This window comes from Molothrus aeneus, chromosome 1 (genome assembly GCF_037042795.1).
Source record: "Molothrus aeneus isolate 106 chromosome 1, BPBGC_Maene_1.0, whole genome shotgun sequence".
NCBI lineage: Eukaryota > Metazoa > Chordata > Aves > Passeriformes > Icteridae > Molothrus > Molothrus aeneus.
Window position 1 is genome coordinate 126,707,162 of NC_089646.1, and position 269,757 is coordinate 126,976,918.

Below are 269,757 nucleotides of genomic sequence, written 5' to 3' on the forward strand. Positions count from 1 at the left end.
TGAGCTATGATATAGTGACAGATTGAGATATCCATAGATCTTGTGTTCTTAGAACAGATGTTGGGTCTATGTTTCAGGGTCTTTGTAACATGATTGATCAAATGGTGTCAGCATGTCCAAAATATGCTGCTTTCATTACAGTTCTCTGCAAAGATTTAGAAATATTTAGAAAGGCCTGAAGACAAGAAAGTAAGGAAAGAAAGGAACACATGAAAAATATAGTATTATTCAGGAGTGTAGTTGTTAATTTAATTTAGTCAATTAATTTAATCAAATTCTGGTTTCTAGTAGAAAAAGACTTAAAATGGTCCTTTAAGTTTTTGACATATTGAGACACACTTGGTAGAACTGCCCATTTTGAAAACACAAGATCTCATTATATTCACTCATGAAAGTGTTTAATACTTCTATAAAAAAAATCAACAAACAAACAAACAAACAAACAAAAATCCTGAAGGATAGGAGGGAAAAGAGAATGGCACATATTGCAAAATCTTCTGCTCTAAGTTTTTTTAAATCAGACCTGAGCTAGGAATTGGCTGTGACAGATTCCTAGTTGCTGCCACTTAGAGCTGCCACAGGAAAGTGCATTAGGCTGACTGCAGGGACAATGAATGAACCCCTGCAGGCAAACACTGCCAATGCAGCCATCTCCAATCAGTTCAGCATTTCAGAGACAGTCTGTGTGAAGAACACATGCCTTCATGAGAGGAGATAATGATGGGAAACAGTGGCCATTTAAGGGCCTGCAAATCTATGTGTACCTTTAATCATGGGGAGTTCTGCTTACCATATCTTTGTAAGGGTTAGTTGAAAGTTGCAATGATGACTGTTTCACATCTCCAGTCTTCTTCTAGACTGGAATCAAACTTGGATAATGAAATTAAAGCAATAGAAGTTTACACTGGATAACGCAGGGCATTAATAACACCATAGTAAAAAAATAGTAGAGATATATTGCATGCAAAGATATCTGGAGGAAACACAGTTTTCCAGTAATTTCAAAGTTTAAAATTTTGATTCTATTTTGGAAAAAAAAAGTCCCCAAACCTTTGGAAAATCTTTCAAAATAAAATTGTGGAGAAATATCAGTTTTTGAGTCAAAACCAGAAATGCTGTTATATGAAAGGGTCCTTTGGACTTCACTATGCATGTGTTTTACTCTTTCCTGTGATCTGGGATAGATATTTTACTGTCTGAGTTGGACTAAGAATTTGAAGCTCTTTCTTTGGCATCCCAGCATCTGAACTAATGCAATGTGAGGATTAATCTTAATATTTCTCCTGTTTGTTGCCTGGAATACTCAGAAGGACTTGGATGTTCAAAAGTGTTGTTAAAACAGATATGTTTCTGGAAGACATTTGCTTCAACAAAATTTCACTTCTAAAATATTTGTTCAGCTTTAATTATTCTACTACTCTGGCTATCTGTCATTTTCTAGAAGATGCAAGGACTTAATTGTTCAAATGTCATTACAAATGCTGTGGGAGCTAATTATCTAACTCTTTCAGAGTTTTGATAATGTCAGATATCCTTTCTTTATCAATGGAGTTTTTAGAGTGTCCTCTGACTGACAGTTTCCTGCTATTTGCCTACGTGTTTATCTTGTGTTTAAACATGTCATAATCATACTGTTATTATTGAATTATTATGCACATAAGGAATTAATTGATAGAGCCTAATTTCTGCAGGCAAAGCTGTGCCAGAGAAAGAAAGGCTTGATTTCAGACTGCTGTGTAATTTCAGCGACTCCTGATGAGTACTGCTCTTTGTTCTTGCGCATACTTACTGCTATAATCATCTGCTGTGTGCAACAGACCAGAACAGAACTGAACAAAGCAGAACAGAACAGCACAGCATCAAGCAGACTAGAATAGAGTAGAATATTTCAGTTGGAAGGGAACTACAGTGATCATCTAGTCCAACTGCCTGACCAATGCAAGGTTGACCAAAAATTAAAGAATATTAATAAGGGTGTTGTTCAAGTACCATTTAATCACTGACAGGCTTGGGGCATCACCCACCACTCTAGGAAGCCTGTTCCAGTGTTTTGCAACCTTTTGGTAAAGAAATGCTTCCTAATGTCCAGTTTGAATCTCCTCTGATGCAGTTTTGAATCATTCCCATGCATCCTGTCACTGAATCCCACTAAGAAGAAATCAGCACCTCCCACTGCCTTTTCCTAAATGTTGCAAAGGAAGATATTACAGAAAGCTGTATTTTCTGAAACAAGAGGGCTATTGACATCACAGGAGCAAAAGGAGAGTAAAATATAAAAGAATAATCCAATGAGCATGCTTCTCATAAGAGCAATACATTTATTTGGTGCTATTTACCTTCACTCAGGTACTTTCTGAATCAAGGAAAGGCAAGAGAAAGGAAAGGTCACTTCTGAGATGTGGGAACATTTGCTCAAAGTCTCTAAAAGGTCTGCACTTTATTAGGATTGTCAAGAGTAACATTTGAAAACCAGTGGTAAAAACTTGGCCCATTAAATAGGAGGAGCACAGGATGAGACTCTTATCCCAAGGGTGACAAGTCTAGACCGACTTTGGTCTCTGGTCTGTCTAGTAGCTTTCTTAAGAATGAGAAAGAGCTGTGTATTCACCCCTTCTTGTCCAGAGAGAGGTTTGTCTTGGTCCAGGAATTTAATGAAATGAAATTTGGAAGAAAACCTGTTCTTTTTGTGAGTTACTTGAAACACAAATGTCTTTGGTCTTTGTAAGGCTGCTTTACAGGGAGGTTCACATGGCTGTCCTTACATACAGTTAGAGTAACATACACAACAGGACACAATTCCTCAAACTGTACCTGTGCTTCTGAAAGCTCCCCCATATGCTGTGCATGATGTACATGACCTCTGAACCCACAAACTTCTATAGAAATAACTCAGAGAGAACCACAAGAAACATAATGAATCCTCATGTATGAGAGGTTGTGGCCAGTATTTTTTGAAGTCCTAGTGGGAGTTATTTTTCAGATGGGAGTAGCTGTATGGTTTTGTCCCCACAGAGTGACAAAAAAAATCCCTTTTCTTCCCTTTATTGATATTAGTGATATTGCAAGAGTTGTCAACATTAAGGTCAAAATTTTGTTTCCATTATAAATCTTGTTTTTAGAGGTTTTCACATCTGGCTTATTTCAAATTACATCAAGCTTCAAGAAATTTGGTGTCTAAACTGTCAGCATAAGTGTGATTTTTTTAAAGCAAAAATGTTTAAATCCATTAAAATATTAGAGCTATGGAGTGGGAAAGTATAGTATGTGTTCCCATGGGATCAATGAGAGTTTTGCCTTTGACTTCAATGGAAACAGGAAGTGGGCTATAATGCATAATCAGTCTGAGAAATCCCCAGCCCCATCCCATGCTCCAAACTTTAGCTAGTACTTAAAAGAGGATTCTGAGGTGTGTAGGTGATGTTTCTTTCCCCTTTGCCAACCTTTTAACAATATTTTTGTATGTTTTAACCTGAATTCACATCTGGTCACAGAGTCAGTACACCTCTAATGAAACAACACAGTCAGAACAATGGCAAACAAGCCACACAGAAATCTCCAGTGCCTTCAATGTGAGAGACTGGTATTTTGTTTCGAGTCCCCTGAAATGTGAAGTCACAGAATCAGAGTAAATAGAGATGAAAAGTTGAGTATTAGGTTGCATGTTACTCTCCCCTGCCAATTTAAATTTTTTCCCTGCAGCTTGCAATCTAGTTTTAAATGACCTGAGCACTAAGGGGCATCTCCATCTTTTCTCAAGAGTATTTACCAGTTTAATAGGCCTTGCTTTAGGAAGCATATCCAGAGAGCTACTAGATACTCCCTGAACTCAGTCTAAGGGTAACCTCTTTGACCACACAATATAATCATGTCATCTTTGACTCCTGCCTTTTTCACTTCTTGCAGACAATGAGGTCTATTACTTCCCACCTCCTTCTTTACTTTTCCCAGCTATTCACATTGGGGTCTTTTCATATGGCCTTATATTATTGTCTTTATTTTTTTTTGAACAGGGAACTATTTTCTTTTCAGCAACCATAGATAGTACAGGTATTTCAAAATGTGTGTGTGTGCTTCAGATTGCAGTACATCAGAAAAATCCATAGCCTCTTTCTGAAACTGATAACTTTTCACAACCCACAAGGACTTGTCTTCTGTTTTCTATTTGTTCTTACAAACACTGGCTGTAAAACTTGCTGTCTGAAAATATGCCTGGCACCTGAAAAAACATTCAGCTTTTCCCGTGCTTGGGAATGCTGCATTATATCATTTCAGGCTACATCATGCAGTATCTGATACATGTTACCTGAAGTAATGCTACCCAGACAACAAGAGAACTTTGTGCTTTCATCTTTAGCATAAGATAGCTCAACTGATTATAAGATTATAAGATAAAATAAATTACCAGAAACATGCTGTTTTGAGTAAGCTTGATGCTCATGACAGTGTACTGCTGCTCTTAATGATAAATCATATGCCCATGGTGTATGTCCCAGATCATCCATTCCCAGATTGTGAGACATTCAGCTGTGTATCTGAGAGTCAGTGAGGACTGGTGGCAAATAAAATGTGGTAAAGTGAACAATCCAATTTATGTAATCCACAGGGAACATTTTGGATACTTCCTGTTATAGAGCAGACTACTTGGAAGTGACTTACAGTGATCATCTAGTCCAACTGCCTGAACAATTCAGGGCTGACCAATGTTAAAGCGTGCTAGGAAGGACATTGTCCAAATACCTCTTAAATACTGAGAGTCTTGGGGCATCAACTACCTCTCTGTGAACCTGCTCCAGTGTCCGAGCACCCTCATGGTAAAGAAATGTGTCCTAATGTCCAGTCTGAAACCCTCCTTGTGCAGTTTTGAACCATTTCAATGCTTCTTGTCTCAGGATATGAGGGAGAAGAGATCAGCAAGAGATCAGAGTGAGCTGGGTGAAGCCATGGCCCCATCATGATCGATGAAATTTCTCCCTTGACGTCAATGAGATTAAGATTTAAATATTTCAGTACAAAATCTGTATTTAGCTGTTACTGTGAAATATAAAAATAGATCCAAAGTGCTTAGGCTTATTCACAATAAAGAAAACTGAAGAACACAAGATGAGTATAACGGAACAACAATTCCCTCAAGAGCAGTACAGCAAATATACAATAATTCAGACTTGTTTACAGTTATTCCCATTCATACTGGACTGATTGGCAGCTCAGATATTACCCTGTGAACATCTTTATTTCCACAGCTCTGGTCCAAACTTATTTGTTTTTCCAGTCCTCAGCATTCCAGGCCTGTCACCAGCAAAGAGAGTAAAGGAATATTAAATTAAACTGGGAACTATGCATTTATCAGCTTTGCCTCTGTTGTGAAGAGGTCTGATCTGGCACCTCTGGAAGCCTCCTTTTTTTATGTTGTGAAAGCTGAAGTGGCCCATGTAACACACAGCCAAATTCTCAGTCTTTTAGTTACTTTTAAACTAAGTTTTAACAGGACTGTCAAGCAGCACATGCAGTATGTCAGTTAACACTGTAGAGTAAAATTGACAAAGAGCACTTTATGTACCTTCAGAGCAAGTGTATCTTTACCAACACTTTTGAGCTATTTTAGGTTTGTAAGCTGCAAGTATCTCCTGCTCTCAGATTTGATAACAGGAGAACCAAGACTAGAGATGAGTAGCACCTGGCAATTAATAACCTAGCTAGTCTGCAGTCTTTAATAAGCAGAATGATAAAAGTTTAAAATGTCCTGACTCTGGCAATCCCGTCTCCAAATACTAAGAAGTATTTGTTTCACAGTCACAGGTGGGCTTGCCCCTCTCCTTATTTCTATCTAAAGATCTCTTAGGAGCATGTGAAAAATCAGAAAAAGGTTAATCTTGAAATAAAATACATAAAAGTAACAGAATTCTTTGCGTCAGTTGCCAAAAATCAAAATTCTCCCACAGTTTTGTGGAAGTAAATGACTTTCAAAATGCTTTAATTGTTCCTTTCAACATCACTTTCTTCTCATCATGTCCCAGAACAGCAAAGCCACTGCATATGCTGTGGTTAGCTTCTAAGAACCACTCACTGAAATGAAAGCGAAACGAGAAAAGGGGCATTCTAAGAATTTTCTAGCTTGTCTTGTAGTGTTTCCATTTAGTAACATCTGCTACTCATAAATCATGAAAGAAACCCCTAACAGCCTGTAATACCAATACATGTGTGAAAACAAGAGTCTTTCACCTCTTGCAGGTAGGCAAAACTTTCATCTTAGAGTAATAAAAGCAGAATATTTGTCTCTTCCTGCCCATTTGGTGATGCAGTCTGCCCTCAGTGTTCCTGTCACTGGGGGCTCTCAGGCAGCCCACCCTGACTGTGGCCACTGACCTGCAAGTCAGCACCACGTCCACGCTCAGCCTGCTGCAGCTCACACACCAAACTCATCTGGGCTCTGCCACAGCCTGCAGACAAGCAGCTGCTGCCAGGGCTGGGCCAACTGCACTGCCTGCTGGCTGGGAATTCTCAATTGCTTTCCATAATAAGTTAAAAAAAAAAAAAAAGTGCTCTTTTTTGAGCAGCACATGGGGAAGTTCTGCCCATCACCTTTTGTCTGTGGCTGAGTGACTTGCCTTGGCACACAGATCCGTTAGGTAGAAGATGATTTTGTTTCACTCACCAGCATGGTGATTCCAGCAGGCCTTTCTATATATAAGTAGATTTATAAATATAAATACATATATAAGTGGATAGGTACAGACATAAATACAGATATATATGAAGAATATGAAAGTTTTGAATTTTAGAACTTGTTATAAACATACAGAGACCCTAATTATTTATTATATAATAGATTCAGATGTAGACAGGCAAGACTGTGTATCACCTCAAAAACAATCTTTGGGGCATCCTCAGAAAAAAGTGCATGAGAGGTTATAAAATGTGAAAGGGAAGTCAAGTCCATGAAAATCAAGTTATGACAAGAAAAGATGAATAAATACAGACAAACAAGTAATAAAGAATTGACTTTCCACGGTACCCTCCTGGAAATTTTTTCTGAAACAGTTTTTAAACCAATACACTAAGTCTGTCATTAATTTGACTCAGTTTTGATATATGATTTTGGGAGGAGCTTGATTAGAAATTCTGTGACAAATGTAGCAGTAGTAGAGAAACCAGTCGCAGTGTCCTGTACAGGCAGGTTACATAGCAGCAGCTCAGGCAGGGCTGGTTTCCAGCTGCCCCTCCACGATTTGCACCTCAGGGCTGCTGTGTGGGCTTAGCCCATCTGGGGTGCAAAAGTCAGGCTGCAGCATGGGCCAGAGGCAGCAAGGGGGCTGGGGACTGCAGGGACAGGATCTGGCAGCCTGGGACTGTCCCACCCCCAGGCAGAAGCAGGGCAGCCCAGGGACACGGGGACAGCCTCAGCCCTGACAGCCAGGCACAGGGAACAGGGGCAGGTGAAAGCTGGGACAGAACAGCAGCCCACTTTTACAGGTTGGTATGAAAACCTTGCCTTTTTCTGACTTGAACTTCATGTATTTTCTGTTGGCCTGGTCCTCAAGTTCTCAATAAAGTCTGAATTGGAGCTTTATGGATTGGCATATTGTTTTGTCTCCTTATTTCAGTAAAATCCACAACATTGCTGAGGATGTACTTTGACTCCTCATCCCAAAGACAAAGATACTGAACATCAGCTTTTGGGATCATTATCAACTTCTGGGATACAGCACTCCTGAGCAGCCACAATGTGGATGACAAATTTCTGTCTTCTGAGCACAATAGCTTCAGCCAGTTTTCAGCACCTCCAACAGGGTATCCATCCCTATCCCTCCCTTAACTATTTAACTTCCATATGAGAATGCTATGGGAGGTGGTGTCAAAGGTCATATTGAAGTAAAGTTATAATACATATGTGTACCTACCACAACTAGATGTTTTCCATCTGTTTTCACATATGGTCACTACTTGACAGAAGGTTATCAAGCTGATCGAATATGATTTATCTCTGATGGATTGACACTAACTGGTCCTAAACACTTTGTCACCCATGTTGGCCTTGAATTACTAGGGGCTTGTTCTATAATCTCTCCAGGAACAGATGCATTCATCCCAAATTTACCCTCTGGTCTGTCCTAAGACCACTAAGGGAGTAACACTACCCTTTTTAGGGGTAACTTTTACCCAGTTATTAATAATTTTACCATGCATTATGAATTTCATCAATGATCCAAAACAGATTAAAAATCACATCAGCAAACCAATTCAACATCTGGTGAATCCTACTCATTTTGGGCTGACTGTATCCAAACCATATGCCATTATTATTAAAACCTTTGAGTCTCAGAGATTGGTATCAGCCAGGCCAGAGCACTGAAGGATTTCATTTTGAATGGGGGTACCTGTCCTCACCATTTGGAGATGCATCTAGGCTTCACTGAGTTTTATTTGAAGGTCACTGAGGCCACTAGGCATTTTTTTTTATTTTTGAACTAAAATGCCACTTTGACAGTGGTTTTGTTTCAGTAGGATTCTCCTTGTTGTTTACTATTTGTCTATATATATTCCTTCCTCTGAAATTTCATTTGTTGAAGTGAAGAAGTCTCTAGAGCAGTTGAGATTTTTGTGCAAAAAGGATGCCTTTTCCAAAACACCAGTAGCCTTGGAAGAAAAAACAAGATTGATTTTCAGAAGACCATTAAGTTCCCATTGCTAGGATTTGCAAATGTTAATTTATTCTAAGACATTAAAATTCCTAAACATGATGATCAAATTCCTGTCTTTATTAGAAATTTGATTGACCAAAGCCCACTTTAAAAACTGTGACTTCCCATTAGAGAATCATTGTTCTATCCATTACATACTAAGGGTTTAATTGAAGAGAAGCTGGTTGATTTTATTGAAATTCTGGTTTTGGTAAAGTTCTAATCTTTCAAAAGTGTTCCTTAATATTATTCTCCTGGTTTTGCAAAGACATAACTGCTGCTTTTTTCCTTTCATAGTTGCATGAGGCACAAAGGAATGTTTAAAAAGAGTTTAGTCAACAAGAAAGAAAAAAAAAGACAAAAGGTTATCCTTGCTTCTCATGCCACAAATAAATTTAAATCAGCCCTTGCACAATCCTTTAGCCAAATACTTGTGAAATGTTCTGTTGATAGAAAAATAATTGATTTTATATGTCTTATGCAACTTTTTTTCTTTGAGACTCTGAAATCCATGTCTACCAATGTTCCTAGAATACAATTTTCCTCATTAATCTGCAACTGTTAGCAAATCATACACTGAGGTTCTCAGGTCTGCATGAATCCATATAATAATATGTGATATGTTGCCAATAATGAAAATATTAAATGCAAAGATGGGTTCTGCAAAGGTTCAGAGTGGATAGATTTGGTGTCATTTGCCATGGGGCCATGGGCTGGTGGGTGCTAGTGAGTATGAGCTGTAACCTAGGAAATTCCTATCCTAGCAGCCAGGATTATAATAATACAGAATTCTAAAAGTTTAAATGTTCCTCTTCGTAGGGATATTCTTCCTGTGCTAGCTGCGTGAGAAACTTCTCCATTAGTAAAACAAAGGTGGCCAATGTCTGGGCTTAGGCAGAGGCCTGGGGCTGCTTATGCTGTTTAGATGTTGGCAATTAGCAACTGTCTGGACTGGCCCTGGGCCTGGTAACAATCTCTTAAAAACCACTGACTTTGACCTCTGAGACAGGACAGAAACTCTTTTGGGGGAAATTTGGATGCAACCACTGTGTTTTTAGGGCTATGAGAGTTTGGCTCTAAGTATATAAAATGCCATGCTAGATGGCCTTGGGGTCTTAGCTGAGTCTTTTTACTAGCATAAAATCTAGCATACTAGATTTTTCATGATGATTTTATCCAAATTAGGTTTATTAGAGAAATCTCCACCATGAAGATTCTTTTTAGAGCTGCATTGATGTCTATATTGAAGGTCACTGGCCCCTCGTTATATGCCAGTCCCTGACACTGAGAACACACTTGGGCACTCCACTTATACCAAAAACCAGAGAAATATGACCAGCAAGGGCTTTTTGCATTCCTCCTAGAGGCTATTTGTCTGCAGCCCAACACAACCAGCCATACTCCTCTGCTCTCCAAACTGGACAGTTCATCCATAGAGCAGCAAAAGTTTGGTATTTTTCACATTCAAGAACAGATTGACTGAATAATTTTTAATTACTGCCAACTTGATGGAAGGCTGTAAATAGTCCGACATGTCTTATCACATATCACAGCCATTGTAGGATCAAATTGCCATCCATATGAGGGCAGTTAACTTCCAGATGTTAAAGCAGCAACTCAAACTTTCAGGATTGTATTGGGATTTTTTCCAAAGGAAAAGTGAGCTTTTTTGTGTGTGCAGATAGCAGCAAATGATCAGTTTCAGTGAATGTGTGAAGCTCCCTTTAGTTTGGTGAACCTGTGCCAAATTACACTAGCAAAGATTATGGCTGCAGGAGAGACAGAATAATTTAAAAAAAATCTCCACAGTTATAATTTGTTTGTTTTAAAAAGCAAAGCGTTACTTTGTATTTGATAGGGATCATTTGACATTATTACATTTTAACAGTAATGTTTTCACTGTGACAAGCAGAGATAATTGTAACTATCTTAAATATCCAGCTTGAAATGTCTTCTTGTTTTCCTTTTATGGGAAAAAGGAACCTTTTCGAAAAGAAATACATAAACAGCTCTTCTTCTTTATAGGGGCATAGAATGAAATAACCCCTTAAGTAAACTAGTTAGATAATCTTTTAGAGCTTAATGAGAATATGGAATCAACTATTATTCTTACAAGCCAAGTAATGTAAAACATATGACGTCTCTCTATTAAAAACATAGAGAAATAGAGCTATGACTGAAAAAATTAAAGGTAGAAAACTCAGTAAGAGTTTTTGTGAAACTTAGATGAAAACACTGTTTTAACTCACACAAAAATAGTCCTATATATCCTAAAATGCAATGTATATAATATAAATAATGTTATAAGACTATCTTAAATGCTTTGATTTATTATTCATTAATATTATAAAATATAAATGTGTGATTTTCACTTGATTTTATAAATAGAGTTTGCAGTTTCTTAAGCACTGCTGTTTTGTCCCACTTCCATCTTTATTTTTTTTGTACATCAAATCATATCTTGTGGTCTCAAAACTAGGCATGCCCCCAAAGTGGTCTTTAAACCTGCAGATAATCTCTTTATTTGAAAAATAGCACCACAGATAATCTCTTATCTGCTGTCAGCAGAATACATTTTCACTTCACTAGACCTCAAAACTGCCTAAGAATACAAGAATGGCCATACTGGTGCTCATTAAAGCTTCATGTAGGCCACCATTCTGCCCATAAGTGGACACCTGGGAAAAAGAAGATGCAAACAAGCCTTTTGAATAGTATTTCCCTCTCAAATTTTTTTCAGCCTCTTCCTACTTCCACTTCAGGGAATTTTTTGTTTTCTATTTTGTTTATTTTTGTCCCTACATGGACAATTTTACTTCACTGGGGAGCAGTCAGAGCCCCACAGAGCTAAACATATTTAAAAAAAACCCCATTTTTCTATTTGATCTTTTGATTATGAAGTTTTTCAAGACGGTATCTGCCTGTCAGGCCTGCTGAATTCCTGTCATGTTGCATCAGACACAGAAAACCTTTCAATTTTCCTGAGTAGTGTGGTCCATCAACAAGTCATAACTGAAACTCAGATTGTTTTTTGAGCATGGAAGTAGATGATATAACTTGCAACACAGATAAAAGTGATATTATTTCCAATTTTTTTTTACTTATGTGCATATGTCATTGCACAGTAACATAAACATTGCCTCAATTATACCAATTCTCTCCTCAGTATTTGTGCATTACAGTTGTGGTGAAAAAGGTAGGTCTTTCACAGTCATGATAAGAAACATCATCTCTGAGGGAGAAAAAAATTACAGAATCCCTTAATCTGCTTTTTGTGATTTTTCTTTTCAGGGCATTTCACAGAATAAAAATGAATAAAAATATTGATGATCTCAGAGAGGGGAAGAAAATCATGCTAATATTTGAGCAATTGACTTGATTGACTAAAACACTTCAGAACTAGAAGAAAGTTAGATGACTTAATTTTCGTCATCTTCAACTCTCTGTTAACCTGCTCTTTTAGTTCCTTTACATTTCATTTCCATGAGCTGAAGTATAGCCACACACCAAGGCAGTGTGCAGGGGTGAAGGTGGGGTATGGATTGTGTGAGTCTGTAGAACTAACAACATGCTTCGAGGGATTTAAGAGTCATAACATCTGCTTAAGGCACTCAGCTGGCAAAGAACAGCAAACCTTAAAGCAAGGCAACGGGAAATACTAAACAGTTCCTAAACTCTGTTAAAACCTAGTTTCACTTGTCATCCAGAACCTAGAATCCTGAGCATAAATCCTTGCTAGAAGAAGAAGAAGAAGAGAGGAGCTTTTGGGGGGAACTTGGCAGGGTGGTGACCTGAAGCCAGGGTGGGGCTTGTCCTCACTCTCCTGACTCTCTATGACCAGGCTTGTGCAGGTCTAAGTTGGCAGCCTGGGAGCTCCTTGTCAGGCTGGCAGAGTCACCATGCCAAACAGCACCGTGGTGGGGGAATGGCCACTTGTGAATCTTCTTGTGGGCAGGATTTGCCCTGTGAGATATAATTATAGCTTGGGGCTGCACCCTACAGGAATCAACACTAATTCCTAAATGAAATAAAAGTGGTGGGGAGTATCAAAACTATGGAATCCACAGACAAAATTAGCCAGTTATTTCAAATTGATTGGACAGCAGTTCAAAAGACAGATGCTGTTTTATTTATGTGGTTAAATCTGGCTTAAACATTTGCAAATTGTTTTGCTCAGACACTGCACTGTCATTTTCACAAGAGCTTTGTAAGATGATAAATTAGAATCCAGTTCTACAATAGGGCCATTTGCTGAATCCTGGGATATATCAGGCTTAAAAAGCAAATTTCAAAAACTGTTTCCCATCTAACTGCATCTGTCATGAAGCAGACCTCATCTGGGTGTCAACTACAAGGAACTGTGAGAGTGAAATAAATTACAGATTTATTTTCATCCGCACTAGCTCATTAATGTAAAGGAGAGTGATATGGATTTAATTAGATAGGACTAAGAGAAAAGTTGGTCAAAAAAGAAGGGATATTTGATGAAAAAATAATGACAGCAAGATTTTTCTCTGAATTCTGGGAAAACTAACTTGTATGAGTTTTTTATTCTTGATTAACAAATATTCTGGCCTAGCCTCTCTGAATTTTCCTAGACACTCCCTGTGTTTCTATGTTTTTGTTGTCAAAACTACTCAGGATGCTAAAAGGAAGGGGAGGCAGGCATTTACCTTCTTTCATTCCATTTCAGACAGAAGTATTACCTAGATGGTAAAACTGTGACTAACAATGAGCTGTAAAACTGCACTCATTTTGAAGATGGCAATAATGAAGAATAAGAGAGGCATTCATAACATTGATCAGATATTTTCACCTTTTTTTTCTTTCTCACCCATATTCCACATAGAGTAGTCCCCAGTTTTCCACTGAAATGTTGCCCTATCACATACTAAACTGCTCTAAAAGGTGGAGTAAGTCTGATATGACCTGGTTTTCTCAGTAATATGTAGTAAAGACATTCAAAAAATATCTTAACTTCGAGTTGATATAAGAAAATTTCATCTGTATTCTTGGAAAATTTCTGTGCAAAAATTATACTCAGTTCCTTCTTTGACTTCTGTAGCAATATTCCAGATTTACACTCAGCAGATGTGAGATGAGAATCTGGCCGAGTACGTCAACACATCAGGGAAAGGAAACATCTGGACTCGGAGCTGATTTATAAGAACTTTTTCACAATGCCCAAGAAAGCGAGGAAACACTAGTAGCAGACACCCCCAGCCAGCCAAGATTCTGCAAAAATGATGGAGTATTTGTTTCTTGGTGAAAATGATTATGCAGTGGCTGTAGTGCAAAGTACATATTTTATTATCTAAATATGCATTTTCACATTAAAAAAAAAGAGCATGTGAAAACTGGTGTGCTTTATCTTGCAGAAGAACAGATTGCTGTTTTGGCTGACTGCAAATTTTACAAATCACATTAAAGGCAAATTTATTATCAGTTGATTTGTGTATATAAAAATAAGGGCACCATACTTTGCTGCAGGCATTTTTTACAACTTTTAAACTAGAAACAGCCATGGAAATGGCTGCATATCTTAATTTTCTATGCTGAAATTTAGAAATTGCAACTTTTTTCTCTCCTTTAAAACAAAACAGGAGACCTCTTGCAGCTCTATTTTTTGACAAAAGACAGAACAAACAGCAATTTGTCTGGTTAAAACATTCAATAATTTGTAAAATCAGAGTTGATTGAAAATTTTCACTCAATAATTGCTAAAAGAACACTGAGTTCTTGAAGACGTTCCTTGCATGTCAAGGTAACTGAATTAGCTGCAATTTGAATGAGTCAGACTAAAAAAGGAGGCATCTTGGCAAACAAAATGCTGGCAGCAGAATATTTCCTGAGTCCTCGTGAAATGCTTCATAATTTGTATGAAATTGCCAACCTTACTTGAGTAGTTTTGTCAAATACATGCTTCATCCTATTTGGAGTTTATGTAACCAAACCAGGGATGATCAAATACATTCTATCAAATTTAGGTTTAGCAGAAATTTGAATTTGATAGGAAACATTTACATACTGCAATTGTCTGTTTTCAGTGGAAAACCTGACCTTTTGCCAAAGCTTCCACCTCAAAACCTTTGTTGACAACCCCCAATTCTTCTTTTTTCTCAGCTGATAGCTCTCTGAGTTTTAGGTTCTGACAAAAAGCTGACTCTTTCCAGAGATGTATTTGGTTTTTATTATGAGACTGACTATATTACAATAATTCCATTTCATGTTTTTATCATATCTCCTCTTATCTACCTCTTTTATAAACAACTCCAAACTTTCCAGTCTCCCTTCACAGAAGTTTTTCATGGCCCCAGTCTTTCTCAGAAGAATGTACTTCTGCAATATGTTGATGGTGAGGGTATGAGCAGTACAGCACACCTCACTGGCAAGGTAAACCAGCCAACTTCTGAAAGTTAGAACAACTTCTCTTTAGTGCTCTCCAACCTTGCCTTTTCGAGATTTTATCATCTCAGCTGTCTGTATAAGTTCTTTTCTACTGAGAGGTATCTCCTGAATACCAACATTCATCTCCTGAATTGACATTAATCCAGTAATATGTGCTGCAAGTAATTTTCCTTCAGTTTGCATTGTTGCAGCTGCCAGCACTGAATTGTTGTACATGGCAATGTGCTCATTCACAAAGCATGATTAAGATCCAAGGAGAGTCAAGATTTTTGCTTGGTCTCAGTTTAATTATGTCCCCCCACAGCATTTTAATATGTGGCTGTATATATTCAGTGTAAAATGACTTTAGTTTAGATGTCTTCTTTATGCTTGGATTTTTTGCCTGTCTTTCCAGACTGTAGTCCCTTTATCTGAGGACTATGCCTGTGTAACACTTTGAGTGTAAAATAAGCAATCATAGTAAAAGTCTATTTTTAGAAATGTGGAAAGAAATACAGGAAGCAGCAACAGGAATGTTGTAGAGAAAAAAAAAATTATTATTTCAACAGTAGGCAATCATTTTTGACAGATTGAATAGGGAATGTTTTTCAGGAGTCCTAAATATTGAATAGCCATCACTGGATGTGTAACACTTCAGCTATTAATAATTTAATTGCTATTTATTTATTAATTATTTCTACAAATAAAACTTACTTAAAGCTAGGAATTGTATAGAAAGAAGTAACAGATACAGTTTCTGAACTAAAGAATAATTTATAAAATAAAAGTTTTGAGGTTTTTGTGGCAAGAAGAGAGTGTAAAGATGTCAGTAATTCCTCTGATGGACCCAAGAATGTCTGCAGAATGTCTGTTCCATTTCACTCAAATACCTAAACTTACAGAGAATAATTTACAGAGAAATTTTAGTGTGTTAATTAATACACTGATAAAAAGAAATCTTGTCTTAGTTCCAGATATCAAAATGCAAGACATTTTGTGATATTTTTGGTGTTTTATATATCTTCTTTAATCTACAAAAGAGTCTGTTTAATAAAATTTGAATTTACATTTATAAGAAAGACATTTATAGGTTCTCCAAATGTGTTAAAGCCAACAAACTACTGATGTTCTCTATGCCACATCTTATGACATTAAGTTCTGTTGTCAGCATCCATTATTCTTTTCTTAATACTGGGAGGCAAACTTTTACCTTTCAGTTGCAGATGTCCATATAAACAAATTATGCTGAATTGCTGTAATATGAAATTGAAATAAAAAAATCATTGTTTCTGTTCTTCTGTTCCATGGATAATGTTTTATCCAACACCCTTGATGACACAGAAACTATGCCAAAGTCTGATTTTTCCTTTTTGACTTCGGAAAGAGATGGCTCTTTTGGTTCAATTGTTAATTAATAGGTTTGACCCTGGCCATGGCTGTGTGCCTACTGATGGCTGATATCAGCTAAAACAAAAAAGTGATAAAGCAGAAGGAGATATGAAAAAGCTTGGATTCCAGAATGATCTGGATGATTCAATTTTTACTTAACAACAGTAAATTTACCAGATTTATTTTAGGATAATACATGTATACTTTCATATTTAAAAGTATAAAATGCAACTTGGCTATCAAAGATATTGCCAACATATATTTCAGTTCAGTGGAAACTCCATGCTTTTGGGCCAAATTCACAGAACACTGCTACCTTGTGATCAGGATACATCTGTCCTGCACATTGCAGTTTGGCTGCCACAAGCAATCCAGCTGCTGAGGAGTTGGGCAAATGAGCCTGTGTGGGACATGCCACTAATGCAGCTATCATGTGCCTGATAATCTGTGACACACTGCAGCGTGAGGTGCAAGGTTTATGTTCCCTGGCACTGCCGTGCACAGGTTTTAGGCTCCTGCCTTCTCTTGGGACATCACAAGACATTAATTAGATATAGACTGTCAATGGAGCATATGGAAAGAGAGGAGTGCCAGCACTCTATGCAGAAAATAAATAACCTAGGCCAGCCAGCAGGAAATATTACACAAAATCCCCTGCTAAGATTTAGACATTTTGGCTTTGCAACAATGAGACATTTCACTACATAGATGATTCATATGGACATTCCTGCTATTGAGACCCTTTGCTTAAGGAATGAGTGGAGGATCAAGGTCAAAGGAGGAGTGCAGGTGTAGCTGCCTGTTTCCATGTAGCCTGTATTATAACATTCACTTACCATCAGGAGACTTGGCTACAGGTTCATATTCTCCCTAAATTGATTTAAACCCATATCACCTGCTTCATGGGAGAGAGTCTTTGTCCTATAACTAGAAGGGACATGGGATGGCTCAGGGACTGTTCGTGCCTTGCCAGGACTTACAAACACCAGCAACTACACTTGGTCCATGTAGTTCATTGTAGCTGATACAAGTTGAAAGCAAATATCTAGATGCCAATTATAAAAGTTTTTCACCAAAAAGCTCCTAGTTTTCAATTTTTTACTGTTCAGGACATTCGTGAGCAGACAAGATATCTATTGAAGCTATTTCTCTTTCTGGGAGTAATTCAGTCCTCATCAGGATGGGGCAGAAGAAAATGTATGTATCTTCAGGGCTTTCTTAACCCACATTTCCTCTTTCTCAGCAAAGTCAGATTGCAGAGTGTATGAAAGACTAAGCTCCTTGTGTGACTGCTAGTGTGGAAGGAATAGGTCCTTGTTCCCTGGAAGTAAATTAATTTGTTTGCTTATCTGTTGAGTAATGGTTTGTTTGATTGCAGTTTGTCAGATTTGTGGTTTGGCTGCAGTTTTGGGTTTGCAGAGTCTGTTTGGGGCTGTCTGTTGAGAGTAGGAAGAACATCTTGAAGCTTGAAGGGTGAAAAAACCCTTCTGCTTTTAATCACTGCCAACACCGTTAATATTTTGTTAGCTGCCAAAGCTCTGTGACAGGGTAAGTTTGACTAAAGTAGATGTTCTGGAAGCCAGAACTAGTAGCAATGAAGAGTGACTTGCACTGGAAGAGCATTGTCCTAACTGTATTAAAGATGAGGGGAAAAGCAAAGAAGACAAGGCTGAAAAAGCAGCACAGAAACAAAAAGTGTGAGTAGAGTTTATATTCTTGTAGATAGATTTTGAAAATCAAAAATGTGTAACTATTTTTACCCTTGTTTAAAAAATTGTCATGGTATGTGTGGGGTCACATAATAGAATTTAACTCCAAGAGGCTATTGCATTTTCTGAAAGCATGTAGTTTGCATGTACCACAGCATGTTTTGGAACACAGATGATCCAGTTAAGGGCACAGAAATGTACATATAATTTGGGGAGCTCACATGACAGTGATTTTGTACCAATAAGAGATTAGGGTTTTATGTCTGAGAATCACAACACGTGGTGCATCAACACGTTGAATCTTATGACCTGTGGAATGTGAATCTCAGTACAATGTAGTAAGTTCATGGGCAGTTCTCTGGGGCAACTCAGCTTTTTTTTTTTTTTTTTTTTTCAGAAACGGCCACCATTTCTTGGGATGATCTTACTTGAGAGTCTTACTGAACCAGGCTGCACTTACACCTCTCCTTGCATGACTGAGGTAACATCTTAGTCATCATCCAAGGCAACTGGTAAGGCAGTTGAAATTTTGGGTGCTGAACACATTCCTCAGTCCTGATCTTGCAGACTTAGATCCTTTCAGTGCACTTTCCATTGGATATGTGATGATCCCCCATCCTGTGTACACACCAATGCATTCTGGCTGGACTTTTGAGATGAACCAGCTAGGAGCTCTGTGGTATGGCTATGAGAAAAAATCCCTTCAGAAACTCATCCCAACAGGCAGTATGTTAGATAGTATATCAGGTTTGCTTCTTTATACACCCCTTCAGCCTCATCATTGCAAGATTTTTGTTCACGCATCTACATGCTCTGGTATAGCAGCTCAGTTTCATGACATGGAAACAGCTGTCTGTCAATAATGAGACAAAATGATGCAGTTTCATATTCCCTTTTTTTTTTTTTTTGCTTTTTTGCTTTTCCCTATGGTCCCCTTTGTCCTGCAGATTTGACCAGTATAGTTGTCACTACCATCTTTTTAATCCCAAATGAATGGTCTTCTCCATCCCAGCCCTGAAAAGGCTCTGGGATGGTGACTATAGAAATAACAATACAGCTTAGTGTTTGTCAAGGGAAACAGCAGAAAAATTTTAAAACAAACAATTTTGGAAAACAGATTGTAGAAATATAACAGGAAACGTGCAAAATTTGGAGTATATTTAGCTCCCAGGATCACAGAGGCAGACTTGATCCTAGTAGGCATTGCTTGCAACCTCCTTTTTTCCTACTGGGTTTTGGTCTCTGGAAGCTAATGGAAGTTAAGTGGCTTGTGTATTAGGAAAGTGTATTAGGCATGGACTGGAGGAACTGTGTTCATGAAGTAGCTGACTGAGTATTCAGAGTGTGTGACATGTTTCAGTAAGAACCAGGTACCAGTCAAGATCTCCCACACAGTGTGCTAGGTCTCATAGCCTACCTCTGTTGTCTTCAGTCTTTTGTCCTGTTCAGAGCTAGTATGAAAGAATTGCTGAGTACAGCTACAGCTGTTACTTGGCTTTGGCCCAGGACAAAAGCAGAGCAGTACACCTCCTCTGAGCCAAACCATGTTTGCTTGAGTACTCTCTCCACAGCTCCCATACTTTTAATTTCATAGATTACACATCCGCTTGGCCAAAGATCAGGCTCATGTGCCCAGGCAGCCAAGTTTGACAGCAGATGCCCAAACTGTTCAAACAGAAAATAAAAATGGTCATTGTAGATACCCCAACTAAATAAGCAACCTTTGCCCTAGGCTGTTGAGGATCCCAGCTGACATATTCTCTGTCTGCATCAGTCCTGGTAATGATAGGTTGTGTCAGTGTGATCCTGTGCCTGGCTGGTGTCCCAGTGAGAATAGAGGTGGGAAGAGCTAGAAACTGCTGCATGCTCTCTCCAGACCCTTCCACGACTTGGTGCAGTACATGGAGGACAAAGGCTTCACCAGACCCATGGTGAATCATGGGGATCATCACATGCAGATGTTACCTCTGGCAGATAATCCTCCCTGCTTCATTATGGTAATCACCCATGTGACTGCAGGGGTATGCAAATATTTTTTCAACAGCACGCAACCTTCCTATATAGTACAAAATGCTCCAAAGTACAGAAAGCACTGTGGAGAAAATATGTGGTCCATGGAGAAGCCTATTATCCCAGGAAACATCTGACTATACTTACTGCCTATCTCAGGCTGAAGTATAGCTCTATAACTGCCTGACACATTAGCTGCAAGGAGAATCATAAGTGATGATGATGATGATGATGGGCAGAAGTGACATCTGTCCAATCTCTTTTCCCTTCTCCAGGTACTCCTGATGAGCAGGAAAAATAACCCATTCTTGCTTTTCATGTATGTATGTATGTATGTACAGTTTGAATGCAATATGTCTTCCTACACAGCTCCAGTAAAATAAACCGGTGAGGGCTTTTTGTGGAAAGAAGCAGGTGTGGGGCTACGATTCTCATTTTCCCAGGGTGAAAAAAATATAGACATTAGTCAAAGCCTCCAAATGTGACAGACACTATGTCCTGGAGTAGGAAAGCTTTTTCAGAGATTGGAAGGTTTTAGGTAGCATAAGGACAGTTCCCTGTCACTGATAGAAGAGTGGGGACAGAATTGCCAGCAACACTAGACCGTTCTATTGGCAAAATGCCTAGGAGCAGGCTGTATGCTTAGAAAATTATAGGAAAAAAGAAAGTGGCCTCAAAGGCCCTCAAAAATGATCCAGACTTTGTCCTCAGATGCTCCCTTGTTTCCTCAAAGAGGGCAGCACACAGGAGGCTTGAAATCTCAAACCTCTGCATCTGAGTACATTGCAGTTGCCAAGCTTTTCATATTTGCAGAACGTCTTCCCATCATCCATGCAGCCATTATTATCTTCAGTCCATATTAGTCCTTCTTCAGAATCTTTGGCTTAATCAAACACAGCTCATTGTTTAGTCCTATACCAATAAACAAAACACAGCCAGGGCCTCTCTCGTGGCCCAGAACACAGGAGGTTTGGATGGCTAAAATTTTCCCTTCTCCACAGAAAAAAAGGATGGCCTCAAGTGCAGTTCTGGACCAGTCCCTGGCCAACAATATTCTCACCAGTGGAAGAAGTTCAGCTGGCTCAGGCCAAATCTACGTCAAATGAGTGTGAACTGTTGAACAGCAGGGCAGGACTCAGTGGAATGGCCAAGTAAACAATGCACACCCAAAGCACAACACACTGCTCCTTTGCACGCGCTGGCAAGAACAGACCTGAGAAGAGTCTCCTTCTAGAGTCCTAGCAGCTGTTTTAGATCTACCCACCTTCATTCTGGATTGGGATCAACATAATGGTGGGATTTGGGTTAGTGTAAATGAGGCACACATGGCGTTGATCTGGCATAAATCCTGTCCCTGTCTCTGTGATGATAACCACGGTGTTGTAGCTAACATTCAGCCATGTGGTAGTGGCAAAGTCTGAGGCAGTGGGCCAGCAGAGATCAGCAATGCATGGCAGATCCGCAGTGAGGGCCATACCTAGAGATAGAAACCAAAGACAAAGAGAAATAAAGGGCCCCGTGCCTGCATATAAAAGATGCAAGGCTACTTCCAAGGACAATGACTGTGCGCAAGTAGGCAGAAACAAGGCAAGAAGGGGCTGTGAGAAGGCTCACAGCCTATCTGTAGGGGGTTCACTAGCTGTGGGAGATCTGGCATGGTCAGACAGTCCTGACTTAGCATAAAGTTCACTGGCACAAAGGCATCTCATCAACATTTTTGAAGTACTATAAACTTGCTTTGCTGGCTCAAATGTAAGTTTATCAGCACTCTGCATCATGTAGGGGGAGTGTTCTTATTCAGTGGAGTCTGGATTTAATCTACAGACAAACCATAGACACAGCCAGCGAGAGCTGTAACAGAACAAGTAAATGGATACATGTTCTAATGGTAAAAATTGAGTGAAAAAAGTCATTACAACACGGGGGAGCAAACTGGCAAATATAAGTGCTGAGAAGAGAAATGAAAAGTATCCAAAATACCAAGTGATTATAGAGTCATGATGCTATATGCAGCATATACAATTCCTGTGGATATCAAGTGCAGAGCATGCTGTGACAAATGTTTTGCAAATGGCCCGGTGGAAGTTGAAATTTACAGCCTTCGCAGTAGGAAAGACAAGTGGAAAACACAGTGAATCAGCCTGCGATATGCTCCCTGTGATCCTTAATGTTCATGTATCACACCAACAAGTTCCTGCAGGCCAGAGAAATTTCAGTGTTTCTAATTTTACTGGAATTCTCTCCTGCTTTCTTTCACTGTTGCTTCTTTATTACTACTGGGCCATGCAGCTAAGCAGAGGACCTACTTTGGTGCCATCGGAGTCTTCTCAAAGGCATTCTGGAGACTAAAGTGCATGAAAAATTGCTCCATTCCCCAGTTTATAGATTCAGTTTTTCCTGTAGGTAAGAAAAATTTTATTGTTATTCAGATGTCTTAGACCACGCTGAAATTAAAACAGGCGAAGCCAAGTAGAAATTGCCAGTATTCATGGCATCCCAGACAGACAACACAGTTGCTGATGTTTATGAAGTTTAATCTGAAAAAAAAAGAAAAAAGGAAAAAAACCTACTTCATTTACTCTTACTATGTTTATGTCAGGAAGGTCTCTGCCTTATGCAGGTGACTCCTGTCTCTGAAAAAGTTCCAGCCCTTGGGTACCTGTTACACATGACTTGGAGAGGCAACTTCGGGAGGTTCCCCACAGAAACATCCATCCCCTCAGGCCCATCCTGCAGGACTTTTCTTCAGATAAATCACTGACTACACCATGATTTTTGATTTGTGGAGAATGCTAGCAGACAAACTCCCTTTAAATTCCTGAAAGGACTCAGACAAGTATTTCATCCTAATATTTGTTCTGTTCCTTTCTTAATTGTGAGGTATTTTGATTGTACTGTCTGTTACATAGAGTATTGTTTTATATTCTTGGACTATTAGACTATTAGGTAATCTGGAAAATAAAGTAGTCTACACTTTTATCCTGGTACAACTTGTCTTTGCTTGGTGGCTCCCTGACAGGTTTCATTGTTAAAAGGGCCTTATACTGGATCCTCTATATCAATTTCTGTGTTTAGAAAGAATACATACAATAAATATTAATTAATGTAAACACATTTTGGAAGGTATTGGTTTGCATGGGAAATTGTACTTATGTAAAATGGAAGAAAACAAAGTAGCTACAAAGCATATCATACTACACTTTTTCATCAAAGAAAGAACTAGAAATTTATAATCTCTTTAATCCTTTTGTACTGACTGAACATTCTTCATATCTTAGACAATTCTCCTACAAGCAGTCCAGCTGTCATAAAAATTTCAAATCATCTGAAAAAATTAAACTTAATAAATTTCTCTGGAAAACTTTCTGGACTCAGAAGTTTTGTTCCAAGCTGTAGTCTCAAACTTGGTCATGCTGCAGATGATACAGTTGTCTTGAGAACGCTTTCACCAAGGATTGAAAGTGCTGACAGCACAAAATCAATGAGCATAGAGAAGTGAATACTAGAGGAAGAGTAATGTGATCTCAAGAACCAGAGAACTAGAATTGTATAAAAAGCCATAACACAATGACACAAATGTTGTTGATTCAAAAATCAACAACAATTTAGCAAAGGTTGAAGACAAAGTTTCAATGACATGACTAATTTTAATTTTATCCTGAAAAAATCATTTAAGACTCTTCGTAAAAAGTAAGGTATGGCTGTGCAGAAGACTATGCAGTATTAATCCAGCTGTCTAGTTGTTAGATGATAACTAATTTAAGTTTTTAGATTGCTTAAATATTTTTGTTGTGGTTTATTTTATCTTTTTTTTCTCCTAGGATATAATGTTATCTGAAATAGTACCATTTTGGATATTCTAATGAAGACAGATATTAGTTTTATAGATGTCATGATTTATAAAGACAAGTAATGCAAAGTTTGGAGAGAAATGTAATACCAGCTGCCAGATCAACTAGCAGAACTGGGGAAAAAAAGTAAATCTTTGGATAGACTTCTTTACTTCAGTCATAAGAAATGTTTGTTTGCCTGAAAAACTGTGAATTTTCTATGCTATTTTAAGTTTGTTTAAAGGCATATAGTTAAATGACTGATAAATAAACCAAAATAGAAGACCAAGCATAGGGTACCAGATAAATTGCTGAATATATGGAAAGAAATAGAAAACAACTGAGATAAAAAATAAGGAATCCTTGTACGAATCATGTATTTTTTATGGTGCTTTATTTAAGGGGGGATTATAAGTGTGAAATATAAACAAGCATTTTTAATGGCTTATTTTCATGATGTTCCATGTGAGCATTTCCATACTAAACCATATTGATGTATAATGTGACTTATACAAAATGTTTTAAATAATCATTTGAAGACAAAAGTGTTTCCGATTAGGAAAGGCAGTGAAGAGTCATTAAGTTTATTAGAGAAATTTGATTCAGATTTCATTACATGAAAGTAAAATACTAAAGGGGTAAAACTAGGCCCTGGAAAAACAATATTTACTTTTTCCTGTCATGGAAACAGCTATGAAAATCACCTGCTGTTGCAGGACTCAATGAGCTAATAGATGAACCTTTTCACAATTATTTTCAGTTGTGATGTCAATCCTCAAGAGTACACTGATGTTCTCCTGATGAAATTGCCTCACAAACAATACTAAATTTAATTGAGTTATTGGCATGTTTATTGACACAAGCATCAAATGACTTTGTCCACATGAATTATTGGCTGGTCCAAACATTCCCAACATGTCTGTTTCTCTGAGTGAAACTCAAACACAATTTATTTCGTGTCTAACTCTACAGTGTTGGATACAAGTGACAGGAGCTGGGTTACAATAATATGCAGATGGCAAATGTATGATGGCAGTGGTTGAGCTTGCTCCCAACTCCTGGCTACAAAGGCCATGGACATGGAGGCCAGCAGCTGACCCAGGTCCTCCAGCAGGACTGCAGCAGGCAGGGCAAGCTTGCAGTGCTGCACTGACTTGCAGATGATCAGTTAAGACCTGGGAGATTAACAGTGCTTGCTTGTTGCTGCCACATATTTTAAAATCAGGAGTGGATATACAGGGAGGAAGGAAGGGAAGAGCTGATCACCACTCATGACTGTTGGACAGGCTGGATGTCCTCTATACGCCTGTCCAGCCAACACCCCAACTGCTTCCAGACTCATAAATACATATAAAAAACTTTATCATAATGTAACTAATTAATGCTTGTGGCTTAAACTACCCGTAGATGTACAGTGAAGTTAAAACTGTGTGAAATAGACTTGAGCTGTGTGATGACTCCGGAAATTTCAATGCTGAGGTGTGAGAAAGACTGGAAAAAAACTCCAGCAATGTCCAGGGCTGAATGAGAGCCACCACCTTTTGTGTACCTTACTAAATGCTCTTATCTTTGGATGCCCTATTTTTGTTGGTCATGTTACATGGGGAAGGTCTTGGAAAATGTTCCTTAGAACAAAAGCTGGAGGTAGATTTTTCATTATCTCTGTCTGCACTGAGCTGTTACAGAACTATGTAGGTGAGCTGCAAATCATAGTATCTATGATGTTATTTAAAACCAGTATAATTTACTGATTTGTAAGAAACACCTATCTTCTCATGACCCTGTGATTATTATTTGATCCCCAACTTGCTTGGTGTTTATTAATGTAAAAAAACCACCCATGAATACAGTCTTGAAAGAAATAGAAAAGTTATTACCTAAACCAGAGCATATTATCACAGAATAATTACAGATATTACTATTGTTATTATTATTGTTATAATCTTGTTGCTGTTGTTGTTGTTGTTTTTATTTTGGATCCTGACTAGCCAATACATTAATTTTACTCATATAATGACCTCAGCTGAGTTATATCTCTAAACTGAGGTCATTCTGGGAAGTGGAGGCCCTTTGTCTTCAGAATTCAGGTAGTATATAACTGCTAATATTATGGCAGATATATGCACACAGTTGTACATTTATACATTCATAATTCAAATTTGTACACAAACCCATGGTTCACTGTATAAATTTTCCTCTGTAATTGAATTAACCTGAAATCATAACTACCTCCTCTAATACAATCCAAACTTGATGTATCCCTTCAGGAGAGAAGGGATATAGTTGTTTTTTATATATATTTATAGGTATATTTATATTTAGAGGTAATATTTATATTTATATTTATATTTATATTTATATTTATATTTATATTTATATTTACATTTATATTTACATCTATATTTACATCTATATTTACATTTCTACTTCTATTTCTATTTCTATTTCTATTTCTATTTCTATTTATAGTGTTTCTATTATATGTTATTTAAACATTTGAAAAAAATATTTTTACAGAAATATTGTAGATGGCGTATTTTCCTCATTATGCAAAATAATGGAAAAATTTCTTCATTCTAAAGTCTTCATAATAGCTACTTTTCCACCAGGAAATTAATTCTTTGTTCCTTTGACTTTTCTAAAAGAAACGAAGGCACAAAGCCATAGATAATACGCAAATTTCTAAACAGCTTCAATTTCTAAGCTTTAAATTACCATAAAGCCATTTGATCCGTCTGTATTTCAAACACTTATAATTATAGAGATTTATATTTACATCTGGCACAGAGTTACAGAGTTGTAACTATCCTCTTTTGGATCCTATTGCCTAGACCCCACCACATCTGACTCTGCTCTGGTAATGTAGAGGACTGGAGAATGCCATTAGTGACCCCTACTCCAGAGACAGACAGCTATAAATGGTACTTAGTATCAGAGTTTAGAAAATACTTGTCTTATGTACTTAACAGATTTCCCAGGACCATGTGGAAACGAAAGCCATACATCTGTTGAAGAAAAAGGTTTTCCATTAGGAAAGGTCCACTCTATGTAGTTCCTACATTGTATGTTGGAACAGAGTTTAAACAGGATTGAAATAGTTTTGCATTATCACAATGCAGAATATATAAAGTATTTATTTTAAATATCCCCACATGGTTTTCTGATTATACTAGAGTTCTAAACTTATGAAATAACACATTTAGTGTTACATGTAATAGCTGCAGTCAAGAATGTTAGGAAGCAGACCTTCTCAAACTTTGAGGTGCAGCTGTGTGTTTCCTGAACAGTGTTTGGCCAGGGCAAAAGAGGCTGGGGTTAGTGAAGACCTTCAGTGAAGACCAAATCTCAAGTGGAGCTGCAGAACCCTTGTGTCCCCCCAGCCCCTCAGTTTGCCTGGTAACATCTGCAGGCTTTGCATCCTCAATGAGCCTGTGGCCTCCGTCAGCCTTGCCAGGTTCTGAAAGAACACCTTGCATTACAAGTGATTTCTCATTCTTCCTATACTGTGGGCAACTAGAAATGGAAAAAATTGTTACAGTGACTTTGAGGTCTCATTTAAAGTTTCCTATAGGGAACAGCTGTGCAGCACTCAAAAGTGTGCAGTCATCCTCACAAAGCTTACAGAAGATGGAGAGTTTTCCATGTGCACCTGTAAGCAGTTGGGTCACACTGAATTCAGGTGTAATTCTTTTTTTTAAATTATTTTCTTCTTATTTTGATTTTTTAATAGTTGGCATTTTTTCAAAGAAGCAACCCTGGAAGATTGGCATGTTTTGTGATAGAACACAGGAACACTGCTGGAAAAAGTCCCCAGGATTTCTGGAATAATCTGAATTCAGACAACAGTGATTTTTCTGTTTTCTTGAAGTTCTTTTGAAAGAAAGCAGGAAGATCCAAGGGACTGACTCTACCAGTAAAGAACTGACTTGAAGAGCCTAGGAGGGCTGCAGAAGGAAGTATCAAGGACTGGTTGAAATCAGACAAGGTGTTATATTTTATACTTGAAATCTCTGTGTGATAATGGTCAGTTAAAATTCTGACACTGATTGAAGCAAGTATATTAGTTTCCATGCTTTTAAGTACTTACTGAGCAATAACTGGTGCTCAATAAATCATCTAAGAAAAATGAGGTGTTCAGTTTATACTAATGATTCATCCAAATGAGGGGTCCAAAAATTCTACAAATGCAACGATTGGAGAAAACAATGCTTTATTCTGTGGACAAAATCAATATTGCAGACATGTTAGACACAAAAGTGTTTTCTCTAAAAAATGCTTTGTTCTCATACACTTGATTGTTTTCAGCTGCTGTAGTCAGAGAAGTCTGACTGTAAAATTGAATTACAAAAATGCTGAAGATGTTGCACTCTACATTAATTTTATGATGAAAACCCAGAAATTTTAAAGGGTAAAATGAATGGGCTGTCAGTCTGAAAGCACAGGGAGAGCTAAATCTAAAGTTGGATATAGTTGTGCAAGACAGTATTATTCCAGCAACTGTAATATTAGCACTGAAAGGAGAGCCACAGGCAGCAGAGGGTAAGGTGGTAAACTTCAGCCATGATAGGGAATGATATGGAACTTATCCCCGCTAAGGGAGTTTGTGAACTAAATTCATAAGGAAAAAACCAACTGGAAAGGATTCAATTTGTAATTGGACCAGAGGAAAATGTATCCATTATGGGATTAGAGAGAGGTCATGCTATGGCGTCGCTGTGCTGGTTCCCTCACTCCTCTGCTCCGCTCCCTTCTTATGATAACCTCAGAAATTGGGGAAAGCTACAGGACTGGGGTGGGCAATTGTGCTCTTCTCTAATAGAGGATAGTTCTTATTTCCCTGTAGTTGAGACCAAATAAGGGATAGATAGGATTTGTGTGTGGGTGTGGGTGTGAGGGGGAATAGCAATTTTCCAAATGTCTTTGGCTGTGTACATGAGAGAACTGGTCCAGGATGATTTATCTCAGTGTGAGAGACCTCCTGAGAGTGATTGGGAAAGAGAACTTGAAAGCGTGAAGATAAAGAGGAGTAATGTGGACTTTGATAATTATCACACTGTAGGCTTTTTGTGCCTTTGTGTTACTTGCTTCGCAGAAGTAAATATGTAAACAACATACACTTTTTATTATTATCTTTCCTGGTTTACCAGTGTTTGAAGGGCAGGCTCCTCATCCTGGTAAATCCACATTTGACTTTAGATTTCTTGTGATATCCAGAATGTGAGAAGTCTTTTCTTTATTTGTGCTGATACAGTACTTCTAGTCCTTAAAGCATTATTCTTGTCTGGAACTGCTGCACAGAAAAATTTCTCTACTCAGTACAGCCCCCCAAATCCTCCTTTCTGGAGTCCTGGAGAAGCACTTGATTTGAGAAGGCCAGACATTGAAACACTGTGTTCCTATGAACAAGTTTAAAAATAAACTTCAAAATTTCATGTCTTTGTTACAAGACCAAAAGCCTTTAAGCATTTAATGGTGTGGAGAGAGAAACTGCATGTGGCTATTGTGTCCCGTTCAAGTTCCTGCTAAGGCTTATATTATGCCATTAGCTGCACAGTAATAGACAAGTTTGTTTCTGAAAGTATATATGTTATCTATTCTAAATAGTTCTCCTTGGTTTACTAGAGAGTTTATTGTTTTCTTCTAACAAGTAACATTGAAGAAACATGAAGAAAAAGCCTCCTGATTATTTACTTCCTTGATGCCCTGGTGGAATAGGCACAGAGTCCTTATTGCTGCTATAATCATAGAATGGCCAGAAGATCATAATAATGTGTCACAAGTAAATGTTTTCAGTGAGACATGAGGTTGGGGTCTGGTATATTTCTAAACTATATGTCAGGCCTTGAAAGTTTTCAATTAATTGACTTCAGGTTTAGTAAAGTGAAAATCTCCCTGGTAAGGGGTTATCACAAATGCACCAAGGCTCTGTAACTCAGAAGAGCAATACTCACACTAAGCACTTACATGCAGACCTCAAAGAGCTTTTAATCACTGGATGCTTAACCAATTTGCAGCAGATATCTTAGCTAACAATTATGGACTCCCTTAGCTCCAAAGTATTTGTGGGCAGACTTTAACTCTCTCAAACAATTTGGTCACTCAAAATTTTACAGAAGTATCTCTTTAAGGAACACTTTCAAACTGCTATGTATCAGCCCTTTAAAATAATTCACACATCAATTTATATATTTATTTATATATATACATATATAACTAATCTAGTACGCATTTAGCACTTACTGTGTTATTTTAAAATGTAATGCACATACACAATACTATAACATTATTAGAAAATCTATTTATTATACACTGTGCTGTTCACTAAAATAATGTATAGTTAATTGTGTAGAAAAAGTTCAAATTTTAATGTAATTATTTGAGATAATGCTATAGGTCTTTGATATTATATATTATTATAATGAGATGTCATTATAACTGCTCCTGTTAGCAATGGGAAGCCAGGTATGTCCTCATTGACTATGTATACAATAGATCAATAGCAATTTAAACAAATTTAAATAGTAAAATAAATTGCTCTTTATGTGAAAAAAATGTTTCTGCCTTGAGTGTGTTAAATATTAGTTCTGGAATTTCAACACCAGGAATATCATTCTTTTGCCAAGAGCCTCAATAAAGACAGAAAACAAGAGAAAGCTGAACTGTTGGCTTCTAATGTAACTACAAGCAGAAAAAACAGCGTTTGCAGATTGTTCCAAAATGAAGCAATTGCATGGTCTAAAGTGGGTGCCAGCTCATTGAGGATGCACAGCCTGCAGGTGTTACCAGGCAAACTGAGGGGCTGGGGGGACACAAGGCTTCTGCAGCTCCACTTGAGTTTGGTCCTGAAGGCTGCTTTTGGAATGCATGTGAGAGAGAGGTGTTCAATAAGGAGTTGCAGAAATCACAAGCAACAGGTTATGCAAAGCCACAGAGATGCCAACAGAGATGCAAAGCCAAAGCATTTATAACTATACCCCCACTGTACATAGGTTTGTAACTGTATATATATATAAAGTAATTATATCATAACCTATTTTATTTAGATATATATGTTTGCATATGTATTTGTAAATTTTTGAATATATTTATGTTTACATAAATGACAGACACATATACATATATATATTTATAACCAGACTGTGTACTAGCTACTTCTCAGACCAAATGTGTTTGAAAGTATGTAATTAGAGAAGACAATTTTAGTGTTTGTTTTTGGATGTTTTAAAAAATATGGTACATATGGTACTTGCCTCCCTTCTTTCAAATAAAGAAATTTCTGTGATGATCCAGGTACTCATTTCTACCTTCCTAACAGAGAAACCAAGAAACAAAGTAACTACTGTGACATGCAATTAATCAAAGCTTTTTCTTTAGTAATTCAATTAATTTTACAAAATATCCTTGAATTTAACATAAGGGTGAAAATGAAAGCGGAATTATCATTGACCTTTTTTGTTTTGTTTAAGTAATTTCTCTTGGCTACTCTATATATTAATAGAGTTATTTCACAGAAGTCTATTTGTCTGTGGTCTTCTGAGTGCTGCATTCAAACACTGTAAGTGTTAGAAAAACATGAAAATTGAAAATTTACAATTTAAATATTTAAACACTTTATATCATATTTCCTTCTTGTTTAGAAAACCCAGGTTTATAGAGAAGTTAGGTACTCAAAATTCTGGTTTCCTATAAATATTTTTCAGATAGCACTATTAAAGAATCAACTTTTTAAGTATGCTACTATGTTAAATGTTGTATGCTAGTATGTTGAACAATATATAATGTAGTCTGGCCTTCATAAAAATAAAGATATTAAGATTTAATGTGTAGTGAAAGTAGTAAATATATATATTTGTGATTTTCAAAGCTTACCTTTAATGAGAAGAAGATACATTTTTAAAGCCACTATATAATTTCTTTTGGTGTGACAGCTGAGTCCTACACACACAACAACCATGAGGGAATCCATTCTTGCATTGTCTAGATCTATTTGACATAACTTCAACATGATAATATTGAGGATTCAAGAATTTTATAAATAATTCCTCATCTCCTTTGTAATTTTTCTTTCTCTATTTCATACTTATGGTTTAGAGCTTTTTAATAGCTCCCATTATTTCTTGAACTTCTAAAAAGTAGATTTGTTCATGTTTGTCACATATGGGGGACTGTGCTATTTTAGACTGCAAGTAAGCACACCTTTAAATTATGATTACCTTCTGGTTCTGCTTTTTAAACTCTCTATATGCTGACCGTATCACTAAAGTTGAGTAAATGCCCTGGAGGGGCTTCACCTTGCATCCTGTGCACAGTTTTGGGCAGCACACTATAAGAAAGCCATTAAACTATTATGGAGCATCCAAAGGAAGGCAACAAAGGTGATGAAGGGTAGTGAGAGGAAGCTCAATGAGGAGCAGCTGAGGTCACTTGGTCTGTTCAGCCTGGAGAAAAGAAGACTGAGAGGAGAGATCATTGCAGTTACAACTTTCTCATGAGAGGAATAGGAGGGGCAGGTACCAATCTCTTTATTCTTGAGACCAGTGACAAGACCCGAGGAAGTGGCAGGAGGTTCAGCATTTTCTATGATTCTATGATGAATTCACAGAACTAAGTGTCAGAACAGCTGTAATCTACACTGTAGAAGTAGAGCTTCAGTCTTCCTTATGACTCCTTGATACAAAAAAATTGTTGTTTACTTTATCTTCTAAATTACTATGAAAGATTGGAAATCACTTATCATGCAAGTGGACCTGGCATGTGGTTCCCTACACTACTAAGAAACAGCTATTTTGGTACTTAGTATGCTTGACATAGCAAATCATACTGGCATAGACTAATTCATACCCATACCCTTCAGACACACACTTCCTCTCTTACTCATATTTGTGAAGCTTTTGGTGGTGCAAATTTACATTGGCACCAGCACCATTGCTTACTTGAGCATTTCAGTTAGTATTAAAGCTACCTGCTCATAAATATCTAAATAAAATTTACCTTGTTTCTGCTTTTGCTCTCAGTGACTAATTTTGTCTCATTTTGCAGCTGACAGAAAATATAAACCATTGTAGTTAAAAGATTTTTGAATCTTTATGCAAGTTACAAGAATAAAGAAGCCACAGCAAATCCTGCACAAATGTGCATGAATGCTGCCATTGTAAAATTGTGAGGACATTCAGAGTTCTCTGCTGCTGCTCAGTCTGAAGCAATCAGTCCGTTTGGTTCAGTTCTTGTTCACAGACATCCCGCACTTTGTGTGCCTTCACTGGTGACCTGTGTAGGCTTCTGGTGCCACAGAACTGGAACTTGAGACCTTTCTTTCTTTAGGAAGGACTGATGTGTTCATCACACACTACACACAGCAGTGTGGGCTCTGACTTTCGAGCACTCTGAAATGCTAATGTCGCTACACAGAGTTTAAGATTACATATAGGTCAGTGTTATGTGTAAAGGGGAGAATGACATTTCTCCAAGGACAGATAATATTATTTATAACAGATTTCTTGCACTTTTCAGTGATGGTATCAATTGTTTACAGTTGACTGAAACAAGTAGAATTAGTCTGATAAGGGATCGAGGCTTGGGTCCAAGTCCAGATCCTTTTACCAAGGCTGCAGTAGAGTCAGTTGTTGAGATTGTGCAGTCAGAGAGTTACTGAAAAAGTAGCATAAATATTTTTAGAAAAAATCCTCATTCCATGGAAAAATTTTCATTAACTTTAATGACTTCAAGATTTCCCCCCTGCTGTGAAGCTGATTTATCATTTGTACAGGGCATTTTTAACAAAAAAACCTTTGCTAATGCCAGAAATATGACATTGCTTGGACTGAGTGAGAGGCTTAGTTATTTGGTTTTTTTTCTTCATTTATGAAGAATATGTCTGTTAAGACAGCCTCCAATCATGAAATCACATTCTGGTATAATGATTAATTTCAACTTTTAGAAATTTTCCAGCTTTGAATATTGTAGAGGAACAATAGTTGAAATACTTTTAATAAAGAAATATGTAGTAGTGTGAAAATAATTGAAATGGGAAATTTTTACAGAATTTCACAGAATCACAGAATGTGTTGAGAAGGGACCTTAAAGATTTTCTAGTTCCAACCTGTCTTCCATTGTCCATGATGCCTTCCACTAGACCAGGTTGCTGAAAGCCCCATCCAGCCTTATCTTGAACAATTTCAGGGTAGGGGCATCTGCAGTGTCTCTGTGCACAACCATTTCAATCAGTAGTATCTCTTAGTTGGCAATTACATGCAGAAAACTTCAGTGAGCTGGAAGCCAACATGTAGGTTTCAGTGGCAACTTGAATCTTATTCCTTTTTTAAGCTTTGTTTAGAAAATGAGAGAAAATCAGGGAAAATATGCAGCAAAAGAAAGGATTAATTTCCTGTGCACGCCGCAGGTCGTTAAAAGGATATATCTAGTGATCTTATAGTGATACTTGCAGCTGGTCAGAGACTGGCACCGTGGACCCTAGGGTACATTCCCTACATTTACTAAAGGAAGGGTTAAGCCAGGACGGGATCTCTGCCTCCTTGCCCCGTGCCCAGACCGGCCTGCGCCCTGCGCTCCCGCTCTTTTGCCGTTGCAGCTGCGTTTGCAGGCGGCGGATGTGCTTAGCTGGAGTACAGAAACTGCGGGTTCTGTGGAGCACCTCAGACCACTGCCGGCAAGCCCTTTGTGCTCAGACGCGGGGCTTTGCCGCAGCGGCGCTGAGGGCTCCGCGGTGGGCCCGCTCGCACGGCCCGGCACGGCCCCGCCTTCCCCGGCCGCAGTGCGGGGCGCGGCCGGCAGGGGGGGCCCGCGCTCCGCCCGGGAAGGCGCTGAGGGGGCGGGGAACAGGCGGCTCCGGGAGCGCACGGGCAGCAGCGAGGGAGCCTTATCAGCGGCTAATCAGCCCTGGGAGCGGCTCACACCGCGGGAAAGAACCGCTTTGTCACTGTCCTAACATGTCTAAATAAACCAACAAACACCCCCACCTTCTTGGATGAGGATATAACAAGAATTTCAGACATCTATTTCAGGCCTCATGACAGTGGCTGAGGGAGCTGGGGGTGTTAAGTCTGGAGAAAAGCAGATTCAAAGGGGGTCTTGTTGCTATCTTCAACCACCTGAACGGAGGTTGTAGAGAGGTAGGGCTCAATTTCTTCTCCCAGGTAACGAGAAATAGGATGAGAGGAAATGTTTTCATGATGCACCAGTGGAGGTTTAAATGGGATGTTAGGTAAACTTCACTGAAAGTGCTGTCAAGTCTCAGAACATCCAGGCTGTCCCTGAATGTGTACAAAAGATGTGTGGACAGGGCACTCAGGGATGCGGTTTAGTGGTGGACATGACAGTGCGGGGGTAACTTTGTGTTCCTAGAGAGTTTTTTCCAACCTAAACAATTAGATGATTCAATTATATAGCAAAAACATACTAGTGACAGTGCTATAGAGATCAAACTAACTTCTGACAATCTAGACTTTGCTTTCCTCCAGTGACTGGGAGTTCCTTTGGTTTGAAACATATCCCAAAAGCCTGTATAGATAAGTGTATATGAACTGAAATGAATGTTTTTTGAAGTAGCTTCTCCTACAAGGATGGATATCCTAGAAGGGATTTAATTTTGAGGGTTTTTTTCAAAACTAAAATCATAAATATGCTTCCACTGCATCACTTAAATTTTACATGAACATGAAAGATATTGTATGAGTATCTTGTTCAATTCTGTATCTGCTTAAATGCAGCTTATCTACCTTTATCTTTTCTTAACTGTGTAATGACTTTTTTTACTAGTAGTAGAATCTGTGTAAGAGTTCCCATCATGGGTGATCTTTGTCCTTTTCTTTGGTTAGTAGTACAGCAAAATCACTCTTATTAAATCAGAGCAGTGCCTAAATATAGAGCAGTAGCATGAAGCTGAAGAGATAAAAAATGGACTGCAGCTTTCAGTCATTGGATTTCTCTTTTTGTTTGGATTCTAATAATAGTTTTCCCATCATAATCAATTTACCTCAAAACTCCTATGTTTATTGCTTAGAAAAGAGTTAAGATAGACTCTTGACAAAGCACTTTTTTTTTCTAGGCCGAACTACCCATAAGCAGCATTTTCTCACTTCAGTTTCCTTTTACCCTTTTGAAAAAAAAAGGGTAGTAGTGATTTAACATTACTGAGAACTACTTTGCTATAAGATTCATCTGCATATAAAGGTGCTGATACACACAGGCACCATACTGCCAAAAACCCTCCTCTCCTGTTATAAACCCCCACCAGTAGAAGTCTCCCACCAATGGGAGATTTGACATGAATCTCACCCCAACTTCCAGTAGCTTCCTGATTTCCAATTTTATCTAACACTTCTACTTTTTGCTCATCTGAGGAAATATTTATGTATATGAAAATACACTAGTTGATTATAACAGAACCTATCACAAAAACACAGCCTAGTTATAGTTCCTTTCTTCTAGTTGTTTTTCCCTCCTTTCTTAAGGCATGTTCCTCATCATCAGAGGGTTGTTTAGACTGGGGAATCATAATACTTGTCTCCTGCCTTTGTGACATATAAGTAGCCTTTGCACAGGGCTTTTGACAAATAAGTAGGTTTTAAAGTGTAACAAACAAACAAACAAAAAATGTGCCAAAACAACAAACAAAAAATCCACAATCCAATGAAAATAAAAACAAAAAAACCAAAGAAAAATGCCATGTATTTATGTTGCTTAACTACTTTGTAGAGAAATATGCTTTCCATCTGGAATTAGAAACTTGCAAGGCACTTTCCATTTAAACACAAGCAACCAGCTTCTTTCCCTGAAAAGATAGTCTTTTTCTTTTGAGCTCCATTACACTTGAAGGCGTTTATCACTCATGATCTTTAGCAGATCAATTAGATATCTTGGGCAATATTCATACAACACATTAGTCAGATGGATAAGATCTTGAACTTGTCGTGAAATTTTGTCAGTATGCAGAGGAAGATTCAGATATTTGCAGCAGCCTATGTTGTCAAGGCATTTTAAACCATTTAGTAGAGGCAGCTTCAAACTTGCTGCTCAAGCACCTTGCATCACTATGGTTTGACTGAAAAGTGCCTCAGAGAAGATTGATAGCTGTCTGGAGACCATATGGTTGGCTTTCTCTAAATTATGTTGATCACAGTCTGAACTGAGTCTTTTACCTTGTGTCTATAAAGAAGACTGCACTGTGAAGCTGAAATCTTCTCATCAGTACTGATCTGTCTACTGAGTTCAAATATTCTTTGTTTTGTCTAATCTCTGATGCAACAGTGAATCCACTTATCATCTTTGCATGATATCCTCAGCTAAATGTTTAAATCATGTACTAATTGAAAAAGCATGATAAAAAGTAATAGAGGAAGAGTTTAGTTTTAGGCTCTGTTAAAATTTTATAAGCAAATATTACTGTGTTGCAGGTTTTAGATTCTCCCTTTCTTCTGAGGTCCTGCATTTTTAGGAATGCTATACTTTATAGGACCAAATTCTGGTAAATGCTCTGGCAGAAAGATACACTAAGAAAGGCTGAGGAAAAGAAGTTTAAACTTTGAAAGTGTTGCAGAAAACAGAGAGAATGGGATAATCTTAGGTAACAGTTTAATGAAAATAGAAACTATGATGATGTTTTGTTTCCTTCCCATTTTATTAATTGAGAGATTGACTTGCTTTAGAGTATTTAATATCACTTCTGCTCTGAGTTATATTTGCTTATGTTGCCATTCAGCTCTTCAGGACCTTTCTTATGCTGTTGAAAATAGAAAATCTCGCCTTGGTAGGATGAAAATGGAAAGCACAAAACAACTTTCAAAATATAAATTGTTGATAGTGCCTGCTACAGAAATTTTGGAAGAGGGTTTTCTTTCTCTCATGAACAGCACAGGGTAGAGAAAGTGGTACCTCCTGATGCTTATACCTCACTCACTGATAAGCCCCAGCAGAACATAAGTGGTATGTGCAATTTATTTCAAAAAAGCAAGAAAAACAGTATGGTGGCAACATAATTATGATATTATAACTTCACCAGCATTCTTCAGTTCCCATAGACCTTTCTGCCTGCTTCTACTGTACTAGACAAAGCCTGGCAGCCTCCCTGCCTCCAGAGGGGCAAACAGCAGCACCTGCTTCAGATGCACAGCCTTGTTTTGCATATCCAACTGCCTTATTTTCGGAATGGTGAGTTTATACTTGCTTATTGCCCATGACAGCATTGAGAGTGATAGTTCCATATTTATAAAAAAATTATTTAAAAGTAGCAAATGAGCAATAGAGAGCTTGCAGGAGCAGATAAATCAAGGGTGGAGTAGGCAGAGCCACATCAGATGTCACTGCACTCTGCACTTCATCCCTTATTAGTGGTCCCAGCCACTTATAGGGTGTCATATAGGGTAGGGAATTAAGGAAACCTGAGTTCATGGCACTTAAGACTTGGATGTGTGTGTAGCTAGGGCAGATGAAAAATCCGTGTACAGGGTATTTCTTTTATACACTTCAGAATCTGAAGATCAAGATTGTATCATGCAAAAAAATTCCGCAGAGCCTGGCTTGCTTTGCTCTGGTTTACATCTTCAAAGCTGTACTTAAAATTTTGATGGCTAAATTTGTCCTCATTTAGCCACTTGTTTTAAAATAATGATTTTCTATATAAAAAATATTATTGGCCAGATGGTAGTTTTTATAAAGCACAATAACAGTGTTGTATAAATTACTGAAATGACACTGAATACATGACATTTTATAAACATCTGATTTTTTTTACCTTTTATGCAAGGGATGTAAAGGACTTTACCAAGAGTAACACTTGGATACACATCTATCTACTCTCCTGCTTACTGTGTTTCTTCTCTGCTTCCTGCTCTCTTGTTCCAGCAGTTGTAACTCAAATTAACTCAGTGCCACAAACCTGGGTCTTGCTCTAGGACCTACCTGGTTATGCATGGCTGATAAATGTTCACTGGGCAGCTGCTGAGCACAGTCTCCAAACAGGAGAGGGATTGTCATCCTTTTAGAAGGAAAAATGTGAATTTCCTCATGTCATGTCCCACCCATTCTTCATCATTTCACCAAGATAATTTTTACCTAATCCAAAGGACGGGTTTTAATTATTTCACAGGACATATGCAGAGAAAGTTGCAGCTAGAAAACTCCACATTCTGAGTAAGAAGGTTGCATCAAGGATGCTAAAAATAGAATAGTGGTTTTGACAATTTTTTTTTTCTTCTAAGAATTATACATCTCAATGGCAAACCAGGGGAGAAAACCCTAAACTACCAGGAGTGATCCCTTTCCAGGTCATGAGCCCAACACTCCCCAAGAGCCAAGGTTAATATTTATCTATTGCCCTGTGGCCATAATTTTGAAGGTGTTGATCTTAGGGATTAATTACTGCTTTAAACAGGCAGTTAACAGTTTAAACAACATTTTTATTGGCATACAGTAGTTAATGCCTAGTAGTGTGCTGATGGGTTTATGATGACCAAAGTGAATTAAGAGTTCATCTTTGAGTTACATGCTCTTGGAGGCAGTGGGTCATTTGAGAACCACGGGTTAATGTATGTGAGATGTACAGTAAGTATTGTACACAGAGAAAAAATGTTCATTTTTAAATATTATACTTCAAATCATTCTGTGTTCTATTAATATAATATGAGCTGAAATTAAGCTCTCAGGCTACTGGTGCTCCAGTGACCTGCTGCCTAAGCACACATGTTCCTGGGGACACAGTCCAGGCTCTGGTGCTCATTTTTCAGAGCTGGTTCTCCAAGGGATACAACAGTAGAAGAAATATTGCTGGGGTGTCACAGGTCCTACACTGTACTGTGTTGGCAGAAGTGGCTGAAGAACTGGCTGCAAATCTCATTATACTTATAAACATGTTTGGATTCAATACAGTTGCTACAGCATTTATATGACAACCAGCACTGGAGGAAACCAAAGATATTTTTAATTCCATTATCTTCATTTTTATGTCTATAGTGATTGAGCATTTTGAGATCTGATATTCTGGCCACGTGCTATAGGTGCCAATCTCAAACGGTGTGGCTCTGCCTGCTTTCTGCAGGGAACCACAATCCTACAGCATCCTGAGGAGTGAGTTTTACACCCAGCATTGGGCATGTGTGCCAGAGCAGGTTGAACAGAAGAGCTAGAAAGAATCTCTGAAGGGAAGGTAGCACTCTTTCCCTGTGCCTACAGTGTGACATGGGGACGTCTACACCATGGGGCTGGTTAGAGATGTGCAGCCTGTGCCTTGGTACTAGGAATACCCTAGTCCCCATGGATTCCTAGCTCTATTTTCCAACTCTGTTCAAAAATACTGTCTCTGACTTCTATTAATGCCTTGAGTCTAACAGGCCAATTAATCAGAGCCAATTTTTGCTAAATGTTTCTCCCACATAAAATTATGACAGCTTGCTGTCTAAGTATAGGATGAGTGCATCCTATATTTCATCCAAGACGTGTGACACGTGGATGCAGGGAGGCTATTTAGTGCAGTGCAGCTGGCGCGCCTCGCTGCTGCGATTCCACGGAAAGCTGCTCACAAACCATAGCTAGCCTCTTGTCTCACTGCTATTTATTTGTCTTGTCTGGCTTCTTGTTTCCTAATTAAAAATGACATGTACAGTTGGGAAGAAGCTCATTGGTCTCTTAAAATAATTTTGACCAGTTGATTGAAGTTTCTAGTTAGTTAATGATGAATTTTGGTACTGTGGGGATGCTGCCAGAATGTCGCACAGAAAGCCGTCTCTGCCTCATATACACATATGGAATGTGAAACTAGAAGCTGTTTGCAAAAATAAATAATAGGTGTGAGGAGGAAAGTACACTATAAAATATAAGATATATTTTATTTATAAATCACCTTCTTAAATAAGAAATGCTTGCAATTCCTAATTCCAAACTGTCTCTCCTGTGCCTCTCCTTTTCCATGGCTGCACTGCTGTCTATTTACTTCTTATACCTCAGATTCCTGGTGGCTTATTCCTGCCTTTTTTCTCTGCTATATCTGTCACCCAGTGCCTAAACTCTTGGCTGCTGGGAGTGAGTGAATAAATAGACTGAATGTACAGAAGCTGCCATGGTTTTAGGGACTGCAAGGACCTAGATAGGTGGAAGTCCAATACGGCAGTCTTGCTATCAAAGTATTCCGTCAGTATTTGACTTAATTCCTGAAAATGCATGTAGTAATACAGATATATAATCTATTGGTCCTGTAGGAGAAAGAACTGGACATTCTGTCTCTCTTTCAGAGAAAACAGTAAGATTTTAAGGATTTATTTTTTGCAAGATCTGAGCTTGTCAGACCTGTGATAGGTTGACATAACCATGGTGAGTTTATATTTCCTATAGTTTGAACTGAAATGCAACTTTATGTTGTCTTTCACCAGGTTTTAGAAGAACATTGGCAGTGTTTTTGGGTTTGTTCCATTTACTGCATTTAAAGTGTCTCCTCACAGCAGATAATTCTGTCGCTTCTAAGCTAGGTTGCCTATGCTATAAATCTTGCTATTGTCTGTGTCAAAAACATCTATACTGTTCATGTTCTACTCTGCTTCCTTTCATACTTTTTATCCTCTCCAGAATGAGCACCAGTGAGGTGTTTCTGGATGCTGGAAAACTGGGCTGCTTGCATTGGGTAATATCATTACTATTGGCCTCTCCTCCTGTTAGAGTCAAACTCTGGCCAGAAAGTTAAGCTATGCTGGATGAATGCTGAAAGACCACATGGAGTTGAATGTTGCCATTCATGAAAAATAAGACATGAATCCAAAAAGCTGCAAAATTGTGATTGGTCACTCTTGGGACTCAATTTCTCATTTAAAATGAAATATGTTTTGGAAACATCATTGCATTTGTCACATTCTCCTTTTAAATAGATGTCTAAAACAACTGTTTTAAAGTTGGACTCAAACAAGAATAGCAATCCAAACTATTAAACCTGTTTTCCCAGTTTACAGCTAAATCAAAAGATAGGTATTTCACCAACATAATTAAGTATTAGCTTTTTGAAGGATGAGTTTCATCCTTTTGACTGAATGCAGAAGATGTGTTATGATTGTTCTAGGAAAGTGATAATACCAGACTTTTCACAGAAACTTGTAAAAAGAAGACTTGGTGCATTATCTGCAACTTTTTTGTCTTTCCCTCTTGGTGTATAGATGACATCTCTTCCAGGCCATTTTTTTCTAGTCCCTTAGATTTGCAGGCTCTTTTAAAAAAGTATGTAGAAATTAATCAGAGCTTCACCAAATCTCAAGAGAAAAAGTTGATGTTCATAACTTCTACCACAGCATTATATCCAATAAAATTCTATTCCTGTGGATTATTTTATGTAAGTCTGTTCTAGGTAAAAATTTAAGGAAAATCAGTCTTAATCAGAAAAATCTATCTATGTTTGAAGTAGTAGGTCTATATTTTTTCTAAATGTACTTTAGCCAAATAGTTAAATTCTTGTATTATTAAAATACTGAAAAGTGACCTGGATTTATATCCTTTTCTATGTGAAGGAGAATATTTTACATTTCAATTTTAAATATGTTGTAGAACAGCAAAGACTGAATTTTGTGGTTGGTGGCTCAGGATGTCATTAAAGTTGATAGGGAGTTTGGCTGATGTGTCTCAACCAGCAGAAGAAATCAGAATATGAACTCATGTTTTGCTATGAATATACAAACCCAAAAGGACCAGAGTCTGATTCCTGCCTCTCTCCATATCAGGCAGTAGAAGGATTTATATTTGGGGCTCACCTCCAAATGCTCTGACCATCCTTGTCAGTGGCATCATCTCCCTCTTTGCTGCAGTTGCTGAGGTGAAAGATCTGAGCTATAGAGAGGCCTGTGAGGAATAGACTTTTTGATAGGACAGAAAAATTGAGCTCACAGGAGCATCCTGCTCAGGAAGGGTGGGTAGATCTCCTACTTCTTCTATGGAAAATGTAAGAGATTTTGCAACCAATATTTTGTCCTGTGTCTCTTAACAATTATATATCTAATTCTCCTCAGAAGCAAGTTTTTTAAGCACCTGAATCAGAATATTGGTTTCCATTAGGGAAGAAGGCTGTAATCTTAAGAATTTGAGTTAAGACTCCAAAGGAAAGATGTTAATTTGCTAGTCTATAGAGTCAGAAGAAACCTCAGTGGCTTTTTTGTTATTAAGTGTGCAACTTTTGGAATAATCTTTCTCATTTACACTTCACTAGGGGACTGCAATTATTCCTTTCTTAGGCAAATCAAACTATTGTGGTTCCTGCTTTGTGACCTCAAGAACAGATATACATGTAGCACTGCACTTGAGGCTACATGTTAAATTGAGCCAGGAGCTGAAGGTAACACATCAATGGATTGCTGTTTGTCCCATGCATTTTCCCTGGAGAACATTAAGACACAGAGATAATTCACAGAATAAGTAAATCATTCAACCTAAATAACACTGCTGATAAATAATTTCCACCAAACTGCACTTTCAATTAATTTGCAACAGAAGGCACATTCAGATGATCAGGCTGAAATGCCTGTAGGCGTACAAAATACCTTTCTTTTAAAACTAGGCAATTTTTTGTTTTTTTTCTAGGCTTTACAGGGTATGATCACTGTTGGTCTTTTCATCAGGCATTTTGATTAGGACATGTGTTTTTATCCTTTTGAAACAGAGATATCATACCTACTGTGTCCCATTACTGTGTGGTGTATACTGTATCCTCTCTGATAGTGTTGGGGTTGGTCTTTGAAAATAACTCAAGTATACAGAAATTTTAAAAATAAGGGACAAAACTTACCCTAAACAGATAACAAGAGGATGCTTGTAACTTTCCCTCCTTCCCCAGAGAGTGAGAGCAAATTCAACAGAAGTAATCTATGTGCTTTGTCTCTACATGCATAAGCTCAAAGATTGCTTATGAATATAAGAACAACTTGATTTTCCCACATCATGAAAATAAGTTTTTGGGAAACATTTACCTCTCTCGTCTGCAATCATACTGAAAAGAATCCAATAAACCTTCTGTGTGTGACAAAATTCAGACAGGTTGTACAGCATAAACTGTAGCTCAGACGATTCTGTAAACCATCACCTTCTGAAAGCTGCTTTTTGCCACTCTGCTCACAGCTGTTTACTTGTTCTCAGGTGTGAAATCAAATGCTGGGAGAGCTGGGCTGGGCTGCAGCATGACTGAGCACCCATCACCGTGTTCCTTTGAAGGAAGAGTCTGGCAAGCAGCATGATGTGGGATCATGCCTTAAGCATACTCATGTGAGTATACAAGCTTCAGTCCTGAGGAGAAATTTATCTGAGATGATTACTTGTTTGTTCCCTGGAGAGCAAGGAAAGAAAGCATGCAGGTATTGTGTGCTATGAATAAGTGGGGCCACTCCACTGAAGTAACTGGAGAAGCATTAGCATGTAACAAGTCAGGGTTGAGAGACTTAAGATCACATTTTATTTGCAAGAATTTATATATGTAGAATAAGGTTCTTTGGAATGTGCTAGGCTAATAAATATTTTTGTACTCTACTTTTGGTTTACTGAGAGAGAAAATCTTAGTCATTATAGCTATACTCAGAAGCCACTCTGCACTGATTTCCCATACACACCAAGGAAGCTGAGTTGGAGGAATTCCAAGTACTGTGTGTGACATGATGCAACCTTAATGCAGCAATCTGCAGCATCTGCAGCAATAACACATATTTCAGCAGAAATGCAAAGAGAGAGAAATAGGTTTTGTTTTCCCAGAATTTATAATTGAACTATGAGCATGCATATGTATTGGTAAATGCCACTAAATTGCATTAATTCTAGATATGTAGGAACCAATATCATGTGAATGTAAACTTTATCTGGATGTTGAATTCTCATTTATTTTGCTTTGTAGCATTGATTACATAGTGATCAATGGTCTTTTCATCAGTAGTATTTTGCATAGCTACTAAATAAACAATGGATTTGAGACTTTGCATGGTCTGGGAAGGAAGCCTCTGGATCCATCCCTTCCCTGTTACACAGAAGGAAAAGTTCAAGGAATACAAAACTAATAATTGTGATGGAGGAAGTGGTCTTAGGAAAATAAAGAACTTTTTAAACACATCCCTACTCAGTTTCTGGTTGAGCAACTGTGCAATCCTGGGCAAATAATTTAGATTTTATCTGTAGGATATAATGTAAGATTCTGCAGAAATACCCACAGTGACTTAGACTGAACTGTGAGAACTATTTTTTTCCTCATCTCACTGAATTTTTCAGCTCTTACAAAGCTGGGACATGTCACATAGACCACTGGCACTGGAATAATAAACTGTACATTTATCAAATCAGGTATAAGACATCAAACCACTGAAATTCTTGAGCATTATTTTTGAAAAGAAAAGAAGAGCAGAAAGAAAAGCAAGGCTTATCACAAGAAAAATAAAACACTTTAATAAGAATAGGGAATTTTAGAAAACAAAAGCTTATCTTATTTCTGAATCTGTTTTCCTTAAATAAAATGGAATTCCTTATAAAATTGCAATGTGGAATAAAATGGAATAATCTGTAGATCTGGAGAAAAGATTTTTTTCATTGTTGGTTGTTACACTTCTGTCTGTGTATGCAGGGAACCATGAGTGTGTCAGGGAGGAGTGTAAACTGAACCTGGCCTGCTTGGTTCAGTATGTTTATCAACACAATTTCTCTGTGTGTTTGGGGAAACAGCAAGCTGACCTTGCTAGTCCCTGTGTTACAGCACTGGGAATGTCTGTGAATCTAGTTAGGGACCCTGGTGAATAGCTCCAACTCTGGGGTCAGCCAGAGCAGCCCTAAAGCTTGCTGAGTTTCTGTGTAGCCAACAGAGGTGCGGCCATTTCAAGGAGCCCTTGAAAATATTTAAGTGCATCCCATCACAATTCATGCATCCTTTTCTGTCCCTCCCAGTGTGCTAGAAAGGCTGCAAACTAGGAGTGACAGAATGGTTCCTGGGCTTCCAGCAGACTCCTGGCATCCCTTCCCTGCCTCTGTGTGAGACCCCACATGTTTGGACACACAAGATGTCTCAGAGGCACTACTCCTACAGCTCAGATGTGGACAGTGCATGGGTGGGGGAACTGGACTCCCTTTAGTAAGGAAGCTTCAGTGCAGTGTGCTGGTAGGAGATGCTCTGGCTGCTGCATGGCTCTGCCACATCTCCCTGCTCTGACACCTGCACATTGCCCCTGATTCATCCACTGGGGGCCTGGGGCAGGGGGTCTGAGGGGCAGGTGCTGTGGTGGGGAACAAAGCTGGAGACAAACAAGCAAATCTCAAAGACTCCTGGTAACTCTGCATGGTTCTTGAAAGTCTTGATGGCTGTTGTCCCTCAGGAAGGGGACAGAAGGGGAAGGAGAAGCTACCTCAAGTCAGCAGGAAGGGGCCATGTAACAGCAAGGAAGTGAGCCAGCTCTTCTGTGAAATCCTCATCTGAAAAACATCAATTGTAAATTTGCAATCTCGTTTTTCCACATTTGCATGTGAATAAATCTGATGCTTAAATGCTCTGCAGAAAATGAATGAGGCATTTGTTTAAATGTGTGTTCATATTTGAAAATATCAACTAAAAATCTAGGAAGCCTTTGTACACCCACCTTTGCTATCCCTCTTTCAGCTGCTCTGAGGCCCTTTCATAAAATACTCTTTTTTACTTACAAGAAAAGCATGTATTGTTGCCGTGTTTGTGCTCTGGTATTTTTGCTTTGCCTCAGAGAGAATAGCTGCTTTTTTGCTAACCCTTCAGTTCAGTGTCTGATCCTACCGTTTTCTTCCTTTTTCATCTCTGATCTTAGATGAGCAAATACCTCAGAAATACATTTCACAATAATTGCAAAGACAGTGTAAAAAACCACAGCAGCATTAGTTCTGGTGGTGATGGTGAGTTATGAGAAATCTTGTGTGCGAGGAAGAAAATAAAGAGTTCGGTTTTCAGAAGCAGAAAAACAAGTGCTAAGTTGGCCTGAACAGTTCAGAGGTGGAAGGATATTCTGATTTTGCTCAAAGCAACAGTAGCATTGATGCTTTGCTTTTTGCTTTGCATTCTTCCTTTTTTTCTCTCTGTCTATATATTGGATATATAAAAAATTTAGAGCAACATATGAATTTCTCATTTTTTCTGTTTTATTGTAGGGAATATTACTTATTGGTTCAAATGCAGTGATTTCTTTCCAGATGCAAGATGTTTTGCAGTTTGAATAGGAATAGCTTTCATGGGAACAGGACAGATGCCTGGCTAAATATTCCAGACAGTTCTTTTAGAATGACATGGTAGTTGTGATACAGGTCACAATTACATGAGCACTGAAGTTGTTTGCACTCAGTATTTGTGCAAGTAGGACTCCTTGATGTTTTTTTTAGGGATGCACTATTGCTATTTAGAAGACTACTTACTTTCGTGGGAAATATTGTGCAAAGTGCTACACATTAGTTTTGGCTGATATTTATTTAACAACAACTAGTGCAGGAAATCAGATCCAAATTCCTCTGAATTTCATAAATATTCCAGTCCTGTTTGTAATCTGTACATTTTTTATTTGTCTCTAGAAAATACCAAAGGCATTATTTATGATGGTTTTTTAAGCAATTACCACAGCCTTATTCTGAGGAAGTTGCCCCACAGGAAGTTTCCACATGTAACATAGGGTACCTGTACAGCCCAAACAGACTTGCAAATTGGTGTTATGCACGTGATAACTACACAGTGGTACAGAAGATAATCTGGAATAGTTCCGTCACCATCTCTCACTGGTTTTTAATTAATTACCTTTGTTTAGATACCAAACACAGAAAATTATTATCCTTCTGAACTGCCTTTTGCAATTACTATTTGGCAACTCTAATTTCAATATAAGATGTAAAACAGCTCTCTGAAAGCTGTAAAAGAAACACAACTGTCTTAGAAAATTAGATAAACCTAGTGAGGGTTAAACTTAACTTTTTCTTCCTGTAAGTGTCATAAGCCTGACCTAGAATTCTTTAATAGATACAGTGCAGAGCAGAACTGAAAGTATTTTTAATTTCACTGCTTTGTATATTTACACAGGGATTACAACAAACTTCTACACTTTATCTACATTTTAATAGGTCAGTGCGAACATATGAAGTGTATTAAGGTGGACTGACTTACTTATTAAAGTGACGTGAATTCGCCCAAAGCCCCCAGCAGTTGTGTGCAGCAGGGGCTGGGCAGACATGCAGGATTGAGGTCATGCATCCAGCCAGTTTGTAAGATGATCCCTCTGTACTGAGCCATCAGCCATCCTTAGCATAGGGGCGCACTCATACACGCATTCCTGTCAAGTCATCTTGTGAAAGGCTGCTTGCTTCCAGCTTGGCTTGAAAGTGCAACCTTAATAAAACTCACTGAAGCCTGAGAGAAAATAGCAGTTCTGCAGCAGATAGTGTAGGGGAAAGAGACTGGGATATGCATATGCAGCTGACTAAAGCAGGCTACATGCTGGACTGTAACAGAGAGGAAACAATAAATCTTAGCTACTATGCAATAAATATTCCCAATTTTAACTAAGGAAGCTATCCTCACAGTGAAATTCTAAAAAAAACCAAAACAACCAGTTTATCCAAGCTTGATTCTTAAAGTGTGCTGCTCCGCTCCTTTTTTAAAGACTTTGAGGGAAATTAAGAACAAATTTAAAGAAAGAGGAAGAAAAAGTTTTTCTTAAAGCAGGAAAGGAAAGTAATAATAACATGTCAGTTTTCTTTTCCTTTGCTTTCCTGGCAGTGATTCTTGCTCTTGTAGGCTGTACTAACCAGCGTCGGGGTCCAGAAGGCAGTGGGAGAAGATTTAACCGGGTTCAGCACGGGCAGTGCACCTACACTTTCATTCTGCCAGAACAGGATGGGAACTGTCGTGAAAGCACAACAGACCAGTACAACACAAATGCTCTTCAGAGAGATGCTCCTCACGTGGAACAGGATTTCTCTTCCCAGAAACTGCAACATCTGGAACATGTGATGGAAAATTACACTCAGTGGCTGCAAAAAGTAAGTGCTTCTTTTTTTGTGTCTCACTAAATGATTTCTTTGGGGGATGTTTATGCTGTTCAAAGTTTTCATTAGTTTCTAGGAGAACAGAACTAATAAGGATTGATACAGTTCTTGGCTGTGTAGGAGAAAAATGTTTTAGCCAGAGTGCACCCCTCATTGCTTTTGGGAGCTGAATTTTCTTCACTTTACTGAAAGATGTGACTTCTTAAGGCTTTTTTTCAAGAAACGATGCATGCATGTGAGTCAGAGGACACAAAAATCCTCCAGGGACTCTACTGACAGAACTTACTAAATTCTTATAAGCTCTACTTACAGTTCACAGATTCAGCTCAGATGTCATGCAGGATACCTGCTACTGTGACAGCAAAAGAGAGCATTTTAAAAATCGGCATTTAAGGGCACTGGGTTAAGAATATCATTGTTCCTCCATAAACAGATCCTGTAATACTATTCTACCCGTCTGATTGCTGGAAAGAAACAGGAAAATATATAGGCATTCACCCTTCTAAAACTTCACAGTAAACGTTTTTAATCATGTTGAATACACTGGTCTTGAACAGCCTTCTTCAATTTGTGTTTATATATATGTGCATTCTTTCCTAGAAAGGGGAAAATGGGTTTCAAGGTGTTGCAGTAACTTAATAGAAGTAATTATTTTTATGAAATTTGGGTCTGAAAGGCTTAAATATGTGAATAATTTCACTCATCTGAACAGTCCCAATCAGCATGATTACTCACGTGTGTAAAATTACAGGTCTTGCACAGATATTATCCATACCTTGCTAAAGAAAATGTTTTGCTGTAGCTGACCAGTTAAAATAAATACACAGTCTGTGTACAGCTATTTGTGATATTCCCATTCACATGCTGCCATTTTGACCTGGCAAAACTTAGAAAATTGCACAATTGAGTGATGCAGCTAGTCATGTAATCTGGTACAAGAAAACTTCTGTATGTACCCACTTGAGAGATGCAGGATTTAACTCCAACAGAAGTTCTTACTAAGAATGAACATCAATAAAATTCTAATGACTCTACTAGCTTTGCTGAAACTTCATATTAGCACAGTTGCTGCTAACCTATCTCATTTACAAGTTTTGTTTCATCCAGACAGTACATAAGACATAAATGTGTTAAAAAAGCACATACAGGTCCCCCACCCCCCTAACTCTACTAGAATTTTTAGAGAGGATTTCCTAAGTTTTTGGTAAATTATATTTGTTCCCTTGCATCTGACCATAGCAAGAGAGAAAAGATTCTGTGCAGAAAATATTACCAAGTATTTAATTTTCAGACTACTTCCCTCATTTTTTAATGTCTTGATCTGCCTTGGGGAATATAGGGCTGGAAATAAGCAGATGTTTTATGTAGAGGAAAATAAATTATTTTACTGTGCCTTGGCAGGCTGAGACAAGCACTAAAAAGAGGAAAGTTGTTTTCTGTTTTTATACACATATGATTTTACTTCAGGAAATTGCCTGCTGAATCATGCTTCTAAGACTTAACTTATTCTGTGTTTGTCCACTAGAGACTGAACTAAGATCACTGTTTCACAGTGATCATGAGGAAATCTGAGTGTCTGGAGTGTGAATGTCTGAGGGTTAGTCCTCTCACACTTTGGAGGGAAGTGATTAAACAGGTAGGAAGCCCAGTGAAAGGGGTTTATATTAGGACTGCTTTCTTCTGCAATGATTGTAAAACTGGCTGAGGGCCGAACTATTCCCCTCCTCCTTTCCCTCCCAGCCCCCAGTGTCCTGCTCCCAGGAGTTAGCATAAAACTGGGATTATGCATGTATCCCCATGTGTCAGTTTTCCTTGGAATGAAAGGACCTGTTTCTCTGTGTGAAGGACCATGTCTCACTCTGAACAAATGAGGCTGATGCAGCTCCTTTATAGCATCTCTGAATACTGAATTTGCTTTGTTGCTGTTGCCACTACAAAGCATCTCAGCCATAACTCATTTCCTTTCAAAACCTGCATAATGCTCAAGTGTAATGAATATATTACGTAGGTATCTCCCATCTCATTTTTATAGTCTGCATTCATTTTTCCCCCTAAACTTTCTACACTAGGCAGCATTTTACAATGCACCTGCTGTGATTGAACTAAAGAATAATTAACAGTTGCAGGTCTTTTATTGGAAGAGAATACTTATAATCAGAAAGAATGTTTAAGAATTTTATAAATAGTCTGATTTACATAAAAGTGTTGTATTTATTACTTCAGGTAATATATATAGCCTCTAATAAAAATTTCCATAGCCAATGTTTGGCAAAGTGAATTATTTTCTGAGCACGAATGCTGCCCTGTGACATTTGAAAGATACTTACTGTGAAATTTTGTAAGAGTCATGGCTTGCCTTAGTTTTAATTTAAAAATGTTATTTAATATCCAAACTATCAGATTTTTAGAAGCAAAACAAGTATACTTTTCTGTAAAAAAAAATATTTTCTTAATGCAAAATTGCTTCTTTGATGATCTACAAGCTTGATTGTGGATAAAAATGCCCTTGCTTTGGGAGCCAATTATAGGCAATTAAGGCCCAGCCTTGTCCATTATAATTTGCATATCTATAATCAGTGTAACTGGGGTTGGTTGACAAACCAGGGACATGGCAAAATGCTCTGCACAGAAACTCCACAGAAGAAGATGACTTGGTAAACATTTTTAGAGTTTTTCCTAGAACTGTTTATTTTAATACCGGATAACTTTCCCCATTGTTTAAGCTTGGGTTTCATTTCTGCAATATGTTTATACTGATAGTTCAAAACAAACAGTTCATCACATTTTCTTTCTTGCAGTAACTGACTGGCTCACGTGACACTCTTTGGTATTTAGTTGCAGTGTCTAAGGATTGCCAAAGAGGAGTTACATGAAATGTTATCATCATGTCTTGCTTAGGAAGTTGCTGTTGGCTTGCTGAACTTACAGTATTGATGGACTCAGTGTACATTCAGGATAGCTCTATAGATGAGTGTTTCATATACTTTTCCTGACATCTAAATGGCAGAAACAATGGTTACAACAGTAATGAGTGAGTTTTACATGATCCACTGCTTCTTTTCTTCTAGATCATTATTTAAGCAGAGTACTATAAAAGCTTAAAAATATTGCTTAATGATAGTATACTATTAGAAGCTAACACATACAAGTATTACAAGAAGGTAGATAAACCAAAAAAAAAGAAATGCAATGTAACATGTGACCTAAAAGTTCACATGATATTTGGATGTTAAATGCAACCAGGAGATGCATGATGAATTCCTGCTAACTTCCACAAACACAAGGTGGTCAATGGATTTGGAATCTGCTATTCTGCATGTATGAGCATTACTAACAGAGCTGTGCAAAGAATGGCTTTCCAGTAAATCTTTCCTTTTTCAAGGTGGACCAGAGCTAAAAGAAAACAGTGAGAAATTTGCATCCAAAACTGGGCATTATTTGGTGTCCAGCTCAAACCTGTATTTATTTTTTAGACACAGAGGCTACTTATTAATCTGGGTCCTCCCTTCTGCTTTGGAGTCAATGAATTCTCGTATCCAAAGGAGAGCCTCATTCTAGTGATATTTGAAGTGCAGTTCCCACAAATGTCATGAAAGGGTGGAATAAAAATTAGTGGGATTTCTTAGTGTACTACTCAATGAGCAAGTATATATGTATAAAATCCAAATTTAAGGAGTAAAAATAACGTAATGGAAATAAACTGGCTCCAAGAAAATTAATGTTTGAGTGTAAATCCAAAATTGCTTATATTCCCCCAAAAATCTATTGGCCAAAAGCATGCCTGCTTTTCAAAGCTCATTAGTCAAATATCTCAAGTCCTTGGAATATTCTGATGTACCCACAAGAAAAAGACAATACTTCAACTGTGGAAATGCCTGAAAGCTTTACATTATTGGAGAATTATTTGGCAATTAAGTTTTTTTTTTAGAAGCAGAAGAATCAGGGAATTAGACTGAAGGACAGTTTCACATGTTGCCACATTTGGTAGCAAATTACTTAAAAAAATTTCCCATGCTTGGAGGGAAAGCTTTATCATAATTTTCAGTAGGAACTGAATGTGTTTATTTACAGTGATGACAGCCATAATTAGGAAATTTCTGGTAACAATAAAATATTACATTTATTAGTCATCAGAATTGTCCAACCAAGACGCCCAGTGGGAGATCTCATTTGGAGCACTGAGAGTTTTTCTAAATGAAACTGATATCCAGTAAATGCTATGTCATTTTCAGGGTGCTGAGAACTCATTGTTCCCATTCAACCAAGCAACCTACTCCTACAGTGCTGTGTGTCCTGGGGAGAAAAAAAACACCACTGGGGGAAAAGTAATGAGGTTGGGTATGTCAGGTCTGCATCATCCCACCCAAACTTAGATTTATAGAATCATAGGATCATTAAGGTTGAAAAAGATTTCCAAGATCAAGTTCAACCTTTGAACCAAACATCACCATGTCAACTAAATCATTGCACTAAGTGCTACATCCAGTCGTTTCTTGAACACCTTCCTGGACAGTGACTCCACTAACTCCCTGGGCAGCCTATTCCCATGCTTAACCACCCTTTCAATTAAGAACTTTTTTCCTGACATCAGCGTGAACCTTCCCTGGCACAGCTTGAGGCCATTGCCTCTTGTCCTGTCACTTGCTGCTCAGGAGAAGAGGCCAACCCCACCTCACTACAACCTCTGTTCACATAGTTGTAGAGAATGATAAAGTCCCTTTTTAGCCTCCTTTTCTCCAGGCTAAACAACCTCAGCTCCTTCAGCTGCTCCTTATACAACTTACCTTTAAACACTTTTTAAACTTATCTTTAAACCAGCTTTGTTGCCCTTCTCTGGACCTGCTCCAGCCACTCACTGTCCTTCTTGAATTTAGTGGCCTGAAACTGGACACAGCATTCAAGGTGTGCTTTCACTAGTGCCCAGTACAGGGCAATCACTTTACTAATTCTGCTTGCCACCCTATTTCTGATCCAGGCCAGGATGCCATTGGCCTTCTTGGCCACCTGGACATGCCCTGGCTCACATTCAGCAGCTGTCAACCAGCACCCCCAGGTCCTTTGCCACTGGGCAGCTTTCCAGCCACTGTGTCCACTGCAGGGGGTTGTTGTGACCCAAGGGCAGACCCAGCACTTGGCCTTGTTTAACGTCGTACAGTTGGCCTTGGTCCACAGATCCGGCCTGTCCAGATCCCTCTGCAGAAACTTCCTACCCTCCAGCAGATCAACACTCCCACTCCACTTAGTGAAGTCTGTGAACTTACTGAGGATGGACTCGATCCCCTCATCCAGTTGATTAAAAAAGTTACTAAATAGGGCTGGCCCCAATACTGAACCCTGGGGACTGCATGAGGCCACCAGCTGGAAATAGCATTCACTATCACACTCTGGGCCCAGTCTTAGAGCTAGTTTTTAACTCAGCAAAGAGTGCACCTGTCCAAGTCACTGGCTGCCAGCTTCTCCAGGAGAATGCCAGTTACCCAAATAGTTTTTACTTTGCTGTGGGGAATCTCTTAGTGCCATGTCAAGAGACAGTAGCAAGCCCAGAGGAAGACTCAGCTGTCTGAACTGTTCTGTGGAAGTCCCTGTTTCTCTTCACTGACCCCAGGAAAATCCTGAGCAGCTTGCTTACTGATTTAAATGCCTCAGTTAACTGTGATGGATTTAAGCTTTACTTCAGTCCATGCCTGCAGTATGGACTTCACTTGTGACTGCTAGGAAATTGTAAACTTTAAGTATTCCAGTTTCCCGTTTCTAATACAGATATAGCACTACTACTCAATTTCACAATGCTGTTGGGAGGCTTAATATGTTATTTTTTTGTGTTGCTTTTGGAGTCTTTCTTGTGGAAAGAAAGACTTTCTTAACAGTGGATGTATTATAATAATGTTTCCAATATTTACAGAAAATTGTGAGATTAAAATCATTTGGAAGGAAAGTAACTATAATGTAACTATAAGGAAAGTAACGATAAGTAACTAAAGTAGTTCATAAAAAATAAGCAGACAAATACAATGAATATACATCTGTAAAGCCAAGAATATCAAAAGTTGCAGTTGGCTAAATGGGTTATTTGTGTCCTGCTCACAGAATAGTCCTCATTCTTGCAGGGTTTTTAAAACCCATCAAGCTGCTGCTCCAACCTGTATCCATCTGCAAGGAACTGATTCTTGTACAGATTCTCATGACCAGTGAGGAATACCTTGTTATTCAGTGCTAATGTTTATTTTTGTTAATTAGCAAAATTAAATGTTAATTAATAAACAATTAATTTTGTTAATTTCCCAAAATTAACAAAAAATTTGGATAAACTTGATTTTATCAAAACTGGGGTCATTTGCATGGCCTATTGCAAGCGAAATCTGAAAGGTGAAGATACTTAACCGTCTACTTTTATTCATCTCAATTTACAGTTTAGCTTAGTTCAGTCTTATTGCCTGTATTTACAACAATTGCAGACAAGGAAGAGCTAGTAAATGAGGACCTTCTAGAATCAGCATCATTGTTTAAGTTTGCTGTGAACTCATCTTTAGCACCAGCAGCTCAAGTGTCTTGAATAAACAGCCCTGGTGTAAAAGTCTTCCCAGTAGCATAAGAATTTCCTCTCTTGTTAAGGGGTTGAAGTTTGATCAGGAAAAGGATATTGAAATAGTTTCATATTTCCTAGAAATAACTTTTTCTTATGAAACAAGCTGTACTTAACACAAGGCTATTTTTCTGCAACCACATGTGCATATTTTAGACAGTGTTATGAAACACCAGGGTGGTGAATATTCACTTGGAAGGATAACTTAGAAATGTCATAAATTGTTGCCCATTTGCACTGCATTCTCATTAATATTTCTGCACAAAGAGCAAGATTCACTTTTCATTGTCTTATTTAGGAATCAGGTTACTTAGATTACTAAGACAGTGTAAGTAAGTCACTATACAACTGGGATAAGAATTCTAATCAGGGACTTACACCAGTTTAATTTTCCCTGTTTAAAACTGATACAAATCAAACTAGCATAACTTTCCTGTCTAAACAAGACCTAACAGTGAATTACACTCAGCACTTAACATGTATATGATGCAGATGGTCAAAGCAAGACAGGTACAGGGTCAGCTAGAAAGATGCTCCAGTTACACTATATAAATGATTTGCTTTCAGATTTAAATGGAACAAACCCACCAAAAATTGTTTAAGATAATGCAGTAATTGCTTAGAGGAAGTCATATAGAAAATCTGTGTTCAAGGCCATGGAGCTACAGTGAAGCAAATTTCTTAAACTTTCTTGACTAGTTTCTAGGAGGAGAAATGAAAAAAAGAAAAGAAAAGGAAATAATAAGAAAAGGGTAAGAGTATGAAGAACTATGCTAGTTTCATGGTGGAATAGGTGTGTCTTTAGGAGAGGTACTCTAAAGGTCTGTTATATGATAGTATGTGATGAATCATATGATCTGTGTTACTAATCTTTTCTTAAAGGAGAGAGAAATAGGCTGAAAGTCCATGTAAAATGTTGCAGTTGGAAAATCTGTGTAGAAGATCTGTAAGTAAAAAGTGGATGATGAAAAACTCTCTAAGAAGTCTGTAAAATTTCTTTCTCTTCAACAACTCAGTCTGGAGCATGAGTGTCTGCACACATAAATGCATTTTGGTCTTTGGAGTGTTTGGTTTTAAGATACTTGGAAATCTGTTTTTAAGTGTTGTGTCTTAAATCCATTCTCATGTTTTATACCAATGTACCTGCTATCAATCTGTTGTTCTCAAAATGACATGTTGGCTTAAAAAACTAAAATTGGTAGCAAGATGAAATCTTGTTTGTTGTATATGCATTAATTCTGTGTGAACAATTCCCCAGCTGCATTGCTGAAAAAAACATTTTACAAAAGCACATTTGCTTTTGTTCCTTCCAGAATGTATATGAAGCAGGAATTTTCATGTATTCTGGAAGAAGTATTGGACTTTTGTTCTCCCCATCCCAGGCACGTTTCTATCCTTACATGTGCCTATGTTCAAGACAAACCTGATTGTGCTCTGTGCATGCATGACATCTGCTTCTTTAATAGAAAATGGCAGAGGTGTATAGCTATAATTTTTCATCACTTCTTCTGGGGATTTTTATTTTTAAATTCTTGCCATTTGTCTGTCATGTTGTCTCTAGTTGTCTTGTTGCATATAGAGGTACCAGGAATTCCTTCTGAAATAGGAATGTATGGAAATAACAAAAATTAACTTGATCCAGTTAGCTGAATTTTCTTCTGATTCTGTTCTGCCTGAGAATTTGGGTACTGATATTCTTTCTCATCCTCTTGTACCAAGGAGGCTTGAGAGATCACAGTAGAGATAGGATAAACTCTGGGCATTCCTCCCAGGATGAAATTAAGGCAAGACTAGAGAACTATGGGAGAAAATTTGGAGTATGAGCAGACAACCTTAGAAGGTAATTTGTCTGGTTTTGACAGTATGGCTTCTTTCACACTAGAACACAGATTATCAGATTGGTGCTAATCAGTTTTGAATCTAAAAATGATTTCTACTGACGGCTGATGTGCCATTTATAGACTGGTCCTTCCTTCTTTCACATCTGAACTTCTCTTAAAAGCTTTCTGTATGCAAGACACTTTTCTTAAAAGATCCTATTTAAGTTACAAAATTTAAGTCTTGGGGGTAATACTGATAGCAGTCAGACTTTTAGCTTCCTGATCTGTGATCCACCAACCTAAAACTGCAGATGGAACTTGCAAGGTTTCAAAGAGAAAAGCACTGAGTTTGAGGCAGGTGAGTGGTCCTGCCCACTATTTTAAATGTTGAAGAAAACTTTGAGTCATTACCAAAGGCCATTCATTCTTTAAAGTGGGATTCATATGTCCTGATTGTAGGTGAAAAAAAAAAATCTGATTCTTGATATGTAAATTTAATATTTTGACATGCATTTTAATATTTCACTTTTATACAATCCGAATTCACAGAACATATTTTAAATACCTGCAAAAATCAAAGGAGAAGTCCTAGTACAATCTCTAGAGATGCATTTACATTTATCTTCAGGATTGTTGTGGACTTGCCTGCCCTCTGGATCATATTATTTATGAATGTTTTAAAGTTGTCAGCCTATGTTTATAAAAGTGTATTTTTCTTTTGGAATCTCTTGCCTGCAAGTATGGTCTTGCACAGTGCAGATTTAGGAAAAAATAATTTATTTGTTGTTAAATTTTTTTGTTGTTGTTGTTTTCTTTTTCTAGGCAATGTATTGAATGAATGTTTGAATTTGTATTAAAACACCCATGGTTCTGTTTAACAATGCTGATTTTGACTTTCATATATTCAGCTTTGACTAGCTTTAGCAGTATTTATTTTCTGTGAACTTTAGTTCTCATGCAGAAGTATTTTGAAGGAAAGAAAACTGTATTAAATAAATAATTTCTTAAAAATTCTGCCATCAGTTCAGTTGTGGGTAACAGTGAGGGTGAATCATAGACTCAGTTACACATCTTTCTCTTCTCACTTATGAGTATTGCATTTGTGTCTCAAAAAGGAAGGATCTTCAAATAATATCACTATCACTATCAGAGTACTATTCCTAAAAAAATGTTGTTTTTTTTAAAATTGAAAATCCTGTGCAGAAATTACTCAATATTTCTGAAATCTCAGAGAAATGCTTCATATCTGTTTCCTTGAAGTCTCCTGCAACACCAAAGAAGTCAAAGAAGACTGCTGCAGCTTTTCAAAAATTGGGCATTCATATGCAGATCAAAGTAACAGAAATGAGGATTTAGGATCACTGCCTTTATCATTTAAGTATTATTTATTTGTGTCATAGTTAAATATTTACCCTTCCCAGTCTTAACTCATCAGGAAATTCCAGTAGCCTTCTAGGCCACATCAGCAAATCAACACAGTAATGGGAAACCCCCAAACCACGATGCCTTTGGTGCTGTGCCTGGAATTTTGAGGATCTGCTTAGAAGGAAAATTGCTCAAAGAGATGATCTAATCTCTTCCTGAATGAACTATTCCCCTTTGTTCCTTGGCTAAAACTTCATACTTCACTCTGTGAGACTTACCACAGTAGAGATAAATGGTCAAGGGCCACCTATCTTTCCTGCGTCACTTCTGTCAATGGGAAAGGCCATCAATGCTCTGCTAGAAGGTTTTTCTGTGTTGCTATTTTTGTGTGGAGGAGATATGGACTGCAAAATTCTTTATCACTTTAGCCTGTGAAATACAGAGGCGATGATTAAGGTTGTTACTCTTCACATTTTTCTTGGATGATCCAGTTGGATCTCTTGGCTTTTCTGAGAATTCTGGCTGATGCAATACATATTCTTTTGTATATTCCTCTGACATTGTTGACCTCCATGACATCCCACAGCTTAACCATTAGAGCTTCTGCCTTCGTGTCAGTTATTAAAAGAACTGTTTTTACCTGTTACAATACCAAAGTTTTATGCAGGGAAGCATGAGCAAGACAACTGTATTTGCAGAGGCACACAAGGGAAGAGGTGTTTGCCATGTACCATAAGATTATTGTTAAAAGTAAAAGATGATTACAGCAGAATTAATTCAATCATAATTGGAAACAAAATATCTTGGTCTTGATGACTCAGTTTCTAACTACGGACCATCAGTCTAGGGAGGGTCAGCTCAGGCAAAGTGTAAGGGACCCAGAGAGATATAGAATAGGCTAAATATAAGGTGGGAGGTGAGGGTGGTGCTTCAGAGGAAGAAGTCTGTCCATTTGAGGTTGATAAAAGATTTGAGTAAGATTTAAATTTCCTAGGAGGTTAAATGATACAATCCACAAATTTATGATTGCCAAGGTACCAAACTATCACTAAAGTACACACAACTAAGTATGTTGTCCTGATGTGACAGAAAAGACTGAGAAATTACTTTGGTATACAGCACTGTGTTCAGTAAAATGTCCTGAAACAATGCGGATGTAAACTGTTTACAGGTGTGTGGCCCTACAAATGTCATAATACTGTGTATTTCAGCAGTAGTAAAACCTGCTGAAGAAAAACCCATCATAATCAAAATAAGATTTCCTTTTTTTAAAAGAACAAGAAAATTCTTTTTCTAAACTTAAGAATATAAAAGCAAGTAAGAGAAGATGCTCAGCATCATTTTTTAATGAGGAAACCAGAAATTCTCCAAATTTTGCTGGTAATCAAGGTATATCTAAAATGCATCCCAGGCTGAAATGCTGGATGGAACTCAAATGCCATGTGGGGCATTACAGGTTGTAGCTAATGCATCACTTTGTCACCAGGAATGCCCTTGCATTATTATCAATAATAAACTCATAAGCAGTATTCATGTTTGCTGCTTATACCATTAAGTGAAGAAACAATTTACTAGCATCAAGCAAGAACCTTGGGCAGTTTATGATGATGAGCTAGAGGTCAGGAATACTGGAAAGGCATTTGCCCAAATTTGCCAACTTTAAATTTTGCAAGATCTAAGAGCTTGACCTCAAATGCTCCAAGGGTCCTCAAATGTGGAATATGGATGAGGCATATGAATATATGCCTCAAATATTCATGAGGCAAGCTTTAACCCAGTAAAATAAATTGTTTTAATTTCATAATTAAATTGTGTTGGAAAGGTGTTAGGTGTGTTAGGACAAGGACATAGCTACTTTTCACAGACTTCAACAGGAGGTAGAACTGAATTGGAATTCCTCTGTTACACTGAACAAGCATATGTATATTTTATTGTTTTGGATAAGTGGGTGAGAATGAGAAGTCCAGAGACTTTTTATAGAGAACATTGACACAAAGTTCAAAAAAAGGAGAATTATATTTCCTTGCCCAGCTTAACTAAAGAAACATTTATCATTAAATATCTTTTTTTTTTGTCAGTGCATGATAACATTATGGCACATGCTGAACAAGCCACTATACAAAACAGGGATAAATTTAGTATGTAATTGTTTATTCAACATATTTATATATTGAGTTTTAAAGTAAAATGGATGTACCAACAGTAAAAATATTTATAAGATTAAAAACGGACTGAAATAAAAGAACTTGTCAAGAATTCAGTTTTTAAAGCTAGGATTAATGATTGTATTTCTTTAGTGCTAAACCAGTAAGAGCATTTGTTTTGTTCTACCTTAATAGCTCCTACAAAAAAAACCTGCCTTATAAACCCTAGAAGTAGGAGGGAAAAAATGAAAAAGAAGAAAAGTTTCCTTGAGCCAGGACTTAGTACTCCAGCGCATCTTGGAAACATCTAGTAATTTGGCCACTCACCCCCTGGGGTATTTCCTGGAAGCAGAATTGAGCAAGACTGAAAATGTTTTTGTTGCACTGTTATGGGCATGAAGTTAAGACATGAATTCTTGCTCCATAAAATAAGTACCAAGTGTGACATCTTTTTTCATGTGAATTTTTAAAGACTACTTCAACATTTTTATTCATTATTTTCCTACCAAAATCATACAAAGCTCCTGAAATCATGATCAAAACTCTGATTGTGATCACTAGAATTAGTCCTGTTTAGTTTTGTCTTTGTTTTTAGTTTTTCTCTGGTCTATAACTCACCATGATGGGACACTGAAAATGTGTTTTAGGGTATATTTCCTATTTTCATTATTCTTAAGTTTCAAGATGACAGCTAAGTGTTACTTCTATCAGCATGGTTTTGAATGCTGGCATGTTTTCACTTCCATAGTACAATCATTCAGAAATATTATAAGAAAGCTGAAGCAAGACTATTTTTAGAATGCTACTCATAATGGAATTCAAACTTTATATTTTGAGACAACCTAAGTCAGAGTTGCTCAGTGTTTTTTCTACCATAACGGATATTAATTTTGGTTTTGCTTCTCTTAGGCTTAGCCTGGCATTGCCATTATATTTCCTAGGTGTTGTTATTATAATTCTTACCAAAAAAAGTCAATTAGAAAAACTAGTAATTTTCTATGGGAACATAAACTCAAAGGAAGTTTTCAACATAGTCCACAAACCCAAAATATTATCATTAAAGAGTCTCAAGAGGATTAGAAACTGAGAAAAAGGTCTTGACTCTCACTTGGAATGTGATGTTAATGTATATATATGGAGCTTGGCCTGATGCTGCTCACAGTGAATCAGCAGGAAAAAACTAAGCTCAATTTCTCTTCCCAAAAGGGGTTTTCCCAACCTCAGGCCCACTCAGCTTAAGCTGACTCCATCCTTTCTCCTTCTCCTGCCACTTTCAGAAGTTCCAGGTCTACCTATTGGTACCAGCTATCTGGGTTCACCTACATCATAAGGTTTCAGCCCTAATATAAGGGGATTTCTCTCTAGTAAGAGACAGACAAACCCCAGCACTATCCAGGCAAATCTATTTGGCAGAACAGGAAATTCCCAGATGGTCAGGAGGAATTTTAAAGGGTTGGAGTGCTATGTTGCAAAACACTAGCCTGGCACCCACGGAGACAGAAGTCTGTTATCTACAGAAAATCAGAGGCAAAAAGAATGGATGACGTGCTACCACACGATATGCTCTACAATCATTGCATTGTGTCAACATGAATTTGTGGGGTACCACAGCAAGATATGAAATGATAACATGGTCTCTATCCCCAGCCAGTTCTTTCCTCCACACACCTAGAAAGATACCAACTAAATTTGTGAGCAGGGGCAGTTTTATAATAATCAAACAAACAAACAAACCAACACCTTTAGAAAGCCCTGGAACAACAACATAAGTTAGAAATAATGTAATCACTGGCATCAGTGGAACAATCCAATAACAATCTGCTGTAGCTTAAAGAAGAGAACTCAAGTCCAGCCTGTGAGAAGCAGACAAGCTCAGATATTTTTGTTCACTTGAGGATAGGAATCAGTGTACAGCTTTTAGTATGCATCCAGCCTACTCCAAGCACTCTCCAGGCCTGAAAGGGGGATCATGAGGTACATCTCACAAGAATAATTTTATAGAGATGTTTTCAGTATTTCCTTTTTATTTCATGTCAAAAAGAACATAAAAAAAAAAAAACAACCAAACTTGTCTTACCTTTTTTTTCACTATTCTTTCTTTCAGTCCTTTAAAATTCCAAAGAGGAGCTGAGATACTTATTGAAACAGAAGCACTCAAGCAAGCAGACTATCTTAACTTAAACCTAGTCTTGTATTCTATCTGGCATCTAGTGGACATTTGAGTAATTTTTTGTGTTTCTTTTGCTGAAGCCAGTCAGGAAATGGCTTAGGGTGGGCTGGGTTTTCAGTTTTTTTTTTTTCAAAATACCTTAAACTAGAAAACTCTCCAAACTCCTAAAAGAGAGACTCTCCAATCTGAGGTCTTGAGACCTCAGGTAACAGCAGCCCTATGGTACAGAGCAACTGTAAACAAAAATGCTATGATTTCCAGCGAAGAGGCTGGAATTCTTAGTTAAATAATGTAATCCCTCTCTTTTTTATCTATTTGTTTATAAACTAATCTTCATTTTCTTTTAAAAATTTGAATATCTTTCAAGAACTGAAAGAAGTGTCACTGGAAAACATTTTCCTGCTGATAAAATCAGCAGATTGATTTTTTTTTCCCTTCCACATGAGCTAAATTAGCCAGCTAAAAGTTATTTTTCTTAATTAAACCAAAACCCAGGGCATTGGAAGAAACGTTATAAATAGTTCTCTTTGAACTCAGATGCCTCTAGTTCAGTGCGGACAGTTTGCCCGATCTTTTCTGTATTAACAACATTCCACATGCATATTCTTTCTATCTTCAAGAAAAAAAAAAAAAAGGAACAGCAGAAGCAACTGTTTCCAGATAAACAGGAGGACACCAAAACAGTGCATCCCTTTTCTTGCTAGAAAATACATCCATGTACTGTGGCTGTACACAAATATTACATTTAGGCTTCTCCTTCATACACCAAGATAGTACCAGAACCTGATTCTACTCTCACCCAAGTTAGTCCTAAGGCAATCATTTTGTAGAAGTCTACTGATTTTATCAATTGAACACATGATAACGGTCCAGTGTTTGTTTAGTGATTTACTGGAAATGTATATCTGGATATTAGAATCATAAAACTGTTGATGTTGGAGAGGACCTTAAAGACCATCTATTTCCAACCCCACAGCCACAGTCAGGTACATTTTCCACTAGACCAGTTTGCACAAAGCCCCACCCAACCTGGCCTTCAAAACTTCCAGGGATGGGGCAGCCACAATTCCTCTGGGTAGAGATGCCCTGAAAACCAGGGGTGCTTTTCTTCCTGAACTTCCTGGAGCCTCCATATCTTATTTGGTAAGGTTTTATGTCATCCCTCTGGCTTCTTATGAGAAAGATGTCTTCTAATTCCATATACCTGTCACCAAGCCCACATACACGTTAGTTTTGAGCTTCTACACTGCAGCACACTGAGAAAAAAATTCTTACTGTGAAGGTCACCAGATAAAATTTACAAAAAATCATAAGGGCTGCTTGAGTCTTCTTCCCCATAAATGCTCTCTGCTTGAATTTTTAACCTGCTCATATTTTTCAGCTTGTACTATCTTTGATAACAACTAAGGAAATTAATGTCTGTGATTCTTTTACATAGTATCTTTTGAAAAATTGTTTATTAAAGCTGTAGTTTCCAAAGAAAATTTGACTGTTATTGCCATTGGTTAGGATAACTTTTGTGCATGAAATAAAATAGTTTGCCCAGTTCTTAAATCCAGAAGTTATTCTATAGTATTACTACATGGAAGCAAGTAATGCAGTTTTTCAGTATTTCTTTTAATTACAGAGTGTAGATAAAAATCACTTGTCCTTCACAATTTATGACAACTGAATAATATGTATTAAATGCAACATAGTGGAATAGGAACACTTCTTTTTTTAGCAGAAATGAAATTTCATTGCAGTAAACATTCACAGGATTTTTAGCTTTAAACAACGTTTACAAAATGAATGACAAACTTGAGAAGAAAATACTGTAATGATTATATTTCAGATTATTGGAAATGTTTTACTTAAATTTTCTGATATAAATAAAGATTCTAGCTAGAAATACCAGCTGTAGTGATGTCAAAGGCAGAACTCAAGCAATTTCAGTGCCATCAAGACCACATATCTAACTCTGCTGGTTAAATTTCTGGCCCTATGAAAGAATCAGTGTTATTTCTGTAAGTTCCCTGCATACACCTGTTATGGCTCTCTCAATATTGACAGAGGTTCCAGGCTCTTTACAGTCTTGCATTCCTTTTTTAAAGAATGGCAACAACTGATCATACTTCTACAACCTTTCGTGGTCAGGATCCCAACACGTTTTAGAAATGTCAGTGAAAAAAGCTTCAAAACACCCAGAAAGATTGGAGGTGGCAGTAATTTTCTTATTATTACCCATTGGGCAACCCAAGGTACACAAGCTACAAGCTAATGTGCCTTTAGGCACTTCAGAAACCTAAGTACAGCCAACAATAAACTAAGACCTGAGGTAGCTCCAGTTTTTATATGATAGCTATTAAAAGATTCCACACTAATACAGATGGGTAAATATCCAACTTCTCTCAGGTTACTCCTCTCACTGCTGTCTAAAAATTTGGGTTCTGTAGGCTAATTTCATAGTGTGAAATTAGCTGTAAGTCTACACTGCTCAACCAAGGTTAGTGGAATGGTTTTGATTTAAATCAGGTAGGCTTCTGGATGCTCATGCTTGCTCTAAAGCCTCATTTTCAATGCATCTTGATGCCTTCTTGATGAATTGGACTACTTTGTAGGAATTAAAATTAAACTGGTCAGACCTCCTGCACACATCCATGCTATTTCCTTTTCTCGCTCAATTTCTAAAATGGCCGTTTTTGTATTTCTGAAGAGACCAGCCCTGATGTACAAAGGAGCAGTGCTGTGGTGCAACAAATCCTCAGCAACACCCACACATGGAAATACCAAACTATTTCACATCTATTTCTGTTTGTCAAGTGACACACGCAGAAAGATGAGGCAGTGGCTGAACAGAGAGGTTTGGCTGGAACTAAGGAAGGAGAGATTCTGACCTATGGAAGAAGGGCCAGGCCACTCAGAAGCTCTACAATGATGTCATAAGGTTCTGTAGGGTGAAAATCAGAGAGGCCAAAGCACAGCCAGAACTTAATCTGGCTACTGCTGTAAAAGACAATAAAAATATTACTATATTATCACTTCAGTAGTTAGAACAGTTGGTTTTGGGAAGTGGTTGAGTCACCATCCCTGAAGGTCTTTAAAACTGTAGATGTGGTACTTAGGGACATGGTTTATTGCTGGATTGGCAGTGCTGGGTTAATCGTTGGACTTGATGGTCTTAAAGCCTTTTCCCAGCCTAAACGATTCTATTACTATGAATAAGAGAGATGAGTTTGTTGCAAAATGTTTACACAGTATGAACACTTCTAAAGGGGTTACTCTCTACACAAAGTTTTGGATCAAATTTTTCAACACTCTTCTACTGTTTTATGATAAATATTTTTTATCAGAGGCAAAATATCATTCATTGCAGAACATATAATTATGGAAATATGGATATTTAATTGATTTTTTATAGGACTCCATGTTGCCACTTATTTGCCTAAGACCACATGGTGTGAATTATCAGACACACCAAGCAAAGCAGTGTGTTTTTATATGTTGCTGTTATGTGTGTATTTCCAAATTTATTCTGTGTACTATTTTACCTGATTCTTTCTATATGTTCACATGTCTTCTACTGAAGGTCTTAGAAAAGCTGTGTTCATATAAATATTTAAAATAGCATACTTTGGCTTGATTTACAGTTTTTCAAATTACTTCTAGGTTAGAAGTTTTAGCCTGTTAGGTCAAGCCATTGTCTCTTGCATAGCATTTAAGGGAAAAATTCATTAAAATACATAAAATGTCATAAGAACAAACAGGTTTGGTAAAAATGTAAGGAATGTCAGCAGTGAAGACATTACTGAACTATTGAATAGAAAACATATCAAATTTTTGGTGGGAAGAAAGAATGATAAGAAAATTTCAAGGAACAATGTTGTTATGTCTGAAAAATTGTAGACTACATTTCAACTAAAAAAAATTAACAGATCTACTACCAATACCCCAAATATTTCTTGCAACAGAAAAAACAGCTTTTGTGTGGACTTGAGGGATTATCTATATTTTTATAGCATTCTTTATGTTATCAGGGCTATGGAATATTAATATTAGTTTTATTTTTATTAATTTCACTTTTTCCAGTTCTGGTTACTGGAATATCCACTGCTCTTGTTCTCTTTCTGTTTTTGTTTATTGTAGATTTGTAAAGCATGCCTGAATTCAACAAAATGTAATTGGAAGCAGAACAGGCATTGTTTTCTTTTGCATATGTACACATCATTTTGAACATATGGTTCCAAGCATATTTTTGAATTAAATTGTCACTAACTTCAATGAATGCTTGTTTTTAATTTTTTTTCCTACTTTTATGTTTTGCATTTGTTGCCCAAGAGATTCATAGACAGCTGCAAGATCCATTCTTTGGGCAACACCCTAAAGGATGTAAGAAATAGCAGCTAGAAATGAGGGCTTCCAAACATGATTAGGTTCCTTGGTACAAAGAGCTATGCTGAGAAGTGAACCTGGGAGAGGTAAATACACTTCAAATTGGTGATTGCTACTAGCAAATGAGATTTTGAGAGTTACTAAAGATCAGCTTTCAGCTGGAGATAAAACTTCAGTGACTTCTGGTGATGTCACTTTTTCTTTCAGATACTCGCCATACTTAGTAGAGGCTGAAAAATTTACATTTACTCTTATTTCAGCGCGTGATCCAAAGAAAGTTTGACATCATTAACTAATTAACATTACTTGAGCACATTGTCTTGAGGAACATGATGCAAAAGGGATTATGTCCCATCTAGGAATTCACATGTTTTGTAAATGAAGGATATTGAATAAAACTGAAAACATCTGTAATTTTGACAGACTTAAAATATATTTTGGAAGTATACTTTTAACACATTTTGTTTATTATTTATTGTCGCAGAATCTCCTTATAGTGACTTCAGAAAGAACATTAGCTAACTGCATTTATTGTCGCAGAATCTCCTTATAGTGACTTCAGAAAGAACATTCGCTAACTGCATTACAAATGTGAAAAAAAATCTGTCTTCAACAAGGCTGGCTTGGTTGAAAGTGGGTATGATGTTAAAGTAATTAAAAATAATATGTCAGAGTGTGCTGTTCAACTATCCTGTTAGAAAACAGGTATCTTTATTTTTTACCTAGTGATAGAGAAAATTGAGATATAACAATAAATCTGATGAAAGCAGTGACAATTTACATGAATTTATCTTACTAATACTAACCTCTTTTGCTTTGGGGGCAAGGTATAGCTCTTAGTAACAAAACTTTAATTTAACAGGATTTTCTTTTGTCATTAAATACTATTCCCAGTCTATCAGATTTGGTGGAATTAATAGAGTGATTTAAATATTGAATTCCTAATTAACATATCAAAAGGTTTTGTAGCAGTAAGAAATTAATACACATTGACCCTAAACACCTCTGCTTAATATCCTGAAAATTGGTAGATGAAGAGGAAACTAGATTTTAAAGATAGGAAGGGAAATCATTTAATATTGTAAAATCTTGTCTTGATTTTTTTTTTTTTGCCTGTTTTTATTTTCAAAGTAAATAAGCTGGTTGCTTTTAGTTTGTTGTTAGTTTAGGACTCTGTACTTTCAATCATCACAGTAGCACTTTCTGGACTTGTTCATATAGAATGAGAGTAGAATTGTACAGAGTCCTGTCTCTAATTTTTAATTTTTTTTAAACCTCAAGTAATAAATATGATGTTTTATGACAGGAACTTCCATTAGTAGATGCTAAATAGCCATCTGCCTCCGCAATCTTCATACAAGATAGTTATGAAAAACTGCAAAAAATTCATTCATTTTTTGGGCCATACATGGATTACCTTTGATTTTCAGCATTTACATCACCACCTAATTGTCTTCTTTCTTTCTTTCTTTCTTGTAGTCTTTTTATTTATTATAAATTGGTATTCTATGATCTCTCTATTTAAGCATCTCAGTTATTTCATAATTTTATTTCTTCGTTAATATGTATTTCCTTTCATCATTCATTGTATGTAGTTTTCCAGTTATTGCTCAATTATTCAGGTAGTTTCAGGAATGTTCCAAGATTTTAAAATCATGTTTTAGTTTTATCAGGATCTATTATTCATAGTTATCTGTGAAAGGAAATGCAATCCTGGCTCAGAAACAGCCAGTCTGATGAGCTGGCTTTGTGCTGCAGGTCTTGGATTCCCTGAGACCCCAGAGTATGGAGGAACTGGAGTGCCTAGGAATCAAAGCTGACCCAGAATCCTTGGCATCTGGATGTTATGGCTCCCACGAGCTTTGAAACTCCTGGCTTTATGGCTGTCCAGGATGAAATTCAGCCAAGAGCTTTCTAACCTTGGAGGACCTGGGAGTCTGGTCCTTTGCAGCTGGAAATCCCAGAACTTTCTGTGTCACAGGTTCCTGCAAATCTGTTCAGTGGCTCTGTGCAGAGCTGGGAGCCTGGAAATCACTTTGTGTTGGGCCACACAGGAGCCTGGTAGTGAAAGTGACAAATCCTGCCTAAAAAGCAGGTTTCCACTGCAATTTTTGCATTTGAACTCTTTTAATGAAATATTCTTGCAGCAATAATTTGGAGTTATTTAAAGGGGAAACAGTTTTGGAGCAGTGTTAAACATGTCAGCTTGAAGAGCCTCTGTTTCTTAATGTTTTGCTCTTGGAAACACTGATATTTGGAACAAGAGCATCTGAAGTATCTTGCAATGACTCCAGAACTGATTTCAAGTCTTGCTCCAGATTTCTCATGGATAGGAAAGTGTGTCCTAAATTACTGATGACCTCAAGTTTATTTCACATAAGTGTATATGCATTTCACATAAGGGGGTGCATAGTATGTGTTTATGTTGAAATTCCACGATGATCATAATTCTACTTGCCCTAAAATCATCTGAAGTTTGGCAATGAATTTCAGTAAAAACAAATTAGATGTTCATTTAGAAATAAACAGACTCTTTTGGTATGTTGAATTTGTGTCTTTTCATAATGGTTGTGAGACTTGTTGCTTTTAAAAATTGGAATGGGGTTTGTGTAATTTATGGATGGAAACTGAAATACAAAAGAATTCCACAGAGAGTTGTGGAATTGTTCAGGTTCCAATAATGTGAATATTTACTGGTTTTAGTTAATTATCTTTTTTCTAAAGGACATACATTTCCCAAAGGAAATGCATCTTTAGTTTCTGGCTAGAAGTGCAGAATATTACACTTCCTTAGTACTTTGGATTACCAGAACTTTGTGTGGGTCAAAGTCACTTTTAGTTACAAGATCAGAATTCACAAGATCACTTTAGATGAACCTTCAAACATTCAGATGCTTATTGTATCTTAATATTTCAATGCCTATGGGTTAAAAAATGTATCAACTTCTTTATGACAGAAAACCTGGGCTAAGAACTCCCCAGAAAAAATAGTTTTTAAGATTTCTAATACTTTTTGCTGAGGAACCACAAAGTTTCTGAAACAGTCTTTATCTTAGACTGATTTTATTTTATCAGGCTCTGAATTTTCTGAAATATCCAGTGCATGATCTGAGGGGGTAAAGAAGGCTGGATATTGTCCTGCTTAGCCCAGTCTGTTTGGACTCTTGGGTTTTCTTTGCCTAAAACCACATATCTTTACATGTATGGCTGTTCTAGCACACAGAGGTCTCCCCGAAAGTTCTGGTACTGCCGCCTATTCTCTAGTAAGAACTTATCATCTCGTTCTTCTGTTTGCTCTCCCAGCCCTGAACTGGGAGAAAAGCTACAGCCTTGGTCCCTCAAACCATCTTCTGTGGAGTAGGAAAAGCTCTTGGAGAGAAAGTCTGTGTGACCAGAGGGGCCTGCTCTTCAAAAGCATCAACTGCTGCAGTTGGACTGGGCTCTGCTTTGTGTGACTATGTCAGCTAGCCCTTGTTAACTGAACTAATGCTTTTGGACAGGACAGTGCAGTGGAAAACAGCCTTTGAAACAAAGGTATAGAATTGCAATATTTATTTTCAGGCATATGCTTTGGTTTAGGAATGGTATTCTTCAATTTAGTACTCCCACTAAAACTGCTTGCATCCCCTGTGGCAGGATGGAGTGGGGAATTGGAGGCAGGAAAGGCAAAGATCACAGGTTGAGATAAGAACAATTTACTGGTAACACCAATGAGATAAGAAACTGAACAGTAACAGCAACAATACTAATGACAGAAGGCACAAGAAAAGGGACAACCCCACTCTCACCCATCCCCCCCTCACCAACAGCAGGGAAAATCAGATGGCTCCCTCCAGACTGGAACCCTTCTTCCCTGGAAAAGAGCCCCTTCCCATTCCCCTGGCAATGACTTGAGGTGGTATAGAGCAACCTCCAGGTCCCAGCCATGTTCCCTCCCAGGTGCTGCAAAATTTAAGCCTGTCCTGGCTGGAACCAGGACAACATATTACTAAAATTTAGTGAGCAGAGAAGCAGTTAAAAATTGTGTGAACCACAGAAACCTATTCAAAGAAACTACCTGATACTTTAATACAAAGGTAGAAGAATACCTTGAGTTTCTAATGCAAACTTTTTTAGCTGGCCAAACAAAAAATACAGTCCCATGTTTGGTATACCAAGGATTGAGGTATATTTACTGCTTAATATAGATCTCCAGAACTGAAAGTCAGAGGATTTACTAAGGCAATTACTAAGATGACTATGAGAAGAAAACAGAAAAATAATATTTTTTGCAAAAAAGAGGGTATTATAAACAGTCAAATGAAGTGCCTCAGAAAAAGCAGAGACTATAACATTTATAACTTTTTTTTTTTCCTCAGTCAAGATTCTGTTCAGCGACATTAAAATTTAATGCTAAAAATATGCTTGAGACTCATTGTGGTTTTCTCTTAAACAAAAGTGTCTGTGGAAGTTAGTTATTAGCTATAAAATCACTTGTGATTATAAGATGTCTTAAACTAAAGATTAGCATATAGGGCTGGTTACATGAAACCAGCAACTATGCCTGCAGTGGTTGTAGTGGATTCAGAATTACACACAAGAGTAAAAGGAAGGACCAGTGATGTTATGAAGATCCTCCTCCTTTTAAACTGATTCTTAATGTTCTGACTGTGTTTCTCTTTAATTGGGAACTACATTCTTCTAATTAAAAAAAACAACTCCTTAATAGAAGTAACATATTTCAGGATTTAGTGACCAAAGACATATTACCTAGCAATCTTTATAATGATTTAAAAAGATCTATTCAAGAACTTTGCTCTGTCTGACACTATGCTGATAAGGTGAGAGGTAGAAGATGGGGGACCAAATGCTCTCCTGCTGAGAAGGTACTCATAGTGCCTTAGAGTGCTGTATTCATTAGGCTAATTTTTAATTTCTACAGATCAGAAAGGTGTCAACAAGACTTTTATATAATAGGATATATAAAGCCTAATCACAGCTTTTTAAGAATATTTCTATTCGTCTTTGTGAAAATATATTTGGTCTCCTAACACAGAGAATATAAAAGTACATCTTTTCAGCTTGTGATTCAGACTATGTAAATGCCTCAAAAGAGGGCAACGCTGTATTATAGTATTTCCTGATGAGAAACGATGAGTAACATGTCTCAAGAGCTAGAACACAGGCTCAGACTCTGAGTTTAAACATTATTCACAAGATTATGTCTTTATTCCTTCACTACATAGGATGCAGATGCCTAAGTGTCTTAGATGTGAATCTAAATTAACAGCATGCTTCATGTTTATGTATTAATTGGGAAGTTAGAGAAGAAAGAAACAAATAATGAGTGGAAAACAAAAAAAGGAAATGATAGGCAGCATCAGGTAAAGAATTGAAAAAATTAGTAATGTTACCGCTTTTTAAATATTTTTGAATGCCCTGTTCATTTGTTCTCCATTATAAAAATGTTATTTTATTCAATTAAGATCTCACTTCTGCCTGCTTTATAGAACATATAATCAGAAAAAGTTATGCAAACCAAATAACAATTCAAATATTCCTAAAAGTTTACTTTGTGCTGAATGCCTGCATTAATAGATGTCAAACAATTTGGTTATCATTAAATGGATTTTAGAAAAGTTTACAATTTCAGAGGACCAGGATAGGAATTGTTCACATTATTGACAAAGTTTGTATTCTGCTTTCTGTCAATTGAAATAAACAGCTAGAAAATGTGTTTCTCTGCAGCCATTCTCTGTATTATGTTAAGGAAGATTAAAGGGTGATCATTAATTTGAGTTGGTTCCTTTGTAAATTTTGGTCAGTAAGCCACTGAAGTCAGTTAAATCTGATTTTTTATTCTGATTTCATTAGTAAAAAAGAATTCCCTAAGAAGTTTAATTTTTATATCATGCTGATACAAATGAGAATTGAGATTATTTGATATAGATGACACATAAGCAACTAAGTCAAATAAGGACATGAGTTACCATGAACAGATAGGGTTGCTAAGGAAAATAAATGCAGGGAATTGGGCAAAGCTGTTTGTAGCGTTGTATGTAAATAAACAGCAATAACAAACATGTATTCTTCAGAATGACTTACATAAAAATATTTTCTTTTCTATCAGTGGGAAGTATTGGATTACAAAGAAATAGACACCAGCTGAATCTGTCTTATAAGCTAATAGATGTCCATTTTTTTAATAAATGGACTATTTTTAAACATAAAATGACACATTCTTATAAAAAACTTCATCTTTAAAATTTATTTTGTATCACTCTTCAGGGATTTGAACACAGAAATCACATGTTAAATGATATAGTGGAAGAATAGGTCACACAGATTGGCTGATATTAATTCACAGGGCACTAGTCATGACCTGTCACTTAAGGAGTCACAATATTTTCCATTGTAAACCTCCCTCTAAGTTTCTTTTTCCTTTTTTGCAATTAACAAGACAATTCACATGTATCACAGATGTTTATACATTTTTATGCACATTTTTAAGGCATATGATTTATTTTAGATGACACTAAATCCACGGTGGGGAGCAGGTTGGGAACAGGGTGGCAGTGTGAAGGGTGCTATCCCTGGCCAGGGTGACCTGTGCTCACAAGATACAGCTTCTTGTGCAGCTTTTGTGTGACTTCTGGCTCCTCATTTGTTGCTGCTGGGACACGACAAAAGTGACAGGCACAAAACACAGACAATGAGTTAGTTCAAGAAATAAAATTGTTCCAACAATTGATTTGCTCTGGCAGTCTAATTGAGTTAAAATTCTAAAGAAGTTGTTTTAGAGGCCCTGAAGGAGTTGGCTTTGTTCACTTGTTTCTGTGAAAATAAGAAAATAAATATAAAGAATATTATAATGCAGTTGCAAACTACTATGCTGTCACTTGTAAATTCAAAAACTAGATTCACTGACCGGGAATTCACCTTGCATTGCTAATGTATAAAAGATGGTGAGTTTTGGAGATGTTTGTTTAACACTGACTTGGAGATAATAATGGAAGGAGGTAGTTTTGCCCTGACAACAGAGATTTAAAAGTCAATATTCCTTGCTTTGTAAATAACAGTGGTATAGTCAGTCATGTGACTCATGCCCAGAAAATAAGGGAAAAAAGTGAAATGAAATTAATTAATCTCTATACAATTATAGATCTCTCTAAGTCTCAAAAATATCAAGGAAGTATGAAATACTAATTCCTTTCATGTCATGTTGTTGTATGAACCACTTGAGTTGGGTCAGAGCACGCTTCCTCTTTTTGCAGCCAGAAAAAATTGTTAGTTTAGGCCAAAAAGTGGAAAATTCTAGTTATAAAATAATAAAACCATGAAAACTTGTGAGACTAATACTTGTATTTCATCTATGAAATTTTAAAACTTAGGCACTGGTCTGATTTTTCTTCTCTCCTAAGGGGTACCACAGGCTTTTACATATGCAATGAATAACATGGAAATAATACAAATTCTTCTTACTGCTACCTAAGATTCAAATTCATATGGATTTAATGAAATCTGGTATTCATTCTCTACCACTTATGCTACCTACTTAGAATAGGGACTGAACATTTATCAGCTAAAGAGAAAAAACTGTTTGTATATTAACATGTAACCAATGTTTGAATCACTTATCTCCTATTGTATTAAATATTATATTAAATCCTTAATTTTATCCAGTAACACAAAATCTATTGCCCTTGAAAATATCAAGGACAGACCCACTTGCAAACTTCCACAGGATGTCATCCATAGGATGTCATATTCAATTGTGCATTTCAGTTTTTGAAAAGTAGAAGTATGAATTAGTACTTAAAATCATTTTAGTAGAATTTACAAACTGTATTCATTATCTCAAATTATTTCATTGTATGAATTTTCCAAAATAAAGGAGTGCAAAACTATGAAAAAATTAAATTTGCCTATACAAATTTAAAGAGTTTTACAGTAATTTAGGAGTCTTTAACAGCAGAGGGCATTCTAATTTTCTGGGACAGTAGTAATAGGAGATTTTAGTTTATATAAGTATTGTGAAAGTATATATACAGCATATAAAACAATAAGAAAAATACAAATACAAGGGAAAATCTCACAGTGAAATACTAAGACCTGCATACATTTTAAGAAGATTGTCTTGATTGTATTATGTATTTTGTAATTAAAGGAGACACACTAATATTTCATTTTTTAGGGCCCAAGTATTTGTTCGCATGGATTCTGGTTTGGATACATAGGTGAATGTATATATGCATTCATACAGGTGTTTATAGATAGATATATGTATATATATATGTTTCTTTTATTTTTCAATCCATTGTACAGATAAAAATTTGAAGCACATGTTATGATAAATACAAATCTCTTCATGTGAGGTTGAAGGAAATATATCAGTTAATATAAATATATTTCCTTCCAACTTCACAGTTTTGAGATTCACAGTTTCGAGTGGCTACACCATTTTGAAATACTTCCCTGAATGACTTGCTAAGTGTCTAAACTTTTTCTTCTATGGAGATATCCCGCCATCCTCTTTCAGGCAAAGTTCCCACTGAAATGAGGAGTTTAGTCTGAGCAAGTGTTTTAGGTTTAAGCTCTTTATCAAGACATAGCTTCCAATAAACCCCATTTCAAAGAACATCTGTGCTCTGACAGAATTGTATTCTGATAATGTTTTTTTAAACTTACATTTAAAAAACATTTATGAGCACATGATTTAGAATTAACATCTGGAAGCTCAGAACAGATGCAGTTAGACAATAAGGTAGCTGCAAAAATGCTTCCCATCTACTGGTACTCAGGGTTATATGGACTTTGCTTCCTGGAGCAGGAATGTGAGGCAGTGCAATGGCTTTCATATGTTTACAAATGGTGCATGACAAGCATCACCGTTCAGCATTGTTTGGGTAAGTCAGACCCACAGGTTGTATACTCAGCATGGATTTTTCCTGTCACAAGAGAGGATAAGCTCATCAGGTCCATTAGGTCAGAGGTTGAATAGGAAAGGCAAGAGACCATGCAAGAGTTCCCACCACTATGCCCGACGTGTAAATAAATAGAAGACTTCAGTCTCCACCACTATCAAGTCTTCTCTTTTCACAAACACTTAATTCAGCAGCACAAATAGACTTTTTCTTTTTTTTCCCCCTTAAGAGATAAAAAGACACCTACAGATCTTATTCTGTTTGCCTGGTCCTGTCTGCCTTTCTTTACCATTTGTGTTGATTGATTGCTTCTGTGTTTCATCAATTAAAAATGTTTTAGAGTACAAAGTCTTCAGCATGTTTAATAGAGTCTGGTTAAGTAAACATCCTCCACCAAAGCAGCACAAGTAGAGCTTAAAATAAATATTGCTACTGTGCCAAGTTCATAATTGCTTGCACATTTAGCACTTTACCATATCCTAATCATAGCCATAAAAAAAGGAAAAAGCTTTGTGTACTTACTGTAGTTTTCATGAAACTGTAGCCATTTAAATACTGCAGGGTACTTGCATTTTTGAAATACCTGGTTTTTCAGATTATTTTATATACAGAACTTGTTTCAAAGAACAAAAAGCTGGACCTGAAGGTGAGAGGTGGTCAGGTTTAGTCAACAAACTAGCCATATAAGTGCTTTTGTACTAATTTTCTTTCTGTCAACAGGACAAATTTTAATAAATAATAATAAAGGATAGAACATGAAAGGATCCTATGCCTCTGTCACTCCTACTGTTAATCACTTTATAGGAAAGACAAACTTTCATTTGTCATTTTTACTGCAAGACAGATAAAAGCTATATATAATTGGCTGACAGGTACCTGTTACAACCACAAAAAAACTGACCTTAACAACTGGATTATGCAGAACAATTTATGCATTAAAATCAAAGTAAATTTAAAAACAAAAGGAAACTAAAACAAAATATTTGTACTAGAAAAATACATGAACTATTAACGTTGCATGTAATTTCTTCCAAATTTAAGACGTTTTAAACTGCTCAGGTGATGCATAAAATCTTTATGGCATATTTTTGAGAAAATATACATAGAGGAAATATAATTTCTGTAGAAGAAGTTAATAATAAACTTTCAAAAATAATAAGGGAACAGGATATAAATGTGCCTTGTAATTAACACAGTGTTAGAAAAAAAATAGTGTGTAAAATATTAAAAATTGCAAGTCCTGTTTTGTAATAACTGCTGACTCTAAGAGGAAATGATTGTCAAGATTTTGAAAAGCCATTAATGTTTTGTTTTTATCTACCGCTGATAATGATTAATTCAGGCATGTTGAGGAGAGCAGGTTTTCAGAGCAGAGATACTCAAGTTTTCCAGATAATCAAGCCTTAACAGGAAAGATAAACTCAGACAGACTTTACATGAGCCTCTACAGGAATCCAAGGTAAACTTGGTGCTGGTCATGAAGTGAATCTTACATATGTAGTCTTAAAATGTGGTCTCTAGTTCATATCCTTAATAACTTAACTTTTCTAGGATATGTGCTTGACAAGTTGGATTGTATTTTATCCATCAGTGGTATCTAGTTAAATTTCATTAGGTCCAAAACTCCAGGTTTTCCTACCCCTAAACCTCCAGGAAATTTGAGGTTGGAAATAGGCATATAGAAATTAAAGAGCTGTGTTTACATGTTTCTGGAATATCTGCCAGGGTGGTGCAACATTTATCTTTCATCTGTCACTAGCTTATTTTTCCTTAAAATTTTTTCACCTAATGTCTTCTATCACTGCTGAAAACCTCATTTTCAATCTCTAGTGAGAGACAATTTTTCTAGTGACTAGACTAGTGAGGATGTATTTTTTTATACAATTGCTGATGAATTTGGTAAAGAAAGTAAGAAGTTCTGAAGAAAACAGTTGAAGTGCTTCCCTTCTAAATTTAGGTTGAGATTAAATTCCAGTTTTTCCATCTACAGACTGTTCTACCTTCCATGTTTCTTTCATTTTCCCTTCAGCACTCCTTTAGGCCCCTGAATTTTGACCATTAGTTTTTACATAAATTTATGTAATAAGTGCTTTACACTGGAAATCAAAACACATGATAGTCTACATGTATGACTGAGAAATCAACTATTTAAAGTATAAATTATTTTTAGATTTTCTACTGATTATATTCATGCTATGTTTGACCAAACCACTGGCAAACTGTGCTCTTATTTGAAATCCAAACAAAAAGTTTGCTGTATTAGGAGATGTTCTTTAATATACCTGAAAAACTAAATTTTAGATTTGTTCAAGCATGCAATAACCATTCACTAAACTTAAAACTAGGTCAGAAAAAGTTTTCATATTCCATGAGTCCTTATGCATTTGGTTGAAATAGTTTCACAACATTTCCAGGGAATTCTTACAATTTGCATTGCGTAAGTTAATGGAAGTTTGTACTGCTAAGAAAAAACTGATCTTTTCATTGACTACTTCAATTAAGAAAACACATTAGATGTTGCAATTTCATAGTTGTGCACTGATACAGTGCATTTGCTTGAGGACACCACAGCACTAAAACTACCCCAAAAATGAGTATCCCAACACACTACACTGCTCATCCAACAGGAGAAACTGAAGCATTAGAGAGAAAGAAAACTAACAGGTTTGCATCTCTTAACAGTTCAGTTAATCAACTTACTTTAATAGGAGATTGGAAAGTATATTAAATTACATGCCATTTATAGTTCAGGAACATGAGAATGAATATCTGATCAAGAAGGGGAGATTTTTGAAGATAATGTTATCCGTCTGTGAGAGGACTTATTGAAAAGCATTTTGTTTTAAAAAGAACTCTGGAAAAGATAGACTTATCCAAGTTAAGAAAGCAATCTCTTAGTGGATTTTTTCTCTCTGTATTTTTGTTGGTTTTGTTGCTTTGTTTAGTATTCCTTTTATTTCTCATCTCTTTTCATTCCAAACCATGTATGAATATATGTTGGGGAATATTTAATAGGCACTTAAAGGTGTTTTAGAAATTGTATCATAATGTATGGATCCAAAATGGAGAATGTGGCTAAACTGTAGAAACAGAAAAATTTAGATTACAACATTGAAGACATCTTGAATTCAAAGGTAGATTATTATAAGAATTTCAATTACTTTGTGCAGATGCCCAGATTACATAGTCTTTTTTCTACTACCATGCCTCTTCTGGAAAATAATTGCTCTAGTCTGCCTATGACTTTCTCCTATTGGGAAACCTAGACTGGGATGAGGGTTCCAGGTACGGTCTTGTGAGTTTTAAAAAGCTCAGGGCTGTTTTCAGCAAAGTGCCAAGCAGGGAGGGAGCCTCTCAGCCTGTGATCCTTTCTTGTGTTTGTGGTTGGCCTTTACTATTGCAAGGACACCCTCTCATGTGGCTCCTCTGGCATCCCCAGGGATCTGGAGATCTGCTCTGCATAGCAGCTCCAGGGCCACTTGTCCCCGCTCTGCACTGACCCCTGGGCTGTCCCCTCAGCGTGAATGAGCTTGTGCCCCCCAGTGCTGCCCTTTGTCAGGTTTCTGTCAGCCCATTTCTCTGAGCTGCTGGAGTCACTCTGAGCAGCAGCCCTGCCCTCTCTCTCACACCCCCACAGCTCCCTGCAGGTCAGGGTCATCTGGGTATTTGCTAATTGAAATGTTTGGATGTTATCTGCTGCACACTTTGCCAATATTCAGATTTAGGAACTAGTGGGCTGCACACCAACCATCTCCAATATGCCACTGATATTATTTTCTTCATTTAAACAGTTCCTTGGAGTTTCATAAAGTTCTTGGTTGAAATCCTCCAACTTTTAGGTCACTTCAGTCTCTATTTCTGAAAATCCAACAGCTCTTCTTGAAACCAAATCTAAATTCAGTTCTGCTTTATTTGTTTATCTAAAGATCTGATGCATTAAAATCAGGGGGTGAATAGAAACAAGGACCTTTATTTATCTAAGTGAAACTGCCAATAATCAGAGGAATCTGGGGAGACAGGAATGTATCTTTCAAAGGGTATCAGGCCAGAACTTGTATGTCCTGCCATCTGAGATCTTTCTCAGTGCCAGGATGCTTTTTAGGTACAAAAAATGACAGATTATGATGAAGTAGGGCAAGGCAAAGCTGCCTTAAAAACCACTTTCAAAACTAAAGTAATTGAGTTAATGGCTGAAGGGTACTTACAGATTTATTTTAACTTTACACAGGTAATTGCACACAAACAGTTGCAACTGTATGTGTTGTATTTTTATTAGGGATTTATTCTGTGTTGAAGGAAATATTCCGGACTTTTAATGAGTTTTACATAAAAAACTAACATGAAATTAAATCCACATAAAAATTACTTCTATAATCATTTAATCTCCTCCAGGAGCAGACAAAATGGTCTCTTCTGTCCTTTACAGATGACTTTATGTTACAATGAATGATCCAAATTTATCACTGAGTTTAAAAGGTTTCATTTTTCTGCCTATCAAAATGCCACAGTACCGTATAGTCTCCTCTGAGAGGGAGCAGAATTGTCCTCCCAACACCCTTGCTCAGGAAGAACACATCATTTTCTCTGTGGTATTGAGGGAATAGCAGATTAAGTGACTTTCTCAAGGACACAGGAAATCTGTGGTAAAGCAGAAAAAGGAATCCCAGTATCATGAAACTCTAGACAACAGCATTAATCACCAGACCACCAAAGCTCAGGCCTGAGGCACACTCTGCTGAGGGAAAAAAAAAGTCAAACTAAATGCTTCAAACAGAAACTGGTGGGACTTCCAATCCCTTCCTTTACTTTCCAGCAGAGCTGCATGAGACCTTGTGAATTGTCTGCAAAACCAAATGGTCACTGCAAAACAGAAAAACTCTAAAAGGCACACAGTGAGGGGTGTTCCAGGGGACAGCAAGGAGAGGACTTGGTGGACAGCACTGCACAGTGTGCCAGCTTTCACGTGTGCTCTCAGCACACTGCCTGTTGTCACTGAGGAACCATAAAAAAAACAACAGCAACAAAAAAACAGCTGCAAACCTCTCTAATTGGGCTTTCACTTCACAGTGGCAGACCACACCAAGGGAAACAAAGACAAAAAATGAACCTGGAAGTCTAAGACAGCTTTATTTAATATCCTGTGTGGTCTGTGGCTGTGGAGCAGGTGGCAGAGGAGACGCCTGGACTCTTGTGCAGCTTCCAGCAGTGACAAGAGAGGCAGTCATGGAGTCACCCAGGTACAGCACAAACCAGGGGCTGTGCCTGCACGTCACACCTTCCTCTCTCCCGTCACACTGCACGCCTGGGTAGGATGCACAAAGCCCAAGTTATCTTGGTTTGTACCCTGAAGTAAAGATAAGATGGAAACAAAAACATAGAGGTTGTTGAGACCCACTAAGTTGACACAGGACAAGTGAGAAACAACAAGAGGCTGTCCAAAGTTTGGTTGGGCAAGATTAGTCCATTTTTGACCAGTCATGTATTGAATGCGGATTTTGGGAAAAGTCATAACAAGAATTGGGAAAATGTGCTCTCATCAATGCTCCAGTTTCTTCTCTCCTGGAAGACTTGCCCCCTGTATATGCAGCACCTTGCAGGAATTCATTTGTCTAACTGATTTTTCAGTGCAAGAACATTTCCTGATGGACCCTGATTAGGATTTCACAACCCCATGCACTACACACACACACACACACACACACACACACACACGCACACGCACAGAGAATACTCCAGCTCTGCCCTCACTCTGTTTTCTTTGAAAATAAGCTTCCAAAGTGGAGACTCTGATTCAGCAGGACAATGAGTGGTCAATGAGTGGTTAAATTAGACATACTCTTTGGAAAGAGAGGATTATACCCATGGGTGGTCAAGCTGATATGTTTTAGGGTGAAATTCAACAGTCCTATTGGAAATATAGATAAAAGAATAAGACAATGCTGAAACACTTAAATTTCTTTTTGACAGTGTTTTTACTCCCTTACAAGAAAATTAATTAGAGACTAATCCAAATATCAGCAAGTTAAATAATACAACCCCTTTCTCAGCAAAAAAGTTTGATGAAGTCACAGTAAGAGATATGGTCAAAAGGCTTACTGAAATTCATGTCACTCCTGCAACACTGTTACCTGGAAAATTAAACAACATTTGTGAAGTGCAACTGTTATTTAATAGAATAAAATCCCAAAATTACTCATTTCAGTTTCAGTCACAAGAGACAATGTGAAGAAGTAACAGATTTACCTGTGCTTCAGTGTTTAGCTGTGGTAGGTAAAAGCCAAGGGGAAAAAAAATGCTTTGGTCTCAACATGGACAAATACCTTGAAGAAAGAATTTTACATCTGATTCCAAATCAAATTTCATAGTTAGATCTTCCCTTTGGTCCTTTTGGTCATAAATGTAGGGAAAAAGATCTCAAACTCCATGGATTTATTTGAATTTTTAAGCTTGGCATGGTTTCTGACAGTCACCAGCACCAGATGTTCCTGAAGACCGTCTTATTTATTTTTAACTCTGTTGATAGGAGCCATCTGCTTCCAAAATATCTCATCTAAAGAATGATTGCAATGTATATTTAATAATTAACTGGTAATGAGCTGATCCGAGCAACTTTATAATTGAGTAAGCATTTATAAATCCTTTCTTTTCTTTTGCTTACCTAACAGGATCTTAAACTTTTGGAGTTTGCATACCACGGTTTTCCAGTGTGATAGGAGGGCCTTTTGGATACGAAGTAAACTTACTTTTCTTTGACACTTTTCACCAATCCTTAGAGAAAGGCTGTGAACCAAAAAATCAGTAGAATATACCTTAAAAATAGTGCCATAAGTGTGCTCTGAACCAAAAGTATGTTCAGTACAGATAAAATGGCAGCTCAATCTTGTAAAAGATACAAATGGAGCAGAGAGAAAAAGAATCAAGCTATAAATTTGCTTTCTAAGTTTCCCCTGTGCTCATCCATACACTTTTGAGTTTCACTTATTTTATTAATGATAAAGTAAGCCACTTCTTAAAACAAATGTTCTTGTTCAAAAGAATAATGGAAGTTTGTGAAATTTCTTGTACAAATCTTAAGCAGGCTTCCGGATCCCAATTTTCCTTCTGTTGCTTACAAAGATCCTTTTGCTTTGATGCCTTTGATTCTTAGAGATTCTGGCCACTACACCTCACTGTTAAGAATCACTGATGATCTGTGATTTATAGTTGAATGTCAGCACCAACTTTGAAAACATGAATGTTCTTTTCTTCAGAATTGCTCTGAAAATCCCTTGAGAAGAGAAGAACTCTCTGGCCCTTCCATTTCCAGCCTGAGCAGGAAGTTCCAGGGAACAAGAAAGCTAGAATAATACCAAAATATTTTTGCAAAGTTAAGACATAATCTGGAGTGAAATCAATTGTATGCCGTCCTCTTTTTCTTTTTTTAATTAGGCGTGTAATGCTCATGAGCAGATGATTTTATCCCTGTGCTTTGGTCACATCTTAAGGTTTCCACAAAGACCTCCTCTGTAATGAGAACATGACTCTTAATCTTTTCTGTCTTTATGTTCTGCACAGCACAGAAATGCCACGTGGATTTATTGCACCCTGAGAAGACCACCGAGAAGCTGGGTTTGGGAAGCTCAGCCAGTGTCTGAACTCCCCAGTGTGCTGGATTAGCCACCCAAGGCACAGCACACACACTGACCCATGTCAGCTTCTCCTCCTTCTGGGCCCACCCTGGTCTCTTGTCCCCAATCCTGCTGCTTTTAGTCATGTGGAGAGTATGGATTTTACTAGCTGTGAAATACAGAGACAGAAAGGCACTTTGTATGTCACAACTATTTTTCAACACCATACTACCCCATATTCAGCTATGTATGATCATAAGATATCTAAAGAAAAACACAAGCAGTGAAACTATTAAGGTGCATAGCATCCCTCTTTTGTCTCCAGAGTAGTCAATGTGTAAGAGCACTGGTTTGTTGGATTTTTATTATTTTTCCTCTGAAAGGCCTTTCCATTACCTTTTGGCTGACCTTAAATATAATTTTCTAACTAAATATTTTGTGTTTTGTAACTTCAGTCTTAAGCAAGGACAAAACCATCCAAACTCCAGTGTTGTCTTTGAATTATGTAGGTTGACAGATTTTTCAGGCTGTTTTCCTGCCTCAGCGTGAAGGAAAATGGGGAGGGTGAGTGAGAATGAATAATAGTGAAGTTGAATTTCGGGGGGGGTGGGCAGGGGGGTACAACTTACCAGCTCTGTGTTGTAGGAAGATGAAAATGTATGGAGTGAAATCAAGGGTAGACTTGTCCACAAAACAATAAAACAGTGCCAAACAAGGAATTTCTCAGTGTGACATTTCTCTTTGCAAAGCTGGCTCTTAGAAGAACTCTGCATGTGGCTCATTAAAATTACAGTCCACAAACAGAGCAAGACACATATTGAATAAAGATCTCTACAGACATGGAGTTTCAGGGGAAAACAGGTTGCTTTGTTATAATCTGATGGTTCAGTGTTGAAAACCATAGTCTTGGTTGTATTCCTGTGAGCTTCAATAGCACAATGGATGCCTCAGGACTGTCTAAAGATGAATCAACTCTGCAGATTCATCAAAAACCCCACAATTCCAAATATTCTTGTCCACCCGGTTGCCTCAGTATGGCTAAGCATGCATATTGCTCTCTTCTTTTTTACATGAAAGGGCATGTGAGGCCAGTATTTGTGATTTTTCTGTGAAGAAAAAGGGAGGATTTTTTCTACTCATAACTTGACAGTAAAACACGGAATTTTTTGAAAGCCAACAGATTTTAAGATTTGAGAGGAACAGCTAGCCAGACCTCTTTCATAACATAAATAGGTCATCTATAAACTCATAGTCTGCACTTGATCTGGACCATATTTTCTAGAGGGTAATCAAAGGTGAAATCTTGAATCTGCCTTCTCATAGACATGAACAGCTAGCAGGGAGGGAGAACTGAGTTTCATAATTTTTTAGTTTGGTTTTCTTTAATTCAGTGCAACATCTATCCTTAATTATAGTTTATGAACATGAATGTGCACAATAAAATACTAAATGCTCTACAACCCTGTTCTTTAAAAAAATAATATTTCCTTACTATTAACATAAAACAGTTACTCCAGAAACTCCAGTGCTGTCCTCCCTTCTGCTGTCCTGCTGTCCTCCTTTTCCAGGCAGCAACCCCCTTCCTTAACTTCATCTGGATTTTATCTGAGTAAAGAGCAGCCCTATCTGCTCCTGTGGACTGTGGATGAAATAAATTCAACAGGCTAACTCATTAAGAAAACAAGTCAAAGGGGATTTTTTTTCTCTGTGGTGTGAGAGATGTTGACAGCAGCTAACCTTACAGGCTAGGTTGTTGCTTCTATGTAAACCTGTTCTCTTTCAGTTTTTTGGGACATGTTGCCAAAGAATTTTGGCAGAGTCTACATTTGCCACTGCTGATCCCTTTTAATGAGGTTTGTGGGTCACTTGAAAGCTGAAAAGCAAAGTGAGCCTTTGCTTTTTGTGTTTTGCCAATTTCATTATGCTTTGGCTGGTAGTTAAGAGTCATTTCCAAAAGCCCAATAGACATTTTTATTAGGTTTCTATAGAGGTACAGCTAATATTCTTTTCCTGGCAGATTTCCATATTCTCTGTGACTAATGCAACCTCTATTGTTTTTTGACAAGAGTAAAAATAGACAATTTTTGTTCTCCAAGGAGAGAAGCTGTCAGCTACCAGAAGAATAGACTTCCAGTGTTTACCTTTCCACTCAGCCCAATGACTACATAGAGGCAACACAGACTTTTAATTGCTAGAATGAAAGAATATGCAAAATGGCACGCTTGGACTGAAAAGTAAACAATTTGCATCTTTATTCTTGTCAGTACACCTTTTCTTTGGTGGCATTTCACCATGGAAACAAGTAAAGATCACTTTAAGATGGCTGTTAGCATGTTTGCCAGTCACCCTTTGGCTACTACTTGAAAAGTTGCTATGTCATCTGGATGCACCTAAAGTGAATGCCAGAGGGATTCAGAGAGACTTGAGTGCCTGGCTATTTATGGCTTTTAGGACTGACCCTATCTATGTACATAGACAGAATTGCCAGTGGAACCAAAAGAGCCTTTTGGATGTGTACAGAATGAGAGATGGTGTTGCCTGGAGCCAGTCATCTGCTCAATGCCTGATCTTAGGAACTGGCTTGAATGTCAGACAGAGGTATCTGGGTGGGAAACCCCAGGTCCCCAATTCCCAGATAGCCCTGCCAGGAGGATACTTTGTCCCTTTCACAGAAAGGGAGAGGGGGGATTTTCAGGGTATTGGGATCCTTATTTATACTTTTTTTTTTTTTTTTTTTTGCCTGGAACTCTCCTTTTTTAGGAGAAGTGCAGAGAGCAAGAGCTTCTTGTTTATCTCCATGCATCTCACACCCATCCTCAGACTGTCCCTCACTTTGGTAACAGCACATGCAATGATCCTACTCTGCAGGATAGGATACTCTGGCTTACCATTCATCTGGACTAGCTGGAATATACATTTTGATTTTCTTGAAATGGATTGTGTTTTTGCTATGTGTGTCTTTAGGGGACCAGATGCATTTTTCACGAGATGAAGCAGGGCAGAGAGAGTGTGATATTCTTTGTTTACATTCCAGTGAGAGTAGAATTATAGTAAGGATTTGACCCTAGGAATTGCTGAATATGCATGGAAAATGGAGGGTCAGAAGGCTTTCCCTTCCCATTGTTTCCCTACCACAGTAGCAGAAATTCAGCATTTATAGTCCCTTCAAGTATCTGTAATGTGGCCCGACCGTTTTCTTCTCATTTGGATGAACTGTTGCTTGAGAGGATCGTGTGGCACATGCCAACTCATGCCATTACAGACAGACTTTCTCTGCATGCTCTGGACCACCTGTGGGTTGGTGGCCCCTGTTCCTTTTGCCAGCCTCTACAGTGATCTGTCTCCACCTCTCAAGGTCAGTTCCACAGGAAGCAGAACTTTTTATCAGTTACTTTCATCTTCAGAGAGGCTTTTTTCAGTGAAGATTTCAACAATTCTCAAAGACATTCTACACTATCCTTCAACTGGAAATAGGATAGCATGGAGCCTTGTGCTCCTTACACCTTCAACATCTTTCTGAGGTGTGATTTGTGGCATTGTTCCAACATGGATGATTGATTAAACCAACTTTGTACCATTGTCCTTTTCTTGGTCTTAATCATTTTACATGGGGTTTTCTCCTTCCAGCCCCAGGACATCATATCTTTTCTTTAGGAGCACATTGGTAGCAAGGGGAAGGACCTTCCTTCTGCTCTGAGACAAGAGTCCAGTCTCCTTTGTGAGTCAGCCAAGCCTTTCAGCTCAGGGTTGGATGCTAAATGAACATCCATGTCCAAGGCCATAGGACAGGACTGCTGCTTTTCATCATCAGTGTGCAGTGCTAAGCATCAGCACCTGCTCAGATTCCTGGGTAGCTCACTGATTGATGAACTCCTCCCCAGATTTCTGTGTACCAATCTGCCCTCAGACGGAGCCCCATGAGCACAGGCTGGGAAGTTTGTCTGAGCAAACTCTGACAGGTTCAACCTGCCATGCATGAGTGCTGCTGCTGGAAATGCTGCCCTGCACCTCTGCCTGCAGCAATGAGCCCCTGTGTGTCAGTAGGAAAGAGTGCTCTGCCTTCCTCAGGCACTGAAAGAGTAAAGTTGGGGCACATTCAAAGTTTCCAGGGGTCCAAATACAGACCTCACTGGTAGCTCTCATAAGTATTAACATTCCTATGTATATCCTCATATATGCTGCACATTTGCTTGCTTCAGAATATTATAATTTAATAACAAAACCTTGTTATTCCATGTTTCATTTAAATGCCTTTAGAATATGTCTTGATTTTTTCAGTTAATCATGTTTTTTTCTGAGTCAGCAGCTAATATGTGCATTTTTAAATGCTCAAATAAACCACTTTTTAAGAGATAAATATTACTGAACATATTATTTTAACACAATAGATCATGTAAAATAGGTCTGTAAAATAATTTTTACATTAAAAATTAAATAATGATTACATAAATTACATTAATTTTTAAATCTAAGTTTTCGTACAAATTTATACAAAACTAGTGTTTAAATTATGAAACTAGTATCAAATTAAAATGAAAGCTATTTTCTGCAACATTGTCCTAACGTTGACATTGTTACAACATCTAAAATGTTACAGAAATATTGTTAAAATTTTCTTAACTGGATTGACTTATCAAGTTCAGGAGCCCTCTCTGTCTACCTCAAGATGTTTCAACACTCCAGGAGTTGCAATACACTGTGGAAGTGAGAAGCAAAACTCTCCCGAGCATAGGTGGCCTCCTCTGGGGATTAGAAATGTCTCGGTTTGTCACCTCTCTTTTACTTCTGGCTATCCAGCTCTCTGCAGTATATTTATAGTATTAAGCTATGACACTCCCTTGGGTACACACTTTCTATGTGTCCCTGTTTGTTTCTTCTATTTTAAAGTGAATACTCTTTTGACAACACTTAGTTGTAGCTGTCCAGATAGTTTGAATCCTATGGCAGAATGTGAGATAAGATTTGCCATCAGAGAGTCTGGAATCCAGTGGTTTGATCTTCTGATAATTTGCTTTGTAAATAGAGCAAGCAATGCATCCAGAATATTGTTTTTTAATAGAACTGAAAAGTGGTGAAAGAATACATTTAATGAACTCAGTGCAAGAGTCAGATTTCCCTGCCAGGCGTTGTGTTAATATTCCACACTTTCTGTTGAGAAATCATATTTGCATTGGCACATTAGTGCACTCTCATCACTACGGGACCATTGACTTACTGTTGTCATCTCTGTAGGATGGACCTGTCCTAACTGGATGTGATGAGGCAGATAGGGTCTCACACGGACTTCAGACATCATGATTCAGGTTTCTCCTCTTCAGAATGAGAATTATTACATTTTTTGCTTCTAAATGACGTTGCATTGGTAAATAAATTTCAGAATGAGAGATAAGAACATAATGCAGCCATAATTAGAAAGGGATAAGGTGATTACATAGGTGATGCCTCAGGTTTTAGCTTTTATATTTTTCAGATTCTGTACTGCTTTCATGTGCAGTTCTGAGCTTCATATTGGGGGATAGTAAGCTCTCTTTACAGAGTAGGTAGACAAAACAATTCCTTCTCTAGCTGGAGGCCAAGGACGAATGATCCAAATTTCAGGCCCAAGAGCATAAACAGCAGTGGACTGAAGAGAGAAAAACAAGAAGGATGGGACTTCATAACCTAAAGCTATAATTGGACAATTAACTCCAATATGCTAATGGACCAGAACTTATGAAAGTGTGAGACCCCATGACCGGTCATCCATTTTGTGACCATTTTGGGTTTATCTTGGGTGTAGCCCTGGCTGGGCTCTTGTGCTGCCCAAGGTATGTCCATTGAGGCCTTCTAATAAATACTTGCTTTATTCTTTAACTCTGTCTAGTCTCTGTTCTTGGTCAGCCTTGATAAGGCATCATAGGGATAGACCTAGGAGATGCATTTGGCTCTAAATAAACATGAGGCAGTTTGAATAAATTTTAATTTAAATAATACAGTAGAGTTTGACTGAAACTTTTTGACAAAATATTAAATAAAAGGTTTTTAAAGCAATTCAATTTGCTTTAACTTTCCAAAAAATAACCTGGACTGTCATCTCACAAGGTCTGTAATTTAGATATTAAATTATTCCCCTCTGAGTAAGGAAATAAAATAATTTTCTGGTACAGAAAGCAGAGATATATCTACTTCGAGCACCTCTGCTTCTTTCATGGCTGTAACACCAAAGTGTCTCTGGACCATTGGCACATTTTCTGATTGATTTTATTTTCTAATTTGTGCTCCTAATAGACTAAATCTAAATGTTTTAGAAAATACAGGAAGAAAGGCACTGAAAGATCTGAAATAAAAAGTGGGTTAAAGTTGATCTTGCCAGCCTTCACTAGTTAGAAAAATGTTATTGCTTTAAGTTGAAACACACCCCATTGGTTTTAGAACATTTTTATGAATGACCACAGCTGTAGTTTGAGCTTTTTATGAGAACTGATGTCTCATTTATAAGTCTTTTTTTGTTTTCTAGATCTATTGAGTTTTTGAGAGCTTGTTCTGTAACAATGATTATTTTTACAGACTTGTCCTACTAGATGCTTACTTCATTGTCCTTGGTTGTTAGAAATGTTTTACTAAGAGAGCTAAATAAAAAAAAACCCCATCCTATTGGGAACACTTAAAGCTCAGGATTTATTTTATTCACAAGTAAATGTGAGATAATCCTTTTTTTTTTTTGCAAAGAAAACTAGAGCACGGGGATGGCAAATGAAGATAGTGGCACAGTAAGATCCAGACCACAGGAGTTTCTAATTTGTACTGTGTCTATTCAGCTTGGCAGTAGAAAATGAACTTTTCCACTATGCCTGTTTATCTCAGAAAATCACATGCTATTTTTCAGTTTCCTTTCAAGGATCTGAGTGTCATGCAGTGATTGCTATTGACATGGGCAGCCCCACGTCTAAATTAACACCACAGGATCTCATTTTCTAACAGCTTCAATTAGAAGCTAGTTAAAATCATGTCTATTTAAAATGAGAAAGGGGCTAGCAAAGCAAGCAAAAAATAAGCTGCAACTCTGTTATTACCAGTTCAATATTACCAACTCAATTATTACCTCAACTCCGTTGTTATTTGATGGGGCATAGAGAATAGGAAAGGGAGCCATACTCTGTTTACTGTTCAGCTCCAGGCACTTGGGCTGATTGGATATCTGAGGAGTATAGAAAATCCACATAGCAGTGAAGAAATGAGGGCAAATCAGCAATACTGTGAGTCAGCCTTTACAGACACCAGTGTGCTCTGCCTCAGGCAGGTGGTCTGAATAATAGCTAGATTTGTGCTCTTTGAGCCCGTCACATAAGCCATGTGCCCCTTTTGGCCTTAATGTTCACACACATTTACCAATATCCTACTGCATGCTAAAAACTTGAAACTGAAGCTGAGATGCCATTTATTATTCTTCAAATACATTAGAAGAAATACTGCAGAGGTAGGGAAGTTAAAAGATGTCCCACTTCCTACATTTATACATTTTTCCATACCACCTAAAGAGGTTTCTGTTATCCAGTTACCTTAAAATAATACTTACTTTAAGTCAGCTTAAGGTGACATTTAAATAAAGTCATTGTGTTCAAAATAGGTAATACATTTATAGGAGCTTGTTGAATACATAAGTGAATTGAAAAGAAAGGACATTAAACTGTGTTCTGTGAGGCTGTACTGTTGGTGCTTCTTCCCTGTGACCAGCTAACGTGCTTCCAGGAAGGTGGAACTCATGACACAATTTTTTAAGCAGGAGACATAACCTGGAGCAATGTCAGTTGGAGGCCTCTGTTGGAAAACCCTGAGAACTTCTCATCAGCGGGGCCTTTCAGGAGTATGTCCTTTGAATATTGACTGTGCATTGGTGATGGAAGCTAACTTTGCAGCATTGCCCCCTTGAAGTCTTCTTTGAAGTCCAAATTTTGAAACCTCATCTTCACACTAACCTCTTGCCTTTCTAACAAAAAAATTGCCCTCACTATGCTCCCAGCTCAAATAAGGATACCTTCACTTTGCTGAGGGTGTCTTTTTTGTTTGATTAGCTGCTATCAGTTGGTCTAGGTTAAGTAATAAATATCTCCTTACATGTGAGAGGAATAAACCTTCTCTTTTTTTCTTCGCACCAGCATATTGGCATTTTTTGGTATATTTTAATTTGAAAGTTTTGTCTTTCATTGGACTTTGTATTTGCTTAGCTGCGCTAGTGAATTTCCTTTTTGAATTAGGTGACATGAAAATTTTCTCTTCACTTTCGTGCATAATAATTAATTCAGTAAGCATTGTCACCAAACAAGTTTTGTTATCTATCTATACATAGATACATAGCATAATAATAGTTTATTTAAAGACTATATAGACTAATAGAATAAGGAGTAAAAAATTCTTTTAAGTAGCTTTTATAATTTCTTCCTTTCTTGGGGAATAATATATTGCAATTTGGTGTACTTCAGTTTCTTCCATATATTTCTCTGGATTCCTTTCTGCTGTCAAGAAGAACTCACTCTGATTTGACAAGCAATTTATGAGAAATGTTGCTGTCATTATTATATTCTAGTTCATAAAATATTAATAAGTAAAGACAGATATGATACCTACACTATGTAAACACCTTTGTTTGTTACTTTATTCTCCCTTTTACCACCACTAACTATTTTGTTCAGGGAATGCCTGGTAATACTTGTTTTTAATTTAAGGTAAGACACTGGAATCCAAAGGTGGTCTGAAATCCTTGAAATACTGTAAAAAATAAAAGAATGACAAAATGCAACAGGCTAATGCATATTCCTAAATCCAAAGATCTTCAGCTGCACTTATTTACAACTATTTCATGCTTTTCAGGTGTTTCCTAAAATTGCTCAAGGCAGTAGCCATTCATTGGAAACTTCCTTGCTCAATCAATTAATAGCAGTACCCATATCTATTATTTGCTGGAAGCTTGACATGCAGCCAAAACCTGCAAAGTCAGTATTTTTCACCTCATGCCACATATTGTAGTCCTCCTTCCCAAGCCTGAGAAAAGCCTCAAGAATCTCAGCCCCAGCCTCACTCAGTAATTTAGTAAACACCATTTACTTTCAAAGAAAAATAGTGTTTAGAGGTTATAGCTTATATTTGAAAGGTGCTGCCATTGCCTTCAGCCCTTAGTTGTGAAGTCCTTAGCTGTGAAGCCATACTTTCTGTCTAAAAACACAGAATACTTTCCAGTTAAGCAGTAATAATTTTCAAAGTCTGTGGTTAACAGTTTTGTTGTGTGACATTTTAGTCATTTGTGCATTGAAAAAGTACAATACATTTGCTTTGTATTTGATAAACAGAAGAAATGTGGGAATAAGCTGAGAAGTGTTGGGTTTTTGCTTTCTGTCTCTAGAAAGGGACAAGGGTGAGGGTGTCAGAGGCTGTGACTGTCCATTAAGCAAGTTACACTCTGCAAAGTGGGAATTCACTACCAGCAGACTTACATGCATGTTTACCATCTAAACGTGGATATTTTCAGCTCATTACAAGACCACTTCGAAAAGAACAAACCACAGAAAATGAAAACATGCAGCCCGCCACACCGCAGGCTGTACTCTGGGCTATGCCCTTAGGATCCATACAATTTCCTGTTCATGTATTTCTATAGCAGGCTGGGACTGTTCAGTGGAGTGTACAGGAGATAAAACCTTATTTCCAGTCACTTGAATTTCACACTAGATATGTGCAGATAAACATCTGCCATTGGTTTGTGGCACACAGATATCCAGGACTCAAAAGAGCATTGACAAAATGAGAAACTCTAATGACACACTAAAAGTAAGGACTTCTCTTCTTTCTCCTGCTGCAGAATTTCAGCTCAGTCTTTGGACTGTGCTGTGACTGCCCCTTGCTCTCCTGCCTGCAGAGCCCTGGTCATAATCAGCACCCTCGTGTGCAGCTCTGCAAGTATCTGCTAGTGTTACTGGTTACTGGGTAAATACAGCCCCTTTTCATTTGTCCCTGGTTCCCTTAGGGACAAACAAACAAAAAGAAGAGTACTTTTTCTCATGATGCATAATAAAGTTATGGAACTTTGCCACAGGATGTTGTGGAGACCAAAATTAGAAATGTTTTTTTTTTTTTAATTATATTAGATAAATGCATGACGATAGAACCCAGAAGTGACCATAAAGTAGAATTGTCTGCATAAGAATTTCCCTCACAAAGTTCCTAAGCTGAGGGTATCTTGGAGAATATACTGCCCTGGGCTTCATTATTGATCGTTGTCAGAAACATGATTCTGAAGAAGATAAACCTTTGGCATAAATCTGTATAGTCATTTATATCTTTCTGCTTTTGTCATTTTTAATGCCTTAAGAAAATACTTAGTGCTAGTGTTTATGTACAGTATCTCAGTATGTTTCTTATTTACCTTCTCCTTTAACCCACAGACTTATTTCCCAAGGTAATGAAGCAATAGAAAATGTTACTGAAATGTCAGCTTGTTTCATAAAATTGTTCTCAGATTACCACAGTGGATGTTTTCAGTCTAACAGAAGATGGAAGCCATTTTGCTGAACCCGAGCAGTTTCACAGGGCGTGTAACAAGAGCACAGCTTGCAACACATTTTAACCAAAATAAATACTTCATTGCTCTTTAGGAAAAATCATTGCTTTTTAAAAACTGTTAAATATTGAACTAGTTTATACTTACATCACCACATCCCATCAAGACTCTACAGAAACTGATCTGGGACTGTTTGCACAGACTGCCCAGAGGAGGTTGTCCATAGTGCAATTGGCTAAAGACTTATGAATATGAGTTGTTGTTAAAGGTGTAGATCCTTATTCAGCACTAATCAACTTCACTATCTCCAGATGGGTAGATGATTGAAGATGAGATCTGAAATTTCAATAAAAACAGAGACATTGAAGTCATATATGTGAGAAATGGCTACTCACTTTTTATAATTTTAGAGAGGTTAATTGAATCTTATAAAAAATACAACAGAAGACTGAATAGAGAAAATGTTACAGTGCTGGGAGGAAAGGATTTTCCCCACCATGTGCTCACCCACACACTGGAGGTTTTTGCCTTTTAACCCCTTAACACCTCCCAAAGTTCTGTCCAGTGGTGGAGATCACTTCCTCAAATCCTGATTGGAGGTCAGCTCTTGCCATAGTGACAAGCCAACCATCCCAAACATCCCAACCCAGCTGTCCCTTGATAACAATGCAAGGAGGTAAAACATAACTATAAATCTATAAAACTTTTCTTAACCTATATACATGATATTTGTTTGTTAATTGTGAGAGTCAATCATTCCATTGCTCATCTAGCACATGTATTTAAAAAGTTTCTTCTTTGTCAGTTGCTTGCTTTCAAAGGTCATATTTTTCCCTCTTAAATAAACTACTGCTCTTGATCTTGATAAATTCTCTCTAACTTAACTGCTTGTGAAGGAAGCTGGAATGCAGTCATACAATCCAAACAGTTGAAATGAAAGCAAAATCAGGCCTGTAGCTTCATTCTCATGTTGTATTTGAATATTTTATTTCTTCCCACTCTCTCTTTAAGCACCATGCATTAGCCTTTTTCCATACAAATATAGTGCTCCATCTAACATCAGTAAAAATTGTGCATGTGACCTAGGGAAGTAAACTGTAGTTTCAACTGGCAGTAATGGTATTTGCACAGTACAGCTGTATTCACAGATGGGAAAATAGTTTTTTTGTTAAGTACTTAATTCAGCTAGAAAACACCTAATCCAAATCACCCCCAGGAGGCACATACAGTAAATACTATCTACTCTGTGACTATGCATTTCAATAAAAGCTTCTCAACTTAAAGTCATTCTTCCATTAAATACATTCTGTCTCAATTTCACAGCATTAATGTAAACTGCTTTTGAAGGAAATAAGTTAGTGTTTTGCTAAAACAGGGCTAAGAGATTTCTATGTAAAAAGATAATGATGTGCTGAAAGATTGTGCTGAATGATTTTGCTCAAAAATGTAGACAGAAGATACATAGTCAGATGGCCACAGAGAAAAGGAAAGCTTTAAACAAAGTGTGAGAAGGAAAGAAAATTCTGTGATGTAAATAAGGGAATGCAAACTATGCAGGACTAGTTTATACAGAGAAATTGCAAAATAGAACTGGAATCAATGAGGGTGGGTGTATTTTTCGGGCATATTTCCATAAACCTGTAAACTTTCATCATCACTTGTTAATAAAATGTCTTGGCAGCCAACAGCAGAGGAGAAACAACTTATCAATGCCTATCACCTCTTTCAAATAATTAGCTGTTTAAGATATCTTGAATGTCTTGAGTTGAACCACACTACCTCAAGCCAAAGTCAGCCAATTCATTAAAGTGTTTGAGCTCTCTAAATCCTCCTGCAGCTAAAACCAGGAAGGTATATTTGCAGTCACAGCCTGAAGGGCAGGGTTGTAAGTGCTCCTAAATCCCCTAAGAAGATAACTACCAGCTAAGTACCAGCTAAAAGGCAAAGTACTATCACTGTACAGCAACCTATATCCTTTAAACTTCTGGAAAACTTGAAATTTTGGTAAGTAAAGTCAGAAATTTAGTGTATTTGGGATCATGTCTTCATAAAAGAAAGAAAAGGAATGAATAAGCTCATAAGATGAATACTATAAATTCCACAATAAAAAAAACAGATAATGAAGCCAGTAGATAAAACTTTGATGTTAAAAATGGAGACAGTAAAGACACAGGGAATGAATGACACATTTCAGTTTCTGAGTTATTCTTACAACAATTCAGTTGTTGTCAATTTGAGGGAGTTAATATGATTGTGCCAGCACTTAATTGTCAATATTTTTTTCTGTAGACTAATAAATATTTTGCCAGTGCCTTTTGATTTTTCAAATTGTGCTTGCACTAAAGAAAGAGACCAATTAATATGGTTACTTAATGCTCTGATAGCTGGAAGAAGATGATAGTCCTGGGAGTTCCTTTTCACTTGGCATGAAAGACAGAAGAAATGTCCAGTCCTATCTAATATAATGAAGGGAAGGAGAAAGCCAGAAAAGAATAAGAGGTGGGGAAGGGGAAAGGAGAAAATTAAAGGGAGTGCATAGGGGAATGAAAATTTCTACAGTTGCATTAATGCCAGGTGATTACTGACATTTATAAATGACCTCATCTATGAAAACTATGTATGTTTTAGAAGAAGCTGATTATATATTTATGGGTTCTTTTGAAACCTGGAGATCCCCAACTTATTAATAATTCCCCTGATCCTTGACAGCAACTTCACAGAGATTTGTGGTACTATATAATACTTGAGGATTTGGTCCTCTATCACCAAATCCTAACAGCCATGCATTAAAGCCTAGATGAGCATATTCAGAGGTAATCAAGCTGAAGGTGAGGTCTTTAATTGCATTCTTGAAATGCAATAGTTTGATATTCCTATAACCCTTGTTCCTTATCTGAATCACAGGAAACAAAAATCCTGTTACACAATGAACAGGAACCACTAGAAAGAACTAAATGGATTTTCTGGGGAAAAAAAATGTTTTGCATGTGAAATGTAGATTCTCATCAGTTTTCCTTCCACAGTCATAACCCATGTAGGTAGTCACAAACTGATAATAATACTTTCAAGTGGACATAATATCAAAGACCACATTATTTGGGAAAAAAGAAAGCCAGAAGCTCTATTTCATTTAAGTGATGACTGATAAAAAGCAGTTCATTTGAAACCTGTTTTTATTGGCTGTGTCCTGCTATTTCTTTCAATCCCACTTTCGTCTGAAAAAATATTTTCTCAAACAGAGCCTCTGGATGTCTTGTAAGTATTAAACATGTCTACATCACCAAATTGAATGGTTTTGATGAGCATTTTAGGGTTGTTGTGTGTAGACATCCACAGAATAGGTAAACAGTTTCAAAGAAATCTTATGGGGTCCAAGTCCCGTAAATCCTTAATTTTTTTAAGGATCACTGGTTCTGTCTATAAAAAACATCACGGGCTGGATGTCCAGTGTGTGTGTGTATAGCTGTCTATTCTGATTTCTTTGGAAGAGTTGTGTTGGAGTTGAATGCAGTGCAACTGTTGTGCCTGTGGGGTGTGACAACTCCTGGAATCAAAACATTTCAAGGCAAAGGTTTGTTTATGCAGAAAATTTGTAGAGCAATTGTCTGAATATTTTTCTACTTTTCAAATAAGAAATCAGTGGGAATTAAGTACAGAAATACAATATGGGCCTAAGCCAAAGATTAAAAAAATCTGATGCCTACAGTGACATTTTAATGATATGGAGGCACATAAATTTAAGCATTTTACTAATTTACAATGGATTTGGCTGTGATCACCCAAAATGAGAACCCTCAAGCCAGTTTTCACAATGATGTCATAAACTGTGCATACCTATTGCATATCTGAAATCTTAAACTCACCATGAAGTACAATACCATCCTTTCTATACTTTAACAGTTTAATTATTAGAAGTTAAACTGTATATTTATTTAATGATCCCTGCAAAATCCATAAACAATATTCAGAAAAGAGACCAGTTCTTAGACCTGACACATGTAATGATGGGCTGTCAGAGCACAGTTGCACTTGAGCGCATCTTCTTTAGCATTATGAGTCTTGTGCTCTTCATGGCATAATGGTCCTGCTTTAGCCGTTATGGAGAATCGAGGAATAGAAAACACACTTGACCCATCCTAGCCAATATTTCTGTGAACTAAGTCTTGCTTTGAAGAGGATTTGTAGGCCTGTAATCCCACAGACCAAGGAGGGAATAGAAACCCTTTTTTTTAGTCTCTCATGTGATGGTGTTCCAAAGAAAATTAAACCCAGGTAAATCAGTTTGCTGTAACTGAGTAAGTGTCAGCTAATTCATGAGGAAATATCTAACAGTGAGACACACCTGAAATGCTTACTGTGTTTGTGCCCATGAATCATGTTCCTTATTCTGTTTTTTTATGAGAAATTCAGGTATTTATCTTTGTTCCAAACTTCTTTTTACAGATATAATCTTTGGCATCTTTGAGATTCTTGTCCTAAAAGACTTAAAAATATTCCTGTACTTCTTCATTTATATAACAGATTCAATCTTGAGACATAATGAATAGCTTTTATACTGTAGAGGAGTATCTTGTAGGAATAAGACAGTGAACCTTTTGTAGCTTGACAAATACAATCTATAGGAAGGCAAGGTGAATGTTCTGTAGTCAGTGTTATGTATACAGTTTAGTTTGGCACTGTTAGTTCTCTGTGCAATTGGCAATATTTGGCTGAAAAGTACTTTTATTTTTTTGGCTACTTTAACAGTAGTTAGGATTTCAACAATCATCTCTAAAATCATTAATCATGTAACAGCTCCTGCCATGGCCTATTGGGAAGTATTAGTGAAATGACAGTATTAATGCCATTAATGCAGAATTGTTCTAGTGCCCAGGGTAAAGGAAATAGTAAACCACAGTAGTAAAGTTGTACCCACAACTTGTAAACCTAAAGGGATATGCTTGTAAAAGAGGTGAACTGAAAGGGCTAATTCTGGGAATTTGTTTGAGTGACTCACAGTGTTTTCTTGCTAAGTAAAGCAAACAAAGACAAAAAAAAATTTCTGCCTATTATAAATGCAGTAAAACAGAGTTAAGAGCTGCTCCTCCATATCTCCCATGGCACTAAGGTATATAATGAACCATCTATAAGATATCTTAAAATCAGAAATTCCTTCAAGTTAGCAATATTTTTCTGTTTTCCCAGAATATAAAAGTAAAGAGCTGAATTATGCCAAATCATACAGAATGTCTTTATTTTTAGCTCTGATTCAACAGAAGATTTACAGAGAGATTAGTGGTCACCAAAGAAGTATTTGCATCTGTTGTTTATGTTATGACATCTGAGATCAAAGTTAGGCTTTAAACTTTAACTTTCTGTTTTGAAAGTGGATAACGAAACAGGAAATAAAGCTGCAGATGTGAGGGGGGAAAAGCAATGGAGTATTAAAAACACTGCAGAGAGTTTTGAAATTAAGGGGATATGTGGGATGAAGCCCAGAGGTTGGATCCACCAGCCTTCTGAACACTCTGCTCCTCATTCCGCAGATTAAGTACACATTGTGTGTGTGCTTGTGAATCAACCCAGAGGTTGTGGAAACACTCCGTGTTTAAACTGAGGCTGGATTGGCCTCAGGCTTTGCTGAATGTCCAGCCTTTGCAGCACCGTGTCCAGTGTGCTTAATTATGCGTAGCCATGGTGATAAGGCATTTCTGTGGCTGAACCTAACAAAGTTAGTACTGAGTTGCAGTGGCAGAAATAAATCCAGTGAAAACCCAACTGTGGAAACTAAGCCGCAACGAGGATTCTTTCCAAGGAGATGCTAAGATGTTATAAGTAAATATAAACCTTTGAGCAGCTGATTTTAAGTAAGTTGAGGGTCTCTGAAGAGATAATTGATGTGCATTCCTAAAGTCAAAGAAAGAACTACTAACTACCTTGTGAAAGAGTGGATTACCAACAGGCAGAATGCCAGGACAAAACCTCTACTTGAGCCACTGTCATTAATGAGATTATGATCAGGCCTTTCATGCAGATAGCTAAGAATGAAAAAGAAGAAAGATTCCTATGGTTTAACTGCACAACTTAGAAAATTATCAATGGTCAGGACATCCCGTCATAATTGATTCACTTGTAAAATATCACACAGGTCAGTGCAGTCAAAGGTATTTCCATTTATCAGGTTTTGGAGATTTTGATGAAATAATTAACTGGTTTCTCTTCAGTTCATATGGCCTGATCCTGTACTGAGATCTCTGTGAGAGCAGACCATGTAATAACAAATGCTCGCGATTTCAACCATTATACAAATGTACCTGTGCAGTCATATAGACACTTGATAATATTGGTCCATACATGTTTGCAAAGGCTGGAACTGAGAAGTCCTTCCTCTTCTTCAAAGAACAGAAGCCATAAATTATATCAATTTGTCTCTGTCTGAAGTTGCCTGGCTATGGTCAACTGTTGGGTTTATGTATAGACTGACATTGTCGTCTTTACATTATTTATAGCCCTTCTTGGGTGCAATTAAGAGAGTGGAAATTGAACAGAGACAAAATGTCTTTAACTGTGAAAACCAAACTTACCAGAAATATTTTATTTCTCTCAGGACTCATTTACATATTATTGTTGGTATTACTTGGAAAGAGTGTAAATAAGGCAAAAAAGGTCTAAAGAGAAGGTTGACTTTAAGTTGGCATTGTCTTATAAAAATATTTCTAGTCACTGTGTGGATTTAGATTATTACGGAATGTTCTGTTCTCTTAACTGAACATCACATTAGATTTGTCTGGATAAAAATATTTGGATTATTTATTTATGTTGGAAAAACTGTATGAATTTAAATTTAATTTAATGAGCTAACTAACTTGTCCTTTAATGGTACTAAAGTTTCATCAAATCGGAGAAGCAAATGCACTTTTAAATAAAATTAGGAGGATAGTTAAAATATTTAATTTAATCTGATTTTGGAAGTTAGCACAAAAATGTATAGCTGTCATGTTGTATCATCAGTTCTGAGGTTCTGTCACAGGTTCTTCCTTTTCAAGTGAAATGGCCTATTTCTAGCAGAAAGGCTGGCCTGCAGTTTGAAATTCAATGTATGTATCTCACACAATTTTCTGAGTAGAAACCATACTGTTTAATTTTTAAATAAAAAATTTCAAGATCATTTAAAATCATTCAAGAGACAATAAAACATCTTTTTGTGTTTATGTCTTATTTTGCGTAAAACTGTTCTGGAAAGTTATTTATAGTGATTAAAATTTACTCAAGTTTTTATTAAATTATCATAATTAAATAATAAATCCTTCCAGTACCTGAAGGTGGTCTATGAGGGAGCTGGAGAGGGGCTCTTCATTAGGAACTGTAGTGATGGAACAAGGAATGGCTTTAAATTGGAAAAGGGAATGGATTAGATTGGATATCAGGAAGAAATTCTTTATTGTGGGGGCACACTGAAGCACTAGGACAGGTTACCCAGAGAAGCGGTGGATCTGTCTAAGTGTTCAAGGCCAAGGATGGATGGAGCTCTGAGCAACCTGGCATATTGGGAGGTGTCCCTGCCCATGGCAGAGGGAGTGAAACTAGATGGTCTTTAAAGTCCCTTCAAACCTAACAAATTCTATGTTTCTATGATTTGTTATTAAGCAATTCTTTTGCTGAGTTACCAAAGGGCAATTATTCACAGCATCCCAGGATTTATAAATTGAATAAAACTATTGTGGTCATCTATTTCCTTCCTTGAAAGCTCAGGATTATTTCCTAAAGTATATCCCTCCAACTACTAAGTCTGCCATAACTAATCATATACTGTATGTTCCATTTTTAGCATTCAGCTCACTCTTTTCAATAAAAGCTTTGCAGTTCATGCACAAGTAGAATAGACTTTAACCATAAAAGAAATAAAATTAAATACCAATCTGATTAACTTTTCAGGTCTCAGAAAGCCAGCTTATATTAAAAATCCTTTTTTCCACACTGGCTTTGTGAACCATGTGCTAAAAGATGGGGATTATGAAGATCTATTGCAGCAAAGGCTTCAAACATTCTTCAGCTGGTTTGGCTGATGTGTAGTGCAGTCTGTGCCAAGACTCTGCCATTCTTAAACACGTCAATGAAACATATCCACCACTAGAGCTGTTCTTCATGTTTGTGACTGGTCATTTCAGTCTTTTACATGTCACTAATAATTTGTCTGAAGCATCTTGATAATGAAAGGGCAAATGAGGCTGGCATCATGTTTTAATCAGACATGGAAGAGTTTTGTTCACATTTATGGCTATATTTTTTTATTAACCCATACAAAACAGCACTGAAGTAAAAAAACAACTGGTAGAAATTTTTTTTTTTTTTTATCAGCAGTTGTGTGACATATAACTGCAGCTTTGGGATTTTGATAATTCACATGGTGCTACCTCCAGAAATGTGGTGTTAAAACATAATTTTCAAAAAGAAATTAGAGCTGCCTTATCAATGAAAATTACTGAGACAGCCCATGTTTTAGGTTATTTATTTCACAGGTGTATCAGAGACTTCTTTTAAGACAAGTCTTGTGGACTTGTGGACTTAGCAGTCTTGTGGAAAGCTCACAGAAGCCAGGAAGCTGTAAGTTCAAACATCACTTGCTTTTAGTCACTTCTTGTATTTCAATGTGCTTTATACTTAGGTGCTAAACAGGGACTCACGCTCTTAATTTTAGCAGTGGATGAGTTATCAGTGTGAGCCTCTTTTTACCTGATAAATTCATGGACCAATCTGTTGAACACAATCTTTTCTGGCAGGATGGAAACAGAAGCTACTTCTTAGATATTGCAGAGTTAACTGCCACAAACATGAGTATACTGTCACCACCAGGAAAGTGGGGAATGGATTAAAGCCTTGTTCTGAACTGTCTCAGGAATACTCAACTCCAACCACCAGTAATCCTGAGTCTACATCCCTTCTGCATGACATAAATAGAAGCAGGATTATGAATGCATCATATTCACATATAACCAAGTCAGTCCCTGATCTGCGCTGAGTGTCTGGGAGGTCATACAAGATTAAAAAGTTAGTCTATTTTTCTCTTACATTTTTTAAATATTGAAAAATATATCATTTGGGAATTTTGGTAGTCCAATTAGAGAGATTTCTTTCTGCAAAAATCTGCTTCCACTCACAAAGGCAGGTTGTTCACCAGTGAAAAGCTTTGGGTAAAGGGGGACCTTGCAGTAACAAAGACTAACACAGGTGTTAGCAAGAGTGTGAAGGAAAGGAAATAGAATCACATTTTCTAAACACTCAGCTGCATGTTTGGATAAGGGATTTTTATCTATAGCAGAGTTTTGTAGTACATTTGAGATTTTTTATCTATTTCTTTTTGGCAAGTGGAAGTCCTACCTGGAAAAGTCATTCAGATCGCTCAAGCTGTTGCAGTGTTCCAGCTGAGCCTCTACCCATAATTGCCACAGATTTGGGGATGACAATGAGGAAGATGCTTTTATGTCATGACCTTCTCTCATGTGCAACAGTGGACTGCAGGTCTGCTTGAATATCCCCTTTTTTAGGATGCCACGAAATCAGAGCTCTTGCTTCTGCCCTGCTGTGAAAGATCTGCTCTTGAATGGCGAAGAGTCAAAAAGATAAGCTTCAAACAAACCCCCAACACCTGACCTTTCAGGAAGTTCAGTTCTCAACTGGAACTCTGCAGCTCATTTTACATTACCCTTTCTGAATTCTTCCTTTTAAGGAAAACATCTTTGTGGTGGCCTCGCAGTCCACTTGCAAAGAAAGAAATGAAGTCCTGTTTTCCTACTATTTGTCTTTACACTGACAAAAAGAGCAGTGACACTATTTCCACTGTTATCACACAGAAATCCATTAAACATTCTACATGTTGTGAAGAAATTTACACCTCCCCTTCCCTTTTCCTGCTGGGAATTTGTGGTAACATGGTAATTTATTTCAAGTGGAACAGAAGCATTTCTGTTTTAGTTTTCTTTTCATGTCTAGAAGTTAGAAGTTTAGTCCAAATGTAATAATGGTTAAATAATCCCTATGTCCACACTTGCACTAATGTCAGCAGTATACTTTTCACAAGAAAATAATCTTGAATACCATGTTAATAGGTTTACAGTAAGGAAAAGCTCCAATCTTTAGTTTTAAAGCAGATTAGATTTGTAGCCAGAAAAATAAAAAAATAAAATAAAAACATTTCTATGGCTTTGGGAAGACATTTTTACCTGTTCTGGAGCTGAAAGTCAAAAAGGAAAGCCTCAGGAATGAAACCCTGGCCGGATTGTGGGTACCTTCCACAAAACCTCCTTGACTTTAATATGTCAGAATTCCAGACTCCCAGTGCCATCCCCTTCCCCTCAAAAAGGCATACTGTGCCATCCTAAAAAATCTGTGTCCTAAGCCCATATTATTTGACCTAATGGAAATTGAAAACACAACGTTACCCGAGTGCAATTAATTGGATGCAGACAAGACAGGGATGCATTGGGGAATCAGAAGTTTCCTGACCTGTTGCTCCCAGGCTTCTTGTATGGCTCAGTTGGCTTTGGCATTCTTGCCCCCCCTCATCAGATCAAACCCTCAGGCATGGTACAGAGTTAACCTGTTTCTATCAGCATCAATACCAGGCATGGAAAACCTTTGTCCTTAAAAAGAGAATACCCGTTTCAGAACATTTATTTTTCAATGTTTTTATGGCCTATATTTAGATTTTCTGTGCTCTGGGCACAGGAGTTTGCAGGTGACATTGGGGTTTAGTAACCAATACAGTTTCCATGGGTCCTCCAGGAGCAGCAGATATGACTTTGCCAGAGTCATAGTTATAGCATTTCTTTAGTACCAGACTGGATTTTTTCTCTCTTTCCAGTACTGAAGGATTTGCTGTGCTGTAAAGTTTTGACTACAGGGCACAAACTCTATTGCCAGCTATTGGGCAGAATGTATAACTGTTAACATGATTGCAATCTACAGCTCACTGAAACAGCTGCCAAGCTTTCCTTGGGATTCATGAACACTTTCTTCTCTACTATTATACTACAAAGTGTGATAGATATGAGCATTATTGATGTCAATTCTTCTTTAGATCAAATAGCTGTAGTCATGGGAAATGTTATCCTAATTCCTATATGTTCTGCACATGTGGTTAAACTAATGACTTGAAAGTCTGCTTTTATATACAGCAACTACAAAGTCAGTAGAACAGATATTTTTCCTTACCCATGAGGGAGAAGAACAGTACCACATGGCTATCATTATAAAAATGAGATTGAAGTAAAATCCTGACTTGGAATACTTGAAAGTTTAAGAATATCTATATTTGATTTTGAGCCTTGGTCATCTCTGATTCTGAAGAGTTACAGCATATTTGAAAGGCCTGGGATATTTTCCTTTTATTTAATAGCCCTATTATTCTGATATGTTGGTTTATTCAATGTATTTTTTATTACACTGTAAATGCTTCTGAGTTATTACTAAACCACCCTTCTGACTTTGGTTTTACTTGGCAAGAAAGCATTAGTCTTATTGTTATGCATGACCTACTTGGGATTTATTGTAAAATTAAAAGTATTGTAGAAGGAAGAACAAGAGAGCAAAACCAGTGATGAATGCTAAGAATTCATGTAAGATCTGAAAGAAGTTCAGACTTGTAATAACTGGTGTGTCTCATCTTTGACTCATGGCTCTGTGTTTTCACTACATTAATCATGCCAGAAGAGTTGTCACTTCATATTTGTGAACCGTGAACGTCCATCAGGGCCAGGTCCTGTACGTGTTCCTGGATTGCAAATCGGAAATGACTGTGATCATTATCACTTTGGGCACAGGGACATCGTGTAGAAATTTGCAAACAAAAGTAGCAACTTAATCAGTGACAGAGTGAGCCTGACAGCTACCCTGCCACTTCGCTGGGAATGCAGGAGCAGCGCGGGTGCCAGGACTCCTGGATCACCAGAAATATATTCATATTTAGATTGTCCGAAGGACACATCAAAGACGTGAACAGCTTTTTGCTACTAAAATATAATTACAACCGTTCCTCTTCACTATTAGTGTGATGATTTGAATTTGTATTGAACTAGCATGAGTCTTAAACACTTAATGTCTAATTGTGGCCATTAAGTATAATGTTTGCAAATATATGTTTGGTGGCTTCTGTCTTCCCTTGTAAAACCAGATCTATTTTCAAATTTCCGCATCCAAACTGCCCATCTCTTTGTCTGCCAATCCATTTCTAACACATGTCACTGTTCTTCTATAATTTGTTATGTCTGTACTGCATGAGTGCTCATGGACAGACTTAGTAGTTCATCTATGAATTTATTTGTCCTATCTTTGTTAAGAGCAACAATAGAAACTCTACATCAGCCATAAAAAGAGAATGACAATGAGTTAGCAGACATGTAATTGAAGGCTGAAATCTTCCCCACTTCAGCTTATGATTTCATGACTTACAAAAGAATGCATCACAATAACATTGTCTTCCAGGAAGAGCTGTGATTATGATAAACCAAAGTAGGAGGGAATATTCTTGCCAGGTCCTAGAAAAAAAAATAAGGGGCAAAAACACTTCTCCTAAAGTAAGGTTTTAGGACAGAGACTCTTTCATCATTCCTTTTCATTTGTCTTCTCTTTACAGTGACGTAAGTGCAGGAATATCTCCAAAAGATTTTTATTTTCAAATTTTCCCTAAATTTAAATATTTGAAATGGCTTTTATTCTTCAGAGCTACATTAAAAAAGAGATTTTTCAATCCAGTTATCTTGTTATTGCTGCTGAGTTTGTGCTCAATGCTAAGCATAGAACAGCCCAATTCTGCTCCTCATTATTGCAATTCCAGTATGGTTATTCCTTTAGCACTTGATGGAAATAAAAGTGCTTATTTCCACTATATGAACTCTCTAGAGAAACCCACAGTTCTACATTTTTCATGTAGAGATTGTGGCACTCAAGAAGTAAACTCAGGGCAAAAATTTGATCCCTGTAATCATAGCCTGAATCTCACTCCAGCAACTGGGGATGAAGGAGATTGTATTAGCACATGTTTACAAAAAGAAAATGTGATTGCTCTCTTTCAAAATCTCAAGAGGAATATAATGAAAAGAGGGACCAGAATTGTCTTTGTATGCTTTGGCTGCTCTCATATTTCCTATAAAAAAAGGTCTTATCTTTCTATATGATTATTAAAGCCATAAATGGATTTATATCTCAAACTATATCATTTCAAATTATCCAGGGCACTTTTATCTTATTAAGTTTCCTAGTCTTTTCTACAGGCTAATTCTAATACATGATATTTCATTATATTGTTTAGTGACTTTCAGTTATTTCCAATGCTAGTTGTAGAACAGTTTTCATAATCTATTTGGTGGAATTAACTCATCCTTATTTTAAGTATACATACCTGCATGTGCATATGTAAATGTATGCACACGTGTACTGAATATGTGATAGTTTCACTCTGAGATTTTTATGAATTTTTCTGATTTTAATAATTATTGGAAGGAAGTATTTGGCAAGATCTTATTTATGTATTTTAATACACTCTTTGACATGTATGAAGGCAATTTTTGTAGGCTGTACGTATTTTGGCAGGACCATCTTCCTGGTATGCAGTTACACATTCATTATAATGCTGAGAATTATAGGTATGTCTGGAGGCACTTAGAGATTAATGAGTGTACATATATATATAGAATTTCAAGAATGGGAAGAAAAGGTGTTGGAGTTTGTACTAGCAGTTAACTTTTTTTATAGTGCTGTGGGAAATTGAAGCTCTTAGTTTACTACTACAGATATTTATAGAAGTTTCATTTATTTATATTTCTTATATGAATTTTTTAAAATTATGAAGTGATTCCAGTGAAATGTATCAATTTTTTAATGTCTGTATTAAAACTAAGGTAAACATTGCCACTTATCCAGAACACCTATCATTAAAGTGCTTGTGCCCAGATTATTGCAATAAAAGTTGAGAACCATAAATATAGCCAAAAATTTATAGGACACAAAAGAACATTGCTGCCTACAGAGATTAAACCCCATAATTTAGGAGATATTACATATATGCTCGTGTAAATCTATGCACATAAATACTGTGTGTGAGAATATGTAAACTCTTGTCTAGATATTAATCCCTTATTGACTGAAGGAGTTCAGCAGCTCTCAGGCTTCAACCTCCCTGGGCTCTGCAGGGGAATGGATTTTACAACACATAGAGGTTTTGCTCTTTGCTATATTAGGTACCAATGGACAAGAACATCTTTCTTCAATATTGACTAAAATCATGTTGTTGGGGCCAAATGCTGAATGCAAGACATATAGCAAAACAAAATAAGACTTGCCATTTTTAGGCAAGGAAAGGAGAAGAAAATGACAGGGTTCTTTATTAAGATATTATTATTCTTTGTAGTCTAGATAGGATTTTTATAAACATTTTTTGCTAAATAAGATATGTTGAGTTGAGGAATCTCATTTGTTCACAAATACCTTGTCCACACAGCTGCTCTAGCTTGTCAGAGGTTTTATCAAGTCTGAAGCTGGTAGCAGGATCCTCTGCTGTCAAGCATGAATCCTGAACCATGAGCCATTTTGTCCATGCAGATTTGTTTCTGTTTCTATTTCTCCTTGTGTTTGGAAGTAAAGTTAGCTGCACAAGCACTGATTTTGGACACAGAGTCTTCCTGCACTTTATCAATTTTTTTGAACAAAGCAAAACCCTACCATGATTCAGTCCTTACCAGGTGCCAATGAGACATCATAGGACAGGGAGTACACAGTAAGATTTACATTTCCTGTAACAGTTAAACTTGAGGAAGCTTTCGTTACTCCATATCATCTAGGAAAAGATCTGAGATAGGTTTCAGTTCTCCTCACCAGTGGGTGATTTATGATAGAAGCACATACACAGAGGATGTGAACATGTAGCCTGCAGATCATGAGTTCTGGTTTGTGTTATAAGATTAATGGGATGCCTAGAGTGGATGTTTTGTTGATTTCTCTGGGATGAAGGTATAATAAGTATTTGTCTGGAAGAGCGAGGAAGTTGGTTTTTGGACAAGGGGATACCCTTGAATTCCTGTAGGCCCAAGTGTACTGAAATTGCAGCATTTTCAGTGATTTCAGCACAAGAAACTTATGATTTATGCCATGTAAACTTCCAATTTAAGCTTTCGAAAAGGATTAAAAATGGAGATTTTGTTGGCATTTGATAAAATGTACTGCGTCCTCAGTTGACTTTGAGACTTCCTGTCAGGTTAATGAAAGGTAATCTGCAACCTCCACAGGAAAGAGAGAAAAATGGTAATAAAAAAGAATTTGTGATCTTTTCATCAGGAAGATCCTAAGACAGAACTGAAGAGCTGAAGGCAGAGCACATGGCAATGAATAAAGAGATTCAGCTTCTCAGTGAGATATATATCTATATATATATAAAATACAAAAAAAAAAGATCATTGTTGAAAGACTAGAGCATAAAATCATTGAGTCTTAATTTCACAACCTTTCTTGGAAAATTGTGCCCATATGTCATAGTGATGAGTGTCAGAAACCAAGCAGAATTAAAAATAGGTTGAGTAGTACAATGTTAAATCATTATACTATCTCCTATAACACGTATAGATTCGAAACAATATTCCAGCTTCCCAGGTTCATTGAAAGTTTAGATTTAAGCTAAATCTAAACTGGCAAAGAATACAGCAAGCAGAACTATTTATGCAGTTTAAGATTACATTTTTCAAGAACCATATTCAAAGCAGTAAGGAGATATTTCAGCAGAAGTAATTTTGATTATGTCATATGTGCATAAGCTAGAAATGAGCAAAAAAGTGTTTAAATATTCTTCTTCACAGAAGTTGTTCCAAAATTAGTGTTTCTGAAAATTAGACCTCACCAAAAGTATATTTTCTGAAGAAAATTAATTAGTTCCACATTTTAATAGAAAATGATTTTTTAAAAACATCCCCACAGATGTTAATGTGCTTAGGGTGATATGACAGATGTTGCATTTTCACAACTATGTCTTCCCTTTCCAGGTGTATAATGAGGATGGTTCAGATTTTCAGTCATCTGTAAAACCAAATGAATTTAGTTTATAAAATTAAGTGGTTTAGAAAATGATCAAGAAAGAAAAATATCATCCACACAGTTACAAAATTTATAAATGTTAACATTCAACAAGATAATTCTTTGAACCAGAAATATTACTAATCAGTAGAAAATTAGAACATATTATTATGATTAAATGTTATCAGAAGCTTCCTTGTGGGACCCATTTAATCATGTTTGATGTGATTCTCGGTTCTGCTGCTTACTGACTTCATTAAGACTTAAGGTAAAAAAAATAGTTGTATTAACTAATATTCATACTAAAGTAATTGAAATTTATTCCTAAATGTTTTACATTCTTTTGTAGAAGAGGTAATCAATGGCATTTCAAGTGACAAATTTCCTTCATAATGATTTTTGGGTTTTAGGTCTAGAAATGGCTAAGCTTTTAGAATGACAAAACTTAAAAAAGAAAAGGAAATATTTCTTGCCACATAATGAGGAACTGAAATTCATATTTGAATATCACACTATTGGGTAAACCTAGCTGGGGATGTCCTTAAATATCTTGAAACAAAGAACTTCGTGTTGCCCATATCTTGTATTTCTATTGATAATTTATTAATTAAAAAATATTTCCCTTTCCAGTTTCCTAAGATTTTAGTGGGATGCCGCACAGCATATTCTTCCACCATCATTATCAATTACTATCTCTTACATTTTATGTACTTTACTGAATTGTACAAAGATGCCAAGACACCATTGACATAAGATTGGATATCTGCAAATTGATTTTTTAGAGATTAAAGCTTTGAAAGCAGCCTAATAAAAGTAACTTGAGTTTAGGAAATTTCTGCCAGTTTATAATTGCAGAAGTAGTTCATGAAATAGTTTCTCAGGTGGTTCTGCAGAGTGCCGCCCTATGGATGAATATTCATACATTCAGAAACTTCCTCAATGAATGTCCTAATTTGATTGATTTGGTCAATTCAGAACAGTTCCTTTTATTTATATCATTATGTGTGGCTTGCTTTTCTTGGTTTGGTTTTTTGTTTGTTTGGTTGGGTTTTTTTGAATTTTTATCATTTAAATTCATGACTCCTCTGTTTTCTTGACTTCCTTCAAAAATCTCATTAGGAGATGGGTCTTCCAAACTTTTTCTCAGTTCAATGGAGATTTTACTATAGAGTTTATTCCAAATATTGAGCCTGCAACCTTAGGTCTGAAGTACAGTAATAGAAAGACCTATGATTAATGAAATCAAGATAAATAGAAAGAACTATACAATGACATAATCTGTCTGATCTTTTCCTGAAATATTCTCCACAGCAATGGACTTTTCACAGTTTGCTCACAGAAGAATCCTTACCAATATTTTTTTACCTGTACTGTTAGAAGACTTTTCATCAAATGTATAAAAATTAACCTTCCAATACTGAAGCTTCATGGATGTGGGAAACAGGTTATTCACTTTCCTTTTACATTTTTGTGTTAGTCCAGTAAGTTATTTTCTTGTTAGACTTCCTGTCAAGCATTTCAATCCTCAGCATTTCTAAGTCTTTCAATTTTTTAAATTAATGACAATTCTTTGCCTTCTGTACAATTTTCCAAATAATGTATATCTTTCTTGAACTGCAACATACAGAACTGAAAACAAAACTGCTGCAGACAATATACTGATGCTGAATGCAGCAGAAAGATTACTTCACCTGTTTTGGAATAATCTCATACATGTGCTATCCCTGATTTCTTCTGACAAATAGATGTCTGGTCCTTATCTGAAGAGGAAAACCTGCTTGATTTGGGGTTTTGGTTTGTTTGGTTTTTCGCTTGCAGAAAGATTCTTCTACATTTATAGTACACTTTATTATACTGAAGGATGATATAAACCCAAGCTCAACCTCCATGAGGACAACAATCATTAGTATATTGGAAATCAACCAGACAAGAAATCTCTGTATTGCTCAGCTGGGGCTGAATCAAACAGTTTTTAGTTATTGTGTGAGGAGAATGCAGCTGTGGTTTCACTGGTCGCAGTGGAATTGCATCTATTGAATTATGTCTTATAGCCAGACAGTAAATATGATATGCCAAAGATTCAGACATTCAAGGAATCAAGGACTTAAGGAGAAGTATCATTTATGTGTTTGGAACATTTGGTTTGGGAAAAACAGTCCAATGCTTCAGTTCAGAAATGAACACACATTCCCTGCAAGTCATTGTTTGTTTCTCTGTCAGGAACAGAATTTGGGAAACCACACTATTGAGATTGAGGGTTGAGATACAAAAAATATCTGAGCAAGAAGTCAAAATGAGAAGTTGCAATATTACAGAAACATATGAAAATTCAAAACCAAGTACAGAATAATTGTGCAAGTATCATGCTCATATTTACTTTTATTTATGTGCAACTGAAAAACTAACAGGTTTATTTTATTGTTGCTTTAAGGCTAGAACTCTGGGTAGATTAATTTAAAAAAAAAGGAAATGTTTTTACAGCCAGATTTTCTTATAAGTGTTTGTTTGACTACATATGGATTTGGTGGATTAGTTTTCTGCTTCCTCTTAGAATTTAAACCCAAAAATATATTTCATAAGCAATGTATTTCATAACCAGTATATTTCATAACCTATGATTTTGTGAAAGCCCCATATACCACATATCCCAATATGCCTTTCTATGAGTCCAATTTTTGTAGTAGTCACTTAAAGATTTCACTTCAGCTTGCAAGGTTGTTTTCATAATTTTACTGGAGTTACCCATATGATCCTGTACCATCTTAATGTAGGTAATGAAGTAAGGTTGTTTCAAAAGTAGTGTAGATTAGAGTTTTAGCATTTGTGCATTATTCATTTCTTTTATGTGCCATCCATCTTCATTGTCCTTGATTCCCAGTAATCACATACCAACAGAAATTTTGCAAGGATTGTTGTTCTCTACTCATTGGATTTGTAATACGTGAAGGTTGAATCATTGTAAAATAACCATTTTATCAATTTTCCCTCATTTACAGATAACCTATAGAATATATTTTTAAATAAATGCAATATTGGCTTTTTCAATACATGAATAAAATAACTTTTCTCAGTGATAAAGTCTTTCCTAACCTCTTTCTACTTCAAATCTCAAAGAAATTCAAAAGTATTCTATATATTTCTACCTCTTCCAGCTTATTCCCACTAAGTCTGTTTGTGTACTTATAAAACACAATTCACATAAAATGTCATTTTTCTATCTCACTCCTTGAGGCAGTTTGTCACTGTGGGGAGGTATGACCTTCCCTCAAACAGAAAAATAAAGAAAGAATAATTGAACTTTCATTGGTTGGGTTGTAGTGTAGCATTACTAGTACTTATTCATGTTTGCAGACCAAGGCAACACGCAACCACTCTTACAGAATAACACTGGACATTGTCTTTCTGTATTTCCAAATGATGTGCAGTCTATGGTAGGAGGAGAACAGTCCATGATTACTGCAATTTGTAGTCTTGTTGTAAGGCACTGTATGAAAATGTCTTCTGGGAATCATACCAATTCTTAACATATAGCTCTTACTTGGGACCAGCATTACTTGATCAAAGTAAAAGAAAAAACTCTTATTTTATTTACAAGCCATCTGCCACAAACACTTATCATTACATAGACCCTAATTTACTGTTTCCATTTTAATAGTTCTATTAGTGTTTTGGTGGTTTCTATGAAGGTTATTCAATAGACATTGTCCAGAAAAGGCTAGATACTCTTAATATGTAATCCTCTGGAATGTTTATTAACCAATAACACTGAATCTTCTGACAGTTTTATTTCTGAGAATGTTACAACGTTCTTATGCATCCCACCGGTAATTCAGCAATACCCATAACTCCTCTGCAATGTGATGACTCTTACTGAAAGCAGATGCAGCCAAATTAATAACAAGGACATCAATTTACTGTGAAAACCCATATAGTTGGAGGGGTGGGATGAGGGCAAAAAAATGCAGAATATAATTCTGTTTCATTTTTGGAAAAATAAGTGGCTGAAATAAGTAGATACAGTAATTTAAGTACTTGTTTAATTCAGAGTGTCTGGAGGAATTGAATTTAACTTCATTATAGGAAGAAGGAATTCTAGAAAATTACTTAAACCCCTAAATGTTCTTTAATTTGCTTCTGTGAATAGGTTTCCATGTGTCAAATCTTTGGTGAGGCCACCCTGCAAGGATCCTTTTATCACCTAGTAAATAGATGCTATTGCTCCTAACTAACCACAAAGAATGCTCAGTTCATGTGCTTAATACAAGGTCTCCAGAGAAGGCAAGGCTTCAGATGAAATTCCATGCTTGGTCATAATGAACCTGGTAAATTGCTGGCTTCCTGCAATAAAAATAATAGGTGAAATCTTGGCCTATGGAAGCCAATGGGAATTTTGGCATTGATTTTAGCAGGGCCAGTATTGCAGCCAATAAATCTACAGATCAAACTAAAAGAAGTAGGAAAAGGGAGGAAGGAAGGGGAATTAATGTAACAAAATCCCTATATTATTTCATTTTTTGTTCAACCCCCCTTTGCCTGAGTGAATAGCTCTTGATACTCCAGAGATGTGCTCACAGAAAATATTGCGGCGGTATTCTGAACAACAAATATTTACAAAAGCATTTAATGAGTAATTCTGAAACAGGAAAGTCAGCTTTGTTGTTATAAGGAGTCAGTCTCAGATTAAATTTGAGGCTATTTTAGGGGTGAGTAACGGATGGCAATTGCCAAAGACTGGATACCATGGGACAGTGTTAGACTGGAATAATTAAAAGTATGAGTTATACAATACGCCTCAATCTGTGGTTGTGTTTTTGCTAGACAAATCTGCTGTAACTCCACACAGATGCAATCACAATCACAATCACAATCACAATCCTCTCTGAAATGTGACTAAAGTAACAGGCAAAGAAATTTACTTAAAAATATGCATTTCTTTTTATATTTATTTCTCTATCTTATTTATATGTGAAAACATCTAATTTCTGATTTCTGATGTGTAACAAATGCTGTTACCATTTTTGCAGCCGTTTTCAGCGGCATCCATTGCACATATACACCACATTCATCATGTACAGCATGGCAGTTTCAGAAAGCTCCAGGCTAGCAAATCAAGCACTGTACAGCTAAAATACAGACATGCTATGCTCCTATCTGCAACCAAAAGACATTGGATGTGAGGAAATGTGTGTGCTGGTAACCTGTCATGAGCAGTACCATGGTTGGAGAACTCTGTGTTTCATTAGGAAGCGAAATTCATCAGAGGAATTGAACTTCTTGTTCAGATGTTCCAGAATCAGTCTCCATATTCTGGACCTGAATATGGAAAAGGACAATCACCCAGTTTATGGGGCTCATTCACAAGGACTATTTGCAATCAAGAGATAGTTTGGGGGAAAAAAATCAAAACATCCATAGGACATTCACTTTAGTTTTGACCATGATGGTTATTGTTTCTTCATACTGGGATAAAAAAAACAAACAAATAAAACATTGACAACTGTCTTATTCAGAAAATATTTTACACTGTGGCAGTGTCCTGTTTCTGTAATAATGTTCATAAAACTAGTAGGTGCACATAAATGATCAAACTTGTAATAAATATATTGTGAGCTCAACTGAAGTGACTCATTAGAATACCTAACAGTCATGGCCCCTAGGCACAGGTGTACATATAGAAAAAAATGAAAGCAGCCATTCTTAGTAATGACACTCTATAACTGACTACCACTCCTTTTTGCAGTATTTAAATCAACTCCATCTGGTTCTTGCTATTTATTTGCGCAACTTACCTGTCACAGTGACTAACTACTAACTAAGGACTAAATCTTCACTGGGTTTAAACCAGCTGGACTCCAACTGGCTATGTCAGTGGAAGGTATTGAAAACTATGTTCTGGGCCACCTATCTTTATGTTAAAGCTCTATGGAGTACATCAGGACAGACCGGTACTTATATAAGTAAGAAACAATCTCATCATACTGTAGACTAGCCCTGGGTTTATGGCCTGCTGTGGCAGGGCAAGGACACTGTCAGCTAAAAGGGAAAGATTCTGTCTACATAGACTAAAACAAACTGCAACAAAAAGCGCCCCTCTCTGGGATACTTCATTTATTTAGAGGGTTCTTGTTCAGATTCTGTTCAAGAATTTGCGATGTAAAACCAAATATCAAGACCAAAAAAGCAAAAGAGCAAAAAAGCTTTCTATGCTTTTTGGCCAACAACTTCCTTCTTTTATTGGCATGACAGTGTCACCATTCCTTTACAAATTTTTGATCTCAAAGCTGTGTTTGTTGCTAAGTTTCTAAAAAATCATTTGGGGGATTAAATGGAAATAAAAAATCATATCCCTGAATGACAGACATAAACCAGAGGATGTAGGATATGATAGGATCTCTTCCATGGAAGACTCACATGTAAGTTATGATGAACAAATAGGGTTTTATGTTTTCCTCTGTTGTGCATTGCTCTTTTAGGGTTTCATTTTGAAGCTGCTATCTCCATGACAAATGTTTACTGCAACCTTGACACAGACCATGATACTTGGAAAAATCTCAGGACTCCATCTGACAGGGGGAGATAGTCAGATCCCCACCCCAATAGTCATATGGTCAACTAAGACTTGAGATCCTCCCCTGAAAATATTAAAATTTCTGCTTTTGACAAGAATGCCAGCTATGCACCCTTTATAACACCAGAATGCCTAAACAGGTAAAAATACTACAGCTACAACCTTTTGTCTTTTACAGCTTGAGAACTACATTGTGGAAAACATGAAATCAGAGATGGTGCAGCTGCAGCAGAATGCTGTGCAGAACCACACTGCTACCATGCTCGAGATAGGGACCAGCCTGCTCAGCCAGACAGCAGAGCAGACAAGAAAACTCACGGATGTTGAAACCCAGGTATGTTCCCAGCATGGTTTTCAAAAAGCTGTTAATTGCAGAGAACATTTCCCAAACTCTTTCCTTTCTAATGCATTGGCACACAAAACATTTCAACACAGGGGTCCAGGAAACACACTTTGTTTCTTGGTAAGAACAGCATTGATGATTGACCCTTGTTATGTGTCTTTCTTTTGATTTCATTTGGTTAGTATATTTAGCTCTGTGTGTGCCACAAACATAGGACTGCCCAGGAAACTAGATCAGCATTTGACTTTCAATAAACTCAGCTCCCTATTGTTGATGATACAAGTGTCAGGCTAAATAATGAGTAACAGGATAAATCACAGCTTTTGGTCTTCATTGTTGTTGTATATCAATCATTTCCCAATTTTTCAAGCTCTGTAGGACAACAAAAATGGACAATTCAGATTGCTCTGTGAATGTCAACGATTTCAAACAAAAATAAGGCACTGAACTGCCAGCACCACAAAAGAGAGAATGCAGGGGAAAGCTAAAGCAGGAGCTCTATTTACAAAATAGCAGATGCAACACTTTGACTTCATTCCGAGTACTCTTGCACTTTTCTGGTTTAAGCATGCTTTGTAAGAATGCATGTCTGAGGCACATATCTTGTTTTTTCTGTTGAAATGAAGCTTGTTTGGCAGTCACCTTGCCTCTTTCTGCTGATCTGCTACTATCCTACAATTTTAGAGTGCCAGAATATCAGCTGGTACATATCAGTGCAGTTTGATTGAGTTCATCTGCACCAGCTGAGCAACCAAGGTTAAAAAAGGACTTAGAAACAATTTTTGACAAATCATAAAATCAGAATTAAATTATTATATTATGCTGCTAAAACAAAATATCTAGGACAACATAAACATTAATGTTTTTGATTTATCCTTAAGGTGCTAAATCAAACATCCAGACTTGAAATTCAGCTGCTGGAAAATTCCCTGTCAACATACAAGCTAGAAAAACAGCTGCTACAACAGACACACGAAATCCTGAAAATTCATGAGAAAAATAGGTAAGAGTGAGTAATTGGTCTCTTTCTCTGTTCATTACAAAGTGGTCTGTGTATACTTTGTTTTAAGCAACTGATGAAAGCAGCAAATATGGTAAGTGGACAGCATAGGTAATATTTATGAACTCACTAAAACACCTGGGGTGTGAACTTACACTATATTATGTCCTGTGTGGTGAAAAAACTATTTACCAACACAACTTTTTAAGCAGTAAATTTAGAGTTGGGAAGTAGCTCCAGTGTTCCCTTTCTGTGACACAGAGATTCAGCACCTGAAGTCACTGGGCTTAGCAATTCAGTATGCCAGAGAGCATGCGTGGTGAGCTGACCTTGTCTGGGATGCCAGACGCCCACCCAGACACTCTCTCACTCCCCCTCATCATCAGAACAGGGAGGAAATATGATGAAAAACTCATGGTTGAGATAAAGACAGGGAGATCACTCATCAGTTTCTGTCATGGGCAAAACAGCCTTATTTACTACCAATTAATAACAGTGTAGGATGGTGAGAAACAGAAACAAACCCAAAAAGACCTTTCACCTCTACCTCCCCTTCTTCCCAGGGTCAGCTTCACTACTGATTCTTCTATATGCCCCCTGAGCAGTACAAAGGGATGAGGAATTGGGGTTGTAGACAGTAGACAAAGCACAACACTTTGCCTTGCCTTCTTCCTCAAGTTTTTTCCCTTCTCCAGCATGGTTCTTTCCCACAGGCTTGTGTACTTCAGGGTAAAAATGCTCCACATGGACTCTGCACAGGTGTTAGCTTCCTTCTGGACATATCTGCTCCACTATAGGGTCCTCCATGGGAAATATCTGCTCCACCATGGCCTCTCCCATAGGCTGCAGGGCTGTGTCTGCTCCAGTGCCTCCTTCCTTGCCCTTCTCTAACCGTGGTGTCTGCAGCGTTGCTTCTCTCCGTTGTTCCCTCACTCCTCGCACTGTACAGCTGACTGGAACCAGCTGTGCCCCAGGAAGGGCAGCTCTGGCCCTTCCTCACAGCAGCTGCACCTGGGCACTGGCACCCAGGACAGTGGGAAAAGCTGCTCCCCTTCCTGACTGCTCTTTGAAACACCCAATACATGGCTGCCTCTGTGGTGGGCAGGTGTGAGCAGGGAGGGCAGGGAGTGCTCTGACTCCTCAGCCTCCCTCTTCTGGAATGAACACTGTGAAGTCTGACTAGGACTAAGGTTTTATTTCCTCTCTCTACATTTGATATTAAAATGAGGCAAACAGCTTTTAAGATGAGGCAGAGACTGAAGCATGTGATACAAGCTGTTGAGGACTGTTTCTTCCAAAGAGAGCAGTGTGACCCCATGCTGCTGAACAGGAATTGGCAGCTGAGGCAGAAAAACCTTGCCCAGGGTTATGCATAAGGCAGACTAGCACCATAGTGGTCAAGAGGCTACAGGGTAAAGAAGGCAAAATACAGGTAGTGATGAAAAATAGAAAATAATGATACGAAGAAATGTGCTTGTAAAATGTGTCTAGTTGCAAAGCTGGTTAAATAATATATCATTATTGCTACTGATTATGAAAACCAGTTTAATGCATTTAATCTAAAAACTGTTTGCAACCAATAATTCCAGCAAATGTTATTCTGAAGAAATTGAATTACACTAAAAACTCTTGAACTCCAGAGATGTCCCTTAACCAAATAGAAGTGTGAATAAATTAGTGTTGGATTAACTTTGTCTTTAGCAATCTCAAAAATAGGTAATTCACCTAAACTGCTTGTGTGTGCTCTCCCTGTAATCCACAGACAGATTGGCAGGGGGCTTTTCATTCTACATATTTTACAAATTTATTTCATAATTGACTTAATTCAAGCATTAGTTAAGTATATAAGTACTTGTACTCTTATCTGCTGCAATATGATTAGCAACACAATTTTGTTGGCTGCTTAAGAGACTGTGTCTTGTATATTTGGGATGTATTTATTTAAGTTAGGAATGAATCAGAGTAAAAAGCCTTCATGGCAGTAAACAAATAAGCCCTACTTGAACTGACCTTTGACTTGGCTGACATTATGATAAAATGGATTTTGAAAAGTCAGAAGAAAAGAAGGGCTATTTTTTTAAAAGCACATTTTTTGTTGTTTTTCTCAGAGGTAGAGGTATTTATTCATAGATGAAAAAGCTCACAGAATTTTATCTTGTAGCAAAGCAAGGACCTGGCATGCATTGTGTGAGTCCTTTTAAAGTCTCCTTGGACTGATAAAATTAGGGAGAAGGCAGTGTTATAATTACACTAAAATATGGATCATCCACTCTTGTATCATCATCATCTCTTCACAGAGAACTGTAGACTTGGCCTTGCAGGTTCTAAATTTGAAATCAATTATGTGTGTGTCAAGTTGAATGTGGGACAAATCTTGGTGACCTCAGCAGACACTAGGCTTCTGGACATGCCAACAATTTTAGCTTGCTTAAATTTAAACAAAATTTGCAGATTACTCATCAGGCTGTGTTTAGTAGCTATTTGCAGTTAGGTACTCATAATCCCTCTCCATATCACTTACACACCAATAAATGGAGACAAATCCTTTCTTCCACATTATGTAGGTGGACTGTAAGCTATTTTGGAAAGAATCTTTCTTTTGCAATAGGTTTACAGCACAGTGGGATCTAGTGTAGGAGCTATTGTCTCTGCAGAAACAATCAAAAGAGATCGTGTACTTTGAGCTAATAAATTGTGTCTCTGTGCTAAAATTTCCTCTATATAAAATAAAAATTAAGATATTAATCACGTTCAATCAACTGAATTTTGGATTAAAGGAATGCAAAAATCTCATAGTAACAGTAACTGACCGTTGATGTACTATAGTAACTTGCAAATTATTCTTAAATAAAATTAACACTGCATATCGTCAAGGGAGCAGTGCATGTTCTTTAGACTAGAAATATGTCTATTCTTGGCCTTTCTCTTTACTGCCTGTCTCTGCTCAGAAGAGGGGCCAATTTTATTTTTTTTTATATTCCACTGAAATGGAAGATATTCTATGGCATAAGTAGAGTCACATTTGCCTTAGAATCATGTGTCTATTGAGTGTTCTCATGCCATAAATAATTTGGTTTTGTGGGTTCCCACCCACTATAATGTAAACGGTGGTTTCTTCCATTGCCATTTTTTTCCCACAAGAGCTTTCTAAATGCTATTTTGATTTATTCTTGAAAGATTTCCCTTCTTAAGTGCCTTATGAACCCCCTTTTTTTTTCCCCCAGAGTGTACCAGCTGCATTTGATTTATAGTGTGCCATTTGTTACAATAAGCAAGTGTAAGAAAACTTTCTATTTTCTAAAATGAAACAAATGAGGAAAAATATAATGGAATTCCGGATCTTCCATCAACAAATCGTGGAAGTGAAATTTAAACATAAAATCTTGCTTGAATTTGCAGAAAATAATACTGGATTAACACATTCAGTACAAGAATTACTGTATGCTATAAAAAGGAAGGACTCAAGAATGGTTCTTGAATGTGTTTGACTGTGTGAAAGATGAGGAAACACAAAATGTCTGTCAAGTTTGATTTGAAGGCTGTGCATATACTAAAAAGATAAATCCCAATTTTACACTTCACTTATGTGAATTATCTTGTCATTGATATAAAAAGTAGGCTTACTGGTGCTAAGTGACATGTTACTTTATTGGCCCTGAGAAATAGGGGGACACATATTTTCATAGTTGCTTAAACTGATCAGACAGTATCAGACTCCCAAGGTAGTATGCATGGTCAGCACCTAAAAACATAGGGAAAATTTCACTCACTTAAAAGGAAGTACAAAGAAGCTGTTTCAGGCTTTCTTTGGTAAAATAATGTTCTTGCACTCAAAAGTAAGCATTGGAATCCTCTACCCATCTGTCTTCCCATACATATATAATAAAATAAGCCTACCTATATATGGCCAAAAAACCTTTTTTCTAGTGTGACATTACTTGTTTTTAATTATTGAATACCTCAACAAAGGTATGTTTTATCTCTATATTTAATAAATAATAATTTTTTAAAAGATTATTTTAATGCAAAAGATGTCCATCTCCAAGGTCTGGTCTATATCCTGTTCTCACAAGTCCTCTAAACTGAGGATTCTGAAAGCAAAGATTAAAAAAATCTCTTAAACTTCTGTGGTCTGGAATGGATTAGTGATTAAACTACCTTATAAGGCAGATTGTCTAAACCATATTTTCCTTCTCCCTTGGACAGCTACCGGAGTGTTTCCTACATGTTCTACTTCATCACCTTTCAAAATGACAACAGCTTTCACTGGAAGTCATTCTTTGCCTTCTGTATGGGTATTCTACCCTCTCCAGCATTAGTAGAGTTTTTTTTTCTGAATCAGCTGGACATACCACTGTTGCACTGAGGCATTGCACCAAGTCATTCCACAGGCTGACAAAGCCAAGATATCATTTGTTCCATTGAAAATAGATTCCTAGCCCCACCAAAACCACTACATTAGACATCGAGACATAGCTAACCCTTAGAAATATTAAATTTGTCTGGGTTTGAGATCTGCGTGTGTGTTTGTGTGTGTGTTAAATTAATGTTCTCCTAGATAATGCTTCTTTAAAAATTTGAAAAAATATCTTTACCAAGCACTCAGCAAAATTATTTCTTAATGGTGTTTGTCTGTTAGAGTTTGTCTGATGTTACAAAATAAGGCAACAGAGTGGTCTTGCCACAGTTAAAGAAACTCTAAATACCTTTTAAATTGCCTTCAATCAGTTTCAAGATTTTTTTGAACTTCCAAGCAATTTTTTTTTTAAATTTAAATTATCTATAATAAATATTAATATAACAATACAAATGAACAATTCTGGCCATATTGTTGTCTAAAGCCATAAGAGCAGCTTTTCTCACGCTATTGAAGGATTTCTTCCTTTTGGAACAGTCCAGTTCAGAAATCCCCAATCTGTGTGAAGACTTTGCTTTTGTTCATTTGGAGATTTGACCAAAGTTTTCTTATTTTTCATAGTAAAACAAAAATGAATGTTTTGGACTTCTCCCAGAAATACAGGGAGTTGTCCTATCCTCCGGACTTACTTTATCTGATATAGATTTATGGATATAGAAAGCCAATTGCATGACTATATATGCATTCCTGAAATTAGCATAGTTTTGCAATTTATAATTACAATACTTTTAATCTACATAGAAAACAAAGGAAGCAAGTGCTATGACACTTCCATCTTTCCACCACATGTTGACACACCACTCAGAAATATTAGTTTGTATTATTATTAAAGCCACAAAACATCTGTTTCCTGTCTGGCTCCGTAGATGCCAAACTGTGGAGCTCTAAACATTGTCAGCTTCTCTTCTCTTGCTTGACATGGTCAGTGCTGCCACAAATAATATTGTCATCCCCCTGGATTCATTTACTATGGTTTTAGGAAGGCCACAGTGGGAAACAAATAATGCAATGCATAAACTTTGGCTGTCAAAGGCTCTTTCTTTGACATGAAATAATTCAGATATGGAAATTATTTAGTTGTGGACATGCAGATAGGATACTGTGGAATTAAGAAAATACATTGTAGTGTATGACATGGATAAGGATAAAGGGAACTTTTTTGTCTTTACTTACTATTTAACCAAAAAGCTATATTCTATCTTCCTGAATGACATTGTCTTGCATTGAAAATACACAATATTTTGGGGGACTGTAAGATGTCAGACTGGGACGTGGCCCGGCCTAGCACCCATTCTATTACAGACTGGACCTTTCTCCTATCCCAAGAGCATTGATGTAATTAGTCTATCAAAAAAGGTAAAATCTAGAGTCCCAACCAGGACTTCAATAATTTCTGTGAAAAATTATCAGTGAATAGAATTATTCTGTGAACAGAACTGATAAATTTCAAAAGGAGGTGTTTTTCTTTGACAATATTTTATGACTAGAACCAAATCTATCTGAAGATTTTCAACCACTTCTGCCAAACTAAACTACATCTGATTTTCTGCATAAGAAAATTCAAAGGCTACCACATATACATTCTCAAAAAATCCATGTGAATCTAGACCATGGTGTTTAATGTTAGTGTTCGAGTGATGAAAAATCAGCCACAGCTCTGATAAGGTGCTAAAATAATTTATAGTCTTTGGCTTCAAAATCCATATTTTTTTCAGGGTGTAACCTTCTACCATCTTGTTTCAGTCCACTAAATCTTATTTTGTTTCTAATTAATGAGCCTTTTAAAATGAGATATATTTTCCTTTGTGTTTGGGACCCTACAAAAATGTATTTTCCCTCACATCTTTATTTTTTTGCTCCCTTTACTCAGATGCTTCTGATTTTCACAGAACTAGACGCTGATATTACAAAGTATGTTTTCTTCCAGATCTTTGTAAATTCCACATTTATGATATTTCAGAAAAAAAAATGCTGCTTTAAAAAAAATTTATCTCATTCTAGCTTGCACAGCAAATTTTGGTGCCTGAATTTAATCTTTCATTGTTATCATCTCTAACAGCTCATATTAAGGCTCCATGATATAAAGTAGAAGCAACTCCATATGGATTTTATAATATTCCTTTGTTAGGTTAAATGACCTAAAATTATGCAGGCATTTTGCCACTGATCTATTATCCAGAAGTAAAAACAAAGGTAGAGGGACAGTGCAAATAAATAAAACCTAAGACTGACTTGAGCAGGAAGCAGTTTTTTGGCAAGTTTTTAACCACCACTTAGTTTCTGGGCATGAGAAACACAACCTTTGGTGGATACAACAGAAACCCCAAAGAGAAAGTAACAGTGAGATTGAATTAATTTCTTTATCTAATACTAATACATTCTTTCTGTTAAATTCCCACCACAGCATCAAAGCACTGTCCTGGAAATGCTTCTCGTTTGTGGTTGACAGATGTTAGCTGTCCTTTAAGTCTACAACAGCACTATTTTTCTAGATGTAATCTGATATGCCTTTGATCCCAGTAAATTGAACACTTCCAGCACAGGATGGAAAGGGCACCAGAAAAAGAATATTAATCCAGAGAAAGTGGGTTTCTCCACATGCTCAAAATTTTTTATCAAAATTGATGTAAGCAGATCACATAGCATGATGCCCAACAGTTTTCTGCCTGAGGAGCCTTTTGTGGAACAACCAAATATGGCTGGGGAATGTTCGTGGGATATGAGTGTAGACTCAAGGAAAAAGGGAATCCTACATTAAAATGCAAGTTGTTGATTTACCTTTTGGGAAATCAGTACTATTCTTAATGTGAAACCAGGTACTGCTCATCTGGTGGGAAATTCTTATCCCAGCTTTACAAACCACATCAAAAAGTACATTTATTGTGGGTTCCACACACCTTGATGGTCCTCCATAATTTATAATGCTTTCCTCTCACTGACAAGACCCTTCACAAATTCTTCTGCAGTTTGTCCTGATTTTTTGTCTCATCATATTGATCTATTCGTGTTACCAACCATGTCCTCTTCAACATCCTGCTCTTCTCTCTCCTCTACCTACCTCAGGTTCTTCTGCTTCAGCTTTTACATTCAAGTGTTTTACTGGCCCTATGCTTGTGGATATTTGTAAATCAGAGCAATACCTACATATGCAGTTCCATGCCCTTTACACACTACAACATGCAAACATCTCAGTCTTAGAGATCAGTTATGGTTGACTCAGTGGGTTGAATTACTAGATGTGACATATTTTAGAATTATTGATTTAGGTAATGAATTATACACTGAAAAGAATGTTCTGGTTTCTGTATTATTAACTGTGATGACATGAAATAATATTTACTAATTGTTTTATTTCATTTTAGTTTACTTGAGCACAGAATTCTAGAAATGGAAGAAAGGCACAAAGAGGAGCTGGCCACTTTGAAGGAGGAAAAAGAGAACCTGCAAGGCTTAGTCACACGACAAAGCTACATAATCCAGGAACTAGAGAAGCAGTTAAACAAGGCGACAAGCAATAACAGTGTCCTGCAGAAACAGCAGCTTGAATTGATGGATACGGTTCACACCCTGATCACCCTCTGCTCCAAGGAAGGAGGTAAGAAAATGGCATTAAAAAGTACATTATAAAGTATATTAGAAGTACTAGGAAACGTCTTGTGAATTAAGACCTCAATTTTTGGAAAATCAAAACTTCATTGTCTTATTCCAAGAAAGAAAAAGACATTAAAATTGAGGAGAAAAGAGCTGATGAGGACCCACAAATCAGATAAAGTTCAGACAATGCTGAGGCTGATCCTTGCCCCAACAGCCATATTTGATTTTTTGAATTTATTATCATTGAGTTTTTATATCTTGATCATAGCAGATATAGGCCATAATTACATTGCCTTTGTACTAACAGTATTGATATGCTCCTCTGAGTATCTGTCTCCTTCTGCTGGAAGTAAGCCAACCAGCTATGGATTTTAATTTAACAATACCTCATCTACTCTTGAGTTCCTTTTCAGTCAATGGAGAGAACAGGCTACTAACCAAAGGAAAGTAATTCAGAGTTTTTTACATGTGTATGGTTTATAATATTAATTATTTTGGTTGTAGGCTCTTATGGTGCTACAGGTAGGCATCCAGGAGATTAATCTCTTCTATTGAATTAGATTTTATTTATAATAAGGGATCATTTTTCTTTCTTCTGTCTTGCTGTGTTTTGTTTGTTTCTGGGTGCTCCAAACAAAAAAGGTAGAAATAACGTTGAAAGAAGGGCTCAGTAAAGACTCTGTAGGACAATTTTCCTCAAGTATGTCTTTCTTAGTAAACAGTTTTCTTACAGAAACATATACAGAAATTCAGATAGAATTTCAATTTTCAGATGCCAAGGACACTGCAGAACATCTTAAGAAAGAAATTCCTTTCACCAGAACTGGTTGAGGGAGGGGTAGAAACCACTGTGCAAAATGGAAATGGTACACTTGGAAGAATATATTATTATCTATGAAAAATAAGGCAAAGTCATACAGAAATGACAACATAAAAATCCTTCTGAGAAAGGTACAGGATAAACTCTGTGAGAAACTGTAGATATGTATAGTCTTTTAGCAATTGTGGAAGCATGGATCAAGGAGTTCTCTGAGAGGTATCAGAATTTGAAGAGCCCAGCATAATAGATTGTTGTCATTCTAGAGCTCTAAGTGCCATAAAACAAAAAAAACCCAGCAAAATACTAAAATGAAACCAGCAAACAACTAACCCATTGCCTGCCCCAACTGAAAACTTGTCACCTGCATCATTACTTGTCACCTGTATCATTATTCAGTGCTCTCTCTAAGAAGCAGAGGACATACTAGATCAATCAAACTATTCAGCTCAAGGCAATGTGGGTTTTCTCTCTGCTATATATTCCCATGCAACTTGTGTGGCTTAAACATAAGCTACTCCAGTCATGAGGATTACATCTCTTACTTTGGAAGTGTTGCATGCTTGGGCCAGTGTTGATAGACTACTTTAAAAAAAAATGTTTTCCTCCTCTCGTGTTCATTCTAAATGTTCCCTTCTGCTCATTCTGTTATATAGTTCCCTAGCATTTGGAATTAAATAACATGTTTCATAGAAGGCTGTTCTCATATCAGTAGAGAAACATTGTGATGCAATGCAAATCCTTTATTATGTTTTATGGCCTTTTGGCAAAGAAACCTGGCAAACTCTGTGTCCAGAGTGTTCTATTAAAGCTCAGGAGTATTTTAAAATCAATATCAAAATGAAAGATATATTATTCTCATACAGAGATACATAGCAAATTCTTTAAAGCTTAAAAAGATTTTCTAACAGTCTTGAATATGATTCAAAGAAAAAAAAAAACAACAAACAAACTAACATTTTTCCAAAACTTAGTTTCCTCAGCTGCTTCTTATAAAAACTTTGAATGAGGAATACAGAAGTGGGTGTTTAAAATTGGGCTCCTGGGTACAAATTCAGGTGCCTGAAAACCTGAATTTTCAACAGTCTTTTTAAGTTCTGAGGAACTGTGGAAGTAAATGATGCTTAGCACAGTAAATGCCTAAGTACAACTTCAATAGCCTAACTAAGCCCTTGATTTTGTACTCCATTGCCTTTTGTGTATTATCATGTTCAGAATGATACCTTTGTTCTTTGAGGAGAATAACTTAACAAGAAATGCTCAAGTGAAGAAATGTTTCTTTCTTATTGTCTGATTAAGTCTAACTGACTAGTGTTTTTGGTAGGTACATTCACAGCTGAAGAAGTAGCCAGATAGCTTAAGTTAAAATAATATTTTCCTGGACCACAAGATCACTCTAATGAAGACAACGTACTGAAGGTTGTGCCAAAAATTAATGCAAACTTCAGTCTATGAAAATATATGTTGAAGATGAAATGTATGCATATTGGGAAGTACCACTGGATCTACTCTAAATTTACACCCAAATATGAAGTTTGTGTAGTCTTACACAAATCTTGATATGTGCACTAATGATCAAAACAAAAAATGTTCTGTGAGAACTGGTGTTTCTTGGGAAATGGAGAATAACAAAGAGTGATACATAAATCAGTGACACATCTTCTGTCTTATACTTCGGTAAATCTCAGTCCTCTAATTTCATAAGGGATATAGCAGAAATGGAAATGGTCCAGAAAAGAATAGGACAATGAAAAAATTGGAGTCCTGGAACAATTTTATTATGAGGAGAGAGAGCTGTAACATACAGATCTATTAGGTGGGAAAGAAGATATGTGGAATGCTGTTATGGAAATGCCCAAAATAATTAATGATAGGGAGAAAAGGAACAGCTAGTAACACTGGGAAGTATTTTCCATTGATAAAAGAGAGGACTTATGTAATTTAGGTAAAGGTTACTAGATATCATAGATATTGATAAATATTTTTTTATTATTAGAAAGCTGTAGAGGTAGAAAAGGATGGGTCCTATTAAGAACTTTAGGTCTCTAATAGGGACACTCATCTTTGACAGAAAGCACAACCTAAGTGAGGCATCAAGTCTGGAAAACCAGACTGTCAAAGGTGAGGAGCTATATGAACAAAAGAGTTGAGAGGAATTGCAAAGTATGTCTAAATCCTGTAGTATTTTGAGAATAGATTTAAGTATCTCTGTCAGATTTTCTTAAATTAATAATGTAAGTATTTATATTTTATCTTACATTTATGCCATGATATTTTAAAAATTGTCTTTCTGTCTATCTATCTATCTATCTATCTATCTATCTATCTATCTATCTATCTATCTATCAATCTATCCATCCACCCACCCACCCACCTATCCGTCCATCCATCCATCCATGTGTAAATTCTCTCCCAAGATAAGTCACAGATAGGAAAATTATTTTCTTTTTCTTGTAAGTCATAGTATTGAAGATTTTCCCATTTGCGAAAGTGAAAAATGGAATATAGCTAAACCAATAAATTTGAAACAAATCTGGTGATAATCACTGTTTTTTGATTACAGAACATGAGATACATTTACTCCGGTAGTGACATAATCATATCAGAAGACTTATTTTTAGATTAATTTAAATAAATTGTGACACTATCTGAAATTCTCCTGTTAGGAGCCTATGAATAATATAACTGAGTAGTATAGAGATACAGGGCTGAACAGAAACTGTTTTTGTTCAGTAAAACAGTGTAAGGAGCTAACAAAGTCTCTAGAACTGGATAACAACCCTAAGAAATCTGCTTTGGTGCTTCCACTGTGCCTAGGCATATATTAGGAGAGTTTCTGAAGCATATAAAGGCAAATGAGAAAGAGAAAAAAATAAACAAAACCAACCAGGCCAAATCAACCAAACAAAAAACTCAAAAAAACAAGTGAAAAGGTAAAAGCAACACAAATGAATTTTCTTTTAAATATAAAAGAAAATCCAGATCCCATTTTCAGTGTCAGTTTTGGTACAGACCAGTTTTGAGAGGAGGGCCACCTGTAAAACTTGGAATTGTTGTTAGTTAAGTTTCCAAAATACCACCCACCTCTCTCCCAGTGTGAATGATTCTAGAGTTTCAGTTGCATGTAATCCTTCAAATAGACACTCTAACAGGTCACAGATCCTACAGAGAGTCAAATAAATGCAGGGTACCATGGGGACTCACAGGTCTCTATTTTGGCCTGTGTCTGTGGCTAAACAAACTTGTCACATTGTCTGGGTATATTGGTATATTTTAGGCAGGGGCAAAAACCTTGGCAACATCTGCCAGTAAATTTCTACAGAAGAATTTCTAAAATAAAAGCACCTTCAGACACTAGCCTTCAAAGGAAATGGTTTTTCACTATGGTGAATATTAAAATAATTATTTAAAGATGAAGTAATCTCAAAATTAAACTGTAGATAAATGCATGAAACTTTTTCTTTTCCCCAACAAAAGATGAGGTGATAAAAACATAGCAGTGAAGGCCTGAGTAATCACAGAGATATTGCATGATTATTTCTGAGACTGCAAAAGTGCTTCACCTGTAGAAAATAACAAATAGAAATTAATTTATAGATGGATAGGAATCAAATTATTCTTAGAAAAGGTCATAAAAGGTTTTGTGCTTATTGTTTTCTTTAAACTGGTCTTTTCTCATACTACTTAGAGTATTATTTTTCTTAGAGTGTTATTTATAAAGCACATTACTATCACTGTCAAACACATCTGTAACATGTAAATAGTATTGTGAAGTACTTTCTAAGTTGCCACATGAGAAAAATTATTTATGGAGAAGTTATGTAGTGCTAAAGTAGACAGTCACATGAATATTACTCAAAAAACTCCTTAACCCCAAAACAAGGTATATACTACAAATTATGTTAAGCAATAGCTAATGCAATCAAAGATGTGTATGCAAGTTCAAACCAATTGCTTTAGAAAGGATACTGGTCCACTGGGAAATTATGGTTCAAGCCAATGTCACAAAAGGTGCCCAATCAAAAATGAGTTGTCTTTGATTCCAGTATAAGAAAATTTATTGAATTTATATTGTCTCAAAAATAATTTGCATAACTTGTGGTAACTGCCTAGGTAGTCCTACCCACAGGATAAAGGAATGTAAAATTCAGTGGGAAAGCATATTTCACCATACATTTATTTTTGTTGTCCTATTGTTTTTTTTCTTTGGCTGTTTTCCAGACTGCATAATAATATACCTTGTTAAAATGTTTGGCCTAAACTTACTTACCTCAGAAAACTAATGGAACAGAAGAGGAAATTTTGTCATGAATATCTGGTTTTGTGGCCTCTTAGTAAAAGAGAAATGAAGAATTGTCTTCCTCTTGAAGATGCCAAGCTTAATTCTCAAAATCATACAAGTATAAGCTAAGAATTTACCTCCCCAGAAGTACCTATTGACTTCATAAAATAAATACCATGGTTACTGGGTCTGGCACTTCAGAAAAGGTACAGATCTCCTGGTTTATGGATAGGGGAAAAAAAATACGTCCAAAAGTTCATTTGAAGGGAATTCATGCTTTTTAAAGGCATAGCAATTAATTTATTAAAAAAAAATTAAACAGTAGTCAATCTATTCCACTTCTTATTCCCAAGCTGATGTGATGTAAAAATTTACTCTGAAGAGAAAAGAGTGAGAATAGACTGAGAACTTCAAAGAAATGACCTGAAGGTTACAGGCTCAGGGGAAACTCCATTGACAGAAGCAGAATTGCCTCAGCAGTGATGTTGGCCTTCTTCATTAAGCAGACTTCAAAGACATCTTTTATAATAAAGGCTAGTATTAAAAAAAACAACCCAAAATTTAAAAAAAATAACCCAAACCAAAACCAAAAACCAAAAACCAACCAGAACCACAAAAAGCCAAAACCAAACCAAATAAAAAATCCTCGTGGGAATGCAGGACAGAAAAAGAGAACAGTAGTTTTAAATATTAGTATTTTGACCATGTTCGATAATACAAATTTTCTATATCAGCCATAAATTGGAATACAATAATGAGAATATTTAAATCCACTAGATTTTAGCCATGTAGAAGAGCAAGGTTTTATGATACAGGTCTTGATCTTGATCATTTTACTTCTGTTCATAGAAAGAATAATATTGGTACTCATTTGAGACATATTTTGAGGCAACAGCTAGTTTTTTCTGTACCATTTCTCTATAAACATTTCATTCCTTAAGCCCATGCCTCCTCTTGGTACTTCATCCTTGACATTATTAAGGTTTTTTCCAACGTGATGAGACATAACTGGTGAGGCAGAAACTTAGAGTGTGTCCCATAAATTACTTCATTATTTTTCTTTCAAAACATAGAAGAATCTTTTGTTCCAGGTGCACAGAAGATTCTGATCAGCTTCATCTGAAAGCTGTAGGTTTGAGGTGGATCAGTATTGTGCTTGAAACATCATTTAAGAAATGTATTCATGCATGAAATGACAGATTTTTTTTAAACCAGAAATTGTATTTTAGTTATCAATGTGTTCCAATATCATGTGGTGTAAGAACAAAGCATGATGCTTTTGATATACTAATTAATTTTAAAAATATTTATTTGTTAAGAATTAATTAAAAACCTCAGACTTGTAAAAGTTAGAATGTCTACACCAAAGCTTTAAACAAAATGCAGTTTAATGTTCTGAAATCATCTGCTGTTCCACACACTTTTTAACTTTCCCAAAGATGTCAAAGCAGATAACTTCAGCTAAGGTTCAAGATTATGGGAAAAATCAATTTTCTCAGTTTGTCTCTACTTCCTCCATCTTTAGAGATTTTATGAGCATGAGGCTTTCATTTTTATTAAGATATTCTAAAGCAAAACAGAAATACTTTTCATTTAAAAAGAGATCAGAAGATCACTATCAGAAAATGCTTGCTGGCGTTTCACAAAGCTCACTATTACAAAGATGCATTCCAATATGTGATCTGCTCCTATTTATATTTTGAAAGCTGGAGAAAAACTGAATCTTTCTTTTGCCCTCAGTGTCAGGGAAGAGGGGTCCCCTTACTCTCACTGTGGCTGGATCCTCTTGAGCAAATGATCCAGAAAGTGCTGCAGGGCTGCAGTCAGAGGCTGCTCTGACTTTGTGCTGTCATGGAGATGTTCAGTTGAACACACACATCAGCACCAGCTTTTGTGTTTTTTGTTTCTTCTGTTCAGGTGCTATGCAATTCCTGCTTTTGTTGAATACTCTCTTTGTAGATACGCAATTTTCAGAGATGCTCAGAAAGTTCTGTTGGACAGTTTTTGGGGTCATTCTTATCTGACTCACTTAACATTTTCAGAGTTTGGGTCTGGACTTCTTTTAGATCAATAAAGTAAGTTCTGTCCAAGTGAGTTTTTCCATGATGAGGTGACTTACAACTACAAGTACCCTTTTTCACTATATTATCTGTTAAAAGGTAGTAGTAATGTTAGAGTTTATATTTAGTGTTGATGTTAGTCTTGTTTATTTATTTATACGATCACTACCTGTGTTGTTTTTTTCTAAAAATAAAAAAATAAAAAAAAAATCCATATAATCATGTTTTGAAAATAAAAATATTTTCATACTGTAATTTAATAGAGATTCAGTTCTGAAATAAGTAAATTCTTCAAAACAGAATTTTGGATTTTGATATTTTATCCCTATTAACTTGCTGATGATCACGGCAGATCAATATTTATTTGTACTGAAAACTTTAAACTGGAAGTGTATATAAATTATTTGATTTTTTATATTAAAATCAATTACCCACCCTCATTCCTACAGTATAGGTCAGTGCCTCTTCACTCAGTTTTGTGAAACTGGCATTATTCAGTCACACCAAAGATATTACAGAGAATATCAGAATATATAAACCAACTAACAGCACTGTCAGTGTCACCCAAATGGCTTGTTAGTAAAAAATTTCTTTGTATGCATACCATTTCTCAGATGGAAACATCAAATGCACATTAGGGTATCTGTGTGGAAAAATATAAATCAATTAAAGAAACATGGGCACTAGAAGTATTAAACAATGCCAGCAACTTAATCTCCTTGTACAGTTAATGAAAGACTTTAGTTCTCCTCTCAGTGAAGAGCTAGTTACTCACAAAATTGCTGTCTCAAGCAGAAACTCTTAAGGAACTATATTGCAGCTGGATAATTAAGTGTCTTTATCTCTTTGTAAGTGGGCCTTAAGGCATTCTATTGCAGCTCACTAATGAGGACCATTTTATGTTATTCTTAAGTGATTTCTTTCAAATGCATAGTGATTTGAAGTATTATTGTTCTTGCCAGTCACTAAGGCTGGATTTATTGGGAAACAAACTTGATAACTGTATATAATTTATTATGTATTAAATAATTATGCCCTGGAGAGGGTGAAAGCTCTCTACGTTAATGTCATTTTCCAAGACCGAGTTAATTCCTGCAGCCCTACAGGAGGGAAATTCTGCTTTAAATGATTTATTTAATAAGTAGTTGGATAGCTTGAGTGCTCTTGCTATGCAATTGTTTGCCTTTCTTACTGCAGACTCTTAGAGGCTGTGTGGGAGGGCAAAGTAATGTTCTATTAGCTGCTAAAACATGTCTATAAATGTTAACCTGAGACATCTAATTGAGTACACCTTTTCCCTTTCCTCCCCATATTAAAAGTATTGATCTCAAAATCTTCTATGTAATGAACCTTAGTGCTCCTAACAAATCTGGTACTGGACTAATGCCTAGGCTGTTAGAATCATTGTAGCCCTGCTAATTGCATTTCAGCATGGATTGGTAGTTACTCTGGATTGTACTTAAGAAAGGTTCACACACCACTTTGGGCCTCCCACATGCAGTGAGAACGATGCATGTGGCCATTAAGGTCTAGAGTTTGAGAGCAAAGGGACTATTTTTGCTTTTGCCATTTTTCCTTGGAAACAAAATCCTTCCACTTCTCCATCAAGTCCAGTGACTGTAGGGTCACGGGGTAAATCAAGATCATTGAGCTGCTACAGCAGAATAAACAACTAGTATAACCAACAAACAGAACAACCAAACAACCGAGCAACCAAACAAAATCCCTAACCTTGCCTCCCCCTTTTGCCCCTATAACAAACCCAAATGCTTTCTGCAAGATCTCCTGTCTCCCATTTGTTCTGTGGCTATGGAACCAGCCAACAGATATAGCCAGACCAGCACTGCTCCTGTAAGTGACATTCTGTGACTGCACCACATTTGGGGTTAGGACTAAGTGCTCCCTTAGACATCCAAAATGTGCATGCTCCCTTAGACATCCAAAATTATACACATGCTTATATTGTCACAGAGTCTGAACATTTTAATGAAGGCCAGCATTTTCTATTGTCACCATTCAGCTAATGAATGTGCCTAAGAAAGAAATTGTAGAGTTTTATTTTCTTTTACCTTCTAAAACACCCATATGAATTGAAGGTAAGCTCCCAATTGAAGGTAAGCTCCCAACTGAAGGTAACAAACAACTCCTGCATCTTAAATGAAAGATGCAGGAGGTGTTCGTTACTCATCAGTTAATAGTCTAATTGAAAATATTAATTTTTAAATTGTTATAGAGGAATAGACAGGAAATCAGGAAAAAAAATTGTACCACATAATCCATGGTATGTTCAAATACTGAATAAAATATTGGAACCCGCATTGCACACAAAAAAATCTACAAAGACAGATGACTGAGTATGTGAAATACCATTAACTAAATGTATGAGAGATACTTCGGGAGGTGCAAAAGATAATAGAAGGAGATTGCAGTAGAAATTGTAGGTGGCTTCTAGAGCATGGGTGCAGACTTACTGACACTTTCAGCTAAGAATGCAGTTTCACCAGCTGGAACACTCTTGTTAAAAGCTAACAAAGGGAAATTGTCCTTCCCATGATATGTGTATGGAGTTCCTTGGTATGGGACGCTGAATGATGAAAAATAACGTGGCTTCAAAAATGTTAACTGGAGAAATTAATGGAAGAGACCTCTTTCAAAACCTATTAAAGATGCAGATATTCCATCTGGTGGAGGAAGAACTTATACTGTAAATTCCTGGATATGCTTTCTTGTGCTTATATTGCTCCTCAATCCTTTGAACATCTGTTCATATTGAAAACTTTTTTCAGGCCAGGTTTTAGCCAAGCTCTTGCAAAATCCTAGGGCCCTCCTGAGAAGAAAAGTCCTAAAGGAAAAGAAAATAAAAAGAAAATAAGTAATTATGAGCATATAAGAAGAAAAAATCTGAAGATGATTGTTGAAAGTAGTGAGGAAGCCCCATGACTTCCAGGGCCCTGATGCTGGAGATGGGACACTGGAGAGGCTGGAGCAGCAAAGTAACCTGGGGTATCTAGCCTTATAACTTCATTTGGGAATAATGGGGGCCTTGATAAAACATTTTTATACACTAGAATCTGCAAATTTATAATCTATAAACACGATTATGGAACAATAGTTCCCGGAACAAAAATATTTTATTACGGTATGTCAAAATGAACTTCCCAAGTTGCCAATGGCCTGCTCTTTTTGTTAGATTCAGAGCAATGTTGCAAAGAAATATTAGCTTTAAAAGCATTTTGGTGAATGCATATTGTGTTGAAAGTGCCTGTCCAAACTCCAGTCCTAAATTTTCTTTCACCTCCCTACTTAACAAACATGAGTACACAAGCATGCACAATGTATCTGAGAAGACTGCTGGACTCCAAGACATACAGAAGCAGCTTTCATACTAATATCCCCCCATTTTATTTTGGTTTTTTAAGATATTCAGACTTTATGGAGATGAAAATAAAACATAGAATTAATAAAGTAGGAAATAAAATTGACATTGGAGAAAGTTTTGAATCAGGTAGTGATAGTTTGTCTTTATAACAACTAGAATTGGGTAGTAACTAAGTATAAATTCACATTTAAAACTTTTATTTGACTAACTAGATGCATAAAAAGTTCCTGATATTTTATCAAGAATAAATAACTGCAATACTTTTTTATTAGGTACATCTCAATGGCTTTTAATTTTCTAATTATTTTTTCATTGCTTATACTGAGTGACAGTGGTAGCTTTAACAATCCAGAAACATGTTTTGTGGAAGAAAAATGGATAGTGTGTAATATGAACTTGAATGAACATATGCTTTTAAGTCCATTTTAAGAGGGATCCAAGTGTGCTCTTGCATAGCTATCATTTCAGTTCATAGGCATCACTGTATTTATCTGGAGAGCATACCTGAACTGAAATCATCCTTCAGGTTTGTGCTTTTTTTTCTGGTTTGTGTAACATTTGCAACACAATGGTGTTGTCACAGGGTTGCCTTATTGCAGGCAACATTGGGTATCACAGTCAGCCATTAGATTGCAGTTTAATATTTGTTCTCAAGTGGAGCTTGGTATATGCAAGACAAGGAACACTGAAACAGCACTGTCCTCTGGCTATAAGTCAGAAAAACTGTAAGTCTTTGGATATTTTTCCTCCTGAAAATAAAAAAAAAATCTTCACCTTATTCTGTCAGATTTGTTTGTGGTTGCTGTTGCTGGGTCAGGGAACATATATCCATGTGTGGGCACTGTTCCAGGCCTCCTCACTGGGTAACAGTTTGAGTAACATCCTTTGCATAACATTAACAAACTGTTCCGGGTTTGATTCTTTACAAGCCAGGCATTATTTGCCATTGTAACTGGAATTTTGTTGGTCCACAGCAGCTGCACCCAAATGGCTGGGAAAGAGGTCAGAGACAGAGGGTCACCTACAGAAATGCAGGATTCCCCACAATATGTCTGGAGCAATGACAAGATCAAGGCAAAATTTATTTGCAGTCAGGATCTAGACAGAAACCATCATTTGGCAGTCCTTGTATGACCCTGTCCTGGAATGTAGCAGCTTTAGGTAAAAACCACCAATTTACAACCTTCTCCTTTTTGATTTTTTAGGAGCTGTTCAACATGGGCTATAATTTTTACCTCAGATGGTTTTGATAGTGCAGCTAAAATTTAGGTCAATTATATATGACAATAAGATATGAAGAAAGACTTTTCCTATCTGATTTCAAAAGCATGAATGATTTTAAGTGCCGTTTTGTTACTTCTACTCTATAAGAAAATTATATTTATGTAAATAGAACATTGAAAAAATGAAAATATAATAATTCATTCAGACACTAAAGAAATCTCTGCATGTCTGTCCAAATAAGTCACCATCATACAGAAAAACAAACAGCTGTTTTTCATTTGTTGTCAGTATCACTAAAGGACATAAGAGTCTAGTGATTAACTCAGTCTCAACTGATTTCACAATAGCAGCTCAGATCTCAAATAATTTAGGAATTATGATTGTGATTTATTGATTCAATCAACATAATGAATTGCATTTTAATATTCTTTATTGCTTATAGACAGGCTATCCTATTCACAGACTATGCTATCTGATGGAGACCTGCTTATAGACAGGCTATGCTATTCACAGGCTATGATATCTGATGGAGACCTGAAAAGTAATGAGACAACTTAATTTTTTCAAAACCAAGCAGAAATATCAGTTAAAAAAATCAAGTAGATTATTTTAATTTTTTTCCTAGTTGACATGAAATTAGATAATTTACATACAGCTAGAAAAAACAGATATTGTATGCTTTCAATTTCATATTCCTAGAGGAGAATACTAGATTAGTAAATATTTCAGAAGGTACTTTTTCTTAGTAGTCAGTTGGTATTTCTTTAAACCTGGGAAAAAAAAGAAATCATTCTCCACTTGTGATAGCTGTTAGGAAATAAACTAATTAACTATTGATTTAATTTTACAACTGATAGCAGAAAAATAGTCTTACTCTAACCTGGGCACACATAGCTATCAATCAGTTAAATTTCCCTGACTATGGAAAAAAAAGCCTTATATATCTGAGCTCTCTCACTTGCAAGCACAGGTAAGCCATTCTAACAAAACTGGAGGGGCTGCAGCCTCAGGTGCTGACCCCAGCTTTCTGCTGAGGGTTAATATCCTGGGAGCAGGTGCAGCAGAACACTGCTCAGCACCGGTGCTGTGTCGGGTTCTAAGTTGTTGTTGCCGTAATGGCTCCCGAGGTATTAAAAAGTCCTTTTTCCCAGCCCCACTCTTGAGGAAGAAGTCGAGATTCAAACCATTCAACCTTGGTTTTCAAGGTTGTTTATTTTATCTTATCTAATACATACCTTTTTGGACCTGTGGAGGTCTGTCCAGCAGGTCAGGTTGAGGTACACTGACTGCTCTCAGGACGGTGTTATTTTTTTATACTAAAAACTACTTGTACTTTATTGACAATAATTTTCCAATGCCTATCACTTATGTTAGACAGTCAGTCTCTACCCTAAACCAATCTAAAAGTGCCACCATCACAGCAGAAGATGTAGGACAAGAAGAAGAAGGAGAAAGACAGGATAGGCCCAGATTCCTCCATCTTGCCTCCTGAACCCCCATTCTAAAAACCCCAAAATTCTACTTTTTCACCCTGTGATAAATTCACTATCATTCTATTCAAACCCTTGTGGCTTGTAACTCCTCGCACAAAGCTGGTAATTGTTTCCATGGGTTAAAATCGAAGGCACAGGTGTCTTTGACTCCATGTCAAGGTCTCTGTGCCCCCCGCTGGGGTCTCAAGTCCTCCAGGGCAGTCAGAGGAATTTTCTGGGTTCTGACAGTGCTGCACAGCCCATGAGTTAGCAGAGACCTCATTGATCTGGGTTCCTGTTCATCATCCACAGGGCCTTGGCAGTTATGGATGACACTTCCTGTCCTGTCTGGACTCCACTCATCATCCAGGGCACTGAGGAAAAGGAACAACTGAAGGACTGATAACTGAAAGAAATAATTGCCATCAAGTAGGGGAAAACAGATAACATAGCCCAAGGAGAAAGTTATTGGGCTAAAAATTACCCAGAAGACTTTTGGAAGTGCAGTGAAAAAATTATTGTTGGTTCTCCTTCTGTTCAGAAAAACAGGGCTTTCCACACAGGCACCATTGCTTTAAAGGAGCATGACCAATTTATTCATCCAGAGAAGGCAATCAGAAAACCCTCCCAGGTTCCAAATCTTGGCTAAGCATTCCGGTTTAAAAAATGATAATATTATTTTTCTTGACATAGACTTATCTTTTTCTTCAGATACATAAAACTCTACCATAAGCATTGTATATGAAAACAGCTAAACAAACATTAGAAGTTTGTGTAAAGTCAATATCTTGAAGCTGAATAAGGAATTTATTGGTTACATATTTTGTTTTAGAACTAACTTACTTGAACTTTCTTACTTTTTAAAAAAATGTACTTACACATCTACCATATGTGAGCCAATACATCATTCAGGGACTTTACTATAAAGGATTCAAGGTCTATGTAATGTTGTAGAAAAAAATAGTCAGGAGTTAGAGTACATAGAAGTAGTTTGGAAACTTTATGGAATATTAAGTTAGGAAAACAACAGCAAACCTTAGAGAAAACATATTTTATGCTAAAAGCACATTACCAGTAACATTCCTGAGTATTAATTTTCTGTCAAGTTTGGGCTGGTTTTGCAAATTACAGTGTGATATATTAAGAAAACCTAAACTTTGGCTAGTCATGCTTAATATACTGCGCTGGAATCTGTAATAGTATAGGTCCTTGTGAAGGAGCTGGGCTTTTCTTCCAGTGGGAGCACCAGCTCCTGAGAAAGGAGTGAGAGGCACTCAAGGAAAGCCATCTTCTCCTGGCTACAGTGGAATAAAACCCCAAACAGGTATTGGATTGCTTAGTTTTTAGGAAATTATACGTTTACTCTCTGTGTGATCTCCGCTACTGCAGCTGTCTAAGAGGAATGATGGCCATATCTATGACATTTATCTGTCTTTTCCAACTTCATCTCTCACACAAACATCCTTTTTACTGTGTTTCTTTTAGTCTTAAGCATGATAATTTATTTCTAAGGACAATTCCTAGAGATCCATCTCTTTAGAAAGTTACCAAAGCTATGAGCTCTGATATTAAAATCTTACCTTGTTTAAAATCTTAATGATATAAACTTTAAAACATACTCATGCTTTCTTTTGTCTAAGTTTCAGCTAGAAAGGACCCAAATTCAAATTTCCTTTATTGAATCTTAATGGTTATTTCCAAGTGGTTTTCAATGTGTGTATAACACTCACATAAGAGGTAAGATAATCTTGCTGCGTACAGCTAATAAAGTATAAGTGTTTTAAGACTGAAGGAAATGAGCAGTGCCTCTGCACCACTAAATATAATTTTGAGACAGGAGAGACTGATGTCTCCAGTTGAAAAAACAGCATTAGAGAAATCCAGGCCAGAAAGAATGGATCTATTCTAAGGCCCTCTGAAATCAATGAGAGGCTTTGTTGTAACTCCTCTAGGCTTTGGCTCCAGCCCCAAGTAGTTATTCAGGTTGGACTTTGGCCACAGATACTGACACCATCTGCTTACAAAAAGTACCATGAGGTCTTTAATTAACACAAATCACGAGGGCCTCAGTTCTATGTCTTATCTAAAAAATGTCACTTTTGAGAGAGTGCACAATTGATGTACACCTTGCTAAGGACCTCACTCTCTGCCATCTCACAGGGAAGAGTGCAATATACAGCATTGCCAACACTACCTTTTACAAATATGTCTAAGTTTCAAAGCTATTGATTTCCTAATCAAATTTCATATGCAAATATATAAATTAGGTTTGATTTTTGTTGATAGTGCTGAATAAAAATAACAAACATGAGGCAAATACATGGAAAGGGAGAAGGGATTTTTGTTTCTTAAAATAAAATTTAAAAATAATAATATGAACACACATAAAAGGGAAAGAATAATATAATTTTTGTGCAAAATGCCTATCTAGAGAGCAGTGTAGTCTTACAATCAGGATTGGATTTTTCACTATTTTCTATTTTCATCTTTTCAAGGAATGACTGAGTAAAATGTTAAACCTTTTTTTATGTCAATTTCCCCATCTGTAAAATGGTATCGATACCAAGTGCTCTGACAGGAATTTGCCATCCTAAAATACTGCTTTGAGGTGTTCAAAGGGAAGATAGTACTTCCAACTGCATGCCCTTGGCATTATTCTCACCACCTATGGCCTGTGTAGTCCCACATACTGTGTGTGCCAGGCCATTGCCCTGTTGTACAGCAGCATCAGCTTTGCCCAGAGGCCATTTCACTCAGAGTGAATGAGATGTAGTCCCTTTTGTATCTATAACTCACACACTTTCAAGCCAAAAATGAAAAAGAAGTATCTTTCACCAGAGGATGAGTGTGTCTGGAAGACTTAAAGATTGTATCCTTATGGTAGGGATTAATGAAGTGCTGGCCCGAACCCTGCACATCACTTAAGGACATGTTTAACTTTAAGAATCTGAGTAGGCAGATGGATTTCCATGGGAATACTGATGTGCTTAAAATATGTGTTGCTGAAATAAAATAATATCCTTCACTATTGTGTGGGGTCATGCTACTTTTGTTTGTGAAAGTGAAGAACACTCTCAGATGTTACTCCTTCTACAGGGAATTTCCTGGTTGTTCAAGACTGGGATTCTCAACATTTTGCACTCCTGATTTCTCAGCCCAGACTCATATATATATATATATGGTTTGTCTGTAATATACAGGATCAAGATCTGCACTGGTGTTATTAACTGTTTCCCTGTGCTGAGCCAAAATGAGTTCTATAAATCTTGCCTCTAGACACCTGACCTCAGTAGCACTGTTTTTTCATTGATTCTATTTAGCAACCATTATGAATGTAGATAGGAAAATAATTAAATTATTCTATAAAAAAATAAATTTAAGCAAGCATCTGCCTTGCCCCAAGCTCCTATGCTGCTCAAAAGTCATTACTTCATGCACAGCACAAACTCTCTCCTTCCAGCATTGCTGTCTTAGGTGAGCATCTGTGTCAGATCACAACACTGGACACGTTTTTCCACCTTTATTTGCCATCTCTGGGGCATTCTTTGGCAACCTTGAGAGTACATCTTTAGTCAGAGACAACACCTGAAGGGGCACAGAGCTTTGCACTCAGAAAGAATATGCTGTGTTGCCTCTCAGCAGACAGGATGCTCTGTTTAGCTATTTGTATAATGACTTCCTCTGGTGCCGACTTCTGCCATCTGTCCAAAAGCTTTGTACTAGTTCTTTACTAGAATTTGCCAAATGCGTGAACTGTGTAAGAAACACAGTACAATTATTACTGTGCATTTTTAAAAGTGATGTAGTGTGCAAAAGTGGACTTCCTAGATACAGAAATGCTTAAGACTGTTGTTGTAACTTCTATTATCATGTCTTTTGTTTTGCAGTTTTACTAAAGAATGCAAAAAAGGAAGAAGAAAAGCCATTCAGAGACTGTGCAGATGTATACCAATCTGGTGTTAACAAAAGTGGGGTCTACACTATTTATATTAACAACGTGTCAGATCCTAAAAAGGTAAAGACTGGGTTTGTTTTCTTGTTTGTTAATACGACATTGCTCTGAACTGAAAGGAGTGTTTTGAGCTTTTATTGAAATTATCATTCCACAAAATATTGTACTGGTATAAAAAGCTTGTCTTCTCTTTAGTCTTTAAAAAGTATAATAGACTGAGAAAATGATTAACTGTATTATGCCAGACATTCTTCTTTCCCGCTGACAGAAAATACTTCCTAAGTTCCAACGTACACTCAATAGTTGACTCACTTCCTCCCACTTGGCAAGCCCAGTTGAATCAGACTATGGCTGCAAATAAATCTGCAATAAAATTTAGAAGTGAATTTGTAAAGTGTGATAATGAGGAAGCTGATCTTGGGGATTATCTGGTAGCACAAGAAAAGAAGGAGCAGAATGAGTCATTTTTAAAGATAAGGATTTAAAAAAATTCTGCTTCTCGTGTAGGGGACAGAGAAAAGCGGGTTTGGCTGTAAAGAACACAACATGCTGAGTGCCAGCAGTGCTTGAAATTATGAAGCGTGTATAATCCCATCCTTCTCAAAAAAGAGACTTGGGAGGGGGTTTCTTTTATGCAAATGAAACATTGGTCTGTATAAGAGATAGTTTTTTTGCAAGGCTTTTGTTGCTAAGGTACCTGAGTCAGGAACTGAGGTTAGGAACATGAGAGGATGACCTAAACCCAGCTTGTCTGTGGAGGAATGTTGGCTGTCCCTCTGACAGGGCACTGTTGGAGCAGCCACCAAGGGTAAAGGCTGATTATCTGGGAAATACAGTGGTGGCCATAAAGTGGGCCAGACAGGAGGGAGGGAACCACTTCTGTCTGGTGAATTTATTCTTACTGCACTAAAATGGTGACTCTGCAAACATAAAAAGACTGTAAAAAATAATACCAATATTATTGTTTATAGTAATATTATAATCATATTAAGATATGCTAACCTTGTTCATAAGGGGAGTTTGGTGTTACAAAAGGCCTCTGGAAGCCTGTAAACATCAAGATGTCATAGTTTAGCAAGGAATTAGAGTTCATTAAGCCATGAGTAGAATTGGGGTGGGAGAGCTTTATGGGTCAAGACCAACATAATTCTGGAAAATGTGAATAGGAAAATACTTGACATGACATAAAAGGCAGATATCCCTGAAAGCATTACTGAGCAGGACAAGAGTAATAAAAGAAATTCTGTAGACACTGCTCTGCTCAAAAAGAGATGTAACATCTGTGTCCAAATCACATGTACCGATTGGCAATAGTTTTCTTAGCCTTACTGAAGCTCATGAACCATAACCAGAAGCTGGACTGCAATTAAAAACAATGATTACCTGGAAACACTGTGACACTCTTACTTCTGGTATATTTACCTCAAACTCACTTCGCTGGCAGTATAAGGACAGTGACACAATGGAAGCCATCCTGTGTTTCCACTATATCCCTGGTTACAGATGCTGCTCTCAATCAACTCAGCTGGTGCCATTGCATTAAGTTTTCCTGGAGGGTTTCTGTTTTAGCAAGAAAAGGCAGGAGTGTGTGTTTCTGTGTGTTGAGGGCATTTCTGATACACCTGTTTCTGTCTTGCCCTAGCAATAACACAGCAAGAGCTGTGTTCATGTTAGTCAAGTGAGGAGTGTGATTGCTTTAACAGGTGTTTTTTAAGACATCAAGGTCATTTAAACAAGCTGCAAGGTAGTGCTGTGCAGATAGCTGAACTAACTCCAGCTGAGATAGTTTCAAAATCACTTCAATGCAGCACTGTGCCATCACTAATTAGCCCAGAGGTAGCACCATGCAGACACAATGAGATTGCTCTAATATTCTGATAGGTACTCCATGGAGACATACTTGCTTGTTTAAAGCCAGCTTAGTTATCTGGATTACTACAATGCAATGCACAGTTCTGGCATGTTTTAGGAGCCCTAATATATTATTATCTTTTGTATTGCTCACAGTCACAGCCAACTATCTAATTCATAACAATTTTATACATCAGGCTACAAAATATGCCTTCATTTAATTTTATATTTTCTGAGGGATACTTACTAGAACCCTGATACTCAATGGAAAATACCTTTGTCATATATACAAATGTTACTCTCAGTTTTAGTGTTTTGTTAGTTACACATTCTTATATTCACAAAAAATTATCCTTCATGCCATTAACATATCTCATTTTTATATTCTCACATATGCTTTAGACTGCAATTTTTGTTTCTTGTTCCTAGCTTCAACAGTTCATTAATATAGTTCACTAACCTTCAAGACCTTGATCAAAATTAGTGTTTCATATCTGTTTAGAAGGATCTTAATATTCCATATTTTTATATAGAAAGAGAAAAAGATAGAATTAAATTATTAAGGTAATTAATTGACTTACTCTGATGAATATATGTGCAGTGCCTGATAATGTGGACAAATTATTATTCCAAGGGAAAAAAAAGGCAAGAAGAATCCTCTCAGTCCCCAGCAAAGTCAGGGTGAGCTAGAGAGGAAGCAAAGCTTCTGATGAGCAAGGGAGCAGTGAAAGTAAGGTCGTCCCCATTTTGGAGTTGCAAGAGCCAAGCCACCTTTGGGAGCCAAAGTAGGCCAGGTGTGATTGGTCTGACTGCAAGCAGGAGCTCTGCATGTGCCCTTGCATCAATGCATTGGCTGTCCCCCTGTCTCCCCTAATGCCCCCACAAACGTGGCTCTCACCATCCTCTGGGTGCCCCACACTGAAAATGCAATGTTATCCACCCCTGTGCTGGGCTCCTGGGTCTGTGTCCTCATGGTTCTGCAAAAGCAATTGCTGGGGCTGTGCTCTTCACTCCTCCCCCTTTACTTTCCTCTTGTGGACTCCCACTGATTTGGTGCTGATGCTCTCTCTGAGCCTATCTGGCAGAATTTTAACCCATTAAATGTAGGTTATCCCCCTGTACTGTGCAAGCTATCCTCCAACATGGTTGTCATTGGACTGTTTCTGCAGAGCACAGACACATTCCCTGCATCTCAAAGGTCTGGTCTTGAACTTGTTGCTCCATGCCAGTGAGGTAGATTTGTGGGGTCTTGGTGTGCATGCACTTAAAATGAAATTTGTAGAAATTTCACATCTTCCATTTACTTTAAAATTGAGCTCATCACTGAATGATAATTGTAAAAGTTTTAATAATTTAGTCCATAAAGATAAAAGAAGTAGAAATAATGCCATATTTTCCTTTTAGGAGCTTGAGAATTTTTACCCATGCATTTAAGGAAGAGCAAGAGTGCAATATTTTGGATGGTCTTTTTATTCTAAGGTTATTTTATGAATTATAAAATCAGAAACTATAATGCATATAATTCAGTCACTTTTTTCATCCTTTTCTTTTCTAATAGACGGTTAAGTATCAGAACAAATTAAGTGGTGTTAAATGGCTGAGTGCCTTGATCTTTTCTGGGACAGACAAGGCAAAAGCTATGCACAGTAACATCTACAATCACCATGGAACTCCTGTTGATATGGGCAGGTGTTCGTGTCTACCACTGTGGAAAGTGCCAGACCATACAATGATGGCAAGTGAAAAATGTGCTGCTGGCAAGTCTTTTTTTCACTGTGCCATTTTCTCTTTCAATTTGATATATTATTCAGAACACTTCAGTCTTTTTATAGGTAATTCATTATATTGTACTATGAAAATCCCAAAATTTGCATGCATCTTTAGAATGAGTAGTCTTAATACAGTTGAGGATTTACTGCTTTAAAAATTGGCAGTGGATTCATGGGAGCTTGAAATGACTTACAAGGAAAGTAAATCCATCTTTTAGAAGTTCTCACCGTAAATCAGACTAAAGACATAAAATCCTGTAGATAAATGTTTTGACTCACAGTGGCTTCCCTAAAGAAGGAATAGGGCCAAAATATTTGTCTAGAAAATTGTGGGTTTTCTTGTGGTTACCCTGAATGAAGTTCATGTTTATCCTGGTATTCTATTTCCTTCCTGCACTTTCACAGGGACTTCACTTGGCATGGCTGATCCAAATTAAAACAAAAATACTTGCATATTGTTACTATGACAGCTCCTAAGAGTTGGAGAAATTTAGAATGGCTTTTCTTGAGGGTAGAATATGGTCCTCTAGTCAACTGCAGGACAAATTTTTATTTAACTGTGTTGGATAGTAACCTCCAATTTGTCAAAGCAATATAAAGCTTTAAATTGCCAACCAGTGCTTAATGGGTTGACTCTTGCTCATGTGAGTGCCAAAAGCTAAACCTCTTCAACACTCTTACTTACTGAATTTTTACTTAAAGGGCAGAATGCAGCTTTTAAAAGCACAGACAAATGAAATTTAGGATAAGTGCATCAATATGGCATGAAGAGTCCAGGGGAATGAAATCAGGAAAATTTGCTTGAATGAGTAGCCCTAAGAAATTTAGATCTTAAAATCAAGTGTCCTAGAAAACCAGGAACAAAAATTACTACTGCTTGTCACATATTAAGGAAAGCAAATGCACAAGCAGAATTTTAATTTTTTCATAGTTTATCTTCTGTATTTTTTGAAGGATAATGAAAAAGTGAATAAAAGTTAATATTAATTTTTATCATTATATGGATTATTTAAGATTGATATCAGATTTCAGTCTACACAATATTCTAATATCAAGGGTCAACAATATTGTCAAATTGTTTCACTCTCCTTTATACACAGAATCTTCAGTATCTAGGTTATAATTTTCTTAGTGCAGTGGTGACAGGGTATGATATTACATATTGAGTATGTATCTGAACTTCTGACCTTGTCTCACAGACCTCATCTCTTGAGCCTGTTTCTACCTACATTCTGTCTTATAAGGTAGCTTGCTCTGAGGTCACCTGTCCCATTTCGGGACACTGCCTGGAACACTGTAGGTAATATTACAGTTCAAAGGAAAACAGAATAACTTCATTTGTGATACATTTCAGACTCCTAGGATGAGTGTTTTCTGCAACAATTTTCAAGATTCTCTCTGAGACCAAATGACACTCTGCTAAAAGCCACATGAAGCATTATTATCACTGGAAGAAGTACTCTTGTTTATTAAGAGGAAGGGAGTGGTTTCAGGGGCACTGCAGAGAAAATAGAAAAAAGAGCATGTAGGGAATGTGAAGGGGAAAGCTGAAGAAGTAGAAGGGGATGACTGGGAGATATTCTTGGTGATGTACTGAAAGGAGACATTGCTGGAAGAATTACACCAAACAGAATGAGAGAATTGTTTGCTACCAAATGACTGAGGATGTCATTGAGGGAATAGAACATGAGTGCATAGGAAAACACAGTTCCTTACTGTTATTCACAAATACTTCCTCCCCCCCCCAAGATGACAGAATTTCAATGCAAACTTGTTTTATTTTTTTTTTGGATTTTTAAATTTTTCTTTTTTATTTACTGTTGTAGGTCTTTTGCAATATGGAAATTGCTGGAGGAGGATGGACAGTTATACAACACCGAGAAGATGGAAGTCTGGATTTTCAGAAAAGCTGGAAAGAATACAAAATGGTGAGGTGAAAAACATGCAATAGCTGTACAATTCATACAAGTGTCAGATTTCAAATACTACTTCTTATTGACCTAAACAAATAATTCCTCCTATAGTGATGTGGTATGGTCCTGCAGTCTTTTATGAACTACCTTTCATCATGTCTGTTACTTTTGAAAATAAGTTTTACTCAGTTACTTGAGTATTATTTCCCCTGATTTAGAGTTTCTCTCAGATCAGTTGCTGAGATTAAAATTAGATAAGACCAGAACACTGCTGTCTGTCTCTGAAATTTGACTTGATGTGATGTTCAGAGGTAGAAGGCATGTGATGATGTTTCTAAGGCATGGATCTTTTCAGCTGAGAGTAACTCATTCAGAATTTGGAGCAGATAGGAATAAAAATTTTTACTGGGGTTTATCCCAAGTCATACAGCACCTCTGCCAATCAAGTTAATGTACTGGAAATGTTGATACTTCAAATAGGATTACAAGAAAATAAACAACTTAACAAATTAAAGATGACATGACTTCAAGCAGGCTATTTTCCCTTTGCCAACTCTAAAAAATTTTACTCCAATCTAAATAACTTGTTACTTTTTTTCATTCTCTGCCTGATCAAACTTTCTGATGGAGCTCCATTCTCTGAGTCTCTGAGGGCTGGCTTGGATTTCAATGACACTCCTAGTGAAGTTTTCAGCACTGTGTTATCAGCCTGGCAGAGAAAAGGGGTTTTTTTACAGTTTTCAAAAACACTAATGAAAAGAGAATTTTCAATGTTTAAAAATAAAAGCATTTAAAAATCTGTAAAAATTTCTATGGGAAAAAGTTCTGTAGTAGAACTTACAATTTCAGAAATAAAGAAAATATTATATTATTGAACCAAAATCTAATTTTGGATTCTATTGGTGCTTTATTTTCAATATTGCTTGAAAATATGAATAATTACCTGGGTCAGACTGCTGCTGTTTTGGATTTCTAATTTCTAATTATTTAACTCTATTTGAAATATTCTTTTCATTTTAACATCACTTTAGTCAATATATATTATGAAATAGATTACATCCTCTATTTAGAGAATAAATAGAGTTAAATATTTAGAAATTTATATTCAAATTGATATTATTTTAATTTAGCAGAAAACTTGAAAACTGTTTTACTCGATTTTGGTTCAGAATCAAATAAAATATAAACTATCAAATTAATTTGGGGAAACAAAATTTGAAGATTCCTCAAGTTTTACTAGTGAGGAAATCAGAATTTGTATGTGCAATTTACATATGGACTTTTTAAAATGTATACATATCACATTAATGATTTCCTCAGCTTTTATCTCCTGAGATTTTCTTAGGCAGTGTAATAAATACAGCCCTTTGTAAAGTTTTCCCATGTGGCCTGTTTTTATATATATCCCTTCATGTAGTCATTTTCCTCCACTTTTCCTTCATGATAGTGCAGATCTGTACAGGATTAGATTCTGTTGGTTTTGTCTAGTTCAAGCAGCCTGAATTAATTTTGCTTCTATTTAGGAATGATTTAGTGTTCTAAGGGATCACTTCTTCTACCAAATAAAAAGGATCTGTTTTGGACTTTTATTGACAGTTTATCCTATATGTCATGAAGCAAGATGGGATTCATGCTTGCTCTGCTCCGATGAACAGTTTCACCTAAGTAACAATCTTAGGCTCCCCTCTGTGGTTATCATATATTGATAAGTGTAGAATGCAGAATGGTAGAGGCTGGTGGACTTTCTGTATTACTGGGATACCTGAAAGCATCTGAGCTTGAAGCCAGCAGCGCCACTAACTTGATTCTTTGGTTGTTCAGAGAGGGTGTGTGATGTCTGTTGGACCACAACCCTCTCCTTCCTGACACATCAGCCTGGTCGTTCTTCCAGTGGAAGCTGGGTAGTCTGGTGTGGGAAACACCACAATGGCACTTAGGCTTCTTTGGAGTTGAACTTAATGTATGTTTTCTCAGCCCATCATTCAGATAGAGATTTCCAATTTTGTTAAGATATTCTTCTTGAGCGTATAACTCACTGGGGTCCTAAAGCTAACAGAAATAATATCATCATATAATAACAGCAACCATAATTCTCTTGGGCTTCATTTATTTTCAATGCATTTAGTTCTTATTGGAAAGGAATCTGGAACACTGTTGAAGTTTTTAAGCTATAAGCAAGTACTTGCCAGCTTCTGAGCTGGACAGGAATTCAGGCCACCAGCCTGCACTGCTGCTAAAGGCCCCACAAGTTATTGGCTGTTACAGTGTCAGGAGGCCACTGCACATATGCTCTGGCTCTAAACAGATCCTTACAGCAGCTTCCTTGGGAAGGGAGCAGTCTCTGCAAGGGTGACAGCACTGCTGGGTTACAGGAGTCACTGACAGCAGGGAGGCACTCCTTGTCTTTAATGCAGTTTCATGCTGGTGTTTTCAGCTTACATGGAAGCATTTCAGTTCTGGACACCAGTACAGTAAACAGGTTAAGTGAGAGGCAGGGTAGCCATAAATCTTTTGAGTAGGAAGTATATAACTCCATTCATACATAAATTGCCATACAGTTGGTGATAGTGCAATAGTGGTACTAATTTTTCCTCCTGTGTTTTTTTTTTCTCTGTTTCCACTTGCATTCAGCCTCCAATCTGGAAAATAAAGTAACACTTTCTTTTGTATCTAAAACAACAGCTAATGAGTGCATAACCTTTTCTGCAGATTCACTGTTGTGCAAGGTTGGTTATGTATCTTCTTGCTTAGGGGTATATGTTCCCAGTATCCTCCAATTTTCTTGTTAGTCTTAGGGTGTGCAGTGTAATTTTTACCTTTGTTTCTAAGAATTCATTTCTGACCAAGAACTCTCTTGGGCCATTTGAGTTTTGTGCATTCAATACTAATTGGAATAAATTTAGAGAAAATCCCATAAGTTCATTCTTCCATCCTTTCCTTATCAGTATCTACTACATCTGTTCTTTTGCATTTTGCAATGCATTTTCTGTTATACTGTTTGTTGCTTATCAGAGAAAATTGAAGTGGAATAACAAATAATTTCTTTAATGGCAGGTGAGATCACCCTGAAGCAAATTTCAAGGATTTTTCCTATTTTCTTGCCTGAGTAAATGTAAATGTAAAACACTACTAAGAATTTTGATCTCTAGAGGGGAATATCGCTTAAAAATTATTGCTCGCCATCTGCAAACCCAAGACCCTTTAGAAGGGGATTTTCTACAAGCTTTCTGTCCAAGATGCAGTTTTTGGCATTTATTAGGCAGTTATTAGCAATAATCAAATCTTAGTAAATGGTTAGCTCATGTGCTAACTTGGCTGTCAAGACTTCTTGATCGTTTTCCAGTTTTCAGTTCTTGGATGAATGCACCTTTCCCAATGACTGTCTCCATTTTTGCCAAATTAGGTGATGGAGTATTGAATTCCCTATTCTCTAGCCTTCTAGCATGTCTAGTTTAATAATTCCCATGAAATTCTCTAAATTTATTCCACACTTGTGAGCCCAACATTCACTATGAGTTTCCTAGGGGACCTTCTTTGGGGTTGAGTGAGTCTGTTGGGAGTTTCCTCATGTAAATTTTCCTGCTTTCTCTCATTTGAGAAAATCTCTCAATAGGTATTTGAAATTATGTGCCTTAGCCGGCTCACAGCAACCATTTTCCTGGCCAGTTTTTTTCTTGCATGCCAGATTTTAATTGTACTCTATGCCTTAATTGCTGCTTTCCACTCCCTGATGAAAAAAACCTATCAATTATTTTAATCATTCATGTCATGAGCTAGATAAGGATCCCTTGTACATAGTACACACAAAGATGAATTTCTAAGGTATATGGCAACCACTTCCTACCTTCCTGACCAGCAGCTGTTTTTTCTTTTGGTTTCTTTAAGGCAAGAATGACGTTCAGCACTAAATTTCACATTCATTTAATTTCATGCTCCTGATTAATATCTAAGAGTCCAACAACAGTTCAGTGCTTAAAACAAGTCTGCTGCCAATTGTTTCAAAGTCATCAGTAGCATTTGTGTGTGCCTGAAGAACATATCTACAAAACCACTTCCATTCCTGTTGCAGTTTCTTTTTTTTCTTTTTTCCGCAAAGCTGTTGGGTCAAATTGATGGCTATCTCCATAGTGCATACATGGTATGACACCAGAGCAGGATAATTTATGCTCTTCTGTGGCTTAAATTCTTCACACACTGAGAGCCAGACCACGGAGGTAGTCACCAGAACTTTCTCAGGAAGTGTTTTTGGATGCAATTCTATTGGGAATTTACATTGTGTTATCTGGAATAGCCTGACTTTCCTCTGAGCCTCAGTAAATTTAAGCTATTGTAACAAGTCTGGTGGTCTGTGTCTTCTGCTTACTTAAAGGACAGCTGAACACATCTTTGGACTCAATGTCTCTGATTTCATTATAGACACGATGGTTTTTACACCTTTTTTTTTACTTCCCACAGTCTACCTCTGTGAGTAAGATTTAGTTTGGACAGAGGGTCTACCTATTTCCTGGAAGATTTCTTGTTTGTGACAGTAAGGTCGCTGGTCACCTCATGTTTTCATCTCACTAGTCTTTGTAAGTCTTACATGCCTGAATGATACAGAAGAGCTACCATTCCAATAAAGATTTTATTTTTCAGTGTCTTTGTTCAGTTCATTCTGAAAACTTCCAGATGTTACTTACATTCAATTTGTATTTGCAAACTGTTCAGCTCCTGTTTTAGAATATGGCCTCCTAATTCATTTTGTGGTCTTCACCTGTTGTAAGACTTTAAGGCTTAAAATTTTAATTTCTCTTGTGAAAGTTTTAGTTCAAGTTTCAAGTTCTGTTATAATTCCCCCTGACCACCTTTCTTGCTTTTAAACTCTGACATTTTTTTTTCATATTGCTTCAGTAGCAATGTTAACTTGCACATTTTTCTCATTCAAAATTGGTATTCACCACCATTTATATTGCATTTGTCTTAAACAAAGAGACAAAAATTCAAGCTGATGCAGCTCCCTCTTGGAGCATTAACTGATGATGGATAATTCTCTGTTGTAGTTGTATCCATTTACAAATAGTGCTCATGTTATATTTTATACCCAAATACTTGATGAATCAAATCATTACAGACAGAGCTCCAATCCCTTTCAATAATTAGAACATTATGTTCATTGCTTTCTTTTTCAAGTGAGACAATGACTACATAAAAATGAATAAAGCACCTTTTAGAATTGTGTGTATAAGCTTACTGATTCTGGTTCCACTATCTTAGTGCAAAATAACTTCAGATGTGGGTGGGATTTTAAACAAAAATTACATAAACCATATGGCTTGGCTGAGGAGAATGTTCTTGACAGAAAAACAAAAAAATACTCATAATTTGAAAGCCCATTCTGTGGGAACAATATCTTTCATAATTCTCACTTTTTTTTAAAGCTAGATATTCTGAATGAATTTTAATCTTTTTCCAGGGCTATAACTATTTAAGGTATGTTCTGCATTGTTGTGATCATGAAATCTTCACACTTGCATTGATAGATGTAACCCTGTGTTCTTTAAAAGAGGGGGAAAAAGAGAGAGAGAACAAAAAATTGTTCTTCAAAAATGTCTTGTGACAAAAGATCATCCCTAAATTTTAGAGTAGTTTTGGTCTGACTCAAATAACATGCACAGAAAATACCCAAGAAGTGGCAGGTAATGGGCTGTTCTCAAATGACAGCTGGCATAGGGCTACTTTGGTGTTAGAGTTGAGACAGTTTCACTGTTTGCACAGGAAAGTTTCAAAGCACTTTTCACAGATTCTTCTTCCCCCTGTATCTTAGTGAAACACTTGTGAGGGACAGAAATACTGGTTCAAAGAACCTAGGCAAGCATTTTGTAGATAACCTTGGAGTAGGAAAGGAATACAAAAATTTCTGAAAGGAAAAGAGCCTTGATAAATCTATCTGTACTACATCTATTCATCTAGCTACTAGCTGGAGATTAATCCCATAATTTCTTCAGCAGAGATGGCTTTGTGTTTTTTCCCTGTCAGTAGCATGATGCAGTTAATGAAGTGCCTTGTAATAGCAGCATGGTCCCTTCTGCAAAATGAAGGATTTGAGAACAGGGTGTACCTGTGAGAAAAGAAAAAACTAGGGAATGTGTGACCTTGGAAAAGACAAAAGTTATATTTCTGTAGTGTAAACAAACCAGACAAGTTGGGAGTAGGGGTGGTCTTGAATGAATGTATTGAATGAATGGCTTATAAGACTGAGTTATGATTAAAAGGCACACTCAAGATGTGAATAATTTTATAACATATAGCAATAAATTCATTACTTATGATAGTATGCTTCAAAGTCATATGTTTCTTACATCTGAAAATAGACAATTTTCTTCAAGGGACTGGGGTAGATAATATGGAAATAATTTGGTTTTTTCACACATTTTCCAAGTGAGTTGGATATAAGGAAATGATTTTTGGTGAGTGGAATGTGTATTAAGATATTATGTGAGTAACGCCTTTCACAGAGACCCACCCTTCTGTGATAAAGAATGGCATATCATGCTGCTGTAATGAAAAGTCTGTTCTGACTGCAGCAGTTACTCAGATAATTGTTGCTTTCATCAGTGCTATGAAAAGACACAGCATTTTCTCTGTTCTCCTGCGATCTAAATCCAGTGTGTCCAGTAGAAATAGACATGATATTGAAGTGGTGAGAGACCATACTTTGTTTTATGAAAACGTGCTCATTAAACTCTTCTGGTCCTGACCAAGGCTTAATCCACAGCGTAAGCTTCAACAGAATTATGTAAGGGAACAAGAATGAAACAATATTTGTCTCAGAGAGAGTTGGAACCCATATTGGGCACCAGAGATGTTACTACAAAAAGAAGCATCCTCTTTATTTTGGAGAAAATTTTTGGATGTGAAATTAAACACAATTTTGTGTTGGAGCACAGATGTGTTTTTTAAATGTCTTATACTCAGCACAGTCTTTCCTATGCAAACATCACTGGATAACATCAGTTTCCAGAGCTCTGTTGACACATGGACGTATGCTTGTGCTGCTTTGCCACTAGTGCTTCAATATAACAGCATTAATTTGTACTGATAAGACTCAGGTGGTATTCCAAAGACATTTAATTAATAAATTTTATATAATGATAACAAGATCTAGCTTAGTTATGCCAACAGCCTCTTGTAGAGCACCATGAGAAAGACTAAAGTCATTAAAGAAGTGTTCTAACCACAAGATGAAAATGCTATATTAGAAGAGTCAGGTGAGTTTCAGTGAGGTTGGTTTTAAAATCTGTGACTTGAAAATATAGTAGAATTGTAGCAGAGGTCTTCCCAAATAGCAGTTGTGTGCTCTCATTGTGGAACAGCATTTCTCTTCTCCTGTATGATCTGACCCATTTGGAATTTAGTGGAGCAGCTCTTAGCTTTGGGACTTGTGTCAAATTAGAAGTATAACATTTGACTCTGATGTCAGTCAGCTTCTATTCTTGTTCAGCTGTTTAGACTACCAGCTGAGCCCAAGCATGAGATTCAAAAACAATCCATAAATTTGATGCTCTATTTAGACAGATTATGTGGCTGAAACTCAAGTCCTTTCTCAAACTCACAAACTTTTGGTCTTTGCTGTAGCATCTGTGCTCCTAGCCATGTTCATTTTGCTACTTAATCAGTGCATTTCAAGAAGAGAATTAAGTCCTACACCCCAAAAGTTTTTCTTTTTGTCTGAAATGACCAAAAATACCTTTTCTAGGTATTTTTCTTACATTTTGTATATTTAGCCCTAAAACTTACCGTTTATTTCTTTGCAAATAATGAGTCAGATATCAGAAACCTCAAAATTAATTTTTCTTAGACCAGAAAAAATGAGTTTTCTTTTCTTTAATACATGCCCATGTCCCTGGGATGCTCTTACTAGAAGCCACACTAAGTGTCTGTGCATTCCTAGGATCCACTTGTCCTATAAGTGAAAAAGGTAGTTAGGGATACAGGCTCTCAATGTAATTTATCTCAGTAAGAAGTACTCTTCTATTTTCAGTTACAAAGTAAGGAAGTTAGATTGAAATCCAGGCCTGGAAGATGTTCCTGATTAATACCTAAGAGTCCAACTCAGATATTAGAGGAAGATGTCCTGGATATTTGTAGGAAATATTTGTAGACAACTGAGCTGTTTTGGGCCCCTTGCCCAGCCAGAGGTAACCTTGTGTGAGGTTTGCACTTCATTCTGTCACTGTGATTTTTATTTATATTATATTTATTGGGAACTTTGCTGCGACTGATACTGTGTGTGCTTGAGAAGGAAAAAGTAAAAAGTGAACCTAATTTCTGTATTTCTACTAATATACTGAGTCTAGAATGAAGTACAACAGACTGAATTGCTGCAGATTATAAACAAGATTTTCAGGCAGATTATACAGATATTTAGTTCTTTATTTAGACTGACAATAGCTTCATTTTTTTTTTAGTCTTTTGAGAAGGTATCTGGCTTCAATCTAAATATATTTTTAAAACTTGCCATCAAATATGTGTTGGTACTTCCTAGGAGAAAAAATCTGAATGTTTAGAATTGTTTTCCAATATTCTTGTATGTAACATTAATTAAAACATATGTTGTCTGAGGAAATGGAAGTAATTTCTATAAACCAAATCTTTATTTAAAATAAAAGAATGGATAATATAATGTGATGGGAATGAAAATCTCCATAAAAAGTATGGAAACATTTTTTGGAAATTATCTTAAACAATATCCATTCCATGATCTCAGCTAAGGCAAAAGGAGCTGAATATTCTTTATGGCTTCTGGGATGTCACTGCTGCTGTAAAACACTGAATTATTATCTGCTTTATTCACTGAATTGTCTGACAGAAGATGAACCCATCGGATATATTGGCTGTGTCTGGTTTCAATTTGTTTTGTCTATAAAAAGTCAAAGCTTCCTGTGAGTATTATCAGGCAAAATAAATAAAGTAAGGGAGATAATTGTTTAATGAACTTGGAGCAACATGATTCAGGCAGAATACCCTCACAGATTTTGCCAAAGCTAATAAAATTCTTTTGCACCCAACTTATTATTTTTGAATAAGTATCAACTTTTTAAATTCTTAAGGGCATTTTTAAAACCAGTACTGAATTCTGTTTCTTTGTACTTGTCTGCTCTAGTAGTTTAGACTCCATTAATAACCAAATTGAAGTTGAAAATGAGATGATGTAGAAGTCAGATGTCATCTAGAATAAATATTATACAATCATGTGCTTTTGTTTTTGATTCCTAGTTCTAAGTACTTTAATCCATATAAAAAACAAAAAAAAATCTTTCTTTATTTTTGCATAGCAGTCGAGCATTATGTCAGAATTTACAGAATTTATTATATAGTTATATAGAAACAGAAAACCTCTTGGCTTCATCCAACTACAAAAATGGATTCTCATTTGTCAGTAAAGTTCTGTATTGTTTTATTTTTTCTCTGAAAACAAACTCTATCACATTAACAAGAACGATCTGCTCTAATGTAGTATAAAAATTATTATTTCTCAATGACAAAACCTGGATAAAGGAATTTTCTTATTGTTTGTGATTTTTATGTCTTATTTCAGATCAGCCTTTGCCAAAATATGATATTAGTGCAATTTTCAGCAGCAAAACTATTTTTTTTTCTGTTTGTGAAGAATAAAATGAAGCATTATAATAATCTGTGCTGGATCAGTGCAAACATTTGTGTATCCTTTTTGTGGCTAATAGTGGAGAGATAAGAAAGCATATTATGAAAATGTAAGCATATTTCCCTGCTATATTCTCCCAGCTTCCATAGAGTGCTAGTGAGGAAAATGAAGTAGAGTGATGAGAACCTTTGGAAATTACTGATCTTTTCCTATTACATTAAGCACTCTTTTGGGAACTTAAAGACACTGATTTGCCAGCCATCCCAAATTATTATGCAAATTTCTAGGGAAAAGAAAATTTGAGAATTTTTGGAATAAAATGTAGAGTTTAAAGAATTAATCTCTTTATTTGGAAACATATAATGAACAAAATATGGAAAGATAATGACAAAATAGTCTCTTAGTCATTTAAAATGCAATTTTAGAACAGTGTTTAAGACCCACTGGGTTTCAGAGAGTCTTAAAATGTAGTTAACTGCAAACACATTCATGAAATACAGATGTTCCTTTTCCTAGTGGATTGATAGCTGAGGATGACTTGGATCACCTCATGTAATTCCTTGAGTTTAGGCACTAAACTTTAACACAAATAATTCTGGAAGCATTTGCTCTATTTGAATGCAAAACCCAAAATGTTTGTTGAAAATGTCTATATGTACTGGGAAACAAATATATTTAATAACAACTATGGGCCTGAAATAGGTCACTTCAATGTTAACTTTTAACACTGCCCTAAGGCATTCTCAAAACCAAATTTCTTGTCCTAAATTTTAGGCATCAGTCCATAAATGATAAGCATGGTCTTAGGCAAGGCTTTAGGCACCTTATCACTTGGGGCCCCATAGATCTGAGCAGCAGTATAAACCCAAATGGTCTGCTAGCTAAAATGCTTATTTTTCATTACTGGATTTTAATTACCAAACAATTACTAAATTCTCCCATGAACATCAACATTAATGAGGTCTGCTTTGCTGTGGACTTTTGTCTTGTGTCCCACATAGAAGTCCCATTCTTATTATTAATAATCTTCTGAAACCCTATTATTTTCTAGGATTCTCCATGGTAAGAGCTCAAGTTCCCCTTTTATGTCCCTCAATCTCTCCCAGATGTGTAAGAATCTCTTAGGCAATATTTGTTCAACATCTGCACTTGGCTGGCTGCTCTGTGTCTGCTTGTAGCAATTGAAATAGGCAACTGCTGAGCTTCTCCTTCAGCTTTTCTGCCAGCAGGAACTCATCACAGACACCAGTTCTCTGAAACCTTACTGAGCTTCAAGTTTGTGTGATTTTTATCCAAACCTCAAAAGTGTTCAAAAAGTATTTCACAAATATATAGGACAGGTGGGCATACCAATTACACAAGTTTGTTTTCCTAAGTTTTCTAACTGAGACAAGAAAAAAATAATTTGTATTTGAAGACAAAATTCTGAAGTGTTCTTTGAAAGCTAAGGATTCTGAAGGTAAATCAAAAGAACCAGGAACCATTTTCTTTGCCAGCCTCAGGGTTGGGAATGGAAACACAAAATTAAATCATGTTTTTCAGGGTTTTTTTTTTGGCTAATATTATGCCATTTTCTTCTGCACACAAAAGTTTACATATCTGTCAAAGTAGTAGTGTTCTTGTGGTAGAGACAGTCTAAGATATAAACAAGGAGAGCTGTGTAGTTATTAAGTCAGACAAAGTATCTGGGAAAAACAGGATGCATGCAAGTCCTTGTTCAGCTCTGAAGTAGAGGCAGTAAACTGCAGACTAAATACAGGTTGGAAACAGTTGAGTTTGGCATAATAAAATTATACTTGAAGAAATTGCTGCCAGCTCTATGCTTAACAGAAATGTACTGCTCCTCTCTGGTTTACATCTATGAAAGCCTTGAGTGCCTGTTTGTTTGTTTATATCTTTCAAGCCATATTAGGTGTTTAATAAAGCACATTGCTTCTCCTTTGGAACATTCCTTCCTTCAGAGAAATGTTTTATATCTCACTTACTTCCTTGGTTTTCTTTTCATAAAAGCAAGTAGTTTGTTTAAAAAGAAGTTACTTCTGTCTAGGAAAAAAAAATAATCTTGTTCTAGGAATTTCTAATCTGAGTTTCATTATTGTAGCCCCTGATAGTAGGATTCCCTTTTTCATAACTAGTGTGGGGATTTCCTCATAATTTTTAATATTTATTTTTTATATTTCTTTTGTTCTCTGTTACTGCAGCTTCCTTTTCTCTGGTCAAGAGAGTAAACCACTTAGTGATAGATTTTCATCTTAGTGCAATAATACATATAAAAAGGGAGAAGGAGGTGAAAATTTGAAGGATAAAAATCATTATTTCAGAAAAAATTATATTTGGTGTCTGGAGTTTCTATAAAACACATAAGGGATCATATAATGTTAAAACACTACATATATTACATCCTGAATAGGCTGTAATCTAAATGAGATAAGATATACATAATTCAATAGACAACAGTTCAAAGGGGAGTCCCCTCATTTTTCCTGCACTGGGAAAAAGGGAGAAAGAATTTCCTGATAATCTTCACTTAAAGATATACTACTACTACTACTACTACTACTACTACTACTACTACTACTACTACTACTACTACTACTACTACTTTTGTGAATAATAATAATAATAATAATAATAATAATGATACTTTTGTGAATAAGAAACCATGTAAACTCCAAGAAAACCTAATTTGACAGATATCTGAAAAACAACGTTCTACTTCTTTCTGGATTTTAGGGAGACAAACCTCCTGGCAGGTAGTCTATGCAGAGCATATTTTACCTTACTCTGAGAAGAGTGACAGTGACCAGTGTGAAATATGTCAGAGACAAACCACTAACTGCTCTGGTATGATATTGCCAAGGTTACTGGAACAGGAGACACCAGGTGGGACAGTCAAGGGTAGAAAGACAAGGCAAGAAGATGGAAAGAATCAAAGCCAGAAAACAGTGATAACTACAGAAAGCTGTAGACAGGGTTTATACAGGCGAGGAGTAAGTCTTTTTGTGTTTTAGGAACACTGTATGAAGTCAAATATGAATGTGAATGCCATCAAAGCAGCAAGTGAGAAATAACAGAAAGCATCATAATGGGAAAACTTGAGGAGCAGCAGCTCACACTGGAAGACAGATGGGTTCAAAGCAGGATATCACCAGTATTACCTACAACCAGTATTTACAGAGATTTCTATAGGAAATAGTCTACTGGAGAAAGAGGATATCATGAAATAACATGCAGGAAAAGAAAAGCAACTAATAGTGTGCTCTGACATTTCAGTCTGAGACTGCTTTGGGACTTGCCACAGACTACTGAATTTCAGCTCTTGCAGATGAAACACTTTGTCCATGGGTATCTCTTGATGGTCTCTGAGTTAAAAGGCAGAGATGCTTATTCAAAATATAAGTTAGTCAGTTCAGCCTACCCAAACTTGGCATGTCTTCTCAGCCTCTACTATCAGTGAATCACCAAATATATGCTTAGGTGGGGTTGTATAAACAAAATACATCCTGAGTAAAGTACTTTCTGTGGTAATTCTATCTCTCTAGGAACAACAAGAAAGTTTCCTCCATTTTTATTTTTTGGACCAGTCAAACTTTTAAGCTTCTTAACTTTTTAAAATTAATTTACTTTAGAAGTTTGCAGCTGATATACCTATGCATTGCCTGAGTGAATATTACCTGTGCTACCACATGGCCACTGGGAAGGTAGGATTTCATCCTCCAGAGACACAACTAGTCAGGGCTGGAGCCACAGCAATACAATAAAGAAAAAAGAGAGAGAGCTCTACTTTCAATGTTTTCATCTCATGTAAGGAGTGACTGAAACATTATATAGAGAGAAGACCGATGTCTTGCCCATGTGTCTCACAGACACATTTCTCATTATCTAACCTTTAGTCCCAAGGAAGTCTCTTGATTTTAACCCCTTTAAAAAATATGTGCTTCCTGGAAATAATCCAATCTTTCATTTAATTTGACTAGGAAATTTTCACAGGATCTTCTAAAACACCCCCAGTATGCCACTGTAAGCAAATCAAGAGATTTCTGGTTCCCATTTTTCCCATCTTATGAAATATGAATAGGCACAGTCATGTTGGAATAGTTCTTCACAAGTAAATACTATAGTTGAAAGTAATTTTTACTTTTTAAAGAGGAAAAAAAAAGAAAAATTTAAAATGGGCTGAAGAGTTCTCAGGTATGAACCAATAGTTTAAAAAGAACAATTATTTTAATATATAGTAAATAAGTTAATGACATTTAATAAAACCTTACATTTAATGTAGTAAAATATTCACTACAATTTAAACAACTTTAAAACCTGGAAGATGTATAAAAGCATATGTCTTGGAAAACATATGTCTGGTTTTGAAAATTAATTGTACTTTTTCTTTCATTATTATTTTTTCATATTTGTAAATTATATCCTTTGTTTAACCAGAAATAAGATCACCTAAGCATATGAAATGTGAGGAGAGCAAGGTGACTAGAAGAAGAGCTAGATAACAAGGTTTAACACCATATTGAATGCATTATAGAATATTGTTATGTCAAGTATTCCCACTGAAGCATGTGCAAATACAGCATCACACTATTGATATCATGGACCTGTAACATGATTTCCAGCTGATAACCTCAGCTTCCCTTGCAAACAGCAGTTGAACTGCATGACATTCCTACATCAAATATATTAGTAGAATCATTTTAGAGACCACCAAAGTGGAGCAAAGAAAGCTCTGACCAGTAATTAGAATGCACAGGTAAAATATAATGATGGTTTTATTATTGTATGTAGGCTTTATCAATTACAGTAATTACATCTAGTTATTTTGCCAATTTTTTCTAGGGTTTTGGTAGCCCATCAGGTGAACATTGGCTGGGAAATGAATTTATCTTTGCAATAACAAGTCAGAGGCAATATTCTCTAAGAATTGAATTAATGGACTGGGAAGGAAACCGAGCATATTCACAATATGACAGATTTCACATAGGAAATGAAAAACAGAATTACAGGTAAGAATCTATTGAAATTCTTTTAACTCTGCTGAGTGATAAATATTGTTCATTGCTAACTTGTCAAATATGAGAAAGGGCAACAATATGATGCTGATTTTTATCAAAAGTGGATAAATATCATAAAAACAAAACAGAAATCAGATTTCTCAGTGATGGAGGGATAGAGTAAACGTAACATATCTGAGAAAAAGGGACCTATTAATTGTATTGTTTGATAGAACTGCTAAAAACTGTATGACTTTTATATTCAGAACTCAAAATTGATTGAATAGAAAAAAGATTTGGAGTCTTCATTGAAAACTGAAAGATATCTACCTCAGAAGCAGGAGACTGAAACAATGGACATGGGAATAAAAGACCAAAAATGCTGTTAAACCATCTGATATTTTCAAACTAAAAAATTAGTGTAAATTAAGAGGAAAAAGAGAATAGTGGATCTTATTTTGAGGAAATTAAACACAAAACCTTTTCTTAATAATATTTTTCTCCCATATTTTGTTTTAAGATAAAAGTTTATTAAAAAAAAAAAGAAGTAACAACTTGAAGACACAAGAAATACAGATAACCTAAGTCATCATTTATACAATTTTTAAATCATTGCTTCATCTGAGGAGACAGTAAAATGCTAGAAAAAGAAAATGAAACCCACAAAAATATCCAATTATTTATTACAGCACATCTAATTAGCACAAGACTCAGGAGAGAAACAGATCCATTGCATTGTAAAATCAAACATTCAAGGCATGTGAAATTAGGTTGGTATTCCGATCTTCAAATTCAAGTAATATGATTCTCAAAAATGCTGACTGCCTCCCTCCCCCCAGGTCCCCAGTGAAATGGAGGTGAGAGCAATTTGCTCTTTCTGTTGACAGGGCTCTGCCCAGGTGGGACACTGAGCAGTGCCCCTGCCCTCTGGGGCAGAGCAGTGAGTGGGGTACATGAGCAGAGGACGCCTCTAGAAGCAATCAGTAGGAGTTCAGCTCCTGCAGAAAGCAAGGGCTGTCCCTCTGCACACAATGGACAGCTCTGTCCCTGACTGCCTCCAGAAGTGCTGTGCCCGGCACTGCCCGTGGAAAGCCATTGCCCCACACCAGGAAAGGTGGAGCACCTATTCTGAGGTAGTTTTAGTCAAAGAATAGATATAAGTAAAGGAAATTGCTCAAAAGAGAGGCTAGAAAGATTTATACAAAACATAAAAAAAGCAGCATAAAAGTGGGGTCTTAAACACTAGTAGAAGTTGTTCAAAAGGAAAAGATGAGACAATTCCTCGTAAAATGAAGAAAAATGTTGAAGGGCAGTTATACATAGCCCAAAAATTGATGAATCAGAGGAAAGTGCTGTTCAGGGGATGAATTAAAATCACGGAATTTGCTAACAAAACCAGGGTCTTTTTAGCTTGTATTCATTCTGAACTAAGGAAAACATGTATTGTTGAGGCGTTGGAAGGCTGTTGAAAATTTTACATGTTAAAGCTCCTGTTTAGTGAGGATTTATTTTTCAGGAATCCTCAGTGTTTATTCATGGCAAAATGGCAAGAGAATTGTGTTGTTATGTTTCAAAAGAAAGGAAGGGAAGGGAGGGGAAGGGAAGGGAAGGGAAGGGAAGGGAAGGGAAGGGAAGGGAAGGGAAGGGAAGGGAAGGGAAGGGAAGGGAAGGGAAGGGAAGGGAAGGGAAGGGAACCCACTTTCATTATAAAAAAGGGAGATCTTTTGCAATGTAAATAATATTTTCTGACTTAGGAAAAAAATGTAAAATGGATCCATGTAAATTATTCTTGCTGATCAAGAAAACCAAAAGAGATATAATTCAAGCCTGTAAAAATTAAATCAGAGGAGGCATACAGGCCTCAAAGAGTTTAATGTTGAGTAACAGGCATAAATTATGCTACCCATGTCAAAGCCACTTTTTCGCAAAAGTCAAAGGGAATTTGACTGGAGGCTGTTGACTTCACTTTTGGCTCCTGTCCTATTCTATAGTGTAAATGAAGGCCAGAATGAGATTTACTCACACCTCTTATGGTGCAACTGAAGCTCTTCTGTTGAGGAAATGGGAAATAAGTTTCATTCATATTTTTCTAAAATAAGCAAAGATGAAAACATAAATAAGTAAAAAAGTCCATCTCTGTTGGCCCTTTGGGTTTCAGATTAATTCCTCTATTTTTTTTATTCAGGTATATTTGAATATTTAAAGAAAATAGCTGAGTAACGTGGTGATAGCTCTGGAAATAATGATGTGTAAGCCACATGCAAGTCTAAACTGTTTTTCATGCTTGACAAATGCACTAGTGCTTAGTCCGGACAAATATATGCCCAACAGATATTTTTCAAACCAAAATTAAGTTGGGCTACTCTATAATTTTTTACAGGAATGCATTCTACGACATAAAACTCTTTATTTTGCTTGCCAGCATCACTATCTGTGATAGCAGCAATTCCAGAAGGCTGGCTGAATAAAAACCTAATTATTGAGTACTAAACAGCTGGCCACCCTTCAGAGAATGCTGTTTTCCCTTTATCTGAGAAGCTGCCATTAAGGATTTAAATGATTCCTCTGAAGCTGAAAACCACAATTCCCAAACTCCTGCTCCCAGCACCTTTCCTTCCCAGCTTTCAGGCATTTGCCATGTTTGCTTTCAATACCTCAAATACAGAACAGCTCACCTTTTCAAAACTTTAGTTACTGTTATTTGAAATAATTTTGCCAAACAAAACAGATGCTGTCTTATTTTGGGAGCTTGTTTCTTATAACAACCCACATTAAATGTTGTTTCTGTTAGCAAAAATATGTAGTTGTACACCGGCTAGATTCACATTAGTTTCAAATAACCAAAGTTCACTAAGTAATAGTAACCAGTGAAGAGACAAGTTTCTAAGCTGGTATGGGAAGTGGATCAAGAAAATCTGAAATTGAAAAAGGGCACTGAAATGAAAAGAAAATCTCAAGAAGTGGAACATCTTTAATTTTGCTATAGCAGTACGTTTTATATTTGGAAGATGTGAAAAAAAAAAGTTTCCAGGTCTTATGCCCAAATACAGTTAAAAAAGAAAAGAAAAAGGAGAAGAAAAAGAAAAAGAAAAAGAAAAAGACCATGAAGTTATAAAATCTGCTCGAAAAAATATCAAAAATCATTTTCATGTTGTTCTTCCAAAATCCAGCCTCAACATTACGCAAAGTTCAATTCAGTCTGGATAACTCCCAGTTGGTGATTTCAGAAGGGTTCTGTTTTTTCTCTGGTCTTTTTGTATTCTCTTTACTACTTTTTATTAGTCTGAAGAATCTATTATTAAAGAGAGTAATGCTGAACACATGTAAGTTCAAATACACTTCTTCCTCTTTCAAAATGAGACAGCTCCAAGAGGTTTTCTGGGAAATCAGAATAAAATCTATTTATCCCAGATGATGAGTGGGAAGAAGGTTGAGATGAGAAGATGGTTACTGAATTAGTAAATGTATAATGATAAATGATAACTGAAAGAGAAAATCAAATGTTGTACCACATGTGAAATCTTTAAGAAAAGTATCTAAGTGATTTACGTCTTTTAGAACATCCTTAGGTCTCTTATCTACACCAGATGATTACACAGAGACTATCTGTAAATATGATGAAAATATCTCTGTCAGAACTCTTTGCAACTTAGACTGTGGCAAGTAAAATCTCATGCAGTAAGAGCCAGATCTTGCAGATCTCGCATTTAATGCAGTGTTTCTTAATATAATTAGGAATTATTTACAGAACTATAAAAACATGAGTTGAAAGAGAATCCTGAAAGACACACGACCTCTCCTCTTTTCCTGTGTAGACTCTGCCGAGCCCACTTGACATTGTTTGATGTTCTTTGGAGATGTACAGCTATGATACACTGCTGCTCTGACCCATGCCCTCAGATCCTCCAAAACTGGATGGGAAAAGTAACCATGTTTTAGGATTTCAGGCACCACAATTCATAATCCTGCATATTAGTTTATGAAAACAGATATATTGATGCTGAATTTTGAACAGTAATAATTTCAGCCTTAAGATACATCTTTTTTTTCTATTCATGATACAGCAGAAGCACTTCCAAGCAAAGCAAGGAGTGAAGAAAGGGGGAATTGCATTTTTTAATTGTCTGAGCTATTTTTACTTCATAACCATTAGAGAAGTTTAATAGACAGTCATCTCCCTAAAACAATATACTCTGGTATTTAATCATTCATTTAGTTAGAAAAATTTGCTATTGCTGTAATGATTCACAAAATTTGGTCCTGTCCATGGAGAAATATGATTAAATGATCAGATAGCTCTACTCAGAGGAGTAAGACTTTGGGATTGATGTAGGTGAAAACTGGTGATGGACAGAGAACGTCCTAAATTCCATGAGTCAGTTTGGACTTAAGGTGGTGGCTGACCTTAAGTGGTAGTTAAAATGAAGAAAAGATTCTATATTGGAGCACGCATGAGAAAGTGATTACAAAACCTCATGAGAAAGTGGAGAGAGCGTGGATCCATCAGGAGCACAAGAGACTTGTTGACAGGGCAATGATAGTCATGAAGGGAAGAGTCAGGTGTGTGGGTCCTCAGAGGAACAAGTTGATGAAATTTGTTGAAAAGAGGAGAGGTAGTTATTAAAATTATTAAAATCACATCAAACTGCTGACATGATCTTCCAAGCCCTGTAAATCTAGGTGACAGTTTCCAAGCTTTCCAATACCCTCTGTCTCTCCAGGCTTTTCTTTAGGAAACAAGATCAGCTGTTGAAAGTAAACTAAGAATTGGTAAAGTTTATGGGACCTGGTAGAAGAGAGTTTTCAATTCACTGAGTAGAATATTGGACTTTTAGCTCTTGTTTGATTAAAAGTTTGTATTTTTAGTTACAGCAATAGTATTATTTCTCTCTGTTTTCATAGACAAGTCAGGCAGTCTGCTGCCAGAAGCCTTGATATAATGTTCATCTTAGAATTTTCTTTTTTTAAGGTTGAGGCTATTTATATCATTGTTGAACTAATGATGGAATTTCTTGCAAAAATCCTCACTTATCTTTCTGTAAAATAGAGAAAAATATATTTATTTGTACAGTCTTTAAGATTTTAGTGCTGAAAATTCTGTAATAGATAGTAAAATAATTATTAAAATTTTATGGGGACAGATGGTTTTATGTATCTTTAATTTAAAAACATATTCCAAGTAGTATTGCTGTTTCAGAAAACAGGATAAAAATAGGCCACTATCAATTCCTTGGTTTACAAAATCCCATTTTTAAATGTTGGTGTGGTTCTTGTTATTACCCAGGCTTTTTAGTGATGCAACTGTATAAGTAATATTTTCTTCTTGTGTCACTTGAGTTTTTTAGATAAAATAGGGGATCAATCTGACTTGTAAATTTTTGAGCTGTCTACTTAACTTCTTCTGTGTGATTTGTATCACAGTAAAACTTTGAAGGATCTATTAAGTCTTTTCTCAAATGGGGAAGGGAAAGTACAGAGGAAGATATATAGGAAATCTGTAGCAAAGTGAAAAAATAAACACAAAACCTCTTGGGACCTTCTATTCCCAGAACTCAGTACTTTTCTCGCCAAATTTGAAAATTACAGAATAATTTTTAAAATAGTCATGTTGCAAAAATGCAAAAAGCCTGTACGTATTCACTTTTCTTTGGAAGCTGAAATTCAATTTGCGAATATACTTCAGAGGGAATATCCATGTAAAATCCTATTAACAGACAGAATGGTATCTGTGGTATGCATAATTTCTATGACATAAAAATATTTTTACCAATCAGTGGTTTAAAATCAATAATATGGATAAAAATGTTTAACATTTTTATGTATACATATATAAATATCTGGCTTAAATAATTTGTTTTTTTTTTTAAACAATACTGTAAATCCAATAATATTCTATGAAGCCTGAAGTGCAAGGATTCAATCCAATGCCCATTAACCAGAGGTCTTTCTGGAAACATGCCAGTGTTCCTATATCATATCAGTGACAAAAATTCACTGGCAGTTCATGCAGTATCTCTAAATGTAAGCAGAAATTAAATATAACAATTTCTCTGACTGAAAGTTGATGTAAATACGCTCATGGAATTTATTAATTAAAAAAAAATCTTAATCCATGTAAATCCCAATATACACTATCCATCCACAGCTAATCATTTCTCACTTCTAACTTCATTAAAGTAATTTATAGTTTAATATACAATAGCTGTGACTACTGTGGAGCAGGAAGAGAGGTTGCCCTCTCTTTTGTTATGGAATCTAATGAGAATGCATTGAGACATGCTGGCTACTCTGCAGTGCAGTGCATCTTCTGAAGTTGAGCCAGGAGCTCCTGAGGTAACAGAAGCCAAAAGAGAAACGCCACTGAAATGTCTCAAAAGGATTAAGAGCTGTCTTCTAAGAAGGTGGCACAGCTGTCAGCCCTGTGCACACAGCATGGGCAACAGAAAGGAGCTGGAAGCCACTGTGCCACTTGGAAACCAAGACCTACTTGCCACTACTGAAACTTGGTGGGATGAATCCCCTGACTAGAGAGTGGCTATCAGGGACCACAGGCTGCTCAGAAGGGTCAGGCAAGGAAGGAGGGGTGGAGGCTTTGTCCTCTACATCAATAAATGGGTACCCTACAAAGAGTTTTTTCTGAGGAACAGCCACAAACAGGTTGAAAGCTTAAAGTTAAGAATTGGAGACTGAGGCAACAAAGGGAGGCTGGTTGTTGGTGTCTGCTCCAGGCCACTTGATCAAAGAAAGCCAATCACAAAGTCTTCTTGCTCTAGCCATGGGAGCCATTGCACTTACAGGCTCTTGTCCTGCTGGGAGACTTCAGTCACTCCAACACCTCCTGAAAAATTATCATATTGAGCTGTAGACAATCCAGGAGACTTCTAAAGTGCATGGAGTATAACTTCTTGGGCCAGGTAATAAGCAGCCCTACCAGAGAGGATGGATGATGGTCACCATCAAAAGTGAGCCAGATAATCACTGAATCAAGATTGGAAGCAGCCTCCACTTCAATGGTCAAAGAATCACAGAATCATAGAATGGTTTGGGCTGAAAGAAACCTTAAAGATCATCTAGTTCCAACCCACTGTCAAAGACAGGGAGACTTCCCTCTAGACCAGGTTGCTCATGCATTGGTGGAGTTTGCATCCTGAGAGATATGGGTCAGGTAAAGAGTAAAGTCAGACCCTGAATTTTAGGAAAGAAACCTCCAGTCAAATAATTAATTAATAGGAGCCCCTGGGAATGTGTCCTCTGCAACAAGGGAGCAGAACAGACTGATAGATCTTTCAGGACACTTCACATAAAATTCAAAATCCAGTAATCCACAGGTGCAAGAAATCCACAGGTGAAGACAGGCAAGAGAGCACCATGGCTAAGTTGAGACTTGCTGGTCAAACTAAAGGGTAAGAAGGAAATGTACAGGCACTGGAAGCACAGCCAGATATCCTGGAAAAAGTATAGGTATGCTGCCTGGTTATATAGGGATGAAATTGCAAGGGATGCAATGAATCATGAGAAGGGCTTCTACAGGTGTGTCAGCAAGAGAAAGAAAGTCAAATAAAGTATACTCTTCCCCACGTGTAAGACTGACAAAACTGGTAACAAGAGATGAAAAGAAAGCTGAGGTACTCAACAAATTTCTTTGACCTCAGTCTTCACTGGCAATGTCTGTTCCCACAGCTCTTGGGCAGATGTACCACAAAAAGGGGACTGAGGGAGAAAAGTTCTTCCTACTGTCAGAGAAGATCAGTTTTGTGACCATCTGAAGAACCTGAACATACATTAGTCTATGACACCTGACAAGATGCATCCCAGAGTCCTGAGGGAATGGGCTGATGGAGTTGCCAAGCCATTCTGTGATATTTGAAAAGTCATGGCAGTCAGGTGAACATCCTGATCTGAAAGGAAGGTTCTGGACCTGGATCAGGGCAAGACCCAATATCAACACAGGCTGGGGGATGAACAGATCAGGAGCAGCCCACAAGACAAGGCCCTGGGGGTTCTGGGAGGTGAGAAGCTGGACGTGGCCCAGCAATGTGCACTTGCAGCCCAGAAAGCAAAATGTGTCCTGGGCTGCATCAAATGCAGTGTGGCCAGGGAGGTGTGTCAGGGCAAGGGAGGGGATTCTGCTCCTCTGCTCTGCTCTGGTGAGACCTCATCTGCTATACTTCATTAATCTCTGGATCCCTCAGAGCACAAGACATTGACCTGTTGGAGCAGGTCCAGAGGAGAGCCATGAAAAATATCACAGGGCTTAAACAGCTCTCCTGTGAAGAAAGTCTGAGAGACTTGGGGTTGTTGAGCCTGGAGAAGGCTCCAGGAAACCTTAGAGAAGTTTTCCAGTAATTAGAAGGGGCTCATAAGAAAGGTTGGGACAGTTGTTTATGGGCCTGTTGCCATAAAACAAGGGATAATGGTTTTAAACAGAAAGAGGATAAATTCAGACTAGGCTTAAGGAAGAAAGATATTGCAATGAGCTGGTGAAGTACTGGAACAGGTTTCTCAAATTAGTGATAGATGCCCTCTGGAAAAATTCCAGGTGAGGTGGGACAGAGCTCTGAACAACCTGATTTAATTGAAGATGTTCCTCCTCACTGGAGTGGAAGCTTTGACTAGATGACATTCAAAGTTCCTTCCAACCCACAGTGTTCTATAATTCTATTATTTTATTATATTATTTACTAAATACTTGAAAGGGTTAATATATGCAAAGGCACCTCAAAGATTGTACAATTTATCAGACATTATCACTAGAACTCCTAAATGAACCAGTATCTAGGACATGGAGGGAAATCAACGTTGGTATTCCATAAACACAAGGAAATTATTTCCTTAAGATTTCAGAAAAGCACCAATGTACAAGCTTTACTAGATATAAACTGCTGGTGGTACAGCAGCCTTGTTTCCAGGGAGGAAGGCAATGCCTCCAGTATAAGTCACATTCAGAATTTGACGTGACAATGCCTAACCATTTTGATGTATCTATTTATTCATCAATAATAGGTAGATATCTGTTATCTATTTTTATTATTAGATCTTCAAAGCTGTCTCTAAATTGACGATGTCTTCAGTCTTGATTTTCTCTATCCTTTTCCCTTAACAGGTTAATTTTCAAATACCTTCTCTCCAAATTGATATATTTCCTTCATCAATACTGGATAATTCTCCTTATATTCAGTTTCACGTGCCTGCAGAACCCACATTCCAATAGTTTTTATAGGACATTAGTATGAGACTTTCAGTAATTAAGTTTGATTTTGCTCTTGTGATTCTAGAATCTTTTCCTTCCTTTGGCATTTTAGGGCTTTTCAGCCACTTAACTGAAAGAGGAGCTTGTTTTCCAATATGTTCCACCACAGCTATCACTATGGAACACAGTGGGCATGACATTATCTCCTCCTCCAGACTCCTAAACTTTTTTAAGAAATGGAAAATATATGAGCAAGAACAAAAGTATCTTATTTTCCCATAAAGCTTATCTACAATGAAAGAAAAACATCAATTCAAACTTGAGGCAAAAATAAAGAATATTTTGTAACTATTTTTTAGTCTGAGACATCATCCTAGATTTAATGAATTTAAGTGATTATTCACATGTTTCCCTACAGGTAGGTGAGATAAAGATTTTTCAGTGCTAACATAAAGCTGTTGAGCCCTAGGAGCAGACTGCAGGACCCTATCTGAGACACTCGATTCTCTGTGCATGCCTGGGGAGAGATAAGCTGCTTAGACAGAAGCCAAATCAGGCAACATGCAGAGCACAGAGCTGCCTAGAGTTAACCATTAGGAAATTCTGAAAATAGCAAGGCATCCATTTATATCCCCTGACAGTTCACAGCCCACAGCCTGAAGGTAGGAGACAATGCCTTGTCTTACTCAGGAAAGAAATGAAATGCCTTGGGCTAATGCATTCATTTGCCAGAGGTATCCAGACCATAGCTATTGCTTCCCAAGAGAAAGCAGCAATCCCTGCTGCCAGGGAACAGGCTCCTCATGAATCCCTGACACTGTGCAGGGATGAATTCACTGCTCAGTGAATGAATAGGTACCAGGTCCCTTGTTAATGAAGTGCAAGAGGGATTTCTAAGATTATGCTCCCTGGTCCATGTCTTATTTTGAATTAAATAGGTTTTTATTAAATTATGTAATTATGTTATGAACCAGTGGATACTATTCTGCTATACACATTTGTACTCTCTTTGAGGCTCGGTGAATTTATTTGCAGCAGGACACATGTTGCTGGTTATGGCATGCTGAGGGAGATTTTGTGGTTTTAAACCTTTCTCTTGCTGAGTCCATAAAAACCTAACTCCGATATGGTGGGTAGTAGTCACTCAGGTCAGTAAATTTTTACATGAAAAGTTGAGAGTAACAGCAACTAGTAGCTCAACCACTTACTACCCAGTGAAGAATCTTAGGAAAAAAAAAAAAAAAAAAAAAAAGGAGGTTTATGTGAGAACAATGTAATTCTAGACAGAACAGTGTTATGAAATCATGAGTCTGAGAGAACTCTTTAATTAATGTAAGTATTGGCAGAAAAATTATCAGAGGAAACTCAGTAGTGATCTCCTTTTTACATATTGTAGTTCAGTGCAGATTCCACAAGGTCTGTCTCAGCTAACAGGGGAAGACAGAGTGTGTTGTGGCACCTAACAGAAAGCTGCACAGGCTTTAACATAATATTGACCTCTTCTTTTGCTTCTCCAATTTAAAATTACTATTTTCCTTTTGTTTTCATTATCTTCACTATCTACAATGTCAGTCTTCTTGCAAAGTGTTACTTCCTTTTAAGCCTTTATTGCTTTACACCACCTCTACATTTACATTATGAAAGAATTTCAAACAAGTATTTTAACAAAATTCATAAAATCCTGTGCAGAATGGACTTCACTGTCCCCAGTGTAAGAGCTCCCACTTCTACCAGTAATAACACCAAAAATAACTGCATTTCTTTAAACTACTTGCATCAAAGCATCTACCAAGAGCTAAAAAGTACTGTTTTTGTTGGTGTAGATTTTGATATAGAAGTCATTAACATTGTTTTTTCATCTCCACTGGCTTTTGACATGAAACAGCTCCTGAATAAAAGGATCTTGTGTAGCTGAGGCTCTTCTGGATATTTGCCACCCATGAGGAATTTTTTAATGTCAAAACCGTTCTTTCAGACATCTCCAAGGTCATGTGGTTTTTAAATTCAGACTATCCATCACAGGGACTTAAGTGATTTGATATTTACCTCAATTTCTATAAAAAATGACTAATATAATAATTATTTTTATTGTTACACTAATTTTCTTAATTAGAAGTTGTGTGCTCTTGGAAATTTTTCACTGTTTGAATCCACTAAATTCTTTTATAATGTAAGTGTGAAAACCCTTGCAACCTATAATAATTTTCAGAATGTAGATTAGCATAGTGAAAATTTGCGTACAAAGTGTAATGGATATATGTAAGGACATATCAAATGTTGCAGATAGATACAGCATCACAGAGTGAAAATTTAGAGTTTCATTAATGTTTGTTGATCACTGATATGCAGAAAATTTAGAATTGCAGCATAATGCATCTATCTTAAGTGTGCAAGTAGAAAAACAAATTCAAAAGTAAAATACAGAATGAGAAAAAAATCTCACAGTAAAATTCACAGTTAGAAAACATTTCTGTATTGGAAAAGTTTCTTTAATGAATATTCCCTGGTTGCATAATTCTCTCCACTATTATCTGTGTAAGTGTAAAGTGCAGTATATTTTCAGGATCAAATTCAGGTCCAGTTCAAAATATTTAACCTGGACATTATTCTTCCCATAACTTTGATCTAAAATAAAACAGAAAAAATGACACTTCCAAATGCCAGTCTTGAAAGGTAGAAAATCTGAGTACAAAAAATGGGATGTGTCTCTGACTTCAATGAGAAAAATTATATTCTTCCTGTGGATGACCAAGATTTCCATCAAAGTGAAGTTGACCCCTAAATGCTTACAAGATTATGATGAATTTATTTAGTATTAGTGACAATATCTCCAGATTAAAAAAAAAAGTGGTGCTTGCAAAGTTTTCTGAAATGTCCACAATTGTCACCATGAGCCAAGCATTCAAACTTAGATCTCCACAATGCAGAGGCCAAGAATGGGACCTGAGGTTCCCTCAAAGAGTGTGGGCTCTGTGCGCCCCCATAGCTGCTGACTCTCTGCCCACTCCCTGAGTGAAGCAGAAGCCTGGTAGACCTGTCCATGTGGCTTTGAGCCCAAGCTAAAATACCCTGCCTGTGAGTAGGCTCAGTGTCGTGCTTATTGTGACAGTTCAGCTTCCAGTGGGGATAGCGTGTGGGCAGAATGAGCTCATGTCTGCTCAGAGAGAACTGACAGAGCAAGCTTTCATCTGCTGGAAAAACACAAGCAGAAAGTCTTAGAGTGACCCCTATTTAATCTAGAATGTACATGGTTAAAGTCTCTGAAATCTGTTACCAGCTTCCCAGCCAACGAATGCCAGTGGCTTTTCCCCATCCTTTTATCATTAACAGCTCTACTGGCAAGATTTCTAGAGCTTGATCCTGAGAACACTTTTTGCACTGATTCACTATATTTTCAGCAAATACCAGCAAAGTGGTGTGGTATTTTTTGTGAGTTTCCTTCTTTCATGAGTCAAAGAGTAAAGTGTACCTGTGGGGCCTGAAGAGAATCTGGCAAAGGGATCATCCCAGATTTTTCAGTAGTCATTTATTGCACCAATCTTTAGGTTTCTTGTTCTCTTGGATTTGAGATTTGGAATTTTTGTCCTATCAAATGAGTACTTGATTTAGCTGTCTCTATCTCTAAGGCAATGGTAATAAAAAGAGATATTATTCATTATTTGATCCACAGCAGCAATGCAGCAGATGAGTTACACGACAAAGCAGAGGTATACACCATGTCTGAAGAGCTGCTAATTTACATAAACCTTCCAACTGATAAAAACTTTGAATGTCAGAACACAAACTTATTGTGATATCCAATACAGTGAAGTTTTCATTGGTTGGGTGGTCTGCAAAGATCTACAAGAAGGAGGTACTGAAAAACAATGAAAGCCTAATTAGAAAAAGAAAGAAAAGTGCCTGGTACCATACTGAGTTTGGTCTCCAGTCTTCTGTTTCAACAGATCCTGGAGGCTGAAGTGTTTTCAATTTAAAATCATTGCTGGAGCAGCTCAAAACTCTTGACCCAAGTGCATGTGCGCTGTTCATGTTTGGTTTTCTTTTATTTAGAATAATAATTCAGCTGCACTGAAGTAAAACTTCTTTGCACCTACCTCAATGCCATTTGAACCAAATGAGTCATTATTGTGAGTCACAGCTCTTATTAGGTCATGACCTGGGTTTTTAGGGTGAAAAAGGCATGTAAAACATGCTGAGCACTGTTAGCCTGGTCAGTGTGGCACCAAGAAAGGACTTGGATCATAAATGGGTGACAGTCAGTTAACCTTTCACTCACAGATGACTGTTTGTTGGCCACAAATGATGCCAAGGGAGTTGAAATATGTTTTAATAGTCTGTTTATATTTTTCTACCAAGGTCTTAGTGCCACATAACTCATTTTGTCATTTTTTAAACTTAATTTTGCATTAAGAAAACCAAGGGAACGGTGAAGCCAATATTTATTTTTCAAATAGCTATAAACATTTCACAGAAACTCTCTATGCATCAGTCACTTATAAAATTTGTTGCCTTTTCCTAAATACTTGCCCTTATACTGAAAGCCTAACCTTAGTGTGATAATGGAGATAAAAGCCAGAGGATAAGTGTTGCATGTTGTACAATACAGACACTAATGAGTGAAGGGATCAAGCCAGGGCTGTTGCACACGATCCAGACTGAAGGTGGGATGTGCTTGTGTATATAAGTACTTTTATTCTACATCTAGTTTCTAATTTAATAAATTTTTAATCAAAAAATGAATAATGCTGATGTGAAGGATACTATATGAATAAGAGAAGCCTTGGCTTTCTCATCCCCACCTTTTTTCTTCTTCTTCTTCCCATCCTCCATTTTAATTCTTTTTGCACAGACTTATTTTATTCATTTTGCAATGTACCTAAGTAATTTTTTTTTCTTTTATGCACATAGTCAGTACTTTGTTGAGGCAGGACCACCAGAGCTCTCACTGAGGGTCAAGTCACTCTCATTTCATTATGATTGCACACTCTTTAAGATGACATAAAACCATAAAAAATTTAAAATATAAGGGTCAGAAAGAGATCATGACAATTATGTTGTCATTAATATTATCTTCTATTGTTTCCATATTTGGAAATTATTGCTTTTCCTGTCACCTCGACAAAGTGATTCTTCAATATCTCTTGCTGTTTACTGATGTCATGAGTACATAGCCACCAGATAGAGCCCTTTAATCTGATTAGAGGAAATTCATAAACTGTGAACTGGCTTATCCATCAGGACTGAACAAGTTCAAACACAGGTAAGAGAAAGAAAATTCTGATTAACTTTTTGCTTTGAAAATAATATTCCCCAAAACATCTTTGCATTTTCCTCTGGGATTCATGCAGTGGGAAGCACACATTTCTTGACACCAATCCCAGCATAAATCTTGACAATCTCATGCAGAACCCAAAATATTTATTTTAATGTGTTATTCATTAAGTTATTTCTTTACATTGTAGTCTGTTGGCAGCTGCAAACTCATTCCATTCCATCCACATTAAACCAATGCTGTAGTAAGGTTTGATAGGGTTATTAGGTCATTAACAACTGGAAAAATTTATAAAACAGAAACTGCAAATGCTGCAAGGGGCACGATTGTAAAAGAAGATTGCACTGCTAGCCCAGAATAAAGAATAAATAATCAAAACAAATTGATGAAAAACGTAATTGCCAGCTATTTCCACCTTTATCAGTTATGATTAATTTCCTTATATCCAAGCTCTTCACATGGGAAGAAAAAAACCAAAAAAAAACCAACAAACCACCTAGAGATTTCTGAACCATGTCCTGGTGAAGGCAACAGAGCTGGGGAAGTGCCTGGAGCACAAGTCTTGTGAGGAGTACCTGAGGGAGCTGGGGGTGTTCAGTCTGGAGAAAAGGAGGCTTGGGGGGACCTTATCCCTCTCTACAACTGCCTGAGAAGAGGTTTTAGCTGGGAGGAGGGGGGGCATCCTCTTCTCCCAGGTAAAAAGTGACAAGAAGAAACAGCCTCAAGCTTCATGAGGGGACTTTTAGATTGGAGATTAGGAGAAAACTTTTTCCAGAAAGAATTGTCAAACATTAGAACAGGCTGCCCAAGGAGGTGGTTGAGCCAGCATCCCTGGAGGTATTACAACCTTTGGAGATGTGGTGCTTAGCAACATGTTTTAGTGTGGGCTTGGCAGTTCTGGATTAATGATTAAACTTGATGACCCTAAAGGTCTTTTCCAACATAAATTTTTTCTATCATTCTATGATATTTGAAAAATACCTTTGACAGTTTTAGTTAACTGTTGTGCCAGTGGAAACATGAGGAAAAATGTTATTCAACCTAGATGTTTTATCCAATTCAGTATTTAAATAATTTCTTGATGATTACGTGTTGCACCTTATTCAACATCCAGTTTGATTAGAAAAAGTAAGTTCAGTAGTCATGTTTCAGTCAGGAATTCTGTTTGCAACCAAAAACCCCACAAGAAACCCAAATCAAAACACTAGCACCCATCCCCTCAACCTACATTGACTATAGGCTCTTTAGACACATTAATTTCCAAACACCAACTTATCTCATTAAGATTAATATAAATTTTTATCATAAGTCTATTTATGATATTAGTAACTTTTCTAGTTACTTATGATTAATGACTTTCAATTAAGTGAACTGTGTGGTAAATATTTTACTGTGGCCCATAAATGACATTTCTCAATGACACTGCTTGGTAAGAAAAACCCAGTATCTCTACTAGTAGCCATCAGGGTAAAAGCAAGCATGAACAGCATGCTGATACATGAAGCTTTCTATTTCCATTTTATCTAAAACAGTTAATTAGGATAATGTATAACCTATGTGGATGACAGTGTATAATTAATGTCACCCTCAGTACAACTAAAGCATAGATTTATGAAATCTACTATTACAATATATCTACATGGATTTCAACAAACGATATTTACGAGACTTTTGGAACTTCCAAGCATATTTTGGAAGAAGTACTAAGTTTAAATTTTACTGTAGTTGTGTGGGTCTCCTTTACTGGATTTTCAAACATGATTAATCAATTTAAAGATAAATCAAATTTCCAACAAATGTTCACTGAACTTTTCCACTAACTTCAATGTCTGTAAAACAGATCCTTAAATAAAGATATACAAACACCACAAGCTTCAGCAATTCAATAAAGATAAGCATCAGAAGGTCTGATTACTTATATAAACCTTAAAAACTTTTAAAATATTACTTTCTCTGTAGAGTCCCTGTATTTCTGTGCTGAAAAAATCCCTTAAGAACCAGTTTTGGCATTTCTGCTGTTGGATTCAGCCAAACCTGGGAAGTCTGTTTGAGTAGGGAGAAAAATATTTTTTTTTATTTTAGGCTACATTTTGAATTAAGCAAATTTCTCTAACCTTGGCTTTGTTCATGTGCTGGGAAAGAGTTCAGATAGCTTCTAATTTTGTATTTTATTTTTTAAGATGTTCATCAATCTTCAATGATATAAAAATAATTTGCATTATCGTTTAGCAGAGTTCAGTGTTTATATGTCCATTTAAAACATTGATCATCCCTAGTTACTTCAAGCTTGAAATTAATTCATTCCCTACATTTTATAAATTAATGTTGTGTTTTATAGAGCCATGAATCAGGACAAAGTGGTAGTTTCTGCAGCAACGGGAAATCTTAGCATTTATATAGCTGGTGAGAGAGTGAAATTTTTTTCTCTGGCAAGAATTTAGTTTTCATTTACTAAAAAAAAGTAATAAATATAATAATTGAAAAGTTTTATTTCATAGTTGCATGAGAAAAAAACATTGGTGGGTGATTTTGTTGTAATAAGTATTGTGTTGAAAAATAGTTTTAACAGAAAATGGTAGTAGCAGATTAATGTATCTCTTCTGTGCTGTATTTGGTGAGAGATTAGAGTAGAGGGAATTATTTCTGTTCAACACATCATTGTGATAGTAACCTTAAGTATGTTTCTGTTTCTGTTAGCAGTAAAACCCAGCGTTACCGTATGTTTCCTCTCCATCACCACCATGCTACTGACATCAGCTGCAAACCTAGCAGCTCACACTGCCAGGGACTTTCTGTGGCTTCTGTAGCATGTATTTCAAGTAATAGAAGCATATGTTTGCCTGTTCGCTGTCCAGAATAAACATATTTTTAAACACTTGTTGCTAACCATGACAAAGCACCATTTGTCTGCAGACAGCAGTATGACCGGCCGTGTGCTGTGCATTAGGAAAAATGATCCTGATGTCCTTTAGTTATCCTTACCCAATACTCAATAAGTACAGTGCTTTACTCAATTATTAATCTATTAATAAAATTTAATACAGAAAAGCAAATTTGTTCATTTTATGCAAAAACTCACAATCAGTACAACACACAGGCTTACTAGACTATTTTATACTTTTCTGTAATGTGTAGATGTGTTTCTTATTCACGGCTGGGTTGTTTGCTTGTTCAGTGTCCAGAATAAACATATTTTTCTCCTTTGACCTGTCAGGTCTGAAGTTCAAACACAAGCTAAACTTGCCGTGAGCTCCTAGAGATAGAAAACAAGTTTTTTAGTTAACAGTGTGCAATTCCTGAGAAGGATCCATCTACTATAAATCATTTGTTGTCCCTTAGACAGGTTGTACTGAAACAATTCCAAAGGCAAACTGATAGTATTCATTTATAGCTGCATTTTGTATTCACATTTTATCTTTAAAATTGGCAGATATATGTCCTTACTTTGGATATATTGAATTGATATTTTGTTAGCTGGGCACATTTCACTTGTCTCTACAAGAGAATGGGCAAGGAGCTGCAGTGATGTCAAACAATAATTACATCAGGGAGTCATTGCTGAAGAGCAACCTAGGAGAAATACAGAGGTTATTTTGTCTCATACTTTTCTAAAGGAAATGCAGAAGGAAATTATTTTCATGTGGGCAGGTAGAATATTAAGAGCCAAATTGAAAATCTGTTCAAGTTGTCAGTGTTTCTTACTGAATTATTCAGGTTTTCAAAATTTTACAGAGCCATCATGCCTACTGTTTGCAATTACAAACTCCATTAGGAATATAAGTTAAATTAAAAGTCCATATTGGTGAATTTACCAAGTGCACTATTTCTCAAGTTTGTGCTAAAGATAGGAGTGGGAAAAATGCAGTATTCTTAGGTTTCATGGTTGATATTTCTGATTTTCTCCAGTCAGACACCAAATGTGATATTCCCTTTCTGCTTCTCTTTTGCTACTTTTGCATCAGTTATTCATTCAAAGGCAGTGATCAAGGTGGTGAATATTTCTTGCAACTCAATTAAACGAGTTAGCAAGAGCTCAAAATTTTGTGAGTAGTGGTGTTTTTGTCATCTTCCTTCCTATCTTGTTTCTTCAATTTCTCCAAAGTATTTTCCATTCTTTTGGGGTAGCTTTTAGTTTACTTCTAATAATTATTTACCTCATCTTGTGTTGCATTCTTGCTAGCTAGTTAATCTTGATTCATGATTAAAAAATTGTGTGTTGATTTAATTTAGTTTGTTTTTATAAGGAGAGTATGCACTGTCCTAATGAAATCAAAATATTTCCTCCTCTCCCTTTCAAAGAAAAAAATAAAGGTCATGTTTAAGAAGTTTTATTTCCAAAAGAAGAAAAAGGATCCAAATGGGTGCCCAGGCAATCTATCTGTAATCTGGACAAGGGCACTGACTAAGATGCCTTTTACTCTGCATTCTGACAGAGTTCAAACTCACAGTGATCTCCCTGGTCACCACAGATGGCTCATGCTCTATCTCCAGCCAGGAGATGATCCTTCCACTAATTTTAAAAACTGGCAGGCACAAGGGATGTTTCCCTTTATCCTTTAGTGTGAGTACTAAACTATGAAAAAGTTAGGGTGTATCAGTAAAATACCAGGGTTATGATTCCCAGATAGTTCCCACATTATATTTAGTTCCATGTTTAGCCAACTTTTGGCAGACATTTTAGTTTCAACCTCAGTGACAGCAATATTTCTCTAGAGTGATTATTTAGATTTTTTTTTCACCCGTTCACAACATGTTATCTATCATTGAGTATTTGTAAGGTATCTTTATTACAGAGGTGATTTTGCTATTCATAGACAACTGTTACCATTGGGAGGCTTGGTGAGATTTTGCAATATGTTCAGGAAAAGGTGCATTTGCCAGAATTCTAACAAACAATATTCAATGTAGACTTGATGTCTTATTAATTGGTAAAAAAGGGGGTTTGATTCACAAATAATTAATCAAAGCATTTTTGATGGAAAACAACCCCCAAACCTGTACTTAAAATGAAGCTGCTCTCTGGTTTTGTTTTCTTTTATTTCTTAGAATTATTACAATTAATGTCTAGACTTAAGTGTATCCTAAGTATAATCTCATACTGGGTCCACCTAAGTGGTTGCAGTCCAGTGGGCTTTGGTTCACAAAGGGACTAAATCACCTAAATCCCATTATGAATGGAAGTGTTTAACTAACTCAGCGTTTCATGAAACTCTACCAACTTCAGCATCTTTTAAGTGGGTTTAGTTTCAGAAACTTAAGCTGTCTAAAATTTAGATGCAGCTGTGAACCAGATGGAAGATGCAAGTTAAATCCTTCCTCAACCTCAAACATTTCTAAACTAGAGGGCAAAGTAATGTCAGTCACATTGGTTCTAAAAACAAAGATGTCTTTCACATGCCTAACGTGCAGGACATACCTAAGTGGTAACCAGTAGGTTAGAAGGATTGAGATGTAGGTGCCCTCTGCTCTTGTCAAAGTTAGGAAAAAAAAAAACCCAGTGAAGAGGGAGCTCAGAAAAGGGAACTCTGGGTACAGGATTCTGATCCCCACACAACTATTTTTTTTCCCATGACCATTTCCATCAAAATTAACAACCCTTCCTTTGAGAAGGGATCATAATCTGGGATTCCCTCCTGCCATGTGGAAAGAGCAGGGTGGAGATAGGACATTTTAAACTGCAGAGACAAAACTGAAGTAGGAATTTGAAGACATACCTTTAAAGTATTTCCCAAAGGCAAGCTTTGATGTGGTCCTCTCCACTTATCATGCTGAATCTTTTAAATCCTACTTCAAGACTCTTGGTTCTCTCTATTTAGTTGTTAAGGATAGTAGGCCATTACTCATGTTTATGAATTCCAGTCAAGGGGATCTCAGCTCATATTTTTAGCACTTTGGCAATGGTGAAATTTGCTCTTAACTCATCATGTTCAAGAGCTGTACACTGAGGTAGTTGAGAGGGTTCTCTACATCTCCTAATGATGGTTGTTATGTTTGCAATAAACTATTATCTTGTTTGTTTGTTTACAGACAAAGTATTTCTCACCAACAAAGCTGGATGTGACTTCTTAGCTGTTTCATTGGGAGACTGATAGAAGTAAAGGACTGAGTGATCTCTAGCAGCTCTAATGGAAAAAAAATTAGAGAAAACTAGCTAATATTAAATTCTGGGAGTTCTACTGAACTCTCACTCATTCTAGTAAAAATAAATAAAAAAATACTAAGTTTAAAGTTCAATGTTTGATATGTAAAGCACTGCATCAGAAACTATTTCTTATACTTTTAGCACACAACTTTTTCACCTGGATTTATGACTGCATTTTATTTTTGAGAATTTTTTATATCTCATTCTGTATGTTGCAATTTTCACAGCTGTATGTTCAGAACTATACCATTTTAATATATTTTGTTATTTATTTGGAATCATCCCAAGTTTATCTGTGAAAGTCCTTAAACATGGTATGAAGATAGTTAAGCTGTATATATTTGAAAGAATGTGAGGTCATCTAATCACTGCAAAAGCAAAAATTGCAGATGTAAATTTAAAATGTCTTTTCAGGCTGCTCTGCAGTTGTTTATGTAATATTTTTAGATCCACTCTTTGCACACAATATGCCTTACTTTTGTTTCAAGGGACTGCAGATAGTCAAGTTGTGTCACACAGTAAAAATGATGTAAAGGAAAACATCCTTAAGAATTCTCCTTCACCATTTAAGAAGTGAGATCCCAAGCTGTCATTGCTATATCACCAGAAAAAATGCAGAATGATCCTAACATACATGCTAAATAAGATGTAACAGTTGCAATATTTTAAATATTTTTTTGTTTCTTTTTAAGTACATCAGCTATGAAAGTTGCTACTTTCTAAATGAGGCCTGCTCTGTTCCTCATAATGAATTTAAAATTTCATTAAAAAATCATCAGAAGTCCTTAAAATTTCATATAAAAATGCAGTATTTCTCTCACTCCTATTTACACATTATTTAACTGCTATTGCTTATTTCTTGCTTTTTCAGTTTCATTGTATGCAGATAAAGTAGATTTATTTTTGCTTATACAAGCATGAATTTACTTCTCCCACCTATTGCGTAAATCAGAGCAGCATTTCACCTTCTTTCCCTGATCAGAATTTCCTGTCTGTGAGCAAATGGGAAGACTGGAAATGTACCCTTTAAAATGTTCTTTGACTTCTAATCAATCATGAGTGGCTTTTTATTCTTAACTTCCTTTCCTTTATCTCCAAGAACAACCAAGAGGAACTACACCCTGAATCGCCATTTTTTCTAAGGGAGAGAAATTGTATCCTAGTACAATAACTACTATCCTAGTAGTTATTTGAAGTTTGTTTTAAAGGTTCTATCCTATCAATCTGAATCTGAGAATACTGAATAACTAAGTCCAAGTAATAAGATGTCCATTGCTCCTGGGAGTAAGGAGCTCATCAGTGGCCCTGCTGCTGTACAGACTTGCTGTCTCAAGCTGGACTAGTTTGGACTCTGTAGGGCTTCAACTGAAGCTCCTGATTGCTTCAGGATCAGCTCCAGGTTTTGACTGAGATCTGATTTTGGTATGAAGTAAAAATGCCAACTTTGCGGTGGCATTTTTTTTCCTAACTGCTGGGCAATGCCAATCCAGGGAGAAAAGCTCAAAGAAACAGAATTACTGTTTCAACTGTGGTTCATCTGCACATGGCTGCAGTATGATAAGCACACTAGACTTCAGAGCCAAGTTAAGCTTTATTCTTTCAAAGTCACTGGAGACCAACTAGACAAATTGTGTTGAGGAACAGTCAAACATAACTGACAAGATCTAAATCTGTAATGAGTGGAATGTTTGTAAAATATCAGGGAAAGTAAAGAGCTTGTAAACAATCCCAATGCCCTCACCCTTTGGGGAAAACATTAAATACCAAGTAATATTTTTTTCTTTATGTTTTATGTTTTCTTAGATTGCACTTTTTTATTGGACTAAGTGGGTTTTATAGTATTGATTGCTAATAAAAGGTCTGGCTAACCTTGTCTTTCTTATTTAAGTAAATAGCATTTGCTTTTTATACTAACTTTATGAGGCTTCTGTGAGCCTTGGTGTGGCTGATATAATGAGGATGTACGGCCATTTAATCTCAGATCATAGATATCATGTGACAAAATAATTTCTCTATCAACACAACCTCAGGGAAGTTTATTTTGTTCTGCAAAGTATCAGGCACAGCCCAAAAATAAGGCAAAAGTCCAATGAATGAAGATGGGATCAATTCCAGCCTTTCATTTGTATTAAACAAAGAAATGGACATGTGCAAAGACAGATCTTAGATTAATCTTGTCTAAAACAAACATCCTTTGATAGATTAACATGGCCATTACAGGCTAATTTCCACCATGATTGGGCAATAGCATAATGCAATGACCTTCCTGTATTCCTGTTCCTGGGTTGTATCTTGTTAAATTACAAAGGATCTTCACAGTCTTCTACTGAGGCTTACACTTGGCTTTATCTATTTTTTTTCTATCAGAAGGTATTTGACTATGCACAATATATGTATTTCATCCAAAAAGTTTTGTATGTTTATGTGTGTGCAGTTTTCTATATATACAAAATTTGCTCTAAGGATTGAATCCAAAGTATTTGATCATCAGCCTCAGCCATGTAACAATCAAAATTAAAATCAAATTAAGGTAGGCAGTGTAACTATTTTAAAAGAATAAACCTGACAATTCCTTTTTTAATTCATTTTTTAATTTTTAAATATCCATGCTTAACATCTACTATCTCAACTTTTAGAGTTGAACAAAGGACACATAGGAAGAAATTCACTGAAAATTAGGTGAAGTTCACATCAGTCTACAATAGGGTATTCTCAGATTCAGTCTACAAATGTGAAACTGTAGATTGCTAAGATCTGGTTCTATGCCTTCACATTTTAAGTAATCTCATCAGGTATCCTGACAAGGCTTCTCTGTAATGAGTTTCTGTGACAAGTTTAATCCAATTGGCTTTATTTGGACCTAATGTCCACCCACAGATGTATGCAAAACAAAACAAAACAAAAAAATAACCCAAACAAAACCAACAAAAACCAGCAGCCATGGACTTGGTTAAGGAAAGCTGTCATATGGTGCCCTTGCTCTCATAAGCAGAATTCAGCTCCAAAGTTCTGTGGGAGAAGTGGGTTTTATTTTAGTTTCAGTCTTGGGACAGACTCTCCTCATCTCAGAAAAATGCCAATGGTTTATCTACTGCTACTATTGTAGGCTAGAAAGGTCAGGGATGTTCTGTACTCCTGCTGTTAATACTGTGAACACTGCAGCAAAGTATGTCTTCCATGTAAACAAATGGATGAGTGTCACTCTGGTAAAGGCATTTACTCTTTTATTCATGCAAAGTAACTAGATAAAAAAAAACAACAGAGAGGCAGCGACAGTCAGTGACTGCCCTCTGCTCTCCTTGTTCTCTCTGTCTGTGGGAGAAGTTGGGAAAACTTTTTCTAGTATAGCACTCTGAGGTAAATCACAGAAAGAAGCAGACATCTCTCCTGCTTATGTCCTGCCTCTGTTCTGGTAACTCCTTATGCATTTTATATTTGATATTTAAAAGACATATTTGCCCCTCTGTAATAACCCTAGAGGAATGAGAACAGATGTCTCTCACTTCAGTGAAGTCTATCTCCTCTCCTCTCCTCTCCTCTCCTCTCCTCTCCTCTCCTCTCCTCTCCTCTCCTCTCCTCTCCTCTCCTCTCCTCTCCTCTCCTCTCCTCTCCTCTCCTCTCCTCTCCTCTCCTCTCCTCTCCTCTCCTCTCCTCTCCTCTCCTCTCCTCTCCTCTCCTCATTGCAACCATTGTTGCAGTTGAGCTCCAACTCCTAGCTCATTGTTGTGGTTTCAACTAGTTGAAAGACTCCTTAAAAAAAGAGATGCTTTACATTGCAAATTATGAAGACTTTTGTGGCTTGAACTCTAAGTTATTCTCCATTTGTCATTCAGAGACAGCTTTGGCAAAACTGAGATTTTGGCTTGTGGAATTAAAAGTTCTAAGGCTGCTAAAATCCGCTTCCAAGCCCGGGCATTAATAACATGACTCCTGTTAACTGGGGTTGCTGTTTCTGTGCCACAGGAAAGAAACAGTAAAGAAACCAGCTACTCAAGTAGTCACTCATTCTGTCAATGTATTCCAGATATCTGGGCACCTCTTCTCATTCCTCCTCTCTCACTGCCTCTGCTTTTTTGTCTTTCCAGTTCTGATTCCTTGAGCTTGATTCTACTCTGGAGGAAGGACTATGTGCTAACACAGATACACTGAAAAACCCCAAATGTCCCCTAAATATCACACCTCAAACAAGAGAGCGATTTAGACAAAACATAAGAGATTCACAAGTTTTCTGGGTGCACTTCATACAATGCCAACCTGATATGGAAAAAATCTGAATCTCTTATCTTTCTTCTCTATTTTGGTGACTCTGATTGTTTTCCCTTGTTGTTTCAGGCTTTATTTAAAAGGTCACAGTGGAACTGCTGGAAAACAGAGCAGTCTGATCTTGCATGGTGCTGAATTCAGTACAAAAGATGCTGACAACGACAACTGCATGTGTAAATGTGCTCTCATGTTGACTGGAGGTGAGTGCAACTGACTCTGAAAATATGGTACATTAATAGGAATCTACTGTGTTTTCCTAAAGCAATCATGGATGAAGTTGTGTCATGGATGTATAAGTCCTGAGTGAAAACTTCTTTTATTATTATTACTGCTACTTTTTTCTATACATATATTGTCAAAATGCCAACACCTCTAGATTCCTGTCAGCAGAGAAAGGATGATCCAGAGATGCAGTCAGTATACTTCTGCACTGAAGCTGTTGCAACAATGTCAAAGAAGAAATTATAGGTTAGTGTAATTGTTTAGGCAAGAAAGGCAAAATTAAAAAAAGATAAAAGATTAAAAAGGTGAAAAGAAGTTTGTCAGAAGTTGGACAATCAACCAGCAAAAAAGAGAGAAATGGCCAGGTATTAGATATTAGATGGTAAAGTTTAGAAAAAATCATAGTCTAGACTTGTAATACATTATCTATTCCACTTAGGGATGTGATTCTGTTATTAAGATATTTATAATGGTTAAACTTTCTCTGTCAGGTGAGCATAATGCATAAAGACACTAAATGACTAATTCACTTCCCTGTGAAAGACTAGACCTGCAACCATCTGTTTAAATCTGGAAGGTTTAAGCTGATTTCCTTTGTGAGCTGAGTCAAACTACAGAAGGAAAGAAAGAAGAGTTGAGGTGGGGAAGAGCACAGACAAGTTACACTGGGACAGTTTAAAGTCTCAAGCTGATCTGACTGCCAGCAAGTATAGTGTATATGATTGGTACTTTTTCCAAATATAGTGTATATGACTGGTACTTTTTCCCTCCAGCACAGAGAATGAATATTTGAGATTATCTCTCCATTCAGACTCCTAATGCTGCTAAGAGTGAGAATTTTCTCTGGCATATGATAATCATTCCTAGTCCCTGTATGGTCAAGCTTTTTATCTCTAGAACACCACATTATAGCAGAAAGCTTAAATTGGGATTCTTTGGTTTACTGACTGTATAACAAAGAGACCCCATTTCTTATCTTCATATCTGATCTTGTTTGGAGACTCTCCTCAGTGATTTCTAACTTTCCTGGAAAAAAAATCCTGTAGCATGTACAGTTTTAATTATTTTGGATCAGACTGTTAAACCTGTATTATTTGTGGTTACTGGCACTCTGAGTTCAGCTCAGGCCACATCCAGGCACATATGAGCCTCTGAAGCAATCATCTGCTAACAGAAGATGGTTTCCCATCACTGAGAATTTATACCACACGCACAGTCCAGCTCTGCATTCTCTTTTGCCAGTTGGAAGTGACCCAGTTGGGAAAGTCTTTAAGGAGCCAATATTTCAAGCTCCTCTAACTTCTTTTAGGGATATCATATTAGAAGTTATCATGGGAAGCTTCTTCCAGTAGACATGTGATTAGACACTACCTTTCTATAAAAAATAGAAGCTAACCAGATAGATCTGGAGACAGATAGTGGATAAGCAGTCAGTAGATTATTTTAATTAACACTTTTGCCCTTTCCCTTTGGAGAACATGCTAAATTAAAGTGTGTTACTTCCAGGGCAGGCCAGAGTCTAGTGAGAAGCTCCTGAGTGTGAGTTGTGTCTGTGCTGAAGTGCAGACTCATTCATGTATCTGAGCTGCCTGGAAATACCCCTACTCCCAGGCAGCTCCTTCTGGGAGCTGAGGCTTTGTTTATTTTCCTGCTCCGAGTTCTGTGACAGGTCAACACCCTGCTAAGGTCAGTCTGCTGTTGAACAACCATTCCACAAGGTTCACATATATTGCTGCAGCATTCCTGTAAATCAACAGCTTAGCCACACATTGGAATTTACTGGTACCAAATGAAATGAATAGGGAGGAAGGGGTGAATTACCAAAGGCTGAGGAAACCACAAGTTTAGCAAATCATCACAGTAAAAGGAGATGCAATTAGCCTTTGGAGATAGATTAATCTACTCTTTTGGACTAGACTCTGAGTACTGTTCCTTTGGAGACAAGTTGTACAGCACTGTAATTTGTAGTTCCTCAAGAAAGAGTTTAATCATGCTAGAGTTCTCCTCAAACACTCTGCCTATGCTTTTCTCCTTGACACAACTTTCTCATTCCTTGAGAAATATCAGAATTTAATTAAATACCATAACATCTTTTTTAGGGAGTATATTTCAGTTTTCTACCAGACAAAGACTAATTTAGAAAAGTAGCAATGATATCAGGTTTTGGAAAACCTCCTTTTCCCCCCCCAAAAAAAAAGATATCAGAATGTTAGTTTTGGCAACATCACAGAGAGCTCTTTAATGATGAATGGTATGAAATCTGCAGGCAAGTTTCTAGCTATCTTGACAGTTTGGGTGAGTCTGTTATCTCTATGAGGTGAAATGAATATATTTATGTCAGGAATAAAGGCTGAGATAAGCCAAATCTCAAGACTGTGATATGGTTATAATCAAGGCTGAAAATAAAAATGTAAGGAAAACACACATTTCTCTCTGTGATCTTGCTAGTTGTCAGTTTTATTTGGTCTATATCATAACTGTTATTCTCTCTCCTCCTGTATCTCATCCCTCTTCCCTAGAATGAGAAATTAAATACTAGGAGAATAATACAAAAGCACCAACAATGTGTTTTGTGTGTGTCTTTGCTGTATTTTAAAGAGCCATGCTATGCTACTTGGCTCTATCTTTACATGGATTTAGGGAATGCCTTCAAAATTATGTGTATGACCTGTATTCTTAACCCCTCTGAACTGTCATATTTAGATGTTTTTGCTGCTTTTTTGTGACTTGGATAATTTAATCTAAGCATGTTTTTTTTACTTTAAAGGAAGACAAATCATTCATTCAAATAAGTTCTTCCTTTTTTTCAATATCTCAGGCCAGTAAACTAAAAAAAAAGTTATATGTATGTATATGTGTAAAACCTTTCTTTTATCCCCATCTTATTTCAACCTTTAGTCTGAAGAGTGCCCCAATGAGTTATGTACACAGCTTTTTTGCAAGAAACAACACTAAAAAAGCAACAAACTGTCACCAGAATAAGCCTATGAGTACAGGATTTCCAATACAGCCCTTAGCATTTAACATCTCTGGATCAGATTCCTGGGCCAAATTCCCATCTGTTCTGCCAGGTACCACCTGTCAGCTGAGCCCCAAATTATTTGTGAAGTTGTTTTCAGTCACTGGAAAGTGACTTATGGTATCTTGGCCCACCAAGAAAGAGTTTTGAGATGACTTTCTTTGTCTGGAACTGGCTGCAGTCTGAGGTGTTCACAAAAACATTTACCTTGCTTCAAGTGAAAAGTGAGAATACTGCTAAAATTCTGATCCCTAAAATCATTTTACAAAGACAGGGAGACTTTCTAGATGTCTTGCCAGGTTTGAAGCAGCAGAGATTACTGAAATAAATTGTTTGTTTTATTTTACTGGAAGCAGAGGTCCCTCCAGCTGGAGTCTCCTGTCTCTGACAACAGTCAATACAGGCATAAGAGCAATGCAAATAAATTATCCCTCCCTTGAGTATTTTCTCAGTATCTTTTGAATCTCAGGGGCTTCCTGAATCAGAGAAATGTGTATTTATTAAACACATATTTATTGAGCCTCAATAGATTTTTCATCTATTAAGTCAGAGGCTGCTCAATGACTCCAAAACCATCTTGCATTCACTGCCTGTTGTTTCAATGCTTTTTTCTCCAAGTGGTGAATTTTATGAATCTCTGCAAGAAGGGGATGGATGATTCATGTCATGACTTGGAGGGAAGTTCTTGGCTGAATATAGAAATCTGCCCATACACTCCAATCAGAAAAGCCACAGTTTTTCTTATATTCTCCTTGAAACAGAATATTTGAAAGAAAAAATGGCAGGACACTTAAGATTATCCAACCTGAACCCCTGGATATGCACCTAATTACATAAAGAAGCACCAGTTTTTAATTTTTATTCATATTCCTGCTTTCATAAAGAAATTGCTCAGAATGCACCATTAATGAAATACCATTTATATTGCCAAATATTTTTATGAAAAAATACAATCAGATGGTTAGAATATTATTTGATTTTTTGCTTGAAATATTCAAAATATTTAATTAGGCATATGAATATGCATAACTTTTAACAAAAACATCACTACATTGGTATGTTTATCAAGATTAAATATGGGCAACTGTAATACAGTGTTAGGAGATCTTCAGGAAGTGACTAACATGTGATATACTAGAACATAGCCACCAGTCTGCAAGTTTCATGTTATTTTTACCTCATAAAAAGGTCCCTATGAAAGGGACTGCATTATCCAGTTGATATGAAAAGCTGATGCCTTTTCATCTTATGTCCTGACAGCTAAATTCTAATTTAATCTTCAGATTGTCAAGTAGTCTGGTCAATCCAATACTCTAAGGAATAAAATAACATAGAAATTTCTTCCAGAGGTTATTTAGACCCTTAACAAGACAGATTCTTCTCTATCTGTTTGTTTCTGTCTTTCTATTCATTTTCACAATTTCTATGTAATTCAGGATTTCTATTCTCATGATAAAATCTGTTACTGACTTTGTCTACATTTAATATAAGAACACTTTGCATGTTGACTAGCTAATTCTATGATAATTTAAATGTGTTCCATCCTGTCATAACTTCTACCATTAGAAAGAATAGACATCATTCCTTTACATTTCTTTGAAAGGTTTTTAGTTAATTTTAAATTGTTGGCAATTTGTCTTTCAAATTCTGACTAAACAATCCCAAGTCTTTCCTGCTACATTCACTCTTTTGGACTCCGTCCCATGGCTCCACTGATATTTTGAGATGTTATCTGAAACTTCATCCAGAGAAATTATGAATGAAAAATCACCAGATCCTAAGAATTGCCATCTAACTTCTTTAAACTACAGAATGTCAGAAACATTGAAATCTTTCCTAAAATAAATTTCTATTTCTTTTGAACATTGAGGACTATTTCAATATTTTTGGATTCAAAATTTTTCTTATTGGCTTTGTTACCAAAGGCATTAAATTTTATGGACAAACCCAGGGGGTTAGAAATAAATATTTGTTTTCCATAGGATCGATTTGTTCTGTAAACCCATACAAATGTACCATTTAGACAAACTTTGGATCTTATTAAATGGCCTGCACTGATCCTGCTGCATTTGGAGATATTCAGTGTCCTCAGTAGGGAGAACTGAGATGTGGGAGGAAAGCATCAGCCATCAAATGTGCAGTCTTTAGACAACTATTATTTTAGAATGTAAAAGTCAACTAAGAACCTCCCATCAAACCGGAGCAATCATTGCAGTTCCCAGTGAGCACCAGCCTTATAGTGCACTCATTAACTGATGAGCATTAGGTCACTAAAAAAGAATTTTACATGCATACATGCTTAATTGCAGTTTATACAAGCCAAAAAAGCAACTCTGTTAGCTTTGGCATACAAAAAGCCCTTTTTTAATATTGCTTTCAACAAAGAGGATTCTATCATGTAAAAATTATACACATCACTTCAGAAAACCATTATAAAAAGACCCATGCTTGTGGGGTTTTTTTCTTTTAATATTGTTACTCATTTGCACAATGCCCTTTTATTAGGTATTTTTTGCAAGAATTTGTGGAAATGATTTCAATATACATTAACATTCAGTCAAGGATCTAATCCAGTATAGTGTAGTCTGGAGCTCAACTGAGATAGGTAGCTTAAGCATAAAAATATATATTTATTAATGAAAAGAGCAGACATGAAATTTAACAATTTCCCATTGGTTATAGAAACATGAATTAAAGACCAAAGCATAACCATACACAATATGTTAACCTATGTTAACTGTTCCAGAACAGCCATCTACAGTGAGGATTCATTTCTATTTGTATAGCTGAACTATCAAATAATTTATCTATGCATTATTTAATTTATATTTGATCTGGAAAATATATTTCATGACCTAGGGATGTTTATTACAAACAGAGATTATAGTGCTGCTTGTATGATACAAAATATTAGAGGTGGGCTAACTTAAAAAATTGAATTGGTCCTCAGTTCAAATGATTAATTAGTGATTCTGTGGACACAACAGCTTGAAGAAACAACCTCTCTTTCTGAATAAAATCTCTCTTAAACTTCTCATGAAAGCCTTCTTTCTACCACTTCACTTTAAAATCTTACTTCTATTATTACCTCTTACAATGCCCACTCTTGATCATTTTCATGCCTGATTCAAATATCCCATGGAAATTGTTGCCAAAAGTTATCTCCAAAGTTAAAATCTTACTGCGGTTCAAAGATGACTTTATAATTATTTGGGAAAGCCATTACCACGCAGGGAAATATAAACAAGATTATTCATGAGAAAATCCCATGAACTCCAAGTAATAAGCCAACATCTGGCTACTGAGGTTTTTCCTTGGGTCAGGCTGTCTCACAGCTCTGGAGCTGCTCAGTTTGGTGTTTTCTGCAGTGGCAGTGCTGCAGGTATATCTTTTAGAAATCTCTGGTTTATGTTCCCTCACTCCTTCATAGCTCCCAAGAAAGTCACTGCTTGCATTCCTCTTCCCCTCAACATACAAAGCATCTGTAAAAAACTTTTCCTTTGCATCCATTCAAAGATGTGAGTTCTGGTGTTGAGACATGCAGTAGGAAGTCTTGTGATAATCTGAGGGGAGTGAAGACCTTTCAGAGGACTGCAGGAGAGAAATAGCCATATGGAGAAAAAAAAGACACCATAAATAAAATTTAAAAAAACCCAAAACAGAAAAAAAACCCAAAAAACAAACACACAAAAAACCCCACTTCACTTAAAGAGAAAAAGACAGTGAAAAAGTAAACCCAAAGTTTTAATGCAATATTAGGAAACATCTTTAAAACATTTATCCATTCATTCTCACTAACAAGAACAGTACAATAGGAAAAAAGTTAAGATCATTAAAACACATTTTGAAATAAGTGCTTATTTAGAAGAAATCTATGATGAGAGTTTGGAGCAAGTCCTCACAAATGTTTTAGAAAATTATGCCTTTCTTTGGCTTATTCCAGTTTTAACATGGATTTTTTATGGCATCACTGAAAACCTTCACCCCAAAAAAGATCATTTATGCATCTATTCCTGTTCCTTTAAGATGAAATGGTAACTAGGTCAGCTTGCCAGGTCTTCATCCCAACACCATAAACAGAACCCAGCTGCATCTGAGTTCCAGCTTTGAAAAATGAGGATTAGGATTTCTCTGTTTAACTTCATCTTAAATTTCTACAAGATTATACTCTGGTTACAGTAAAACATCAGCTGTACAGCTTTCCCTTTCTTTAGTTATTGCCCCCTTAGGCATAACATTGAAATCAAAGGGAAGACAGCTGTACCAAAATAGAAAATTGTCAGAATTTATCTGGCATAAATTCATCCCTCAAGATTTCATTATGAAGTGTTACTTCTTAAAAAAAACCAAAACACTAAGTACTTTCCAAAATCTTAAGAATTACAAGACTAGAAGCATAAATTATTTGGATCTGAATACAAAGAACAGAGTAAGCACTGGTTCTGAGCTCTAAACACAATCAGTATTATAACAGTGGTAGTATACAATAGACTAAAATAGTTTCATATAATGCATTCATTATAGGTAGATAAAAGTCTAACCCCTAAATATGATGGAATTGGAGGATTCTCTGGGACAGTGGACATTGTCTAAAAGGAGTTTATCACAGTTTAATTCCTTTTCCAGAAGTCAAAGTGGAAAACACACAGAAAATTTTAAATTCTGCATTCTAGTCCACAGTGACACCAGCAGAATTCAGTATGCACTCACTGCATGACCAGTCTGCCACTACCAGGACTGTTAGGAAATGCTTCACAAGGGGTCCTGAGAAGATGGCAATGCTATGATGTGCAGGCTGAAATAACTTTTTTAAAAATTAAAGTAGCGTTTAACTAACAAAAGCAAAAGTCACTACCTGATCTCTATGATCTTATTTGCCTCATTACACAAATGTTCAGTGCAACCATATTTCATGGAAAGATGCATAGAAACTGTGCTAAAGATTTACAAAATTACAGGTCTCACTATGGAAAAAGTCCCAACAGAAATCTTTTTGACAAATAGAACTCCTAGCCACAGAAGTTAATTCAGTTTTGATATTGGAGATATTTGCTTTTTGCAGTCTGGGAATTCATTCTGCCTTTCTCAGTCTGAACTAAGTATCTTTCTCATACTATACATAGATACTCTGCAAGGTGTTGGAGAGAAAATTCTATTCCCATCAAGGTATCCAGCAAAACTCCCACTACTTTCAGTAGAGTCAGCATATCACTTAGTTTATATTCGTCAGTTTGTGTTCTGTAGTCCTAGTGTTGCCAAGTTTCATGTTATTTGGAATTTTTCTTAAAACTCTAGGTCCCATGGCAATCTAAAATTCACCTTAACAAGAAAAGATCTTGGAGAGATAAACAAGAGACTTCACTGATTAATTTCATCTTAAAGCAACAATTTAAAGCAGGGCAATGCGGCACCAGAATTCTCATAATTCAGTTAGGAGAATCTTCAACATCTATTCTGGAAACAAAAGTAACTGAGCAGCGAACAATCACAATTAAAGCAGTAGAAAAGGGCTGGTAAATAAAATCAAGTCACTCAACAGGTGAAATTATTCCAAATACTTTTGAATATGGTCTTTTTCTGAGGTTTAAATGAAAAATACAATACTGTCTAAATATGAAAACTGCTTAATTTGTCTCTCATGTTCTTGTTTTTACTCCACATACTGAGAATAAAATTAGAGTGCATTGGGACATAATTACTTTTGCAATTCTGTAAATACATGTGTGTGTTCTCCAGCACTCCTGACTAAAGAATAGCAAAAAGAGCAAAAAAGGAAAATATGAAAATACTATACCAGCACTATTAATGAGCTATTTACCAGAATTTCCTAATCAGCTAAATCTAATACAACAAAGTGAAATATTTAGTGCACTTGCAGTTTAAGATTTTGTCTTACTGGTTTCAGGGTGGTGGTTTGATGCCTGTGGCCCCTCCAATCTCAATGGGATGTTCTACACAGCTGGACAGAACCACGGGAAGCTCAATGGCATCAAGTGGCATTACTTCAAAGGCCCCAGCTACTCCTTGCGCTCCACCACCATGATGATTCGGCCTTTGGACTTCTGAAGGAATTCCGCAGCGGATCCCGGGAGGAGCCAGGCTGGCACCGCCCTCAGCAGCAGCACTGGCACGGTCTGAAGGGAGAAGGTGAAGGGCTTCTGAAAGCAGCGCGTAGGGATGATGCAAAGTCGCTTCGCTGTCTCTCCATAACCTGCACACACTTCCCAACAGCCACCCCACACTTTGATTACTGCGGAGAGCTTGGTTTAGAAGGTGGCTGAAATTATTTTCCAAATAACTGGATTTGGCTATTCTGCACAAACTTGGTGCTTGCCAGTGGATGCCTTTTTTTTATTCCTTTTTTTTTAATTCAGCAACAGGATCAGAATTTGAAGAACTGGAACATATGAACCATGGTCTATTGAGTAGAATGTTATTCAGCAGTGAAATGACAACATTATACCCATGAAAAAGGATTACAGAGACACTTATATTAAAACTTTTCTTAAAGCATCCAAGGTGACCACTCCAATATTGTTTTTATTAATGAACTGAATTTGAATAGCGGATGGATTTATGTGAATCCCAGAGTCAAATTATTTGTGCAAATAAAATTTTTCATTAAATACTTTAAAGACAGGTTTCTAATAAACTGAGTCAAACATATGAATAATGATAAGAATAATAAGCATAAATTCCTCAGTTGCTCTGTAGAGGTAAATCAGGTAATTGTCATAATCCCTAAGCTAGGATTTATAGTGTGATAACAAAAGTAGCTGTGTTTTTAGGTTTTTCCTTTCTTTCATTAAAATCAGCCTGAATGTCATGTAGAATAATTAATGGAAGGTTTAAAGAATGAGAAATATTATCCAAGAGAAAATACAGGATTTTGCATGGAATTTTTCCATGAAAAAACATAGGAAGGCGAACTGCGAGAGTATAAAAAATTACATAAATGCATCGCTTAAGGCAATGGATTAATTTTGCAGTATCCTTGCATGTGCACAATTTATCCTGAATTATTTTACTTTTTATTACATTTTTGTGAATATCAGAAGCATGCCAGTTCTACACAGTGCTTAGGCTACAACTATAAGAAATACTCATCAGAACTGTATAAAAAATAAAGAATTGTGAACTTGTAAATATCATATATTTCCTGCAACAGTCATTTATTTTGTACAGGCAACCCTGAACCCATGCAAAGGGTAAAAAGCCTCAAAAGGATATAAATATTAAAGAACTTTAGATGACTGCTTACAGGTTGCTAACAAGTAATTTTGTTCTATTAAAATGTTGCAGAAGTGTGGGACTATTGGAAAAGATAAAAGTCTTCTAATAACAAGCAATAAAGTAATGGGTGGCCTATGAGGATACAGAGATAACTCTTTCCATTTACAGCCCTTTTGATTAAGTTATATGAATAAACTTAAACTTACTTCCATTTGGGGAAGTAGTTCACAGTCATTCTACTTCTACTAGAAATTAAATGAAAAATTTTATCCTACTCCCACTGAAATCAAAAGTAATACTCTCATCAATTAAATTGAGACCAACATGGCACACAGAATCTGCACATGGTGAGGTGTTTGCTCATCTCTTTGTTGCTTGGTTCCATTTATAAAACTGTTCCTGAGATGAGGAACAACAATTATCTGATTTTTTAAAAAGAATAATGATAACTCTTTTTTCCCCTTACTTTTTTACCTTTTTTTTTTTTTTCCATTTAGCAGTTTATGTCTATGGAATAGAGAAAAAAATACTTGGACATTTTTAAACACCTCTTCCTGAAGATCACAAGGTTATACTACCACTGAGGGCTATTGCAGCCCCTAAGGGTTCTCTGATTTTGTTACAATTTGATGTTTGTTTCATTTTAAGTGGGAAGAATTTTTTTTTCTTGTGTAGTTGTATATATTTATATATATATTTGAAATAATCTTGACTAAGGGTTAATTTGAAGTTTTCTGCTGAATAAGTTACCAAACTACTCTTTACGTAGCACTTTCTTCACAGACATGTTTTGCCCCAGTTTCAGCAGTTTTTTCTAATGGTCTTCATTAATGTCCACAATATGCAGTCTATCTCCACTACATTCTCAAAAGATAGGGTTTTGCAGGTCTCCAAGTTAAGAATGCCATTTTTGCAGATCCTATTGCAAAAGGCCAAACACATTTAAAATTAAAAGCATGATATTTACTGTTTATTTATCTGGGTTTGAAAAAAAAAAAGTGGATTTGATTTCCTATCCTTTATAATAAAATGTTTTTAAAAATTGTGGAGTATGTGATTTTGCTTTGCTCCAAGTATAGCTTTCTGTGACAGGCTGATAACATTTCAAAAGCCACTATCTCTCCATGTAAGGAATAGTAATAAGCTTAGACAGACTGTAGGAAGGGAGAAACTCTAATTCAAGTTTATCCAGTAATTATTATCTCTAACTTTTCATGTCCCTACTCCAATATTTTTTATTGAATTTCCTTGATTAAAATAATGGGACTATATTTCTTATCTTTGGTTCAAATCATAAAACTATCAATTTTTAAAATACAAGATTTCTTTTATTCAACAGACAAAGATGCAAATTGAAATGTGATGTTTTCCTTGCTTTATGATGTGTTCTCCTATCAATCATTCAATCATGTGTGGCAGTGACAAATCTCCACTGATCTCTTACCCAGAAATTCCTTCTGCTCCATTTGTATGCCTTTTAACACTACAGTGATCAGGTTTAGCATCTCTTTGTCATGTAGAATAATTTATCCTCATTTTCTCAGGAATTTTTTCTTAATTGACTTATTATGTTCCTTCAGGGAAACACAGCTTTTTAAATCAACACTAAAGGTGCAAGGAACTATAGACATAAAAGTACATTTTGCTCCCAAAGTTGAATGAATATGTACTGGCATAACTTGAAGAGTTGCAATTCCTAAAAATTCTGTATTTGGAGTTGATTTCTATTAAAATCCTACTTGCCTTGACAAATAGTAAAAAAATAGTCATTGGTCAGTGGTAATAGTAACTTTACTATTTACTCTTCACAGATAGTTTCCTGATTTATAAAACAAGAATACACAAAGTTTTGACAAAATAATAGATATGTTTTCCAAAGCATATTGAGCCTTAATTTTTAATATCTTTTGAGGCTGGAAATGTTATTTAAATGCACACTTTCCTAAGTGCCTTAGCATCCAGTACTGACCTTTCAAGTAGGTAAATCATTTATAGTCATTTGTACAACTATGTCCCAAGATAAAGTTCCTTAAAAAATCCTTCCAGCTATAAAAACAACTTTCTTCTCTGCAGACTAGAAGCTCAAACCACAGCTCTGACCATGCCTCAAATAATCTCGTTTGGGATTGGCACAGTTTCCCCTTCTCCTCTGGGAAGAACAAAACTGAAATAGCAATCACAACAAGAGCTTAATTCTCTAGGTAGGATCAAGCGTAATTTACAACCAGACTGTGCTGCAGCTGTGCCAAAAAGCATTCCTACCTACCAGCTTTTACATGGGCTGGACAGCTTGAGGAGAGAGGCACTAACTCTGAATACAGCTTGCTGCTGCTCTCTGACTCTCAGCTGTGGTGTGTGCACACAGACACACACACACACAAATCCATACATCCAGAGAAAACTTGGCACAGACAATCAAAATGATCTTGCTTAAATTTTAACTAGAGGAGCTTTAATCTCTTAAGGTAAAAAAAACAAAACAAAACAAACAAAAAAAACCAACAAAAAACAGAACAACAAAACTAAAGAAGCAGCAATAGCAGGAAGGAGAAAGACAGGGGTATGGGACTGTAATGACAGTATGAATATGTAATGACATAATGAATGTAAGACAGATAGAGAAGAGTTGAAAGGAAGAGATTACCTGGGAGACACAGCAGCTTCATATTTACTGTACCATGACTATCACACAATGTGGGAGCTCCCTTGTCCTCTAGAAATGTCCAAATCCCCTCTGCCTGGCTCTTGCTCATATGAGTAGAAATCTATGGGTATTATTTCTATTTATATGCTCTGAGTGGTTTGTTTGTCTGTGTGTTTTTATAATCTTTGCACAGGGACCAATTTAGTATGGATTTTTGAGAAGACATGCTGCTGATGGTTATGTCAAGTTAGCTGTGTAGCAAGTCCTGTAAAAATGAAAAAGTTCCTTTAGAGTATATTGCATTCTGCTGTGTGACTTTTAAGTACTGATAATGAAATAGTACCTATGCTCATCCAAAATCTGGTGAAATTAGAGACTTTTTTCTTCCACTAGATAAAATTTTTAATGCCCAGTACAGTTTTTTGAGCCAGTGACTTCAATTAAAGAACACTAAAGAATGGATATATACTGTAAATATGACCCCCAAAAGATATATTAAAGTGCATCAAGGCCTAAACACCAGTTCTGTGTTTTGATAGAAATATTCTTGAGCCTTGAAGTGTTACCATAAATTTTCCTTCTCTTCTTACACTTCTCACCTTACTCCCACTTTAGTAGTTCCCTTATGACTCCTTTTAAACTGCTGGCAGTGTTTGCCTTTTGCTGTGTGGAAGTAGTCACAGGAGGCAAGCACCAAGTTTAACAGCTCATGTGTTCACACCACCACCTGTGGGGAGAGCAAAGTCACTCCCCACCAAACCACGGGTAAGGAACATTTCTTGACGCTTGTTGTTTGCTCTGCAAGATTGTGAAGTGAACAATAAGGCACACAGAGGTCCTTCTTTACACCTAACAGGAAGCAGATGCTTTGCCAGGTCAGCCCTGAAAGGGAGTCAAGAAGAGTAACTCATAGGCAGCTTCTCGGACACAGTGGAAATGGAGGGGAAAAAATCTCAATCAAGGTAAAAAAAAAAAAAAATGGAGAATCTTGATACACTAAAGTGGGCAAGAAAGAGTTGAGTAAGAAAAATGTATATCACAGAATATGAAAACTAAGAGTGCAAAGGAATCATATTAGGAAGCTGAAGGCAAGGTCAGCAAAAAAAGGCAGTCAGTCTGACAAAAAGAATATAGCAAAATGGCAAAGATGAAAGCACTGGATAAGAAAAAATGAAGAAGAATTCAGCAGAAGAATCTGTTAACACATTTATTAGAGCACAATTAGTATCCAATTAATTTTCCAAAGCCTAAAAGGAATATTATCACCCTTTTACTTTCTGCTTTTATTTATTATTTACAGTGTAATGGAAGTACACTGGTAAAATCTAAAGCAATACTAAAAAACAGTTCCTTCTTAGATGAATTTTTGCTAACACGCTGCTTGAAAAACAGTTCATGCTTTTAGCATGAGACACAAATCCACCAGTAGAATAATCAACTTTAGATAATATTTACTCTTCCACTAAAAGATGTGAATCACCATCCTTTTGCAACTCACTTATATTTAGAATCATTGTCTACTCTAAAGAAAACTACACATCTCTGATCTGATCTCACTCAGCTGCATCATCAAACCACTGACTTATTTTGAGTAATAGAGCAGAACTCCTGCATGTTATTACTCCTCTTCCTTTGAAGGAAATAATTTCTTTCGTTTTTTCTTTCTTTTTTTTTTAATTTAAACACTTCTTGTTTGGAGTTCATATTTCATCCACCAGAGATGCTTATTTAACCTCTTTGATAGCTTCACTCAGTGCTGTTTCTTCTGTAAAACCCCCAGGCAAAGTAGTCTTGAGTTAATGCAATGGTTCTTGTCGCCATCTTCTGCTCTGCCTTCACGTGGGGTATCATACAGCCAGGAAACAACCCTTTCCTTTTTGAGGGGTTTCATTCAGTCTTTCCAGGAAATCTGGAACTCCTGTTAGCAACATCAGTGCAGATTATGAGGCCCAAAAATGCTGGTCCTGGCTCCCACAAATCCCTGTGACCAGCAGCTGCCCACTGGCCAGCCACACCAGGGCTATCTGTACCTTCATCCAGGTAATGGGGGTGTTAGCAAGCTCCACCCCTACATCCCTATTTCCCTCCTACCTATTTCTCTTGGATTACCTTTCTGTTCCAGAGCAGAGAGAAGCATGGCCCAACAGCCACCACAACAGCTGTCCCCATGGGATGATGTCTCTGCACATTTACCAGCAGGCTGTGCACGCTTCAAAGCAGCGCTTCTGGAATGACTTTAGAATGCCTGGTCACACGACAAAGACGATGCAAATACATCTCAATATCTTTTTTAAAGTACAATGGCACTAGCCAAAGGCTTTTCCACTAATTTTTTCTATTTATTAGATTAAGGAACCGGTGCTAGTTTTTGCTACAGGAGCAGACAGACAGTTTTCTAACCACATAGGTGAAGATGTGTCTAATATCCCTCAGTTTTAGCATGTAATGAAAGTTTTGGCATTAGTTTGGAGTGTTCCGTTTTACCCAAAACAATGTGAAATGCAGAGATAGAAAATTTACATCTGTGACTGTGAATATGGGTTTATGAATGAAGATTTAGGCAGGAGCCAAAAGCTTCTCACAGCTTCTTTTTGATTGAATGACTTGAGCAAATTTGCTTGGCACCCACATCTTCTGAGTCTCCTTTCCAGACTGCGTGAGTTACCTCACAGCCCAGAGAAAAGATCAGAAAAACTGCCTCAGTTTGATATAATCTAAAATAGATTAATTGCAAGTATATATAAAATCTTGGAAATCTAAGATTTATAAGGTGACTAACCTGTTCAGGTTAAGATATATTCATGTGAGCACTCAGAGAGTAAACAATCAAAAATGCTTATATTTTCAGTGCACTTAAATATAATATAAATATGTAAAACATATAGTTTAAGTAGCCACTGGATGCATGGAGAAAATTATAAAGAACACTCATTGTGGAACAAGGCAAGCTACCCTGTCATCTCAGCTCACTCAGAGATGCAGAGAAGCCCTTTTCCCTTAAGCTTCTGCTGTCTGCTGCCACCTGTGGTTGGAAAAGAAGCTTTTCCAAAGATGAATTCATCACCAGAATCAACTAAACATGAAATGAGAAAGCTAAGAAAAGGAAACAGTAGGGACCAATAAAAATGGTCAGGATGTCCAGCACAAATGTCAAAAGGAAGTTTCTATTTGGGTACATGTTTTCAGTTTTAAAAGTACTGAACTCCCACTGATTTCAGTTTATTCCAAGTGGATTAAAAATACACTGGCTTTTTAGCCATGTAGACCCTCCCGAAAGAAAAGAACTATTTTCATTTGTACAGAGTAAAAAGTTGCTCAAAAAAAGTGAGTGATGGAGAAAGGGAAATAACATAAAACTATTCTAAAAATGTGTATTGCAGTTACTATATTTTCACTAGACCAGAGTTATGTGTACAGAGGAAACTCATCAAGAGGTGTGCAAGGAAGAAGCAAAGAACAGAAAGCCATAGTTTCCAAGATGGGAACTGAACTATATTTGAAAAAAACACATTAAAATAGTCTTCAAGACAAATTCTCAGCAGTTGTAAAAGCAAAAATCCAATTTCTTCTTAGAATCTAAATTTAACCAATTTATGCACAATGAATTATCCTGAATGTTTTAATTGCTCTCTCACAGGTTTTATATCATGCTTCAAGAACCACATTTCAATAGAGTTTTTGATTAATGAAGACTAATTAATTGGGAAATGAAAATATCTACTTATAATTGTATATTTTTAATTCTCCAACTAATCCACTCATTTCAGTGCCTTTATTTACTCTGGAGTCATATTCAGCAATGGAACAGATACTTTGTCTTTTCAAGAGTTCAAAAATTCCTTTTTTCCCCTTTAGTGCACCTGAGTAATATTTGCCATGGGATGGTCCAAATTAATATCTTCAGAGCAGCCCAAACTGCTAATCCTGTTGCCATACATAAACTATCTCATTTCACTGACCTTTCACTTTCTAGTGTTCCAACCAGAGTCGCACTGAGGTTAGGATTCACAGGTCACAAGGCCACAGATAACCTTAGATATTAGCAGGATTTCATGTCATTTCTTACAGAAACCAGGAGTAAACCAATATTTAGAAAGCTGGAGAAACCCATTTGTTTGTGTGCTCTTGTCCTCTTTGAGTTTCAAAGGCAACCAACTTAGCATCTCTGAACAAATAAAAATGAATGCACATGAAAGAAAACCAGAACCAATTTGGTTACCCACTGGACTCAAGCACGACAGACAAAGAACCATTCCATAGCTGTCCCAGAAGTGTTCCAGCTCCACAGGCAGGTTTGATGGTACCTGAGGAGCAGCATGAAGGAGCTGGCACTGTGTTACAGAAGCAGAGAAATTTCAACCTCAGAACCTTGGCTGTTAAGAACCATGGGACTATGGAATATATACCCTTAGAAAAGCAGCATTTTGAATGTTGGTTTAGTGACTGAAAGCCATTTTTCACAGGAACTGGGCCCTGGACCTGTGGTTCAGTTCTCATCTGCTCTGCACCTGACCTGGAAGCTTGGAGGCTCATGGAAGATGAGTCCAATATCCTTCCTGCCATCTTGTTTGGGTCAGATGAAGCTGGCCACAAAGGAGCTCAGATACCACATCCCATGCTAACAAAAACAACCCTTCCCAGCGTCATCACTATAACACACCCTGAAGGGGCCCAAATCAGCATCATTATTTCACATTCTTCTAGACAGACATTTCCACTTATGAGTTAGACACTGAAATGTTTTGCAGATGTGGTTCTAACAGATCAGCTTGTTGAAACATAAGAAACCTCACTGATACTCAGTTGTGGAGAGCCCATTTTTACTTAATGCCACAGATTTACTAAATGGGATATTTTCCAGTTGATTACCCTATGAGGAGCATGTCCAGGAACCAGCACTTTCAGAGCATGTCACACCTAGTGAATAAGAGAAAATGAATGTTCTCATGACAAACAGTGCTATTCCTACTAAACGAAAGGCAAGCTAGAAAATAAAGCCACTGTACTTTTCAAAGTACTAACACTTGTGCAGTGCATGCACAACCAAACTACTTTATTGAGTTCAGAACTGCCTACTGGCCATACCTTTTCTTCAGAATTTTGTACTGTGTCTCTTGATGTCTTTAGCTTCTAGAAATTTGGGACAGATTCAGGACCTATCAAAATGAATTTGTGAGGCCTGAATTTGTAGCCTTTAGTCTGGAACATAATATAAATAAAACAAAACTGAAACAGAATCAAACATTCTTCTTTCTTCACAAAAATGAAGTCAGGAAATGCTAGCTGGCATTACTTCTTTCTGTATTCACTTTTTTAAAAACAACACTCAACAAGGATTTACACAAAATAGCAAGGCAGGGAAAATAGAGATTTTGCAGTCCATGAGATTTCTTCATTGACAATGGAAACATGGAGAAACTCGATTTATCCATGCACCTGTCTGAGCCTCCTGCTGGCATCACAAATCACCATATTAAACTGCTATTCAGGAAAGAACATGAGTAGCAGCATACCAAGCATGTCAAAACACAGAATGGATTATCAAACAGATTTAATTTGTAAGAGAAATCTTTATTGCTCGGTGAGTGAATTATGAGATTAGTGTCATGGAAGCGATAAGCTTGGTATTCCACCAGGAAATACCAGGTTACTCTGTGCATCCCAAAGTATTTGTCTCCAGACAGTGCTCTGCACATTGTAATCAGAAATGATTGCACAATAAGTGGCTCCAATAAGCAGACAGCAGGACCCTGCCAAAATGAAATGCCCTCTTTGGTACTGTAAAATGAGCTTCACTGACAAGGGTAAGATTTCACCTTCCTTCTTCCATAAAGGCCACATCCCCAAAGGAGTCTTTTCTACTCTTCTCATCTTTCCTTGTTTGCATTGCTTGGCTTTAAACTGAAGCTTCCCTAGGTTGTCCTTCTTTTTTCTTTTTTTTTTTTCCTTCTTTCTATAGGGTGCAGATGAAATGCTTTTAAATATTAATAGGCATGTTTCTAAAATGCCTCCATTCATACAGAACCTTCCAACAGCCCTGTTGCAATTAATAATTTTGAAATCTTTTTACTGTTCCTTCATATGACACCTATGAAGAGGAACCAGAAATTTGGCTAGATCCATGTAAACTGCAGTTGCACTACTGGGACAGTGAAGTAGATGCCACTTGAAGGCTTGTCAAGGACTGAGTTGTTCTTTTCAGGCTTCATGCCTATGCATCATGGAGCTAAAAGAAAACAAAACAAAGCCTCCTCTTTCCTTTTTTTCAGTTTGCTGTGAGTGGCTGTGCTCTAGGAACCTCCTATGTGCACTGGCAAGAGGGTATAGGCTGATAAAGCAGATTGAAAGGCTTTTTCTGGGCAAAAAGAAAAAAATTAATATTCTCTCTCTAAAAGTCATGTAACTGGTTTTCAGTGACTTGAAGAGACTGGTGGACACTTCAGCATCCAGGGGCATCTGAGTGGCTTGAAGATGGCTGAGTAAGGCACTTGTTGCCTGTGCAGTCTGGTCAGGATTCTCGCATACTTTCAAGAGAAGTCTTCTGGTCTCAGCCAGTTTTTGTTTTGCTCAAGTTGGACTACTGCCATAATTCCAAGATCAGGCCCTTTGTGGGGTGATGTCCTGTCACCAACAGCATTGCTGGTGAGGTGATTAAAGGTGTAAGAGCTGTCTTTGCAGAACAGTCAGTGCCTGGGCTATTCTCAGCCAGGACCTTGCTTATTCCATATTGGCTGCAGTATATGACCTATCCAAAAACTGATGGGCAATTTCTCAAAAGCAGTATAAATCCAAAGACTTTCTCATATTTCACAGCCTATGAACTTTGGAACACCATATACTGTTTTCTGCTGAGTTGTGCTCCATCCTAGTTTTATTTTAGACTTCTTTATTTTACATTTATATCCAGGTGAGACACAAAAGCTGAAAAATGAGAACCTGCCTGTGTTTAATGTTGGAAAAAGGAAAAAAAACCAGCAGGCTGAGGAAATATTGGGAGATTCCTACTGAGATATTCTTAGTAACCTGGGTAAACACAGTTGAGGAAGAGGAGAAAACGTAGCAATTAAAAAAGCATAAAAGTACGTCTGAGAGTGCAGGCCTCTCAGGTCATCACAGAGCTTCCATCACACAACCTACTAGAAATAGTGGGAAAAGATGGAGCAAGATCACCCCAAAGCTAAAAATAGTGGTATGGCATTGGTGATGCTCAGTCAAAGAAAAGATTAAAAAATAACTAATATATTGTTTGTCTTAGTCTTAGGGTGACTGTCTCACTAAGACGTGAAAAAGTGAAGGAGGGCATGATCAGACTCTGAAGTCCTGGTCAGTTTTGTGGTCCACTGATTACTGCAGCCTGGACAGGCACTTCATTTGATGGTGATGGAGCTGCCCAGTTTGTGTTCACTGGCCCCCGTGCTCCCTGTAAAGCTCCTTCACAAACACAGAGACTTGAAAGGAGAAGCAGTAATTCAGGAAGTCTCTTAACACAGCAGGGTTACATTTGCAATATGGAAGGGTTAGGATTGAAAACCAAAGTAGTTTAATTCTATTTTCAAAAATCAGTACCTAACGCAGGATTATCTTTAATGACAGACATGGAGGTGTCAAAGGACTGTGTCAGGTTTCAGACCTTTCCATAGTTTAAATTCCTGTGTTTAATCAAAGGTTAACTGAATCACTGCTGGTAGAAGAGTTACTTCAGTGCAGTGGTGTTGTGGGTGGCCTACAATAAGTAATCCCATATTCAGGCTGAAGTCTCCTACATGCAAAAATATTGCCCATGCATGTCTCTGTGTACAAAAAATACATGTGACAGAATATACAGACTCTCTCTCAGGGCAGTGTGAAATATTTCTAACTTACATTATTTCTTAACTACTTCATCCCTTAGCTGAATAACTTTATTTTTTTGGTTGTGACTCCTCTAAAATTATTTCCTATTAAACTGAATAAAATGAAGTAATAGCACTTAGGTTTTTCTAATTCTTGAGTGTCAGAACTCATATCAGCAGAATTTCAATAATTTTGTAAAGCTGTATTTTCTTATTTTTTTCCTGCACAGCATATTACTTATAGAAAAATACAGGAATTAATCTTCTATGAACTGATAGTTTATTTTGGCAATACTCAGCATATATACATAAACTAGGCCATAAAATAGAAATTCATGTCCTGCAGTTGAAACTTCTATGTTATTTTTTTTCATCTCTAGGAAGTAGTAGTGCAAATAATTTCTGTGAAAAGAATAGCATGGCTGCAGAATCCATGGCTATTCTTTGTGTTCATATGGAGATTTGTACAAAGTTTTGAAAAATATCTCCTTTGTTCCTTGGTATGGTAACTTTATTGTTGTTCAGTTTGGTTGATTTTAACACCTGGAATGTTAATGTTACTCTTTTTGATGAAATGTATATTTTCTTACGTTACAGAGCTTGGTTAATTATATATAAAATTTCTATGATATTATGAGGTTTATTAACCTATAAATGATGTACCTGATGCTTGATGTATCTGACACTTATTCTAGATTTTTTTGTAAGATTTCCAAGTCTAAAAAGGTGAACAATGTCATTAACTGAGCTGTTTTAAGAAAATTTAAACCCAAAAACCTTTCCACTACAACCAAATATCAAAAATATGCTGATCTATTTCTTCAAAATGTGGCTTTTTTCTGAGAAGATTTGCTATTAAAAAGAAATATTCAGGGAAGGGGAATTTCTTCATAGAAATATTTGTGGCTCCACTGAAAGCCTCAGAATGAGGGATGTGGGTTTCCAATGAAAGATCCACATATTTTGGTATTATGATGGAAAAATTCTACTTTTTTATAGACTCCTCCTTTTCCACCCCCAAAGTTCCCTAAGGAAATCAACGGTTAAATGCAAATAAGAAACAATAATTATTGGTTTTCTGAAAAGGAAATTGTGGGAAAATTTGAAATTTCTGCCCCTTATCTCTCTATTTTAGGTAGTATAAAAGCATGATTAAATGTCTGAAAGCATTTTCCTAATTACTTCCTCTGTAATACAAGCATAAGTATTTCAACTCTTCTAGAAACACAGTGGTATAGGGAAATAAATGGTAAGTTCAAAATAGGAAGTATCTCTTACTTCAAGTGTGACCAAGTGTCTTGTACAGAATTTAATGGAAAATTGAGTATTTTTGGTTATGAATGTTTTCCAGTAACATCTAAAGGAAAAACACTGTTTGTCTCAAGCACCTTCAAAGATAATACAGGACTTGAAAGCCATCCAAATTTATGTAAGTCATAAACTGGCAGTCAACTTCCTACTCATCATCCTGAAACTCTCAAAATGACATGGCAAAATATAAGAAGTAGCAGGAACCCTTTTCCACTTCCAGGTGGTACAAGAAATCCTTCTTTCTATATTTCTATATGTCTTTTTTTTTTTTTTTTGATTCCAAACTCACCTTCAGTCAAGCAGCCCACATGAAAATGAAAGTTTTCATTGTTAGGAAAGCACAAGTTTCACGATAGCTTCACAAAAATCTGCCCCTTCATTCAATGAGAAAAGGAGATCCATTCCACAAAGCAGAGTTGAGGCATTCTGTGTGGTCTAGATAGTTCTCTGAAATTCTTACCAGTTTTGGTCAAACATAAGGCCAGTCCTTGGATGGGTGAATGGAGAGCAGTGAAATCTGCTGGGCATTGAGAGTAATGTAAATGGATTGCACAGCTAAGCCAGCCTCTCCCCATGCTGGATACACAAGGACATTAAGAGAAGGAGAAACCTGCATCTGCTCTGTGTTTATAGACAGGCATAAAATGATTATTGCAAGACTTGTAGATAATGTGATCCAATGTGGATACAAACCTCTGGAGTATCCAAGGAATTCATTTTAGTTTTGAGAAGGCTTTGATCTGACAACATTGACATTTTCTGCCCTAAATAACAATTAAGCCATTAGAGCAGTGTGACTGAAGCCAAGTTTTCTGTAGATTCCCACCCCACAGCAGTAGATGTCAGATTGTAACACAGGATAATTCATATAACAAAGAAATGATACAAATTTTGGTCATCAAAAAACCCCCTAATATAAAATCTAATCCAAAAATGACATCTGCAGTTTTAAGCAAAGTGCTGTTAGTTGAGTGATTAGATATCATGTTTGACTGTAAAGAATTCATGGCCTGCCTTTATTCCAAAAGCTATCTAAACTGTGAATTTTTATTAGTGATTTTTCCAGTATTTTAGACTGCAGTAGAAGTAATAAAATGTGTCAATAATTTGTTCCTTTAGACTCCTTGCCTCAGAAATCTGGTTTCAATTCCATCTGGACTAACATCTACTTCTAACAAGCTTAGATATTTCAAGATATCCAAAGCCAAAAAAACAAGTCTGGTGCAAAATCAGAAATCTGGGGAACATTTCAATGGCTCAACTGGAAATAAAAATGATTAGCAGTCACAACGTCAATGCTCAAACTTAAAAAACAGCTATTGAACATGGGAATGTACTGCTCGATTTTTTGTCTTTGTCTGTGGGAGTGAGATTTCACAATGACCGAGACGAAGGCTGGTGCTGAGTAGGACAACTTGCACAGCAGCTGCAGGGCTCACCTGAAACCCCCAGGGAAGCCTTGGGGACAGTGCAGCTCCCATCCAGCCCTGCTGGCACACACCAAACCCAGTCTGCACCATCGGGGAGCAAAAATGCTCCTTGCTTCTCACCGCTCCTCCTGGTAAGATGCGTACTCATTTGACAGAGACACATGGGAGACACTTCATGCAAAGAAGCCCAAAAGTCTGTGACACAGAACTAGGATTAATTTTCATGGTCATGTCTTGACAGCAGTTAGAGAAGGAGAAAAAAAAATCATCATCTTCTTCTTAAATCTTTGATTTTATGCTATAACACAAATTTCATTTTTTATATAAAGGCAAGGGGGATTTTGTGATGTGTTGCCCCATTTTCTTTACGTGGGAACAGTAGGCTTAATTTCCTCTTATGAGCAGAGGTTTCATTGCAGAAATTTAAAAAATACTGAAGATGCAACCACTATTTGCAGATGTCCTTTTCTATTTTGTTTTTCATTTCAAACCTGAATTTTTTTAAGTGTACAGATTAATATCTATATCAGATATTAATCTCCCATCACATATATTTGTCACTCCCACAGTAACAATCTCTGGTATTTTCAATACATACAGGGCTCTTGAACTTTATTGAATAACTTGGGATATATTTATTTTGAGAATTTAGCTATTACTTTGACTTATTGTAATCCCATGTCATTCAAAATAATTTAGTCTTGATCTGATTTGATTGTAAAAGCTCTTTCCTTAAGGTCTGTTGGAAAGCTTTCATTTGACATCTGTTCATTTTGTTAACTGACTCTTCTGTCTAATCCATGCAATCTGGGAATTTTATGGTGATCATGAAATCTCAACAGTCATCCAAGTTGCAAAGTTTACAGTTCCTGAAGCAATTCTTCTTGGAACTGTAACTTCAATATTCTCTGAAGATGGCTTCTCTCTGTGTGCTCATCTAATAATCTCTCCTGAATATATATTTCACCACTGGCAGTCAAAAAGAAATCAGTAGATCCTGGTAGATCTGCTGTAATTTGGTGCACTAAACCAAAAGCAAAACCATTAATCTTGAAGTGATTCTAACTTTAAACATACACATGAGCTTTGCAAAGAATTGCTAAGCCTGTACTAAGCATTGTCCATGTCCACCAACTAACCAAACCAAATTAAAGTTCCATTTCTGTAGTGGACTGGAGACACACAGTGCTCTGCTGAGCCTCCCAGGTGGCAGAATACAGTTTAGAGAAAATCTAAAATGTTTCCAAGTTCCTTTTGCTTCCTGTTTCTTTTGCATTTCTCTTAGTCTTAATACTACAGAAATGGGAGTATTTAGGAGTATTTTTTTCATTGCGTCCAATCCTAGAGCAGCTGAGAAATTCTAAATGCAAAGTTTAAGTCTGACAATGGTTTAAAAACATTAATCCAAAGGAATGTAAGAAACAACTTGAATTTCATTAATCAATTTCATTTGTTCTTGAATCAGAGAACATTAATCTCACCAGTTTTAAGTTCTAGGATGTTTACATGATCAAAATACCTGAACAACCACAGTGCAAATTCTGTGTTTTTTGTTTGCTACTTTAGCAAATCAACCCGCACCTCTGTAGTAATAATATCCTCCAGGAATTCCAACCAGCTGAAGCATGATCTCCACTTCCTGAGAACATGTGGCTGTTCTCAGGCTGTCGATTTTTTCCAAGGGTATCTTTATTTGATCTCATGAAACACTTCTATCCCTTATGAGGCTAAATGCATTGATATGCATTTTCTAAGTAAGTCCCTAGAACACTTTTTTTAATAATAGGGTTATGATAACCATGGCCCAGTCCTTGGAGATCTTGTTTGTACTGAGCAAAAATTTTATAAATATCTGCTTAGGCTTCTCCAATTTCTAACCCTCTTCCCTTATCAGCTATGGACAAATATTTTTTTGGCTTCATGCCTTGTCAACAATATCATCCCTTGACTCCTTAATAATCTTTCTGGTATGGTTAATACAGTCTTTAACTTTTTGTTTGATTTCCAGAAAACCCGCATTGCTATTTTAGCCTTCTCAGACTTCACAGTTGAAACAGCATTTGCAGCACAATCATTCTACACCTTTTCTATTCCCTATGGTTTGCTTTTTAAATTCAGACTGTCCACACCACCAGAGACAGACATGTAACTGTAGTTTGCAAAAGAAACTTGATAAATGGAGAATTCTCAAAGAAAATTCATTCCAGCAGTGCGTTCACATAAACTACAGCTGTTCAAAGTGACACATGTTGGAATGAAACAAATTTTGGTTTGATGAAAAAGATATATTTTTTTGGCTTGATGGCTATTCCTATAGAGAAAGAGTTTGTGATTGGAAATACTTGTAACAAGCTTAACAATTCATTTTCTCACTGAATCATTTACTGAAGATATCACTGCCACTAAATGCATTTAATGTCTAAGCAGGCTCCTTGTTTGCTTTCTCCCACTTTTGGAGCTGTTTGGGACCTGCTGATTTTCTGAGTCCAGCACTGTCTGACATTGCTCCAGTCTGACGTGCTTTTTTCCTTTTTACTATAACTCTCCACTGCTCCAGTCTGACGTGCTTTTTTCCTTTTTACTATAACTCTCCACTGCTGAGGTGACCCTCAGTGAGGACAGAAATTATTGTGTTTAGGGAAGATCAAAAAGCTATCCATAGATTACTACTGTATAGCTTTCACACAATGGAATAACCTAAATACCAATTAGAGCAGGAAACCCTACCCACACAGCTCATTTCTGTGCATGAAAGATATACACAAATCAGCATGTGTCCTAATAATTTACAACCTGCCAGAAGAGAACAGATGGATGAAAAAAACATATTGAGTAGTAAATATGTCATCTGTTCCCAAGAAATCTCAAAGCTCTAATTGGAGTCAAAAGGTTAAATTTATACTGAGTTTATAACCAATGAAGGGATAAGAAAAATTCACTAACCACTGTTTTTTAATCAAAATTGAGAGAACAATTTTTCCTAGCAGATATCACAGTGACACAAGAGCTGTTACATCGGAATATGAAAGGAATGATTTAACTTGGAAACTTAAGGAATAATTTAAGAAAACTTTTAGTTGTTGATTGTCTCAAAAATTGTGCTTTAATTTTTCTCATGGTACTTTGAATCTCTGTAGTTAAAAAAACCGAATAACTGTTTTTGCAAATGTATCTCAACTAATGCTTTACAAATTTTTTTGCTGAGATGTGCGAGCATCCAGATATTAGAAGGATCAGACCTGACAGACTGGCAGCCATCCTGCTTCATTGGATGCATTGTTCACATACACTGCCCTAGATGATGCACAGCACCACTTCACACAGTCCTGCTGGAGCTGAAGCAATCTCCAGGCCTCTCAAACCATCCCAGCAAGGGATGGACACTTAAAGCCTCAGCTGAGAAAACCCATGGCTGTTTAAATCCCACATGAATTTCCACTCAAGTGTTGGCAGCTGTCCTGCTCAGGGCACTGAGGGCTCAATCAAAGGCTTACAGTCCATGAAGTTTGCTAAAAAGCATTTATAAGCAGCTGTGGGTGGTACCTTGCTTGTGGTTTATGTGTTCTCAGTACAGAAGGCATCCAGCCACACTGACCAAAACATTGAACAGACAGTCTTTAAAACAAGTAATCTTTCCTGAAATCAGCAAGCATTGCAAACTTGGGACATAGCATTATTGCTTCATGAATTATGAGTAAAACATGCAATAATCCCACATGTACTGTTTAGTCCTGTTGCAGAGCCTGAAAAATGAGGAGTAACACGATAACATTTTATCCTTTAAAATACTAGCTTTTAAATAAAGATTTGTATGTCAAATCAAGCCTTCTGGTCTTATCAAGCCTTCTGTGCTATTTTATTCTTGTCTGTCTTTTGTGCTTTTAACTTTTCATTTTAAACTAAACTGACACTGCAGTGGTGGTCTAGCACTTTGTCATTTCTCTGCAGCCTTTCTGCCTCCTCTGGACAACTAATATTTGCAGGCCACAACTTCAACTGGATGGCAGTTTTCAAATTAGAACATAGGAAATCTTATATCAGGCAAAAATCAAAATTTTTCCTATATTCTGTTTTTCTATAGAAGAATCCATATGCGACAGTTAGGTCTGAGAAAAGGAATAGATGCAGTTTCAGAATGTAGGGATGATTTTCCATAAATATTGATCAGGAACTTCTTTGTTCAGAGACAATGTTATTATCTAGCAAGTGTAGATTTTTCCCAATATTTTTTTCAGATTACATATTTTAAGCCATTTCAATTTGTAATATTTCCAGAGCTCCAGGCTAATGATAACATCTGCTTGTGGAGGAAGGACAAAGACAGGAACAATCATTCTCTGCTCTACACACCTACTATTTTAATGAACAATATATTCCTTCCTTTATGTCTTGCTTAGTAGAGGTTCCTTCTTAATTTCTTTCACAGAAGCTATTCCAAAGCTTTATTCATTCTTCTTTTCCTCCTCCTCTTTCCACTACTATTGTATTCTCTTTTTGATGGAGGCATCATAAATGCAGTAATAATTCAAGCTGTAAGAGCTCCATAGCACTGTACAGTGGCAGAAGTTTTATAATTCCTATTTTGTTTTCTTTTCTGCTCCTTTGCAACATATGAGCTACTTTTCTGACTACTGCAGGATAATGAGCTGATTAGATAACAAGGAAAATGCTAAACTTCTCTAATACAGCTCTCTCCCACTCTTGCATATGCACTAAAAAAATAGCAGATCCAGTCACAGAGCAAATGTTTTCAAATGCTGCTTGCCATAAAATTAAGTACACATTTGCAAAACCATAAAAAAAGTCTGTAACAATACTTTTTTATTATATTAGAAACAAAATTTATAATCTCTTCTTGTAGTTATTTCAGATGGATTATGGAATATTTTTTAACACAAATTTTACTGAAAGCTACTTTCTTCTTAAAATCAGAGTTTCAATTCCATGTCTAAAGAGAAGAGAAAACTTCCACTCCTTTTACCTATGTGAATAGCCTTTTTAAGCCATAATGTGCACTCACTAGCACTGACTGAAATCCAGCATAACACTATTGGCTTAATGGGAATGGATATAGCTTTGGAGTTATGTAGCACTTTGGCGAAGTCCTTTCAGGAAAACATTTTAATGTGACGAGAGAAAAAGTAATATTAACTACTTTTGAAAAAAAGCTTATAACAGTGAATGTATTCTTGACTGCACAGTCATTGCTAAGTACCTGTCATTTGCTCCTAAAATTAATTTATAGTGTGAAGCAAAGCCCAGAAAAATCAGTGGGAAATCTTCAATCTGGCCTTGTATTTGCAAATTCATTCCTCTCTTCAGATATATATGAGCAAATCTATTTGGCATTAACGTGCTAAAGTCTACTGTCTTTTCTCTTAATTAGTTTTGACTAATTCAGTTGATGAAATATGAGTTTTTCCACACATATCTAAGATCAGAATTTGGCAGAGTGTTGAAAATATATCCTAAGATATAAGATATTGCATAACTTTCTTCGTATGGTGTACTGCTGAATAAATATTTTCTCTGAGACCAAAATCAAGTCGCATCAACATCCCTTCCAAATAGCAGTGGAGGAATATTTGACTGCAGTATCCAGCTTTTCCTTAGCACATTCTGTGTGAAAGACATATGTGTGTGTCAAGAACAGCATATCAGAACAATCCCCTTATAAACTGCCATGCTAAGTTAATTTTAATTTGCCATAGCTGGTGCCTTCAAGTCAGTAGAGAAGTTGTGCTTACTGACACTGGTCTTGGTGCCTACTATGAAGCATCACCCTTGAGAGCAATTCCTCATTCTTGAGGAGGAATAGTTCAGAATTATTCAGTGGAAAAATTGTCTTTTGAACCATCAACAGTGATAGCCTTCCCAAATAAAGGTTGTCAGAACTTGACTATGGCATGAAAAGTTATTAGCAATTTACTCACAAAATATACAACTTAGCATTGACACAGGACACTTGGACCAAATTCCATTCTTGCTTGAAATGGTCTAATGTAGGTTATGTGAAAATCTGATGAAACTTTAATCCTGTTGCCAACATGTGCCCCAGGGCCTGGAGATGACTGGCAAAAAAGGCAAGGCTTGCAAAGACTACACTTCTTTATTTCAGTGCAGCAGTGCTTCCTGAAACATGAAAGTAAATCCCCATACAGGGTGCTAAAAACAAATAACAGTGGCATTTCATGTATGACCACCTGTTTGCATAATGAAAGTTGATATGTTCAACTTTGAAATAGTCCTGTGAAATACCAATGCTAATGGCTCATTACCTTTTATTCTTGAGACTTGAAATCATTCATCTGTGCATATCTTGAACCTGTAGCAGTTGTAGCAGCTGCAGTGCTGTACACACTCTTATGCTCACACATATTGTTCCCTTAAATAACTCACCAGTGGGCAGAAAATTAGAACGTTCAAACATCCAGTATAAGGCAGTAGGCTGACAAAACAGACATCTGGATTTTATATTAACATTGACAGAGTGTGGTTCCCAAATGTTCAGCTTTATTTATATGAAATAGAAAAGCAAATACAGAATCAGAGAGTCACAGAATGAGCCGAGTTGGAAGGGACCCACAAGGATAATCAAGTCCAACATGATAAATCATTAGAATGTATTTACACTACACTGTAGCCATGGAGGTATGGCCTAATTCAGGGTTTCTGCTGCGATCTATGTGAACCAAGGTGTTAGTTTCAGCTCTTCTGGGAGTTCCACCTAAGAGACCTGCGGGAAAAATGAGTTTGAGATGGCACAAGAAGCTTTCTTGCACCAGTGAGGCAATAGGAACTGCTGGTGCTGAAAGAAGGTGGGTCCCATGAAGGAAGAAAACTTGGAATGTTTATCTTGGCAGAGGATTGTGTTTATTCAGCATTTGCCACCAACAAGGCTACTGTGTTTCTCACTGTAGAACACATGGTAGACAGCAATGATGAGGACACGGAAGCCAGGGATGGCTTTTGATGGCAGACTTCAGGTTGCAATTGCCTTGTTAGGCTTCTCAGTGATTCAGGCTTGAGCATGGAAAAGGTCTGTTGGCCAAATAACCCATAGCTCAAATAGGTTCCTCTCCAACTTTCATACCCTCCGTCTTGACCAAAGAGGCCACCAGATTCAGAGGCAAAAGGCGACGAAGCAATAAAAGTGTAGCTCTCTCTAAGTACTCCAGCTTCTTTTACCCCTCAGAGCCTTCATGTTCCTTCGCTTTCCAAAGATCTGTTGGACTTTTAGCTGTAGTGTCCTAACCACTCCTTTTAAGCACTCAGGTTTCTTCTTCACATTGCTTGTCTTTTCAGCTGCTGCCAGATCCAGTCCCCACCAAGATGATATTAAATCCTGGATTTTACAGCTATGTCTACAGTAGTAAAATAGGATACATCCTGTGTGTCCCCAAACAGTAAGGAGAAAATGTAAGTACCCTTGAAAATGAAAGAGTCTCAGGTGATGAGAAACTGAGGGAAAACATTCATATCCCTTTGACTCAGGATCACTCCCTCTGTTCCATGCCCTGTGAAGGAATTTATCCCTATTTTCACAGTGGTTTCAGTATATTTTCAAAAATAAAGCAACCAAAGCATTTTTGAGTGATATGAACAAATAAGACCGAGAATGCTCAAATTTTATTTTTGTTATTCTGAAACACCCTTGCTAACATTTATGGGAAAGGAAACTTTCTTTTTCCAGTATGTTCTGTGGCATTTTGGTAGCTTCAGCTGAACATTTTCCAGGACTCAAGAAAAATTCAGGCTGGGTCAAATAATTAAAATTAATATTTCTTGCCATGTATTTTAGAAAAAGAAATAGAATTAATCAGCAAGACATGCAGAATTATAAAGCTTTATTAATTAAGTTGAGACTCAAACACCCTCAAAAAGTCCTGCCAGATATAGCAGTATATCTTGGATTTACATTCACAAGAGAAGGCTGTGACCAAAGTGTGTTTTGGAAATATTTGAGAGTGATCAGATAAGTATCTAAGAATGCAAATAAGAGGTGAAAATCCAACCACATTAGATACAGAACATGTACTTTTGAACTTCTGAAATTTGATTGCTGAAATTCAGTTGATGGAAATTGTTCAATTAAAGATCTATGGACCATGGATTTGATGAATATGTTTTCTAAAAAGAATACTTGATATTCATTTTTATCTCTGACTATTCAATTTCTGCTAAAATCATCAAAACCTCTAAATTATATCTAAATTTTAAAAATATTTCCTGGTATGTGAGTTCACACAAAACTGATATACTGAAATATGTTTTGATTCATAATTTTGACTAATTTTAGAAGTTTTAACTCTGTTGTCAATGCTTCTGCTAAGTTATGTTTCATTCATCCACGTGTATCCCAACATCTTGGGATAAAGAACACAAAATCTCTCTTTCATCCATCACTCTGATTCCTTACAAGAACTCTGATCATTTTACTCACTCAGCTGTCCCCAACATCACTTGCCCTGGACTCACTAGGACAATTTACCATAACTCTAAGACAAATTATTGTGACAGCTTAGGGGGTGAATCCACAAAAGGTAAAGCTGAGGACTGCAACATTTGACTTATAGGCCTTTTTATGAAATCTTCAGAGTGAGAAATAATTGACCAGCATTTTGAAAAACTCTATATTGGGCACTTGTTGTGTCTGTGGTACTGCAGTAGTACCTCAGACACTTGGAGGTGAGGAATGCAGCAATTTTCAATATCCGGCTGATGTTCTCAGGGTCAGCTCTGCAGCTATGTCCTGTTGAGACACAGAGATATGGCTCTTTCTCAAGATATCAGCTCACTAAAGAGCCAAGAATTAATAAGATTTCAATAATGAAATTATTTATATAAATATGAATATTAATGTCATACTTATAGTTTGCCTGCATTTATACTTTGAGAGTAAAAAAAGGTCTGCTATTCATTCAGTGGATTAACATTAGCAATGCTGACATTTAATATTTTCTTCAGCAAAAAGTTGCTTCTTATAAAGATGAAATTTAAAAGATGGAAATTATTCTTTAATTTGAAGTTAATTCTGGGAGAATAAATTCAGTCAGAGAAGGGGAAAATTTGGAAAACTTCACACTGATATTTGGGAAGGCATTTCAGTCTCTAATTTTTTAAGAATTTTCAGTTTGAAAATTGCAATTCTTTAAAAATTGTATCCCATGGATAAAGCAAAAGTGTTTAAGTTTGGTTCAAACAGCTGAAATAGTTTATTTTTCCTGTTCTAAATAATATATCTCAGGGTTTGAGGGTTTTTTTGGTTTTCAAGCAAGAAACAAATAGAAAACTTGCTCTACATTTTAAAGTTATTAAAGTTATTTCCTCTAAATCTTTTTCTTACATAGACAGAAAAGAAAAAATATGTAATGTTTGACTTCCAGACAAATATATGGCAATTTTAAATACTTATGTTTATATGTATGTTCTTGTAGTGTCTCAAACAAATTCTTGTTAAGTTGCCAGTGCTACTGTTTTTGACACAGAAATTTGCTCCCTAGCATTGACCTAATTCTGCAAAATAGGGAGCAACCTTCATTTTGTGATGACAGCACTGATTAATTTCAAAAGTCTTTGCATAGACACCAGACAGTGTCACTGAGTGTGGTAAATTGATGAATAAGAAGCAAAAAAGGAGGGGTATGGACCTCAAATTCTGTCTTCTGTTTCCCAGTGAATATTTAGTAGGGAAAGAGTACATTCAATTGCTCCTATTGCAAGGCTGTGGAAAAGACTTTTCAGTCAATGTATTCTGGTTTACAGAAATAACCTTCTCCAAGAATAATCTCTGAGGGCCCTATTAAACAACAAACAGTTCCTAAGCTCTCTGACCAGAAGCCAAGGAGAGGCCACAAGTGACAGAGACTGGCTCTGTACACAGACAGCTGATTTGGCAAGGCAATAACCAACACACTGAAGAAGGCCTCTTGGTTTCCCTTCCCTTTAAATCTTTCTCAGTACTGAAACTGCAAGATTGTAAACAGGTTGGTGTAAGTAAAAGCATTTCAAATGATCTCCTTCTTGTCTTGGAGCCACTGGCTAAACTGGGATAATTGCTTGAACTGGTTGAGGTAACCACTACTTTGGTAAAAAAAGCATTTTAATCCAATGTCACAGCAGCTCTTTGTTACATTTGTTGCTATGAAAGAGGTCTCAAAAGAGACTGTACGATTATTTTTGTACTTAATTTTTTTTCCCCCATAGGGGAAAAAACTTCCTTTAACTGAAAGGCATATGACCCATGGTGTTCTTTGTGTTTATTTTTTTCCCCATTTTTGCTTTTTTTTGTTACACCCCCAAACAGCTTTCTGGCTGACCTATGTGCCTATTGGCTGACATCAGCTGGGAGAGTTGAAGAGTCCTGAGAATATCCTCATCGTTAGGACCAAGATGTTCAATTGATACAAGAGCCAAATAATTTCTGGACTCTCAAGTGCAGATTGATTAAATTACATGAATAGATTTACAAGAACCTATTTGTATCTTTACCAAAAATGCAGACAGAATGTAGCAAGAAAAATTTAAAGAATAACTAGGAAAAAAATCACATATATTTTTAATTAAATTATATCATCATCATTACTGTGTTACATTATAGCATCCTCTCCAGATTTTTAATGTACTGATCTGCTGTAATGGAGTAAGGCTGTAATGGAGTAAATAGAGAATCAGTAAGACACCTGCCAAGTGTCAAATTCAACACAAGCAATGAACTGACTCTGTCTAGCTATCCAGTCTAAGCTTTCTTGAAATCTTTACAGTTTTGAAGGGATTTTTAAGATTTATAAAATTACATTAATTTTAAAAGCCCTAAAATCAAAATTAAAAAAAGTTTAGAAACAATTTAATACGGTAGCTGGAAATGATCTGGAATGTAGACACAATCACTAACAACCCCATTTGGGGGAAGTGACTGCGTAATGCAGGAGTTGGGGCAGCTCCATTGGCATCACTGGAATTACACTAACCTAAAAGGAAAGCTTACATCTGGGATCTACTTTAAAGACTTTACACTCTTTTAAATAATGTGAATACAACTGGAGTCAGTCCCAATACCAACATGCTTCAATATCTGTGGTATATAAAACCACACGCAGGTTACTTGAGACAAAGTGAATCTCATGTTCTGCCATTTTCAAACAAGTAATATGTTGGTCAATTGAAGACAAGTACTAAAAAATCTCTCTGAAAGACTGTCCTAGTCCTTAGTGCTCTGAAAATCAGATCATTGTCACAACTAGAAAAGATAATCAGGTGTTCAGGTGCACCCAGTCCCCTCCCTTGCTGTTGTCTCTGATAGGCAATATGATTTGTCCAAAGATTAGAACACCAGGTAGGAATTTCAGGAGGAAGTGTCTGGATTTCTCCCATAATGAATGCATTATGGGTGCTGTGATGATTGGAATGAATTTGATACAAATAATCTTGAAAAGGGGCATAAAATTCTGCTGGCGACTGGGGCAGCTGGACAAACTGGTCTCCTAAGGTTGCAGGAAGCTTCTGGGTTGATCCTTCCCCTGGCAGAGCTGTCTGCAGGGTACATCCAGCACAAAGACAGGGAACACTCACCTTTGGAGAGGTGAGTGAAAATGCTAAGGTCTGGTCACATGCAGAGATAAAACCCTGAAGTAGCTACATAGGTGTTTTGTTGCTTTCCAATTGTTCACTCTGTAAGGCCAAAGACTTAAAACCTGTATGCTTCTAGCTGGACCTGCTTATCATAATGCTTTAGACCTGCTCATATTTTATACTGCACTGATGATATTTAGATACTGTATTAGCAATAAATATAATCATAGTTAATTTTCAAGAGTTAAAAAATGTCCTACTTTCTGATACACTCTGAGCGTATCAGGAAGGACTCAATACAGTTGCCCAAACAAAGGCTCCTGGTGCCATTTGAAATGTCCAAGGGTAGCTGACAAGGTGTCACTGGGGAAGAAGAAACAGATCCTACCAGAGAACTGTGTTGCTGTGGAGCAGCAGTTGGAAGCTGGGTTGTCTGTGTGATTTACCTCCTCCTTTTAGGCAGCTGAAAGGAGGATGAATAATAACACATTTATAAGTAGTAAGGCATCAGAGTATAGAAAAGCTCAAAAAATGAACATGTATTTTGATATCTCTAGCTCTGAAATGAAGACCCTAACTCCTCATAGCATTAGTACTTTATATTCAGTTGAAGTTAAAAATAATTTTGGGGTACTAGAGCAATTTTTTCTTGAAAAAGATGGAAGTTAAAAGTTCTGGGAAATTCTTTTATTAAATTGAAAAAAAATTAATATAAACATCTCAGTTTCAGTAAACTCTTGGGAACAAGTTTTAGAAACAAGTCAATAAGATACTAGCTAGATAATTGATGGAACTGAATTTTCTTTGGATTTGCGTGACCTACTTTGTAGACATTTAGCTGACAAAGTGCTGAGAAATATTGTTGATGATTTACAACTGATAATGTTCTTGTGTTTTAGGGTTTGCAAGAAATGCTTGCTACTATCTTCCATGGGCTTTAGGATAGCATCTGGTCTTCTCTGATTCAAGGCCAACAATGATAACTCATTTCTTCACCATGTTCCATTTTGGTTACAGCAATGCAATTTATGGAAACTGGGAACCATCAGCCCTGGGAAAGTTGCAGCGGGTGCAGATGCAGGAGTAGTTCTCCTCCTCACTCTCATCAGTCACAGATTCTTTGATTTGTGCTTGCAGCCCACACACCATCTAAGTGGTCTCCAGAGATGAACTCTATCTTCTCAGAAGTTCAATAAAATCCTGTGGGTCTGTGTGATTCCTGTTTGGGACACTGGGTCGAGGCCATGACGTTGGTGAGATGAGCTCAGGCCTAAGTTTGACTGTGGTGTCTGTGCCATTTTGCTTCTTAGGAGGCACACCTCAGTCCCTTTCCTGAACTTTATTCCTTGTCTAGAAAATTACTGTATTAAAAGTCATTTTACTCTTTGGAAAGCCAAAATAAAAGTGGATTTTTATCAAAATTAAATATAGTAAGATTTGTTTCACTGCTCGTGGGATGGAGGGAGTTCCTGGGTATGGAGGCAAGTACAGATACTGAATTTTTTGGCTTATGTAAATAATCAGGTGTCCATCTTTAATGCATTAAAAAATTATTGTAACATATCTTATTGATAATTCTCCAGAGTTTCTCTTAGATATTTCTAAGATTTTGAATTACACTATAAATTAGAATTGCATCCACATGCAGGGTTTGATAGAACTTTAGTTGAAAGCCTTCAGGAATATTTTGATGAACTGTCACATATAACACTAAGACTAGAGGCTAGACATAGACTGTCACTTTTTCCTGTGTTTATGTACAGACATAGGTATAAAATAGTATATCCTAGAATAATAAAATTGTTTGGGTTAGAAGGAACATTAAAGATCAGATAATGCCACCCTCCTGCCATGGGCAGGGACACCTCCCACTAAAGTTTGCTGAGAGACTTTTTCCCTATGTACAAATAACCATCAGTCATGCTATCAGTTTACTCTGCTTGCTAACAGGAAGGTATCCAACACCTGAAGGAAATGGACTTCCTTAGTTTGATCTTTAGGATTCTTTTGTGGAATATTTTTGTGTATATTTTGCAAAAATTAGAAATGGATTATATGCAGAAAGCTTTACGGTTTTTGTTCCTTCTGTCTATCACCTAATGTCTCCTTTGAAAATGCCTTAATCCAAAGCAAACTTGAAAAATAACCTTTTTTCCAGAGGGAGTGAACTGTGCATTTTAAAGTCAACGACAGCAAAGTGCATCCAATTTACCACAGAACATATACATTAAAAAAAAAAGGACAAGGACTTAAAACAGCACAAAGAAAAAATCTGCTATTAAAAGCATGTGCATAAAAAAGCCATTTAGAAGAACAAGGGGAAAAAAAAGAGGAGATAGTGACAGAGAATGTCACCACAAGCCATACCAGCTAAAATCTTGATAACAAAATATGCAAAATATTTCTAAAGTATACTGCAGCCTACCCTCTAGCCACAGAGTAATGAAGACCTCACATAAGCAAAGACATTACTTAACATCTAATCTTCATGGACAGATCAGTTCCATATAGTCCCAAAGTTGAGAGAGGAGCAGTCAATTACATTTATTGTGAATATTTTGCCAAGTATAGACAGGGTTCAATTGTACTGAATGGTTCTTAAAGTCATTGAATATCATTTTGCTAAGGCTTCCAGCTGGCAACTTCATCCTCTCACTGACTTCTTTAGTCTCTTGTGTTTATTTTACAATTGTACTCAGGACAGCAGTATTACTGAACCAGCCTGTGCAGCCACAAGATTGTCATTCTCAACGCAAAATTGTGTGAAAAGAGGTTGGCAATCTGATTCAGATTACACTGTTCAGTCCTGATATCACATTTATAATTCATATACAACCTCTAATTTCGTTTTTTCAGGGCCTTTTCAGCTTCTGAAAACCATTGTCTAGGAAAAGGAGGTGAACTGTTTTACCAGATTTTATTAGTAAGTAATGAAATTAGAGAGCCCATTTGTAAATTTTGGTTGTGTATTCTGGGAATCCATGCTAGAATTAGTGTAACATTTATTGCCCACAGACTATAAAACTAGCTGTGTGTTGAGAACCAGCTCTTTGCTCTCACAGGCAGTCTCATTAGCTAATCCACTGTCTACAGCATGACAGCAGCAGGGTCCTTTAGCAATATGGACAATAGAAGAGTTTTACTATTAAGCAGTCAGATTCTTTTTCCTCCAAATCTGGCAACACTGTGCTCGTTCTGTCTTGGCAAGTGTAAAGTTGAAAGCACCCATTGCTGAGAATCTCACCAGCTACATGACTGCACGCAAATCTTGAAAGTTTGCATGAAAGACAGTAAATAAGGAATCCAGCGGGGTCTGAAAAGAAAGGTAGTTCCTGTTCAAAATTGAGGGATGTCATCTTCAGGTGTTTACATATAGGCAGTTCCACAAGAGACAGGTGATTGCAAGGAGGATGGACAAGCAGAGTCCTGAGCACTGTGAGTCAGAAAGCCCTGGCTGATCAGCTGAGCATCTCCCTCCCTCTGCTGATCTATTGACTTGACATCCACCGACCATAAATCTGAGTGCACAACAGACACATATACGGGTACCCAAGGTTTTTCATCTAGATCTGCTTCCCTCTGTGAAGCTTAGTTGCCTAAACAGAGAGACAGAATGACATCTGATGTGTCTGTATCTGAGGGGCCTCTCTTCGCTCCTTCAGGTAGGTGAGGTTTTTTAGCTCCATGTGTGTGTTGCATGGATAACAACCTGAGTAACCTGAGTAACAGAACCACAGCCTAAGAGAGCAAGGGAACACCCCACACACACACACTTTGGGGAGGGGGAGACATTTATTTTAGGATTGTATTTCTATAAAGGTTTCTACATGGCAGAGGATGTCTGTAGAAGTAGGTTGACCTGTTTTTTGCAGGAAAGTGGAGAAATTTACACTGTAACATTCCTCTTATCACTTTATTATTATTTTTTAAGTTCTATGCCTCTAAAGTAACTTCAGCATTTGCTTCTAATATATTTTTTTTTGTTTTGCTTTCAATTCCTAAATAACTTGTACAGCAAAAATGCCAGGCTTGCAGTATCCCAGGTTGCTGCAGCCCAGATCATTGGATTTCATTCATATATTTATCTTCCCATTTGCCCAGGGCCAGCCACTTAATGTTTAATGAAAATATATATTGTTCAGAAATTCATGGCTAAAATTTTCTGGTTTATTTTTTACAAATTTGGTATTAAAAATGGTTGGATAAAATCCAGAAACATTCCAAAGAGGAGATAAGGACCTTATAGCTGTGTGCCCCAGCCTGCAGAGATCATGTCCTAGTGGGCCTGGGTCCAGGGCTAGACACTAAACATTCAGCAGACAGAGATTTTATTGCTTTTTGCTTTTAATTATTTCTTCTTTCCCTTAGCATTTGCTAAATTCATACAGATTTAGTTAGGAAAAGAAATTCTTGTTTTTCTTTTGAATTTATACCCACCTGTTCCTCCTCTAGCAATTTCTGCTTACAATCTGTGACATCCTAACATTGTGAGATTTGCAAAAATATACAACGTTATAGAGGAAAACAAGGGTTCCAAACCTATATTTACTGATATTTTCCTTTTTTTAATGTGGTCTGCAAACCAGCATTTCTGTGTCTGGAAATTAGGACTCTCAGACAGAGATGTCACGCTCATAGTACTGTAATTTTGGATTTTTTCCCTAATTGTAAATTCTTTACCCTCCTGAAAGTAACATTTTCCAGAAGTGGAAAGCTAGTTATCCTGGTACTTAACAAACAGAAAAAATTCTCCAGATGCTACTGTCATGCAAAGGAATAAGTTAATTAAGCACTAAGTATTTTTTTTTTAAAGTGTCAAGACTGAGCCAATACTTCACAATAAGATTCTGCTTTTTCAAACTGTGTACTCCAACATGAAAATGCAGCACTGAACTGCTAGGGAGTGATGGGTTCTAAATTATTTTTTTTCTTACTGTTGCTAAACTGATAGCAAATAATTGTAATTTAAAATACACAAGGAGTCAATTTATGCCAGGCATTTTTCTGATATACAGAGAAACAAGAGAAGAAGACAAAGATGTGGGCATAAGAGAATTTATTTGTGGAGTTAAATCTATTTTAAGAATATCAAAATCTGGGAGGATTCTGACTATGAAGAAGGTGACTGGAGTGTACTTCACTTGCTCTAAATTCTTACATTTACAATTGAGGACATTCCTGTGAGAAAATATATTGGAAAAGGAATGTATGAATTCCACTGGACTATGAAGGAAGAATTGAAAATCTTCTGCTTTTCCCACAACTTTGAAGTCTGAAGTTCTTAAGATACACTAAGCTGCTTTAATCTGTTGGACTTCTGCACCTTGACAGTTTATGAATCTCCAGTGAGATACTTTTGAAAAATTCAGTTCCAATTTTTCTGAAATTAAACATTTTAAGATGTTCTTCCAAAGGAAACATTACATATCTATCTATATTGTGAATGGATAGACAGACCTACCTCTTCCCTGCTAAAGCACTTTGGTTTGACAGTAAAAAACCCCAACACATGGGAAATTTAAGTTCTTAAACAGGTCTTGCATCTTCCCTAACACACACATATTTTGATGCTGGAGAATTTCCCCATTTAATGGTGAATTATGTGTTCTTTCTTTCAGAATCAAAACACTGAAAACATGACAAGTACTTGAACTTGCCCCTCTCTACAGTCAGTGTTTCAGGTGATCTGACATTTAGGAAAACAAATATTTCCCTTATTAGTCACTTCCTCCCCCTCCTCCCAAGTAGTAGTAGTAGTAGTAGTAGTAGTAGTAGTAGTAGTAGTAGTAGTAGTCGTAGTAGTCGTAGTAGTAGTTGTAGTAACAATACTAATTTTTAAAAAGAAAAAGAGATGGGGATCTTGACAGAGGAATGCAAAAAGGTTGAAAGGAAACATTTCGTAGAGTGTTAATAGTTTGCTATTAACACTCCACTAAATAGAATGTTAGAATAGTTTGCTATTCTTCCTCCTAATCATAATGAGAGTATCTTTCTGAAAAGAAGGTAATTTTCCCACTTTGCTGATAAAAGATCTTTTAACATAATTCTTTTTTTTTTTCTCTCTAGCCTTACATCAATAGAAATCAAACAGGAATTTGGCTTATAAGTGATAAGAAACTAAAATTATTCTTTTGTGGTTAAATAGTTCAATCTAAATGAAAAGAAAATATTATTGCAAGTGATTTATTTTTTGAAATCCAGAACTGGAATTTTTGTCAGTGTCACCTTGTATTTTGAGTGTAGGTACAGGAGGTGCAAAAGTTAGAGGCAAGAACGTTTAGATGATGGGAGAGGAAGGGAAGCAGGAAGAGCTCCTCTAGAGAGTGAGGCACTGAGAAGGAAACGGCTCTCCAGCATCAGCTCCTACATCCCTCACCAAATGCAACATGGGCAGTAATCTTAACCCACCTGGGTGTGTTAAACATTCACCCATGTGCAGGCAGCCAGTGCAAAACCCATGCATCATTTCATGCCCAATTTATAACTTCACTCACATAATGCCTTTCCTTTGCAGAGGAGCACAGTCCTGAGATAAAAGTAGTAGTTATACTGCATGAGCTCATGTCAAATACTTTCATCAATCAGTCCTTAATACTCTGTTCTGCTTTTCTTATTGAGTAAACCCAAAGGTACAGTATTTTTGGTTAAATAAGACTGGACCCCACCTGCCCACCCAAGAAAAACATATGCTAAAGAAAAAACTACCTTTTGTTCAAATTTTTAGATTTAACATGTAAATTACAGCGTTAGGTCATTGTTCTGTTTTATGGGTGAATAAGTGATGGTTATAAAGATTTTATTACCCAGTTATGTCTTCATTCAAAGCATGAACAAGTACTAGATAACTATTTCCAAATTTAAGCACAGATGGGGAATTTTAGTCACTGGAAAACAGAAAATTCCATATGAAAATCATTAATCCTCTGGGCTGACTTGTGTACATCTAAAGGTGGTGAGTAGGAGACACTTTGTTAAGCATCCAGCATTTCTATCATAAAGATGTTAGTTCCTTTCTCTCTCATCTTTCTTGCCTTGCTGCTTATCTTCTATGAATTATGACTGAAATTTTCAAGGATGTCCCGTGTTTAGATCAGCAGGATTTGACTTGTAGACTTCCTGAATTCTTCCACAGAATTCAATTCATTTCCACAAGTTGGAAAATGTCAACCAGTGTGCTTTATATATATATATATATATATGCTTCATTCCAGAAATTTTATGTACATAGAACCAAAGAGACTAATGCACAGACTGCTGTGGAGAATTCCATTGTTCTTATGTGAAAATCACTGTTTGTGAGAGTTTTGTGAAATGAGAATGCATGTTTTTACAGAGCTGTGTTTTTTTTTAACTGAAGAATAAAATTGAATTGTGACCCTTTTTGCGGAGAAAAAAAAAAGTTGTCCTGGGGTTTCTTAAAAATACAGGCTAAGAGATTTTTGTTGCTTTTCTTTTTCTTGGTTACAGCTATCTTTCTGCTAGCCTGTGGGCCCTTACCGTGAGGGTCTTTGAACCACACCTGGTCTGAGTAATAAACTAACTTTTAAACCTTTGGAAGAATAGTATTCCAAAGGAAACCTAGCAAAATATTCACTTTGATGTTAGCATTATGGAGGAGTGCAATATATAAAGGCATCAATCTAAACAGTGCTACATTAGTCTTTACAATGTACCTAAGTAAAATGAGGAATAGATTAAAAAAAAAGGAAAAAACCCCAAGCTTCCCCACCCAGGTCCCACCCTTGATTTTCAGAGTTAACAGGCAGCAGAGAAAAGAGATGGAAATATCTTCATTGATTACATTTGTAGGTTGAGAAGAGAGCCACAGAAAGATTGAACCATGTGATGTCACAGAGGTTGTTTGTGGCATCCTGGGACAGAGCCCTGATCACCTGGATCCCAGATGTTCCAGAAACTACTGTTGATTAAAATGCAAAGTCTTGCCACTGATGTGTTATCTACAATTAAATTACACTTAAAAGGGTTCAGTTATGGAGGAACTGTTTGATTTAAATAGAAGCAATCTGTTTCCTTGACCACAAAATACATTCTTCTTGAGCATCTTCAACTTTCAAGAACAAGCACCTGTGACACAGATCTTCAAATAGGAAATAAAATTTCATATAGAAAAATTAAATATTTAAATATTGCCTAACATTTAGTTCTTCTGAAGTAAGTAGGAGTGTTATCACTGTTTTATAGAATATCTGAAGTTCATCATATTGTGGTCATCTGAAGTCCATGCTAACCAGAATAGATATTTATTGCTGTGCAGAACTATTTGCAGGTCTGAACTCTAAGAGATGACAGAATACTGAGTTTTACACAAATGGGGGTGGAGGGGGTTATAAAAAAATTAATTAAGTAAAGAAAAACCCAGAAAAATAAATAACACTAGATTTAGTGATAGAAGCATTATTAGTAATGCATTTTTTCTAAAATGAAGTCCTGAAATTAGTTTGGATAAAAACCTAAAAACAAATAGATGTGGAATGTCATACAGCAGAAGAAAATGTTTTTAAGCCCACTTCTGATTTTAAAAAACTCAAAATAATTAGCAGCTTGTTCCAGATTCGTCTCAAAAGATGCACAAAAATTATTTCCAAAATAGCAAGCATTATCCACATCACACACAATGAAGTTAGGAAAAAAATATGTAAAATGTCTGTTACTGTCAGTTTTTTCTCATATATAAAGGTGACATTTTACAGCCACTATATGTCTAATAAAAATACATGTATTTGTAAGCCAACTTCTTTTTTTCATATTTATCATTTTGAAATTGTGTTCTTCTCAATTACTGTTCATAGTAAGCAACTTCAGCAACTGAAGTTATTAATTTCCTCTCAAGGATATTGTGATATTAAATTGCTATTACAATATTAAATTATTTGTAAATTAAAAAATCTGTCAACATAGTTTTTCTTACATTTTGCAAGAGATCTACCTTTACAAAAAATTGTAGCTGCTTTACCAATTCTCATCTTCTTTCCAAAAAACTGAAAGCTGAAAGCCTTAAAAATTCACTGTTGAACAGCATCTTTTCCAGTAATCTGTTACTAAGGATAAAACGGTTGTCCACTAATGGATAATTGTTGTAGGAGCTACTAAATAATTGTGTGTTTGAGACACATGAAAGGCCAAACAGCTTGGAATTACCTTCAGCTACTGATAAGATGAGATAGGAACTTTGTTTGCACATTGAATTAATTATCCTAAGATGATAACTGGCAACAGTTAAATAAGTCTTAATTCTTTCCCTAACCTAGTAAGGCTTATATAAGACTTTGGGGAATAGCTGCAGACTATGTTAAAAGTTTCATTTGAAATATTTGTCAGGATTTCCTCTGAGAAGCTTGCAGGACAAAACTGTCTGTCTTTCCCACAAGATCTTCAACCACAATAACTTCCAAATACCTTTTTCTATTACATTAATTTTGTACCTCAACATTGGTGCCTCAACATTTATTGTATTTGGCTCTTTTGCAAACCACCTCTTTCCTATTTAAAAAGTCTCACAGTTATCATTTACACCTACATGCCCTCTACAGCATGTAAGAGAGCAGCTCTTCCTCCCCTGGGCATACTTTTACACACCAAGCCTTTTTAAGTGGCAGAATTACTGGTGTTGTATTGGTTGGTCAAGTGTGGAAGTAACAAAGTATGTATACTCAAATACAAGTTACTATTTATCAGGATGTAAAAGAATCTCTTGTCAATCAGAATTAGAAAATAATATTTCAGACATGGGAAAGGTTCAGAGCACTGAAGAACTTGGGAGCAGCTTTGAATCCACGCTGGGCCATTATTGCATTAAGTGTGCAGAATCTTGAAGTTAAGTACAAACAGAGCTAGGATATCTCAGAGCATTTTGAAATACGAGGTTATGTATTGCTTAAGTGTAGAAGTCAAAAGGACAAGTTTAATACAGCATAGGAGAAAGAATGAAGGTGGAGAAGAGGCTGTATTGGCAAAAATTGTTAGAGAAGGAATCAAAATAAATGAGTCTGTATGATATATCAGCAAAGACATTTCTACTGAGGATAAAATAAGAAGGCAAAACAGGAAATCTGGAAACTAGGAAAAGACATCTTGTTTTATTTTTATCTTTGTATGGCAATAAAATTACTGATATATATTCTGGTGTCTTCATTTGGATTAAAAATCCCTTTTTATTTTGTTGAATTCAGACAAGTGCCAGACAATTTAGAGACAAGAAATCAAAAAATATAAAATGCTACATAGTACACAAGCAGAGCTGAACATGGTTTTATTTTCTATTTGTTAAAGTTAGATAATTATTTCAGAAATGTTGTTATTACAATGTAAAATTTTCTTCAACCTGACATGTTCCAGAGAAACATTATTAGGTGATAAACTCTGGGTTCTGAAAACACTCTTGTGTTAAAGTAAAATTTCTGAATCATTTAGCTTTCAATGGTCAGAATCCAAGGGGTTTCTCTTCCTAAGTGTGTTTTCAATAAAGTAACTATTTAAAACTTTCTAATTCCTTTATAATGCAGCTGGACATACTAAAAAGTCTGTTTTTTCATTCCATTAAAAATATTCAAGGATGTATTTAGGTCATTGTCTAAAATTGGTCTCTTGTTGTTCCAATATGAGCGTTAGAAATGATGAAATATAGAAATAGAACAGAAATAACTAGCACATGAAACTAATTTTACTCGCAGGTGTACATGTGTGAGCTTATTGCAGAGTTATGGCTAAAGAAAGCTCTCGAGGAGCAATGAAGTAATGATCTTTCATGATGTATTTGCATTGCACAGCCAGAAAATGCCACAGACTTCTTTCCTTATTTTACTACCACAAGAAGAGAAGCAAAAACCAAATATCTGCTGGGAAATAGGAGAGAATAAAAATTCCCTTTCCCTCCATCATGTCCAGTAGCAACATGAAGCTAGAACAGCTGAGAAAGTGTGGTCCTGTGCAGTTAAGAAATGAAATTCAAGTCCATCCTGCAAAGAAATAAGGGAAGGTAACAGAAGGCAGTACCAACAGCAAGCAACAATACTCACTGAGATGCCTCATACGTCCAGAAGCAGGAAACCTTAGTGTTAAACGCAATGAAATATCAGCAATGTCCTCTACTGTTGAATACAAATACTCTGACACATTGCCCATGTTAACAAAACTCTTCTGATTTGAAATATGAAACCTCTAGTCTGCAACTATGGCTAGGATTAAAAAGTTTAGGATAAATATCCTGTGTTCTGCAAAACAACTGCCAATCCCCTTACATGGTACTTTGTTAGATCTTTTAAACCAAATCTCCTTCTGGGTAACTTGTAATACGGAAGATGGGGTAAATGCTTTCATTGCTGTGAGTGTCCCAAAATTATTCCAATCTACTTTTGGTAAACCAGATCATTACTTAACAAGTCTGTACAGCAGCTTCTCACTACCTGTCTTGAAACTTAACTCCAACTCTGATTCCCCTTTCTGCAGAATTACAGGTCTTTAGATTCTCCTGATGAGCCACACTTAGCATTTCTAAACACTGCGGTCTTTTGTTTATTATTTTCTGTTTGGAGTGAGGTTTTTATTTTGTTTGGTTTTTTTCTTTTTGTGTTTGGCTCTTGGGTTTCCATTCATGTGTGCTGGCCCAGGTTGTGTTGGCAGTGTATGCATTTATATTCTAGCACATAGAGTTATTTTGGTTTTCCTTCCCTGGTCAGTAATTCAGCAATCAGCTTTGGAACTGGTCTATGGTATTAGCTCTGCAGATTTAGAGGAACTGAGCAGTAAAGAGTTATGATTGTTCACCTCCCAGCTTACCCATTTATAACTAACTTCTAAATGTCTGTTCAGAATTCAATTTCCTCATTACCTCAAAGATAAATCCTGGGGAATCTCCTATGTCCCATGTTTCTCTTTATCATAAGATTTCCCTTTCTAACAAGGTGAAATGTGACCTGTTGTCAAATAATATTTTTTTATTTCTTTCTCAGATGAGAACTGTTGGCAGGAGCAGTTATCGCAGCACAAATGGATTTTGCTGTAAATGTTATCTCTGATTACTGGCCACAGGATTCTGGCATTGTAACAGGCAAAAATGGTGACCCTTGTGCTTGATCTGATGTCAGCTGCAGCTCTGCTGACGAAAGTAAGAGAGGGGTGACAATACATAAATCACTGTTATAAAATGATGAGTAGAAAATAACATTTAGAAAAGTTTCACCTTTGGTATGAACCCTAGCTAGGGCTGTAAACTTGATGCCTTGTTCTGGCAATTCCTTCATGCCACATCATGTGCAATGTTTCAATTTTCCCTTTAATTTCCATGAAATACGTATTTATTTATTTCTTAGTCACTCCTTATTTGGGTGCCAGATTAAGATAAATGAAAATCAAGGCAAGTAATCAGACATCATATTTTTATTTTTCATGGAACAGAAATAGCAGTGATATCACAGACCATGAAGGACACCACTATTTGCTCTTCCTTGGGTTCTCTGCTTTCTCAATAGCAATTACAGATGTGGGGTGAGCATGCAGATTAAGTCCTGTGCTACAGATGAGAATCTGTATTTCATGCCTCATACAACAAAAATGCCCCTTTTTCTGAAAAATATACTGCTACCTATTTTTATAGATGTTTCTGAAGCAAACAAGTTCACATCCTGGTTTGCATTCATGGATTATTTGCAATGATGTTATTCAAAATATGTTACCTGAGACATGCATGTAAGAATACATGCTCTTTATTTGTTGACTTGCAGGCAGTTGCACCATCATGACATAGCATAGATCATAGATTAGATATCAGAGAATAGGGAGAAGCATTTGCAAAATATTAATATCTTGAAATAGCAATAAAAAGTACATCTCAGGAAAAAGCCTGGTTTTCATTAGAAATAACCTCTAATATGTCCTGGTACTTGGCAAGGAATAACCCTTGCCCATACTTAACTCTGTTTCTCTCCAAAACATTGTTGGCCATATTGAAAATGCCCACTGAGAATAGTTCCTGTTCTGTGCTGAGTCCTTATTTATGCCTGGAACTTGTTGGTCATGGCTGTGACTGTTCTGGAGACCAGTCCAGCAATTTCTTGGATGATGGAGTTTCAGGGTCAAGGGGCAGTATTTGGGAACATTCTTTTCACTGGGAAAGATGTAGTCCCAAGAACTGCTCCTGGGCTGCAACATTGTCTAGAAAACCTTCAAAACTAGGAAAGATATACCCTCTTCATGGTTTGTATACCAAGGATATATTTCTGTGAAAATTATTTACAGAAAGAGAAATGAGAAAACTATTTTTATGTCAGTTAATGGGAAATAATAGGAAGAATGTGGTGAGACGGTACAAAGAATGTTGTTCTTATTTTAGGAAAACCCAAACTAGAAATGCCTTTGCTAATTTGCTGATTTAGGTTTATACAGAGGTCCTCTTTTTGTAGCCCCAACAATTTTAATCTTATTCTGCAAGAAAAGTAAGACAATAGATCACAGCAGAGTGAACTGAGAGCCCAGCAGTCAATAAATATAATAACATGTATTAATTATTCAACACCACATTTATATAAATTTCTAGCAAAATTAAGGATTGAATGTCTTCTAAACATCAATGATACAAATCTGAAGTTACATGGCTGGTTTTCAGAGGCAGTGGTCATCTGCTTTACTCATAGACTTCTGAAGATAAAACATCCAAAATATTTTAAAATCAAAACTTTTGGACTGGCAGTAGGTTTTAGGCATTTTACCTGTATGCATGCACTTGCAGAGGCACTATGGTGTCCTGGATGGTGCACTGAACACCCCAGAAACCCACATTTGCAAGTGCTCTTAAAAAGGTTATGTTTGCATTTCAGGCCACTCAATGGAAAATGGCTCAAGGCGGGCCAAGAACATAACAGGGATTAACAGCTCCCTTTTTGTTGTTTAACTGTAATGTATCAAGCAAAGAAACAGCTAGACACTCCTAGACTTTGCAAGACTTCTGGATTCTGGGAAAATAAAAGATTCACAGCTTCCGTGAGCTTCTTTGAGCAGTGCACTTTGCTCACTCACCCTTTGGGAAAACCCAAGCTGAGTCTGGGCCTTCAAGTGACCCTGCACATTGATGGAATGATGCCAAATCAAGCAACAGATGGAGACATCAGGTAAGATGTCTGAGCTACTGGAGGCAGAATGAAAAGAAAAAATGCTGACACGTGTGATTATAGCTTTGATTCACACGTGTGAATCAAAGCTATAATTACATCATATATCCAAATCCAAGAAATTTCTCAGCAGCTCTTCAAAGAATTTCTGTCAGATACCATACATCATTGAGATAGCAAACCTGCATAAAGACAGTGTGGATTACATTTCTTGGATGTGAAAGCCCAAGTCTCCTCCCAGAGATCTACCAATGGGATTTTAAATTACATGGAACTTCTAAGCCAACACAAATAGAGGATCAGCATTGCTGTAGTGCCTATAAAACATTTGAGAAGCAAAAAATAACAGATAACAAATGTGAAAAATCAAACACATTAAAAGCTATACACAACAGAGACTCTGAAATTCACTGCGAAACCATGTCGCTGAAGGATGAAGAAGATCGAGAAGAATAAATTTTAAAACCTATAAACTATATCCCACTAAAAATAAAATTAAAATGTCAAGAACACATTTATGTTTTATTGATAAATGGAGACTTAAATGTAATCAAGGAAATACTTCTTTATTTTAAAGATTAAAGGCAATAAATAATAGCTGTGTATGTAAGAAAAACAAAGAAAAAATGTAATGAAATTATAAATAAATAAATGAACCTGATTTGCTTTTGGTAAAAATGCAAATAAATGAACTTGCTGGTAATTTAGTTTGCCATTTTTCAATAACATGGTGGCATATGTAGCCCATTGGAACTCTTGAAGATCATCTCACTGAAAGGGAAATTGCTGCTTGTCAAATAGCATTCTGAACCTCAGCTGATCCATATAAAGAATCATCTCCAGCCTTTATGATTCCAGCAACATCCATCTACATCCTCTCATGCATGGAGATATGCTCTGAAATCAGGTCCTGCAGCATTACTTCACCTAAAGACAGGTAACAAAAGGAATTTCAAATTGAAGTTTGTGCCTGTAGGAAATGCCCTGCTTCTTTTACCAGTCATGATGCCAAACTTTGATCGTGGTGTTCTCTGTCAGGTTCTGTCCTACACTTCTACACCTCAGTGCCAGCATGGCCTTTTCTCATGCTTTACAGTTTTAAGATACCACCTCTCCATTTTAATTTGAGATGACAGCCACCAGAAGCCTCACATTAGGTTGCTTTTATTCTTCACCCTGGCCAAATTCCTAAGAGTATATAAGACCCATAGATCCCTCTGCAGCAAGCATGACACCCTCCTCCCTACTTCCTTGTCTTTGAACACTTCTCCTCGGCCTAGGAGAAAAGGAGGACATTCCATACGTTCTACAAACAGGTCTTTGATCTTCATTCAACAGTCACTATGTTGAGAAAATAAAAATGAGATTTTACATGATCTGAAATATTAAAAAAACACCATAAATAACCCTAAAATCTTTGTTATAGAAGGAAAGTAGGTAAGAGAAAACATACAAACAAAGTGGAGCATATAAAATAGACTCCCAGTATTTAAAATACAATACACACAATACAATCTTACAATTTCAAAATTTTGAAATTTAGATGTTTTACATTAGAAGGCCTAGGATGTTACATTTACTTAGGATTTCATATTTACTTTTAGAAAGAAAGTGCTCCATGTCAGGAATTCAGTCTTCAGGAAGAGGCATTAAGATCGTGTAAATAGTCAGATACACAGATTGTTCTGTGCCTATACAGAATGTAAAACACATTACAGACTTAATCCTGACTGAGTCTTTAGGCATTAGGATGATTCTAGACAATTAGAAAAATAAGGAGAGAAATGACAAAAAAATCCTGATAAAGTCCTTAAGGATGTGATAGGTTACAGTAGTTAGGGTGTAAGCCATCTCAAGAGCCATTGAATCACTTTGTTGTATTTCAGATTATACAGCCAGTATCACTGCTTAGCATCTCTGAACAGCTAAAGCAAGACAAGGAGAATTCAGCACTCTTTGGTAAGAATGAAGGAGAGCTGAATTTACTGCAGGAGTATTTCTGAAGTACACAGTCATGATCCTTTCCTTTTTGGGACCTGACTTGTCTTGCTGGGCATGTAGATATAAGCAAACATCAGTACTTGAAGGAGTGAAGAAATATCCAGCACAAGTCCATGTGATATCTAGGACCAAACACGAGAAGCTGTTGACACTTTTACTCCTCATAATGTATTTTCAGGATCAACACTTGCATAACCCTGCAAATAACTGTAACTGGCAGCGAGTGACAGTTCCTATGACAGACCCATGCAGGGCTTTTTTTATGTCATACTGAGGCCCTCTCCTTTGAAATAGATTGACTAAACCTTGTTTGCCAGCAGAAATTTCTAGCACTCTCTTCACATGTGAAAACTGTTCTTCAGTGTTGTCTTAGTGTAAGGCATTGTGTTAGGAGAAACATGTCCAGCTGTAGTGACCAGTTTCACAACTACAAAAATCACTGCAGATTTCAGCATCTGCTAGGCAGTGACTTGCAGTGCTAGAAAGATGGACACAATGTAATTTATGTGATGGAAGTTTTGCCATAAAATGCCAACTCAAAATGTGACTCTGGAACATAGCATCATGTTTTAATGTACAGAAAATACATTTTCTGTCAGTTTAAATGGTTTTTAAATACCTGCAAAGGATCTCTTGTGTAATTGGTACTTAAAAGGAGTATGGAAAGGACAGGAGTGGCGTGGCAGGGAGATGCTTTGAAGTTGTATAGCCACCATAAGTGCCCCCATCACACCTCTGGCACCTCCTTACCCTGTACTGTGGAGTGGTCAGGCTCTGCCCCCGTAGTGGTTTGCGTGGTGGCAGAGGGGTGCAGTGCAAGCAGGACAGAGCAGGGCAAGAGCTGCCTCCGGCTCCAAGAGCAGGGTGTGCCACAGGCTGGGAGAGCTCTCACAGCGGCGTGGAGATGCACCCTCCAAGGTAAGAATGCAAAGCTCAGAGAAAGAACAAATGCCAGAAATCACAGCACTTCATCAACAGAAGCAGTCATACTACTGACTGTATCAGCCTCTGCAGCAACTGAGAGCAGGAAAGTAACTCAGCTCCTTTTCCTCAGCTGGCTAATTTTTATTTAGCGTGTTGTGTAGTTTGTAGCCAGTTGGTAATAGACATTGGTAGTAGATGGCACAACCATATTTCTTTGCTAATGAAAACGTCGGTATGAAAAGGCTTTTTTTACATTTTCCTGGGTTTTACAACACTGTAGCAGTGCTTATATTTATGTTCTTACACTTTTTTTAAAAGAAAATCTTTCCTTAAGTGGTTATGCATGGAAAACATCAAATAGTAATAATAAAAAGCCAGATAAAGTGAGGATTAGGAGGCAGGATTAAAATTAAATAGCTACAAAAGCAACGATGGCAAAATATATAATCTGTATGCTTAATCACATGATCAGGTATATTCATCTGTGTTTTATCTGTACAAAATCATAGTAAAAGAAGATGATAAGCTGAACTGAAGATGTTCAGAGGACGTTATAAATTGCAGTCGCATGCTTTAAAACATTTGAATAAAAATCCCAAACTGATAATGTTGCACTTAAATTTAGGAAGGAGGAAAAATGTAATTGTCAGCTAAATCTATACTAATGCATTATTCAATTGTGGAACATATGTGCTAAGAAAAGGCCAGATTGAGAGTCATGAGTTTTCAGGTGCCAAAACAAATGGGAATCATTGCAGAAACCAGCCAGAACAGCACATCTGCAGCAGAAAAGAAATTAGTTGTCAATCTGGCAGTAGCCACTACAAAAAGAAAAGCAATATGTTACTTGATGGTAGAAATTTAGCAGAGATGAAGCCAGTTTTGTGCTGAAGATTTACATACTAAAAAGAAGTGTCTTTATCTGAGGAAAAGGACTGTGGATACCAGGAAAGCTGACTGTCTGCTTTTTATGGTTTGTGAGGTTTTATGGAGGTCCCTTTCTGAGGCAAGAAAAATGTCCAATTTTGCAGTCTTGAGCACTTTATATATATATATAAATTAATTCCAAAAATTCCACATAATCTTATTTGCACCCAATATGCTAGGTGCCCTGCAGGCAATAATCAGGTAGTAAATAAATATGAGAGTGAAGAAAGAAAATAATAAAATCCTACACACAACACAATATTCACTATCCTTTGTACAGCCCAAATTCTTTCTTATGTCTACTGTGCTCCATGAGGAGTTAATTCTCGGAATCTCACCACTGCTCTGTTTGAACACCTGCTCAATTCACCCTTTGCCCATGGCTAAAAAAAAACCAACCAAACCAGCCTTTTTTGCTCTCTTTATGGAAGCAATATAGGCACTCTCACACAAACACAGGAACTCTTGCAATGAGTTGACAAATAGTCTGTTCCTTTCTGTTCATATTTCTTAAGCACTGACACACATAAGCAAATATTTTTAAATGTGCATGTTCAATGTTGGTGACAGTTCTAGACATTTATAGGAAACTTTTCAAGCTTTTAGTCTAAAAATCTTTCTAGACTTTGAGCATGCAAACAATCATAATAACCAAGACAACATGAAGTACTGGGATATAAAACATGCCTTTATCTCTACATCACAAATGCATACCTGTTATAAGGTGTTTCAATGTTTGCTGATTCTTCCAGACCTCTAATTCAAGGACATAAAATACACTCAGGGTTTGTCTATATGTCTATAATTTTATATACCTAGAATCAGGAATGTCACACAAAGCAACCTACAACTGCCATGCATATTTTACCATTATTAAATCTGTCATAAGTGTAGGTACAGAGAAGTGGTGGTGGTAGATCTAGCCAAATGTCTTGGACTCCATCCCTCACAGCATTTGACCTACAACCTTCCTTTCTTAATTTCATTTCAAGAATAAGCAGGAGTATTTTTAACCTAAAAACATAATTCCTCACTTAAGATTACTTAGTTCTTCCAGATAGGGAATAGTTTTATGTGACTTTGTAATTAGTGGGCTAAACAAAGCATGTATCTGCATTTATCTGCAAGTAAAATTACCATGCAAAGCTTCTCTTTAGCTTGTACTTAATTTAGAATTTTAGAATTTGAGAATACAGAAAATCACATGTTGAATCCTGAGGCTACTAAAACATATTACCTGGAGGACTTCTATTATCTTTAGATGTGACTTCTTCTAAGTCACATGCTGAATTACAAATATTTTCATTATTGTTTGTTGTTGTGCCAGAAAATTAAAAGACAATGGATATTTTGCTATTTTGAGCACCATCTATATCTTGTGATTATGAAATCTATGTTAAGATCCATATTGCAATGAAGGTTTGTTTCTGAGTCCAGCATAATTATTCTGGCCTATAAAATGTTTAAAATCAATATTATGTCTACAGGTTTGCAATACATTTTGATGGAAGTGCTTTTTCTATCGCTAAGATGTTCTGAAATCAAAATGTCTGTATGTGTGTCTGTATATGTATTAAGCTGTATTGCAAAGAGTGAAACCATGTAATTAAAAGCAGGCAATGTCTCTTTTCTTGTAACTTCCCCTAGAACTGTCACAAGATTTCTGACAGTTATGGAGGCTGGCCAAATTTCTGGGCTATATCCAGCCCTGGTCTATGCTACTCCAGAGATAAGCTAACTTCTTGAAACTAGACTCCAAAATCCAGTATAAATGTCACAAATTAAGTCACCCTTTAAAATTCCTCTTTTCCAAATATTTTTTTCAGACTTATTTTATGCCTCTGAGCAGCTAAAGGGATTTTTTTATACCTATATTTTAAAATACCTGAGAGCACATATTCTGCTATGAGAGCTCCATCAACTGTAATTTGCAGTGAAGTAACTACCCCAATCATGTAGGGTATTAGCATGCCTGAAAGCTACAGTCAGTATGAAGGAAGCAGAACTGAACCACCAGAGTGTCTAATGAACAAAACCTGCTAATTTATTCAGTGTTAGACAAGAAAAAATATTGCAAATCTCATAACATCCTCCCAAAAATCCGTCTGGAAAGAAATGCAATGTGTCAGTTTGGTGCAAGCAACCCTAGAAACCATTACTGAATCAGGATACCTGAAATGAAATATTTCTTTATTTAGAACAATGAGAATGTCCCAAGTGAATTCTGACCAAACACATATCACAGTTAAGGACAGGCTATCTGCTAATTTCAAAGGGCCTAGACACACTGTTCATAACAATCAGAGAATGGCTTGGGTTGGAAAGACCTTAAATATCTAGTTCCAACCTCCTGGCCATGGGAAGGGACACCAGCCACTAAAACTATGGAAATAGCAATTCATGCATGCACACAAATATACATACATAGATTTATAAAGCATTTACCTACATATGCAGGGACAGTAGATTGTAGCTAGAAAAAGGGAGAGGGAAACAGGGAGGCTCTGGACAACATAAATGAATTTTCAGGTTATCACTGATTGGGTTTTTTCTTTTTACCTTATTAACACTCAGCTAAACAGAAGATTGGGCTAGATTTTAACCTCAGTCAATTCTACACAACTTAGACTCCTGGGATCATTATTAAGGTTGGAAAAGGCACCTGAGATTATCTAATCCACCCATTAACTCAGCACTGTGTCCACCACTAAACCATATACCCAGCAGCTACCTTTTGAAAACTTCCAGGGACTGCAATTCTATCACTCACATGGGCAGCCTACTCCACCGATAAAAGTTTGTAATGCAAAGGTTGGTGGTCCAAAACAGCTCTTAATAGGAGCAGTATTTTGGCCTGGTGACTGGAGCATTCTGAAACTGCACTTGCCTCCTTTTCTGACAGAATAAAGAGCTCTGACAACAAACAAAGGACCCTGGGTTGGCTGTCTGTACTAAAACATGAGCCCTTCCAACAGAGTCTGAGGTGAAGCAGAATTAGATTTATCCATGCGTAGGTTTGGGAAATTATTAAGGCATACCCAACAACTCCAGGACAGGCTACAAATTTCAAATGAAAGTGGTAGTTGTGAATTGACATCCTTCATATGTTCTGACCCATAAACCACTCATCACTCCCTCTCTCATTTCTACTGTACAGGAAAATGAAGAAATCACAAGAGACAGCTTTTGGTTTAAATTTTCTTGAAGGGTCAGGCTGATGACAGGAACATCTGGCAATTGGAAGTGGCATTCTTCTAATAGCTACCTAGGAGATGAGGTGCGAGAAGCACTATTACTCAATTGAGACCTGGAAAATTGAACAGACATGACAGAAGAGAAAATCATAGCTTTTAATTGCATCCAGTTGTTACTTTGGAAATAAAACAACCAGCCTTAGTGATGGCTTGATTATCATATTGGCATCCTGTCATCTAGTAATACATTTAGGAATAAAATTGCTGATAGCCTGCTATTTAGTGTTTATCTATGGTGTATTTTAAGGTTATTGAGTTACACTTGAAGGCCAAAGTCATCTGTAGTGTAAGTGACAAAGCACAAACTGCATTCTACTTAATCTCTGGACAGGTGTTGGAAAGAAGGCCAAATAGTGACATATGTATCAACACCTCCTCTTAGAATTTTTTACCAGTGACGTATTTGCCACATCAGCCAAAGGCTTTTACTCCTAACACTCCTTCTGCTCGAGTATAATCATCTTCAGTACCACTAAAATAGAAAGTTATGGGTTTTTTTAATCAACAAGGAAGAAGAATCATTGCAATGAAAAAGCAGGAAAAAGTTTATGCCTTGTCAAATTAATGAATTTCCAGACAAAATAAGTGTTTCTCATATTGTGCATGTTTTCTGACCTCTTGGTGCCCTATAATTACATTGAAAATGAAGGGGAAAAATGTGATACATTAAATAGAACCACATAATTTTCTCACCTAATGAAACTTCTTCACCCTCTGACCAACAAACTCAAATTCTTGGCAAAGCCATGCTGGCTGTCTTGAATCACAGCACTGTTCTCCATGTGCCTTAGCAAAGCTTCTAGAAGGATCTGTTCCATGATGATGATCTGTTCCAAGCACAGAGGCGAGGCTGACAGGTCAGTAGTTCCCAGGGTCACTCTTTCTAATGTTTTTTTTTTAAAGAAGGGTACAATGTTTCCCATTGTCCAGTCACCTGGAACTTCACCTGATTGCCATGACTTTTCCAATATCATGGAGTGCCTTGCCCACTCCACCACCAGGAAAAATTTGTAATTAAAAGTAATGTTTTCAGAAAAGACATAAAACAAAAAAAAAGGATAGAGAAAAACCCTCCTGTGAAGAAATCAGTGGTTAAAATTTTTAACACTTCCAAAAGCCTTCTTTTTACAGATGTTGAGAGACCAGACACTACTAGTCAAACACACAGTTTTTATACTGCTGTCTGATGGTGGTCAGAAGCCACCTCATCACAGCCTCTGAATTTTAACAGAAGTTTCTACAGCAAAATGTAGTATGCTACTTTGAATTTAATTCTATGCTTCTGTGTCGGGTTCGGCTGTCTGTCTCTGCCCCGACACGGGTAGTGTGGTTCTTGGGTGGCACGCGTTTTAAAGGACGAGTCTGGACTCTTCAGCTTTTCGGTCTTCAGGTTGTTTATTATTTCTTATCTACAAAATTTTCTGTCTGCCCAACAGAGGTCTGATCTGCAAGCAGTCACAGGCACTCTCTGACCACCCACGGGGTGGTCATGTCTTTTTATACTAATATCTACCTACATAATATTTACCTTTATTTCCCAATGCTTTTCACCCATGTTAGCAAGTGCACCTTCACCATAAACCAATCCCCAAATGCCAACATCACCACAGGAGATGGAGGACAAGAAGAAGGAAGAAGAAGGACGAGACACGCCCTGATCCCTCCATCTTGTCTCCATAACCCCCCTGTACCAAAAACCTTAAAGTCTATATTTCACTTTCTAAATGTGTCCCTTTTACACCTTTTACTCTAAAGTGATTCTCTTGTCCTCAAACTCTTGTTATTTCTGTGGATGGATCAAAATCAAGCCACCAGACACTTCTGGCAACATTCCAGGATTTTCGAGACCCCCAAGGGTTCTCCTGGCATCTCTGGACATCAGGAATGATGTGCTGAGATCCCACACTTCTGAAGCATTTTTTACCATTTTCTGGAACTGATATCCTAATTTTTCCCCCATCAATATTGTTCACTAAAGCAGTGGTATTATTTGATTTTGTGACACCTATTCATCAGTAATTTGTAATCTTCAGCCAGGACAAGCTCTGGATTTAAAGAGGTTATTTGGATTCAGAGAGTTTTGTTCTGAAAGTTGTGGTTGTTGTCCATATGTTGCTGTTTCATACACTTGTACTATAGCCAGATAGGAGAAAAAATCCACTTTTAATTGAGCCTCACAATGATTTAATGTAACTTCCTATATCTTTTAGCAATGTGGTTCATAGCAAGTGCCTTTCTCTTAATTCCACAATCAGTTCCCTTGATCTCCTTCAGGAAACACAAGCTGCAATATATGACTATACAATCTCTCTTTTTTGTTGGTTTCCTGGGAGTAAAGCAATGTTGTCCAAGAACTGGGGTAAACAAAAGTAAAGTGCTGAAAACATTAGAGTTATTTTACATTTTTACATAATTATCTCATCCTTCATTTTCAAAAGAGAAACTTCTAATCTGTATGGGTGCAGAAAAAAATAAAACCACTGAAAAAACAAGAATTTATAGGACATTTCCCAGTGCAGTTAGAGACTCAGAAGTTTTAGGGCTGAGGAGTGAACTTAGTTATCTGGATCAGTTCTGACTCAGAGTCTTCTTACATGTTCTGCTTTAGTAAAGTTAAATACTGGTCAACATGGACTATCTAGGAAACAAGAAATCAAGACTGGTATAAAAATCACATGGGAAATTTGCAGAGAGCAGAATAACTGGTACCATTTTCATCAAAAACTACACAGACAACAGAACAGAATCAGGGAATCATTTTCATGTGACTGTCAAGTAGAGTTTATCAATAATGATACAGAAGTATACATAAATATGTATACATGTTTAAGACATAACAAACAAGTATGTATAATACAGAATACTGAAAATCATGTTCAGCCAGCAGAGAAATGTTGTATCTGGACACATATTTCACACAAAAATTGATGTGAACAGAATAAACAGAATAAACTTTGCCAAAATACAAGTATTTATGTTGGTTTTTTTTTTTCACTTCTAGAGTTCTTGATTTAAGGACCAAACAAGGCATTTCTATTGGGTGAGAGCTCAGTCATCATTGCATTGGAGAAAGGATATGAGAGACAGAGAAAAGTCATTCAGCACTGAGGTCTTAAGCAGCATATGGATCCCTTTCTCTTCCATCTTAATATTCAGTGTAAGGTTTCTCAACGCTCTGGTTAAACACGCAGACATCAGACAATTAATGTGAAGTCCAAGGCCTTCAAAAGACAATGAAGACCGAGTGTTCTGAGATGGATAGCAGAAAGCATTCAAGATTCAATCCCTCTCTCATAGTGATTTTCTGGGAGAAAAATTTCAAATATATATTTCCAAATATTCTCTGAAGTTACACAAGTAACTTCTCATGTTAATTACAGGGATGCCTGTATAAATAGGAAGCCATGATTTTTCGACCTCTTGTTGAAGTCACTATTTCTGTCATTAGGACTGCCCATATAGTAAAAATCCACATTGACCTTAAGCCCCATGGAATTTTTCCTGGCATGGTTAATGCAGCTGGATTTAATTTTTTAATTTAAAAGCCTTCTATGGTTTTAAGATGTCCATATAAATTAAATTGTTCTATTTGAGCCTACTGACAGTATGGCAGACACTTTTGTCAGGCTTTGAGCTATGCAGGCAAAAGCAGAGAAAATGCATGAGAAGGGTTGAGTTGCAAGAATTGTCTCAAGCTATTTCTGTGTACAGGAGGGCACTGCAAATGGAATTTGCCACTTAGGTGCCCCCTCCCTCAGTTCAACCCTATCGGCATACTCATGTGCTACTAAATGTCAGGCTCAAAGCTTGCTCTTCAAGGCACAAAGTGTCCCCCAAGTCTGCACTGCCCCAGATCTGCATCCCCCTTTCCAAACCCACATCCAAACCCTTGAGATACTGCCTCTGCTGCTCACAGCACTTCCTGCCCAGGCTGATTTTCCACATCTCTGGTATGTAATATCCGCCTCCCCAGACCAAGGTGTTTGTGCTTCCACACACATCTCAGCTCCACAATCAGTCCAAACAGCCAGGAAATGCTTGTGCTGAGTTGATGTGAACATAAGGCTTCCTTATCCTCCAGAGCCTGAAGGGGACCGCTGGGGTAGGAAGTCTGAAGAAACATCCTTCCTCTGCAGTACCCCAGGAGGAGGCTGGGATGGAGAGCCTGTTGCAGTTTCTGCAGCTATACACAGACCTGCCTGCACTGAAGGAGAGGGCAGGAGAACCTGCTCCCGTTCACCATCCAGGATGGATCTGCTCTCACCACGCTTGGCAAACTTGAATTATACTTTGTATATAGTGGCAGATGAGAGAAGATGACTAATATGCAGGCAAATTATTAGATGTTTTTGTTTCTTATTTCCCTCACTCTTAGAGCTTTAATTATTTTCTTAAGAACAGAGCAATATTTTTCTGGACAGCAAGAGAAATAAGAAAATATAAGATCATTCCAGATTTTGCATTTGCATTTTTGGTGTCCCTTTTTCTTTTGCCTGCATAGATTCAAAAGTTCTGTCATAAGACCAAGAAATTTTGGACTAGTTAGACAAAAAGAGCTGGCATGGAGGAAATCACAATGGCTACACACATTTGCTTGTATCTTAAGACAAGCAAGGCAGAATTTTTACTCATTAATCTTTATTCCTAGGATAGAGTTTCAAACAAACTTTATACTCATTACAGGAGAACCAAAGATAACTTGTTCTGACTCTTTATTCTGTTTTAAAAGATGACTTTCACATATTTATTTTGAAGTACTCTTATTTTACCCTTGGGATAAGAGATTAACCAAATTCAAAGGCTCTAATTCAGGGTTTATTGACTTCAGTGGCCTCTTTTCCTCTGTCTTTACTGGAAGTCTCTGGCACACTGAAAAAATTACCCTAAAACATTTGCTGTACAGAAGTGATTCTGTCAGAGACACCAAGTAATTTCCATGGGGTGATTAAAGCCTGCTTGATTTCCTCATGTGAACAAACTGAATTTGATATAATAGTAGTAACTGAAACAGCAGTGGTTATCAAAGTGGATTAATGGGCTTTAGGGAGTTTCTGTCAACTGTGATACAGGTGGCTCGTGCTGACAACTTCCTATGTGTAACACCATATCCCAAAACTGTGAATACAAACCAGAAAGTACCTAGAGAATAGCAAAAATGTGTTTCAACGTCTAAAAATATTCCATGTAAAAAAGGTAAATATTTCACTAAAAAAGTTTGTTTTCATTTAAAAGCAAACATCAGTTTAAATTTTTTAGAGTTTCGTTAGCAGTAGCTTTACAATAGTTGTACTTTTTAAACTGACAGCATCACCTCATCCAGCTCTGACAAACAGCCCATTTTTTTTTAGAATTACATTTATTTCAGCTGAATATTGAAAATAAATTCCTTAAATGAGCTCCTTGGTAAAAGTCCCTCCTTCCATTTATTTTTCTATTTGTTTCATTAGGTTCCCTATACACAATAAAAATAAAATTGTTCCTCTCAAATGATCACAGAGATCATCACAGAGCATCTTTTATTAAGCCTGTTCTAGACATGTAGGATTTCTGAATTAAATATAATCAGAATTAAGTGGCAGTAAAAAGGCTCATGTTACCTTCTTCCCTACCTATTTCAGTGTAGTTGATTTATGATGACTCTGAGAAGATTTTGTGCATAACCTCATATCTGTATAATTTACCACAAGGACTAGATCAGTCAAGAAGGATATTAGACAACTTTTTATTGCCAGCTAAGACTAATGCTATAAACTCAGGGATCAAAGAACATGTACAGATTCATGTCTGGACATTTCAGTTTTCAAGTCACGTTGGCAGAGCTCATTTATAACATCGTCTTCCTTGGCCAGAAGTGTAGATTTAGACATTGTCATTTTCATGGAGAAGTGTCCAAGGTGAAATATTTTCACAAGTTTTGCTGTATAATAAAAGCAGTTTTCAAGAGTATCCCAAATATAGTCCAAAATTATCCCCAAAGTAGTCCGAAGGATTTTGTCTCATCATTTGTATCAAAGCAATAACTCATCAACACTTTAAAACAGAGTAGGAAACGTGTTTCCTATTCCTAATGGTGTATTTTGAATGTAAACTCATCAAAATATTGAAATTTAAATACTTTATCTTCACAAGAAACTGTTTCAAAACCACGTCTTTATATTACACCTTAGTTATATGAGTTAAGGTTTATGGCTAAGATCATTCATGGTCCAAGGAAAAACCAAAAGCTGCTGGTTTGTTTCCTTTCTTACTTTTTGCATGTTTTTGTTTTATTCATAAAGCTAAAGATTATTTAATTTGTTCCAGCTAAGTGGGAAGCAAAGGGCATGTCCTGCTCAGGTGGGCACCACTCAGTTTGACCATGGTCAGCATTACCCAGATGTGACCCAGCTCTCTGCTGCAAACCCAGAGGTTGCATAAATGGACTGTTAAATACAATTCAAATTTTCCAGCTGAAAGATTGGAAACAGAACAGTCAGGCACTGCTGGATGGCTTCGTGGGCAGGGCTGGCCTGGGTCAGGTTAGCAGAGAGCAGGGTGGGCACAAGCTTAGCCATGCTCATCCTCATTCAGCAGGAAATAAAAGAGAGTAGTCCTTTGGTCCTTCTGTCTTTGAATTCCAGGTTTTTAGGTCTATTGCCACATTTTAGGATATTTTGGAAGAAATTTTCTGCTGTTTGACATCAAAGGAACCTTATTGACGCCCAGTCTTTATGTAGGTTACTTTTGTTACTGGACAGTTAGTTGGATTTCACTTGGATCAAAAGGTCCCCAGGATCTCTCACCTTCTCTGGGTCCTCACTTCATTGCTGGGAAAATACTGGGTTTTCAGCGCATACCAGACATGAATTTTTTTTTTTTTTTTCACTGAGAACCAAGAATATTTTTGCACATCCTTAAACGAGTTCTATGCATGTGTCTTCCATATTATCAGTCAGAGAGATTCTAAGGAGAGAACTTTTTTTTCCAGTATCATCAGAATGTCATAAAGCTCTTAGTATTTTTATATTAAAAACAACGGGATATTTGCCACTGCTTTTAATGAGGATAGGATTAGGGCCAAAATCTTAACTGAAGGGTTATTTTTTTTAAGAAGAAGAATTATTTCATACTATTCCCTTGCTTGTGCTTTATCTGACTAAACTGCATACTCTATGTTAAGTATTTATTTTCAACTAGATAAGGCAAAATCATTTTTGTTGGCATTTACTCTTAAGGAAACAAGTCCTTAGAAAGCCTTCAAGAGAAGAATTGCACTCAAACCTTGTTTTTAAGCATGGCTTCATATTTTAATATTTTACAATTAATCTTTCATGTTTTTGAAATTGATTGAAACAGTGGATAGAAATTGCATTTTCAAGTAAAACATCTTGAGCTAAGGAACTGTATTTTTAGTCCACATTTTAAAATTCTGTGGCAAATATCTTCACTTGTGTAAAATATTTTGTATGTACTATCTTAGATATTTCTCTTCACAAGCTTTTAAACTCATATCCTGAGAGTCATTTTATTTTTTTTTTGTCTTTCAGTTCAATAGTGTATATTGATCAGTCCTAAAATTTATAAGGACAGCAACTGTAAAAATGTCAAAATATGCTTGAAAAACATACCACAGAAATAGAATCCAAACAGATTTTCCCAACCAGTTCATCATTTAAAACAGGACTGTAAAAGCACTGAATAAGAAATAAAAATTTATTTACGTATTTACTCACTTGAATACTGTCCAATGTTCTCTGAAACATAAGGTTAAAATAATGGAGATAAGAAAGAACATGCTATCTTCCTGTGTAGCTCCAGTTTTACTTTGATGTTTAACAGCTCATTATGCACTATTTTTAGTAGTGGTAGGTCAGTTTTCTGTTTTGATTTTATGGGTGTTTCATAGAGTGATCAGTGGGAAATAGTATTGAAACCATACAAAAAATGGTAGTCCTTCAAATTGTTGGGTTTTTTTCCTTATGAGGCACATTTTTTATGTAAACCACTTATGTACTATTTTGTCTCACAGTATTTCCCTCCTTTTAATTCATAGTTACCTTTGAATATGCTTTTCAAATGACTGTGAAAAGCCACTGGTATAGCTGCAGCAAAATTTACATTTTGCTCACTGAGCTTGACAGCCGCCTTCCTATCTTCATGTCACTAGCATTGCCAGACTTTGGAAGACATATACTTCTGTTAAGAAAAAAGAGATTGAGCTCAAGATCTAAAGTATTTTTCTGTAAGTTATTTGCAGTACATATTCTGCCTTACTTTAAAATATTTTAGAATATTTTATATACAATACCCAGCTGACTAGTATATTAAAAAATGTTATTGCCCTGGTTTTGGCACCCAGGTCAGTGGGAGAGGTTGTGGCCAAGACCCAAATGATATTTGATGCCAGCCCATGTCATTGTTGGGGCAGGGCAAAGAGAGTCCCACTTCTCTGGAGAAGGGCCTTCCTTCTGGGCAGAGAAAGTGTGTCAGGCAAAACAGTCTGGTATTATTTCATTTTGTATGTAAATAATTTCTTTGTCTTATGCCTTTTGTTATTAATATTGTTCTTACTCTTTTCTTATGTGTACTAGTTTGAAAGCAAACCAGTGGGAAATCCCAAGTCAGAAATACAATTTAACAGGAAAATTAAAATAAATGCAATAATACAGAAACACTGACAGAGTCAGAATTCAGCCTGAGACCCTGTTGGTCAGAGTGTTGGTACAGTCCGATTAAATGGTGGCTGGAGTCCTCCTGGAGTGACAGATACTGTTCTGTTGAAGCAGGGATCCTGTAGAAGGGTCTGGTCTTCCTCTGAAGATCCAGTGGTGGTTATGTAGCACTTGTCCTCTGGGAATTCAGTGGATAAGGCTGCCTGTAGTATTCCAAGCCTCAGATTATATCCATATAGGAAAGTTTGGCTCCTCCCCCTGGGCGGAGCATCTCACAATGTGAGATTACAGCGATTTTATCAGCCATACAGTGAGACTCAATGCCCCATTAACACAGGATATGCCCCTGGAGGGAGGATGGCTCATGGAAGAGATAAAGAACACTGCCCCACCTGGGCAGTACTGAACAGCTTATGAAGATGGTGATTGAATACATACTTTTGGTACATCTTACATTGTAACTTAAGGCATTAAGTCATTCCTTTTTTCCAGAAAGTGGTTCTTATCTTAACTTGTTATCTTTGTCTTTTATGCCTTCCATTCTGGAGGGGTGAGGAGTAGCTGATGGTCTTTTTAGTAGAAGTACTGAATTGAGGGAAAAAATTTCTAAATCACAAAAATTGTGGAAAATGTTACCGAGTCAAGAATGATATAGCAGTCAAGCTGAATTTTCTTAAGCAAAATCAACAGGTATTGCTTTCATTGTTCCTTATTACACATAAAATTATGAGTGCTTAAGAACCCATGGCATTCAACTATTTGTCAATCTTCAGTATTTACAGATCTAACTCAAACCGAATGAAAGCATCATAAGATTTTCAGTTTTCTGCATGGAATTGTTTCTGATGAGCATGAGCAGTACAGCTTTCTTGAACACATGATGTAGCTTTTTTTTTTTGTTTGTTTGTTTGACTGGCTTTGGGATAGCCTGTGAACCATGAGGACATTATACATTTACATACTTTAGACATTCTTAAAAATTTAAATTTCTGGCAGTAACTATCTGAATCTGTAAATGAAATTTCTCCCCAAGATATCTGAATGTGAATTTAACTGCATGCACATACTTAAAAGTCATTCAACAGCATTTTATTTTAATTATGAATTTCAAAAAGGCTTGTCAACAAAAAAAAAGATGATTTTGCAGTTATCAACAAATAAAAATAACCTCATAGAACTGCTTCTAATGGAATTAAGTGATACTGTAAAAATGAGGGGAAAAGATATTGCTTTCAATCTTTCAACCTTGAACTATTATACTGTACTATTATAACAATACTATGCCATTTTATAAACTGTCATTAGTAATAAAACTAAAATTTTCTACATTAGCTGCAAGTTTACAACATATCTCTCCGGGTTAGTTCTGGAAAGCATTTGAGGTGACCTATTGCTTGATTTTGCTCATTATTTGAGGCAGGGTTGAAAGCCAGACATGGGTTTATTACTGTCACCTCATCTGAGGGAATGGCCCCCAGCTTTCAAAGGCTCCGAGTATTTTTGCTTCTGCTACACTGAAGCATTTCAAGATTGTACTGAAAATCCTGCAGCAACTGAGCTCTGAGTTAAGTGTTAGCCTGCATTTATTTTTGTTCTAGTGTATGAAAAGCCTGATAGAAAGTGGAAAAAATATCTTATTTGCTTAATTTTCATGAGATAGCAAGTATTTTAAATTCTAATAGCATTTCTCTTTTTCTTAATTTTTTTTTTCTAATCTCCAGGCTTTTGATACTCATCAGAAGATCTATGAAAGTCTTCCAAAAGTTTCCTAGTGTCAGTGATATGTACTTGAGGTAAAACTGGTTCAACTGAAAATATAAACAACACTTGATTTTGTATTACTAGTAAAACATAGCCAGGAAACCAAACTAAAAGAAGCACCCAATAAAAATGAGAATCTCATTTTGGCATCAAGCCAATGCACATTTCTCTCAGAAGTAACAAAGTATCCAATGTATTTTCCCTGGCTTAAACTTTACTATCAGAAAGGTAACTAAAAATCCTCTTCCCTCTATTTAAAACAAAACCAAAAAGGTAATAGCCAGTTGATTTCCATTTTGACAGCATGAACTTAGACAACTGTGTTGGGATATCTAAAATGGAATCTCTGACCTGGGGCAGATACAAGTGGTCAAAGAGTTCAGTTGAGTGATCAGGTATTACTGCTGATGAAGTATCTCATCCATCAAACAGCTTGAGGGAAGAGTTGAAAGAACAAAAGAAAGCCAGAAAAGAAAGTGTTTTTCTTTTGTTGTATTTGACTTTAAAAAAAGTATAAACCTTGTTTTTTTAAGGTTTTTGTAATTTATCTGTAGTGTAACCAGAAAGTTGACTATCTTTAGGAAAAAAAAAAAAAGAGTTTTTCTCTGCAATAATGACAACTGCTTACCTAAGTTTCCATCATGATTCTGATTTAGCTTTAGAGGAAATCTAAGCCACTCTTTGGGACAATGGAATTAAAGCAGAGCTCCTGAAATCTTAAGGCTCAGTACTGAGGTGGAAATTACTTGGGCCTCAACTGGAGCAAGTGCTAGATGACTGGGACTACCCACAGGCATTTGGTCTAAAGGAAAGCCCCTTGGTACAACCCACAGCAGCAGGAAACATGCAGACCCAACCCAAAGCATCAGATCTGGTGAGATGAGAAATAACTCATGGGCTTTTTTGGGTGGAGAGGGACAAGACCACTCTCTGACCTCTCCCTTTGAGCTGGGAAAGGAGCAGGATGGCACTAGATTTAAGGGTGATCAATTTTTTTTATTTTCATAAGGAAGCAGTGTAATGGGCTCTCCAGCAAGGGAATAGGAAATTATATTCCCAAACCCACATAAACAGCGCCAGTTCTGTTTGACTGCAGAAGGAAATTTTGGTTCTTTTCCCTATTAGTATTTTTTTGTTTTAAAGAGCTACTTGTGGTTTCTGATGTTTTCAAATATAGACATATATTTACACAATATAATGCACAAAACTTTAGGAAAAAACAGTTGAAAGCAGTAAGGAAAAATCTCAGCAAATTAAAAGTCAGTGGAAAAACAAACTGTTGTTCTTTTGCTAAATCACTGAGATTTGAAAAACTGAGAGTGTCTGTAGCTTGCTTAGAAGGTATTCATTATTTCTGAGTTGCAATCACAGAAAACTAAAATTAGATTTATACTTCATATCATCACCCTCATTTGCAGACAAGTGACTCAAACTTTTTGGAATTAACTTTCTCCTGCATGAGAGCTCTCCCCTTCTGTCTGGTTTTAATTCTGACTACAAGGAGCAGCTCTTGCAGCCATTTCATTATTCACCTTCTTAATAAACTCATGGGGTGGAGATATTCAAAAATCTTATAGACATATGTAGTCATAAAAGATTTTAAATATGTATTAGTAGCAGTCAAAAAGTGCATTATCCCTCTTGGCTTTCCTGAGCATCTGGGAGTGGTATCTAAATATTTTCTTTTGCAAAAGGTTTATGTCTGCAACATCTGAAACACTCATTTGCCCCAGTACTTTTGAATAACTCCTTGACAAGGAAAATAAATTTCCTGCATTCTCTTTATAGTCATCAGCAGGGCTACCTGTCTGCATTCCAGAGTATGTTAACGAATCATATTGCATTGCTTAATGTTGCCTCATTGCTTTCAACTCAAATTCACAACTACAGCTATGTAAACACATTCTGGACTTCTAGAGTTGTAATTTTAATGGTTCATGATCTCATACTGTCACTGTTTATTGTAATGTGATAAACACATTGAAGTAATAATGATGCATTTAGTTTAACTGATTTAATAGAGTACTCACAGTATAAGGTTTTTCCCAAAATAGTGTATAAGTCTACTACTGTAAATAGAAATTGTTTTACAGACTCCCATTTTGATACGATCTTTCTGGAAACAGATATTTCTTTGTTAAGGCCTTGTTTACAATTCAGAATAATTTACTTTTACTCAGGAAACCTGAATATTCCTAGGAGCTACTTAGGAGCAAGTGGATCAACCAATTTGGGTGGGGGTCTATTATATGCAATATTTATTTAGATTTGGAAGGGACCCACAAAGGTCATCAAGTCCACCTCTTAAATAAATGACTTATAGGGAGATTGGACCCACAGCCTTGGTACTATTGGCACTATGCCCCAACCTCTAATCTCAGCAATGGAGAAGAGACATTCTCTGAGGGAGGGTTCAGCTTGATCTGCTTTGAACAGTAAGCATTTTATATCTGGCTGTAAACAGAGACATTTATCTTGCCTTTGTACCAAAAAGCAGTAAATAATGTCATAATATGCAATGGTGTCATCGTCTTTAGCTCCTGCCAGCATTTCAAATTCTCCTTTTAATTTGTTGGCATTTATTTTGAGCTAGTAGATCAATGCAATTCACAGTTGGGGCAGCTCAGAGGTAAAGTTTGCATGACACCTACACCAGCCTTAAATATGAGCCAGATCTGGTTTTGACTCTGATTTTCTGAGCACTAAATTCACTCAAGTTCTGAAATGTAAGAAGTGAGGATTCTTACACACAAGTAATTTCTGAGCATTTGAAGAGAACAGGGTATGCAACTAAATCCTTATCTGGATTTAATGTTTGGACATACCAACAAATTTACAGCAATAAGAAGATGGACTGATATCACTAAAATTAGATACTGGCTAGATTTTTCAATGGAGAAATAGATAATGAGAGTATATTTTTATTTCTAATGAAAATGTTTTCTTGCTAAGACTTTTAGTCCTGGACTTGGCCTATTTTTTTTTTCATATGCTCAGACTTTTCCCACTCTAGGCCAGCTCTCCTGATAATGTACATTATCAATGTGAGCTCATTCTCATATAGTTCTTTGTATTTCTCAGAATCTGGAGATTGAAGGAGCAATTAATTTGGCTAGGATAAAATTAAATAGACACATCCAGAAATATTGGAACTTACTTGTTGATGCTGGCTACAATGACTATCTATTTTTATTGTACTGTTTTTCTTTGCAATACACCATTGCAAGTTGGAAAATACCCTAAAAGCTGAAAACAGGCTTGGGATGTTACAGTCTAATCATCATTACTCTCCACTATAATTATTGACAGCATCAATTAGTAGTTTTAAATAGTGCAGAAAGTATAAAAATTAAATGCAGTTAACTTCAAAGTAAGCCCTACCTTGTGTTCTAATTATGCTTCAAAAAAGTACTTTTGTGAACATACAGTTTGGAAACTACAACTTCAGGTTGCAAGAGAAATGGCCTAGAGAAGTGCTCTAGCTTCTGTATGGCAGGCACCAAGAAAATCAAATTTTCAGTGGGAAGAAACAGATCCTGAAGTAGGAGGAAAGCAAAATTCTTGGCTTGTTCATCACATGTGTCTCTAAGAAATTTCTCTCAAACTTATGCCAGTGCTAAAAGGAGATGTGCAGCATTGCTTTAATACTCTGTGTGCTAATGGCAGTATTTAATCTCTGTGTTAGAAGCAATGTTTTCATAGTTGCCACAGATTTATAAATCCTAGCTCATGTATTTTCACCCATTTTTCCTGTGAAGCTTTAATAAAGTTCATCAGAAAGCAACACTCAGGAGGGATTTTTAACTGATTTTTGGTTTGATGGAGATTTTGTTTGAATAGAGAAAATTCCACTTCTCTCATTTTCACAAGAAATAAGAGCTGCTCATAGAAATTCAAGTTCATCCAAAAACTTGAAAACTCTGGAGGGAACTTCTACCATAGAGAATCTGGTATTTGTCTTTTGATGACAAAGTCTTTTAACAAACAAAAAAGGATTTACAAGTGCAACTACAGTTTCAAAGTATGGTTTTAGGATACCAATACTACTTAATGATGTGGAAAGGTTTCCACAATGTCTTGTTTGCTATAATTATATGAATGTATATCAAAATATGTAAAATTGAGAGGCAGAGGCAAAAGGCAGTTTTGTGCTATTGGTACAAAGTTGAGTCTCTTTAATTTAGTAAAATTGCTATTGTGCATGAATGTACAAATCATAAAATCTGTTCCAGTGGTTTTCATTCACCACTGCGTATGCAAATCCTTACCTTTAATTTAAATGGAAGATCTTAAGGGAACTATCTCAATTGTAAGGGAGAGAGAATTCCAATGGGGAAAAACAAAACAAAAACCACCAAGAATAATATGCCACCTTCATCCTTACTGCTTTCCAGGGACGAGTTTATCTCACCAGCCAGGAATGAAGGTATTTTGTCAGCAAGAGAGATTCTCTTATGTCTATGCAGAAGTAGTGACTCTCAGACATAAGTTGATAAAGCAATGCCATAAGATGAATGAAAGTATTAAAAGAAGTATTCTGATTAAGAATTGGACATAGGTTCTCTACCATTGGTATTTTTGTGCTGATATACAAGATTAAATAATGATTTTATAACAAATCTTCATTTAATGCAATATTTTTATCAAATAAGATAATTAATAGCCATAGAAGGGGAAAAAAAGCTGTTTAATTAGCTGATTTTTAATTTTATTATCCAGAGCTCTCAGGAACTAAATACCACTATCAAAGCCAGATAAGCATATGGGCAGAAACTAGTTAAGCCAAGTTCCTGGTATCAGACAATTATGTTAAACATATGCTGATTTCCAGGTGCAGGCAAATATCTCCACAGGAACAGTGTCACTCCACCTAGAATTTAATAAATTGGAACTAACTTCTTTACCACTCTCACCTGCCATATGAGATTCAGTCATTAGTGGGATGTCTGTGATAACTTTTGGTGAGTAGCTTTTAGTTTGACTACTTGACATACAAAATGTCTAGTTTTGTGATGTTTTAGCTTGTTAATTGCTACATTCATTTGGCTCTGCACTATAAATGATAAAATGATGATTTCCAGTCTCTTCCTCTCACACTTTTACAGGCTTCTGCTGGATACCCTCAGACATTCTTTTTCAGCTTGCCAAGTCACAGCCCACATAAGATGTTCTTTGTACAGAAAGTCTTTCACCTTCAGATGTCCTCTCTTCCTGCTCCAGTCTTGTATCTTTCCTGAGATGGGAGGACAAGGCCTGTGCAGAGCAGGCAGGACACTTGCACTTCCTAGAGTGTACAGTGGCATACTGATGCTCTGTTTATTGTCTGTTCAACACAGACTCCAAATACAGGTAGTTCTGCCTGTCTCACTATACATCTTTGTACTTTGGAAACAGACCATTCATAGGTAAAGTATTTCTTCTGAAACCTTTTTTTCCAAATATTGTGTTTTGCTTGGCAGCCTGTACATGATAATAGGTCCCCATATATTGGTATGAAACAGAAAAGTGTTATTTTAATAGAATATGAAATTAAGAGTCTTACTGCTTTTTAATAGCAAATCAGGAAAAATCACCCCTCACTCAAAGTGAAATAAAATGAATGCATGAAAAATACTTAACTACATTGTAATATGAACATTTTGTCCTTCTAGAAGAAAGCATTAATTGGTTATCTCTTCTGAAGTGAGCTAGATCTGGGAAAGAAGGGAAGTTTGGTCTGGTTCTTGTAGAGATTTCAATATCATGTTGAGATAGAGGAGAACTCATTAAAAAAAAAAATCTATAATATTTGAAAGAGTCTTCATCATTAACAGAATTTGAATAGTACCATATGTATGAAGCTACAGATATGAGCAATATCCATACAACTTGAGCTTCCAGACCCTAATATATAGAAAATGAGAAACATAACCCTTTTTTCATTCTCTTTTGCCCATTATGGATAAAATTACAAGCCCCTATTGGATAGCATAAGTTCCAAACCAGGAATCAATAGCTGATTCAGCTGAAGGAAGTGAAATGTCTACAGATATTTATAATCAAAAAAATGAAGACAAAAAGAAGGTTACATATTTATACTGACTTTTTAAAGAAGTCATATATTAAAATTACTCTAAGAGTACATATCAAAATCAGATATAAAGTTTATAAAACTCTTTTGTAAATGTGGAAAATTAACCTAGCCAACAGCATGGAAGAGACAGAACTGCTTCTAAGAGATGAATTTACCAAGAATTTGCATTGGTGTGGCAACTGAGGAACATGAAAATTCACCAAGAACTTGTGCAACCTTGAGCAACCTTCATTTAGATTTAAAACCAATCTCCCTATGGTGAAAAGCCACTGAAAATATAAGAAAATAATAATTTTCTTTCTATATTAAGCTTCTTTAGTGCATTTTATATAAACCAGTTCCAGCTGAGGTTAACTCTAAAATCCACAGTATATCCTAGTACCTAGTGCTAAGGTATTGCTCTTTACTTTGGCACTGTTGTTACTTTCACAGTCATAGGTCAAGAGATAAGTCTTTGGCACTAGAAGTGGTTTTCACTTGGTTTAACCCACTTTTGTGTGAAGTCCTCCAAATCTGAATGTTTCCAGTGATTTTCTGATATCATAACCCTTTTGTAGTTAAAAGTAGATCTAGTAGTATTGTTAGTCTTTTTGATAATTTGCAGTCAAAAAAAGGAACTTTGATTTAAGGGAGAATTAAAAAGGTACCTTAATTGCAAAACAAAAACTAAAACCTAGTGTTGTTAAATTTTTCTTCTTGGATGCATTAGCTCACTTGCACTAAGGACTTAGTCCAAGATACTGAAATCAGGTAGAGGTAGGAGGTAATATGGTTGAAGTTAACTTATCCTGAGTTATAATTCTTTGCTTTATGTAATCTGCAGAAGCAGGCAGAAAGGGAATCAGTACAGAAATATAGAGACATTCCTCTGAATGCCTGCAGATTCCTCTCTGCAGAAATGGGCAGGGGAGAAGATAGAAAGGGATCAGGACGGGATCAGAAGGGGTTGTGTTCTGGTTCTTTAGAAGCATAAATCTCCTTTCTGAAGCAGGAAACTCTTCTTAAACAGACTTTGAAAACTGCTGAAAACACCAAAAACATATTTAGTGGTCTGTGTTAACAAGTAAAATTGTGGATAAGCATGATCTTTACTGAGACACTAAACAGATTCAAATGTGACTCAGACACACTGAGACATATAAGCTAGTAAAAAGGTATCATTCTGCATTGACAATTAACAAATGAATGACACTGTCTTGTAACTCACTAATTTAGCTGAAGGATAGGAAGGCATTAAAAGGATAACAAGTAGGGAGTGCAGAGACAACTGCTGTGCTTAAACATTTTAATGGTATCTTCAGGTTCATTAGTGAGTTTTAGATATTAGCCAGAATGTTTTATAAATCACTCCTGCTATCCATAACTGACTCATCAATCCATAGTCAGATCTAAGTTTCTTAAACTTCTAACTGTACCACCTTGTTCAGAGGGGCTCCGTGTCTATTTCCTCAGAAATTAAGAAAAGGCACAAAAATAGATTAATGGATTAGGGAGATTTGGAAAGAATTTCTAAAAGCAGAGCAGAAAGAGAGCTTACATCCTTCCCCCTATGAAACATCCAACAAACACCTGGGGGCTTACTCTATCAAATATATACTAATGGAATTACACTATCAGAAAATTCACCTCCCATTCCCTTTCCTCCTCCTTTCACCATTTGTCCCTTGAGAGAGGCCATGTGTCTTTGTGGTAGATGGAGAGACATTTTCCATTTGTCACAGCCTCCACGACTAAACAATGACATGCAGCTGCATTAGAGGCTGAGGAGGTACAGAAAAAATTCAGCACTGAAGATACACCAAGGAATATCAAAATGATTATATTTCACTGTAAATAAACTTTATTTCATAGGTCAAATCCTGCCATAGTGTTTCTCCCTTCAATCCTCCTATATTCATATAGGCAGTGTAAATGAAAATTAAAATAAAATTTACGAGGTAGGTTAGAAGTGCTCTTTCTTGGTGATAATCAATGTGTTACTCATAAAGACTTGTGAATAGTTTCTGTTATTAGCAAACATCTTCTGTTTGATGTTTATATACAAATAGAACACAGATAAGTTTCATTTAACCCCTGCAAATCAAAGCTGAAATATCAACTAAACCAGTAAGCAGTAAAAAAATGCACTAATGTAGCAATTTCACAAACTGGTACTGTGCAAAACGAGTTTGTAGTTATAGGTTAGCTTCTGCCTTTGAACAGTGAAATTTTCCAACACCTATTTCATTAGTGTGTTCTAGTTGAATCTGTTTCCTGACACACGAATTGTTAGTGAGTCTCCACGTACCTCCTAACTCTCATGCAAGTGAAAAAGATGTTTCTGCTATTGGGGTTCTCTTTGAGATGATCCAACAATCCTTCTCGCAAGAAATGCCATGCCTCTTCTGGCAGCCAGGGGTCCAGTTTCTCCTACAGGGCAGGAAGTTGCCTGGCCAGAGTTCTCCTTCTCCTTTCTTACCTTACTCAGCGTTCCTTCCAAGTCTGTCTCTAAAGGAAACAAGATCTACAAATCTGGCATCAGGGTCACTGTTAAAATGCCTGTGTCACCTCTGACAGCCTAAGAAGAATGAACTTTTCCTGGCTGGGTCCTCTCAGGAATTGTGGTAAGGATGGCCCATCTGACCTGAGTTTGTATCCCAAGTGAAAGCAGCAGTGCTGAGACACCACATTTATTTTTTTAATCTTAGCTCTAAACAGTTTTCACATCTCCTCCCAGTCTTCCTGGAAAAGGCTCAATTCAGTTTGGTTTAAGCACTGGGCAGAGGTTCAGTGAGACTGCATCTGAAACAGCAGTTTTCCTGAGAAGAGAGATTCATGTTCAGAAGAAAAATAAAGTAAAGAAGAATAAACAGTTGAAGAAACCTAAAGCCTCTTCCTACCTCCATCTCTATGAAATATCAGCAAGTGATTAGATTGAATTTCTCCTATTCATTTTCTTTAATATAAGAAAGGGACACACATAGTTTAACTCCCAGCAGTAACTCAGACTAGTGTGGAAAACGCAGTTCCCTTCTGGACTCTATTTATGTTCAGCCTATTAGATAAATGCTCAGCCAAAGCCTCCTCTCATTTACACAAGGAAACCTACCAGTTATAGCATGGATTCATTGTTACATGAGGAAGAATTTGTTCCAGTCTCTTCTATATGCCCTGCACTTTCAATTAACTCCTCACAAAGATCTCTCTTACCACCTTTGTGCCCAAATACTCTCGGGCGTAAGTGACTTTCAATCCCTCTTTCTCCAGCCTTGAGACTCTCATCGTGGAAGCTTGGCTTTGGGATAGGTGCTGAAAGCTAGGTTAGATGAGGGAGAGAAAAATTACTTGATAGTGTGCTGTGGATTGACATGAAGGCTGTGTTGGCACTTGTGTGAGTTAATCAGATTACTCAAGAGTAACAAAGATTCAATCAAATTATTCAGGTCACCCCAAAATCTTCTCACTTTAGCAGTTCTTGTAGCAGGTCCAAAATATACCCATAAATGCTCATTTAGAGAAGTGAAAGTATTCTTGCTCAATATAGATTGAACAATGCCAGGTGTATTGTAATATTATTTAAGGAGATAGTACTGGTCTTCCTAAAATGCTTATTTCTTGGTTGTTTTAGTTTGAAATATACAACATGGAGAAATAATTCACAAAATGTCTTTCATCTTCAAAGGTATTGTAGCACAAGAAAAAGTAGTTTAGATACCTGTAGAGGGTTTCTGCCTCTCTCTTGCTCCCCCCACATATGTATTTATTAAAATACATATTTTAAATGGCCTTCTAAGGCACTCCCTAAAGAAAACAGTAATCCAGTAGATGGAAGGCATTATGAAAACAACTGAAAAAGATATTGAACCAGCAAGACAACCCTCTGCAGGGACAAACTTTAAATTTGAGGGGCACAGCACTGAAGGCAGACTGACTGAAGGAATTCCTTCTGAAACCTGGTGTTGACAGGGTAACAGCAGTGCTGGCTCCCAAAAGAGCATGCCAGCATATAACTCAATATGCAAGCTGTGACATACATTAGCTAAAATTAAAGAAAACATTAGTCAAATCAAGAGAATGGATTCTCAGCTGACAACAAGGTCAGTAGTAAGAATGTAAATTCAAATGTGAGACTACATCTCCCATCAATGAGATCAGTCATGATGTATGTGGCTTCTGCTATTAAATTTAGTGACCAACACCAGTACAATTTTCATGAGACAAAATGGAGAAACAATCAAAGGCATATGTGACTGCCCATCTGCATGTGGATCTCTTAAAGATCTTTTCCTTACTAATATTTCTTTATAGATGATTACCAGAATCAAGGGCCTCGGTGCAATTTTATATTTCCTGTACACTTTAATATGGCGTAAAAAATGGGAAGAAGGGAATAAAGGTTTTCTACAACAACTCAAACCAACTTATAGTATTCAAATAACATCTGAAGGCTCTATCTTGTTAAAGGATGATGTAGGGAAGGAAATAACTTGCACACAGCACATGCTTTGCAGCTCTCCAAAGTCAGTGACCAGGGATAATAAAAATGCTGGGCAGACACAGAGCTTTTCTGGGTCTGGATGGTGTGATGTGAGAGAGACCTGCAAGGCTCTTTGGAGAGGTATAAGTAATGAGAGAGGAGAGGAGAGGAGAGGAGAGGAGAGGAGAGGAGAGGAGAGGAGAGGAGAGGAGAGGAGAGGAGAGGAGAGGAGAGGAGAGGAGAGGAGAGGAGAGGAGAGGAGAGGAGAGGAGAGGAGAGGAACCAAATATTGCAAGTTAAAGTACTTCTCATCATTTACACTTTCATCACAAGGCAAACATATCATCAAAATATTTTCTATTTTAAGCACGAAGTTATCATCTCCTTTTAGAATATATTTGGTTTGCTCTGCTCTTTCTATATGCTGGTATGAAGTAACAGCAGTTTTATTTTCATTATCTGGTAAATCTATTATCTTGAAATATCCTTCTGTAACACTCTTCTAACACATCTAAAATTAATGTATTGTAAGGGAACTGTAGCCAAAAGCTACATAACCTCTCTTATACATTAATTTTTAATCTGGGTATGGAAACAAGCCCTCAAAATATGAAATTCCATTCTGACCTTTTAAATATAAGATAGTAATTTGATTCATGCTTGATAAATGAGTTTTTAAGATGGGAAGTTTTAGGAGGAACTTCTAAGTATAGTGCAATCTCCATTATATTCACTTGCCAATCTTACATATTTTTATAAACTATACTTTTTTCCATGAAGTAAAATTTTGTAATGGTTTTCCAAACATTAAGTGCATCTTTTCAAATAATTCTTAAGATTTTAATTCCTCAGTCCAATTATGTTCTATCCTTACACTGTTCTTAGGAAAAGAAGCATGCTACTGTTCTTCATTCATGTCAGCAAAAACCTTTTTAAATTTACACCAAACAAGATTGTTACTTAGAGATTTTTAAGAATGGATATTAAACACTTACTGTTACATTTAGAATACAAAGCAGGAACTGTGAGATATATGTCAAGCACTTATAAGAAATATACTAAGCAAGGGCATCATACAACCTTTATATCAGCTATAGGTGTTCTTAATCCAAAATTTAAGGTGAAAAATTTTTTTTATGCAACTTTAATCTCAGGTAAACTTTAGCAAGTTGTTATTATGAGCCCTCTTCAGTATCAACGGAGGGAGCTGCAGTGTGACTGAGGCTGGAGCACCTTCATTTACCTCAGAGAACCTCTGGAGCTTGTCCAGTCCAGTCCAACTCCACTTGAGCAGGGTCAGCCAGATATGGCTGCTCCTGTCCAGTCATGTTTTGAATATCTGCAAGGATGCAGACTCCACAACCTCTCTCAGCAACCTGTTCCAATGTTTGATGACCCTCAGAGCACAAAAGCTTCCTCTAACATTTAAATGAAATTTCCTGTATTTCAATTTTTGCCCATTGCCTCTTGTTCTGTCACTGGGCACCACTGAGAGGAGTCTGTTTCTATCTTCTTCACTCCTCCCTGAGCCTTCCCAAGTCTGGGCTAAACAGCCTCTGCTCTCTCAGGCTCTCTTGATTTGACAGATATTTCAATGACTGGAGCCATTAGCAACCCTTTCAGAAGGAATTGTGTGTATATTATATCCTAGTCGTACTGAGCTCAGAGTTGGATGTTTTGATGCACAAAAGTTCAATGTGTCTTTTGTGTATAGTTGTTTACTTCATTAGTAAACTTGTTGAAGTAGTGTGGTGAGAGAAGCACATTTTAACTTTCCATCTAGCTTGTATATAGAATTTTGCAGAAGTTATTCTGAATTTTGTATCATTCAATGTGTATATCAAGATATACTGTACAGAAATCCAAACTTATTTTTTATTTTCCATAAAACGTGCCATGGTTATCACAAATGGCAGTTCATAATTCCATCTGAACTCTGGTAAGAAAGCAGTGAAGATTTTTATTTTTCACATTTCCTTTTAAACTTGATTCCCAGAACTTCTGTGTTCCATTCCATTTTTACAGTAATGTGAGGACTAATGAGTTTATTGACTTAATAGATAGTTTTCAATTCAGTGGAAAGAAAAATTCTTAGAAACAAATTGTGCCTAAGATCTTCTGTCATCACTGAGAACATCTCTCAATTAGAGGGTAATAACTGTCTCCAACAGAAATATATTCAGAAACTGGCTCAAGAATTATTGTCTGCTCATATCAGATACCATTTCAAGGGCAGATGAATAGACACTTCCACTGCAGGAAATAAAATGTAAAGCTAAGGCAAATAAAAAGCTCTGAGCAAGAACAGCAAGGCACGGAAGAGTAAGGCAGTAAAAAGCCCAGTATCAGTGCACATGGACCTTTTTTGGCACCAAGTTAGGAACGGATAAACATCTTCTCATAGGAGCTGGCAGTCGCCTAAAAGCCAACAGCCATTTGCAGTTTTGAACAGAGATAAACAAAGTCACAGAACACATGTGAAATCTTAGTGTGCACACACATTTGTACCTGAAATGGAGAGGGGGATATCATTTCCCATCAATTGCATCCCAATCACCTAATTTTGCATTTCTAGCTTACTGCTTTGTCAGTTATACAACTGGCTGATTTGAAAGTGTCTATTTTTTTAAAGGAACATCTTCCATAAATCATGTTTCTTTTCCATATTTTATCTTAGTTTTGCCTTTTGTTTTGCTAAGGCTTGATATTGAAAACCTGGTAAAGTAAGGGCAATGGATTTTAACAAAATAAAGAGGAAGATTCTTAGGCAAAAAGAATAACAAAATTTTACTATAAAACTATGTTTACTCAAATTATGTTATTCAACTTCCACTCATGATATTAAAAATATTTTATATAATGAAAAAATGCATCATTTCCGAGATTTTGAAGTGTATAACACTAGAGAGATATCATTATGTTGCTTTTTGTCATCACTGTACTGTTCCAATTTAAAAGTTTTATATCTATTCTCCAATGGCTGTCTTCAAAAGAGTGTTTTCTACTTTTCCCGCATTGAAAGACTATTTTTCCCAAATTTATTATAAAATCTTGACATCTGTTCATAAAAGAACAGTAAAACTTATCTTCAGCAGTTTAAATGCACCTCCATATTAAAGATATGACCAAAATAGAATGAAATACCTTAGTATGTACCATCAATCTGTCTCTAATGACAGATATAATTGAAAAAATAGGTATGAATATCCAAAGTAATTTTGCCCTTATATTTTTTCAATATATATAATTCTGCCATTAGTGTCTCAATAATTAGACATAATATATTACTCATTCTTGAAGAAGAATTGTACATATTTCAGTAGACAAGGTATTGCTAAAAATATCCCCATTTTGTTTCAATACGCTTTTTGTTTCCAAAAAGAATAAATCGTACAACAATATCTTTTTCCTTTCCTATCTGGATTGTTTTTCTCAAACATCTATGATCTAAAAGATTAAAATATTGAATTAATTAATTTTCTCTGTAGTTATTCACACATACATCTGCACATTCTGTATTCATATGCCATAAATATATCAATCAATACTAAAGAAATCTGAGAACAAGAAGAAAACATGACAAATTATTTTTTTGTTCTTTTGCCATATATAGCATTTCAGAGAGAAAACAGTTGTGCCAAATGCTAAAGCTGCTCTG

General features: G+C 36.6%; 1 protein-coding gene across 3 annotated transcripts; it reads left to right on the forward strand.

The window, feature by feature from the left end:
* The first annotated feature begins 48,677 nt into the window (after window positions 1-48,677).
* Window positions 48,678-198,543, forward strand: ANGPT1 (angiopoietin 1). 3 transcript variants are annotated; one of them, XM_066547506.1, is made up of 10 exons: window positions 48,678-48,987; window positions 117,269-117,424; window positions 118,315-118,436; window positions 126,213-126,445; window positions 127,217-127,230; window positions 143,577-143,693; window positions 149,077-149,178; window positions 163,646-163,812; window positions 188,737-188,867; window positions 197,814-198,543. In XM_066547506.1, exons 1-10 carry the CDS (start codon window positions 48,691-48,693, stop codon window positions 197,972-197,974), a joined length of 1,500 nt encoding a protein of 499 aa, XP_066403603.1. In that variant the 5' UTR covers window positions 48,678-48,690; the 3' UTR covers window positions 197,975-198,543. The 3 variants fall into 3 exon arrangements, with proteins under 3 accessions (XP_066403603.1, XP_066403593.1, XP_066403581.1); XM_066547496.1 differs by lacking the exon at window positions 127,217-127,230 and having other exon boundaries at window positions 126,213-126,456; XM_066547484.1 differs by lacking the exon at window positions 127,217-127,230 and having other exon boundaries at window positions 143,566-143,693.
* Window positions 198,544-269,757: the final 71,214 nt, after the last annotated feature.

What these genes read in the sequence shown, in the direction of transcription:
- ANGPT1 (XM_066547506.1), top strand. Translation starts at nt 48,691, where the DNA reads ATGTCAGTTTTCTTTTCCTTTGCTTTCCTGGCAGTGATTCTTGCTCTT. An exon ending in TCACGGATGTTGAAACCCAG is followed by an intron (nt 117,425 to 118,314) that starts GTATGTTCCCAG and finishes TTTATCCTTAAG; the next exon opens with GTGCTAAATCAAACATCCAG. An exon ending in ACGTGTCAGATCCTAAAAAG is followed by an intron (nt 143,694 to 149,076) that starts GTAAAGACTGGG and finishes TTACTGTTGTAG; the next exon opens with GTCTTTTGCAATATGGAAAT.